Here is a 277,313-nt window from a genome sequence, read left to right as displayed (position 1 = left end):
TAACGCTCAGATGTTATGGCCAAAATCCAGTGGGAGCTGCAGGTGCTCAGCACTGCTGAAAACAGGGCACTCATTTGGGTGCCTAAATGTGTGTGTAGGTGTCTAACTTTAGGCACCCATCAGAACCCGGAGTTCCTGGATCCCAGACCCGTGCTCTGCCCACTAGACTACACCATGCACCTCCCATCACGTCCCTGAGGTGTAAGCATGGGGTACAAGGAACCAATGCCGAGCCATTGGCTCCTGTGAAATCTATGTCCCCAGTTTTCCTTATGGCTCCACAGCAGATTACCAATAAGTACCACAAATCCTCTCTCGTCATAAGAACGGCCAGACTGGGTCAGAGCAAAGGTCCATCCAGCCCAGTGTCCTGTCTGCCGACAGTGGCCAATGCCAGGTGCCCCAGAGGGAATGAACAGAGCAGGGAATCACCAAGTGATCCATCCCCTGTCGCCCATTCCCAGCTTCTGGCAAACAGAGGCTCGGGACACCATCCCTGCCCATCCTGGCTAATAGCCACTGATGGACCTGGCCTCCATGAACTTGTCTAATTCTTTTTTGAATCCAGTTATAGTCTTGGCCTCCCCAACATTCTCTCTCCTCACAACTTCGGCTTAAACCTTTGCATGTAAAAGGCACTTCTCTGTGTCACGGTAGGGCCTTCTTTAAGGTACTGGCACAGAGGCCGGCCCAGTTCAGCTGTGCTAGTCCCTGGGTCCCCAGGTCCCGCACATAAGGCAGTAAGAAACAAGCAGCATGCAGCGGCCCCATGAACTCACATGGGCAATCTGTTCCTTCAGCAGGCAGATGATTCTCCGATGGCCTTTCACCACCTGGATGTGGAGGTAGATCACAGCCCTGCAATGGAAGGACATGAATTGCAGGACTCAGGGTCTGATGCATGCCATATGCACTGGCTAGATCACCTGCCATTCTCTCCAACCCGGGGGGGTGGGGGGGGGAGAGGGGGAACTAGGCTGGACCCAGCAGCCAGACAGAGTCCTCCTTTCTCACACACCCAACCTCCCCTCCCAATGAGTTTCTCTGTGCTCAGCCACTTGTTTCACTGCCTCAGGTGCACAGGGAGTGAGGAGTGGGACACACACTCCCCGAGCAGCCCTCCAGCTCCACCCAGTGGCGATGCAGTGCACATGGTGTGATGTCAGACTGTGCTTCACTACTTCAGTGGGGTGACATGTCTGGCCCCCCTGAGACTCAGATCAGGACCCCTTAATGCAGAAAAGGAAGCTCCACCGCTTAGTTCAGGGAAGCCGTTCCATTAGCTGCCGGAGCAGCAGCACCTACACCTTCTGCCAGCCTGCCACCTGTGGTAAGGAGAAATAACAGCTAGGTTCAAAGGGCCGTGCCAAACGAGTGCAGGACTAGTGCTGCTCTCTGGGCCGAGGCAGGAATGCTCCTGAGTGAAACTGTCCTGGCTGACCAAGCAGCTCGAAATACAAGGACTGAACCCCTGGGGAAGTGACGGAGCGACTAGTCTCAGCTACGGGGAGTCCAGCCTGGTGCATTTGCCTGTAGTTTTCAGGCTTGGATTCTGAATTCAGTCATACTCACAGCAGGACTCCAGACACAAAGAACAGGAAGAAGGTGTTTTCCACCAGGTGTTGGTGGATCCAGGTGAACCAGGTGATGTTTGGGCTGGATTTCTCCAGCTCTTGAATCCAAGTCTTCCCTGACTCATAGATGGTCTCCTGCATCCGGAACGGGCCACACGCTTTGGATGGTTTCACTCTGGGCAGACAAAGAGCAGGTGAAAGTCAAATGGCTACTTCCAGCTGCAATTCACTTGCTACTGGAACCACCGCCTGACCTGGGCTTTGTGCCTTCAGGGTGGATTCTAGATGCTACCTCAAGAAACAACACAGGCCTGATTTCCATGCCACCTAGAATGGGCAGCCATGCACCGGGAAAGACTTCCTCAAGCAGAGATTTGATCCCAGGCACCCCCGCCTCCCTGCCCCGCCCCCAGCAGTGCACAGGGCTGAGTCGGAGGCAGGTGAATCCTCTCTGCAGGAATATCCCCTGGCTGCCTTTACTGGTACAGTGCTGAAGCTCCGAGACAGGCCCAGCCCCGGCCCCGAAGAGCAGACGGGACACAAAGGCTGACTGGGACCAAAGCACGGGGAGGCTGGGGGCGGGAGGGAAGAGCAGTCAGATCCCAGGGCTGTTGGCTCCATTCTCTCTGTAGGCTTGGGCGGTTCTCGTTACACAAACCATCTACTCACGCCCAGATGGTGTAGGAGAGGAAGATGGCGGCGCCCAGGAAGGAGGGGAAGCACAGGAGGGTGATGAAGACTGTGCTCATGTGAGATGCGCGCCACGGCTTGCTGGGAGACTGGCAGTTCTTCATCAGGCTGGTCTGGAGATACAGAGTTAAACCAGCTACTAACTTCTGAGCGGAGTGTAACACCCCCCATCAGCCGGCACACAGGACAGATGCTCTCTGGGCTCGGGGAGTCCCAGGCCACCGCTGCTAGTAGAAATGGAGAGGGCGAGAACTGGTGCAGGTGAGGAACGCCTGCCTGACCCTCTCCCTTCCCAGGGAGCTCTCCCCCCTTTCTGGACAGAGCTGAATATAGAACAGGGCGGGGACCCTTCCCCCAGTCCAGCCTCTAGATCTCCCGGCTCTGGACAGCGAGTGCTGCTGCAGCACTTGCTGAGGCAGGACAGCAGCTGGGAGCCAAAGGCCAGTGGGTGCAGACACCGTTACCTTCTTGATGTAGAACAGGAGCACCAGCTTGAGGATCTGGACAGCTGGGAGGAGGGGGCAAAAGAGAACCCCCAGCCTGAAAGGAAGGAGGACAGACACAGGGAAGTTGTGAGAGCCCGGCTCTCCCCCACCCCCCGGGAGCCAGTGGCCCCAGCCAGGGGGCAGCATGGTCACTGCCTTGTTCTCCTCCAGCTGCGGGGCCTCCCACGTGGGCAATGGGCAGCTGCAGGGGGACCTCCGGGAGCTCAGGGGGGCAGGAGATGCGCTCTCGTCCAATGGCAGCGGAAGCCCACAAAGCCACAGTCTGATCCGGCCTGCCCGCCGACGGGGCCCCCCCACCACACCCAGATTGTGCAGCCCAGGGGCCCGATCTGGCCTGCCCGCCGACGGGGCCCCCCCACCACACCCAGATTGTGCAGCCCAGGGGCCCGATCTGGCCTGCCCGCCGACGTGGCCCCACCGCCACACCCACATGGCACGGCCCAGGGGGCCCGATCCGGCCTGCCCGCTGACAGGGCCTCCCCGCCACACCCAGACTGCGTGGCCCACGGTCCCGATCCAGTCTGCCCGCCGCCCCAGGCCAGACGGCGCAGCCCGGAGCCCGATTCAGCCTGCCTGACTACGCCCCCCGCCCCCCCCCCCCAGACTGCGTGGCCCAGGGGCCTGATTCTGCCTGCCTGCCGATGCCCCGCCCCCTGCCCCGCCCCCAGACTGCACAGCCCAGGGGCCCGGTCCAGCCTGCCCACTGGCGCACCCCCCCTGCCGCCCCCAGACAGCGCGGCCTTTCCTGTTTCCTTCTCCACCCAGTGAGTTTCTAGCCCTTGTGTCTACAGAGAAAATCGGCTACACGTGAGAGGAGTGCGACCGGTGCGTGTGCCTGCGTGGCTCAGACGGGGGAACTCCACTATGAGTCTGGCTGGAGTGTCGGCTCGGACACCCAGCGCCCACAAGGGCTGGTGGAGCAGCTGGAGCAGGAAGGGGGCGGGCGTGCAGCCAGAGGCTGGGAACGGGGAATCGCTGCAGGAAGGAGATGCAGGAGGAACAGAGGCTACTTGGAGAGAAAGGAGGATGGGAGAGAAGAGAAACAAAGGGCAGAAACTGGGATGGCCTGAGTGGGGCTGGATGCGACAAGCACTGACTGAATCACAAATAAAGCCTTGTTCTGCCATTGACACGAGTCCTGCTGCGGGTTGCGAGGGAATCGTAATCCTGAACTTACACCTGGCCCCCAGAGCGTGGCCATTCATGCACTCGCTCTCTTTCCATGCCCGCTCCTATCCTGCCCGCAGCCCTGCAGCGTGAGCGCCCTGCAGTCGGGCACCTTCCCGCGGGGGGCGTTCTCGCGCTCGGGGGGGCTGCGTGTGCAGGGGGGTTAAAAGGTGCACGCTGCTCTGTGTCTGAGCCCCTGCCTGTCGCAGCCAGAAGCACCCGTGTCATTTGGCAGCAGCCAATCGGCTTGTACACTGATCTGCCTCTCCTGACTCTGGGAAGAGGCTCTAGCTCCATGGGGTTATGGGGGTTGGGGGAGATGCCTCACCAGGTCAGGGTCTGCCCATAGATCAGCCCCAGCACGTTCCGGGCAATGTCAAACTCAGGCCTCTGCTTCCTCATCAGCTTCTTCTCCAAGATGAGCCTGGAAGACAGAGAGAGACTCTCAAGGGGCTGAGGCCGCAGGACGCTCAGCCCCTGAACTTTCACTTTAGCAGAGATCCACCTTGCAAGCAAGATGTGCCAATGTCCTAGCAAGCCAGAGCTGCCTCTGCCCGGCGGAGCCGGGGAGGCCCCAGCACCAGAGATGGGCACCGCACGACCCTTACCTCCAGAGCAGCTCCCCAAGGAAAGTGTCCAGGAGTGTGAACACGAAATCCATCACCACAAAGCGGTACAGCTCCTGCCCCACCGACGTCTCCCAGCACTGGGAAAACACAGGCACAGATGGCATCAGGGAAGGGGGTAGAGATGGCTCCCTCCTCCCGCCAGCTCTCCCGTGGCCTCCAAGCAAGGTCTGCGAACACCTGCCCTGGGATCTGCTCGACCTGTAGCTCCCTCAACAGTGGGGCACTCCTGCTTGGTGCCGTGCCTGCTAAGGCAGCCGGTGGGCTGGCAACAGTCTCACTCGCTAGCCAAACCTAGCCAGTGAGCATTCAGCCCACGGCACTCTGCCTCTGGGCAAGGGGAACTCGGGACTTGTGCCATCCCCTCCCACGGCAAGGGCTGCAACGGTCACAGAATCGCAGGACGGGCAGGGACCTCGAGAAGTCTTCAGTCCACTCCCCGGCACTCGTGGCAGGACTAAGTATTATCTAGCCCAGGGGTCTCCAACCATTTTACGCCCAAGATCACTTTTTAAATTTAAGGGCAACCCAGGATCTACCCCGCCCCTTCCCCAAAGCCCCGCCCTGCTCACTCCATCTCCCCCCTCTTTCTGTTGCTCACCCTCCCCCACACTCACTCACTTTCACCGGGCAAGGGCAGGGGCTTGGGGGGTGGGTGCAGGCTCTGGGCTAGGGCCGAGGGGTTTGCAGTGTGGGAGGGGGCTCCAGGCTGAATCTGGGGCAGGGGGCTGGGGTGCAGGAGGGGGTGAGGGATGCAAGCTCTGGGAGGGTGTTTGGGTGCAGAAGCGGGATCCGGGCTGGAGTAGAGTGTTGGGGTGCAGGAGAGGGTGCTGGCTCTGGGAGGGAGCTCTGGGCTGGGGCAGTGGATCGGGGTGCAGGAGGGGGTATGGGGTGCTGGCTCTAGGAGGGGGCTCAGGGCTGGAGGGTGGGGTGGCGGCCTCCCACCGGGCAGCACTTACCTCGGTTGGCAGCGAGTGAGGCTAAGGCAGGCTCCCTGCCTGCCTTGGCCCCACGCTGCTCCTGGAAGGGGCCAACATGCCCCTGCGGCCCCTGGTGGGAGCGGGGGGCGGGGGGCAGATGGCTCTGCACGCTGCCCCTCTCTGCAGGCACCGACCCCAAAGCTCTCATTGGCCACAGTTCCCCGTTCCCGGCCAATGGGAGCTGCTGGGTGTATGTGTGCTTGCAAGCAGGAGCAGTGCACGGAGACCCCTGCCCCCCTCCCTCCTGGGGCCATGCTGGCCGCTTCCGGGAGCGGCATGGGGCCAGGGCATGCAGGGAGCCTTCCTTAGCGGTAGCCCTGCTACACCGCTGGAGATTATGATCGACTGGGAGAGTCCCCAGGATCGACCAGTTGATCACGTTTGACCGGTTGGTAACCACTGACCTAGACCATCCCTGAGAGGTGTTTGTCTAACCTGCTCTTAAAAATCTCCAGTGATGGAGATTCCACAGCCTCCCTAGGCAATTTATTCCAGTGCTTAACCACAGTGACAGGAAGTTTTTCCTAATGTCCAACCTAAACCTCAGTTGCTACAATTTAAGCCCCTTGCTTCCTGTCCTATCCTCAGAGGTTAAAGAGGACAATTTTTCTCCCTCATTCTTTTACATACTTGAAAAGAGTTATGTCCCCCTCAGTCTTCTCTTCTCCAGACTAAACAAACCCAGGTTTTTCAATTTCCCTTCATAGCTCATGTTTTCTAGACCTTTAAATCATTTTTGTTGTTCTTCTCTGCACTTTCTCCAACTTGTCCACATCTTTCCTGAAATGTGGCACCCAGAACTGGACACAAAATATTCCAGTTGAGGCCTAATCAGCACGGAGCAGAGCAGAAGAATTACTTCTCATGTCTTGCTCACAGCACTCCTGCTAATACATCCCAGAAGGATGTTTGCTTTTTTTGCACAGTGTTACATTGTTGACTCATATTGATCTTGGGATCTGTTCTGATAATCCGAACCCAGCACAGCAGGGGTGGGAGATTGTCCCAACATCCTGGGCCAATGGGAGAGCTGAAATGAGCGCTCCTCTCTCTGAAGTGTGCAGTCCGGCCATTCAGGAGCTCCGAGTAGCTCTTGTTCCCTCAGCATTCACAAAACCCATTTAACCCTCATTTCTGCACAGCCCATGAGCGTGGGCTGGGTGCTGAGGCCCAGAGCTGCAAGGGCCCAGCTCTCAACAAGCAGAGGTTGCAACCAATTCAGACTGACATTGTCCTCCGTGGAGTATACCATCTTCCGACTCAGCCAGTGATAACACAGCAGGCCCAGGACGATCATCTTCAGAATCAAATTCCTCAAGACGAAAGAGAAAGGGAGAGAGGGACATCAGAGAGCGAGCGATCCCATGCCAGCGAGAGGAGCAGGGAGGGAGAGACAGAGAGCTCCAGTGGGCAAAAGCATGTGAGCTCGCCTGCTCCATTCAGCTGCTCCGAGATCCCAGTGCAGAGTGCCTGGCGGTGGAAGGCACCAGCTGCATTCATCTCCATTGTCCCTCTGGGGCAGCCCAGGCCTGCCCCGGAACCCCCGGGTGCTGAGGAGAAGGAGGAAGACAGAAGGCCTATGGCTCACTGAGAGGGGTGCTCGAGTCCAGGTCCTTCAGGGAGTCCCGGGCTCCCAGTGCTGGATTTCTAGCTGTAGCACAGCAACCCAGAGGGAGGGGAGTACGCCCCACCCCCACCGCCCTACCTGCAGATGGCCACGTACACCTCCAGCGCTGGAGACTCCTGCTTCTCCCAGGCTGCCAGCAGGTTATACAGGTACGGCATCACCAGGTTCATCAGAGACACCACCACAGGCAGAGCCAGCAGGAGGGCTTCCTGCTGGGCCTCGCTGCTCCCCTCGTCTCGACTGTCCTGGTGCACCTGGAAAGCAGGAACCAAGGGGATTACTGGCCTGTGGACCACACACAGGCTCCTGAATCACCTGACACTGGACTCTGACTGCACCAGAACATCCCTAGCCTCTCGGGAACAGTGCTACTGCCCACGTCTCTAGAGCCTAGCCCAGCGAATCAGCCCCCTCCCTGCTAGCCTGGGATGCCCCTCCAGGCAGAGATGGCCAGCACTCACCGTGAGCATGTGTTCGGCGAAGTAATACACTGTGACGACACAGCCTAGGACGGTGCCCACGGACACTGCCCAGGCCAGACTGAGAACCACCATCCTGCCCAGCTTCCTGCCCAGGCTCATTGGGCGGGACTTAGACTGCTGCTCTCCTAGCAGCTCCTGCAAAACACCAACGTTATAGACTGTCCTGACTGGTACCGATGTTGCCAGGCAGCCTCCAGTGGTTCTGGCGCTGACAGGCGGGCACAGCGTTCGCTGGGAATGGGCTGCAGGTCTGGAGCGGCGAACGCCTCCCCGGGAAGGAGGGAGTGGTGGAATGGATCCGGGAAGCAGCCAAACGGTTCTGCAGAGGGGAAGGACCCAGGGCCTTTGGATGCACCGAGGGAGCTGTTGTCCCAAGGGGCGGAAGAGGGGATATTCCAACACTAGGGCAGGGGTCGATCCTTGGGGAATGGGTAACACACCCGTCTGTCAGCTGTGGGGATTCAGGCTCAAATCCTGCCTTAGGTCACAAGTTGAAAGTGACTTTTGTGGCTTCGATTTAATCCCCAGCTTGCCCTGGTCATTCCCGGCTCAGGAGCAGCCCAGGAGTAAACAGCAGGGCCGAGGGTGCAGCGCAGTAGTGAGAGGCACCGGCAGAGCTAGGGGAGGGGGGCAGGGGCGGCTGTGAGTCTGGGCTGCAGGGCACCAGCAGCGCTGTGAGGGTAAACTCTGCCCAGTTTGGTCCCTAGCAGAAGAACTGAATCTATAATATGATCAGTGATATTGTTATAACTGGGGTAGTGCTCATAGGTCCCAGTGCGCCAGGTCCCACTGAGCCCCGGGGTCCCTGGGGCTAAGTGCTACTTGTACACTAGGAAAGAGTTCCTAACTCCAAGGGCTTCCCAGCTCCCTAGACAAGCCAGAACAGGCAGTGTTGCCCCATGGTTTTAACAGATTGGGACTGAGGCACAGAGATTAAGGGACTTGCCCAAGGTCCCACCGGGAGAATGTGGCAGAGCCAGGAGCTGAACCCACATCTGCCAAGTCTCAGGCCATTGTCTGAACCCTGTGGCCAACCCAGGCCCTGTCTCAACGAGCCTGGAGCCGGGTGGAACTCCTCTGCGCAGCACTCGCCTTCAGCTGTGTCCGGATGTTTTCGTTCTGCAGCCTGACAGAGCGTCTCTGGATCACCTTGTAGTCCCAGGCACAGAACACTTTGATGGCAAAGTCCCCCGACGTGCTGCCCACGCGGTAACTCTCGCCGAAGGATCGGGACATGCTGGAAGGAGGAGCAGCCAGGGAACGGAGATTGCAGAGAGAAGGGAAGGAACGGGGGCATTTCTGAGCCCTCAGCGGGTGCCGTGGGGAGCGTGGCACTGGGGCAAGTCAAGGGGCAGAGGTCATCCAATAGCCCAGACAGGGTGGGCCCTGTGCCCAGAGGTCAGGCGGGGGGGGGGGGGGGGGGGGTGTGCAGATGAGGGCAGCAGGGAGAATAATGCAAGGCACAGCCAGCGAGCAGGGAGGCTCCTTACCTGTACACCAGCAGGATGCACGTAATGAAGAAGGAGACCCCAATGGTGAACACGTAGGCCAGAGGCATGTTGTATGGGAGATGGCCTCTGCCAGGCTGGCAGCTGCTGCTGACAGGAGTGCAGGGGTCGTTCAGGGTGAAGTTACTGTAGTAGCCATAGTACATCAGAGTCTGAGTGAAGGAGCCCTGCAGGGAGAGGACAGGAATGGGCCGTCTGCCCCCTGCAGCGGCAGGGCTGGGGGACTCTGCAGGAGCTCCCAAGGGAGGTGTGGATCCCTGTTGCTGGACGGCTTTAGGAACAGGCTGGACAAACCCAAGTGGGTCTCGGGTTTCTTGGTCTTGCCTCTCGAGGTCCCTTCCAGCCTGACGTTTCTATGATCTCTGGGCTCCAGGAACCGTGACGTGCTGTTCAGCACCGGCAGTGCCACTCCCTCTCCCGCCCCGCCGGTCTCTGGGATCCAGACCCCATTCAGGCTAAAGAAATCCTGTGCAGCAGGCCCCATGCCCTATTGCAGGGACGGGGGCGCCTTTCTCTGAAGCGCCCAGCACAGGCCATTCATAGACTCACAGACTTTAAGGTCAGAAGGGACCATTATGATCATCTAGTCTGACCTCCTGCACAATGCAGGCCACAGAATCCACCCACCCACTCCTGTAACAAACCTGTGTCTGAGCCATTGAAGTCCTCAAATCATGGATTTCAAGGTGCAGAGAATCCTCCAGCAAGTGACCCGTGCCCCACACTGCAGAGGAAGGTGAAAAACCCCCAGGGCCTCTGCCAACCTGCCCTGGAGGAAAATTCCTTCCCGACCTCAAATATGGCGATTAGCTAAACCCTGAGCATGTGGGCAAGACTCACCAGCCAGCACCCAGGAAAGAATTCTCTGTAGTAACTCAGATCCCAACCCATCTAACATCCCATCACAAGCCCCTCCATAAACGTGTCAAGCTTAGGCACCTCGCTCTGGGCTGGAAGCACGGCTCCTGCTGAGGAGGGGGTGCAGATCCTGTCTGTGCCTGAACACTGGGTGGCGGCAGGGCATGTGGCTGCTGCCCCGGGGCTGGGGGATGCAGACAGAGGGAGGTGGGTCTCTGAGGTCTCGCCCTCCAGCGCAGTACTCACCGCCCCAGTGAGGAGCTCGAGCCCCGTGAAGAGCCGGCTGTTCTTGGCGGCCGGGGGGTACGCAGCCTGCGTAGCTACCACGAAGATCAAGAGGGTCAGGAACAAGAAGACGTTGAACGCGAGAAGCGTCTTGAGGAAGAGGAAGTAGGACAAGACACTGGAGCCGAAGCGGCCACTGATCTGCTTCAGGGAATGATGCCAGGGCTGGAGGGAGTGGAGGAGGGAGAGGAACCCATCCCAGAGACTCTGGAACCCCTGGAGGAGAACAGAACCCAGATCAGAAAAGGGGGCCAGGGCCAACCCGTCTGAGCCAGCCCTGCAGCCCCTCCAACCTCCCCTCTCAGCTGGGGGAATTACTGCAGTGCACATGCTGCCACCATCTCGCAGGGCTCAACTCCTAGGCTCTAGCCTGCTGTGCTCTCCCTCTGCTGCTCCCAGCCCCTCCGCCTTCCTTCCACTCGGCTGCTCCAGCCAGGGCTTTGCTGAGAGGCCCAGAGGCGCTGACGGGACACACAGAGATGTACCCGTGGAGCTGAGCGCAATGGCAGCTGTGACTGGAATGGTTTGTGTCCTTTAAGCATCACGTCTCAGGACCGGGAGCAGGTGTCCCATGAGCATCTGGGGCTGTTTGGGCTGCACTGCTGGAGTCACCGGGGGAAGGGCTGTCACCAGCTAAGGGCCTCTGTGCACCTACCAGAACGGGGGCCCACCATTCACCACCAGCGCCAGGGCTCAGCCCGGGCAGGTCCTTGCCCAATGCCAGTGACAGCTCCAGGCAGTGAGGACTCAGCATCACAAGGAGAGAACCCCCAGTGGCACTAACAGAACCTCCCCGGCCAGTGAGCTCTGGGCTAGACCCTCCCCTCCCAGCAGCAATCCCGAGCCTTCAGCTTCCCAGGACACGCAGCGGGCCAGGCAAGGGACCTGTTCCCATGGACGCTGGAGAGTGCCCAGGGCCCCCCATCCCTGCGGGGCTCCACCCAGCTCTGAAGTTATCTGAGCTGCTTCATAAACAACGGGGGAAATCAGCCAGCGAGAGACAGGTCTGCAGCAGGGCCGGGGCAAGCTGCAGGGCTCAGCCAGGGGCCACAGCCTGGGCGTGGGCAGTGCGGGGGCGAGAGGCGATCAGGGCTCCTGTCCTGCAGCACGGGACCTTTGACTCCGCGAGAGGTACCAGGTTTCTCCAGACAAAAATCTCATCCGCTCCTCCTGGCCCAGTGGCCGGTGCGGGCATCTGCAGTGGGGGGGCAGGACTTACTGTGAGGAAGGCGTCTTTGAGTTGGCCACAGCAGGACAAAGGCCTCCTGGTCCTGTCGGGTTTCCTCAGGGTGCTTCTGTGTCCACCCAACTCCTGCCTGCAACACACAGTCCCGTCACACCAGGGCTCCAACGCCACGCGGGAGGGGACAGCTCTGCTCTCGGGAGCCCCCACACCACCCGTAGGACACTGGCCTGCCTAGTCACCCCCAGGCTGAGCCTCCACCCCACCCAGGTCCCTCCGCCCAGAGAGACTCCATTTAGGTGCAGGGCAGAGCTGGCACCTGCTGCTTCCCCTGGGGGGACGGACCTGAGGCTGCGTTTCTCTGCCAGGCTCACGGGCATCGCCTGCAGCATGTGGCTCCTCTGGCTGCTCGAGAGGCTCTGCAGCTCCTTCACCAGCAGGCTCTGTGTGTCTGTGGAGGAGAAGCGCAGCAAGGATCACGCAGGGCAAAGCGGGACACCCTTGGCGGAAGATGGGGAGCCTCCATGGACCAGCCCGTTCTCAGCCAAGGCTGGTGGGGAGCAGGGAATGAGATGGGGCAGGAATTCCGCTCCAGGCCATCGCCCCAGCTCAGCGTCGCTGCCATCCCGAGTGGGGGGGCACTGGACACATTGCCCCTCCCCCATCCCAAGGGGCGGGCACTGGACACGTTGCCCCCACAGTCGGGGGGCACTGGGATGCCTGGCCCTGCAGCCTGCGCAGTGCATGGCACTCCCAGCGGGTGCCAGCTCCAGCAATGGCGACTCACCTTTCTGCTCTGCGTGCCCAGAGTCCAGCTCCAGGTCGTACTGCCGCAGGCTGGGCCGTGCAGAGCGGGACACCTGGCGCAGCGGCGGCCGGCTGCTCCGGCGGCGAAGCTTGACTGTGCGGTTGTAGAACTGTGAGATGATGGCTCCTCGGCTGCACCCTGGAACACACAGCCAGCACGCTGGGTGCGAGTGAACGCGCGCTCTCCGGTGCAGGGAGCTAGCGGGGCCGGGCGATCAGCAGCTAGTCGAGCTCAGGGCAGCCTCTGGAACCGGCAGCTCCCCAGTGACAGGTCTCCTCGCGGGCTGCCCAAGGCAGAGGCATCGGGTCCCCCTCCCTACAGCTTTGCTTCCATCTGCCTCATGAGATGCGGATCCCAGCTGGGGGGTTGGGGTTGAGTGGGGTTGGTGGGGATGCGGTGGGGCTGGGGTGGGGGGCACGGTTTGGGGCAGGAGGGTGCAGGTGTTGGTGGAGGTTGGGGGGCTGCAGCCTGGGGCAGACAGGCAGGTGACGGTGGGACGGTATTGGGGTGAGGGCTGGGTAGTATTGGTGGGGCTGGGTGGGGGGGAAGTGTTTGGGCCATGAGGGGAGAGGGGTTGGTGGAGGTTGGGTGGATGAAGCCTGGGGCGGGCAGGCAGGTGACGGTGGGATGGTATTGGGGTGAGGGCTGGGTAGTATTGGTGGGGCTGGGGTGGGGCAGAGTTTGGGGCAGGAGGGTGCAGGTGTTGGTGGAGGTTGGGGGGCTGCAGCCTGGGGCGGACAGGCAGGTGACGGTGGGACGGTATTGGGGTGAGGGCTGGGTAGTATTGGTGGGGCTGGGGTGGGGGGCCGGGTTGGGGGCTGGAGGGTGCAGGTGTTGGTGGAGGTTGGGGGCTGCAGCCTGGGGTGGACAGGCAGGTGGCGGTGGGACGGTATTGGGGTGAGGGCTGGGTAGTATTGGTGGGGCTGGGGTGGGGGGCACGGTTTGGGGCAGGAGGGTGCAGGTGTTGGTGGAGGTTGGGGGGCTGCAGCCTGGGGCGGACAGGCAGGTGGCGGTGGGACGATATTGGGGTGAGGGCTGGGTAGTATCGGTGGGGCAAGGTCGGGGGCACGGTTTGGGGCAGGTGGTTGGGAGGACTGGTAGTGAGGCACAGCTTGGGGCGAGCAGGTGGGAGCAGGTTGGGCCCTTGCAGAGCCACTGATCTGCCCCGGGGCTGCTCCAGCTGGGTCGGGAGGTACGACCAGCCGGTGCCTGGGCCATGCAGCAAGGAGCAGGCCCAGGACTCTTGGCTGTAGTCCCCTCAGCCCACTCTCTGTACAGGGATCAGGCCAGGCTGGGGGCGGGCAGCAGGATCGGAGCCGGGGCTGGGGCCGCGGGGCTGGCTTCCCGGGGCTCCCGCTCACCGATGGTGCGGCTGGGCATGTTGGCAAGGATCAGCAGTGTGGCTTGAGAGAAATCCGGGTGCTCTCTCCTCGGCTCTGGCTCCTCCCAGGCCTCGGTGTGGCCAGCTGCCAGGTTCTCTGGGAGAAGGCAAGAAAATGCACTGAGCTCTGCCTGTCGGGATCAGAGAGGGAATTCCCTGCGGGCTCCCGGGGACAAGCTCTCAGCTCTGTGCCTGGGCTCCCCGTACCCCTCGCTCAGGCTGCACCTGTTCAGAGCAGAGGCCTGGCCCCGAGATGAGCTGCTGGCCCCTGTGGGGCACCTGCAGTGGCATTGGCCAGAGGCACCCCAGGAACAGAGTGCTCCCTGCTGGCCACCACAGGGTCTGTCTGTTCCAGCACCTGGCCCAAGGCTCTGAGCCCCCCTCGTCAGCATCCTTGCCTGAGCTCCCTGGGCCCCTCCCGACAGCTTGGCGACAGGGCTGCCAACTTTCTAATCACACAAAAACGAACACTCTAGCCCCGCCCCTTCCCTAAGGCCCCGCCCCCTGCCGCGGCCCTGCCCCCCACTCACTACATTCCCCGTCCCTCAGTGGCTCAGTCTCCCCAGCTCTCACTCACTTTCACTGGGCTGGGGCAGGGGGTTGGGGTGTAGGAGAGGGTGAGGGCTCTGACTAGGGGTGTGGGCTCAGGGGTGGGGCAGGGGATGAGGGGTTTGGGGTACAGGAGGGGGCTCAGGGCTGGGGCAGGGGTTACCTCTGGTGGCTCCCGATCAGCGGCACAGGGTGGGGGTGGGGCAAAGGCAGGCTTCCTGCATGTCCCAACTCTGCGCTGCGCCCTGGAAGCGGCCAGCAGGTCCGGCTCCTAGACAGGGGAGGGGCCAGGAGGCTCCGCACACTGCTCTTGCCCGCAGGCACCGCCCCCACAGCTCCCATTGGCCATGGTTCCCGGCCAATGGAAGTGCAGAGCCAGTGCTCAGGGCAGAGGCTGTGCAGGGAGCCCCGTGCCCCCGCCCCACCTAGGAGCCAGACCTGCTTCCAGGGTGCAGCACAGAGCGGAGGCAGGTAGGCAGCACCGCAGAACCAGACTTATAATGGCCCGGTCAGCTGACTGGAGCTGCCAGGGTCCCTTTTCGACTGGGTGTTCCAGTCAAAAACCAGACACCTGGTCACCCTACTTGGCGAGCGCTTGGAAGATGGAACATTGTACAAGTAAATGTCAGGAAGAGTCTCAACAAACCAGGCTTCGTATCTGAGCTATAACCTGTCCCCCTCTGTGACACACACAGCTTCTTGGGCTGCCAAGCACCCCCAGATACACCCGTGCAGCATGCAGCAGGTCACTGCTTTACCTCTGCCCCCGAGGGGCAGCTCCTGCAGCTCCAGCTCCTCCAGCTCCAGCTCCGGCTCCTCCATGCTCTGCTCCTGGAGGAGCTGCTGGAAGGAATCGTGCACAGTGCCCTCATCGCACAGGCTCAGATCCGGGCTGTGGGAAACACGGACGCCAAGATACCCACCATGACTGTAACCTGGGCCCCGGCTCAGGACGGGAAGTGGCCAGGTCACAGGTTTGTAATATGCCCGATTCTAGCAGCATCCTCTTGTCAACTCGGCGGGGGTGGCGCTGGGACACAGCAGCCCCTGGCTGCATCCCAGAAGTACCCACGGGCCCTGGCCTTGGGATGTGACTGGGTTCCAAGGCTGCGGAACTGCTACTGTGCAGGGTCATGGAGCCCATGGGGCCACCGCCCCAGAGCGACTCCCGAGGGGGGTCACACTCACTGCCACCCCAGGACAATTCTATCTGCACAGGGACGTGCTGCAGCAATCTTCCCGTTTCCCCTCGGTATCCCCAGGGAGGCAAGTTCTGAGCTGCACAGCCCCTGTCCCCACATGGGGCTGGCAGACAAGTGCCCCCACAATGGAGGCTGTTGCTGCAGCAGCCTCGCTCCACCAGGACACTCTCCTGGCTGGGCCGGTGGGAGCGTCTCAGGGTGGATGGCTCGGGCTGAGGGGCTCCCTCCCATCGCAGACTGGGAGAAGCCCGAGTGCTGCCGTGTGCAGGACACGCTGCAATGGCTCTGTCTGGACAGGTTCCCCAGTGGAGTCCAGGGACCACGCCCCTGGCAGGCAGCAGAGACTACTGCTGTGGCCGAGTTACATCAATGGACCCTGGACACCTCGGTGATGGGCACGTTGGAGGTGCAGGTCTGGACAGACGGAGTGCTCCCCTCCCAGGCAGCAGGGGGGCAAATGGCCATGCAACTGACCTGGCACCGTCCCCGCTCTCTGGAACACAAAGGGTGAAGGAGACTGGCTGGGTCATCTCAGGTTCTCCGCCCTCCAGCGGCTCAGGGCCCAGATCCAGACAGCACCGGGGCCTGGAGTTCTCCAAAGAACACGCTCTCTCAGCAGCGCCCTCTTCTCTTCATCTCCCACTTGTCATTTCTAAAACAGGCCCCACCCCAGAGCGTGAGACATGATGGGACGCCTGGGCAGAGTACAGCCAATGGCTCTGGCGGGGCGATTCCCCATCCCATTCAGCCCAGGAAGCAGGGGCTGGCTGCACTCGGGTCCCGCTGCTGGAGAAGGGTGTGCTAGGCTCTGCCACCTCCCAGGCGAATCCCACGGAAACACGTGGGCTGTGCTGAGCCAGGCGGCACGGCACAGAACACAGCGAAGAGGAAGGAAGAGAGAAGGGGACAAAAGCTGCGATTCCGTCACGCACCAACCCTGCTGTGCAGATAGTGCAGACGCAGCAGCAGGCTCGGGCTGCAGGCCCAGCGCCAGCAGATCCTGCCCTAGGGGCTACTCCCAGGGCAGGGGGAGACTAGGTGTTTTCATGTGGTTCATCACTGTGGTACCTGGGCACCCACAAAGTTAGGTCAAGCAGTGACTGGAGCTGCCGTGCTCTGTGACTCGCTTGCTGGGTGAGCCAAGCCGCAGGCTCAGAGCTCCAGGCTAATGGGTTCCAGCCGGACGCCCAGGGATTGCTGGGTTCAACAGGATGAGGCCAGTCCAGCTCCGGAGAGATCAGTGGGCTCGAGGCTCCCTCTGCCCACAAGATGCTTCTCTCGGAGAGTCCTACTCACTTGGGAAGCCCCACGGCCCCAGTGGCACTGCCTGTAAGGCAGTCAGCAGGGCCCTGGGACAGGGCCATCAGCAGCGCCTGGGTGCAAGTGGAACTGCTGAGGCAGGGTCTGACCCCGGGGAGCTGCAGGGGAGCTCCAAGTGCTGGGCACAGGATACAGCTGCGCCTGGGCCAAGGGCGGCTTTGCTCTGGGCTTGGATTATTAATGCAGCCAGGTGCACAGTGGGGTGGCCCCAGGCTCACAGCTCAGCAAGGCAGTGGCTGCTCAGACTCCCTGACCCTGTCCATCAATGTTGCTATATCCCAGTACAGGGGTCAGCACCCTTTCAGAGGCGGTGTGCCTACCCCGTCCCCAGGGGCGGCTCTAGCAATTTCGCCACCCCAAGCACGGCAGCACGCTGCGGGGGGCGCTCTGCCGGTCGCCGGTCCCGCGGCTCCAGTGGACCTCCTGCAGACGTGCCTGCGGAGGGGCCGCTGGTCCTGCCGGCTCCGGTGGAGCATCCGCAGGCACACCTGCAGGAGGTCCACCCGAGCCGCGGGACCAGCGGACCCTCTGCAGGCGTGCCTGCAGGAGGTCCACCCGAGCCGCCTGCCGCCCTGCTGGTGACCGGCAGAGCGCCCCCCACGGCGTGCCGCCCCAAGCGCGCGCTTGGCGCTCTGGGGTCTGGAGCCGGCCCTCCCTGTCCCAGGGTTACACCGCGGGCGTCCCCCATGGGGAGGATGAAAGTCACGAGGGGCTCCAGAGTCACTAGCCACAGGAATTAACCCCAGCCCCGTGTCCACCAGCAAAGGCTGCTCAGTGGCCAGGCCCTGAGCTCAGGGACAGCGCAGCCGCTCACATAGGGCAGCGTTTTTCACAGCTCGGCACTGGGTCGCTCTGGTCAGCACCCTGACTGAGACGTTAAAAGACCCATCGGCGGTGCTGCGTGCCCGGCTAGGGCAGGCTAGTGCCTACCTGCTCCGACACCGCGCTTCCCCCCGGAAGCGGCCAGCAGTGGGCCTGGCTTCTAGGCAGGGGGGCCACGGGGCTCTGCACGCTGCCCCCGCCCCGAGCACCAGCTCAGCAGCTGAGGGGGTGGTGCCTTCGGGCGAGAGCCATGCAGAGCTGCTTGCGTGCCTCTCCCTAGAAGCCAGGCCTGCTGCTGGCCACTTCCAGGGCGCAGCGCGGTCTGCAGTGCCAGGACAGGCGGGAAGCACCCCAAACGCGTGCCCCAATCCCCTGCCCCAGCCCTGAGCCCCTCCAAACCCAGAACCCCTTCCTTCACCCCAAACCTCTCTCACCCAGCCCCACCCGAGAGCCTGCACCCCCAGCCCAGAGCCCTGACCCCCTCCTGCAGCCCAACTCCCTGCCCCAGCCCAGAGCCTCCTTCCACACCCTGAACCCCTCATTCCCAGCACCACCCCGCAGCCTCAGCCCCCAACCTTCTTCCCCAGCCCTGAGTCCCTCCCACACCCAAACCCCTCATCCCCAGCCCCACTCCGCAGCCCACACCCCAACCCCCTGCCCCTCCCACACCCCCAAACCCCTTGCCCCAGCCCTGGGCCCCTCCCTCACACCAACCCCTCCTAGCCTGCGCACACCCCCACCCCCTGCCCCAATCCTCCTTACACACACTGAACCCCTTATTCCTAGCCCCACCCCACAGCCCCACCCCCCAACCCCCTGCCCCTCCCCCTCACACACCCCAACCCCTCATTCCCAGCCCCACCCGCAGCCCACACCCCAACCCCTGCCCCACCCCTGGGCCCCCCCCACCCCCCAACCCCTCCTCCCCCGCCCACACCCCCACACCCTGCCCCAAGCCTCCTTCCACACCCTGAACCCCTTATTCCTATCCCCACCCCAGAGCCCCACACCCCAACCCCCTGCCCCTCCCCCCTCACACACCCCAACCCCTCATTCCCAGCCCCACCCTGCAGCTCACACCCTGCCCTGAGCCCCCTTCCACACCCTGAACCCCTCATCCCCAGCCCCACCCCACAGCCCCACACCCCAACCCCTCCCCTCACACACCCCAACCCCTCATTCCCAGCCCCACCCGCAGCCCACACCCCAACCCCTGCCCCAGCCCTGGGCCTCCACACCCCAACCCCTCATCCCCAGCCCACACCCCACACCCTGCCCCCACCCCACAGCCCCACACCCCAACCCCTGCCCCTCCCCTCACACACCCAACCCCTCATTCCCAGCCCCACCCTGCAGCTCACACCTGCCCTGAGCCCCTTCCACACCCTGAACCCCTCATCCCCAGCCCCACCCCACAGCCCCACACCCCAACCCCTCCCCTCACACACCCCAACCCCTCATTCCCAGCCCCACCCTGCAGCCCACACCCTGCCCTGAGCCCCCTTCCACACCCTGAACCCCTCATCCCCAGCCCCACCCCACAGCCCACACCCCAATCCCTGCCCCAGCCCTGGGCCCTCCCACACCCCAACCCCTCATTCCCCAGCCCACACCCCCGCAGCCCAACCCCCTGCCCCGAGCCCCTCCCACACCCCAACCCCTCATTCCCAGCCCCACCCCGCAGCCCACACCCTGCCCCAAGCCCCCTTCCACACCCTGAACCCCTCATCCCCAACCCCACCCCACAGCCTACACCCCAACTCCCTGCCCCAGCCCTGAGCCCTCCCACACCCAAACCCCTCATCCCCAGCCCCACCCCGCAGCCCACACCCCAACCCCTGCCCCTCCCACACCCAAACCCCTCATCCCCAGCCCCACCCCAGCCCACACCCTGCCCCAAGATCCCTTCCACACCCTGAACCCCTCATCCCCAGCCCCACACCCCTACACCCCAACCCCTGCCCCAGCCCTGGGCCCTCCCACACCCCAACCCCTGCCCCAGCCCAGGGCCCCTCCCACACCCCAACTCCCTGCCCCAGCCCTGAGCCCCTCCCACACCCCAACCCCTCATCCCCAGCCCCACCCCGCAGCCCACACCCTGCCCCAAGATCCCTTCCACACCCTGAACCCCTCATCCCCAGCCCCACCCCACAGCCTACACCCCAACTCCCTGCCCCAGCCCTGGGCCCTCCCACACCCCAACCCCTCATCCCCAGCCCCACCCCGCAGCCCACACCCCAACCCCTGCCCCTCCCACAGCCCACACCCCAACCCCGTGCCCCAGCCCTGGGCCCTCCCACACCCCAACCCCTCATCCCCAGCCCACACCCCGCAGCCCAACCCCTGCCCCAAGCTCCTCCCACACCCCAACCCCTCATTCCCAGCCCCACCCGCAGCCCACACCCTGCCCCGAGCTCCCTTCCACACCTGAACCCCTCATCCCCAGCCCCACCCCACACCCCTACACCCCAACCGCCTGCCCCAGCCCTGGGCCCCTCCCACCCCCCAACCCCCTGCCCCAGCCCTTGGCCCCTCCCACACCCCAACCCCTCATCCCCAGCCCCACCCCGCAGCCCACACCCCAACCCCCTGCCCCTCCCACACCCCACAGCCCACACCCCACCACCCCGTGCCCCAGCCCTGGGCCCCTCCCACACCCCAACCCCTCATCCGCAGCCCACACCCCCGCAGCCCAACCCCTGCCCCGAGCTCCTCCCACACCCCAACCCCTCATTCCCAGCCCCACCCCACAGCCCACACCCCAACTCTCTGCCCCAGCCCTGAGCCCTCCCACACCCCAACCCCTCATCCCCAGCCCCACCCCACAGCCCACACCCCAACTCCCTGCCCCAGCCCTGAGCCCCTCCCACACCCCAACCCCTCATCCCCAGCTCCGTTGGGTCACGGGCATAAACAATTTTCTTCAACTGGGTTCCTAGAAAAAAAGTTTGAAAACACCACTGACCTAGAGCACTTGCTTCCTTTTTCACACAATGGCCCTGACTTTTCACTGCAGCTTACAGCCAAGGAAGCGGAAACGCACCGACTTGTGAAGAGAAACTGCACAGAAAACAGTCATGAGGAGAGATCTCTCCCACATCCTCTGCACTACGGCAACCTCAACCTCCTTTCCTAGGCGCTGCTGTGATGTGTCCAGAGACAGGGCCGGCTTTGTGAACGGCAGGGCCCGATTCGAATACCCGGCGGTGAGCCGGCACTTCAGCGGCGGGGGGTCCACTCCAGGTCTTCCGTGGCACCGAAGGACCCCCCCGCCGCCAAAATGCCGCCGAAGACCTGGAGCAGGGGACTCGGGGGAATCAGCTTAAAGCCGGCCCTGTCCAGAGAGACACTAACCCCCTTGCTCCCTCTGCCCCGGCAGGGACCCCCTCCTCGAGTCCTACCCAGGCATCCTTGCAGGTTTCCGGCTAGGGGCTCTGGCTGTTCCCAGCCGACCACTCGCTCTGTGCAAAGCCCCGGGCACCATATGTCATGCAGTGCGCGCAGCTCCCAGGCAGCGATCCACCCTCCGGCCGGCCAGCCGAGAGACCGGCTGGTCTACGCTGGGCACTGGCCAGGAGCCCTGCAGCATCTAGGGTCAGTGCTCAGACACCACAGTGACAAGCCTGCCATAGGCGGGAAAAGCCGGGCCTTACCCTGTGTGTCGAGGCTACTCCCCCAACCAGAGCTGGCAGGAGAAAGGAGCCCTCCCAGTTCTGATTCCAGAACAAAGAGCCTGTGTCCCTGCCTGGGCAGCACGTAAATGCAAACCCTTTGTCCTCTCCCCACACACTGCCCCACGCAGCCCAAGGCCAGGGAAGGGGCATCCCCTCTCACCCAGCCCAGCTCCCAGAAGGCCACATACCAAGATGCATTTTGCACCCTGAGTGAGCTGGAAAGTCTGTGCATGGCACTGGCAGAATGAGCCGTGGCCTGGGCAAGCTCCTGCACTAATCAGACCCCTGGCTGGCTGTGAACACCTCTGATCACCTATGCACCTCTCTGCTGAGAACCAGGGCTGCCCCAGACACCTGGGGCCCCCGTGTCTGCAGGGCCCCAGAGTAGCACAATGGAGAAGGGTCAGAAGTGGGATTGTTCTCCCGGCGGATGGGAGGGAGCCCCAGGTCATGCTGGGCGGGCCCTCCTTGCCCAGGGCTGTGTGACTCTCGGTATCGGTGGGGTGTGGAGCTGGGCATGGCTTTGGCAGCTCTCCCCAGCACCGGATAATAGAAACTCAAAGAACTGGGTTAGCTTAAGCTTGGTTAAGGAAATCTCAGTGTTGTGAAGAAAGGCCCTGACTGGCAGGTGGAAAGGCCTTGAAAACCAGCAGGAATGGAGGGGGGTTCCACGAATCACTAAGGTGATAAGGGGAAGTTTCTGAAAACAAAGCCTCTGACCAATAGGGGTGACTGCAGACAGGGCTGGCTTTAGGCCTATTCCACCAATTCCCCCGAATCGGGCCCCGCACCTAAGAGGGCCCCGCGCCCAGTGAGAATCCGTTCCCTGGCTAGAGGCGCCTTTTTAATTTTTACTCACCTGGCAGCGCTCCAGGTCTTCGGCAGCACTTCAATGGTGGGTACTTCGCTCACTCCAGGTCTTTGGTGGCACTTCGGCAGCGGGTCCTTCAGTGCCACCGAAGACCTGGAGTGAGTGAAGGACCCGCCGCCAAAGACTCAGAGCACCGCTCGGTGAATACAAACCCGTGTTGTTGTTTTTTTTTGTTTGTTTTTTTTAAGTCATCCCTGCCGGGCCCCGTCGAAACTGTTCGAATTGGGCCCCACACTTCCTAAAGCCAGCCCTGACTGCAGATGGTTAAAAATATGACAAAAAGAATCAGTCTTAAAATGACCCAACACGGCCCTTCCCCAGTGTTAACGCCTGAGTGAGCCCAGGTGCAATGGAAAAACACCGCAAATGGGCACCAAGGAGGGGAGGCAAGGCCTCAGGGAGAAAGAGAGTGTAAATCTTGTCTGGACTTAGCCTGGAACTTGGGGTGACCTGTCTCCAGTGGGTTCTGGCTGACTCAGTAATTGGCAGTGACATCAGCGGTGGGTGACCTGGCCACGCTGGAGCCGACCAGCCTGAGTCTGAGTGCCCCGGGCTTAGCCCCTTTGTGGGTGTCTTGATCAAATGCTCAGGAATGTTTTGTTCTGTAGGGGATGTAGGAAATTGCTTACTGAGTTTGGCTTTTCAGGCATGTTCAGAGCAATTGTATAAATACCAAGAGGTCCTTGGATTTAATAAAGGAATTTATAGTTCAGTTTGTGTTTCGTGGTTTCCCATATTGATAATTCCAGCACCCAGCCAATGGTGGATTAGCTACTGGGCCAATGGGACCTATGCCCAGGGGCCCTGGCCAATTGGGTGGCCCCCCCAAAATGGCCCCCCCGTAACCCACTCCACCCAGCGTTCCTGCCGGGGAGTGGGGTCAAGGCACGTGTGCTTGTCCCACTCCCCGGAAGGAGTGCCGGGTGGGCAGAGCAGGGTAAGCCCCCGCATCCTGACCCCACTGCCCTGCAGGAGTGCTAGGCATGGGGGCGGGACAAGCCCCCATGCCCCAACCCTATTTCCCCAGCAGGAGCACAGGAGGAGCAAGGGGACTGCAGGCGGAAGGGGTTGGGGAGGGGACCTCACTTTCTGTGTCCCAGACCCCCACAAAGCCCTAATCCGCCCCTGCACCCAGCACACTTAGAACAGTCATCCCCACGACGTGCCAGGCCACCTCCCCTGCCCTACGCAGAGATGATTCAACCAGCACACAAGAATTGTGCAAGAAGCAGCTCAGCACAGTTCTGCGTTGCACAAGGAGATTCTCCCTGGATACTTTTGCAGGCCGGAGCCCGGGGCTGGGCAGCACAGGCCTTGGGAAATGCCACATGCTCCACCCTCCGCAGGACCCACTGGATTGGCCTTAGAGCTGCCCTCAGGGGAGCAGAGCTGGTCCTCTGCATGCTCCTGCCTCCTCAGCCCCCTCTCTCCCCCACCCAACACTGGGCACTGAGAGTCTTCAGGCACTAAGGAGTCAACTGGAGCGGAGTCAGCCCCTTTCTTCCAGTCCTGGAGGAGCAGGAGTCTCACTTCACTCAGCCCTTCACATTCAAACTACTCCCTGCAGCAAGTCCAAGCAGGCAGTGGCTTGGCTCCATTTCCCCTATCAGAGACAGACACTCCCTCTTAGGAAAGCGCTGGGCCCCCAGGTAACCACTGGCCCTGGTGCCTGCCTGGAACAGGCGTGGTGGGGCACCAGGGAGCTGGACACCCAGGCAGACCGGTCCCGCGGGGGCTTGCTCAGAGAGCAGAAGACACGATGGTCCCAGTAGACACAGGCTGCACCCACCTGCGCTCCCTGCTCCATGAGCCACCACTGCCAGTGCAGGAGGCTGGGCACAAAACTCACCGTGGCTCTCCCTGCTCTGTGCACTCTGCGCAGAGGGCTCAGACCTGCTCCGGGGGTGATTTCTGGAGCACCTGGCTCCCGTGGGTGGCTCCCGTGGGGCCCTCCCTGCCTTTGGCCCCACAGCCAGACCAGACCCCTCCCCGAAGAGCAGTGCCTGCAGGGACAGAGGCACACTGCACCAAAGCCCTGCCTGCAGGGTCAGGGAAACTCAGGAACCTCCTGGCTTTGTCTCTCTGCTCTGGTCTGGTGGTCCCAGGCAGCGCTGGCTGGAGACTCCGGACCCTGGAGCTCTCCCTGCAAGTGTCTCCTTCCCACCAGCTGGTCTTACTGACCAGAGTGCCTGGGTGTGTCCCGTTGGCTCCCTTCCCTGCCCATATCTCCCTTCTCACAAGGTTGGTGCTCGCCTGCTGCCTGTGGGGCAGGCATACTCTGGGCTGGGGGCAGCTGAGCCTGCCAGGGTCTGTGTGCACTGATACGGGCGGGAGGAGGGCAGCCCCAACTCCACTCTCAGGGCTCTGCCCAGCTCTCTTTGCTGTTCCAAAGTCCATGCACACCTTCCGCCCCACCCCATAGCTTCTTCCTAAGCCACCCCAGGGCTGAGTGAGCCCTGTCTGCCGGGCTGCTCGTGGCACCCAGCCCCGCGCGCTCGGGGTGGAGCTGGGGCACGCTGGCAGTGGGTGCTACCGCCCCGGGCTGGAGGCATTTCAAGGAGCCTGGCCTCAGACCAGCTGTTTCTGCAGAGCCCATGTCAGCTGCAAATCCCCCTTCTCAGCTTCACTCACCTGCCCGCTGCAGCGTCCCTTGGGGGCAGCCCTGGGTGGGGAGCCCGCTGCTCTGCAAGGGGCGAAGCTCAGTGAGAACCATCAGGCTGGACAGGAGCCAGCCCACATTCCTCCCCTTACCTGGAACGCAGAGGATGCTGGGAGTCGTAGTCTTCTGCCTGTGGTGTCCACCTGGAGGACATAATATGATTTTAGTCTTAGCTCCGCATGCAGCAAAGGACTCGGCAGTTCCCTGGTGTGTTCCAGGCCTGCCTCGCCCAGCCTCAGCGGGGGCCAGAGCCCAGCGGTCCCAGGGATTTCTCAGATTCGGGCAGGCAAGCTGCAGTGTAGCCATCAAAATGGGAGTCAGGATGAAGGCTCAAAATGGAGGCTGGCCATGAGCCCTGGCTGTCCGGGGGCAGGACTCTCCCCTTGGGGCCTCTGGTGCCCCTTGTGTGGTTCCCCTGGAGGGACACTCACTGAAAGTCGGCTCAGCTGGGAGAGCCCCATCCCAGGATCCCTCTCCCCAAAGACACAGCATGGCCCTGGGAGCGAGCACTGCTTCCCCCGGCAGGCCCCCACTCTCTGGAGCATTCCCACCCCGTGCTGAATCCATGATCAGCTGCGCATGGCCACTGCAGGCGGGGAGATGTGTGGCCAGCACGTCTCTCCTTTGCCTTCCCTCCATTCTGCCAGGGCAGTGCCTGTCCATGGTGTGCCACAGGTATGGGCGAGCTCAGCACCTCTTCCCCCCAGCAGCCACGGGCAAGGGTGAGCTCAGAGCCTGTTCTCCCATGCGCCTGCCTGAGCTGAGCCCAGCCCCAGTGCACTGTGCACGCTTCCTGCTCAGAGCACAGCATTTCCCAGGCATCATGAGAACCCGTTTCCTGCTCGTCACTCACGGTAGCACACTGGGAGCATTCCCAGAAGGTCTCATCTGTTGGGGACTCTGGAGCCAGCTGTTTTCCAGGACCACATGCACGAGTTGGTGGGGACAGGCTGCGTCCTGCATGTCACACGCAGGAGCTCAGGGATAGAGTCCTCCTGCCCCCTCCAGCTGATGCCACTCGTCCCTCCCCCTCAGCAGACTGCACAAGCCCCTACGGCTCTGCCCTCAGCACCACAAGGCCTTGGCTGCAGTTTGCTTTAATGCATCACCCTGGTATCTTGCCTTGCAGGCAGCAAAGGAAGCCGTGGGGGCCACAATTCCTGTCACATGGCCCTGAGGCGCTATCAGTAACTCATCAGCCCAGCTGAGGGCTGTTATCACAGCACAAGTAAGTGCAGGACCGGGGCCAGGAGCCAGGGCTGGGGCTTGTGGTTCGGGCACCTCCCTTGTCCCTGGAGGAACCCCAGAGCTGGCTGAGAGGGATCAGTGCCAGGACGTGGGCAGAGCGAGCAGTGAGTCACTTTCTCTTTCGGAAGGAGAGCAGCGGGCGACCGTCCTAGCGGCCGCAGTGACGTGTCTGGACGGGCTGGGACTTGAGCTCGCGGCTCCTCCTCAGCCACGGCCGAAAACAACTGAGGAGAGGAGCCCAAGGGGCAGGTGCAGCAACAGCCCGGCTAATTCTGGCTGATTCGGGGGTGGGCGGGGCCCTTGGGGAGGCCCAAGCTGGGGCCCTGATGGGGCCAGGACAGACCGGGCTCTATACAGGAGAAGCGCCTTCTGAGGTCAGGGCCTGACTGCAACAGCATCACATGGGCTGGGCAGCGGGGTTTAGCCTCCTGCTGGTCAAATGGGGCTAACGCTGCACATCTCATCGTCCTGTCCAACCCTGGGCAAGGGGAGCCCTAGGATATGAGAGCCCCTCACCTCCGACCACAGCCTCAGCCTGGGACACAGCGGGCACGGGGCCGTGGTAGTGACAGAGCAGGGATGGCTGTGGATAGAAATGCCTCGTGGGCAGATCTCCCATCAGCACCTGTGAAACCCCAGTAGGTTTTGCTACAGGAACTGAATTCCATCTCCTTCCAGCAGGCAGCTGAGAGCATCCCAGGAGGGAGACCTGCCCTGCTGAGGTCCTGGAGGTGAGGCCAGCACAAGTCCCAGCAGTGGTTCTGGGAGGGAGTACAGAACCTGGCAGGGACCTTCTAGCTCTGGAAGTCTCTGGATGAGGTTGAGGGTAGGGTGGCCTTCTCCAGTGCCCAGCCCACGCCTTTGGGGCTGTGCAGGTGGCAGTTCTAGCATGTACCCCACGGGGCCCCACCCCCATCTCCCTTGCGATCAGAGAGTGCTTGGGGCCGTGTGTGTCTCAGACTGTGGGGTGAGCAGGGGAGCTAATCCTGCAGTGTAACCCCAAGACCGCACCCAGCTCTTGGAGGGCTCACAAACCCAAGACAGACCCCATCTCTGCTGAGCCTTCCCATCTGCCCTGCTGCTCCTGAGTCCCAGCCAGCTCCAGCTCCAGGAAGGGAACCAAAGTACATCCGAGCCTGTGGCCATTAGCATCCTAGAGGTCAGGGGCTGGGAGTCAGGGCAGTAGGGAGCAAGTCTCCTCTGGGATGGCTGCAGAAATCCCTTCCTGGACAAGGCAGAAATCTGGATTTGTCAAGTTGCTGCCCCAGGCCCCAGACCTTATCTCCTGCATGGTGTGTGACACCACAGTGGCTGCTGAGTAGATCAATTGCAAGGACACCTGGCCTGTGGAAGGGGGCTGCGAGCACAGAGGTGAAATTCTGCCTTGGTCGTCCGCGGAGCCCTGGGCAGCTGCCAGGTGTGCCCAGGGGGCAGGTCCAGCTTTAGGACGAGCGCGGTGCCCAATTCGAAAGAGCTGCCGCCGAAATGCCGCTGAAGACAGCGGCAGCGATTGAGCTGCCGCCGAAGATAGTGGCGGCAATTCGGCGGCAACTCAATTGGTTGCCGCTGTTTCTGGCGGCACGTCGGTGGAGGGTGTGGGGCCCCTCTTCTAGATGCTGCGGGGCCCGATTCCCAGGAATCGTTGGAATCGCCCTAAGGCCAGCCCTGCCAGGGAGGTGGTGCTGGGCCCAGTGCGGCTGGGAGGGCTGTATTCTGTTCTATGGCGCCGGGAGCTCTTTGGTGAGAGGCTAGGGGGGTGGGGGGATTGGGAGCCCCATAGGAACAAGCTGTGCTGTTCTTTAGGGAGGCGAAGCAGGTGGGTTTGGCACAGTCTCCCTGCACTCCCTAGGCCCCTCTGCACTGGCTGCTCTTCCTCTTGCATCCCCAGCATCCAGGCAGATTTGGCACCGGGATCCAGCCCTATTTCACCTCCCTGCTACTGACTGTGGGCACCAAGCTGCTGCCAGTCGCTGTCTTCAGGGAAATGGCAGCATCGCCTGGGGGCTGGGATGCAGGTGGGTTGATGCCACAGGATCTCACTGCCTCTCTGCTTCCCCCAGAGCTGCTGTCTGGACTGGGAGGTGCTGCCAGGTCTGGCTTGAGGTGTAACGCTGGGTCTCAGCTCCTTGCTTCAGCTCTGTGCGGTATCCTCAGCTCAGGGGTCCCAGTGGGGTCAGGGACAGCCCTGAGAGAGTCTCCTCTCAGGATGCTGGGATGTGGGGGTCCCTCACCTCATTGCTTCTAGAGTCCCCTGCCACTGACATCCAAATTCCCCAGTGCCAGCGGCCACACTGCATCCCGGGAGAAGATGGCTCCCAGCTAAAAATGAGAGTAGAGTCATTCGCACGGCACGGAGCACAGGCCCCAGGCTGCCCAGGTGCCTTGACCTAAGCCGCAGCCGGCCTGCCGCAGCCAAGCTGGCTTCTCAGGGCTGCTTGCTGAGGGGAGACGGCTGCGTCTCTGTGCAGGCCCAGATGGAGGGAAGGAGTGTAAGTCCCACAGCTGCCTCTGTGCCGACTCTGTGCCCAGTGAACTGCATCCCGACTGCAGGGGTGAAGTGCCCTGCAGGCTGACTGCGGAGCACGCTCTAGCTGGCTGGCTCGCTGGGTGAGAAGGGATGAGTTCCTCGTGCCCCGGAACGTCCTGGATAGTGTGGCTCCTTAGGGATCTACTACAGCCCTCTCCTTCCTCTGCTCAACACAATCTTCATCTTCATCACCTTCTACGTCAAAAAGGTGAGCAACAGCCGGGGGACAGAGACCAGTGCCTGGGAAAGGGGGCGTGGGGGTAGTCAGGGAGTGCAGGGCTCAGGCTGTGACCCTCTCTCCCCCCAGTACACTCTGTACAGAGATTGCAGACTCTGCCCGAGACTCTCTCATGCATCCAGTTCCACTGACTCTTCCAGCGGATGCTGCTGTTGGGCCTGATCATGGTGTTGGCTTCCTTGGGCTACGTCATCACAAGGTGAGCGAGGGCAGCCCCAGGCAGCTCCTGGGCAAGGCACTGCTCGGGGGACATCAGTGGGGAGCAGGCAGTGCCCACCCCTTGCCCATCACCACCCCTGCAGCTCTATTCTCAGACACCACTGACGGTCCCTTCCTCCAGGGCCTGCAGCTACTTTGCCAACTACGCAGCTGCCTGGCAGGTGGTGGCAGAGGCTGTGTCAACCCTCCTGCCCCCCTCAGCCCAGCTCGGTCTACAATACGCCATGTCCGATGCCTTCTGCTTCCCACTTCTCATCATGCTCAGGTACAGGCCCAGTTTGGGGCCATGAGGACCCGGGCTACAGGATCGGGTTGAGGTCAGGGCCTGGGTTGGAGGTGACATGGACCAAGTTGAGTCTAGAGGGTCAAGGGCAGGAATAGCATCCGCAGCAGGGTCTTGCCGTAGGATCAGGTTGCAGTCAAGGTCGATGAGCCACACCAGTTTGGAGCTCAGGAGCCCGCTGAAGTAGGGTTCATGGAACAGAAGCAGGGCGTCGGGAGCGGAGCCGGGAGCAAGGCCACGTGTCGGGAGTGTGCAGCAGGGTATGTTAGCAGCAGCAAGTGGCAATCTAGTTGCACAGCCAGGTGTTTCCTCTAGGCCTCAAATCGCAGGCCTGGGCCAGTCAAGGCACACGCTAGGCTCCGTCAGCCATGGCCTCTGTGGGCAAGACATCCAGTGGTGCTCAGCCCCATGACAGTGACAGCCCATGCTCGCTGGCGTGGATGCAGCAGTCGCTCAGAGATCAGCAGATCAGGCTCTAGCCCTGCCTGGGCTGGTGGGTGGGGACCCCTCTGGGGACATGTAGGCTCCTGTTGTCCCTCAGCTCTGGAAGCTGCTGTGCTTTCAGTCGTCCAGAAAGGACATCCCTGCCCCAACCCGCCCTCTGAACCCCTCGGTCCCAGTGCAGAGCACCCTCCTACACCCCAAACTCCTCATCCCCAGACCCACCCCAGAGCCTGCACCCCTAGATGGAGCATTCATGGCCCGCTATACAATTTCTATTCCCAGATGTGCCCCTCATGCCAAAAAGTTTGCCCACCCCTGACCTAGCCCCCAGGAATTTAACTCATTATTTTTTGAACCCAGTTACACTTTTGGCCTTCACAGCACCCTCTGGCAAGTTTCTCCAGGTTGACTGCCTTGTATGGAGTACTTCATAAAACCTGCTGCCTATTAATTGGGTGACACCTGGTTCTTGTGTTATGTGAAGGGATAAATAACAGGTCCTTACTCGCTTTCTCCTCACCACTCATGATTGTACAGACTCTATCGTATCCCCCTTGGTCGTCTTTTCAAGACTGGGACTGTACAGTTTAGTTACTCTTGCCTCACATGGAAGCTGTTCCACACCCCTCATCACACCTCTTCCAATTCCAGTGTATCTGTTTTGAGATGGGGTGATCAGAACTCTATGCAGTATTCAAGAGGTGAGTGTACCAGGGATTTATATAGTGGGATTATGATGTTTTCAGATATATTAGTTGTCCCTTTTCTAATGAGTCCCAACATTCTGTTACCCTTTTTTTTACTGCTGCTGCACATTGAGTGGATGTTTGCTAGAGAATACCCACGATGACGCCAAGATCTTTCTTGAGCGGTAACAGCTAATATTGACCCCATCGTTTTGTATGCATAGTTGGAATTATGTTTTCCAATGCTCATTACTTTACATTTATCAACATTGAATTTCGTCTGCCAAGTTGTTACCCAGTCACCCACTTATGTGAGATCTCTTGGTAACTCTTCACAGTCTGTTTGGACTTAACTAGCTTGTGTAATTTTGTATCATCGCCAAACTTTGCCACCTCACTGTTTACCCATTTTCTAGATTATTTATGAATAAATTAACAACACTGGTCCCAATGCGGATCCTTGGGAGATTCCGCTATTCACCTCTCTCCTCTGTGAAAACTGCCCATTTATTCCTACCCTTTGTTTCCTAGCTTTTACCCAGTTACTGCGCCCTGAGAGGCCCTTCCCTCTTATCCCATGGCAGCTCACTTTGCTTAAGCGCCTTCACTGAGGGACCTTGTCAAAGGCTCCCGAAGTCCAAGGACCCCATATCCACTGGATCATCCTTGTTCCCCTTTGCTGACAGATTGGGGAGGCCGATTTCTCTTTACAAGAGCCGTGTTGACTCTTCCCCTGGTCACCCGTGTGCCGGGTGAGGCTGTGTGCGGAGGGTTCCGGGGAAGGCACAGGGCTGGGCTGGCCACGGGAACATCAACCCCCTCCCTCCTGCTCTGGACAAAGAAAAACAGTGACGCTCCTGACGGAGTATCCTGCCCCCACCGCGGCTCCTGCTCCGGCCTGGGGCTGAAACCCCCCCGGGCCCAGAGCCCAACCCCTGTTTCCAGCCCGCCCCCGGCCCGTCTGCGCTGCCTGCACCGGCAGCACGAAGCGCCGCGGGCTCCCTGGCGGGCGGGCGGGAGTGTTTGAGCGGCCCGGGGCCAGGCCGCAGGGCACGGGCGGACCCCGGGGACCCGCCCCGCCCCGCCCCGCCCCGCTCCGCCGAGGAGCCGGGCCGGGCCGGGCCGGGCCCCTCCCTCGGGGCGGGGCCGGGGGACGCGGAGGCTCAAGCCGGGCGGGGCCAGGCCGGGCGGGCAGCATGGAGAGCGGCGGCGCCTACGGAGCGGCCAAGGCCGGAGGCACCTTCGACCTGTTGCGCTTCCTGCAGCGGCCGCAGGTCCTGGTGCGGCTGCTGAGCGCGGTGAGCGGGGCCGGGGTCGGCGCAGGGGAGGGGCGGGCCGGGCCGGTCCCGCCCCGCCCGTGTCCCCCGGGCCCTGGCGGGGCGAGGCCGGGCGCGGGCCTGGCAGCCACAAACCCCGCTGGCGTCGGAGCTTCCTGGTGCTGCGCGTCCGGCCGCGCCGGGGCCGGCTCCGCCGGGCCAGGCCCCTCGGGGCCTCCCGGAGCGCGGCCCAGGCTGCGGAGGAGGCGCGCGGTGCCCGGCTGGCCCGGCCCGGCTGGCGCGGAGGGACCCGCGGCGGCTCGGCAGGCGCCGGTCATGAGGCAGCAGCTGACCGGGCTGGCGGCCGGCGGGACGCACGTGAGCGGCGAGGCGGGTTTGCTGGGTGCTCTGCCCCTCCCCAGCCCTGGGCCCGGGTCCCCCGAGACTCCCGGGGAGCGCCCCCGTGGTGAGGCGGGTCCTGCGCACTCCTGGGCTTGGCCCCGATTTGTGCTGGCTGCAGTGGGGCGCAGGGCCCAGGTATCTCCCAGCCCAAGCCCCGGCTCCCGTCGCTCCCATGTAAACCGTGAGGCGAGGCCTGGAACCGCCCCGGCCCCATTCCAGCGCTCTGCTCTTAACATAAGAACATAAGAACGGCCGTACCGGGTCAGACCAAAGGTCCATCTAGCCCAGTATCTGTCTACCGACAGTGGCCAATGCCAGGTGCCCCTGAGGGAGTGAACCTAACAGGCAATGATCAAGTGATCTCTCTCCTGCCATCCATCTCCATCCTCTGACGAACAGAGGCTAGGGACACCATTCTTACCCATCCTGGCTAATAGCCATTTATGGACTTAGCCACCATGAATGTATCCAGTCCCCTTTTAAACATTGTTATAGTCCTAGCCTTCACAACCTCCTCAGGTAAGGAGTTCCACAAGTTGACTGTGCGCTGCGTGAAGAAGAACTTCCTTTGATTTGTTTTAAACCTGCTGCCTATTAATTTCATTTGGTGACCCCTAGTTCTTGTATTATGGGAATAAGTAAATAACTTTTCCTTATCCACTTTCTCAACATCACTCATGATTTTATAGACCTCTATCATGTCCCCCCTTAGTCTTCTCTTTTCCAAACTGAAGAGTCCTAGCCTCTTTAATCTTTCCTCATATGGGACCTTCTCTAAACCCCTAATCATTTTAGTTGCTCTTTTCTGAACCTTTTCTAGTGCTAGAATATCTTTTTTGAGGTGAGGAGACCACATCTGTACACAGTATTCGAGATGTGGGCGTACCATGGATTTATATAAGGGCAATAATATATTCTCAGTCTTATTCTCTATTCCCTTTTTAATGATTCCTAACATCCTGTTTGCTTTTTGACCGCCTCTGCACACTGCGTGGACATCTTCAGAGAACTATCCACGATAACTCCAAGATCTTTTCCTGACTCGTTGTAGCTAAATTAGCCCCCATCATGTTGTATGTATAGTTGGGGTTATTTTTTCCAATGTGCATTACTTTACATTTATCCACATTAAATTTCATTTGCCATTTTGTTGCCCAATCACTTAGTTTTGTGAGATCTTTTGAAGTTCTTCACAATCTGCTTTGGTCTTAACTATCTTGAGTAGTTTAGTATCATCTGCAAACTTTGCCACCTCACTGTTTACCCCTTTCTCCAGATCATTTATGAATAAATTGAATAGGATTGGTCCTAGGACTGACCCTTGGGAACACCACTAGTGACCCCTCTCCATTCTGAGAATTTACCATTAATTCCTACCCTTTGTTCCCTGTCCTTTAACCAGTTCTCAATCCATGAAAGGACCTTTCCTTTTATCCCATGACAGCTTAATTTACGTAAGAGCCTTTGGTGAGGACCTTGTCAAAGGCTTTCTGGAAATCTAAGTACACTATGTCCACCGGATCCCCTTGTCCACATGTTTGTTGACCCTTCAAAGAGCTCTAATAGATTAGTAAGACACGATTTCCCTTTACAGAAACCATGTTGACTATTGCTCAAGAGTTTGTTTTTCTATGTGTCTGACAATTTTATTCTTTACTATTGTTTCAACTAATTTCCCGGTACCGACGTTAGACTTACCGGTCTGTAATTGCCGGATCACCCCTAGAGCCCTTTTTAAATATTGGCGTTACATTAGCTAACTTCCAGTCATTGGGTACGAAGCCGATTTAAAGGACAGGTTACAAACCTTAGTTAATAGTTCATAACTTCACATTTGAGTTCTTTCAGAACTCTTGGGTGAATGCCATCTGGTCCCGGTGACTTGTTAATGTTGAGTTTATCAATTAATTCCAAAACCTCCTCTACTGATACTTCAATCTGTGACAGTTCCTCAGATTTGTCACCTACAAAAGCCAGCTCAGGTTTGGGAATCTCCCTAACATCCTCAGCCGTGAAGACTGAAGCAAAGAATCCATTTAGTTTCTCCGCAATGACTTTATCATCTTTAAGCGCTCCTTTTGTATTTTCATCGTCAAGGGGCCCCACTGGTTGTTTAGCAGGCTTCCTGCTTCTGATGTACTTAAAAACATTTTGTTATTACCTTTGGAGTTTTTGGCTAGCCGTTCTTCAAACTCCTCTTTGGCTTTTCTTATTACACTCTTGCACTTAAGTTGGCAGCGTTTGTGCTCCTTTCAATTTGCCTCACTAGGATTTGACTTCCACATTTTAAAGGAAGTCTCTTTATCTTTCACTGCTTCTTTTACATGGTGGTTAAGCCACGGTGGCTCTTTTTTAGTTCTTTTACAGTTTTTCTTAATTTGGGGTATACATTGAAGTTGGGCCTCTATTATGGTGTCTTTAAAAAGGGCCCACGCAACTTGCAGGGATTTCACTTTAGTCACTATACCTTTTAACTTTTGTCTAACTAACCCCCTCATTTTTGTATAGTTCCCCCTTTTGAAATTAAAGGCCACAGTGTTGGGCAGTTGAGGTGTTCTTCCCACCACAGGGATGTTGAATGCTATTGTATTATGGTCACTATTTCCAAGCGGTCCTGCTATAGTTACCTCTTGGACCAGCTCCTGTGCTCCACTCAGGATTAAATCTAGAGTTGCCTCTCCCCTTGTGGGTTCCCGTACCAGCTGCTCCATGAAGCAGTCATTTAAAGTATCGAGAAATTTTATCTCTGCATTTCGTCCTGAAGTGAAATGTTCCCAGTCAATATGGGGATAATTGAAATCCCCCACTATTATTGGGTTCTTAATTTTGATAGCCTCTCTAATTTCCCTTAGCATTTCATCATCACTATTACTGTCCTGGTCAGGTGGTCGATAATAGATCCCTACTGTTATATTTTTACTAGAGCATGAAATTTCTATCCATAGAGACTCTATGGAACCTGTGGATTCGCTTAAGATTTTTACTTCATTTGAATCTACACTTTCTTTAACATATAGTGCCACTCCTCCCCCTGCACGGCCTGTTCTGTCCTTCCGATATATCTTGTCTGCTGCCTGCGCATCCCCTCCCCCAAGAGGAGGGTGGGTGGATAGGGGCCCCATCTGCATTGAATGAATGAACTCCCTCCTGCTTTGGATGGGTGCAGCTGGTGGGTCAGGGTCCCCCTCCCCCCTGTGGTTCCTGAACACTGCTCAAGCTGATGCCAGTGCTGCCTCCCCAGGTGTTCTCCCTCATCGTTTTCTCCTGCATCATCGGTGAGGGGTACTCCAACTCCCATGACACCGCTCAGCTCCACTGCGTCTTCCACCGGAATGAGGATGCCTGCCGTTACGGCATCGGCATCGGTGTCCTCGGCTTCCTGGCCTGTCTTGCCTTCTTCACGATCGATATCTACTTCCCCCAGATCAGCAATGCCACTGACCGTAAATACTTGGTCATGGCAGACTTGGGCTTTTCAGGTAACAGCGGCCAAGGGGGTGGGTCTGGCTCTGGTTGGCTAATTCTAAGGCCCCCCCAAGAAGGGACCATTACAATCCCCTAGTCTGACCTCGGGTATAACACAGGCCAGAGAACTGCCCCAGACTAATGCCTAGAGCAAAGCAGAGCAGTTGGAAACACATCCAGCATTGGTGCCTTCTCTAATGATCAGACAATGGCTGCCCTTGTCCAGCTCCTTGGAAGTGGCCTATGCTGTGCCTGACCAGAAGGGGATGCTCTGATCTCCTGGCACTGTGCCCACCATGCACTGCTGAATGTGGGCACTGCTCCTGGCTGGGAGAAAGTGCCTCGCAGACATGCACCCAGCTGTGGGATCCTCTTCTGCCAGCTTGCCAAAGCATAGGGGTTATGGGGCTCTACACCAAGCCCCCCAGGGGCATCACGCAGCAGTGCTGGGAGACAGTGGAGTCAGTCAGTGACCCTGGCACTAAGAGAGTGGAGGCCCTTAGCCAACGTGTCTGCTGAACAGGCTTCGTTTGGCCCAGCCCTCCCTGCCAGCAGTTGGGTGACATGAAGTCATCAGTGTGGGGCCGGGGATGGGATGACACCCCAGCAAGGCAGCGGGACCCACTGATTGCTCTCTCTCCTCCCACAGCACTCTGGACTTTCCTGTGGTTCATTGGCTTTTGCTTCTTGACCAACCAGTGGGCTATGACGCTGCCGAGCGAGGTGCATGTAGGGGCTGACTCAGCCCGAGCTGCCATTGCCTTCAGTTTCTTCTCCATCTTCTCCTGGGTGAGTGGGGTGTTCCCAGCCAGCAGATCTCTTCAGGGCTTACCTCTCTTGGGGGGGGGGGGGCTTTGAGAGAATTGGGGGCCTGAGCCTGGAATGGGCAGCATCACTGTGGCCTCCTGCTGCCACTGCATCCCAGTGTCTGGACCTGCCCAGGAGCAAGAGATGCTGTTGGCCTCATGAGGGGACTGGCTTTGCTGACTGCTGCTCTCTCTTTCTAGGGGTTCCTGATCACCTTTGCTCTCCAGAGGTACAGAATGGGACTGGAGGACTTTACTAACAGCTACACTGACCCCACCCCTGACCCTTCGACCCCCTACTCAATTTACCCCAACGTCACTCACGACAACTACCAGCAGCCGCCCTTCGCCCAGACTGGAGAGACCTCGGAGGGCTACCAGCCCCCGCCGGCCTACTGAGCCCTGTGCCAGTGGCCAGCAGGGATAACTGCACAAGTGCAATTCTTCTGTGGGGTAGGGGCTGTATCTTGACTGGGGGTGGGGGTAGGGGATTGGTGGCTGCTTAGTGTGTGAGGGGCACCAGGGTTTTGGAGTTAGCATGCCAAGGGAGAGGGAGGCAGCTCCCTGGTTCCTGGCAGAGCCCAGGGACTAAATGCAGGGAGGAGGCTGCATGCCCCCAGAGCTGCTTGCTGACTCGGCCTTCCTGAAAATCAAGTACTTGCTGACTCGGGGGGGGGGGGGGTCACCCTGGCCCCTCCCCAGCTGTGATAATGGAGTGTGGGCAGTTAGATTCTTTCCTTCACAACAGCAAGGAATGACTATTTCCTCTCTTGTGGCTGAGACAGCATGGTGAGTTTTAAACACCCCCAAACCCTGCTCATGGCTATATCAGTGTAACTTCAGCTCTACCCCTGGTGCCTTTACTAACCCTGCTGGCTCAGATTCCCTGAAGTGCCACCTCACTTTTGTATCAGGTATCTTAATCCCCAGCTGCCACTTTGCTCAGTAGGGCAGTGGGGTTCAGTTCCTGGGCCAGCAGTTGCTTGTGACTGCACCTGCAGTTCTGCTTCCGTGCTGGGTAATGGGGCATGGAAGGGGTTCCTGTGCTGCCTTCCATTTCTGCTGCTGGGTGAGCTTGGTGCCAAAGTGCAGGACTAAACTTTTTGTAAACTAACTTGTATATGAAGCTTGAGAGTTCCCCTGCTAAGTTAGGGGCTGTGCCTTACCCCTCCCCCAGCAAGCTAAAGGGGATTCTGTTGAGTAGGGGAGGGTCTGATCTTTGGGTACCATCTGCAATGAGATGGCCCAGATCAGGAGGTTGGTCAGCTCTTTAACTGCTGCTGAAACAGCTTCCTAGAATGACTTTGCTGTGGGGCCTGAGCAAGCAGAGCAGCCCTGTTCTATTTACCCAGTACAACACCTTTCTGCTCACCCCAGGCTGCTCTGGCAGAAGCTACTCTGGTCAGAGCACAGCCTGGTGGTGTCTGCTCAAAACCATCTGGCAGCTAGCTCTGCAGGGGAGGGCCAGGCTTCAGCCTGCTCCTGCCACTGAATCAGCAGTGCAGGGAGTGGGGGGATGGAGCTGTTCTTCCTTGTGTACACACCAGCAAAGCAAGACCGGGTGTGTAAATAGTCTCAGGTTGTTGCTTCCCAAGTGCACCTGTTCTGGGAAGCGGTTTCTGATAGCCACACTGGGTAGGTGCGGTGCAGCCTCAGCTGCTAGCCCACAACTGAATGTTTTAAATGCCCATTTATCACTGTGGGAAGATGGAATAAAGTCTTTCACTGATGGCTGCTGACTTTCTGGGGCCAGGGAGTGCTAAGTGTGTGGGGGGCACACAAGCAAGGGGGGCTTTCCTGCTGCTGGGGAGAGGCCTCGCCTCACCTTTTGCCCATCCAGGATGTTTCAGCCTAAGAAGGGGGTGGGTTTCCTCCCCCCAGGGAGGGATAGGAAATGCAGCTTCCCCCCCCCATGCTCTGCCTAGAGCAAGTCACTGTCCTGAAGAGCCAAGAAATGCATAATCATTGCACAGACCTATTTTTAGCACAGCTCCAGTGTGCCCCCCCTGCACCCACAGGGGTTAGGGAATTTGAGAGTGGTTACACAAGCAGGCAGTTCCCATAAAGAAGCCACCTGACAGTGCTTCTAGCACACACCCCCTGTCAGCAGAGCATGAGTACAGCTGCCCCCAGAAGCCTGAGAAGAGGCCTCAGCCAGAGCAGTGTGACTGTGGCATTAATACACATTACATGGAGTTTCATTAAATTATTTAATTTAAAACTCACCCCTGCACTTACAGACCCACTGAACCATTAGGCAGCTGCCCACACCAAGGGATGAGCCCCCCCTCCAAGGCTAATGGTGCAGCCTTATGCACATTAAACTCCCCCCCCCCTTTTTTTTAGTAAGCAGCTCTAGAACCAAGCAGGAATTCTTCAGTCACAGCTTGTAGAGTCTCCCCCCAAAGCAGCAATGGAGGTATTTAAAATTAGCAGCAGCCATACTACACCTGGCAGGTGAGCTTCATAAAGATGGTCAAACTTGCTGCTTCCAGGCCCTGTTTGGGTTAGGATAAATGCAGCTGCTGTAAGGGGTGAGGGAAATGGGCTGAAGAGAACTTCCTGGTGCCAGGCCAGTGGTTAACAGAGGGCCTTGTGTCACAAAGCAGCAAGCCTGGGCTGCAGGAAAGGAGGTTAGAGCAGCTAGCGCATTCTCCAGAGAATGGAAGGGAAGGGCTGGCCTGGCCTAGCAATTATCAAAATGCTACATCTGCCTTAGGGAAAGGGCTTTGGCCCACACGCTGTTATGGCAGCAAGGAAGCAGCAGGGAATGATCCCAAGCTTTAGAGAGAAAGGGGAAGAGAAGATTTGCTAAGGATACAGGAGGAAATTTAAGTCAAAGTGGAGATCATCTGCCTGTTACCTTCGAGAGACCCTCATTTAAACATCTGGTTCTAGGGACAGCACAGAGACATCCCTCTGGGAGATTAAAAATAATGCTCAGCAGAGGCAGCTTTCAGATTTACTACACAATAAGGGGTGGGGCACTCACCAGCAATGCTACTCAAAGCCCCTGCCTGCACTAATCTTTACTCCCTCTAGTAGAGGGACAGAGCACATCCTTTCCATCAGGACACAGGGCTTTTAGACCCCGCTCTACAAACTCTTCTTAGGCAAGTAAGCAGCTGTGCACAGTGGTATTAGCAGAATTAGGCTCCACTGAAGCAGATGCTGCCCTTTAACATCAGCCCCAGCTCCACCTCACCTCAGGAGAGCATTGTTTTCAGTTAGTCTGTGTTAAGAGCTTGGACACCATGGCTGGAGGGGTGACTATTCTCCACTCTCATTAGGGGGGGATGCAGGGAGGAGCAGGGCCTCGCTCCTTGAGTTAGTACAGCTGAAACTAAAAACAGAACCCCCACCTAACCCTAAAAATAAACACATCATCAAGGCCACCTCCACTGCTGGTAACAGTAAAAACCCTTGGAATGGAACAGCCCTGATTGAGAGCAACTTTTAGTCACTTAGCAAGTATAATTGGACAGCCACTGAAGTGCAACAGGGGAGGGAGAACTAATTACAGCTGCCTGCCAGAGAGGGGATGGAGGCAGCCGCACATAAGCATTGTTAGAGGGGAAACTGAAGTTTGGGAGGGAAAATAATGGCTGGGGTGTCGTGATAGCAGGAGAAGACACTAATAGGGATGGGAGGACTGAGGCTGTTTACCTTAGAATGGAGTAAGAGGCAATATAATGAAGGGGCTAAAGCAATGAGGTCCTCCTGCCCCAGTGTCACCTAGGGACTGGGCATCCCCAGGCAGCAAGTCAGACCCATGAGCTAGTTAGGAACAGGCAAGGTCCTTAAGAACACAAGCAAAACCCAGCAACAGCATCAGGGAAGGAGGTCAAAAGTGCTCAAGAGGTAACCAGGAGTTGGAGGAATTCATTACTCAGAAGCCTGGACAGATGGGTGTATTGGGAAGTCCCACACTCAGGGACAAGGGTATGTTGCAGTGTGACTGCCTCCGTAAGTGCCTCCCATTTCTTGCCCACATCCCAGGGCAGAGGACTTTCCCCTTGGTTGCTTGCCTGACTCCTGTTTGTCACTGTTCTCCTCTTTTGTCCCTTCTATGTGGAGGCTTGCCTGGTTCTTTGTAGCTCAGCACACAACAAGCAGCAGTTAGGTTGGGCAGGTAGCATTGGGAGGCCATGAGACAGCTCCAGGCTGAACAGAGGGGAAAGCCAGCTTTAAAGAAGCCCCAAAGTTGTAGTCTCTAGCCTCCCCTGCTCAGTTTGCTGGGCTCCACTGCATCTGTCGCGAAGCCAGGACCTTTCGGGAGGCTATGGCATCCACCTGTTTGGCCCCCACAGGCAGGTTCTCTTTGTTTTCTGGCCCAGCCTGCTGAGGTCGCTTCCTGAAGTAGCAGACACGGCAGACTGAGTGATACTTGTCTGACCCTCCAATGACTTCAACCTGGCAAGAGAGAGTAGGTTAGAAGAGAATGCTCCTTCCTCCTGTATGAGCTCACCATGGGCAGGGCAGGTCACCTCACAGGTGCCTTCGAGGCCCTGTCAGAGTGGTCTTTGTTCCCTAGAATCTTACCTCCCTCTCAGTGCCCAGCCTCTTAGTGTATGAAGCCTCCCGGTAACACTCCATGCATACAGCATTCAGCTTCACTACGCTCTCTGCCAAGGGGACCAGGTTCAGGATGCTGCCAAATGCCTGCAGCAAAGAGACAGGCTATTTGGTACAGAGATAAGAACTCAGAAGGATCCAGTTACCCATTGCTGAAAGAGAAATTACCTTCCTTTGGAAGGTCCCATCGAGGGCAGCAACGATTACCGTCTTCCCTGCATTGGCCATCGCCTCGCAGAACTCCACAATGTCTGGGAACTAGACAGGGTATAAAGAGGACAGCGTCAGTGAGGAGAGTGCAGAGGAAGGAGCATGGGCAGCTTCAAATGCTGCAGATAGCCTTGAATTCAGAAATGTCCCCACAACAGCAGGACAGGGCAGGGCAGGGCATTGGCTAGGAAGCTACAGCAACATTACCTGAGCAAAGGAGGCAAGGAGAGTCTTCACAGTTCAGACTAAACATGGTAGGTTTAGCTGCCCACAGGACCCGTACCAAGGCTACAAGGAGGGATGATGGCACTAGACCACACAAATGTGGCTGGACAAGAACTCTGCACAAGACCATTTTACCGATTAACACAGAGGGTCTAAGATTCTTCTCTGCACTTCCCATCTTACATGACATGGGGCCCCTTCTAGGCAAATTGCTGGTTATTGGACAGGAGACAGCAGCAAACAAGCATTGAGAACTTACAAACTGGCCTTCGTCAATACCAATCACAGCTGAACCAAGCGCCTCCTGCTGCACATCTTTGAGATAACACGCTGAAAGAGCCTCCATGGTATTCCTGCAAGGAAGGGTCAGCACACAGTGATTGGTCAACCATACAGGAGAGCGCTATTAAAAACAAGGGCTCAAGCACAGGTAACAGCTGTTTTGAGACAGGTCATCATTCCGGGGCTAAAAGCTGTGCCACTTACACACGGTGCAGTTGCCAACCAGCTAGCTGTACGAAAAGACGTCCTATACTACAGCTAAACAGCAGCAAGCTGAAAGCAGCATTCTATGGAGGGGCACAGGGCTGCAGAGTCATGCCTAAACACCCCATTGAAGGCAGGGCCAATGGCCTGTACAGAACAAAGGAGACAACTTCAAGCTTGTAAGCCAAGTTCTCTATAGTTTCCCTTATTAGAAGGGAACAGTCAAGCTGCAGCAGTCAGATGATTATCCTCCCTGCTAATGGGGGGATATCCATGGCAGCAGCTCACCTGTCATGCGTGGAGACCCCATTGGTGCAGTAACGAGTGTCCTTGGCATACTTTATCACCAGGCATTTGTACTGTGCAATCTGGAATCTGCGGACCCGGCGCATGAGTTCTGTGCTACAAAAGAGTGTCACAATGAACCACATCACGCACAGGGGCTAGTACATGGGGGGAATGGACATTACCCCAAGGATCTTCCCACAGTCCATTAGTGGCAGCACAGGAGACAGCGAGGTCTAGCACACCGAACACATACTGGGAGCCAAGGAGACAACAGTGGCCTCACCATGAGGCTGTCAGCCTATCTGGGGGGGTAACACAACAGCAGTGTCTCTCCCCCAGTAAGGGGGCTGGGCTCCTACTCACCAACACCCCACAAACCAGTAGCAGCAGCTCGAGCCCGTCACTCCCTTGTGCCCGGAGGGGAGCCCCTGGCTGAGCCCCAGCAGAGGCTGGGTAGGCAGCAGCTCAGTGCCAGAGGTTTAAAGGCCCGTCTGGCCGGGCTGCAGGGTGCCCCGGGGCCCGCCCCATGGCCGGACAGGCGGGGTGGCTCGGTAGCTGCGCCCCGAGAGCCAGAGAGCGGGGCAGGGGCAGCAGCCAGGGCCCAAGCGCTGTAGGCCCAGCAGCAGACCCCCCCCCCACCTGACGGGGACCGCTCCGGCCGCAGGCGGGTCCCTGGTGCGAGGGGACCCCCAGCCCCCCAAACCCCGGCGAGAGCCCCCCCAAACCCCGGTACCTTTTCCCGGAGAACATGGGCCCGAAAATCACCTGCGGAGACAGGAAACACGGGGTGAGACCCGGGCAGGGGCACCCGCAGCGCGCCCCCGCCCCGGCGCCCGAGCACCCACCTGGATCTGGCCGCGCGCCTTGGCGGGCGAGCCGGGCTGCACCCCGGGCACGTTCAGGCAGCTCATCCCGCCGGTCCTGAGTGAATGAAGCCGCGCGCGCGATCCGCTCGCTTAAACCCCACCGGCACAGACCAATCAGGAGAGGCCACGCCCCTCCCGCTCACTTCGGCGACCAATCAGGACCACGGCGGGAAATTTCACCCAAGCACCAAGAGGCGGCCTGTCCCGGTGCATGATGGGAAAGGGATTGGTTCCCCCCAATACCCCCCCTCTCGGAGTAGTTCTCAGCGTCCCCCGACTGTGGGTGGTGCCCCGCTTCCCCCAGGATCCCGGCCTCGGACCCCCCCCGGTCCCCCCAGGATCCCGGCCTCGGCCCCCGCTTCCCCAGGATCCCGGCCTCGGCCCCCGGTCCCCAGGATCCCGGCCTCGGACCCCGGTCCCCCAGGATCCCGGCCTCGGACCCCCGCTTCCCCAGGATCCCGGCCTCGCCCCAGTCCCCCAGGATCCCGGCCTCAGACCCCGGTCCCCCAGGATCCCGCCCCCGCTTCCCCCAGGATCCCGGCCTCGCCCCCCGCTTCCCCAGGATCCCGGCCTCGGACCCCGGTCCCCCTAGGATCCCGGCCTCAGACCCCGGTCCCCCAGGATCCCGGCCTCGGACCCCAGTCCCCTCAGGATCCCGGCCTCAGACCCCCGCTTCCCCAGGATCCCGGCCTCGGACCCCGCTTCCCCAGGATCCCGGCCTCGCCCCCGGTCCCCAGGATCCCGGCCTCGGACCCCCGGTCCCCCAGGATCCCGCCCCCGCTTCCCCAGGATCCCGGCCTCGCCCCCCGCTTCCCCAGGATCCCGGCCTCGGACCCCGGTCCCCCAGGATCCCGGCCTCAGACCCCGGTCCCCAGGATCCCGGCCCCGCTTCCCCAGGATCCCGGCCTCGGACCCCCGGTCCCCAGGATCCCGGCCTCAGACCCCGGTCCCCCAGGATCCCGGCCCCCGCTTCGCCCAGGATCCCGGCCTCAGCCCCCGCTTCCCCAGGATCCCGGCCTCGGACCCCTCCGGTCCCCAGGATCCCGGCCCCCCTTCGCCCAGGATCCCGACCTCGGCCCCCGCTTCCCCAGGATCCCGGCCTCAGACCCCGGTCCCCAGGATCCCGGCCTCGGACCCCAGTCCCCCAGGATCCCGGCCCCCGCTTCGCCCAGGATCCCGGCCTCGGACCCCCGCTTCCCCAGGATCCCGGCCTCGACTCCCCCCGTCCCCCAGGATCCCGGCCTCGGCCCACCCCGGCCCCCAGGATCCCGGCCTTGGACCCCCGCTTCCCCCAGGATCCCGGCCTCGGACCCCCCCGCTTCCCCCAGGATCCCGGCCTCGACTCGCTTCCCGCTTCCCCCAGGATCCCGGCCTCGGACCCCCCCAGGATCCCAGCCTCGGATCCTCCGGCCCCCAGGACCCCGGCCTCGGACCCCCCCGCTTCCCCCAGGATCCCGGCCTCGACTCGCCTCCCGCTTCCCCCAGGATCCCGGCCTCGGCCCCCTCGGCGCCCCCAGGATCCCGGCCTCGGACCCCCCCGTTCCTCCCAGGATCCCGGCCTCGGACCCCCCCGCTTCCCCCAGGATCCCGGCCTCGACTCGCTTCCCGCTTCCCCCAGGATCCCGGCCTCGGACCCCCCCAGGATCCCAGCCTCGGACATATACACCCCGGGTTCCCCCCGGATCCCAGGTCCGACAGGCTATTCCCAGCGGAGCCTCGCAAGCCTGTAACCGGGGGTGGACGGGAAGGAGCCGGGAAGAGTCCGTGTGTGTGACCCGCACCGAGTCACCGCAAGGCGCAGGAGGGGAGGGGTGCAGGGATTGGCGGGTTGATACAAATCCAGTAGAAGGAACAAGGTCTTTGTTATCTGGCCGCTCTGGGGGCAGGGGGTCCCGCCAGCTGTCTACACTGGGGAGCTGCCCAAAGGGGTCACGGCCGGGCCAGTCCCCCGTGCCCGAGAGCATGGGGACCGGGGAGGAAGGGGGCAGGGCCGCCACCGCCTGCAGAACTCGTGTTTCGGTGAGTCCCGCAGCACCTTCCTGAGTTTGGTACCAGCTTGGGGGCTCCCACAATCCCTCCGCCCTCCGGAGCAGCCAATGGGGACCAGGCCAGCCCCGGCACGCATTGGTTTGCGCTGGTCACATGCAGAGAGACAGCACCCGGTGCGGGTCGCAGGCTGAGCCTGGGCATGGGGAGGTGGCAAGACATGACACAGGAGGTGAGGGGAGGGGGCACTGAGTGGGGGTGGGGGAGGCTGCAGACTAGAGTATCCGCCAGGAGGAGGGGTAATTCGGAGTGACTTTCTTTGGGACTCTCAGGACATGGGGATCAAAAGTCCAGGGAACAGTTCCGTTATTATCTTGGGGACTGACACCACTGGTGGTGTGTGACCCTCTCCTCCCAGCTTTGCCAGTGCCCCTCAGTCCCAGCCTGCAACTCCCTGGTCCCTGTTATTCCAGCCCTGGGCTCCTCCCCTCTTCCCATGTCTCTCAATCCGGACCCACTGTCCCCTGCTATTCCAGCCTGAGGTTGTTAATGCTGGGAGCCAGGTACACATTCTGTTTGCCTTTTCTCTGGGTGGATCCTGCTCTGTCCCTCTCTCCAGTCCCACAAACACCAGCTTTGTAGGACCAGGAACTCATCTGCAGGCAAGAAGATAAAAATCTAGCTGTGCTGGCCCCATTCTGTGTGTCTAGATTTGTGCTGTGTTCCCTGCAGGAGCTAGAGAAGCAGTATGCCCCCAGCCGGTGGTCTCACCGCATGGAGAAGGAGGCTGTGATAGAGGCCCATGTCAGGGAGGTGACTGAAGGTAAAGGGCCAGCAGGTTTTGCCAGGGGGTAAGCTTCCCACAGAGCAGAGGGTGGAGAAATGGAGCAGATGTGACACATGCTGTGCCAAGACAGCATCTCAGCTGCAGAGTAGCATATAGCACTGCTTAGAGCTGGGGGGTGCTGGCAGGTTACTAGGGGAGCTTCCGGACCCAGACTTGTCCCTGTGCTCTGTCTGCTCTGTTCTATTTGTTTGCTGATGCTTGTGCTTGGATTCTGTGAGACACAAGTCCAAAGAGAGCCCCAACCCCAAAGAGCTGGCAGAGAAGAGAAAGACCCCCATGGCGGGACCCACTAGTCACCCAAACAGGGTGATTTGGGGCCTTTGTTTTTGTGACAAACTGGGAATGTTCTTAATGTTTTCTCTGTATACTGTGGGGGGGGCTCAGTTCCTGGCCGACCCTCTGTCGCCTGGCAACTAATGGCCAGGCCCTTCCCCCTGCAAGGGGATGCTAAAGGGTGGGGGGGGAAACAAAGAGGTCAAGTGACCTCCTGGCCCGGGAAAGGAACTGAACAGAGGAGGAGGGGCTGGAGCTGGCTGGGGACGAGGAGTGAAGTGCAGATGTGAGGGTCTGGCTCACTGCCCCCCAGAATGGATCCGGCCGAAGGGTCCCATTCGCTGTACCTACAAGCTCTGTTTTAGACCGTGTTCCGGTCATCGAATAAACCTCTGTGTTACTGGCTGGCTGAGAGTCACGTCTGACTGCAAAGTGGGGTGCAGGACCCTCTGGCTCCCCCAGGACCCCTGCCTGCGCGGACTCGCTGTGGGAAGCGCACGGAGGGGCAGAGGATGCTGAATGCTCCAAGGAGAGACCCAGGAGGTGAAGCCGTGGGAGCTTCTTGCCCTGGAGACAGTCTGCTCCGAGGGAGAGGAGGCTCCCCAAAGTCCTGACTGGCTTTGTGGGGAGCAGCTCCAGAGCATCGCCCGGGGACTCCGGGACAGTTTGTAAATTACCAACTCCCTTGTGGGCCCCACAGAAGCAGGTGGGGATTTAAGAGGTTTGGACGGCAGGGCGGTGGCTTAGCAAAGGGGGATGCAGTTCCGGAGAGCTGAGAGACAGAGAGTCTGGGAGCCAGGGAGGGGTGAGGGGGCTGCTTGCCTGCTGCACCATGGAGCAGCCAGTGTATGTGGTTTGTCCTCCGTTTCTCTCACAGGCACCAGGAGGGCCCAGGCCACCATGCAGACCCTGCTGCATGTCCCTTATGGGGGCAGTGATGGGGAGAAACTGGACATTTACTTACCCACAGATCCCTCTGGAGGTGAATGGGGAGAGGCGGGGGCGGGGGATGAAAGCAAGAGGAGCTGGGAGAACAGGGAGGGGGGAAGTGGAGGGAACATGCCTTGCCTGCCAGCTTACCCCTTGTTGTTCCGTGCAGCCTTCCCACTCGTCCTGTACATCCACGGTGGATACTGGCAGTTTTTAAGGTGAGGCAAGTCCTTTTCAGGGAGTTAGTTGTGGGCGGGGGAACCTGTGTGAGGGGCTCAGCCCCAGCCCCAGCGCTTCCCCCTCAGAAGTAAAAAGAGTTGAAGCTAGGCCTGTCCTGGGTGCTGCAGGGCCAATGGGCAGATAATCGCTGCCCTTGGGGTGTCTCTGTGGCTGGCCCTGTCTCGGGAGCTGCTCCGCTATAGCCCAAGCTGTTGAGCATGTGACTCACCAGTGTTTCTCTTCCCCAGTAAGGAGGTGTCGGGCTTTATAGCGCCCCCTCTGGTGACACAGGGCATTGCAGTGGCAGTGGTTGGCTATGATGTGGCTCCGAAAGGTAAGGGGTTCCAGAAGTGGGACCAGCATCTCCTCTCCTCGGCCCTGTGGCCCCTCTCACTTTGTGCTCTCTGCCTAGGCCACTTGGATGTGATGGTGGCGCAGGTCCGGCGCAGCGTGGCCTTCATTGTGCAGCAGTATTCAAAGACCAGGTAGGGCAGCAAATAGCTCCTGGGCACTCATTCTGTGTCCCTGCCAACCTGGCAGGAGGAGGCCACGTCAAGGCAGATCATGCTGAAGGCATTTCACGCAGCATTAGGGAACTGTGGTAGTGAGTACGTGTGGATGGACCCTGAGGAGTAGGAGTCTGGAGACATGCACTACTGTACCCTCCTCTCGGTGGGGTGGGGGACTGGAGCAGATGAGAACTGATCCGGCTCTTCTGACCCCACTGCTAGGAACGCTGCCACGTTCATACTCTGACTCTGTCAGGCTGTGCAGACTCCTCCGTTCCAAAGGGGAGCCCCACAGCTGGGTGCGCAGACACCGGTCCCCCTACCTCCCCGCTCACAGCTCCTTCTGTCTACCCTCGCCCTGTCTAGCGGTGTTTACCTGTGCGGACACTCAGCAGGGGCTCACCTGGCAGCCATGGTGCTCTCAACTGACTGGGAGGAGTACGGAGTGACACCAGACATAAAAGGTAGCGCCTGGTTTCCCCAGGGACCCTCACCACCCCTCCCCTGTGCTCCATGCCCCATAAAGCAGGGTTTGCTCATTTGATTGGCTCACTGAGTCATGATGCGTTACACCCCTTTCCACTCCAGCCACGTGGCTCTGTTCTGCTGAGATGTGAGGAGAGCAGAGTGTTTCTGTGTTCCAAAGCAGCATATAATGCAATGGACTCTGCCTGACAGCCTCCTTTGCCCACGTCTGTAGTGTGGTAGCAACGAGCAGCCAGGGCCCCATAGTACCAGGCACTGTACGAACATGTAATCGATCATCTCTGCCCCAAGACTCTTTCTGTTGATTTGTGAGACTGGAGACCCCATGGGGATACAACAAACAGACAGTGGGAGCACAAGGGAACCACATTGTGTCTCTTTCTCCAAGCTCCCAGGTGCCATCTCTCCCTCCAGGCCTGAGCATGCAGTGTCCTCCAGAGCATGCTTACTGGCGTGGCCCTGCCAGGGCCTTCAGGGGTAGGTGTCTCACCCTGCCTTGAGCAGTGACCTGGGAAAATTGCGGTGAGGTACAGGCCGGAGAGGAAATTTCCCCTACGCTGGGGAATGGGGCAGGCTGCTGTGAGCCGTAGGGTCCCACAAGCCAGGCGAGGCCCTCACACAGATTAGGGTGTTTTTATTTTCCAGGAGCTTTTCTGGTGAGTGGAGTCTATGACCTCGAACCCATCACGCACACCTCCGTGAACAACCTGCTCCATGTGAGCCGGTGAGCGCCCTGGGGTCCAGAGCCAGCACGCCCTCCAGTGAGACAGCCATGGAACTCATGATCAGAAACACACAGGCAGCTTGCCCCTGCCTGCATGGCCCCTTGCCCCTGTACCCCCTGCCCATGGGCATGCACCAGATCATGCATTCCCCTGCTCCAGCCCACACGCACACACTCTGCCAATACAGCCTGCACCCGCCCCCTTCTAACACCTGGGCAGTACGACACAAACCTGGGTACGTGCGCACCCCTTGTATGCACAGGCTGTGCACACCCTGCTCCTGCCTACACATCCTGGGTGTGCATACTCAGCCCCTCCCCGGGCACACACAGGCAGGACAGGTATGTGGTGTGCAGTGTGAACATGAGGACTGGCTTCCCCTGTGCCCAGAGGAAAGTTCCTCCCCCCCATAGTGGGGTGACAGGGCTCCTCCCCTGCAGGTCTGACTGCTCTGCAGTGACACTGTCTCTACCCAGGGAGGTCGCCCGGAGGAACAGCCCCGTCCTGTGCGTGACAGCAGCGACGCCTGCCAGGAAGGCCTGTGAGGTGCTGATCGCTGTGGCCCAACACGACTCGCCAGAGTTCCACAGACAATCCCAAGAGTATTTCCAGGTGCTGCTCCCAGCAGCCCCATCGTCTTTACTGTTTCATGGCCGCGTGTGTGTGAGGGGAAGTCAGCGGCAGGACCCCAGCCCAACTCACTAGACTCTTTCCACCCCTGCTTGCAGGTGTCCCAGGATATTAGAGACACAGGGAGTGAGAGAATCTCTTTTATGGGACCAGCTTCTGTTGGTGCAGTAGACCAGACCTGAAGAAGAGCTCTGTGCAGCTCAGATGCTTGTCTCTCCCCAGCAGGAGGTGGTCCCATAAACGATTTTACCTCCCCCACCTTGTTTCTCTTCACACCCTTGCTACATGGCACCCAGCTGGAAACCTCTCTGGGGTCTCCTGTCCGTAAGCAGCTGGGGCTTTGTGCCCTGGCTGGTCACTTTCTGCACCCCTAGATTTTCCCTAAAGGTCTGGGCGATGGGGTGGAGACGTGCCGGCTGGCTAGGGCAGGATGGATTTAGCAAGCTGCCGTGGACACAAGTAGTTGGACTGGCTCTGCCTGAGCTGGAGTCCTTGAGGTAACCCCTAACTGGCGGCAGGTTCAAGCCAGGGGGTCCCAGATACAGGGAGAAGGCCTCTAGCCAGGGCTGGAGGTATCCTAGGCAGAGCTACCCAGGGGCAGCCAGAGCAGGAGGGGATTTGCTCAGCTCAGAGAGCTAGTCTGTGCCCCAGGGGCATTTGCTTTCCACCCCTTCCTTCAGTGGGCAGTGACTGCCTGAAATAGGTGCACTTTGCAGGCTGCCCCACTTCAGGCCTGGCTTTCCTTCCAGTTTATAAGCTAAGCAGGTTCTGGTGGGGCCAGAGCTTGGATGGGAGACTACAAGAGCTGGACCAGACAGCAAAGAACAAGGAACCAGATCCCGAAGGGTGGTGGGATACTCTGTGCTGTCATTTGCCTCTTGGGAGAATGGCCCAGAATGACTCTCACGCAGCAGGGGGACCCATTGCTTAGTGCTGCCTGGCCCCACTCAGCCTCCCATCCAAGTGATAACTTAGTGGGGCTCACGGGGGATGGAGGCATAACAGGAGACTCCCACCGCAGTGAGGGATCCAGCACAGGGGAGATCTTCCCGGGGGAATGTGGGGCTAGTTTCTGTGATGGGCCTGTTTGCTCAGGGAGAGGATGCCCCACTCCCTGCTAGGTGGCACTTGCTCCAGGTGGGAGCTCTTGGGGCGGGGCTGCTGCTTCCATCTCCCTCGCTCCTGCGTGGAGGAGCAGCCACCTCCTCTCTGAAGTGCCTGGTCTTGTTCTTGACCTCGGCGCTGCTGTCTCTTCCCTCCAGGCCTTGCGCTCAGCTGGCTGGAGCGTCTCTTTGCTGGACATTGCTGACACGGATCACTTTGACGTCATTGAGAAGTTATCCCAGGGGGGCTATATCCTGACTCAGGTAAGGGGGTGGGTGGGCTCCCTGTGGGCACTAGGGCACCACAGCTCTTGTGGGCTTGGCTCAGGGTTGGAGAGCACCAGCCAAGATCAGCTTGGCCAGGGGGAGGCTGCCTCCTAGAGTTAGTGCCGCCTGGCGATTCCGATACTGGTCTGTGGCTCAGCTGTGTCGGGGCCTGGTGCTGGGGCAGAGCTCTGCTCATTAGCGAAGCTGGCCAGGGTGTGGTCACCACTCGGCAAAGAGCAAGGGATGGATCAGTGTGGGGGGAAGCTGAGCGACTCATTCCTCTGTCCTGCTCACAGACCCCGCGCTGCAGCGAGCAAGGCCCAGCCGCCTGTTGTTTACGGGAGTCTTGTTCCTTAACATTTCAGGTGATTTTGAACATGATTTCAAGAGCTTGATTTGAAAGTGATGGGAGCAAAATGGAGGCTGCAAACCACAGTGCCACTGACAGTCAGTCACTGCCTGGTCCCCACGTGACCCTTCCTGTTCCTGGGGCAAGACTAGCATCTCCCTTGTGCAGCCCCGTCAGATGTGCCCCAGCTGCTTGGGACAGACATTTGCCTTTTCGGCCCCTCCCTGTCTATCTAGTTCCAGTTCTGTGCAATCCCTGATGCTGGCTGGAACAGGGAAGGGCCAGCTCTAGCGGGGCCTATTAGAATATTCTCAGTGGTGCCAGAGGTTTTTGTGCCAGGGTTGCTGGGCACATCACCCTTGTCACACAGGCTGACACCTGGCTGCAGCGTACTGGCCAGACAGTCCAGTGGGGCTCTCCCTGGCTGTCTGGCTCCACTGTGGGTTTGCCCCCTCACAGTTTCCCTGGAACTGGTTCTTGTGAATATTAAATAAAATCCGAACATAAATAACAGCTGCTGCTTTCCTATAAACCTCTCTCCTGGGGAAATGGCCTTGTCATAAATCCACCAGTGCAGGCAAGACACTATTACAGTATAAATCAACTGCTCCATCTCCTCCAAAACCACAGAGCTCTATCAGCTGAGCTAAAAGATTTCCCATCCTGGCAAAGTAGCTATGGGAGGGGTGTGGTTGGCATGTGCCATGCTCCGGTGATCCGGCCAGAGGGGATTATTTCACCTGGTATAGGCAACCATGGGGCTGCTCTAACATGCTCCAGGGCCCAAACCAGCTCCTGTTGCTTCCTGGTGGAAAGGTGAATAATGTTACCTTTGCCCCCTCTCTTCTCAGGTGAGCCGAGTGAAGCCTCGATGGGTGTAGGACCCTAGTTCACAGTATATTAGAGCCTGCTCTGGTCAGCGTGGGGGTACTGGTGCCCCGCGGCCCCGGATCGGGCTCTTTTGTTTGGTTTACGCCCCGCCAGCGTGAGGCTCCAGCTGGGTGCAGTGCTTCTGCTGGCCGGGGAGCCTCGTGCCACCACTTTCCTGACAATCACTGGCAGTTTCACCATGAGGACTGTTTGAGTCCCTGATGAGAGGGGGCCGTGGCAGTAGCAGGGAGTTTGTTGGCTAGGACCCTGCCCCCTCCACGCTGCTGTCCCCACAGGGCCTTGTACTACCGCCCATGCCAGCACTGGCTACATCCAGCGCTCCCCCTGAAATTAGGAGTGCCCAGGCCAGAATGTGTCAGCCCATCTCCTCCTTGGGTTACTGCCCCCTGTGCACCAACACACCCTCAACACCGACCCCTTGACTGCCCACCCCTGTGGGTCCAACACCCCACAGAGCCTGCCCCAGCAGCCCATGGCTAGTTTCTCTATAATGTATTCTATCCCCTGGAACAGCCCCAAAGGGGAGGAGCAAATGTGGCCTTGCCAAAGACCAGAGACAACATCCCCCAGGCTGCTGTGCACAGCCCCTCCCGGCCACCCCAGGAACTGCCCTGTCCCTCCTGCTGCCATGAGAGCACTGCCTGCTGCTTTGTCTGTCCCCTTAGCTCCTCCCCTCCTGTTCTTGTCATGGGGCAGGAGACACTGGGCCCACCCCCGTGTGAGATCCTACCCGCTTGTGGGGACCCCCAGCCTCTTACACCACTCACCATCACCTCTACCCTGGAACAGGTGATAATAGGGATCCCCAACCCCATGGAGCTGTCCCCAGAGAAGACTGGGGCAGCATCTCTGGGTGCCCCCAAGGCAGATGAGATAGGGCTGCAGGGGATCGTATCCAGGAGGCTCCTGTACTGTCATCAACTCTTAAGATGTTTGATGTTTTTCCTAAGCCCCAGCTCCTGGAGTCCTGGGATTGGGTGAGGATCTCCATTAGAAAGAAATGTAAGTGTCCATTCTGGGGGAGGGATCTGAGGGGATGGGGAAAAGTTTTAAAACGTGACCCATGAGTATCCTGAGAGCCAGGAGATGGAGAAAATGAGCCAAGCTTGTGATCTGGAGGGTGAGGGGTTGACTCCTGATTTCTGAACGCTTGGAGTTGCCAACCCTGCCTCTGGCACCCCTCTCCTGGGAACCCCTCTGTGCACCCCCCCATCCCCAGGAGTCTGGGGGCCCTGGCTGGAGGGATTAGGGAAGAGTTCCGGACTCTGCTCCAGAGGGGCCCAGCTGGGTTTGTTTCTGCCCCAGCCAGCATGGGCCAGACCTAGATAATTGGTCCCGCCTGGAGTGCAGGCACTAGATGACCTGGGCTCTGAGGTCCATTCCAGTGCTACCCTCCTCTGCAGGGAGCCCGGGTTCCCCCAGGGTCACAGCCCCTTTTGTCCCTGCAGTGGGGCTGCCCGTCTGACTGGCCGTAACCCGAAGCAGCAGAGCGCTGGCAGCCGATCCAGCCCCAGGCCCTGGCAGGGGAAGCGGCTGGCCAGGCTCTGCTCCACCCCGCGAGCTGCATAGCTCCGGCCCGCGGGGAGAGGGGCGCCAAGGCCACTTTCTGCGGCTCCCCCGCGCCCCCAGGCCCGCCCGCCTCTCCCCTGCTCGCGCCCAGCTTCCGGCCCGGGGAGAGCAGCCGGCGGCGCCGCGCCCAGGCCCGATGCGCAGCGATGGGCACACGCTGGAGGGGAGCCCGCAGTCCGGGCGCTCTATGCCGTACGGCGGGGGGCGCCTGGCTGGAACCCGGGGGCTCCCGTGTCCACAGCCCGTGCGCCTTGCGCGGGGTCCCGTGAACCGGGGGCCGCAGCCCGGGGAGCCGAGGCGAGGGGGCCTTTCCCGCGGGGGTCCCAGCCTCCGAGCGGCATCGGCTTCGGGGGTGCGAAGTGCTTGGCTCAGGCTGCCCAGGCTCAGCGCCCCCCGCTGTGCACGGCCTGGCCCGGCCCTGCCCCCGTGCGAGCCCCCGCCGGGGCAGCCGCGGTGCCGGGCTCCCGGACGCCGGAAGGGGGCGCACGGACCCCTGCTCCCCAAAGCACCCGGGCTGTGCGCCCGGGTGAGGGGCGGCGCAGGCGGCGCAGGCGGAGGTCGGGCGGGGATGGGGATGGGGCGAGGCGCGGTGCCCGCGGGCGCCCTGTGCCTGGGCGCTGCGCTCAGCGGCATCCTCAGCTTCGGGCTCCTGGCCGTGGCCATCGGGTCGGACTATTGGTACCTGGTGCGGGTGGAACCGGCTCGGGACCCGGCGTCGCTCAGCTCCCACTCCGGGCTCTGGCGGGTCTGCGAAGGTAACGGGCGCCGGGACCGCGCCGTCGGGTCGGGCACCCCCGTCCTGCCAGCCCGGGTTCCCCCCCTTTCATCGCCGCTACATCAGCCGCCTCCGGGCGTTGAGGCAGCCGAGGGCCGGCGCTGCCGTGCACTTCCCTGGGAGCAGTGACCCTGAACCCCTCCGGCCCCGGGAGCGCGGGGTGTGTGCAGCGAACCTGCCTCGGGCCCTTCGGTGCCGGCTGGGCGGGGGGCCTCGGCTTCTTCCCGCCCCCCCGGGGGATGTGAGCAGCTGCTGAGCAGACCCGCGGGGAGCTCCCTGCTGCGCTCCCGCCATCCCTGTCCGGGAAGCCCCCTGCCCAGGGCCGCAGAACGCGGCTCGCCCCCCGGTTTCCAGGCGCGCCTGGGGTCCGGGGCCCTGCGGGGAGAGGTGAGGAGCCAACCGGCCCGGGGCGCCGGGTTCCGGGGGCAGCACGGAGGGGGAGGGCGGCTGAGAGCGAGCTGGGGGTGCGGCAGCTTTCCTAGCCCCAGCGCCTGTGCGGAGAGGGGCAGCGCTCAGCCGGGCTCCCCGTGCCCTGAGCCCGGCCCAGGAGGCAGCAGCACCTGGTTTAATTGCTGATAATGATCTGGGTTAGTCACTGCCAGCCTGGGACTGGAGCCTGGATTCTCTGCCCCCACCACCGCCCTGGGGACCCTGGGCCCGTCACTCTGTCCTGCACCCGGAGCACCACAGCACTGTCCTGCTGCCCTGTGGCGCTGGGGGGCAGCTCAGCACTTGGCTAGAGGTGAGGGGCTGAGCACTGTCCTGGGAGACTGTTCTCTTTTGGGCCCCAGGAAGGGAAGTGACCAGCAGCTGGGGCCTCTCCAGTTGTAGTGTCCCTGTCTCGGGGGCTCCTGGGGGCCTGGAGCCTGGCAGGGGATGGGAGGGGCTGTGCCCAGGGGAAGATGTCTCTCCCACTGCTTGCCAGGACTGGGGGGGTGGGCTGGCAGGAGCAGCCCCCACTGGTGAGGGTGGCTGGTTAGAACAGCCCAGCTGAGCCAGCACTTTGCTGCACTCTGGATCAGGGCTGCTGGTTCGCAGATCTTGCATTGCAATTACTTGGTGTCTCATTGCTGTCCCCGGAGCAGGCGCTGACACAGGGGCTGCTGCTAACTGGATCCTTTCACTGTTCCCCAGGGCTCCTGTCAGTTTGCAGGGCGCTGTGTCCCCAGCCAGGCAGGTCAGAGGGCCCCTTCATGCTGCCTTTCATTCCACTGGGCCACAGGCCAGACCTCCCTGCAGAGCTGAGGGCCTGTGGGAATTGGCCCTGTGCCTGGGAGCTGCTTCTTGCGGGGGGCCTGAGAGGTTCATTAACCCTGTCCCATGTGGTGCTGCGTTTTCCACTCCCAGTCATTGCTGCTTTGCGGGGTCCTGGCGGCTGGAGTTTCTGCTTCTCAACGTGCCACTTCAGCGTGCATGGGAGGCTGGAGCCTGACCCTAAATTCTCCACAGACACACTTGCAGGTGCTGGGTTTGCACTGAGCTCTCCTGCAGGAGCCATCCGAGACACTCCCATGCCTTGCCTGGGAGCTGTGCCTGCCAGCCCAGGGGAGTGTGACACCCAGGGATTGGCTGCATGGGGTCCCCATCTTCCTGTTAGCGCCTCCTGTGGCCGAGCACAGAGCCCTGGCTCAGCCTCAGACAGGGCCTGTGGCTTGGGGACCAGAACTCCAGAACCCAGGCCTGCAGCTGCTCTCAGGGGCCAGGCATGGGGCAGGCAGGAAGGGAGGGGATTCAGTACCTGCCGTGGGAGTGAGCCCTGCTTTGGGGCAGGAGGAGGAGGTGAAGGCATTACTGGCATGTACAGCACTGCCCTGGGGAGTTCCCAGCCTGCTGGGCAGAGGTGTCCATGGGGAACCCAGAGAGAATGCCAGGAGAGGGGGTTTCCTGCTGTCACAGGGGCAGGAAGGCTCCATAAAGGCTTCTGAGGGGTGGGTGCATGGGGCTCTCTGCATTTCATCCAGAGAGAAGGGCCGCTGGCCAACACAGAACTAACAGCTGCAGGTCCCCGCCCCCAATCCCAGCCAGATGCAGGAGGCCCCAGCTCCCACCTCTGTACCCCAGCCCTGAGCTCCCTGCTGAGAGCTCTCACTGAGCTGAGCAATGCCACCCACATGGGGAGCTTTCTACTCACTAGTGAAATTGTCCCCTTAGCCCCAACGCCCATCCCTGGCTTGTCCCCCAGCAGATCCCCGTGGATGTTGGGGTTCCTGCCCGGGGGCTGTAAATCCTCCATAGAGGCCCCTGCCCCCCACTTCCCAGAGTCATAGATTTGAGGCAAATAAAACTGTTAGGATGGTCTCATCTGGCCGCCTGTATAACACAGGCAGGAGGACCCCCCCTTACGTCCTGGCTGGGGGCTGGTTTATTTTCTCCTCTCCTTTCCAGGCAGGAACGTCTGCGTCCCACTGATCGACCCATTTGGGAGCGAAACCCAAGAGGTGCCTAAGTCACTGCAGCATCTTATCTGTGAGTCGCCTTGTAGCCCAGGAGGGACGTTGTCCCTGGCTTGCTCACAGAGGGGAGGGGTGCCCAATGTGCTGCGCTGCTGGGGGGGGCCTCTGCTCAGGACACCCACACTCAGGTGTCTCTGTGCTGGGTCCCTGCATTGGCTGGGGGGAGGGGAGAGGGACTGGGCTGTGCCGGGGGCCAGTGCCCAGAGCCAGGTCTGGAACAGTTGAGGCTCATCCTTCCTGGTGGGCACAGAGCAGGGCCGGGACCTGTGTTGCTGCTGCTCCCGTCTCAGCAGCCTGCAGCCAGGGCATGTGCTGCCGCCGGAGGCCATCTCACTGTGTCCTTGGCAGGCATGCACCGGGCCTTGGTGGTCATGCTGCCGCTCAGCCTCATCCTCCTCGTCTTCGGCTGGATCTGTGGCGTCGTCAGCTCCTTGGCACAAAGCTGTCAGCTGCTGCTCTTCACAGGCTGCTACTTCCTGCTGGGAGGTGAGTGGCTGCGGCCGGCGGGTGTGGGCAATGGGGGGAATGTGCAGGCCACGCTCTCTCTCGGGGGCTCGGTCCCTGCAGAGAGCAGCCAGGGGCCCAGGGGCTGAGGTAGCCACAGCTATTGGGGACGGGCTGTTGAGCTGCTGAGGCTGCCCTGGGTTTTCAGCCATCTCCCATTGTTGCACTCGCTGCTCAGGGGGTTCCACCACTGGGGTGCTGCCCAGCTCCAAGCCCTGCTGCTCCGTGCTGGCAGAGGTCCTGGTTTCACTGGCACAGCTGAAGCCGATTTGATAGTGCCCTGCCAGCTGGTGCGCCTCTGGCCCTGGGTTCTTTCCTTGCTGCTGCTAGCGATGTGGGGCTGGGGAGAGAATTGCAGTGCTGGGGGTGGGGGGCTCCCTGCCCAAGACAGGTCACCATGGAGCCACACTGCCCCTGCCACTGCCCCAAGGAAATGGCCGCAAAGTGACCCTGAGCTCACTGGGAGCTCTGTTCCCAGCCCCTGGGTAACAGGCAGGACCCCTGCAGTCCTGGGTGGAGGAGGGCTCTGTGAGAGGTGGTGGCATGTTGCTCTTTACCCCGTTGTGGATCAGCAGCGCCCCCTTTGCGCTAGGTGCTGTACAAATAGAACCAGAGTCCTGAGCACTGACTGGCTCCTGCTGGTGGGAAGTGCCCGGTGGGAGTTCAGGTTTTCAGCTTGAGCAGGAGAGAGGCATGTGGCCCCTTGGAGCGGGAGGGGCTGGTTTGTGGGTCTAGCAGGATTGGCTCTGTCTGAATGTTTATGGGCTGTGACCCCTCCTGGCCGCACTCATGCCTATCAGGGCTAAACTACACCAGTGGGGTTGGCGTGGGATCAGGGCCAGCTGCCCGGTTCTCTGCCAGTGGTTGGGGCTGAGTTCTCAGCTGCCCAGTCCTGCCCCCGCCTCCCCCAGGGAGCAGCTGCCCAGCCTCTACATTAAGCACATTTTTTCTTACTGTGATTTGAATTGTCCCTCGGCCCCATCCTCGAATCTGAGTCATGGCAGGCGAGGGTGGGGGGCACCTGCTGGCTGAGGGGAAGGTGGGGGTTTGGGGCTGGGACCCCCCTTTCCTTGCTGAGGGGAAGGAACAGCCTCCTTGGGGGGACATGCAGAGACAGACCAGTGTGGGCCTGTGGTGCTGTGTGCCCCGGCACTGGGGGGACAGAGACCAAGGGAGCCGGATGCAGGCCGAGAGCCTGGCACTGCCTGTCTCAGCCCCTTGGGGCAGGGCTGGCCTCTTCCCTCACCAGTAGTGGCTCTCTTTGTCCCTGGCCTGGGATGTCTGTGCCTCCCTGCCTAGCCCTGGGCTCTCCTCCACCCCCCGTGCCAGTGCCCAGAGCCTTCTCGCTCCAGGCTGGCTGCGGGGTGACAGTTCTGGCTGGGTCTGCTCCTCAGTGGCTGCGTTTCAGTGTTGCCGGCTGGCTGCAGGGGAGGCAGGATTTTATTCTGCACTGGTCCGGGCCCCTCTGTGGCCAAAGGCGAGTAAATAACCGAGAGGCTTTTTGCTGTGAGGGCAGCAATGTGCCAGGTCTACAACCCAGGGCCGCGCAGTGAGCGGCATCAAGTGAGAGCACTGGGGTCACGGCTGAGCACTAGATTGCACGCTTGGTACCAGAGGCAGGGTGCTGAGCCCCCCTCTGTGGCTGCTCCCTGCCCTGTGACCTGTGTGGGGGCAGCTCTCCCTGGGCCTGGCTGCTCTGTGCTCTCTAGGGACCGGACCCCATCAGGATGCCAGTGCCTCTGCTGGGAAATCTCCTCCCCAGTCCCTTCTGTCTTCTCCGTTGGTGGTGCTGTGTCTGGAGCAGCCAGGACTGCTGTGTGCTGGCGAGGTGTGGGGGGGAGCTGTCCCTCTGGGCCATGCCAGAGCTGGGGGTGACTCTTTACTGTAGGTGCAGAGTCTTACTGGAACCCGTGGAGGCCGGACACCTCCCACTTCTGTTTGCTGAGCTCCGTCGCTCATTATGAATATGAAGCACACAGCAATTCCTGCCTGACCCTGAAACCCAGCTGGGGCCGGGGGTGACTGGGGATGGCCAGAGAATCACTTCCATTTGTCACTGGCTCAGCTGTGACTGATTTGCTGCCAGGCAGCAGCTGCCAAGTGGCCAGAGAGGAGCAACTTAGGTGCCACTTTGAGCATTATTCGAGATTCGCTCCATGGCCCAATTCTGGGCCATGGGGAGCGTCGGCTGCATTCCCTCACAGTGCCCTTTGAATCCCACCTCAGCTCTTCCCCGGCCCCGGGCTCTTCTCTGGAGCTTGTGTTCAGAGGGCCAGGCCTTGTGGGTGTCCCAGGCACCCCCACCCCTCGGGTGTGACTGCACGGTGGGCAAGCCAGTCACATGGCACTGGGGGCAGAGGCCAAGCAGCCAGGAGTTCTGCAGCGTGGTCTGTTGGCCCGTCACCCCCAGCGCTGGCTCCACACATCGACGCACGGCGATGAATCCTCTCGTTCACCAGGACGTGTCTGCCCCCAATGCTGGGGCAGCTGAACCACAGTCTGTTATGGGAGGCTGCTCCCCCCTGCAGCAGGGCAGGGCTCCCCCCAGTGCAGACAGGAACAGAGGCTCTGTCATGCAGTCACCTCAGCCAAGCCCCCAGGTTCGCTTAGCCTGGCTGGCAGCAGCTGCTCTGCGAAGCCACATGCAAGGCGCTGCGGCATTGCTGGTGCCATGCCGCCCATGGGGTCCCCAGAACGTATCCCAGGGCTCACTGTGCTGCAGAAAGCTGAGCTGCTCTGGGGTTCCTCCCAGTGCATTGGGGGAGACCTGTCAGTGCTTCTGGGCACACGGGGACCCATGCAAAGGGGCTGGAGTGGGGTAGCTGCAGCCTCTCGGCAGGCTGCAGTCCCAGGGGGCTGCAGGGCATGCTGTGGGCGGCTAAGCCAGCATTTCTCAAATGCAGCCACGAGTCTCCTGGGCAGAGATGGGGGAAAAGTAGCAGCCCCCACTGTTGCTCCTGGATACGTCGCCTTGGTGTTTGCTGGCACTGCTAGCAGGGATCAGTACCCTGCACCACACAGACTCCCTGGGAGCTCTGGGCAGACGTGGGGCTGGTGTGCATGGTGCTGAAGGAACCTGGAACTCTGCAGCACCTGGTGAGTTCCCAACCCACCTTCCTGGGGCTCGGGCAAATGCTCAGAGCAGCTACCAGCGAGAGTTGGGGGCTGCACTGTGAGGCCACCAAGACTGTTCCCCCGGGGCCAAGCACCTGGGCACAGCTACACCCGTTGTGCGGCTGCCATGGCCCCAGACTGGCCCAACAGCTGCAATGGTGCCCCAGGCCAGCACCGAGCCCTGCCGTCTCTGCCTCTCGCAGCCCTGCTGACTTTGACCGGGATCAGCGTCTACATCAGCTACTCGGAGGCGGCCTTCGCTGAGACCGTCCGCATGTACAACCAACAGCACTTTGACCACGTCCACGTCAGCTTTGGCTGGTCCATGGCACTGGCCTGGCTCTCCTTCAGCTCGGAGGTGCTGGCTGGCTCCCTCCTCCTCCTCGCTGCCCGGCTCCACCACCTGCAGCAAGCCACACGCTCTGTGGCCATCTGAGCCACAGGGAGATGGGCAGAGACACCCCAGCGCTCCACCACCTGCAGCCTCTTTGGGACTGACCTTTCTGCCACCCCGTGCCCCACGCACCCAGCTGCAGGCCCCCTGCATTGCAGCCCCTGCTGCTGGGAGGGAAGCGGGTAGGGGGCAGAGGCTAAAGCCCCACAGCATCAGGTCCAGACTGACGCTCCACCCCCTGGTGCTGCTGGCTGCAGCTTGGATTCCCTGAGTTCCTGGGGCTGGGCCTGGCGGCCAGCTCCCCTCAATCCAATGGTGGAGGCCAGCCTGTTCGAGAGGGCCTGCCCCTCCCCACACCGAGCCAGCCGGCTGCAGGGAGGAGGATGGGGACAAGGGGGAGCAAAGGGCAGATGCTGCTGCACCATGCTCAGACCTGGAGAGGAGCAGAGCAGCCATAGCATCAGAGCGGTGCTAAGCCTGGGGTGAAGGAAGCAGCGCCAAGGGGCAGACAGCCCCAGCCTGCGGCTTTGCTGCTTGCAGCCTGCCACAGCCCCCTGCTGCTACTGCTTCAGCTGCCCTCCCATCGCCAGAGCATCTGGCCTCCTGTCTGTCCTGCCTCTGCCCAGCGTCTGTCCCAATAAAAGGCTCCTCTGATTCCATAGCCAGCCTCTGTCTGTTGTTGGCGCCTCCCACCCCTCCCAGGCTACCACAACCCCTGGGGGCTGAAAGAGCTGGAGGCCCGGCCGCCGCCTGGCACAGCCTTGCAACCATCCCTCTGCACCAGGGGCTGCTGCAGGCCTGCCTTCTCTGCCCTCCCTGAGTGTCCCCACGTGCTGGCTCTCCCTGCCTGGGAAGGAGCCGGGCTGAGCATCACCCAGACCCCTCCTCTGCAGTGCAGGCTGGGAGCCAGGCCAGGAGCAGGGGTGTCTCCTGTTGAGGAACTGAATGTCTGCAGCCACGCTGCACTGCTGCTCCTGAAGCCCTGGGGCTCCGGTGGCCCCTGCCTCAGGTTGGGTGCTTGTCACCAAGAGCTCCCAGACCAGGGGCTGGACCGCTCTGGGGCTGGATCTCCCCACAGAACAGCTGGGGCCCTGTGCCAATATACCCTGAGCCAGGCCAGGAGCTTGTTCTTTATTTAGCCGTAGGGAAGCAGAGCAGCCTCTGCAAGGCTCCAGGCAGCCCAGCAGCAGGAACAGGAGCTTTCAACCAGGAACTGCAGAGACTCCACCATGGGCTGCCCCAGCCCGGCCCCCTTCAGCCTCCCCTGCATGCCCCCAAGGTGGGCTACTCCAAAGCAAGTGCCAGGGGCTCCGTACCCGCCTGGGGAATGCCCTGCCAGCCACCCCCTCGCCTAGCACAGCATGGGCAGGGTCAATCCCTCGGGCAGGCCACTTAGGGCTTTGTGGGTCATAACTAACCGCCCGGAGCCCACGAGCAGCCCGCGCCGATCTGGGGGTATGGGGTCACATAGGCCGAGGAGGCAAAACGGGATTCAGTGCCTGAAGGAAGCTGCCAGCTCCAGCAACTCACAGGTGCAAAGCTGCTGGGCCAGCAATGGCACAGAGCTCAGCAGACTGCACCAGCACTTCCAGCCCTGCATCCTCACAACAGGCTCCAGGGTGTAGAGCCTCCCACAGTCCCTTGAACCCTAGAGCAGTTGGGTCACACAGCCCTGTGTGCATGGACCATAGCGCACATCCCTGTGGGCAGGAGTCCCGCTGCTCCCGGCCTTGCCCCCAGGCCCGCTGCACCCTGGTGGGATAACTCCAGAGGCACTGTGGGGAGAGGGGCCAAGGCCCTGATTCAGCTGGCAGCAGCACTGCATCCACAGGGGTGTTTGGAGCCGTGAGCAGTGTCTGGCCGGGCCGGTGGAGTGTAGACAGGCGAGCAGCAGGCTCGGGGCAGTGCAGCCCGGCATGGCTCAGTCATTGGGCCACGCCCATGTAACTCCCACTGCCATGGCCCCGGCTGGCTCCATCCTGGAGAGGGGGTGGGAACCCCTGTGCTTCCCCAGGCAGGGCTGGGCCTGCCTCTGCTGCACTGTGGCTGGAGCCGGCCAGGTTCCCGTGTGGGTTATGTCTGCATGGCCTGGGCCAGCCAGCGGCATCCTGCTACGCTGGCAGGCAGAAGGCTGGGCAGGGTGGGCCCCCGGCTGGCGCTGGTATGTTCGCTCCTGGTTTGGCAGCCCCGGGCTCCAAAGGGAAGCCAGCAGCAGAGGCAGGAGCGCTCTCCTGTCTGCCCTGGGCGCACCCCTCCTGCCTGCCCTAGGGTGCAGCACCTCGCTCCCGCCAGCACTGCTCGGCCACAAATTTCAGCTTGTTGGCTGCCAGCTGGGTGTCCTGTGCGGAGACGTCACAGTGCCAGACGGCCCGCAGGGAGCGCGCGGTCCACGGGAACAGCCGCACGCTGACAGCCTGCCCCGTCTCAGCCACCTCCTCCTCGCTCACCGCCTGCATGCGCTCGCACAGCTTCTCAGGGGACAGCCAGGGCACAGCCACCCTCACCAGCACCATGTTGGTCTCCACAGCCGAGGGGTTGACGGAGCAGATGGGTGAGCCAAGCTCCCAGACGCCTAGGGGTGAAGGACACATGCTGTTAGGCTGTGTCTGTACCAGCGCCAGGCTCGCCCCCAGCAGCGCAGAGGGAATCTGCAGCCCCCGGGGTAAAACAGCGAGGGGCCCATCCCCCCTCCCCCGCAGCTCCCCTGGCCCCATCTCCTGTGAGGAAAGGCACCAGGTTCCCCTTTTGACCCTCCTGGGAGCCCCTAGTTGAATCACCCTCCCCACCCCCAGGGCAGGCAAACGCCACAGCCTCTCTGTGCCCAGTCTGAGCTCTCGCGACCGAGGGGCACAGAGGAGAATGGGGCCAGGACGCCAGGGTTATCCCTGACTGAACTGCGCCAACCTCAGCTCCCCTGAGCCAGGGACAATGTGTCCTGGGGTCCTGCTGGCAGGGTCCAGCCCATTGCCTCCTGGCCCTGCTGCACTGACACCCCCTCCCACACCTCGGCCTCGCTTCTGGAGCAGGGCACCTGCAGGCACCTTGGGCAAAGCGGTGGGCGTTGCTGTGGTCTCTCTGCAGCGTCTCCTCCATGCGCTCCAGCCCTACGCGGGCAGCTGCCGCCAGCACTCCAGCCTGGCGCATCCCTCCACCAAGCAGCTTCCGTATGCGCCAGGCCTCTGCCACGAACTCTCTGCACCCAGCAACCAGTGCCCCAGCCGGGGCACCCAGCCCCTGCACTGCCAAGAGAGGGAGTCAGAGACGGCCCCCAAGGGGCCTCCCACCCCCACTCCTGGGTATCTGCTGCCTGCCCAGAGTGGGCTCTTCCAGGAGCTGCCTCGTGCCCCTCCCAGCTGGCCCCAGGGGAACCTGGCCCCTGGTGCTGTCCCCTTCCCTGCACCCCATCTCCGGACACACCTTGGAGAAGCAGAGGGAGATGGAGTCGCAGTGCTGGGTGATCTGAGCCGGGGCGACGCCTTGGGCCACAGCCGCATTCATCAGCCGCGCCCCGTCCATGTGGATGCGCAGCTTGTAGCGGTCAGCAAGCAGGCGCACCTGGAGTGGAGGAACATGGTGAGGCTGGGGCCAGTGGAAGCAGCTGGCTGGGGAGACCCCAGAGAGCCGCCAGAGGCTGGATTCAGGGGCCCACGGCAAGGCTGCGGGTCTGTGGAACCTGCTGCCTCGCCCCACCCTCATCACCCAGCCCAGCCCCTCGGTCTCAGATGGGGCCCTGCCTGTGGGGCCGAGCACGCCTGCGATATGGGGCGCAGAGGGCAGTTGGCCCAGCTGCTCAGGGTTAGCAGATGGGCCAGGAGTTGGCTCTTGAACCGCTAGGCCAGGAGCCCAGACGGCACTTTGGGGCTGAGGCCTGGGGCGGTGGTGCCACCCCCCAGGAACCCTCTCACATCAGCTCCAGGAGGCAGGCAGCTGAGAACAGCACACTCGTGTCACTGGCCTGCGAGACGCACCTCCCTGAGGTAGGCAAGGGGGAGCACCCGGCCCCCTGCAGAGCTGTGGGTGTTCTCCAGGCAGACGAGCACTGAGCGAGGGTGGTACCGGCTGCCATAGCCCGCACGGACTGTCGACTCCAGCTCGTCGAGGTCCAAGGTGCCATCTGGCAGATCCTGTAGCACCTGGGAATGGACCCCAGCTACCTGTGCCCAGGACAGCATGGTGAGCGTGGGCAGGCCCGAGGGCACCCAAAGCCATGCGCTGCCCCAGCGAGCCACGTTCACCGGCGTGGGAAAGAAACATTTGACCATTGCTCACTTCCAAACAGAACACCAAGGTGTCCCTGCCCCACCCGTCACACCCCCCCCATCTGTCCCAGCCCAGGGTGTTCCCGGGACTCCTGGGCGCAGCAGCTGGACCCTGCTGCTACCAGCAATGTGGCCCGGGCCCTCCTGCCCAGCTCTATCGCGCGCGTCGCCCCAGGGAGAAACTGAGCCCCGGGTTTGCACAGAACCAGCCCCACGACAGCTCATTTAATAACAAGCCAAGAAAAGCCTGAGCCTCCCTCAGTAAAGGCCTGAAGCACCAGAGGCCGAGGGAGTGGGGCACCCCGGGGCGGGGGAACACAGTTCCTCGGGCAAAGCCTGGCAGGGAATTCTTTCCCCCACGGTTGCTGCTGCGAGTGGCCACAGGGGGCAGCAGCCGGCCAGGATTCACAAGCCTGCTATGACCGGCCCGAGAACTTGGGCCAGTGCTGCCCCCCTGTGGCCCCGTCCCACACTCCCTCCACTAGAGAGACCTGCCCCCCTCCATGTTAGAGCGATGGGGCAGGGGCAAGGCCTCTGGCTCCACACCAGGCCATCCGTGCACATGCAGCCCCCAGGGCAGCAGCCACATGGGGATTCGTTTCTTGATCCGGGCCCTGCTCGGACAGACATGCTGTGTGTGCACGGCCCTGCCCAGGTGGTGAGCGTGGAGACACCCCCGCCCCTCCGGGGCCACGCAGAGACAGGAGACGCTCCTCATACATCCCTTGGCCCTCCCCTGCATGCCAGGACAGGATCAGAACTGGATCCAAAGCTGCCCTGGGGCGCCAGGGTAGTGCCCCGGGGTTTCCTTAGCCGGGGGAGGGTGCCCAAGCCAGGCCGGAGTGCACCACATACCTGCGCAACCCCTCCCTGTTCGAAGACGTGCAGATGGGCCTCCCTCCCGACGAGCAGCTGAGCCCCCCGGCGCTGGCAGTGGCACATCACTGGGACAAGAGAGGGCGGCAGTGAGGCGGGACCGGAGGGAGGGGGTGGGGGCCTTGGCAGGCAGACTGGGGGGAACACGTCAGGAGCAGTTCTGGGTGGCAGAGCTGTGTGGGGCACAAAGCAGCAGGGCTCTGGCCCCATAGAAAGAGCAGATTGGGGGCCAAGCAGGGGCTGCTTTGGCATTCCCCTTCACCAAGATGGGCCACATGCCTCCCTGTCTTCTGGGGAGCAGCTGCCACACCAGGGACTGGCTACCCCCTCCCTCGGCCACGGGGGCACTGGAAACAGTCCAGGCTGCCCTGAACAACTGGTGCATGCCTTGCCCCTCACAGCGCCCCCTGCTGGGACAGGCTGGGAGCTTCCCCTCCCCCCCCAAATCAGTGCTCCTGCCAGCTCCCCTCAGCACCCCCTGCTGGGACAGAAATAGCTGGGTGCTCCCCCCCTAATCAGTGCTCCTGCCCTGCTCCCCTCACCACTCCATATCTGGTAGCTTCCCCCCACCCCACCCATCAGTGCTCCTGCCCTGCTCCCCTCAGCACCCCATATCTGGGAGCTCCCCCCCACCCCACCCATCAGTGCTCCTGCCCTGCTCCCCTCAGCACCCCCAGATGGGGTAGGCTGGGGCTGGAGGATCTGGGAGCTCCCCCCCACCTCACACATCAGTGCTCCTGCCAGCTCCCCACAGCGCCCCCTGCTGGGACAGAAATAGCTGGGCGCTCCCCCCCTAATCAGTGCTCCTGCCCTGCTCCCCTCAGCACCCCATATCTGGGAGCTCCCCCCCACCCCACCCATCAGTGCTCCTGCCCAGCTCCCCACAGCACCCCATATCTGGGAGCTCCCCCCCCACCCATCAGTGCTCCTGCCCAGCTCCCCACAGCACCCCATATCTGGGCAGTGCTCCTGCCCTGCTCCCAGGAGTATCTGGGAGCTTCCCCCCACCCCACCCATCAGTGCTCCTGCCCAGCTCCCCACAGCACCCCCTGCTGGGCAGGCTGGGGCGGGAGTAGCTGGGGGCTCCCCGCACAGTCGGTGCTCCCTGTTCCCCACAGCACCCCCTGCTGGGAGAGGCTGGGGCTTCAGCTCTAATTCGACAGACACACACACACTTCCCAGCCCAGTGGCAGTCAATAGCAGGTGGCTCGTAGCCAGCCAGCGCTGTGCTGGTCTGCCCACCTCGCGGCACTCACCAGCAATGAGGTTTGCCATGGTCGACGTTGGCACAAACAAAGCCTCCTCCATTCCTAGGAGCTGGGCGGCCACGCGCTGGAGCTCTGCATGGAAAGTCACAGGTGTGCAGGGGAAGGGGGGGGGTTCATTAGCACTTGGGGTGGCATGGGAACAAGAGCAAGAGGGGCAGCAGTGTGCCCCTCACTGCAGCAAGTGGGGCAGCTCACAGAGTCCGTGTGCCTTTCAGGGGTGGGCACGGAGCAGGGGGTTCCTGCTACACTGGAGCCCTCCAGCTTGGCCAAGCCCAGGGCATTGACCCCTGCTGCCCATGCAAGTGATTTGCTCGGGGTTCAGTGGGTCCCTGCCCCAGCCCTGGCAGGAGAAGGGAGGGGCTGGGCACTTGTTCTGGTCACAACCAGACTTCAAAGTGACCCGGAAGCCCCTGCAGAGGCAGCATCCGCCAGCTGATGTGTGGGGGAGAGGGAGCCCGAGTTCACAGCCCCATGGGGATCTGTTCCTGGAAGCTGATGCTCAGCCCCCTTGCCCTCCCCCAGCCCCTCCTCTCCGTGCGGTTCCGCTCTGGGCTCCCCACAGCTGCTGCCACTTTCTTGCCCTGCTTGTGACCCGCTCAATGGCTACCTGCAGAGGGGAGGGCTTGCCCCACCCCGGGGCTGGGCATGTCTGTGGGAGAGGGGGTCTGCTCCACTCTCTGGCTCTGAGTGGGGGGGTGTCCCAGCCACAGGGCAGAGGGGCCCATCAGAGCCCGGCCAAGGGGCACAGTCACCACAATGCTGAACCCCGGGCCTCACCATTGACCGTTGGGTCCTCCCCATAGTCGTCATCCCCCACCTCGGCCTGGGCCATAGCCTGTCTCATCGCCACGCTGGGCCTGGTCACCGTGTCGCTGCGCAGATCCACCACGTGGGGCTGGGCCCCCCAGCTGCTTGGGGCTGGGGCGGGAGAGCACAACCAGCTTGGACAAGAACGGACAGGCACAGGCTAGGCAATGTCTGTGATGGCCTGGCTGGGCCAGCAACTCCCCGCACCCCTCTCCCCGGTCTCTCGCCCCACACCCCTCTGACCCCCTGCACGCCTCTCCCCGGTCTCTTGCCCCCTGCACCCCTCTCCTCGGTCTCTCGCCCCCTGCACCCCTCGGTCTCTCGCCCCACACCCCTCTGACCCCCTGCATGCCTCTCCCCGGTCTCTCCCCCCAGCACCCCTCTGCCCCCCCGCACCCCTCTCCCCGGTCTCTCGCCCTTCCTGCACCCCTCGGTCTCTCGCCCCACACCCCTCTGCCCCCCCGCACCCCTCTCCCCGATCTCTCGCCCCCTGCACCCCTCTCCTCGGTCTCTCGCCCCACACCCCTCTGACCCTCTGCATGCCTCTCCCCGGTCTCTCGCCCCCTGCACCCCTCGGCCCCCCTGCACCCCTCTCCCGGTCTCTCCCCCGCACCCCTCTGCCCCCTGCACCCCTCTCCCCAGTCTCTCCCCTTCCTGCCCCTCGGTCTCTCGCCCCACACCCCTCTCCCCCCTGCACCCCTCTCCCGGTCTCTCCCCGCACCCCTCTGCCCCCTGCACGCCTCTCCCGGTCTCTCGCCCCTGCACCCCTCGGTCTCTCGCCCACACCCCTCTGACCCCTGCATGCCTCTCCCGGTCTCTCCCCTTCCTGCACCCCTGGGTCTCTCGCCCCACACCCCTCTGACCCCTGCACGCCTCTCCCGGTCTCTCCCCGCACCCTCTCCCGGTCTCTCCCCCTTCCTGCACCCCTCGGACTCTCGCCCCACACCCCTCTGACCCCCTGCATGCCTCTCCCGGTCTCTCTGCCCCGCACCCCTCTCCCGGTCTCTCCCCTTCCTGCACCCCTCGGTCTCTCGCCCCACCCCTCTGACCCCTGCACCCCTCTCCCGGTCTCTCACCCCACCCCTCTCCCGGTCTCTCCCCGCACCCCTCTCCCCGATCTCTCGCCCCTGCACCCCTCGGTCTCTCGCCCCACCCCTCTGACCCCTGCACGCCTCTCCTCGGTCTCTTCCCCTGCACCCCTCTGCCCCCGCACCCCTCTCCCGGTCTCTCCCCTCCCTGCACCCCTCTGCCCCCTCCCCGGCCCCTCTTCTCCTCCCATCCCCCCACCCCTCTTCCCCGGTCTCTCTCCCACACCCCGCACGGGCCCCTCCTCCCACCCCTGCTCCCCCTCCCCGCACCCCTCCCGCCCCACGCACCCACCGGCCGGGCCGGGGCCTACCCCGGTGCAGGGAGGCCCGGTCGCCTCGGGGCTGGCACGGGGCGGGGCCCCGGTGCGCAGTGGGGCGCCGGGGGGGTTGCATGGCCAGTGCCCCGCCCCGCCCGGCGGTCCGACCCACGCGGGGCAGCCGCAGCCACAGCATCGCCCTCCCCGCACCCAGCTGGACTACAGGGCCCAGCATGCCTTGCGGCACCAAGCTCACAGGGGGCGTGGCCGTGGGCGGGGTCTTCTGGTCGCGGGCGGGGCTCCCAGCAGCTCTGTTCTGCGGGGCTGCCCGGGGGGCTGGCTCGGCCCCGCCCAGGTGTCCCGGATGTAGCTCGGGGTGGCACCGTGGCTCGAGGCACGGACATGGTTATGTGCAAATTATATGTAAATATGCAAATTGGCTCATGAAATAACGGGCCTGGACCGTCTGGGGCAGCGGCAGGGCCCTTGGCAGCTCTGCCCGTCCCACCCGGGTCGCTGCGCCAGGCCTGTGCCCGCTGGCTGGTAAGGGCCAGGTTTCAAAGGCGCCTGGGGATGCAGATGGGCCGGGTGAGATTTTGACTCGGCTCTGACTGCAGGCCCCGAATGCTGCCGCCCGAGTCTGCCTTGGAGAAGGCCGGGGCCATACGGTTCCCTGCACGCTGCCGATGATGTCCCGGGGCGGTGGTGCAGACACAGAGGGAGAGCGGTCTCTGCCCCAAAGAGCTCGCACTTGGAGGCTGTGTGTCGCTGAGCCGATGCCAGGAGGACGATTCCCCTGACGTGTTGGGCTGCCTTTGTTTCTTTGGCTGCAGGTTTCTTGGAGCAGTGGGGATGCCTGGCTAATCAAGGGCAGGGATATGAGCTGTGCTAACTCTGATCCCTTGGCAAGCCAATGCCCTCCTAGGGCAAAGCATGGGCGAGGGCGGGGGATGCAGGAATCTGCAGCCCAGTTCCAAGTGCAGCATGGGCTGCTCATTTTCTTGGCATTCTTTGTCCACGTGAGGGTTGCCGGTGGCAAGGGTGGGAGGAGGTGGATGAACCCTGCAAGGGGTGGGGCTTATGTGTGGGTTACTGTCCCCAAGGGACATGTTCTGATGTTACTTACTACTTGATGCCATTTGCTGACACCCAAAGACAATTGCTCTGCAGGCGTCTCTGGCCAGGTGTGACAGTTCCTGTGCAGGGGCAGAGGCAGGGTCTGACTCGTGTGCCTGGTACCATCACCCTGATCCATGGCCAGCAGGGAGGGGGACTCCTCTGGCCCCCTTGGCTGCAGACCATCAGTATGGCCCCCGTTCAGCATGTGTGTTTGGTGCTGGGAGCCCTGGCTCAGGGCTGGGAGGGGCGGGAGTGCTGCCCTATGCACGTGGCTAAAGAAATCGGGTAAGGGCCCTCCTTCCCAGGTGCCCTCCCTGTTATCCTGTCCTGACCCCAGTGAACCCACCCCTGTCTCTGGGAAGCTCCCTCTGCCCCTGCCGGCTGAAGTCCCGCTTGTGCTCTGGCTGCCTCCTGTTCCTGGCCCCACTATGGCGATGGCAGGGAATGTCCAAGCGAACACTCAGACTGAACATGGCTGGTTTGTGCTGCTCTCCTCCCTGGCACTCTCACAGCCACCTTGGTGCTCTGAATCTGCAGCTCCCTCAGGCTCCATTGCCCCAGCCCCCAGTGCCTTTCTGGGGGTGACTCCTCCACCGGGTGTTTGCCGGCTCTTGAAGAGATCCCCAGGTCAGAGCGGGCAGGTTCCTCACATACCGTGGGTCGGCACTGGTCTCCAGGGAGATGGGCAGTTTGAATCCAACCTTTGTGCCTTTTCCGTGCACACACAGAAGCATATTTATTTAATTGTAATTATTCCTGTCATGCTGCTACAGCCGCTAACAGGAAACCAAAGCAGTGACCTTTGCTGCTGGGAATCCTAGCCCAGCCTGGCAGTTACAGCCCTCTGCGCTGGAGTCTAGTCCTCGGTACGACTGGCGCACAGGCGGGTAAACACGTTTTATGGAGCTCGCTATAAAATCTCCTCTCGCTTTGTTCCGAGGCTCTATAGGACTCTTGGCCCCCTGACAAAACCAACATGCTGCACACGCACAAGTCACTATGTGTCCTGCACCACCAGGAGACTTTTCCGCCCTGTTCCCATCCACTCCCAGCTCTGCCAGGTGAATGGCTCTGTGGGGCCTGTCTGCTGACGGGTGGCCTAGGCACACGCTCCCAAGCTTGCTTTACAGCTCCACCCTGGGAGAGAGGCCGTTTCTCAGGGCAGGTTCCGAGGCCCCAGTGAAATCCCCCATCTGACTCCTCTTGCTTGGGCTATGGCAGGGAGGGAGTGGCTGTGCCATCCCCAGTGTGCCCAGGGCAGCAGAGGGGGAGTGTAGGTTTGCCAGTAGTGAGTGAAGACTTTGGCTGGGGCAGGCTGTGTTGGTGAGGAACGCTGGGACTTCAGCTGTGCAGTGCATGGGGCCTCCCTCCTTGGCCCCCTGGGGTGAAGGGGGAGGCAGTGCCCAGTTGGGAGCTGGACACCGACAGCTTGTGTGGTGGGCAAGCGAAGCTGGGCACCGCCAAGGAGCTCTGTGATTGTGTCCTGGAGCAGTGGACGGCTGTAAGAACCTGCATAGAGCAGAATGGGCGTGGGGGAGGGGCCCTGGGGAGCTCTGTGAACTGGCTGAGTGCATCAGCGCAGCTGAGAGCCAAGCGCTCCCCACAGGTGTCTCCTGCGTCACAGGCCTGGGGTCTGTAACAGCCCGCCAGGAGGGGGCAGGTTCAGCACCAAAACCTGCCTGGCATGTGGAGAGATGTCCCTGATATGGCTCTGAGCACCAGGATGCGTGTCTGCCCCAGGAGCCCAGAGCCTGGCGCCTGCCGGGCCCTCTTGGGGTCAGTGGTTACAGGGAGGAGGGCAGGACGAAAGCTATCACTGCACACAGGGCCGTTCCCCAGGTCAGGGCAGCCCTTGGAGCCAGGCCTGCACCAGCACTGTCCTCAGAGACTCACTCCCAGCCCTGGTACTGGTCAGTCTCCAGCCAGGGAGCAAGCCCAAGAGAGGGTCCACCTCCCTCTCTGTGCTATCTGGGCCATTCCTGTGAGCAGTATGTGGGGGTGGGGAGCATGGTGCATGGCCCCTAGTGCACCCCCGCTTCCTCCTGTCAATGGGCTCTCTGCACAAGCACCGCCCCCCACACATAGGTGCTGGAACTAGGGGTGCTACTGCACCCCCTGACTTGAAGTGGTTTCCATCATATAGAGGGTTTACAGTTTGGTTCAATGGCTCTCAGCTCCCCCACTATACAAATTGTTCCAGCCCCCCAGTGTACAGCTGTATTCACACACCAGCACAGTCTCCTCTGCACAGCCGTACCCCCCCTACACAGCCATACACCCCATCTTGCACAAGTGCACACTGCTGCTGCTCTCCAAACCCATAGCAGACCCACCTGCACACTGCACAAACATCTGGACCTTGGTGTAGATACACACACACCTGTCTGTGTCACTCACACACATCCTTCCCCTTTACTCTTCAGCCAGCTGCAGTGTGTGCCATGCAGCCCCATAACGTGAGTGACTGAGCCATAAACAGCCCTTCACAGCGACGTTTTTCACACGCAGAGGCCATATGTTAACAATTTCTCTTTATTTACTGCCTCTATTTCCTCTTTGTTCCAGTAACTTGTCCTCCAACTTCGAGCTGCCTGTGATTAGGCAGAAAGGCCTCTAATCTCTGCGATCTGATTTACCGTCACTGAGAGCAGCCGCTTCCCGTTACTGGTCTTAGACTTGGGAACATGGTCAGCTCTGCCTGCTGGCTCCCCTCTCCTCTCCAAAGCTTCCTTCGTTACACACTCTGCCTTCCCAGCAGCTTCCTCTTCCAGTAAGCGCTGGGCTGTGGGTCAGTTATGCAGCAGGTGAGGAGCTAGGGCCAGGAAATGCAGAGTGTAGTGACGGGAAAGTGGGGTGACTAGGCCTGGGGGTAGGGCGAGGAGCAGTCCAGAGCAAGGAGGCAGGACGGTGCACGCCTCACCTGCTTTCCAACGGTGGCGGCTTGCTCCTGGGGAACAGCCTGTTGGACTTTGGACGTGACTCACTTGCCTTGCCATGGTGCAGTTCACCCGGTTCCAGTTAAGCATGGGCCTGGCTGGATCAAGGGGCCATTTTCAGCCTGAGTCACGGCAAAGCCAGCGGCAAGCAGCCCCCACTGCCCTGCAGAAGGCCCTGGGGTAGGGCCCTCCTCGTCAGACGCAGGAGCCATGGCCTAGAGTGGGCGGGGTGGCTCAATGCCCTGCTGTTCTCCATTGTCACAGCACCTCTAAGGGCTGCTGGGGCACAAAACAGGGCAGCACTCAAGGCCGAATCAGCTCCAGCAGCCCTAGGGAGGGAAGGCATCGCCCCCTCCCTTGCTTGCTGCAGCACATCAGCGCATCAGCGCCAGGGATGAATTCAGGCAACCATGGCTACAAGAAGCAGGAGCCTGCCGCCTCAGCCCTCTTGCTGTGCCGTGAACCTGCCCCAGGCACTGCAGACCCTAGTGCTGGCACGGGCAGGACACCACTGAGGGAACACGCAGGGCAGGAGTGCCAGCTGAGGCCAGCGGGGAGCTGGGGGGCCGGGGGAGCTGGCGTTGTGCTGCCACTCAGCGCTGCTGCGAATGCTCCACACTCCCTGCCCGGATCAGCTGTGGTCTTGGCAGACGTGCAGGAAACGACTTTACAGGGGAGGGGGCTCAGGGAGGAGGGCTCAGCCTTGGAGTCTCTGCCCGCAGCAGCCACCTCAGCCATGAGGTAACAGCTGAGGGTGCCAAAGCTCTAAGATCATGCTGGCCGCCAGTGCCCTCTGCTCCCAGGTGCTGGCTTTGCTGGGCGATTTGAGCGGCCAGGTCTGCTCCGCCAGCTGCACTGATCACCTTCCTCGTGGTCAGCACCCACCGCGCTCCCTCCTCCCCTCCCTCTGTGCTGGCTCTGGCTGGCCCCAGCCGCATTGCTTTGGACAGACTCAGGAGATCTTTGCTGTCCCTCTTGAAGAGCTCACCCCCGAGACTGTGCTGCAGCCACCTCTGAGGGGCAATTTACCCTGCGATGCCTTCTCAGGGGCAGCTGCAGGGAAAGTCCCTCCCAGCGGGGGCTGCAGGGGGGCTTGCTAAGGGCTGTTTCTTGGCCTCCGCCCGCTTTGCCTCCTGGGGAATGTTGGAAGCGAGGTCCTTCTGCGTGGCTGGCCTCCCAGGGGCTAAAATCAGCTGCTTGGCTTTTCCCAAACAGCAGGATCCTTATCCTGGCTGGGCAGACTTGTGGGTCCCTCCCTTCTCACTGGAGCAGACAGCCTCACCAGGTGATTCCCAAAGCCCACAGAGATGCTCCTCCTGTCTCAGCTGCAGCCTCGTGCCTCTTCCACGGGGGCAAAGACCCTTCCCGGGAGGGGCTGGACCTGTGGGTGTGAATATGGCACATCATGGACGAGGGGCCCTTCTCCACTCCACACATGTCCCTGGGGTTCCTCCCGGGGGAGGGCGCGGGAGGCTTCCCTGGCACACACTGCCTCGTGGCCTAGTCGGTACCAAGAGAACCTCTGTGTGGGCACAGGAAAGGGCCAAACAGCCCACTGGCTCCACGGATTTGCTGCAAGGGTCCTACGAGGGCTGCTTATTGTTGTTGTTTTAGCTCTTCCCGCATGCTCCACGGCCGTCTCTCTCCTGTGCCGCTCTGACACCTGTGCCAGTTGCCAGGGAACAGGCTTGTCGAGCTCTGGGGGCTGGACCAGTTGCCTCTGAGAGCTGTTTGCACAAGCCTGGGGGTAAGTGGAGAGTCAGATCAGTCATGGGTGATGCAGGTGCCTGGGCATCAGGTGATTCCCACTCAGCAGAGATGGCAGCGCGGTGCCTGGAAGGACTGGAAGTTCAGCCCCTTTGCACACTTGGCTCCTGGCTAGTGTCCGCGCCTTGCAGTGACGTGGGGCAGCTATCGGAGCCCTTGGCTGGAGGGACTCCTGCCTCTCGTGGAACCTGGCTGACTGCAGGAGTGGAACCTGGTGCACAGGAAGGATGGCCAATTGCTCACTGTGTCCCAGGCATCAGTGTGTTGGGCCCCACCGACCCCCTCCAGCATGAGATCCCCCCACTTTGCTGCTGGGCTGGCTCCTGGCCTGAACACAGAGTCCTGGGGATGGGTCCTCGCTGCCTGGCTGAGAAGCTGGCAGTTCCCCCTTCCCCCGGCAAAGTGCCACACTCCCCGTTCAAGACGTCCTGACGGAGTCTAGCAGGCCAGTGCTGGCTTTCCCAGCAGAGACAGGAAGAGGAGATTGTGTCATTGTCTCCCCACTTACAAAGATTTCTATGCAGGGCCGCCCAGAGGGGGGGGCAAGTGGGGCAATTTGCCCCAGACCTCGGGCCCCGCAGGAGCCCCCAGGAGAGTTTTTTGAGGGCCCTGGAGCGGGGTCCTTCACTCGCTCTGGGGGCCCCGGAAAACTTTCGCAGGGCCTGGGCCCCCGGAGTGTCTTCCGCTCTGGGTCTTTGGCGGCAATTTGGCAGCAGGGGGGTCCTTCCGCTCCAGGACCCGCCGCTGAAGTGCCCTGAAGACCCGCGGCGGGGGGGTCCTTCCGCTCCGGGACCCGCCGCTGAAGTTCCCCAAAGACCCACGGCAGGGGGTCCTTCCGCTCCGGGACCCACCACCGAAGTGCCCTGAAGACCCGTGGCGGGGGGGTCCTTCCGCTCCGGGACCCACCACCGAAGTGCCCTGAAGACCCGCGGCGGGGGGGTCCTTCCGCTCCGGGACCCGCCGCTGAAGTTCCCCGAAGACCCACGTCGGGGGCTCCTTCCGCTCCGGGACCCACCACCGAAGTGCCCTGAAGACCCGCGGCGGGGGGTCCTTCTGCTCCGGGACCCGCCGCTGAAGTGCCCTGAAGACACACGGTGGGGGGTCCTTCAGCCCCGGGACCCGCCGCCGAAGTGCCCTGAAGACACACGGTGGGGGGTCCTTCCGCCCCGGGACCTGCCGCCGAAGTGCCCCGAAGACCCGCGGCGGGGGGTCCTTCCGCCCCGGGACCCGCCGCTGAAGTGCCCTGAAGCCCCGCGGCGGGGGGTCCTTCCGCTCCGGGACCCACTGCTGAAGTGCTCTGAAGACACATGGCGGGGGGTCCTTCCGCCCCGGGACCCGCTGCTGAAGTGCTCTGAAGACACACGGCGGGGGGTCCTTCCGCCCCGGGACCCGCCGCCGAAGTGCCGGATCTTCGGCGGCAAGGGACCCCCGGCACCGAAGACCCCAGGCCCCCTGAATCCTCTGGGCGGCCCTGTCTCTGTGGAGGGGAAGCCCCATGGCAGACAGAGCAGGTTTGTGAGCAGTGGGAGGGCTGGCTGGGGCAGACACAGGTTGTAGGGAAGCAGCACCACAACAAATTCCCAAGTCCATGCAGGGTGAGCCTCAGGGAGGACTCCTGGAATGTTTTCTGCTCCCTGCATGGCAAGCAGACAGGGCTCTCTCTCTAGCCTAATCCGGCACTGTGACGAAGTGGGAATGTTCTTAATGTTTTATTTGAATACTGGGTGGGTGCCTGTGACACAGCAGGGAGTGGGGAGTATTGACCGGGGAAGGTTGCAGGGGAGTTTTCCTGGGACTGGCTGCATTGGGGATGGGAGACTTTCCTTGAGAGAAGATACCTGAGCACGTAACATGAGAACCCAGGAGTGGGGTTGGAGCCAGTTGACACCTTTGCCAGGGAAACTGGACAAAGGCTGGAGGAGGAGCTGGGGGGAGGCTGAGTGAGACGGCTGGAGGGAGTTTCAGTTTGGAGCTGGCTGAGAAAATGTGGGGGCTCTGGTCTTCCTGCCTCCCCAAGATGGACCTGACTTAGGGGTCCTGTTTCCTATACCTACAAGCTCTGTTTTAGACCATGCTCCTGTTGTCTAATAAACCTTCTGTTTTACTGGCTGGCTGAGAGTCACGTCTGACTGCGGAGTTGGGGTGCAGGACTCGCTGTGGGAAGCACACGGAGGGGCAGGGGATGCTGAATGCTCCAAGGTCAGACCCAGGAAGGTCAAAGCTGTGTAAGCTTCTTGTCTGAAGACAGTCTGCTCACAGAGGGGAGGCTTCCCCAGAGTCCTGCCTGGCTTCATATGGAGCAGTTCCAGAGCATTGCCCGGTGGCTCCGTGACAGGCACCTCAGAGGCAGCCAGCATAAAATTCACTGAGCAGGAGCAAGGCGACCAGCGCTGCTGGCAGGCTGAGGTCAGGTGGCAGAGGAGCCCTGCTGGCACTGCGGTACCCTAGCCTGTGCTGCTGTAGCAGCGCAGCCTCCAGAAATGACCCAGCTGGAGGGACAGGCTGGTGCTGTGTCCAGCAGGCACGAGGCTGCCAGGGATAGGGCATGGCAGGGAATTCAGGGAGAGATCCTCTTCTGGGACCCCTTCCCGGCGTGAGACTGCTCAGCCCCAGGAAGGCAGGCTAAGGCAGCCAGCCAGCAATGCGCTAGAGCAGAGGCTGAGCCAGCCGGGGCTGTGGGCTGGGAGCTGTTTGTGAGCCTCACGCAGGAGGGCTGGCACCTCTGCCTGTGGAAGGGAGGCTGCCCCCTGCCCTGCCTAGGTGAGGCATTAGCAATGCCCACCCGCAGGGCCCCAGAGCCGCACTGCTGGCTGTACACAGCTGGAGGGGGAGGGGCAGGGCTTGCGCAGCAGATGGTGGCCTTCAGCGGACCCATACACGCTGGCCATCCTTCTCAGGAACGGCCCCAACAACAACCCCAGTGGGGGAGAATCCCAGCCCCCAAGGCTCCTGCATTCACCAGACCCAGTGAGAGCAGCCCCAGCCCCTGGCCTGAAAGAATGGACCAACCTCATTGCAGAGACCGCTCTGGAGAAATGGCTGCAGCCTCTTGGCCCCAGCCCAGGCGCTCTGGCATGCCCACCTGGCACTTCTGTTAAGAGGATGCTTGGAGTCCCGGTTCCCAGCCGTCTCCCTGGTCTGCAAGCCAGCTGCTTCAGCTCACAAAAAGCAGTTAAAACCCTGGTGGTCTCTGGGCCAGGAACCAGCCAGGATATGGCAAAGGGCCACTGATAACAGCTGCCAGTGACTGCAGAAATCCACAGGATTAAGTGGTCTGAGGCTGGAAAGAGCCAGCCAGACCTGCAACAGAGCGACGTGATGGAGAGTCCTTGAAGCTGGAAGTGAGATAGTTCCATGGCGAATGGCTGTGCAACCCGCCCCCCCCCCCAATGCACTCCGTGAATGCACGGCTGGAAGGGCAAAGGACTGGACAGGCTGGACGGCCTGCAGCATGCAGACCCTTGTAAGAAGTGACTTGGCCTGGGCACCCCCCTCATCAGCTCCCAGGACTGGGGCAGGGAGAAGGGCTATCGCCTCCAAGTTATCCACATAGGGAGCAGCAGGTGGCTCACCCCTCCACCCCCCGTTCCTGTCTGGGAAATCTTGAAGCATCAGCAGTGCGATGGCAAAGCCCACGTCCTGGACTAGCCTCAGGTGCCTGGTGGAAATCAAAGCACAATGGCCATTTAATCCACATGGCTAATATCCGCGGTTGCATCTGCAATGATGATAAAAAATGTAGCTTCTTTGCTGCTATTAAGTATGTGCCTCTTGGCTTCTGATGCTAAGCAACTTATAAGTTCACCAGTAATGTCTTGCTCAAATATTTGATTTTGGTGTCACTGATACATCCAGAGGTAGTAAATTATATTTTTGTCAAGGTCCAAATTTCTTGGTCCAGGTCTAGTCAAGGTCCAGACTCCAGAGAAAATAATAACAATAACCTCCGCCCCCCCCAGTAATGATAATAATAGTAAATAAAAAGATTTCAGAGTGCATTTAAAAGCTCTGGCGGGCTGGGTCGGCCTATTGACTACCCCTGCTTGATTGGGCAAAAGTTGGATTATGTCCAGCAAACAGCTTAAAGATGCTCAAGTAAATGCCCCAGTTGTTGCTCTCCAGCACTTTATGGGGTAGCCATGGAAGGGGAGACCTAAACTAGCTACAGGTTTGACAGGGTAAAGCAATGTTTGTAGTAGTATGAGACAGCTCATGGTGTCCGACACTATCAGGCGGTCCAGAGACATTTATACGGAACACATCACAGGACACCATCAATACCACATTGAGTAATTGAGACCGCTGACCAGGGAAATAACCCACTTCCTTCCCTGACGAACCAAGGGACGCACCCCACCCATGTACTCATTCGCTCCACCGTTACTGACTTGGACTCTTAATACATTCCATGGGTGGCGTACCTGAGCCCACTTATCCACTAACACTCTAAAAACTCTTGCACCCCAATCTGGGTCTATGCTGGTTCTGTGATATGTATGTATCTCTTCATCCTTGTAACCGCTACCTATGATCCCTCATAACTCAAGCCTGACCCCAGATGTACAGGACCTTCCCTCTTAACTTGTGTCTATTTAATTGTAAACATTAACTTTAATAAAATTTCTTGCCATTTCCTAATCTTGTCAGGTGTTTGTTTATCGAAACATGCACTGATACGGTGACCCTTCATGAACGGCAGAGCTGCCTCATGTGAATGCTCCTCCCATGAACAGACATTGACTTGTGCATATTCTTCCAGTCATTGAAACCTGGTACCCAGGTTGATTTTTCAAGTTTCTGTATCCCCGAACAACCAACAAATGTTACAGGATGCATAATCTGAGGATCTAGCCACTTGACATGCAAATCGTCATGCAGTGCATTTTTCAGTCTGTAAAGTGCAGATGCAAAATGGCAGTTTGTAGGAAGAAAAGGAAACTGTCCTTTCAACACATCGCTCTCAGTGGGCTGGCAAGGGCCAGCTGTACAATCATACACAATTGCTCAGGTGATAAAGCTGAATCTTATCAGATGAGAACTTCAGACCCATTTCAGCAGGAAGACTGCTTTGACCTGCTTCATTGTTGACCTGCTCATCTACAGTGCATTTGGTTTTGCTCCTTTCAAATTAATCTACAGAGTCTTTGGGTTTTTTTTTGTTTTTTTTTCAGATCATCTATAGATCTTTGGCTTTGTTGATCTGTAGCTCATCTGACAGGGTCTTCAGTTGAGCTGCTTTCAAGCAAAGTTTCTCTGGAAATATTAGCTACTCCTTCAGTGGTACTGCACAACTTGTTTTCCTGAATTAAACCTTGACACAAGAACAGATTCAGCCCAGAATTGACATGCAATTATTGTGTTTCTACTTCAGTCTGCGGGGGTTGATCAGGAAGTTTACAAATGATCGTTTCTGCTGCTTAGGATCTTTGGAGTCAGTTTTAAATAACAACGTCTCTTTTCCTTTTTGTTTTCTAAAACCAGATCTGTATTGGTATTTATGGTTTTCATTGTCAGATGTCTTCTAATATGAGAATAACTAAGTTGGAAGTAAAGACCTAAATAAAGTGCATTTATGAATTGTGCTGCCTAATTCATCCTTCAGCTGTGGGGGTAATCCTAAAAAGTGTTGATTTTCTGTGAAGAATCTCACAGAGATAGGCAGAGCTACAGTGGGGCTGTCCGGAGAGAGCGCTGTGGGGCCGGGAGGAGCCGGGGCTGTCCGGAGAGAGCGCTGTGGGGCCGGGAGGGGCCGGGGCTGGCCGGAGAGAGCCCTGTGGGGCCGGGAGGGGCCGGGGCTGGCCGGAGAGAGCGCTGTGGGGCCGGGAGGGGCCGGGGCTGGCCGGAGAGAGCGCTGTGGGGCCGGGAGGGGCCGGGAGGGGCCGGGGCTGGCCGGAGAGAGCGCTGTGGGGCCGGGAGGGGCCGGGGCTGGCCGGAGCGAGCGCTGTGGGGCCGGGAGGGGCCAGAGCAGGCGGACAAATCTGCTCAGTGGCCAACAGCAAGAGGAGGTTATGGAAACAAACTACATTTCCCAACAGCAGCCCCTGTGCACTGGAGCATGCCCAGTGGCTGCAATCTGTACAGGGTGGGGTAGAAAACTCATCAGAACGGCCCACGGGGTCAGACCAAAGGTCCATCCAGCCCAGTGTCCTGCCTGCCGACAGTGGCCAATGCCAGGTGCCCCAGAGGGAATGAACAGAACAGGGAATCACCAAGTGATCCATCCCCTGTCGCCCTTTCCCAGATTGTGGCAAACAGAGTTTTGGGACACCATCCCTGCCCATCCTGGCTAATAGCCACTGATGGACCTGTCCTCCATGCACTTCTCTAGTACTGTTTTGAACCCTGTTATAGTCTTGGCCTTCACAACATCCACAGGTTGACTGTGCATTGTGTGAAGAAATACTTCCTTCAGTTTGTTTTCATTTGGTGACCCCTAGTTCTTGTGTTATGAGAAGGAGTAAATAACACTTCCTTATTTACTTTCTCCACACCAGTCATGATTGTATAGACCTCTGTCATATCCCCCTTAGTCATCTCTTTTCCAAGCTGAAAAGTTCCAGTCTTCTTAATCTCTCCTCATATGGAAGCTGTTCCATACCCCTAATAATTTCTGTTGTCCTTTTCTGAACCTTGTCCAATTCCAATATATCTTTTTTGAGATGGGGCGACCACATCCGCAGGCAGTATTCAAGATGTGGGCGTACCATGGATTTATATAGAGGCAACATAATATTTTCTGTCTTATTATCTGTCCCTTTCTTAATGCTTCCCAACATTCTGTTCACTTTTTTGATGGCCACTCCCAGTGCACATTGAGTGGATGTTTTCAGAGAACTATCCACAATGACTCCAAGATCTGTTTCCTGAGGGGTAACTGTGAATATAGACCCCATCATTGTATATGTAGAGTTGGGATGATGTTTTCCAATATGCATTACTTTGCATTTATCAACATTGAATTTAATCTGCCAGTTTGTTGCCCAGTCACCCAGTTTTGTGAGATCCCTCTGTAGCTCTTCACAGTCTGCCTGGGTCTTAACTATCTTGAGTAGTTTTGTATCATCTGCAAATGTTGCCACCTCACTGTTTGCCCCTTTTTCCAGATCATTTATGAATATGATGAATAGGACTGGTCCCAGTACAGACCCCTGAGGGACACCACTATTTACCTCTCTCTGTTCTGAAAACTGACCATTTATTCCTTCCCTTTGTTTCCTATTTTTTACCAGTTACCCATCCATGAGACGATCTTCTCTGTTATCCCATGAAAACTCCTACAACAACCAGCCACTTCTAGGCATGCTCAAATGTGATGGGCTTTTGCAAAGGCATTGCAGGACTGGTGAGTGTGGGTTCCCTGGGAGCCCTGTAAAGATGGGGGCTGTTGGCCAGGGGCAGGGTTACATGCAACTCATGTGATTGCATTAGCTGTGGGGCAGTGAGGGGGCCCCATGCCTGACTTAGTTACATATGAGGGTGGGGCCCCAGAATAGCAGGGGGAGGCGCAGATGGCACTGGCAGAGGAATACCTGCTCGGCGGCCATGCTCAGGGATGCTCGGCCACGCAACACATGCCTGGGGCAGGCTGCGCCATTGTTTGCGACAGGCTGGAAGCTAGTTTAGAAAGAGCCATGTGCTGGTCCCTGCTGCCTGCCCAGGGAGGGACACTCCAAAATGGTGGCTCTGCCATGGATTCTGATGAGTGGAAGCACCAGTTTGAGGGGAGGCCACCTCCCCCGCCCCCCCATTGCCCAGGCTAATTCGAATGGGGCAACAGGCACCAGCACGCTGCTCTTCCTGGCGGCTCTGGGGCTAGCTGTGGGGACAGCAGTGGGGCTTGGCAGCTTTGCCGCCCATGACAGCCGGCTGGCTCTGACTGCAGCAGTGGGACTGGCGCAGGGCCTGGGCCAGAGGGAGCCGATGGCAGGGCATGGAGCTGGGCGGAGGTGCAAAGGCAGGGATGAGGGTGGGGGAAGTGAGTTTATTTGATTGTGGGATGTGGGATGGCATGTGGGGGGCTCCAGGGCTCAGCTATCTGTTCCTCTGCCACTGGCAGATGGGAGAGGGTGAGGGGGGGCCCGGAGCAGTGGGGCACGGGCAGCATTTGCTGACTGTTACATCGGCCACTGGGGTGTTGCCCGGGCTAGGTGTGAGGGCTGCTGCTGCAATAAGACCCGCTTTGGGGTGTGGGAGGGGTTAGGTCTGCCTGGAGATCCCTGTTAAGGGGGGCTGGGGGGTGCCCCGTGTCCCGTCCTGCTGCCTGTGCACCTGGCTCCCTCGGGCCCCTGGGGAGGAGGCAATGTCTCCCTCCCTGCTGCGGGGGCCAGAGCTTTGGGAGGGAAGGACACCACCAGCTAACCTGTCACTGCTGCTGGCGTTGCCATGGTGACCCCCCCACCTTCGGCAACAACTTTTCCAGTAAAACCACTGCAGAAATCCAGGCTTCCCGACAGGCCCGTCCCCCAGCTGTCTAGTGCGTGGGGGTGGGGACCCAGCTTGTGTGCTTAACCCCTTGGCGCCAGGCAGAGCCTGCAAGCGAGCCGGGGAGAGCAGCAGCCGGTCTGGCGCTGGGAAGCAGGGTTGTTGTTGGTACCTTGCCTTGTGGGAACCTTGCTCATCTTGAGAGATGCAACAGGTCTGTCTCTCTGGCCCTCCCCAAGCCAGCTGCTTGTCCCAGCCCTGGGCGGGGGAGCTGGGGAGGGAGCAGTGTAAATCCGGAGCAGTCCCAGTCGTCACCCAGAGCTGCAGGGAAGAGGCTAGTGGGACAGGGCTTGCTGACGTCCTTGTGGTGAGTCCGCTCCCAGCTGCTCAGAGCCCCTGGGAAAGCTCAGGGCTCGGACCTAGAGCGAGCAGCTGGTGGGACGGGCGGGCCTAGGCCCAGCCAGAACTGAAGGGCAGGTCCCTCAGCCACGGGGAGGAACCACAGAACCCAGGCCAACATGAACTCTTGGGGCAACAGATGAAAAACCAGAAATGGGAGTGAGGGTCAGAGGTTGAAATTAGGGACCTGGGGGGGACACGGAGCAGAGACGCCCGGGCAGCGCCCACCGCTCCTCCGAGTGCCGGAGTCAGCAGGCACTGCCCAGAGGCACTTCACCGGAGCTGTGACTTACCCAGGCCCCACAGGCCCCAAGCCCCCTCCAGTGTCCCCCTCCTGGTGTGAGGGATGGCCGTCTTTGCTCACGCCAGGAGGCGGCTGGCGAGAGGTCTCATGACTTTGTGGGACATGTACATGGGGAGGTGCTTGGTGTGGTGCAGCCACAATCTGAGAGAGGTTCTGGAGAAGCTGGAAGAGGGGCTGCAGCCTGCCACACTCTGAGTGCCAGGGTCTCCCTCTCGCCGCAGGAGGGACAGGCCTCAGGAGATTTCGTGAACCGTGCCACATACGCGCCCATGCTCACGGCTCCATGGAGGAGCCGCCAGCTAATATTCCCACTGGGCCGTGGAACCGGAGTGCAGTACAGGCTGTCTCCCCGGGGCTCCTTACCCTCTGCTGGTAGCAGCACCTCCTCCTGCCTGGTGTAGGGCAGGGGGCGAGGAAAGGGAGTGGTGCACAGGCAGACTGGTAAAGGATGTTGTTCAGCCAACTCAGGTGGCATGTTAGGGGTGGCCAGGGAGGGTCACGGGACAGGGGCCCAGTGACAAGATTCGGGGGGGGAGGAGTGGAGAGGGAATGCCCTCCCACACAACCTGCTTGAGATGTGCAAGAGAAGTGGGGTCATGGCTGCCCTCACCTCCTGGAGTACTCAACGGGGGAGACACAGGGTGGACAGTGCATGCACTGGCTGGGCGCCAGGGAGTCCATCTGTCCCTCTGGCTATAGGGGGGGGTCTCCAGTTCTGGAGTACCCACCAGAACCATCCTCTGGCCCCATCTCAAGAACAGGGAGCACCCGGCGGGCCCTGCCAGCCTTTTCTAGGAGGAAGGAACAGGGTATGTGGCCTCAGGGAGCAGCGGAGGGAAGTGTGGACGCTCCCTTTGTCAGCCAAGGGGCTAACGCTGAGCTGCCAGGGCTAATCCTGGGAGAAGCTAGCGGGACGAAGAGCTTACGCCCACGGCTGGCACGGCAGATGCTGTTTGTTTCATACTCTGTGTCTGGGCTTTGAGTTTGACTAGTGGCCTCCGTGGAACCAGTCGCTCTGACTGAAGAGCCCAGCGTCTGTATTATGCTGATGGAGCAGACTTTGTGAGTCCGATTGTTTGGAAGCACTGATGTTAACAAATGAGCCTGGAGTAAGGACATTATTGAGTTAATGAGCAAAGACAGAGTTCACGAGGAACCTCATGATGGGGAAACTGAGGCTGTAGGGCCTCCAGGGCCACCTCTAGCCAGGAGCGGGAGCTCCAGGAGGATCCGCCTTTCTCTGGGGGTTGGGGTTTGCTGGGGTGGCAGTGAGGCGGGGGAGTATGTGGAACTGACTTTTATGATACAGCATGGCCAGAGGGCAGCAGGAGAGGATTAGAAGGGAGCCTTATTCCCTGTAAGGGGAAGAAAGTTTGCTATAGATTAATTAGAGCACCTGAAGCCAATTAGAGCACCTGAAGCCAGTCACATGATAAAAGCCCCCTTGCTTCAATCAGACACTGTGGGAGTTGGAGCAGAGAACAGTTTGGAGGAAAGCAGAGGACAGTTTGGAGAAGTGCTGTGGTGAGCTAAGAAGTCCAAGACCCTAGGAAAAGGGGCACCTGGCTTGTGCAGAGGGAGGGCAGGAAGCCCCCCACAAGCTGAAGGGCAGGAGAGGGAAGTAGCCCAGGGGAAGGAAGTGTCAGTTCAAGTGGTTTGCCACTATCCTCAGGGCCCCTGGGCTGGGACCTGGAGTAGAGGGTGGGCCCAGGTCCCTCCCTCTCTACTCCCCTCCTCTAAGACACTAGTGGGGCAGTTAACATTCCACTGCAGGGGCAAGAAATGGTGCCCTGAACCCCCCCAAAGAAGAGACAGCGTGAGACCCATCAAAATAGTGCTGGCAATTTGCCACACTTTCCATTCCAAGCCCCTGGGGGAAGCTGCCTGATGCTGCGAGAGGGGAAGGGCTGCGGGGGTGGCATCACCCTGCAGAGTCAAGGATGTTCCCCTGGGGTTAAACCCCACCTGGGCAGGTGCTCAGTGTTCTGTTGCTCTGGGTGGCAGCTCACCTGTGCAGCCGGGTGATGATGTGGGTGCCCCTGCCGCTCACGGGGAAGGCTGCAGGGGCTGGGCCAGGTGGTGGTGGCCCTGCAGCCTGTGGCCGGCTGGAGGAGAGTCTCAGCAGCCTGCGGGAAGTGCTGTAATTGTTTTCTCTGTGGCCTAGGATGAATAATTGAGAGGTCTTTGAGGAGAATTAATTTGCTGTTCATTGGCAGTAAATGCTTTTCTGAAGATGATAAAATAAATCCTGAGCCACACGAGGGGGTGGACGGATGTCGCTGAATGTGAGCATAGGCCCCTCTCCAGTTCTCTGTGTGCTGCGGAGAGATGGGGAACTAGCGCTCTGAGCTTGACCCTGCCTGAGCACTCCCTGCAGCACCCAGTCTGGGCCAGGGGACACGGCTGCTGGCCATGCACTGCTTTGCCCTGGCCCTCTGCTGGAGAGATGTTTCTCGTGGGGTCTCTGTGCCAGCACCTGGGGGCTGGTTAATTATCTGTGTAACCTTGAGTCTGTGCTGGGTGCCCAGCTGGCATGGCAACAGGAGTGTAAAATCCACAGAATAAATAAGCACAGGGCTTGCTTCCCTGCCACCTCTGGGGTGGAACACATCTGCCCGTTAATAACTGGACCATGCACCAATGGCTGAGGATGGGAAGTGAAGGCTCCTGTATCCAGTGGAGCCTGCCAGGAGTTTAGTGGGCAGAAAGGGTACTGGAGCAAACACCGACTCTTGTTAAAGTGCCTGGAATCCATAGTGACCAGGCAGTCAGGCTGGGGGGATGTCCCCCAGGAACTGGTACCCTGTGTGGCATGGCAGCCCCTAGTGCCACATCGTGGGCAGCAAGTTAGTTCTGGCTGTGAGGTAAGCATGCCACCTGCTGAATCCCAGCCTCCCCTTCCGGCGTGCTCTGTACTGACCTGGCCCAGCCCTGCTTGGCTGCTGAGATCGCAGCCTCAGGCATCTGTCTGCCAGTCAGTCCTCCCTGTTAACCGTCCCAGTATCCATTTAGCTGCCTTTCTCCTGCTGTCAGGTCAGAGTCCTGGTCCTGTGGGCCCAGCAGATGGCCAGGTCAGTGACTCCGGCAGGGGGCCCGTTCTACATGGGTTGCTGGAAAGTGATTGTGCTGATGATTGCCATCCAGTGTGGGGCGAGGGGAACTCTGAGATTGCACTCATCTAGCACTGCCTGCTGGCGTCTGCACGGCGAGGGGGACAGAGTCCCCAGCCCCTGCCCCGAGGGCCAGTGGGGTGCAGCTGGCTGGGAGAGTTCAGTGAGTGCAGAGCGGCTGTGCTCTGAGTTCCCTGGGGCAGCAGGGTCTGACCGGCTGCCTTGGGCACCAGGGGCCTGGCAGAACAAAGAGGCCCAGGGCAGTGAAGCTGAAGCTGTCCTGGCGATGCGAGGGTGGCTGTGCTGGCAGGGACTCCTCTACGGCATCTCCACTCCCTCCCCAGCCCCATTCATTAGAGGTGTGTGGCAAGTCACATGACTTCCCAGCATCATGTCCATCAGGGACAGGCTGGTTACCCTCCTGCGTGCTTGGAAGAGGAGAGAATCTTCCTGGGATGAGCTTGTTACCAGAGCCAGACGTGTACACAGCAGCCCTGGCGGCAGGGGGGTCGCGCTAGGGGCCTGGTGCCTGGCTGGCCCAGCTGCGCAGAGAGCAGCGTGTCCTGAGGGCAGCAGCAGCCCTGCACGAGGGAGCACATGGCCAATGAGGGGGGTGTGTGCTGGGCTATTTGAGCCATGGCTCTCAAGAGGCAGGCCGGGAGCAGGATTTCAGGCACTGGCTGGTGCAGGCCTCCTCTCCACAAGGGGCTCGTTTTCTGCTGGAAACAGGCACAGCAGCAGTGTCCTGGGCCATGCTCACACAGCTGCTGCTTCTCCCCTCGTCGTTCCCAGGGAAGCGCCTCATCCCCTGTGCTAGCGCTGGGGGAAAAGCCTCAGGCCTCCAAAGACCCTGGAGGGGCTCAGGAACAGCAATTAGCCAACGCAACTCGGCCTATGCCTCGCCCCCTGTTTCCAGCGCTGGGTTTCTTGGCAGACAGGCCTTTGGTTACGCGTTCTGCTTTTAGACACATGAATTTCCTAGTGGAAACCAAATTGATTCCACCGCCCCACACCTGGCTCTTTACTGACCCGGGGATGGGGACTCTGGGTGTCTCCAGACCAGCTCAGAGCCTCCATGCTAGCAGAATCACCCCAGGTCACTTCCCAGCCGTGGTTCAATGGGCAGCCCTGGGTGTCTCTCCTGATCACAGGGAATTCTCTCGTGCTCTTGTTCCGCTCCTTGCCCTGGGGTATATGGGATCCTGCCGGGCTGGGGGCCCGAGGCCATGCTGCTTGGTGCACCTGCCCTGGGGAAAGCAGCATGAGTGGGCAGTGGCTCTTTGTCTGAGTGGAATCTCTGTGTGGGCAGGAAACACAAGCCTTCCATTGAGGCGGGCAGAAAAGCACAGGAGCCTCTGCAGCTGGTACATGGAGGGGTCCCCCATTTTGTGCCTCCCCAGGATGAAAGCCACTTTCAGGTCATTGCAGGGAAAGGGCTCTGAGCTAGTCCTGTGGGGGAGTCACCTTTCCGGAGCTGCTGGGCACTCAGTGTGGGTGAGCATAGCATCCCTGCAGTGGGCTGGGGCTGGCGGGGAGCTGCTCTGTGCTTGCACCGAGTTCTCCAGCCTGTCTTAGTTAGTGCCTGGAGAGGGGAGCTTGAAACATTCACCCTGGTTTGGATTTGTCATATAAAAATGCCTGAAGGTTTGTGTCACGGAGTCCCCGGGCGATGCTCTGGAACTGCTCCCCACAAAGCCAGTCAGGACTCTGGGGAGCCTCCTCTCCCTTGGAGCAGACTGTCTTCAGGGCAAGAAGCTCACATGGCTCCTGGGTCTCTCCTTGGAGCATTCAGCATCCTCTGCCCCTCCGTGCGCTTCCCCCAGCGAGTCCGCCCAGGTGGGGTCCTGGGGAAGCCAGAGGGTCCTGCACCACCACTTTGCAGTCAGACGTGACTCTCAGCCAGCCAGTAACACAGAGGTTTATTCGATGACAGGAACAGGGTCTAAAACAGAGCTTGTAGATGCAGAGAACCGGACCCCTCAGCCGGGTCCATTCTGGGGCCCAGCGAGGCAGACAACCCCGTCTGCCCTCACTTCCCGTTCCCAGCCAGCTCCAAACTGAAACCCCCTCCAGCCCCTCCTTTCTGGCCTTTGTCTCTTTCCTGGGCCAGGAGGTCACCTGACCTCTTTGTTCTCCCACACCTTTAGCATCCCCTTGCAGGGGGAAGGGCCTGGCCATTAGTTGCCAGGGAGACAGAGTGTCGGTCAGAAACTGAGGCCCCCACACAGTATTCAGAGGAAACATTAAGAACAGCCCCACTGCGTCACAGTTGGGGACTGTTGTCCCTGGGGAATTCTGGGCTGTCTGGCCTGGCCTGGCCTTCTGGAGTTTGCTGCGTGTTTTCTCGGCTGACTTGGAGAGGGCGTCTGGGAGCTCTCGGTTCATAGCGGGAGGGGCAGGATGCTGCACCGCTCCCTCCCAAAGCCTTGGAACCAAGCAGCTGCTAACAAAACCCAAAGCTTCGATCCCAGTAAATCGGGCATCACTTCCAGAGTGCCACCAGCCTCCCGTCCCAGCCAACCACAGTCTGCCAGGGCACCTGGCGGTCAGTCCCTGAGAGGAAAAGCAAGCAGAACAATAGCGACCAGCCTCCTGGGCCTGGTGTCTGCAGTGTACCCTTCCCTCAGGTGGCTGCTCCCCACCCCTGAGGAGCAGCCCCTGCTCTGTGGGTTGGTGAAGTCTGAGTCCATCCTGCCCCGCAGTCCATCTCTCTGCACCTCATTCCCTGTGCCTGGTGGTGGGCAGCGGGCCCATGGGCTGGCAGGGTACTGGGGGCCAGGAAGGCCTGGCCAGGGGCTCGCTCTCCTCCTCAGGACACGAGGGAAAGGGCAATGTGTCTCCATAAAGGCTTAAACAAGGATTTCCTTGTTGCTGTGCAGGCTGTTTGCCTTGCTCCCTGGCCAGCTGTTAATGAGGTTTGGCAGGAGGCGCTGGCAGCCCCAGCCATTGGATTTCTATAAATCAGCTGGTGTTAATGGAGAGGGAGTGCAGCCTGCCCAGCCTCCTCTCCGCTGGATGCCCCAGCCAGCAGCACTTCAGGGAAGGGCCTGCGCTGAGAGAGTGGCAAGGGGGAGCACTTCCCCCTACACCTGCCCTGCAGTGGGGGGAGTCCCGCAGAGCCCCGGCAGGGCAGGCACTGAGCTGTGGGGGCCGGGGGGCGTGTGTGTGTGTGTGTGCGAGGAGCACAGATGGGGCCGCCAGGGCATGGAATCGCTCAGGGGTGGCTGGGGAGTTAATGATCCACCACAGGGTCAGTGGGAGAATCTGGCCCCTGATACACCTGCCCCAGGATGGCTTTGTAAAGCCGGAGCCTGCTGCTGTACGCTGGGAGCCTGGCAGGTAGAAGGCAGCTGCCCGCCACTCAGTTCCCCGGGGAAGGTGTAAAGCAGTCCCGGTGAGGCCAAGCCTAGCAGTTAGCATCCTGGAAAGGGGACGGGGGTGGGGGGAGGACTATGACTTCCCAGCAGGCAGGTCTGCAGAGACCCTGTCAGCTGTTTGTTTCCAGTAATGACGGAAAGTGCAAAGCAAAATAAAGCAGCCTCCCCAAACCCCACTGAGCCATGTCACATCCTGACTCCCAGCCCCCTTCCTTTCACAGCCTCCCTCCTTCCTTCCCATCGCTGTGACACCCCCCCCCCCCACCTCCAGGACTGGCTAGGAGCGGCTCTCCCAGTGCAGCAGACTGCCTGGCGTGGTGGTGGGCTCAGGCTGAGCTCCCTGCTGCCGGGGATGGTGCTGAATGTACCCGGCTGCTGGGGACCGTGGTGCGTTTGGGGCAAGCTGAGGAGTGCTGGTCACTTGTCCATAACTGGAGGGGCTGCAATGGAGGAGGGAGATGTGGGCAGCATTAGGCCCCATGTCCCTGCTAGGAACCTGCCTCCCAAAACAAGAGGGGCACTGCTAGTCTGGCCGCAGGCTGCCCCAGCAGAGTCTCCTGATCCCCAGGGCAGCAGAGCCATCCTGCTGCACATGCAAATCACCTGGCCCTCCAGGAAGTCTGTGGCTCAGCGTGGCCAGGTGGCCACTCCAGGAAGTGCCCTGGCCTTGCAGGCCTGCGCATGCTGCTCTGTCCCTGGCCACCATGCCGGCACTCAGCCAGCCAGGAGAGTCCCAGGCCCTGGGCCAGAGCCCTTCCTGGGCCATCTCCCTCCCGCCAGCCCTGCCTGGAGCCTGAGGTGCTGGAGAGAGGAGCTGGGGGTGGGGGTGGGGGGGGGAGATAGCATACACCAGGGGTAGGCAACCTATGGCACAGCACGCGAGCTGATTTTTTTCAGTGGCACTCACACTGCCCGAGTCCTGGCCACCGGTCCGGGGGGCTCTTCATTTTAATTTAATTTTAAATGAAGCTTTTAAACATTTTAAGAACCTTATTTACTTTACATACAACAATCGTTTAGTTCTATATTATAGACTTATAGAATGAGACCTTCTACAAACGTTAAAATGTGAGACTAGCACGCGGAACTTTAAATTAGAGTGAATCAATGAAGGCTCGGCACAGCACTTCTGAAAGGTTGCTGACCCCTGGCTTACACTCACTGTTCAGCCCATTGCCCTGCCCATCCCCCCTTCCACCAGGGCAGACCCCCCAACCCCTCACTATCCCTGTCCCAGCATAGCCGGAGCGAGGGATGGGGAGCGGGCTCTAGCAGGGCTGCCCAGGCAGCGGCCAAGCCTGCATCCCACCACCAGGCCCTGCTGCTTCCCCGGAGCCAGGCCCTGTCTCCCCAGCCTGTCTGGGCTAGTCTCAGAGAGGCTCCAGGACTCCACTTTGCTCCTTCCCCCTGGCCAGAGGAGCCAGGCCAGTCCCTGACCCTTTCCTCAGGGAGCCTTCTGGGCTGCCCTACGCTGGATCCTCCTCAGAGCCCAGGCCTCCCCTGTGGGACGGGGCCCAGGCGAGAACCACACTGGCATCATCTGGCTGGTGTCTCCAGCTGTATTCTCAAGCTCCCTGGCCCTCGGTCTGACCTGAGCTGCCCCTGGGGCTTGCTGGAAGAGATTTGCATTGAGAGGGAGCCTTCTCGGAAGCCTTTGAACTCAGTCAGAGCTTTGCTCTGTTTTTGTGTGTGAACTGTTTGTCCAGGAAAGGAGGAGCCAGGAAGTGGGGACCTGTTATCTTTGGTTTCCTAGGGTGATGTGCTGATAGGCTAGCAGAGCCCCAGTGCACAGCTGAGTGGTGCACGGGCGGGCGGCTGGGTGCTGGGGGAAGGATCCAGGCTGGGTGTGTTTGTTCTCTTCACCTGAGTGTGGTTTGGTTGGTTCGGGGAACCAGAGCAGCCAAGTCTCATCCCACCCCCACCCGTCTCTCGCCACACAGTGCAGCTGCTCACTGACACAGTCGCTAGTGGCAGGTGCTCACTTTCCCTTGCAGAAATGTCCTTACCAAGCAATGAGCTTCCGCTGCAGCCTGGCTGCAGACAGCTGGTTTCACACGTAGGCAGTAAGGCAGGGCCAGGTGGCCAGTCTTTGCACCCCAGTCCACTCGTGGACAGCGTGAGGAGATACCCCGTGTGACCCCAAGGAGATCCAAGCTCTTGCTGTGTCCATGCAGGGGATCCAGGTTGGGCAGATGAGACATTCTGCAGTCTGGCTTCGAGTCCCCTTGGCCCTGCAGAGGAGCAGCTTCAGCTCTCTGGATGGCTGCACTTTACCTCCCACTCAGACCTGACTGTCCCGTTAGAACTCAGCACTTACTGCTCGTGTCTGCTACGGGCAGGGAAGGAAATGGTTAAAATGAATCTCTCTGACCCCCAGCTCCCTACAGCAAGCGAGAGCAGGAGATGGGTGAACGTTGCAGCTCAGAGCTGCTGCTGCCCATGGGTAATGGTGCAACATGGGCATGCCTGTGCATGGGAGCCCACCCTCAAGAGCCCTCTGCCCAGTGGCTGGGCACAGGTCTGCTCCCCCGGGGAGACCAACTCTGCTAACAGCTGGGTTAGGTGGGCTCCTAGCAGATCCCATGGTCGTGAACTGGTATTGATGGTAAAGCAAATTTGGCCCCTTGCCGTGTGGAATTTGCCTGCGGACTCTGGAATCTGGGTGGGTCTGGAAGCTTTGTGCTCAGTGAAGAGCCCGGAGCATTTTCATGAGGCATGAGTGCTAGCCCTGGCATCTCAGCCAAGTGCCACTCGGGGAGCCACGTTCTGCCACTTCACTCAGATACAGGATGTCGTTTGCTGCCTGGCCGGTCCCAGATCAGTAATGCTGCACCTTGCGCATGGCTTTTCGTCCTGGATTAACTCAGCTCTGGCCACATCTCCCACCCCTCTCTGTGACACCGGCAACACGACAGCTGTGCGGAGCATGTGTGAAGGAGCCTGCTGTATATTTAATGCTGGTTTTGTGGTGATATAAAGCCTGGGTCTCCTGCCAGTGCAGTGGGGTGGCCCCTCCCGCTCTGCTTGTATGTGCTTTTCTCTGGCTAAGGCCTTGTATGAACATATGCCCCCCCGTCGCCTAGTGTGGACACAGTTCTACCAGGCTAACAGTGCTTCAGTGCAGTGTATTCTTAAGGCAATAGATGGTACTGCTACAAGCTAACTTTGCCGCAGTACGGCTGCATCCATAGTAGGGCTTGTGCTGGTAACACCGCCCTAACCCCCTGGTTATTCCGGCACAGAGGCTGCTTGCTGGGCAGGCCGGGGGGTTAGCTTCACCTCGCGACACTCCTGCTAAGTGTGTCTGACCACTAGGTGGAGACAAGCGTTTTGTATCCCCTCCGGGAGCTGCACCGGCTGGCAGCTGCTGCCTGCTACTGTGGCCTGGGTGGGGGTGCCTGGTGCTCTGCTGCTGAGAGGGGCACACGGCTGCCACCCTCCTAAACGTTCTGCCGTCTTCTGGGGTGTGAGATGTCCAGGATGCAGGCTACTCGGCCCAGGAGTCCCCTACAGTCAGGGTTCCCTCCTCACCCTGGTTCCCTGAGTCCCCTGGCGCTTCCAGGAGTGGGTGGCAGCTCCTTGCACAATATCCCACGTTACAGGGAATGATTCCTTCCGGTGCCTCTCACTAAAGGGGCAGAGCCAGGGCTGCCTGCCCAGCAGGGAGCAAGGGGCTGGGCAGTGGAGGTGAGCGGGTCCTGTGTCTCGTCCCCCTCGGTTCAGGCTAGGGCTGCCTGTGGCAGGTGGCCGGGTGAGAGAACCCCTGGACTACCAGGCCGCAGTGGGGTGGAGCTGCAGGGGTAGTGGGCTAGGGCAAGGGACTAGGAGTTAGGACTCTCGGGTTCTTTTCTCAGTTCTTAAACCCTCCTTGTGCTTCACTCTGTATGAAGTGGGGCTAGCACTGCCTTGTCTCTGGGTGCGGTAAGTGATGGCCAACAGCCCCAATGCCTGGCAGGGTGTGTGTCTCCATCTGTCTTGTGGCCACTTGCCCAGGGATAGACAGGAGTGATCAGTGATGCCGGGGTGGGGGAAATCCTAGTGAAATGTTAAAGCCACGGTAGAAAACCTGGCACATGGACCAATTCCCTTCCCACGACTGTCTGAGCTGTGTCTGAGGGAGAGACCCACTGAGGATGAGCACCCCCGTTACACATTCAGCACAGCGAGTGCCCTCCCAGAGCTGCCCCTGTAGCACCTTCACCCATCTTCCCGGCGTGCCCCAGCCCGGATCCCCGAGCTCCCGGCGCGCCCCAGCCCAATGACGGGAATCTGGGCCTGCTGCAGAGCCAGTCTCTGGCCAATGTAACGAGTATGAGGGCCTGTAGCAGGCTGCCTGATCGGCACAACCAGGATTGACCGACTGCAAGGGGCAGCAGATCGGCTCTTGAGCCCAGCAGCAGCAGCAGCAGCTCAGTGGCTGCTCAGAGTTTGCCTGCAGCTGTGCTAGCTCCTGGGCCCTTGCATCACTCCACGTAACCTGGGTCTGACCCTCGGCTCTGGCTCTTGGCCTCTGGCTCTGGCCGCTCGGCCTGACTGCCCACAGCCTGGTCACTGCCAGTCGGGGCTTGTGCCCCTGCACATCCACAACCAGGGAGAGCTCAGGGGGTTGCATTGCTTTTCACAGAATGTCTCCGCCCTCCCCCAGAACTGAAGGGCTCTCAGCCGCAGCACAGGGTGCCAGGCCCGGGGCTGGGGGTTGTGCTAACCGGTGGGGGTGCGAGAGCAGCCTCCTGGCCAATGGGATCACTAAAGCGCTGGGGAACCAGTGGAACTTCCAGCCCCCGGCAAAGACTGAAAGGCAGTGCAGTGTTTCCAGGAAGGGTAGAGAAGAGTCAGGAGAAATGCCTCAAATTCACCAGAAACATGATCAATAGTGTGTGCCACAGTCAGCTCCGGAGTGCAGCCGGCCCCGTCAAACCGGGGTTCTTACTAGTGCAGCCCGCGCAGGTTTCCACGCCCCCTCCCCTGCTCGCTGTACCCTCGCTTTAGGGGAAAGGGGCCAGCTGAGCTGACTGTATTTAGCCACTGAGGAGCCCTGCGCCTCCCACACATCTGCTTCCTGTCAGGTGGGTCCTTGGGCTGTGCTGGGGTGTCAGAGCAGGAGTGCGGCACAGTCAGAGGCTGATGTTCTCTTTCGTTTCTTCCTTGGACACAGCCGCCCTTCCCCTTTCTGTGTGTTGGAGGGGGCGGGGGGATTGCGTCTCTTGTCCCTTCTTGGAACTGGGGCCATGGAAGGTGGGACGCCGGGGGCGGTGATGTCATTGTGCTCGGGGCTGGCTCGCCGGCCCTTGTTTCCAGGGAGCAGCACGTGCCTGGGACATGTCGCGAGGGGGCTGCTCACCTTCTCCTGGGAGCAAGTGTGTCCCTTGCCATCAGGCCCTCCCCCAGCGCAGCAGCTGCTCAATGCTGCATGGTGGGTAGGAGCCCCTGCTTCTTTCCACGGCCCCAGATGCTGCAGACAGGCCCACTGAGCTCCGGGGGGCTGCCTGGTGGGCCTGGGCAAGAGACGGACCCCACAGTGTGCAGGGGGAGAAACATGCCTTCCGTTAGACAGCTGCCAGACCCTCAAACTTCCTGGGCTTGGGGTGGGGGTGAGTGATCCCTCACACAGCAGGTGGGGCAGGGTTTCTATGCCCAGCCGGGGGCTTTGAGTCCATGCACCCCAGTCCCCAGAAAGTATCCCAAGGACTGAGCTCCCCTTGGGGAGACCCCTCAGGCATCAGTCTGACAGCCATAGGTCCCTTCTGCCATGTTGCCCCCTCCCTGTTTGGGGTGAACAGTGGCTCTTGCCACTGACTGGGGGCTGACGCTTCCCTCCCTTCGGTGCCCCCGAAGAAGCTCTGGGGGGGAGGGGAGCGAGAGGAAGATGGAGACAGCGCCTCCACCTGCTGCCATTGAGGTGCTGCAGGCTGTCCATTGGCGAGCACACAGGGGCCTCCATGGCAGACTGCTGGTGCAGGAGCTCCCTTCTGGGGAGCCGTGCCAGGACTTTCCCTGTCTCTCTGGGCTGCCTTGTGAGCAGTGACCGGTTCTGACTGTGTGCTGTGCTGTTGAGTTTCCTCTGGAAGCTTGTTTCCTTGTGAGCCTGCCCCAGTGCTGGCTAGCAACCACGGGCCTCGGGGCTGGGATTGCCTCCCCACTCCACCAATCCCGAGTCTCCTCGGTGGAGGTGTCCTGGCGCTCGGGCTTCCCTCCCGTTTCCTGCCTTGTGCTGCAGTGCTCCAGTGCCACTGGCTGTCGGACCCGTCTCCCTGCACCCCTCCAGCCACACAGCCTCTCGCCCGTGCCCACTGTATTCCATTGTCCCTCCCCTCCATCCCTTTCTCCCCAAGTGCCACCCTCTAAACACCAACCCCCTGTAGCTAATACAGACTGGGGCAGCCTGTGCGTCCATCCCCTCTCTGGGACCCTGGCCTCCATTCCAGGGCAGGCACCACATCGCCCTGTGTTGGCAAAGCACCATGGGATGTGGGTTATCTAGAGAATAATCCCCTGCACAGGTCGCCACGGAGCCTAGGAAGGCAGGGGCAGGGCTTATTGACACCTAGTGATGGGGAAGGGAAGTCACAGCCAAGGCCAGTGCACTGGGTCTGCATGGTGAGGCTGCTATCGGCCCAGCAGCCCTCCTGGCCTTCCTGCTGCTGGGACTGAGGAATGCGGAGCAACTCGGCTCTGCAAGGAAAGCAGCAGAGACTGACCCCTCCCTGAGTCCTGAGACTACACTGGGGGATCACCCAGGGACCCCTGGGGCTGGCTGCTGCATACACAAAACAAGGGTCCCTGCCCCAAGGAACTAGCGCTCCACATGGGAGACGAGAGGCGCCAAGGCAGAATTCTCACGGAGTGGGGAGGAGACAAGGCCCTACACCCCCGGCTTCCTGCGATTCCCCATGACTCTCAGCCAGCCAGTAACAGAGGTTTATTAGATGACAGGAACAGGGTCTAAAACAGAGCTTGTAGGTACAGCGAACGGGACCCCACCTCCCGTTCCCAGCCACCTCCCAACTGACTCACCCTCCGCCCCCTCCTTTCTGGGCTTTGCTCCTTTCCCGGGCCAGGAGGTCACCTGATTCCTTTGTTCTCCCACACCTTTAGCACCCCCTTGCTGGGGGAAGGGCCCCGGCCATTAGTTGCCAGGAGACAGAATGCCGGCCATTTATGGGCACCGGCCCTTTGCTCTGCAACACTCTCACCCCCTAGAGACTTAAGAAATGCACAGGGGAAACTGAGGCACCCGCACAGGATTCAGAGGAAACATTAAGAACAGTCCCACTTCGTCACAAGAATGTCCCAGTATGCCGAGCTTGCTTCTGAGCAGTGCATGCTGGGACCTGTCTGGGCCACACTGCCACGTGGCTCCTGCGCCGCCCCGGCTGCCCCAGGGGCATGTGGCAGGACGGGGCTCTGGCTGGCTTAGAGGAAAAGCCGCTGCTCTTTCAAGGCGACACTTCTCAGTTCCTGCTTTGAATGTGTTTCCCCCTTTTCAGGAAACCCCTCTGCTCTCCCTCTGACAGCAGGTTTCTGCTGTGGACGGAAACGAGAGGAGGCTGAGCTGAGCTGTACCTGCCAGAGCTCTGAGTCCTGGGCTCTCCCTCACGTCAGCATCCCTCGCTTGGAGTGTGGGCGGCTGCAGTGCGGGTCAGTGCTGGTTACAAGGAAACCGCCTTGTGCAGCTTCGTCCCAAAGAAATGGCAGTTCTCCCCTCTGCTCTGCATGGACTTTGCCCGCCTCCTCCTGCTTTTCCCCAAAGTCGCTGGGCTCCAGCTTCCCCTCCTGGTTCCTAGTCCTGCCTCTGACAGCCCAAGTTTTGGACTCTGGTTTTCTCTTAGCTCCAGAATTGTGCCTTGGGAAGGACAAAGAGGCGAGTGCAGAACCCCAGTGCATGGAGGTGCCTTTGCCATTTGTCTTCATGGGAATTGTCCCTCTGTCCAGAGCCAGATGCCTCCTTTCCCACATCAGCCTGCTGCTCTTCTCCCTTCTGTGCTGAATGCTGCAGTCAGGAATCCTGGTGCCTGGAGCGGAGTTTGGAGAGGGCCCAGCTTAGGTGTGAGAGGATGTGCATGGTCCCTTAGAGCTGATGGCACAGCAGATACATCTCCTGAGCACAGCACTGCACATGCAGTTACTGGGACTGTCCCTCTCCCTTCCCAACCTACTGGCTTCATCTGGGGAGCGCTGGGCCGCCACCCGCAGGCCAGAGCCACTTTGCTGGGCCGAGCTGGCTAAGAGCTCTGCTCCGGGAGCTGATCCTGAATGCCAGCCCTCAGCAGCCAGGCGCCAGCTGGTGGCCCCAGAGGGATTTCAGTGGCAGGGGCTGCCGGAGCCTGACTCTGCAGGGGCGGGGGGGGGGGGGGTGAAGGGGGAGCTTAGCAAGGGGAAAGGGGGGGCGCCTCTGATCCAGTTGGGAGCCTGCAGGCAGCAGCGTCAGTGGGTTGAAATGCTGGGGATGGATCTCCCCTGAGCACATGGGTGGGCTTGCAGGGCTCAGCAGAGGGCTGGCTCCCCTCCCCTACTCTGGGCTGACATCCCCTGGGGCAATTCACCGGTGGCACCAGGCCCCATAGCCCCTCTTAGCTGCACCCAAAGGGGCGCTGGCTGTTAGGTGAAGTCGCAGCCCCTGGCCTGGGATCCTGCTGTGGGCGCCCTGCGCCCTTTGTGGTGATGTTACCAGTTGTGCCGCGGGTGGAGGTGCCAAGCAGTAGAGAGTGACTGTGCCTGGTGGGGGGGGGGGGGGTGGAGCAGGGAGTGGTGGCTCCAGTATCTCCCACCCCCACCTATAGCTTAGGCTGAAGAGCAGATGAGATTGGACGGTGCAGCCCCTGCCTCTCCTGCAGCGCTGAGCGTATGGAGCATTCTTGGAAGCCACTGGCTGCCCCAGTAAAGCCCCATGGGGTGTGTGCTAGGAGGGGTCTCCTCTTTTCTCTGTGGGATGTGCTGGGAGGGTTCCCCATGTCTCTTTGGGGGAGGTGTCAAGGGGCTTCTCCCCATTTCTCTGGGGGGAACCAAGTGTGAGAAGTCCCGGTGCCTCTGGCTTGGGAAGCTCAGTGCTCTTTGGGGTGAATCTCGTGGGGGTCGCTCCCCTCCAGGGCCTGCAGCAGCCGCTGCCTGCGATGGAGCCAGAGGGCTTTGGGGGCATTTCCTGTGGGTTTGTTGCTCTGCCTGAGAACAGGAACCTCTCCTGGCAGGTTGTGTAAGGCTGAAGGGCAGATGCACCCAGTGCTCGCACGTGCCCAGGGTGAGGGCAGCGAGGAGCCTGACTTCCCTCTGGTCATGTCGACATTCCGCCGCTCTGACAGAAAAGCCCCTGGGCAGAATTCCTGCAAGGCGGTGACTCAGCCCCCCGCCGAGCTGGAAGCGATGACTTTACCGGCTCCACTAACAGCTTCAGCCACGCACACCCAAGCCATAGGCAGGAGCCAGGGCCCTGGGCTCAGCCAGCCTGTGGTACTCCTGGGGGCGGCTGTGGGGAGAGTGAGTGGGAACGTGGTCCTGGTCTCTCCCCAGGCTGTGGGGCTGGGTCTCTATGGGCTGCCTAGCAGCAGGCGCTCCTGCCCTGTCCAGCCATGTCCTGGTGCATCCCAGGGGGCTGCTGCAGCATGAAGATCTGCAGCTGGGTTGGGAGCGAGAGCAGCTCTGAGAGCACAGACGTGGCAGAGGGAGGCTGCCAGGGTCAGGGGAGGGCGGGTGGTGCCTGGGGAGTGGGATTAGCCCCCTCCCTCTCCTTCTCCCAAAAGGGATCTGGTGGTGGCCAGGGCACTGGGCCGTGGAAGCCCAGTTGACTGCCGTGGCCAGGTGCTCGTGTGCAGGGCTGTGGGCCACTCACCCAAACATTTGCACATGCTGTGGAGCCCTTTCCAGTAACTGAGCAAGGGAAGCCAGGCTGCCGAGTTCCCGACAGCGGTGGCAGCTCTGGTTTTAATAACAGCCAATCACTGGGGCCTGAGTCCAGCCAGAGCAAACTCGGGCTGCTGTCCGCTTAGCGCTTCTCTGACGTCGCTGTTTCGTTTGAATGAAAGGTAAACGAGACGCAGGGGGCACAACTCCTGCCCTGGCTCTGTCTCCCTGCACCCCATCCCTACGCCCTGTTCCTGCCGTGCTCCCTGTCCCCCTGCACCCCATCCCTACACCCTGTCCCTGCTGCGCTCCCTGTCCCCCCGCACCCCGTCCCTGCTGCGCTCCCTGTCCTTGTGTGCCCCATCTCCCTGCGCCCTGTCCCCTAAACCTGCCGCGCTCCCTGTCCCCCTGCACCCCATCCCTACGCGCCCTGTCCCTGCCGTGCGCCCTGTCCCCCTGCACCCCATCCCTACGCCCTGTCCTTGTGTGCCCCATCTCCCTGTGCCCTGTCCCCTAACCCTGCCGCGCTCCCTGTCCCCCCGCACCCCATCCCCACGTGCCCCATCCCTGCTGCGCTCCCTGTCCCCCCGCACCCCGTCCCTGCTGCGCTCCCTGTCCTTGTGTGCCCCATCTCCCTGCGCCCTGTCCCCTAACCCTGCCGCGCTCCCTGTCCCCCTGCACCCCATCCCTATGCCCTGTCCCTGCCACGCTCCCTGTCCCCCCGCACCCCTGTCCCCCGCGCCCCGTCCTGCTGCGCTCCCTGTCCTTGTGTGCCCCATCTCCCTGCGCCCTGTCCCCTAACCCTGCCGCGCTCCCTGTCCCCCCGCACCCCATCCCTACACGCACCCCCCCAGTGCCCCGTCCTTTCTGATGGGGGCGCTGGCTGGGACGCTTCCCTCCCCCTCTGATTCCCCTGGCTCCCCGGCTTGCCCCCGAGCTGTGTTCATGGGAGGCCAGGAGAGAGGCGGCTGCCTGGGGAGCTGCACACAGAGCCGGCATGTGACTGTGCCTGATTAGAGGTGCCGTTCTAGGGGCAGGTTTCAGTGAAGAGCCAAGGGCAGCTTGGCCGAGGACCCAGGGCCTGGTGCCCCCTGGGTGGCAGAGCCCTGTGCCTGTGCGATGCAGGAGTGACCTTGGCTCTGGGGTCGTGGCGTCTGGCTAGCGAGAGGGCAGCCAGTGCCAGGGAGAGCAAGGGGTGAGGAAGCACTGAACCCTCTGGCTCTCGGCTGCCCCTGGCCTTGGGGCCCAGTCCTGCCCCTGCATGCTGAGAGCTCTGCTCCTGGCATCACTCCCTCAGCTGGCGCCGATCTCAGCTCCTCCTCCCCCCGCGGCCCTGACCGGGATTCAGCCCCCTCCCCAGGGCTTTGCACAAACCTTTCTGCTCTTTTCTGCTTGTTTTGAGAACAGATTAGTCACGATTCCCAGCCGGGCCCTTCCAGCAAACACAGCCCCAACACTATGGAAACAGAAGTGCAGCAAAGTGACTCAGCAGTGCTAGCACTCCTGCTCCCCTGGGCAAGCTCCAACCCAGCCTCTGGGGGCCTCGGGTGGGGGGCGGCAGCTGGGCAGGCCAGGCCAGGCAGGAGACACCCAGGGGGAAGCAGGGAGCCTCACACCAGGGCTGAGGCTTTCACAGAAGCAGAAAGTCCAAGTGGAAGGTTCTCTGTACCTACAAGCTCTGTGTTAGACCCTGTTCCTGTCATCGAATAAACCTCTGTGTTACTGGCTGGCTGAGAGTCACGTCTGACTGCAAAGTGGGGGTGCAGGACCCTCTGGCTTCCCCAGGACCCCGCCTGGGCGGACTCGCTGTGGGAAGCGCACGGAGGGGCATATGCTGAATGCTCCAAGGAGAGACCCAGGAGGTGAAGCCGTGTGAGCTTCTTGCCCTGGAGACAGTCTGCTCCAAGGGAGAGGAGGCTCCCCAAAGTCCTGACTGGCTTTGTGGGGAGCAGTTCCAGAGCATTGCCCGGGGACTCCATGACAGTGACTTTCAGCCAGCCAGTAAAACAAAGGTTTATTCGATGACAGGAACAGGGTCTAAAACAGAGCTTGTAGGTGCAGAGAAGTGGACCCCTCAGGCGGGTCCATTCTGGGGCCCAGCGAGGCAGACAACCCCGTCTGCCCTCACTTCCCGTTCCCAGCCAGCTCCAAACTGACACCCCCTCCAGCCCCTCCTCCTCTGCTGAGCTCCTTTCCCAGGTCAGGAGATCACCTGACCTCTTTGTTCTCCCCCACCTTTAGCATCCCCTTGCAGGGGGGAAGGGCCTGGCCATTAGTTGCCAGGGAGACCGTGTCAGTGATTTATGCACACTGGCCAGTTATCCCACCACCTAGAGACTTAAGAAACGCATAGGGGAAACTGAGGCACCCATACAGTATTCAGAGGAAACATTAAGAACAGTCCCACTTCGTCACACCATGGCTCTGCCTCTGGCACCTCCTTCCACCCAAGCTGCTCACCTGGCCCTTACTCTCTCCCCGTGAGGGGGGCTGTACCCTGTCTCCCAGGGACAAGCACGTCCCAGGCCGGGTATAAGATGCTGCGGCTTGGCCGGCTGCACACGGGGCAGGCTGTGCTGCCAAGCGCCTGAGCCAGGTGGTGCCTCGGTCTCTGGACACCAATCGGTGCCTGCTGCCAAGGATGGATAATTGAATTGCTGGAGTTACTGTAAAGAGCCGCTCGGCTCATTCCCAATCATCAAACTGATAACGAGGGCTGGGCTCCCGATTCCTTCAAGGGAAACGCTCCCCCAGCTGTAACCTCTGCCTGTCGGAAGGGGCATGTCCCTCGTGTGAGCAGGGTTCAGCGTTTGTCCTGGGGTTTGGCACGGTGCCCCCCTGGTGCGGAAGGGAGAGGGTCCCCACTCCCCATGGCTGGGTGGCAGTGAGGACACAGGGTTGGTGCACTGGAGGCCGTGTGTGCGTGCAGGTTATGACAGCAGGGAGTGTCTGTGTGTCTAGAGTGATGGGAACTGGGATGAGGCCAATCTGCAGCGTGTTGTGTAAGTGCTTCCCCACCCCAGCTCCACACCCCCTGCTGCCTAGCGCCAAGGTACCTGCAGGATGGGTCGCAGGCTGCTTGGCTCTTGCTCATCCTGCAAGTGACTCTCTCAGCTCTAGCTGGACGCAGGCCAATGCACAGCGTGCAGCCCCGAGGGCCATGGGCGATGGGAGGGGAACGTGTGGGAGCAAAAGGTGCGTGACTCCTTCGAACGGGACCTGCTGCACGAAGGGAAGGGCACGTTCCAGAGCCAGGCCAGGGCTCCTCTCTCCTGCTCTCAGTGCCCTTCCTCCGGTCATTGCTTGGGCCGGGCTCTGGACTCCCGCAGCAGGGGGTCAGTGACACCTCCAGGGGGTCAGGGCAGTGAGACGCCAGGGCCCAGACCCAGCCAGTCCAATCAATGGTGTTACTAATGCCCCAGTCATGGCACGATCCAGGGGCCAGGTGGAGCCCAGTGGGGAGGGGGCTCTGGGGCCAGGCGGGGAGGGGGCTCTGGGGCCAGGTGGAGCCCAGTGAGGAGGGGGCTCTGGGGCCAGGCAGTTCCCTGGGGGGTGGGGGCTGTGGGGCCAGGCGGGGAGGGGGCTCTGGGGCCAGGTGGAGCCCAGTGAGGAGGGGGCTCTGGGGCCAGGCAGTTCCCAGTGGGGAGGGGGCTCTGGGGCCAGGCAGGGAGGGGGCTCTGGGGCCAGGCGGAGCCCAGTGGGGAGGGGGCTCTGGGGCCAGGCGGAGCCCAGTGAGGAGGGGGCTCTGGGGCCAGGCGGATCCCAGTGGGGAGGGGGCTCTGGGGCCAGGCGGAGCCCAGTGGGGAGGGGGCTCTGGGGCCAGGCGGGGAGGGGGCTCTGGGGCCAGAACTTGTTTGGGTCCTTTCCACATCCACTTCCTCAGGAGCACTTGGAGGCCCTGTGTTGTGCTGCTCCTCTGGTCAGGGAAGGCTGCCTGTGGCTTCCCAGGGCCCCTTCCTCCTGTGCACCCCCAGCCTGGGATGGAGTCAGGCGGGGGGCTTGCCCCGTGGGGTTTGTGGCATGGGGTGCTCTGGGCGCTGCCGTACCCAGCGCTGTCACCCTGCATCGTCTGTCCAGCTGCGCCCAGGCTGGGCTGCTGCGCCTGCAGGTGTTGTGCAGGGCCCAGGGTCTGTTTTAGCCCTTTTCCCTGTGTTTATAAAAGCTCCCAGACTGCAGCAGGGCTGGCACTCAGGCTGGCTGGGCGGGGAGTGCAGGGGTGGCTTGTGTTCTGATGTGCCTTGTTTATTCCACATAACCAGCTGCCCTTGTGAGACAGCCTGGGAAGTGAGAGCAGGTGGAAAGCACCTGGGGATATTCCGGCAAGAGTTCCACCCAGGGCCACCTGTGCAGGGGCGGAGCCATGTCTGCTGGCCAAGGGGGCTCAGTTTCAGGGAGGAGTGGGCACTGCTTCCCCTCCCCTGCTGTTTCTTAGACATAAGGCAGTTGGCTGAGATCCTGTGAGTCTGGCTGCAGCCTGTGACCTGGTCATGACAGAGGGCCCTGCCCTGCCCTGGTGGAGGAACCTTCAGCGCCAGGTCTCCTTTGCTGTGCATCTCATGTTGTCATTTCCAGCAGTGGCAAGTGAGTGTCCCATGCAGTAACCAGGCCTGATCTGAGTGGTGGCATCGCATGATCCCTTTGTGCTGATGGAGACAGCAACAGCAGGTGCAGGGCAATGGATAGCCAGGCCCTTAATGTTAGCCAGTGACACACCAGCCGCACCTCACTCAGCCAGGTGAGATACACTTGCGAGGGCGCTGGGGCATTTTGTTTCATAGATTCCAAGGCCAGAAGGGACCCAGTCTGCCCTGCTGTATAGCACGGGCCAGAGAACATCCCTAAAACAATTCCTAGTGCGGAACTTGTAGAAAACATCCCATCCTGATTTATAAACGGTCAGTGATGGAGAATCACTGGGCCTCCAGTAAATTGTCCCAGTGGTTATGCTCACTGATAAAAACGTACACCGTATTTCCAGTCTGAATGTGTCTGGCTTCTGCCACCAGCCACTGGCTCATGTTAGACCTTCCTCTGCTTGGCTAAAGAGCCCGTTATGAAATATTTGCCCCCATGTAGGTACTCACAGACTGGGATCAAGTCACCCCGAACCTTCCCTTTGTGAAGCGAAATAGACTGATTTCACCAGGTTTTCTTCAATCAGGCTCGTGGCCCTTCTTTGAGCCCTCTCCAAGGTACAACACCCTTGGGCACCGGAAATGGTTTCAGTGCCCCCGAGGCTCCATCATTGTGTGGGCCAGCCTGAAGTGCAGGCTGTGAGGAAGTGGGGCTGTCCTTAATGTTTCCTCTGAATCCTGTGCGGGTGCCTCAGTTTCCCCTATGCATTTCTTAAGTCTCTAGGGGGTGAGAGTGTTGCAGAGCAAAGGGCCGGTGCCCATAAATGGCCGGCACTCTGTCTCCTGGCAACTAATGGCCGGGGCCCTTCCCCCAGCAAGGGGGTGCTAAAGGTGTGGGAGAACAAAGGAATCAGGTGACCTCCTGGCCCAGGAAAGGAACAAAGCCCAGAGGAGGAGGGGCTGGAGGGGGTTTCAGTTTGGAGCTGGCTGGGAACGGGAAGTGAGGGCAGACGGGGTTGTCTGGCTCACTGTCTCCCCAGGATGGACCCGGCTGAGGGGTCCCGTTCTCTGTACCTACACGCTCTGTTTTAGACCCTGTTCCTGTCATCTGATAAACCTCTGTTTTACTGGCTGGCTGAGAGTCATGTCTGACTGCGAAGTGGGGGTGCAGGGCCCTCTGGCTTCTCCAGAACCCCGCCTGGGCGGACTCACTGTGGGAAGTGCACGGAGGGGCAGAGGATGCTGAATGCTCTAGGAAGGTGGAAGCTGTGTGAACTTCTTGCCCTGGAGACGGTCTGCTCACAGAGAGGAGACTTCACCAGAGTCCTGACTGGCTTTGTAGGGAGCAGTTCCAGAGCATCGCCCGGGGACTCCATGACAACTTCTCTCCTGCCTTCGAGACTGAACTGAGCGGGGTCACTTTAGCTGGTGACCTGGGGAAGTTCGAACCCACCAATGTTCCCATGGATGCCCCATCATCTCTCCCCATCCTTGGTGGGAGTTACACCAGGACAGTCCAGTCTCACGCCCTCCCATGGGTCGGGTGTGCTTGACGGCACTTGCAGGCTGCATGTGGGAAGGCTTATGCAACCCGTACCCTTTTGCCACCCCAAAACCCCTGGGGTTCAAACTGGGATTGGGTCTTTTCCCAGCGCTCCAGTTTGGAGGGCTGCAATTCGGGCTCTCTTGGTTAAGAGCCCCCATCTGGACCTTGGCCACCCTCTGATCAGGTGTCTTTGTCACCCGCAGCTCAGCATCAGCCCCTTGCATTTGATGCCGCCACGTCGGAGGAGAGTGGTCAGTATACACAGTAAAGCGCTGCCCAAATAGATCCAGCTGCAGCTTTCTAAGGGCCGGCACCATGGCCGGCCATTTCTTCTCTGAGGCCGCAGAGTTCTGCTCCTGGAGCAGCAGTTTCTTGCTCAGGTACCCGATGGGGTGTCTCCCCCCCTCAGCATCGGCAGCATCAGCACCGTGCCCAGCCCTGCATCTGAGGCATCAGTGAACACTGCAAAGGGCTTGGCAAAGTCTGAGTTTACCAGATTTACCGGGCCCAGAATTAGAGCCTCCTTCAGTGCACAGAGACCCTCTGGCACTGCTCGGTCCAGAGCACCTCGTCTGGCTTCCCCCTCTCACATAGCTCAGGGATGAGGGCAGCTAGGGGGCTAACGTGGGGTGCAAACCTCCGGTAGCATCTCGCCATCCTGATAAAAGCCTGGGCTTGTGTCTTGGTCTGGGGAATGGGCCAATCTCTGATCATCTCCACCTTGCACTTTTCGGCTTTTACCATCAGTCCTGCCTCCTTGAGACAGCCCAGCCCCCTCTTCCCCCGGGACACCTGTTCCTCCCAGGTCTGGCTAAAGACACATGTCATTGATGTACGCCAGGGCCACGTTCTCCATCCCCCTCAGCTTGTCTAGACTCTCCCCAGGCCTAGGCATGGGGTCGGCATCGGACACCGCGATGGCTTTAAGTTTCCGATGGTCCCCACAGAACCAGATCATCCTGTCTCCCTTGGGGACCAGCCCCGCGGGTGAGGCCCATGGGCTGTTGAACGGCTGGATCCCATCTAACGCCAGCAGGTCCTTGACCTCTCCCCAGGTTCTGGGCTGCTTTCCCAGGGACTCTGAACGGGGAACACCTGAGGGGGAGATTGGCTCCCACCTCAGGGAAGAGATCCCCCAGGGGGTCTGCCCCCTTCTCCTCCCAATCCTCCCCTTCCAGGTCCAGGGGTCCCCTCACTCTCCTCCCATCCAGCAGCTCGAGAGGGAAGAACCCTGTGGATTCCTGGGGCACCCCCAGCTGCCTCCCGATCCCCCCCAGTTCCACTTCCCCTTGGGGAGCCCATTCCCGGTACAGGTTGGGGACCAGACTCTTGGGGATGCCTGGCTACCCCTCCAGCTGCTCCCAGATCCTCTTGTAGCCCCATCTGGGTCAGGAATCTGCTCCTTAGAGCAGTCCTCGTCCTCCAGCTGCACGATTAACTGTGCCTTGGAGAACTTCCCCATGCGTAACCCTCTCTCTGTGCACAGGATCACAATGTCCTTCTTAAGGAGATGGTGATAGGACAGCACTTCACTGTTCCCAAGTTGCTTTGGACTCAGGCCTGTGTGCTCTTAGCTCCCCACGGTTTCCGGGGGAACCCCTAGTGTGCCAGCCCTTCTTAAGGTCACCACCTCTTTGACAGGGTCGAGCTACAGACTCCTCCGCTCCTGGGACCACTCGCTGCAATCCCCAAGGAGACCCTGTTACTGCAAAAGTCCTTCTCACTGGTCACACACTCCCAGGGGTTAACGGCCTCCTGAAACCGTCCCTCACTGACTCTTCAGCACGCCTGGTCCTCGTCAATCCCCCTTCGTTTTACTGCTCCCCGGTCACTTACTGCAAGAAGCGCCATTCACAGGGTGCAGTACATCCCACCTCTGCCACCAGTTGTCACGGAGTCCCTGGGCGATGCTCTGGAACTGCTCCCTACAAAGCCAGTCAGGACTCTGGTGAATTCTCCTCTCTGTGAGCAGACTGTCTCCAGGGCAAGAAGCTCACACGGCTTCCACCTTCCTGGGTCTGACCTTGGAGCATTCAGCATCCTCTGCCCCTCCGTGCGCTTCCCACAGTGAGTCCGCCCAGGCGGGGTCCTGGGGAAGCCACAGGGTCCTGCACCCCCACTTTGCAGTCAGACGTGACTCTCAGCCAGCCACTAAAACAGAGGTTTATTAGATGACAGGAACAGGGTCTAAACCAGAGCTTGTAGGTACAGAGAACAGGACCCCTCAGCCGGGTCCATCCTCGGGGGGCAGCGAGCCAGACACCATCTGCCCTCACTCCTCGTCCCCAGCCAGCTCCAGACTGAAAACCCCTACAGCCCCTCCTCCTCTGGGCTTTGTTCCTTTCCCGGGCCAGGAGGTCACCTGATTTCTTTGTTCTCCCACACCTTTAGCACCCCCTTGCTGGGGGAAGGGCCCCGGCCATTAGTTGCCAGGAGACAGAGTGCCGGCCATTTATGGGCACTGGCCTTTTGCTCTGCAACACTCTCACCCCCTAGAGATTTAAGAAATGCATAGGGGAAACTGAGGCACCCACACAGTATTCAGAGGAAACATCAAGAACAGCCCCACTTCGTCACACAGGCCCAGCACCACTGCATCAACAAACCTAGTGCCTTGGTCTAAGGGCTGGGCCGGCCTGTTTGTGGGACCGGGGGGGAAGCTCCTGCCCCGCTGGACCTTGGAGCGCTCTCCTCCATGCCCCCTGGTAGCAGGGCCTCAGCTGCAAAGGCCCTGGGTGCCCAATAGGAGGGGGCAGAGGATACTTGGCACTGAGCTGGACATGACAGGGTGAGGCAGTTTGCAGCTTCCTGCCAGCATCCCCAGAGAGACAGCAGTAGCGTACAGCCCAACCCTTTTCACACTGGGGGCCTGCCCGGCTGACGCTGAGAGAGGAGATGGGTGGCGAGGGGCGGAGGGGCCGGGATGACATGGATGGGGCAGGGATGGTGCAGAGCGGATGGAGGGGATAGGATGGTGTGAGGGGATGAGGCAGGGATGTTGTGGGGTGGAGAAGATACAGAGGACAGGATGGGGAGGGGAGGACAGGGGACGGAGCAGGGATGGCCCAAAGGGGATGGGATGGTGTGGAGGGGACAGGGCAGGGACTGAGGGGACAGGGCAAGGATGATGTGGAGGGAACACGGTGGGGACAGGGCAGGGACCGAGAGGGCAGGGATGATGTGGAGGGGACACAGAGGGGACGGGGCAGGGACTGAGGGGACAGGGCAGGGATGGTGTGGAGGGGACACGGAGGGGACACGGAGGGGACGGGGCAGGGACTGAGGGGACGGGACAGGGATGGTGTGGAGGGGACACAGAGGGGACGGAGCAGGGACTGAGGGGACGGGGCCGGGATGATGTGGAGGGGACACAGAGGGGACGGGGCAGGGACTGAGGGGACGGACAGGGATGATGTGGAGGGGACACAGAGGGGACGGGGCAGGGACTGAGGGGACGGGACAGGGATGATGTGGAGGGGACACAGAGGGGACGGGGCAGGGACTGAGGGGACGGGGCAGGGATGGTGTGGAGGGGACACGGAGGGGAGGGGGCAGGGACTGAGGGGGGGCAGGGATGAGGCAGGGATGATGTGGAGGGGACACAGAGGGGACGGGGCAGGGACTGGGGGGACGGGGCAGGGATGATGTGGTGCGGACACAGAGGCAGGGACTGAGGGGACGGGGCAGGGATGATGTGGAGAGGACACAGAGGGGAGGGGGCAGGGATGATGTGGAGGGGACACGGGACGGGGCAGGGACTGAGGGGACGGGGCAGGGATGGTGTGGAGGGGACACAGAGGGGACGGAGCAGGGACTGAGGGGACGGGACAGGGATGATGTGGAGGGGACACAGAGGGGACGGAGCAGGGACTGAGGGGACGGGGCAGGGATGGTGTGGAGGGGACACAGAGGGGACGGGGCAGGGACTGCGGGGACGGGACAGGGATGATGTGGAGGGGACACAGAGGGGATGGAGCAGGGATGATGTGGAGGGGACACGGGACAGAGTAGGGACTGAGGGGACGGGGCAGGGATGGTGTGGAGGGGACACAGAGGGGACGGGGCAGGGACCGAGGGGACGGGATCGCTCAGGGGATAGGAGCTGAATTCCTGAAGGGTCTCTCCAGTGGAGCGAGGCTGTCCATTGAATACAGTGGCAGAGTTTGCCTTTGCACCGTGGTGTTGGCCTGGCTGATCATCTGACCAGCTTGTGCCAGGCTAGTGCTAGCTGGCATCCCCTTGGGTCAGCTGTGCCAGAGACGGGAGGAATGCCCATGGGGGTCTGTTTGAAGAGCTCCCCATCCCTAAGCTGTTCTGTGAGCCGAACCAGTTGCTGCTCTTGTTTCTTATTCTTCTCCGTTGGCCGTGTCCCCGGACGGGGGGGAGGGGGGGGGGTGTCTGCAATGACAGCCTGCGGCTCCTGTTGCCATGACAACACAGCTTTGTTTGAACAGATCATCTGAAATGTCAAGACTTTCTTTGGGTTCCAGCTGCTACTGCTGGGAGGAAAACTTCCTCCATTTCCATAGATACCGAATGGGACTGCTTTTCTCCTCCTAAACATCTGTCTCAGTAAAGGGCTGAAAGCTGGGCAGGGGGAGAAGCCTGGGGCTGGGCATGCCGCTTGCGACAGGGCCCAGTACCCTACCGTGTCAGTGCAGCAGAGCCAGGCACAGGCGGCACCCCCGGGCGCTGCTCCAGTGGCTGGAGATTGGCACCATGAGGCCTGTAGTGAGGGTAGCTGGCCCCCTTGTGCACAGATCAGGTGCAGCCCTCGGGTTCTGGGTGAGCCGCTCAAGCAGCCCCTTGACAGGCCAGGTCTGGAGCCCTGGCTGGAGAAGGCTCCTGCCTGCTGCCGCTAGGGATGTTGCTGCCATGTTTCCGGGGGCTGCTGTCACTGTGCTGGGGGCAGGGAAACATGGCCGGTGCCTCAGGAGTCCAGCCCAGTGACAGGGCCAGCCCACAACATTTTGGCACCTGAGGCGGGGAGCTCAACAACGCCTCCAAGACCCCTTGCTTGGGCCAAAACTTTGAAAGGTCTCAATTCTGCCTTCTTCCTGTTCTACTTCTCTCATGGTACTGCTCTGCTACCTACCCCAAGAAAGGAGAACTAACAACTTAAAATGGCTTGTTCCAAAATTTGAAGTAACACTTAACTTTCAAATGCCTGAACAGCAAATGTAACTTTTCTTGTCTGCATAGTAAACACTGGCATTTTTATCTGTCTGAATAATCAAAGTGCTGCTTTCCGTGCCTTCTTGGTTGCAAAGATTTGAACTGGTTCCTGAAGGTCCACCGTCTGGGCCAGCTCATGCTCTATTGAGATGGTTGCAAGGCCGACCAGCCTCTCTTGTGTTATTGTGGCGCATAGATGTGTTTTTATTAACTTCAGCTTGGAGAAGCTGCCTTCTCCATTGGCAACTGTTCCAGGAAGTGTTAGAAGTATGCACAGAGCAACAAAAGCATTTGGAAAGAGGGTGGTCATCTTATTCGTGCACATATATTCCAGGACAGCCTTTGGAGTTGATCCTGCTGAAAGGGCTTTCAGTTAATCACCTAAATCACTCGCATCAATATCACGCATGTCATCATGTGTCAACACTGTCTCTAGTGCCTGCATTGCTGGTGTAGGTCTTCTTCAGGTACAGTGAGGAGTTTTGGAATATGTATGACAACATCCCAAATATACTGCTGTGTTCCTTGAGCCGCATGAAACATTCTTCAGTTGACTATTGCACAATCTAGCACCTGGTTAAAGAATTCAACTTTGAATTGTTGTTTGGGGTCTCTTATGGGATTATTCCGTGCCTCGTAACCAAAAATGTCGTCTTCTTCGGTGACTCTTGTACTCTTGAATGGGTGGGAAAATAGCTTCAGTGTGAAGTTCCTCTGCCAACTTCTGTGCACTCTTCAGAACGTTTTGAAATCCCTCATCTGACCGGTAAGACTGTAGGTCTCACTTTGCTTTGTCCAGTTGTTCCATTGCTCCAGATATATCAAGGTCAACACCTTGGAGTTTCTTGCTTACCACATTTATTTCAAACAGTATGTCATGCCACAACACTAAGCCAGACAGAAATTTGAAATTATGTATGTTTCTGATGTTCCTTTTCCCTCTGCCACTGTTCTCCCATGAACAGTTCCTGTCATCGCATTATCCTCCATAATGGCAACTGTGGCATCATCTATCTTCCCAATTTGGTGTTTGATAGGCTTTATCGCCTCCACTTGACTTTCCCATCGTGTGGCACTCAGTGGTTTCAGTGTCAGAGAGGATGGTCTCAGATGTTGCTTCAAAATTTGCCATCGATGAGTTGATGCAGAGAAAAATACATAGGTGCTTTGAATTACATTAAAAAAGTCAGCAGCCTCACTAGACACTGATGCTGCATCACTGACCACCAAGTTCAATGAATGAGAACTGCATGGGACAAAAAAATCTTGAGGGTTTAACTCTCGGATCCATGTCTGCACTCCTTTGTTCTTTCCTCTCATGTTGGCACCATTATCGTAGCCCTGACCTCTCATGTCAGCTAACACAATTCCCGTATCTTCCAGCTTTTTAAGAAGCACATTTGTCACACCAGCTCCTGTAGTATCATCAATGTCAATAAATTCTAGAAAATGCTCTCTGACAGTCACCATTGCAGGGACATTTTCACTAGGTTCTGTTATTACAACATGCACCATTAATGTAATTTGTTCCGTATGGATAATGTCAGATGTACAGTCCAGAATAACAGAGTAATATCTTGCTGAGTTCAGATCTGCCACAGTCTTCTGTTTGACTTTTGTTGCCAGTAACTGTTTGTTCTTATTTTGAATTGTTTTTCCAAGGTAGTGGTGTGTGTACATTTTTTGGGTGGTAACTCTTCTTAGATGCTCCTGGAGTACAGCATCAAACTCAGCCATCAACTCCACGGTTTTAAGGAAGTTTCCATTGTTTGGCACATACAGCTGATTTGAAGTGTCACGCAGTGCTAGATTTTGGCTAGCAAGCATTCTCACAATGGCAATGAGCCTTTTCAGAACATTTTGTCAGTAAAGAGACTCTGATGCAATCGTCTCTTGATGCTGATCATCTATGGTGGCCTTTAACCCTTAGTCTCATCTCAAGCTCTTTCCACCTATGGAATGCTCTCTGGTGATTTGCTGCCTTCTCATGGCATGCCAGATTTCTAGCCAGATTTTTCCAGTCCTTTGTTCCTGTAGAACCCAGTGTGGCTGGAACATGAGACTGGAAGAGTTTGCAACAAAACCAGTATGCAGCATTCTTGGGTTTTGAGTACATAAGCCATGGCCTCTCCACCTTGTCACCATTGGGGATTTCATGCCAGTAATGTGTTGGATAGAAACTTCTATTTTCATTGTCTTTGGAGAACATGAAGTTTTTCACTTGCTGTGGCCCATGCAGTACAAGGAAGTCCCTCAGGCTACTGCTCAAGTGGGTCCACAGTCCTGGATCACTAGACTTAAGGAACTAAACTCAGCAGCAGTTGTTTCTTGCGCCTCCACCACACTCTTCTCTGCTCTACACTTTTCTTCAGGAATGTGCCTGGTTACATCCATTTGAGATGGAGATATGGATTCTGCAGTAGCTGCCAGGTCACCTGCACTCTGACTAACTGGAAGATCAGGCATCTCCCCATCACTCCCAGCCTCACTGGGGCCAGAAGGCTCCCCGTGAACATTTGTGTCTATGTATTTCAGGAGAGCTCCTTCCTGCTTAGATAGAAAAGCTTCCTTCGCCTGCTTGTTTTTTCTGAATGCTGCCCCAGAGGGGCATTTTCTTCTTTCACTCATGACTGCTGTTCTGTGCCAGCTATAGTGGCTCTCAACACTCAATTGAAGGGGACAAATAAGCAGGCTGGTAGCAGGGCCTGAGTGAGGGAAGATATCAGCATCTTAAGGGCCTAGCTGACTCCTACTGCTTCAGTTGACTGCCTGTTCTCCTCAAGTGGGTTCAGGGAAGCAGCAGGAAACAGGAAGCTCCCTGAGAAGCTGGTGTGAATCAGTCCAGGCTCCAGGGGTGCTCGAGAGGTACATAAGAGGCTCCTCCTCCCCCTCTCCATGAAGCTCCTGCTGCTTTCTGTTAGTCCCTCTTACCTTTTCTCCTGCCTGCCTGTTATGTCTCTTGTGCCCTCCTTCCTCCAGCACAGCCCTCCACCATCTCTGTGCATCTAGAGCAGAGAGAATACATACGCACCAGCAGCAGACACCATTTTCTACACTCTGGGTCCTAGTGGCACCCCCGCCCCGCACAGTCTGGCACTCAAGGCGGCTGCCTCGGTTCGCCTCAGGGTAAGGCCAGCCCTGCCCAGGGAGCAGTGGAACGTAGCAGGCTGTGGGACACCCACCCAGCACCACCATTTGGGACTGGTGGGCAGTGGAGGAAACTCCCCCACCTGTCAAGGAGCCCCTTGGAAGCCCCTGGGCCTCTCCAGGTCTCCCAGAAGTAAGGCCTGTGCCTGGCAGCTGGATGCTCAGCAGGAAATGCTAAGCCATGGCCATAGGTGGCTCCTGCCCAGCGCAATGCATAGCCATAGCAGGGGTGTGTGTGGCAAAGTGCTAGGGACGCTGCAGCAGGAAGTGGGTGTCTGGGCAGGGGGCTGGCCTCACCGGTGCCTGGTGCCAGGTGTGGCTTCTGCTGACACATGCACCTGGATGTGAGTCTGGCACTCCCTGCTGTGCACCAAGGCCTAGGTCCCTGTGTCTCTGCCTGCCCTGAAGAGCTGTAGTGAGAGGGCCTGGCTGGTAGGTTAGAATCAGCTGCCCAGTCAGGCATGGGGCCCCCTCTGCTGCCCTCTGTGTGGAGCAGATGCGAGGGCCTGTGGGGCTCGGGACACCTGCAAAGGGCTGATGCTCTCGGCACTTGCTAGGGAACAGTGTGTCCTGCCCCCCGGGTGCTCCCCCATGCCTCCCTCTCTCCTGCCGGGGGAGTACACCGGGGGTGCTCAGGTTCGACTCAGACCGCTCTGCTATCCTGCTCGTGGAGCTGAGCTGTTCCTTAAGGAAGCAGTTATCTTCCTATCCTGCCCCACACTCCAGACTCAGCTGGAGGCAGCACCTTGCCCCATGAGTCAGTTCTGACTGGAGTCACTCTGCGCTGGAGGGGCTGACTCTGCTGGCATGTACCCTGAGGCCTGGGACCCCAACGCTTTCCCCAGAAGCAGGGCACTTGCTCTCTCTCCTGTCTGCGGCTGCGGGAAGCTGGCTGGCTGAGAGCCAAGCTGGCCCGAGAAGGGGGATTGTTGGCGTGAGGCTGGGCATTGCTGTAACTTTGATAACACAGGGGGGTGGTGATTTTGTTCACCGAATGGGATAGGAGGAAAGTCCTAGTCCCTGACCCAAGCCCTCCAGCTGGAGCAGGGAGGATCTGCTCTCTTCCTCAGTGCGGCTTGGAACGGCTCCCTGTGGGTCCTGTTGAGTCAGGGAGCATCTGAATTTTCCAGTGGCATCTGCTTTCATGTTTCCACTGGATTCCACACGTCCCTCAGGGCAGCTGGCATGGCTGCCCTGACACACAGCAGCCAGAGGCCCGAGAGAGAGGCCCCTGCAGCTGGGGCTCAGGGGATGGTTCAGTTTTTCTGGGCTGGCCTGGTTGCTCTGATCTAACCCTGTGTTGCTGGGAGACAGAGCTGATGGGGGCTGGGAGGGGGCCTGAGTTTGGCTCTGAACTCAGGAAGCCTCCCCTGTGAGGTGGAGAAGGTCTCACTGAATGCCCCTGCAACACCCCCCGCCCCACCAGGAGCTCGGCAGTGTAATGTGGCACCTGCATGAGCCGGGTCCTGTGACACCCCTGACCTGGGGCCAATTGCCCTGGGGCTTGCGGCAGTGCCGCTGGTGACACAGAGCCCTGGCCCTTCCAGAGGATTGTAGAGGGGGTCCTGTTTGCTATTTTAAACTGACTGATGTCGCTTCCTGTTCCTCCCCCGGAGTTAGGGCATAAGACAGGACAGGGAAATTCCAGCTAACAAGATTCACCTGGTCATGGAGCAGGGCCCAGGGGGCTGCAACAGGGATGGGCATAAGCCGCCAGGTCCTCCAGCAATCCTGCCCAGGGCTGCTTGTCAGATGGGAAGCCCTGTGATGTCAGCATGAGATTGGCATGACTCTACGCAAGCACCCTGGGTGGGGTTAGATGGGGCCTGGACCGCCCCCAGCTGTCACATTGCCTAGCTTAGTTCCCTTTATATCCTCCTGCCTGCATGATGCAAACGAGGAGGAGTTCTCTCCAGCAGGGACATGCCTCAAGTGCTCAGACGTTGAGAGGCAGGCCACACAATCATTAGATTGTTTTAAAAATCAGGAAAGGTGGGGGCTGTTTTCCTTGTGCTATAGTGTGCGAGCTGTCGGGGAGCGCTCACATCAGAGGTGTTGGGGGCTTGGGGCACTCATGTCGGGGTCCTCATGTCGGGGGCACTGGCATACTGGCATCAGGGCGGGCATGTCCGGGGAGCTTGCATTGCGGGTCTCAGGGTACACTGGCGTCGAGGCACTCGTATAGCGGGTGGGCGTGTCAGGGCATCACGGGGCGCTTGCCTCGGGGCACTTGCATCCTCTTGTCAAGTTTTTCTTTGCAAGCGCGAGTAGCGGAAACAGGCTCTTGTCAAGAGTTGTGAGTCTCCTGCAGCTTATGGGTTCCGGCACTGGGGCTTTGAGACATCACAAAAACCCATGAGCTGTGTGACGTCATGAGTTGGCCATGGGGTGTTGTCAGGAGCTGGCGTGCAACACCCGTGAGCAGGTCACTGGCTGCACTAGGCGGGTTTAAACAGGGGCTGTCCACATGCTCCCCAGAGCAACGTGCCCAAGCTAGCCCCAGTTCTGGCAGGGCCTTCTGAGAAGCCCCTGTGGAGGGAGGTTTCTGCAGTGGTGTCTCCGATAGCTGGGCAATTTGTGCCTGTGTCTGAGGGACTGAAGCCTCAGTTAGTGGGACCCAGACGTCCGAGGGGGAGGCAGGGTCTTGGTCCCTTCCCAAGTCCTCTTCTACCTCGGAGGAGTCCCTCCACAGGGCTCGCCCAGGCTGAGACAGAGGCCATGGGGGGACATAGAGGGGTGAGGAGCTAGAGCACCCCACAAGGCCCAGGTGGGCAGTGAGCATGAGGGCCTTCCCGCGCCCCTGCCAGCCAGCCCAGCCAGCAGGCACTCAGGCAGGGCAGGAGACACCCTCCCCCCATCCCTGTGGATTCTCCTGTCCCTGGCAGTGCAGACACGGGCAGTGGGGGAACCTCCCTGTGGAGCTGGCTGCCCCCTTGGGATGCCCTAGAGCTGCTGGCACGGGGGGAGGGGCAGAGGCCACCCCACTGCTTTCCCAGATGTTAGTCGCTAGGTTGTATTGGCTCCTGGGCTCAGGATTAATGGTTAATGCCCGACAGACTGGGCGGGCAGGGACTGAGACAACCACAGCTGGGCTCCAAGCAAGCCCAGGGGTGCCAATTGTGGTTGGATGTATTCCTGGAGGTTTTATCACATGATTTAACACATCTTTAATTAAAGATTGAGCTTTAATTCCTGGAAACTCCGTGACAAGCCTGGAGGGTTGGCAAACCTAAGCAATCCTGTCTGGCTCTGTAAACCGACCAGGCCTCCCACAAGCGTGCAACTGCCCCGTCCCTCGGCTTCCACCTGAATATGAGAGAGGGAGAGGGAGAGGGAGAGAGAGAGAGAGAGAGAGAGAGAGAGAGTGTGTGTGTGTGTGTGTGTGTGTGTGTAATTCCTGCCCAGTGATCTAGGCTCTGGGGGATTTTTCAGGGCTGCTTCTAAAATCTCTGGCCTTTAGCTGCCCTCCTGACTGTTGCAGCCGTCAGACCCAGAGACCATGACGGAGCGGTGAGGTGGGCTGCAGATCCCATCAGCTCTGCGGCTGGGCAGAGATCGCTCCCCTGTGCGTGCGGAAACACAGGCTTTGTGTGCGCAGTTTCAGGTGCCAGGTTTGAATAATGCAGCCCCGGCTTGCACGAGAGCCAGCCAGACTGACAGCATGGAGACAGATGGACGGGGAGATCCAGCCACACCATTGTTCTGGTGGTAGATGGTGTCGGCTCACGGCCAGTAGCTTGTATGGAGCAGTCCCAGCGACTTTGGAGCCCCAGTCTCATCACCACTGCCTGGGTTTGTGCCCCAGCACCATGAGCCCCCATCCCTGCTGCACACAGGCTGTGCCCACCTGGGGATGCTGTGCCCAGCGCTTGGCACCATTGCACCCCAGCTCAGCCGTGCCAATGACGGGCTTCAAGCAGCCACTGGCACGTTACCCACCTGGGCTGTGGGGTCTCTTCTGGACTGGGATGGCCAATGCACTAGCTATTTACAATGGCTGCTCGGCAAAGTGAGCTCCACAGGGAGCCCGCAGGATGGGCCCTGCTGCGGTGCTGTCAGTCACGCTGAGCTGCGTGCTCCTCTCCGCTGGGACCAGTAGGCGAAGATCCAGACTCTGCCTGGCTCAGCGGTTAGAGTATCTGGAAAGCCCAGGGAGACACTGGAGGGGCAAGCAGTGACATCATGTGTCTCAGACTGGAAGGGAAGGTCTGGGCAGAGGAGGCTCCACTCAGCTAGGAACTGCACTGATGGAACAACTGAGGAATTTGCAGCTGGCTGGTTCCTTTTAGGAGTTTACGTAGCGCTCGCTGGAGACAGAGCAACTGCAATGAGTTACTATGGAAACATAAACAGGACTTTTTATTAGCAGCTTCTCTGTCCCAAAATATACATCAGCCCTGGCGCGGAGCGTCCCCTCCCCCTGCCTGTGCTCACACTTCTGCTAAAAGTGCTCAGTTCCCTGAAAGGCTGGGCAGGAGGCGGGCTGGGGACGGGGGAGGGGGGAAATCAGGTTCCAGCAACATGTGTCCAACATGCTGCAATAAAGAGCATTCCCAGCTCCTGACCTCGAGAGTGGCCCTCTGCCAGAGACGCCAGGCAAGGGAGCCATGGCTCAGCCTCATGTTCCTGCTCTGATGGTGTTTATTCCAGCAGCACCCAGAAGCCGTGACCGAGAGCAGGGTCCCTTGTGCTGGGCACTGCCCACAGCGGGAGACGGTCCCTACAAAGAGCTTGCAGTCGAAATAGACAAGCCAGGCGGCAGAGACAGGGGCACAGCTGGGGCTGCAGCGGCACCGCCATAGGGTGGTGGTGGGTTCCTCCATCGCTGTGGCACATCCGCCTCCTCGAGAGGGAATCGCTAGGGTTAGCTAAGGCTCCTTCCATCGGGCTAGCCACAGCTACCTGCCGACGCTGCCCAGGGAGTGACGTTTTTCACAGGCCTGAGCGACAGAACTGGGTCAACCGATGTTTAGGTGCGGGCCAGGCCTGGGTGACTGGCCCACAGGGCACGTGTGGCAAAGCAGGGACTTGGACCCAGCCCCGCGCCAGAGCCACAGGAACATCGTCATGGGGCTGTGAGGTTTCTTCCTGAGCTAGCAGGAAGGGCTGCTCGTTCCTGTCCTGTCCCGGAGTTACACCCTGCCCGAGCCCCTTCCTGAGAACAGCAGCCCTTGGGGGCGACTCAGGGAGCTTCCTAACGTGCTCGTCCCTCTTTGGGGATGAACTCGCCTGGCTCTGAGCTTCCTGCGTGCCGTTTTTTGCAGTTTGCGCTTGGGGACACTCAGCTCTGGGCTCCAGGCCCACCTGGCAGTTACCAGCCCTTCCCCTTCCCCAAAGCCAGGCAGAGTCTGAAATCCATCCTAGAGCACTGCCAGAGGCACCTGCCCCCTGCCCGGAGCTGGCTGGGACCTCAGCCTGGAGGCAGCAGATGTTGGAACGTTCAGGATCTGCTCGTGCTACACCCCCAGCCTGGCTCTCAGCTCTGCCATCCCCAGCCCTGCCCAGCAGCCCCTCTGGTGTCAGGAGCATGTTTGTGAGTGGGAGCCGAGCACATGTTTCCTGAGCTGGCACAGGAGAGGGAGCAGATCTCTCAGGCCAGTGTTCCCAGATCTCCCTGGGATCCTGGCCCTGGCCAAGAGCAATCCCCATGTGAGGAGCAGGTGGTAACTGCCCCTGCCTGTGCCCTACTGGGAAGTGCTGTGGGGGATGCAGGCGTGTTCTGGAGCTGGCAAGGACAGACGGGATGGCAGATGGGGATGTGAGCCATGGAGCTGGGCATGCAGTCACCAGTCACTCACAACAGGAGCCCCCCTGCGGTGCCTGGGCCTACTCCTCTCACCTTGCACAGCCGTGTCCTGCTGACCTCAGGGGTGGTCTCTGTGGGGTACCTCGTGGGCCTGGAGCACGCAGGAGTGGAGATAAGGTGATAACCCAGCCCCTGCACACGAACAGGCATTTGCCCGGGGTGTTTCCAGTGCTGGGGCATTAAATGCGACATTCTTCCCACCTCTGTGACAGCCTCGGGAGCTGCTCGGCACGACCCTGCGCCTAGGAACTGTTGCACAGTTCTGGGGCAAGTTCCTTTGTTTTGGATCCTTCACCCTTGTTCTGGAGGCCAGCCTCCCTGCTGTGTCCTGCAGCCAGCCTCCCAGGCCTGTGCCAAGCAGGAGCAGGGGACTGCCTGGCTGGATCTTCCCTGCAGGCCTGCGCTCCACTTACAGCAGCATCAGCAGCTGAACCCAGCCCAGGGTGGCCAAACAACGTAGGTCTGGATCTTCAACCAGAATTTCCCTTCTTAACTGAGCCCCATTCCCCAGGCTGAGCCCCAGGGGCCCTGCCAAACAGCTTCTGCCCCTCCGCTGCTCACAGACAGGGCTCCCCAAGCCAGGCAGGTTTAGCTTTCCAGCAATCCCGCCTAGGTGGCTGCACGGCACCTTGGTGTGAGCCGCAGCCCTGCGCCCCCATGACTAAAGGCTGCTGGTTGGTTGTACCAGCTGTGCTGGGTTGAAAGCTGCAGTCCATTCCTGCTGGTGGGGCCCATTTCCTGCAGCCTTCGACCTGGGCTTCCAGCTCCTGGCTGACAGCTCCTTTTCTCTCGTTTGGTGACAGTACCAGGACTCAGACCAGTGCTGGATTCAGCATGCCAGCTGCAGAGCGGCTCACAGCCCTGGGCTCGGTCAGGCCCAGCTCCGCTGCCAGCCCCTACAAGCGGTGGCTCATGTTGTGACCCGCAGACAGTGTCCCCAACAGGTCAGGGTCAGGGGGAGCGAGGAGCCAGCTCAGAGGAGCGAAGGGGAGTCTCCTTTGAACTCTCCTGGGGGCAGAAGAGGGGTCGCTGCACATCACCAGCTGGGGCAGCCAGCCGCCTGCCTCCCATCCCAGCATCACTTCTTTCTCACAGGCAGGCAGAGAGAACACAAAGGTTCTGACACCAGGCCTCAGAGCTGGGGACGTTTGGGTTTTTTTCCCAGACGTCCCTGCAAAGGAGCTGCACTCCCTAGTTTGGGAGCTGCACATTGGCTATTTCTGAGCTCTCCCTCCCAACAGCCTTCCCAAGCCACGTGTTTAGAGATCCATTCCTGCTTTCAGAGCTGGAGCCTGGCAGGCATGGGTCAGTCTCTCTTGACTGCCAGTCCTAGACGTGCTGGCTGCTATGATCCAGTTGTGCTGGTCAGCACAGTGTGGAGAAGACAATGACATTGGGAGGCAGGCGGAGGTTACAGTTACCGTGTGTTTCACGAGTTCCCACTCAGAGGCCAGTTTCCCATAGTGCAGAACAGATGGCTGGGGGTTCCCAGGACTGGTCAGTCCAGGGGGCCTGGCACTCCTCTTTTCTTCTAGCTGATGAATCACATTACAGGAAGCGAACAATCCCTCTCCCACTTTCCTGATGTCACATTTTCCTGTGAGCAGTTGTGGAGTTGCCAGGGGACACTGTGTGACTTAGGGAGCTGTATGCATGCTGGTCTCCCTGTGAAGATGAACACTTTACACTGGGAGGTTGGAAGGATTGTGTGTCAATGTTTGTTCCTAACAAGAACATTCCCTGTCCTTACTGTAGAGCTCTGGGGGGAATCTCAGGGCAGAACACAGCCCCACTTCCCGAGCGCCCTGGAAATCAACACACTCCCTCTGCAGACTGGGTGGGTCCAAGACAGGGAGCATGAGTCTCCCAGCTCCTCAGATCCTGGCTGTTCTGACTATGGCTCTGTCTAGACTAGGCTGAGTGCCTCGTACTCAGCAGAGTCTGGTCCCCCGCAAGCCGAGTTAGTGTCCTGGCCAGCCAGATGGGCGGTGCTGAATGTCTCTGCTGACCTCCAGCATGTTGTGTTCCAGAGCAAATGGGGCATCGTGCAGTGACATGCCACAGCGAGGAGAGCCCAGGGGTACGTCCCAATTCTGCAGCCCCTGCAGCAAGGAGCACTGGAGTTAATGGGATCACTCCATGTGCACAAGGGGTGCAGAATCGGCCCCCGCTCCCAGACAAACATTGCCTAGCTGTGAATGGGCCCTAGGTCAGGCAGGGGTGCCCCAGGAACACGCCTCAACTGCTCTCTACATCTTTGGGGCTAGTCTTCCCAGCGGGGGGTGTCTGCTCTGGCAGGGCCTTTGCCATGTGCATCTGCCAGCACCTGTCCCTCAGGGCTCAGTGAGTGGAGCAGCCAATTGCTCACTGGCTGTGGTTCTCTGCTGGTTTGCTAGAGCGCAGCCCAGAGGCTACAGGGAAGCCCAGGAGCGACAGAGCTAGGAGCCTGTGAACCAGGAAGAGGACTGAGGCGGGACACATACAGCACCTAGGTTAATCTAGCGCTCCCTTGGATGGTGAGGGGAGCTGGTGCTGTACTCACCAGTGGTCGCGCACTGAGCCACATGGGAACAGTACTGCGGAGTCAGTGGGTATCATTTACTGAGATCTTCTAAAGGCCTTTGATTGTGCCCCTCACCTCAGGTCATTAAAGCGAGCTAATGGCCTCAGGGCCAGGGCTAAAGCACTGAGTTAATTGAGGGGAAGCAAAGAGCTGGACAAATGGCCGGTTCTTCTGGTGGAAGGAGACATTTTGCTGGTTACTGTTGAAGAGCTGCTGCTTTCCACCCCAGAGGTGGCTACATTTAGTGGCCAGAGAATTCTTATACTGTATGGCCAAGATTTTCACACCTGACCAGGGATTCTGGGTGCGGGCTTCAGCGAGCTGATTTTTCAGAAAGAGCTGAGCGCTCACTTTCTCAACCCCCCCGGCCCACCTCATCACCAGTCACTGAACATCTTGGGCCACGTTGGTTCTGTCTCTCCCCTGGGCGCTGGGAGATGTAGGTGTCGGTGAGCCCCGTAGGCGAGATGCGCTGGAGAAGCCCAAAGGGTATTAATTTAAGGGCTTTGCCCCCCTGCCCCACACTTCGGGCCCTGTGCCGAGTGCAGCAAGGTCTGGATGAAACTCATTGCTGGGACAACTCCCCTGAAGCCCATGTGCCCACCAGGGACAAATGTGGCCCAGTGTCACCCGGAGGAGAGTTAGGCTGAGCCCCCAAGCACAGCTGAGCAGCTGCCAATCAGTGCTCTGCCCACTCACACAGGTGGGAGTGGCTGACACACCTTGGCCCAGCTGTCAGTGAGGTGAGGGTGGGGGAGTCCCGCCTTTACCTTCATTTCCCCCCAGGAGAAACTTGCCTCAGGACCTTGGGGCTCTGACATCCAGAGAGGCTGCGGATATGGTGCGGCTTGGGTCACCCTCAAGTGCCATTAAGCAGTGCATGAGTTTGTTGCGATTTTCTGGAATCCTGTAGTGGGAGCCGCACTCCCTGCCCGTTATGCTCTGAGCTTTCCAGAGCTCCCAGCCCTCGGCCAGGTGCGAGGAGGCTAGTTCCTTCCCCTCGGGGCGGCTGGGTACCTGGGTGTGCTTTCGGTGAACTGCATGGGAAAGAGCTGGCCATGCATCAGGGTATCACAGGAACAACTTCTGCCCAGGACACGGGGAGCAGGGCTCTGCAGCCCCCGGCCAGGGAGAAGTTATTGGCTGCTGAGATAAGAGATGTTCTTCTTCTGGGATAGTGTTGCACAAGCAGGTGACCCTGGAGCACTGAGCCGTCTGCAGTGCCCAGCATTGGCTACTGTGGCAGCCTCGGTGCCAGACTTGGCAGACGGGTGGGGTTTTCCAGCCTGACAATCCCTAGGTTTCTAATTGTGTCGCTTGGTGCCTTTGTTCCTCTCTGTGTGATGAGGCTCACGTCAACATGGTGCAGAGCGGGAGGTTCGGCTGTGAGGGTATTGGCGGAGGGCGGGGGGCTAGGCACGGTCCCCAGACTCTCTGCAGCCTGAGAGCCTAGTGCTAGTTTAACTGTGGCTCTGCCAGGGCCTGGCTGGGTGTCACGTGACTCACTTCACCTCCTTCCCCCTCAGCATGGGGTGGGAGGTGAACTGGTTAGTGCTAGTGAAGCACCAGGTAAGTGCAGAGTGCTAATCCCAGCTCCCGTCCTCCATGGCAGAGGTTCAGATGCTCTCCTGCCCCCTCCCTATGCGGTTCCCCTGCGTGGCGTTTGCCGGGCCAGGCTGAGAGCCAGCTGGGCTAGTGGTCAGGCAGCAGTTCCACCATTCTGGCCAGTTTATTCTAGAGGGGCCCTGGCCGAGATACATGCAGCTGGCCTCAATCCAGCCCGAGAGTCTCTTCCACTCTCCTTAGGATTCTGCCATATTGGAGATGGGCAGATGAGGTAAGTTGACCCAGCCCCCCCGCAGGGCCCTAGGGGGGTGATACAGCACCTGGACCACTCACTGCTCTACCCATGTGCTTCCCAGTGGGCAGTGGCTTCTCCGGGGGGAGCGTGGTCACAGACTCAGGAGGCTCTGTTCAGCCCATCAATGGGCTAATGTCCCGTGCCTCAGAGCGGGGGTGGGGGGCAGTCTGGTTCGTGGCCGCGCCAGCTCCACACCGTATAACAGGGTGTGGATTTCCCCTCCCTGAGGGACGCAGCTACACTTACCCAACTCCCGCTGCAGACAGTGCTAGGTTAATGGGAGGGCACAGTTATGTCTCTCGGGGAGCTGGAGGGCCTGCCCTCGGCGTAGGAGCTATAGCCGCATCAACCTCACTTCCTGGTGCTGATCCCCCAAATCCCCCTGCCCTGGCCTACCAGGGCCCTTTTAAATGATCCCACTGCCTGCAGCCGCGGGGGGTAGGGGGTGGGGGCGGCGGTCGCGATCGTACAATTTGTACGGTGGTGGGCTGAGAGCCACTGAACTGAGCTGTGAACCCTGTGTAGCATGGAACCACTTCAACAGGGGGTGCGGCAGCTCCCCTGGCTCCAGCACCTATGGGGGTGCGGCCTCCCTAGCCCAGCGCTGCTCTGTGCCTAGCCCTGGTTTAGTGCGGGGTCTTCGAGCTCATCACAATGACCTGCTCCACCTATTCCCTACGTGTGGTGCAGCAGGTCTTCCGGGTCCAGGAAATCACTCAGCCCTTCTCCCAGGCGCAGAAGTGGGGCAGCGGGGAACTGACCGTCCATGACGCACAGAAATAGCTCCTTACGTAATGCAGGGCCAAGTCCATTTGGCGTTTCTGGGGGAGGCGAGAGGCTTGTGAAATTTCTGTCAGGGATTTGCCCACTGGTCGTCCACGTCACTGCTGCTGTGGGGCTGGGGCGGTTCCAAGAAGCGGGTAGCATTCACAAGGCTTCCCGGACTCTCCGAGTCAGCAGCTTATTGCAGCACTGCACCGTGCCCTGAGGCAAAAGGGAAGAGGCCCCTGAGCAGAGGGAGAGGAAGCATCAGGGGTTCTTCTGGGAGGCCAAGAAATCCCAGGTGGTTGCAGCAGGAAGATGAGGGGCTGGGGGCCAAGGCGGCTCAGGGACCATGTAGACAGGACCGGGTATTCAAACAAACCTTGGCCTTCCTCTAGCACTGTGAGGCTGCGGGGCACTCTCACTTCTCAGGGGCTCCACTGGGGACATGCCTGGGAGCCCCTTCACTGGTCATTGGGGAGTTGGCACTACCCCCAGCTGCTAACCTGGTGCTCTCTGCCCAGGGGGAGTTGAGTGGCCTCCAGGTGCAGCTGTTATGGGTAATGGCAGGCCCCCAAGGAGGTCTGCCGGGCTGGCTGAGGGCATGGCAGCGGTGACCCTGACTGCAGGCCGCTGCTGGTCACTTGCAGCTTATTCTCTGGGAGCTGAAGCTCAATGTGGGCAAACTGATTGCTCCCCGCCTGAGGGAGCCCGCTGGCCTGTGGGGAGCCCTGCTGAGACCCCAGGAGCTGAGACCCCCTTCCTGGTCACACTTCTTCCTGGGCAGCACAATTCCCCTATTCCATGGCCACTGAGGCATTGGGAGTCTCCCCAGAGTTAGCCGAGTGCTGCCGGCTCTGTCCCAGTCTGGCCTCCCACCATCTCTCCTCAGGGGGAGCCTTTGGAACAGCCCTTCACATGCGGCTCATTGGCCCCTCTCCCCACAGGCTACCCGTAAGCGCCCCTGCTCTGGCCTCCTCCGCTCCCCCAGGCAGCAGGGAAGGGGAGGGAGGAGCGCTGCCTAATTTCCTGGCACTGGGCTGAGAATAAACAGTGATATTCCAGCCCTGTTGCCTGGGAGACCCAGCTCCGGGGAGGGGCGTGGGTGTGGTGTTTGGGATCAGATGGTGCTGACGTCGGGGATGTGCCTCAGCAAGGCCTGGCAGGGTGCCACCCACTCTGCACTGCCTGGGCATTCTTCGCATAACTCCCTCGGTTCCTGGCCAGGCTGGGAAGTCGCTCTTCCTGGCAGGGCTGGAACAATGGGCTGGAGAGAATGGTACCAAAATAGAGAGGCAGGGAGCCAGCCTTGCGTGTGGCTGGGGGTGCGGCTGGGACCCAGGCACCTTTCATGGTCCCTGCATTTTGGCTTGGTTCCAAAAAAATAAACAGTTTCTCCCAAAGTGCTGCTGAGTGGGCGGTGGGGGGTCACTTGCCCCAGTGCCAACTGTGTGAATTCCCTGGCAGTGCTGCCCTGCCCATGCCACTACACCTCTCTGGCCGTAGCCCTCTGGCAGGGGAACCCTGCAAACCTGCATCCCTCCCGCAGCTCTGACTTGTGTGTAACTGACCTAGTGGCATATTAAACAGAATTGATTTAATGCTGCACTGGATGGAAAGTGTGAAGGATGGTGGTGGGGCTGAGGGCCTGGCTGGTCCCACAGTGGGGAGGGGTAGGAGCCCCTCATGTTTTTCTGTCAGGAGGCAGAGCTGTAGGAAGCAGCCTTGTGCACACAGCATGGGGACTGAAGCACATGGTTTGCCAAAAGCTGGGAATGGGCGACAGGGGATGGATCACTTGGTGATTCCCTGCTCTGTTCATTCCCTCTGGGGCACCTGGCATTGGCCACTGTCGGCAGACAGGACACTGGGTGAGAGGGACCTTTGGTCTGACCCAGTGCGGCTGTTCTTATGCCCTTGAACAATTCCCATCCAGACAGGCAAACCTGGGCAGCCCCACGACTGTCCCCCCTGAGCACAGCTTGCTCAGCACAGGCTGCTGCTGTGCTCTTGGGCGGGAGGGGAAATAATCAGAGGGTTAATTCCTCTGCATGTGATCCACCTTCTGGCCTCTCTTCTCTTGAACTGGCAGGTTTATTCCTGGGCCTGGAGCTCATGCCCATGAAGTGATGCCTCAGAATAGGTCTCAGGGGGCAGTTAATGCTTGTCTGGAAAGTGACTTCCCTAGGAGATGGTTTAATTACCTCTAATGTCAGCAATGGAAGTCGCTTGCCCCTTTAGCCCCTGCAAGTTTCAGGTAGCTGCGTCCACAGCAGCCTGTTTGCAAGCCAGCATCTAAGCTGCTTCGTGGTTGTGAGGAATGTTCTTAATGAGTTCTTTGAATACTGAGTGGGGAGTATCAGAGTATCAGCTGTGTTAGTCTGTATCCACAAAAAGAACGGGAGTCCTTGTGGCACCTTAGAGACTAACACATTTATTTGAGCATAAGCTTTCGTGGGCTGTGGGGAGTATTGACCTGAGAAGGTGGCAGGGGAGTTTTGCTGGGACTGTCTGCATTGGGGGGATGGGAGACTTTCCTTGAGGGAGGATACCTGAGCATGTAACATGAGACCCTGGGGGGGGGGGAGGCCAGGTAACACCTCTGCCCGGGAAACTGGAAAAAAGGCAGGGGGAGGAACCGGGGGGAGGCTGAGTGAGAAAGCTGGAGGGAGTTTCAGTTTGGAGCTGGCTAGGAAATGGAGGGGATCCCCGATGGGGCTCTGGTCTCCCTGCCCCCCCCCCCCAAGATGGACCTAACTGAGGGGGTCCTGTTGTCTGTACCTGCAAGACCTGTCTTGGACTGTGTTCCTGTCATCTAAATAAACCTTCTGTTTTACTGGCTGGCTGAGAGTCCTGGTGAATCACAGGAAGCTGGGGGTGCAGGGCCTTGTCTCCCCCACACTCCGTGACAGAGATACTTTACAATACCTCACAGTACTACTGCAGGCTGGCCTGTCCAATGCCACCGCTCTCAAGAATTGCTCCCAGCTGACATAAGCTATGAATAATTGTTACATCTTGGCATTAAAAATGGGCTGAAACTGGATACTTGTGACCCCACTATCATTAAAGCGATAGCCGTGGCTGCATGTGGAAGGCTGTGTCTGCTGTGTGTGTTTCACTGAGGTCTGGCAGGCAGAGGTGGGGGTGTGAGACAAAACCAGAGGTGGGGTTTTCATTAAAAAATAGTGCTCTTTATTATAAATTACAGAAATGCTCCCTTTCTGAATATAAATATAAATATGTGCAAAGTTTCTTCTGAGTTTGGTTTACGTTGAGTTTTCAAGCATGTTCAGCTCAGCCTTCAAGGCTGGAGGTGAAGGCAGAATCTTTATAAAAGACAGTGATTCAGGCAGGGCTGTAAATGGTGCTCTCTCTAAAAACCAGAAAAACCCAACTGCCCTTCCCAACCTCAACACGGACAGCGGTTACAAAGTGACAGATTCCAGGGTGTTCCGTTGTTGCTACATTCCTGTAGGGATCAGTGCCACGGTTGCCACCATGGAGCAGTGCAGCTGGGGACCAGGCAAACCCACAGCCCCAGGTCCAGCCAGAGACTGTAGAGAATCCTGACTTCTGGAACCCTCTGTGAAGCTGAGAGTCCAGGGGCTGAGGCAGGCTCTGGGAGAAGCCCGGATGGGACAGCACTTCGGAATAACGATCTAACAACAACTCATCCCGTTGGTGCTCGTCATGCTCACGTGAAACTCCTTGGTGCCGATGTGCCATCAGGACGGGTTCCTTTCCCGACCGGGATTCACTACTCATAGCCTGGACCATCATTGTAAGTGTTGCCTGTAATGTGCAGTAACCCAATCCATGGGACGAGGATGGAGTTTAAGGCTTAGTCCCCTGGATAATGGTAGTGAGGGAAAAAGGCAGCATCCTCCAAGTCTGGGGCTTGGTGTGAAAGGAGCTTCCACCCACAAGGAGGCGGTGAGAGGTTAAAAAAAAAATCACTTTCCCCTTAAAACTGAGGAAGAGTTATCAGGCACTAGCTGGATTCCAGTGCTTTCCTTCTACGGTCTGACCGGCTTTGTTACCAGACCAGCTCCAGTTTGGTCATACCATTGTGGCCAGAAAATGGGGGAGAGGATCCGAGCCACAGCTGAGCGACAGCAGTTTGCAAGGTACACATCATGCACGTGGTGTTTGCAAACTTTTCCAGCATGGCTCCTTCCCAGCAGCTGCCCTCATATCTGGTGGGGCCGCCCCAGAAACAGACACAGTTCTCACTGGGCTGCAGAAGGGGAGGCAGGCTGTGTACAGGAGCTTCAGTATGTTAATCCTTAGTCAAGTAACGTCAGCTTCTTGCCATTACCGAGAGGGGCTGCAAACTGTCCCTGGGTTAGACCCCAACACGCATACACAACTGCAGACATCTCTGGGCTGGGCAGGGCCCATTGGTCACCCCCAAGTTCACTGTCATCCCCCCCCCACTCCCTTTCCAAAGGGGGAGGGGGTCTGTTTTTGTCCCACAAGTTCAGGCTCCACTAGATCATTGTGCCCCCTACCCTGCTTTTGTGCTTGTGCCATGTGCTGCTCCCTCCTCTGCACTCCTTAGAGGGGGGCATCATACTGGTCCAGGAACTCCTTGATGGGGCCTGGCAGTTGAGTCATCTTCTCGTAAGAGTCCAAGTGCCCATTGACCGTCTTGCGGCAGAGGTGCTGCAGGCTGGAGACGTTGGAGGAGAGCGGGCGGCTGAGCACCAGCGGGATTTTCTCACCCCCAGAGTAGATGTAGTAGGCACGCTTCGGGTGGGGGGTCCCCCCGGGCTGCTCGGGGAGGGGACACGGGGAAGGAGGCATGTAGTGATGCACCAGCTTGAGGACGCAGTCGAAGCGGGGCACGGGCTGGCTGCTGCGGGGGTCGCTCTGCAGAGAGAAGCTGCCGCCCTCACATTGGATGCGCAGGTTCTTGGTGCCTGACTCAGTCTTGACACTGAGGGTGAAGAAGTGCCGCTGGTCGGAGCTGTCTCTGATGAGGAAGGTGCCAGCCGGCTCTGTGCTCAGCAGCAGGTTGGCCTCGCCGCCTGTTACTGCGCTCCAGTAGAAGCCACTCTCCTGCAGCTTGCGCACCGCGTTCACCACCAGCTGGTACTCGCTCTTGGAGCTGAAGGTCTTGAGGCGCAGGCTGGTGTCCAGCGGGCGGCTCATCCCAGCAGCGGGGAACTTGCTGTGCGTGACCATGGCGCAGGGAGCCAGCTTTACGAGCTCTGCTGTGCTGCTGCCTTGTGCAGCGGCTGCTAAACCATCACCTGGACGGAGGCAAGGACAGAGTCAGAAAAATAGCACTGCCAGTACTAGCTCCCCCTGCCCCCCAGTACCGGCTGCCTGTGCCCCTGCCCCCAGTACCAACTCCTCCCTACCCCTTCCCCCAGTACCAACTCCCCCAGCCCCCTCTGCCAGTACTAGCTCCCCTGCCCCCAGGGTGCTCCCCAGTACCGGCTGCCCCTGCCCCAGTACCAACTCCCCCAGCCCCTCTGCCAGTACTAGCTCCCCTGCCCCCCAGTACCGGCTGCCTGTGCCCCTGCCCCCAGTACCAACTCCCCCCAGCCCCTCTGCCAGTACTAGCTCCCCCTGCCCCCCAGTACTGGCTGCCCCGGCCCCCCGTACCAAAACCACCCAGCCCCTCTACCACTACAAGCTCCCCCAGCCCCCCAGGGTGCTCCCCCCAGGACCAGCCGCCCCTGCCCGCGGGTGCCCCCCGGGGCGGTCTCTAGGCTGCCCCCCGGGCCGTACCCAGCTGTCATGCCCGCGGCGGGCCGGGCTCCCAGCGGTGCCCGGCGGGCCGAGTCGGGGGCAGTTACCTGGGGCAGGACGGGCGGGCAGGCGGCGGCGCGGATCTCGCCTCCGGGCAGGGCAGGGGCTGCGGCGGGGACTCGGCGATGCGCGCCCGGCTCGGCGCCTTCCAAAGCTGCTGGGGCCGCTCGGGGCCGCCTCTTATAGCGCCGCGGCCCGGCCCGGCCCGGCCCCGCCCCGCGCTTCCTGGAACTCGGCTTCTTCTTGTAACGCCGCGGCCCCGCCCGCCGGGCGCCCCGGGCAGCGCGCCAGGCAGCGCCGGCCCATTCCGGGCAGCGCGGGGCTCCCCGCGGCTCCTGCGCGCGCTTTCCTTCTAAGAAGCGGTGAGTCTCCGGCCGGGCTCCCCCGCCCGGGGAGCCGGCTCCGGGCCTGCCGCGCCGAGCACCTGGGCCGGGCTTTCCGGAGCGCCCGGCGGCTCCCGGGCGCTGAGCTCTCTCGAAAACCTGCTCACGAGCCCCCAGGCTGGAGCTTCCTTCCGTGGGGCAGAGACCTCAGGAGCTGCGGCTGCCTCTGGGGAGCATCTCTGTCCACAGGCAGTTTGCTGGTGGGGTGGAGAGCGGCTCTCCCAGCTGCAGGGCACTGCCCAGGACAGGTTACAGCATCCTCGGCAGTGCCCTTCCTGCCCTGGCCTCAGGGGGCAGCTGCTGCCCGGGACAGACGGCAGGAGAGCTGTCAAGGGCCCAGGGGCTCAGAGGCAAAGAGGAGACGGAGGAGGGAGGGCAGGCAGAACAGTGGTGAGTGGCCAGTGGGAGCTCTTTGCAGTGTAAATGGGAGAGCCTGGGCTACAGACACAGAGAGGCTGGGTTCTGGTCCCAGCTCTGCCTCCCTTGCACTGTGTGGCTTGTGACTTAATGTCCCTGTGTTCCTTCCTCCAGCTACAACCCGGGCTAACACTTCCCAGGGGCTGGAGGCTAATTCAGCAATGTTTGCTTTGAGTACCTTGTGTGGAAAGCGGCACTGGAGGTGGGCAAAGGTAGCTGGTGTGGCTGGAGCTCCAGAGTTTTGAGGTGAGCTCCCAAAAGAGGAATTTGTCCACTAGCCTCTAGCGCAGCAAACCAATTGCAGTTTATACCCCCCCCCCCAAATTACAGCATATGGGGGGATGTAGTGGAAGAGCCAAAGTACAAACAAAAATTGCCTTGGAGAACCCTCCTGCCTCTTTCCCTGATAGACGGCTGCCACTCAAAGGACATTGACCTCTGGCCTCGGCTGAGGATCCCCAGTATTCCCCACTAGGATGCAGAATGTGCTGCAGAAGCAGGCATGAGATCAAAAATTCCAGGGAGTTCATCTGGGAGGAATTGCCATCCCCTCAGCCTTGCTGGTGGGAGGGGAAGAGAGTTACTAATCTGTTATGGAAAGGTTTGTGGATCAAATGTCTTGATGGCTCTGAAGTTTAGTTGGAGTACAACATTCCAGGCCACTGTTAACCTCATTTGCACTTCCCAGAAGAGCTGCAGGAAAGGAAAAAACCCTGATTTAACATTTGGGAACAATAAAGGTGAATCTTTCCCCAACATGATTAAACGCCCCCGGGGCTCTGAGAAAGGGGTCAGGTTACTGGATTATTCAACAACTGGATGTGCAGCAGCACTTAAAGTGCCTCAGTCAGTGGGGAGGGGAGAGGAATGACAGAGCAAAGGTTAGCTTGATAGTCCTATCAAAATTAAAGGCTTGATTCTGGGCTCAGCTGTTGTATAGAGCTGGCCCCCGGGGATCCTCCTCAGTGCAGTTGTGGCATAGGCAGTGGTGTGCTAGCCCTCAGCATAGGGGTGGCAGAGGGCAGGAGGGGACATGTCTGGAGCAGTTTACATGTAGGAAGCCAAGCCACTATTTTAGCAGCCCAGGATCCCCCCATTCCCTGGGATATGCCTCTTCCTAGGCCTACCACAGAATCTGGTCCAATGGGTTCTCCAGCCCCAGTTAGAAGGGACCAGACCACAGGCAGGGGCCAACGACTCCTTCAGAATTCAAATACACTTTGCTGGCAGGTCAAGCTGGCCAGATGCTGTCGGAGGGGGAAGGGCCAGGAGGTCTCTGGGAGGCAGGTCCCCCAATGTTCCCCATTTGCTTGAGGATTTACAGTGTAGTTGCTGTGTCAGTCTCAGGGTATTAGAGAGACAAGGTGGGTGAGGTCACATCTTTCATTGGACCACCAGTTCCTGCTGGGAGAGAAAGCTGGTCTCCCTCACCAACAGAAGCTGCGCCAGTAAAAGACCTGACTTCCCCCACCTTGTCTCTTGGAGGATTTTCAGGCAGGCAGATGAGGATAGCTGCTTCTCAGCTGGGTCTAAAACTTTAATTTTGGCAGTTGTCAACTTTGACCATACAAACAAAACACACATTGTCAGTGGATTCTGTTTTAAATAGTTTCATTTGCCCTGGAGCTGCTGCCAGTCAGGAATAAACACAAAAGGAGTAGTTCTGGGAAGTGAGGCTGTGGTGAACCAGCTGGTCTGAAATGCAAACGAGTCCTGGAACTCTGCCTAAAGCAGGAATGGTGAAATCCAAGGGAAGGAGGAGCGAGAAGGCTCTGGGTGGCAGAGAGCCCCTGCCGGCACCGGGCTCCACTCTACAGTGGGGAGGATGAGGGGTGGGGCTGCTGGGGAAAAGAAGCCCAGTCCCATTGGCTGAATGCTAGGTCTGACTCTGCAGCTGGGTGGAACTGAGGACCAATGTACCGTCAATAGCCCCTTTTGCTCTCCTGAAACCAGCCTTAGGGCTGGGGTTCCCCCATCGTTGGGAGAGGTAGGGGAGACCTTCTGAGATAGGAGCATGCCTTCTGTGTGCATGGCGGATGGCCAGCTCCCTGCCACACGCTGAGCACACCCCAGCCCTGGATGCCACCTCAGGGATTCCTCTTTGGAATTCATGGACCGGTCTCACCCTCTCCAGCCTGATGCCTGAGGAGGCTGCAAGTGGCCCCTCCCATGTTTTAGGCCCAAATTTACCCTATCCCTCAGACAGGCAGCTTCGCTTCTATCAATGTAAATCACAGATTCAAGAAACCTAGGAAGTGTCATTTAGGCTAAAGAAATGAACCTGCCTCAACAATCCCCTTCCTTTGGGTGAGGTGACCTGGGGCTCAGGGCTGAGGCTTCCTGGGGGAGGCTGAAGATTCAAAGCACAATTTTTAAAGTCCTACATAAATACATGGGTCAGGGAAAGTCTCTAAGCCCAGCTGCCTCCTGCCTGCCACAGACAATGAGCCCTTCCCCCTTTGTTCCAATACAACTGTTCGTGTTTTGACTAGTTTCTTCAAGACCTTGATCAAAGGCATGGGCAGAGGCCCATAGCTCCTTGCAGACTGACCTCTGTCTGCATGTGACACATGCACGGAGTGTCTGACAATCAGGGCTACACCTCCCCCAGATTGCAGGCTAGCAGCACTCCCCACCCTGATGTCTGGACAGGCATCAGCATTGTTGGGTGTGGCCTGGGACTGGAAACAGGGAATGCTGCTTATCAGGCCTGAGGGGCACTGGCAGGCCTGTGAGTGCATGAGGGAGAATTAGGGTTGGAATAGCAGGGGGTGGAGGTGTGCGTTGAGGTCCAGGACAGGGATTTGGGGCAGGGGATGCAGGTCAGACCTTAGGCTTTTCAGGATAGTCCCGATAACACTCATGTGCTGTAAATCCTGCTCTGCCCTGACAGCTTCTGGAGCCCTGAACGCTGGGAATTCCCTCTGAAGTAACCTGATTAGATACTTGTGTTTCCCTGCACTATCTGCCAAAGGATGACTTGTGTAGAAGGCTCCAGAGCAGCCCCTGGCTGCCTGCCATGCCACAAACTGCTGAGATTCCCTTGATATCAAGAGAGCTTCATTTATCTGCCTGCAGTTTACAAGCGCAGAGACAGGAAAACAAACAAGAAGCCCCATCTAAAGGGATTCTGTTCCAGAAACCTGGCTGCAGGGAGGACATGTTCATTTATCGAAAATGAGCTTCCTACGGCTCCTTGGAGCTGCTGCCTGTGTGGCTGAGTGCTGAGTAAGAGGCTGTTGGGCAATAGCATCTCAGATGACAAGATTCTGGACAATTTAAAATATAAGTAGGAAAATAAAACCCACAAGAGCTGATTGTGCTCTTTCCCCAGTGAACTTGCTCTCCTTTCCCTCCCCCCAGGCAGACGGGGGTCTGACATTTGCCTTCCACAAGGTCCTGTCTCACAGACTTTCATCTGTCCTCTGCATCATCAGCCAGAAATTGAACCAAGCCTCCCCGTGGCTGCCTCTTCTGGGGACTAAACGGTGGACTTGGCTCTGGACAAGCAATAGAGAAACTGACCTAACAGACACAGAGAAACAATCCAAGAGGAGAACAATTCAGCAGCCAACCTGACACTCCACTGTGCTGGTGTGCAGGGGTGGCTCTAGGTATTTTGGCACCCCAAGCATGGCAGGCTGGCTGCCTTCGGTGGCTTGCCTGCGGGAGGTCCCCGGTCCCGCAGGTTCGGCGGCACGCCTGCGGGAGGTCCCCGGTCCCGCGGGTTCGGTGGCACGCCTGTGGGAGGTCCCCGGTCCCACGGGTTCGGTGGCTTGCCTGCGGGAGGTCCCCGGTCCCGCGGGTTTGGTGGCACGCCTGCGGGAGGTCCCCGGTCCCGCGGGTTCGGTGGCACGCCTGCGGGAGGTCCCCGGTCCCGCGGGTTCGGTGGCTTGCCTGCGGGAGGTCCCCGGTCCCGCGGGTTCGGTGGCACGCCTGTGGGAGGTCCCCGGTCCCGCGGGTTCGGTGGCTTGCCTGCGGGAGGTCCCCGGTCCCGCAGGTTCGGCGGCACGCCTGCGGGAGGTCCCCGGTCCCGCGGTTCGTGGCACGCCTGCGGAGGTCCCCGGTCCCGCAGGTTCGGCGGCACGCCTGCGGGAGGTCCCCGGTCCCGCGGGTTCGGCGGCACGCCTGCGGGAGGTCCCCGGTCCCGCGGGTTCGGCGGCACGCCTGCCGGAGGTCCCCGGTCCCGCGGGTTCGGTGGCACGCCTGCGGGAGGTCCCCGAAGCTGCAGGACCAGCGGACCCTCCGCAGGCATGCCGCCGAAGGCACCCTGCCTGCCGCCCTCGCGGCGACTGGCAGAGCGCCCCGCCGTGGCTTGCCGCTCCAGGCACACACTTGGCATGCTGGTGCCTGGAGCTGCCCCTGCTGGTGTGGAGATTCTGCAAGCAGGGCCCTCTGAGAGAGAGAACACTGTGACACACAACCTCTGCCCAAAGGACAGTTCTCATCCCATCTGCAGAACATTGAGTTCCATTTTGGGATTTTCTTAAGTCCTTTTGTTTCCATGTTGAGATGTTTTCTATTCCAGTGGTGACCTGGCAAAGCCCTTTTGGGAAAAACAAAGCTTTGATGGGATGGAGAATTTCAGGTTTCAGAGCGCATGGAGGAAGTGCATTTTATCTTGCCCATCACAGAAGACAACATTTATCAGCTTTAGAGGAGCTGTTGCAAAATTAATTCTACTAAAGGTTTTTAGTCCATGGTCATCACTGTGGTATCTGAGCACCTTAGTGTTCTGATCACTTCAGGGGAACTCTGTGAAATATTAAAGAGCATCATCCACATGTAGCCATCTTAGACTTGGGTCCCAAACTGCATCCTCAAATATGGACTGATATGGGACTGGGGGCAGAGAAATCTGAGTATGTCTCCCCCATAGACCTTGACAGGAGACCACACTTTTATGTGAGAAAGTGGCAGATTATGGCCCCCCAGAAGGACCCCAGTCCAAATTTGGGCAGCAGTAATGTGCAGGACATGTGCACACACAGTAAATCTAGCTATGAGGATGGGACTCCAGCAGCTGACTGTTGATTCTAGTGTCCAGCTGCCAGATATGGCAGAGACAATGATAGGGTATGAGGAAAGGCAAAACTATGCTTTGATTTAAAAAAAAATAATTAAAAGTTGGTTTTGGTCAAATACTCATGGGCATAAGCCAGATGGGGCCTAAATCTGAAAGCCAACAGCTGCTGGGCAGGGTGTCTTTCCGGCTGTTATTTGTGTTGGTTTTGCCTTGGGGGTGAATCACAGACACTTTGGCAGCAGCAGCCCTAACTCAGGATTTCCTGCTTTTTCTGAATCAGACGGTATCCACGCACACTGTAAAGAGCCCAGCGGTTCCTTACAAAAGTGTCTTACTGTGGAGAGATTGTCATTCTCTGGTTTCAGTACAGGGAATGTTCTCAGACATGCTGCCCCAAGCAATATTGCATTCTGCTTGTTTATTTGGAAGATGTGAGAGGATTGAAAGGGAAGATGTAGAGGCTGGCATGGCCCCAAAGTGGCCAGGCATTCTGGCTCTGGCACTCAGAAGACAGACAAAGATCTCAGGATCCCTGCTGAGCCCCTTGGAGATCAATAGTGACAATGCAGCACAGATGAGTAGGGTTTCAAGACATTTTTGTTTGACTTGTAATGCTCAGTATTCATGTTCACACCTCCGTCTGCTAGGTGAACCCTTTCATACTTCTGGAACCAATTCAGCATTTGTGATGTAGGTAAAACTGCCCCAAATTTCAATGGGAGTTTTGTCTGTGTAATAACTGCAAGGTCAGGTTACTTCTATACTTGGTGTGTATACATCTGCCTCCCTTCAGCACAGACACTGTTGTCCTGCTGTAAACCCACTACCCAGGCAAACAAACCAACTTTCCTGTACCTAGATAGCAGTGAATGATGCATTATTATTAAAAGTGCCTTCAATGTGCTTAGCGCTGTGTAGCAAGACAGTCCATATCCTAGTGACCTTACAATCTAGAACGGGGGTCGGCAACCTTTCAGAAGTGCTGTGCCGAGTCTTCGTTTATTCAATCTAATTTAAGGTTTCGCGTGCCAGTAATACATTTTAACGCTTTTAGAAGGTCTTTTTCTATAAGTCTCAGAGTAGCAGCCGTGTTAATTTGTATCCACAAAAAGAACAGGAGTACTTGTGGCACCTTAGAGACTAACCAATTTATCTGAGCATAAGCTTTTGTGGGCTACAGCATCCAATGAAGTGGGCTGTAGCCCACGAAAGCTTATGCTGAAATAAATTTGTTAGTCTCTAAGGTGCCACAAGTACTCCTGTTTTTTCCTATGTCTATAATATATAACTAAACTATTGTTGTAAAGTAAACAAGGTTTTAAAAATGTTTAAGAAGCTTCATTTAAAATTAAATTAAAATGCAGAGCCCCCCCCCGGACCGGTGGCCAGGCCCCGGGCAGTGTGAGTGCCACTGAAAATCAGCTCGTGTGCTGCCGTCGGCAGCGTGCACTGGGCCTCCCCAGGGGAACGCTCTTTTGTTGCCAAACAGGGAGTGACGCTATTCTGGTCCCAGGCGGGTCGGAGCGCAGTGACGGCCCAGGGTCATGCTCCGCAGCAGTGAGTTCCATAGGTGAGGCCACTGCCTGTGCCACACCCACGAGCCCCCCCGGCCACGCGTCATCGGTTCGTAGCGGTCGGGTGGGACCCTGGACGCCGCAGTCACGGCCAGCACGGAGCCTCTGGCCGCGCTGGGAGAGGCGCTCGTGGTGCCCGGCAGCGCTGAGCACCGGGCCTATGGAAGGGGCGGCCCAGCCCGCCGCGCCCTGACACCCCCGGGGCCGCTGGGGCAGGCGGCCCGTGGGTCCCAGGCTTGGGGACGGAACCCAGGTGTCCGGGCCGGGCCCGGCTATGCGCGCGGGGCCGTGTCCGTGCCTCGCGCCCCAAATAAAGTTTTCGCTTTTGAAGGCGGTGGCTTGTTCGTCCTGTGGCGGCCGGAAGCGGAAGTAGCGAGGTTTCCATGGCGGCGGCCGGAAGCGGAAGTAGCATAGTCTCCATGGCGGCGGCGGCGGCGGCCGGTGGTCCGGTGTTGTGGCGGCGGCTCTTGGGCCTGCTTCCTCACGGGAGGCTGGGCCTGGCCGCGCTGCTCGGGCGCCTCTCGGACCGGCTGTCCCTCGGCCGGGACCGGCGCTCCCGGCGGTAAGAGCCGCGGGGCCCAGCCGGGGGCGGGGGGCGCCCGACGCTGGGCGCGGGGATGTGTGGCCGGCTCCTGGGGCCGGGCGGGGCGGACGCAGCAGGCGGCCCCTGGAAGCGTTGGGTAGGCGATGGCGGGGGCGGGGGCGGGACATGCCACCTGCGGCCAGGGCATGTCTGAGGCGCCCAGAGGCCACGGGGATGGCACATTTAAGTAGGGCTACGCTTTGATCACGGAGAGCCCCATATGAACGAACTCTGTGGAAGCGCATTTGATTTGGCCCCCCAACAAATGTCACTCGGCTTTGCCTTGCCCACCCTTCCGGCTCCATTTACGGAGGGGAGACCAGCCATGTGCCTGGTTGTAACACCCAGAGCCAGGCGCTGCTTGGGGGCAGTGGTCTTGCTCTCCAACACTGCCCTTTCTGTGACTTGATTTCTTTTTCCTCCCAACTCTGCTGTGAAATTTACTAAACATTTCTATTTCAAAATCATAGCCTTAGTGTCTGCATTTCTTTCTATTCAGGTCCTTATACTGAGTGTATTTGATGCCTTAGCTGATCCTCTGGAGTGCAGAGTAGTCCAGAAACCTGAGACCATTCTTTGTTGGGACACTGCTGATGCTCGCTGTCCCTAGTAATAAACAGAAATCTGTAGCGCCAGATTATGCAAACTAATGGGTGATGGGAAAAGAATGACTTCTCTTTTAAACTCTGAAAGGATCTGATTGTTTTGGGCTACAGATCAGGGTTTATTTTATCTGGCATGTGTGTTCCTGCTCCTGATCTCTCTATCTGGAGCTTCTTGCGGTGTCTTTTGACTAAAAACTCAGTATCATCTCAAATTCCAAATTTACGCATAGCTAACAAAAATCCCTCTAGAGTAGGGTAGAATAATTTAGTGATCTTTTTGGACTCCCAGGTTTGGCCTAATCCATGGCATCTCCAACTCTTTCATTCTGTGGATTCCTTGGTAACACTTGTCTTCCATTCGCAACAGCCCATTCCACCAGTTATTAAATTAATTCCTTTGGCAGACCACCAGGAAGCCCACTTTGAGAACTACTGGCCTAATCTTGTGGAAGGTGACTTTCTCTGGAGAGATCAAGAAAAGGAAATTGAATTTAGGAAAGCCTGTGCCTGATTTCGGTTGGAATCTTGTTTGGATTCTTGAGCAAATATTTAGTTTGAAAAGAAGTTACAATACTGTACAGCTTCCAGCCAATCCAAAGACAAATCTGCAAGATTCTGCATTGTCACAGTCTCTTAAGATCTTACTGTTTTCAGAGCAGCCTCCTGTTATTGAATGACAACCCCCCCCTTCCCCCCCCCCCAAAAAAGACAATGCAAAGTCTCAGGATATAAATTATTACTGAGGGGAATTGTAACTGCAGCATTCACAGAGCACAGGCCAACTGCCTCACTGTAGATGGCACAGTTTTGAAACGAAGCCCTTTAGCAATTACCTTTTTTCTGGCACCATGTATGTCTTATTACCCTGCTTTCTGAGATATTTCATCTGGGATAATTCCATGCTCAGTCTCCAAATCTGATTCATATTAAGAAAAGTTAGCATTCCTTATATCCTCAAATTATATCCGTATCTTGAAGAGAGGCTTCCAGTTTTCTTTAATTTTTTCATTTGCCCTGAAGTTGGGCACAGCATTTTGTGTCTGTTTCTTTAACATTTTTGCATCTAAATTGAGTATAAAGAAGCGATTGCTGAATTAGAGCCATGTTATGGTTCATCCTCTACCCTTTTGCTCTCTTGTGTTGGAGCATAAGATGGCCACTTACTGCCCTTTTATTCTGGGCAGATTGCATACTGACATTCCAAGCTCTGCAGCCATGAATTCTTGTAGAATACCATATATTGTGGTGGTCTCAAGTTCAGATGAACTTTGACTTTAGCAGAAATCTCCTGCTAATAATGCTCTGCAGTTAGCATATCAGGGGCAGGAAAAGCGCCTCACTAAAAATGTTGGTACTTGTACAATAGGAGTGTAGTTATTATATGTTTAAACAGTAACCCTCAGCAGCCATCCACTTACACGAGATGTGTGGGGCATCCATTTCCTTCATTCATCCACTAAATGGAGGCATCAGATAGAATGAACCTTGCTGAAGACTCTTGCTTTTTTAACATGTGGTGTCCTATTTTGTAGTAACTTGCGAGTTGGCTACTTTTCCACCAGCGTATTTCTGTTAGATACCTACACCATCCAGTTGGAGACTGAGTGCCAACACTAGCAATAACTGCTACTAAATACATTGGGACTCTTTTTAGAAGATACGAATGATGACGCCTTTGTGCAATGTACACACATTTTAAAGTATCAGAGGGGTAGCCGTGTTAGTCTGGATCTGTAAAAAGCAACAATGAGTCCTGTGGCACCTTAAAGACTAACAGATGTATTGGAGCATAAGCTTTCGTGGGTGAATACCCACTTCATCAGATGCATGACGAAGAAGAATTTTAAAGTCTTTAAATTGTCTTTGATAGTTGTGAGTCTTGCATTATTTGGGAAAGACCATTTGCTGCTCGTATTACAGGAAGTTTGTTGCAGTCTCATAACTACTTGACCTTGTCTCCACAGATGTTCTGACTATTCTGTTCTCACCAATTCACTTGGGTACAGTAAAACTTACTTAAAGATTTATTATCAGGAGATGGTGAACAACGAGTTCCTCTCATTGTTCGCCATCTCTTGATACTTAAAACTTACTTAAAGATTTCTTAAGTGACAACCAAGCCACAATTTCTGTTGCCAATGTCCAACAATTGCTGAAAAATCAATTTCCAAAATTGCTGAAGAATCAATTGCTGAAAAAGTGGTTGGATGCATTAAATCTGGTTTGCAAAGCAACTCCAGTATTAGCTGTCCATGTTGTCTCCTGGGCAAAAGGGTGAACATCTTTCTTGTATTTAGTCTACTTAATTCCTGGTATTTTTAATATAGTAAGTTATGTTTGGGGAGAGGTATCTTCTTAGCCTGTGAATCACTGAAACTTTCATTTCACTTAACAAAATTCTCACAAGTATCTCATGGTGGTGTTTTGTTTTTCTAACAGTACAGTAACTCCTCACTTAACGTTGTAGTTATGTTCCTGAAAAATGCAACTTTAAGTGAAACAATGTTAAACGAATCCAATTGTCCCATAAGATTTAATGTAAATGCGGGGGGTTAGGTTCCAAGGAAATTTTTTGGGGGCAGACACAAGACATTATATTGTATAATGTACAGTACTGTACTGTGGTTGGGAAGTGCCCCTGGCTTACCCCACACAGGCACAGCCTGCTGCAGGCAAGGATGCTAGGAAGCACCTTTGCAGCAGCTAGGGTGATCAGATATCCCGATTTTATCGGGACTGTCCTGATATTTATTTGTTTGTCCCGTGTCCCCCGGCCCTGCCCCGACTCTGCCCCTCCCCCCATTGAATCCCTCTCCAAATCCCCCCCCCAACTTCCCCAAGCACACCGCATTCCTTCCCCTCACCCCTCCCTCCCAGGCTTGCGCTAATCAGCTGTATGGCAGCACAAGCACTGGAGGGAGGGGGGAGAAGCAGGACACGGCAGCTAGCTCAGGGGAGGTGGAGCAGAGCGAAGGTGAGCTGGTGTGGGGGGCGAGGCGTGGAGCTGCCAGTGGGTGCACAGCCCCCACCAGTTTTTCCTATGCTCTGGTGGCTCTTGTTTTTGTCTTTTCCTCCGCCACTGGCTCTTGGTGTGTTTTTGTTGTCGTTGTTGTTGCTCTGCCGGCAACCCCCCCCCCCCCCCAGCTGTTTGGTGGCGCTTAGGACTTTCTGGGAGGGAGTGGGAGGAGCGGAGACACAGCACTTCCCTGCACCTGCCCCTCCCTCCCAGAAAGTTCTAAGCGCAAAGTGCTGGGAGGGAGGGAGAGGAGCAGGGAAGCCCCACATCTCCACTGCTTTCCCTCCCTCCCAGAAAGTCCTAAGTGCTGCCAAACAGCTGTTTAGCAGTGGGTGAAGCGCTGGGAGGGAGGGGGAGGAGGCGTCCGAGAAGCAGAATTTGTGCAATGCTCCTTTGTAAAGTCACTGCTTTTCCACAGAATCTTACAAGCAGGCAGCCAAATGATGTTATAAGGGAGCATTGCACAACTTTAAATGAGCATGTTCCCTAATTGAGCAGGGATGTAAGATTGAAACAATGTTAAGTGGGACAATGTTAAATGAGGAGTTACTGTACAACTTTTACAGCGTGAGCCAGTGCACACATGACTCTTTTCATTTTTCAACCTGTGTGCTGCTTTACCCTTCCTGGTCTCCTGGCATCTTCTTTGACTGATACTTTTCTAGTGGGTGGGAGGTGAGCAGCAGCCTGACCTGTGAATGCTGAAGTGACCTTATAGACTCCAGTGAGAGTGTGGCTTGCTTCTCTCCTTGGTGGACTTAAAACAGAGAAAGCAAGAGTCTGGGAAGAAAAGAACAGGCCATATGTTTAGCATCACACTGTTGCTTGGTCTTGGCAGTTCAAAGAAGTTGCTGTCAGGCTTCTCTGCTTGTTAGCTGCATCAGTGTTTTAACCACAAAATCAATTTTCAGACTCAGCCATTGACCCTTAAAGCTCTGAAAAATAAAATAACAGTATATACCCAAGTGCTGAATTTCAAGGCAAGAGCAATTTGCAGATCCCACTGTGTGGTGACTTCTGTGTGGGTGAAAGGACTGAGCTGGATTCTGCAGTTTCAGTTCATTTCCTGTACTGTAGCTGAGGTTTTACAGTGAATCGTAGCTTCTGAGTTCCCTCTAGTATGTACAAGTCTGCATGACAAAACCACAATTCTTAAAAATAGAATGTCCAGAAAAACTCCCATCTATAAATAGGGAATGGATTTTATGCAGAAAAGATTCAGTTTTACCTCTACTAGTTCTGGTTTCTTTTTCAGATTAGTTCGGCATTGTTTGTTGACTGACTTGAAAGCTTTTTCTGTCTGTTCTTGGACACTATTGGTTTGTTGGAAATGTGGGTTCTAGTGGTTTCTCCTTAACTTAGGGTTCCGATGGCTATATGCGCAGAACATTTTTGGGATGATTCGCAGGTAGTTGCCTGAGCTATTTTCAATGGTCTGTGGGTAGAGGTATCTGCTTCCATACACTGCTGCTAGTTACAGTTGACTAGTGCCAAATTTGTATTCACTTTGAAGGGTTTTGTAACCCCACTTATAAAATCCTGTAGTCTCCACCTCAGATAAATTATAAACACTAAATCTGCCTTACAGAGATCAAGTGATGCACTTACACATTTTATTTTTAATCTTAGAGGCATCAAAGAAGATTACAAAGGGCAACCAATGCCTATCAACACACACAGAGAACCTGGCATAAAGTAAAATCTTTCCCACAGTGACAAAGAACTTCCAGAAGGGTATTTATGAAGCCATACCTAGTTCTGGGCTTTTTATGGAGGAGTGTAGTTTAATTTCGGTCTTCAGACTTTCTGCAGTGAAACAACTTCCTTGAAATCTCAAAAATGCTATTGAAAAATTTCCTTTTGAAACTTGATTCTAGGCCGTTGTCATGTCATTTGGGAAATGCAGTTTGCATCAGGCTTGGCCAGCAGTCTAGTGAGGAAAATATTCATCCTTGATTGTGTGATTTGCTAGTTGCTGTCATGTTGCATGTAAAATTTGCTGCCCCCACTTCATATGGAATAATTGTAGGGGTCAATAAACCTTTCTGATACAAGAGTAGCTTGTAGTGCTGTCTTCATTGTGGCTCTCCATGCCCTATACTTGTGTGTGAAGCATTTCTGCATATCAATGTGAACTTAGGCAGTGTGAGCTTCCTGATTCCTCCTATTTCCCAGCTGGCTTCAGTGATAAGTCTGTTGCCATCACAGTGGGTCTCTGCTCAGCCTGTATCTGTGTAGGTCATGCTGCAGGACATAGTAAACAAAGACCTGTGTGCTTGCATGACGCTGCTCAGCTCCTGTAGGATGCAGATGAATATCTTAAAAAAACAACCCTTAAAAATGCATTTCACATAGTAGCTGCTTTTGGAAATGGCTAGGGAAATGCTTTAAAATGTCTTTCCTTTGGGGTAGGTTTCCATTCCTCTTCAAGATCAAATTACTGCAGTTCATGGTTGCTAAATTAAAGTTCAGTCCGCATGATCTGCTAGGAATTCTTGTACAAGCTGACTCCATTGCGATGAATAGGCAGTCACAAACTGTTGGATTTTTTGGGAAATGCCGTTGCAAACTGTCTGGCTTTTATGCAAGGGCTTTTGCAACCTCGTGAAGATTCAGTGTTTTATCATGCAGTAAATAAGTGAAATCATCTTATCTTCCTGGAACCTGTGGTCATTTTGGCTTTGGATGGTGGTAAAACTAAAGAGTTCCTCATAAAATGCTGGTAATACTCAAGAGGATTTTCTTTGTATGAGATGATGGAGTGTGTCAGGGCAGATCAAAATTACAGGATTGCATGTTGGCCCTGAGGGACTAACCACTCCTCAAAGATATGTGGAGTTTGAACTGTTCTTTGAAACTTTTTTTTTTGTAAAAATGTTTCCTGCAACTCATTTTCCAGTTACACTTTACAGCTTCAGTGAGTGAAACCTTGACTTCCTCCTTCCAATCCCTTATGCTCTGTGTGACTCTGCAGTTTCTTCCCATTCAGTTTTCAGCTCCTTTCTTTTATCTGCGGCATATTTCAGCACTTGGCAGCTTTCTCTGGGTTTTTCAGTGAGGGGAGTTCCTGAATTGTGGTGTTTCTGACTTGCAGCATTATGCATTCAGTGGCTTTGCTAAGACTGGTGTTGGATGCTTTGCGTGTTGTATGTTTTGTTCTGGATCAGTCCTGAAGTACTTGTTTTATTAAAAATGTGGATTCAAAAATGTGTCTTAAAGGCCACACACCGTTGTGAAAGCAGTTATAAAGCTCTTGGATTGGATTATAAGAAGTGTGGGGGGGGGGGAGAACGACGACACAAATCAGAGCGGCTATAACAGAACGGAAAACAGTTTTGGCCACAATGAAGCTGATGTTTGTGTAGTAAAGGCAGTGATGAGTGATTTGTCCCAGAGTTGGCAGAGAGCATGGTAAGATTATAAAGAGAGCCTTTGGAAAGCTGAGTTAGAATGGGTGATCCTAGGAGTTACTCTAGTGCAGGGGTCGGCAACCTTTCAGAAGTGCTGTGCCGAGCCTTCATTTATTCATTCTAATTTAAGGTTTCGCGTGCCAGTCATACATTTTACATTTGTAGAAGGTCTCTTTCTCTAAGTCTATAATATAGAACTAAACTATTGTTGTATGCAAAGTAAATAAGGTTTTTTAAAATGTTTAAGAAGCTTCATTTAAAATTAAATTAAAATGCAGAGCCCCCAGGACCGGTGGCCAGGACCCAGGCGGTGTGAGAGCCACTGAAAATCAGCTCGCATGCCACCTTCGGCACGTTTGCCATAGGTTGCCTACCCCTGCTCTAGTGTGTGTCTGCTCTCAGTGCCATTCATTGTCTTTCTTCCTCTCTTTGCATGTCTGCTCTGCTGCCCCTCAGGGAGCTTCTCCCTTTGTGGAATCTAAGGGAGTCACTGACATTCAGGTCTGCCTTCCTCTATCTTTTGCTCAGTTTCCTGCTTCCACATGTAGCTCTGGTGATCCTGCTGTGACAGACAGAGGTGAAAGGCAGTCTTAACATCAGTGAGATGTGTAATGCTGCAGGCCCACTTGCGTAGACTTACAGACTTTAAGGCCAGAATTGACCATCATGATCATCTAGGCTGACATCCTGCACATTGTGGGCCACAAAACCTCACTCACCCCTCCTGAAATAGACCCCTAACCTCTGGCTGAGTTACTGAAGTCCTCAAATCATGATTTAAAGACTTCAAGTTACTGAGAATCCACCATTTACATTAGTTTAAACTGGCGACTGACCCATGCCCCATGCTACAATGGAAGGTGAAAAACCCTGAGAGTCTCTGCCAATCTGGGGAAATTCCTTCCCAACTCCAAATATGGCGCTCAATTAGACCCTGAACATGTGGGCAAGACCACCCAGCCAGACACCTGAGAAGGAATTCTCTGTAGTAACTCGGAGTCCTCCCCATCTAGTGTCCCGTCACCAGCCTTTGGAGATATTTGCTGCTAGCAGTTGCAGATTGGCTACATGCTATTGTAGGCAGTCTTATCATACCATCCCCTCCATACATTTATCAAGCTTGAAACCAGTTAGGTTTTTTGCCCCCACTGCTCCCCTGGGGAGGCTGTTCCAGAGCTCACTCCTCTGATGGTTAGAAACCTTCGTATAATTTCAAGCCTGAACTTGTTGATGGCCAGTTTCTGTCCATTTGTTCTTGTGTCCACACTGGCGTTTAAATTAAGTAACTCCTCTCCCTCCCTGGCATTTATCCTTGTGATGTATTTAGAGAGAGCGATCAGATCTCCCCTCAGCCTTTGTTTGGTTAGGCTAAACAAATCAAGCTCTTTGAGTCTCCTCTCCTAAGGTAGGTTTTCCGTTCCTCGGATCACTCTAGTAGCTCTTCTCTGGACCTGCTGCAGTTTGAATTAATCAGTATTCCAGATGAGGTCTCACCAGTGCCTTGTATAGCGGCACTAACACTTCCCAGTCTCTACTGGAAATGCCTCGCCTGATGCATCCTTTGCTCATGTACCTGGATGGTGTTTGTAGGAAACTGCAGTTCCATCATGCAGAATTCCTCAATCTGTCTTTTCTTTGCCAGATCATCATGGCTGCTGCTGGCCCCATTGCTCACCCCCGCGGTTCCTCAGGTCACAGCCCCATCGTTCTGCGTTTGTCCTGAGGGAGCGCACAGGTTCCAGTGGATCAGGAACCTGGTTCCAGAGTTTGGGGTTTCCAGCTCTCACATCCGGGTGCTCTCCTCCCCGACTGAATTCTATGAGCTCATGAAGGTGAGTTGTGTGCTTCCAGCATGTATGTGGGGAGGTGGGGGCAGCTGTTAAGGTGGTTGGTATGCAGGTTCCATAATGTATCTCTCCTTAGACATGCAGCAGGGCTGGTATGAGAATTTCCTTGTTCAGTTTGATTGTTTGGATCTTGTCACAGTTAAAATTAGCAACCCTACATTTCAGAAATGCTCAAATGTAGGGATGCGGAGTTCTTAAAATGACAGTGTTAGGATTGCCTTATGACTTGTAAGTTACTGGGGAACAGGATTGGCCAGACCGGGGTACCAATGAATGAGTCATTGGGACCTCCAGGAGCTTCCGCAGACAGGCCTTCCTTTGTAAAGTCAGTGTTGGAGGAGAGATGCTACTGGCAAATGCCACACTTACCCTCTGTGTGGGACAGGTGGGGAAGGTGAAAGCACTCAGAGGCATAGGCACTGACTCCGCGGGTGGAGCACCCACAGGAAAAAATGGTGGGTGCTTAGCACCCTCCGGCAGCCCCCCATCAATGCCTCTCCCTCCCCCCAGCACCTTCTGCCCACCTGCGGCCCCATGGATCAGCACCCACCCCCCGTGCTTGCCGCAAATGAGCTGTTTTGTGGCATCAGGAGGCGCTGGGGGGGAGGAGCAAGGGCACAGCGCACTCGGGGGAGGGGCAAAACTGGGTGGGAAGATGTGGAGTGGGACGAGGCAGGGGTGGGGCGGGGCAGGGCACTGGGGGAAGGGGTGGATGGGGGCGGGGCCTGGGGGAGCACTGCCCAGCAGATTAGAAACTCTAATGCCCAGAGGCATGGCAGCTCAGTTTCTGGGCAGGATGGAAACTTGAGCCCTTGAAAGGGAGAAGACAGGAATACCAAACTCCACTGGCTGGTCCTGGCCAAGGAGTGCAGCATCATTGAATCCTGGGGAAGGCATGAATCTTGCCCTCTTGGACAGAAACAAAGCATTAGGATAGGAATCAAGGGAGTTAAAATGACCCCAGAAGGAAAAACTCTCGCTCTGTTGAAGGTTCAGGTGGTGCAGAGTATGGCTCTGCCCTGAGTGCTTAGTGGTAGTAGCTACAGGGAGCAAGTTACCCACTTTTCCAGAGGCCGCATTGATTTCCTGCTTATTTCTGGATGGGAATGTGGATGTAAAGGTGCTGAAATTGCTCTATAAAGCCTCTACGTGATTTGCATCCTGGCCGCCCAAGACCTGCCTTTCTCCTTGCATTTCCCCACTGCACTGCGCGAGGACTTTCCTGAAGAGTCCCTAGATCAGGAGTTCTCAAACGTCATTGCACCGCGACTCCTTTCTGACAACAAGAATGACTACACAACCCCAGAAATGGGGACAGAACCCGGAGGCAGTCCGAGCCCTGCTGCCCCGGGGGAGGAGGGACCAAAGCTAAAGTCCAAGTGCTTCAGTCTTGGGCAGGGGGCCTGTAGCCTGAGTCCTGTCACCCAGGGCTGAAGCCAAAGAAGCCCATGGACTTCAGTCCCAGGGAGTGGAGCTCGGGCTTGCCAAACGCCAGCCCTGGTGACCCCAGTAAAATGGGGTTGCAATCCACCTTGGGGTCACAGTTTGAGAACTGCTGTCCTATATGGATGTCTGTGGGCGGGAGGTGTATAATCTCCTTGCTAGAATGTTCCTGTTCATCTGACAGAGCCTGTGATGACCTTCTCAGACTTTCACCTGAGTGAGGTAGTTTGGGGTTGGGGTTTGCAGATGGGAAAGAGCCTATTTTTCACACATTCTTGTTTTGACACTTAGCAATTGGTGCCTTTATGAATCAGAGAATAAAAATAACTACTTGGGTAACACTGAAGGAGGGAAAGTCAAACCCTCTTTTTGCGGATACAGACTAACACGGCTGCTACTCTGAAACCCTCTAAACTGGTTGAAGTTAAATGTGTCCCATCGGGGACCTCTGCTGCTTGTCTGTGGCTTAATTCTGTAGCTGACAGGACTATGAAAGGGAGTCGGTGTTCTCTGCAGAACCAAGAGTGTTTATGAAATCACAGCTCAGCCTGTGAACGTGCACTTGTTTTCCTCTTCCACTGTCCTCAGGAACAGATAAAGGCAGCCAAGCAGCGAGTGGTGGTGGCTTCTCTGTACCTCGGAACAGGACTCCTAGAACAGGAGCTGGTAAGTGTGGATGGAGGCTTGAAAAAATACCTACTTGGGTAGGTGCCCTGTGCATTCACCTTTGCACTAGCTGGAGTGGGGTGTCCATCTGAGCACCTGGACTCAGACTTTCCCTATGCTTCCATGCTCTCGCTTGGGAGCCTTTCAGCATGGCTCCAGACTGCACATGGGGCTTGGCATGCCAGAAGGGCACGTGAAGGACAGGCTCAGGGAACGTGTGGTGTAAACCTGTTACTGATCTAAGGAACTGTCCCATGCCAGGAATCTGGATGGGTAAGGGGGTTAAAAGTTATTGGCACAGTTTCCACAGATTTTCTCCTACTATGCGGTTGCTGGTACCCACACATTAGCACTTGCCTTCAAAAGGGTGGAAGTAGTTTTAGTGATGCTAATGTGGTAGTCTGTATTGTGTGCCCCCTGTGTACTGCATGCAGGTGCAGTGAGTGTGATCTGTATGCATACAACTTCTTGTCAGCCTGTCGTAGCAAGGGGGAGGTCACTGTTTTGCCTCATGTTGCTTTACCTTCTCTGCTCTCTGCCTTTCCCTACTGGAAACAAGGCTTTTCTCTACAAAGAGCTTTGAGCAGAAATCTTGAGCCCTGAAATTATTCTGTAGCTTGAAATACAAATTCCACTATGAGGACAAATCCAGCAGGTGGGCAGATTGTCTTGGATGTTGATTTGTTTGGCTTCCTCTGTGGATCTGTAACTGATTTAAGACTTTAATCTGCTCATAATAGGAGCAGGACAGGTTCTGCAACTCATGGGAACTGCTCCCTCCCCTTTTGGATGGCAGTGGAAGTCTCTGGTCTAGGAGTGGGGTTGGATGACTCTCTGCTGTGCATAACTGGAGTTCAGAGCCTTGAATCGTGGCTTTGTGTGCAGACAAAATCTATACCCTTGTTGTTTTTGATGCCCGAGATGTTGTTAGTGCTTTATATATTAAAAAAGAGGCAGGGTCACTGCCCCAAAGAGGTTAGGTCTAAATCAGAAAGATTGATCACTGGAAAGTTTCACTTTCTCTGGGTAATGTGCAGTGTGACTCTTCCCCTCAGGTGGATTGCATAGAAGAAACACTGGAGAGGTCACTGCAGGCAAGTGGGCCCTCTGACTTCAGAGTTTCCATTCTTCTAGATTTCACAAGGGGATCTCGAGGTAGGTATTATGGGGTGGCCCTCTTCCTGCCTACTTCAAAGGCTCGTTTACAGCAAGCAAACTGGATTGGTCAGATGAGCTTGGAGGTCCTCGCTCTAAAGAACAGCTTATCAGACCCAAAGGTTTAAAATCTGCTCTCTCCTAAAACCAGCTCTGTTTTGCTGTGAACCACAGGTCATCAAAATACAGTAGCTTTGTATTCTCAGGTAACTTTCCAACATGGTAGTATTACTTCAGAAAATAAATGACAGGAACACTAAAATAGCTGAGCCAAATCCTGCCCTCAGTTACACCCAAGCAACCCCCCCAACTCCAGTTCCTGTGTCAGTGGCATTTGCTCCACCCTCCCCACCCCGCCCTCTTTTCTGCTCCTTCACTTTGTAAAGGAGGGTTGGAGTTGGCAGAAGTGGTGGTGTTTAAATCCTCACTCCAGTTCAGTTAGTGTTACATGTAGCCAGGTGAAGAAGCATGAATGTGACCATCCTGCTAGGTAGTTTATAAAGCCCACCCACCAGTGGCCTTGGAATGCTGGTTACATCATGATAACATTAATATAAAATGCAAATAAATCCTCTCTTAAAACAAGAAGCCCTCTCAAAATGTCAAGCAAATAAATCAACAGATCCTAGGGAAGGCAGCTTCCAGCTTGGGTGGGGGTGTGTGTCTATTTTGCCCTCTTGTTGGGGTCCTGACCAGCAGATCTGGTGGTGTAGAAAACTGGCTCCATGTATAACTATTCCCATCTCTCTCTCAGGCAGGAAGAACTCTCGGACCATGCTACTTCCCCTGCTGAGAAGGTTTCCAGAGCAAGTTCGTGTATCCCTCTTCCATACTCCAAATCTGCGTGGGCTTCTCAAACGCTTAATCCCTGAGCGTTTCAATGAAACCATTGGGCTGCAGCACATCAAGGTTTACCTCTTTGATGATAATGTGATCCTGAGTGGGTGAGTCCTGCCTCTTTCCATCCTTATAAGTATTCTGTGCTGCATTTGGGTGAGGGGGAATTCCTGTTGTCCTGACTAGAGTTACAGAGAGAGGTCCAGTTAGGGATGTGGTAAAGAAGCAGCACTGTTAGAGCTGAAAATGCATATTGCTGGTCTTGAGACACATGCTGATAGCATTGTTTTCATTTGGAACCTGCTTGTACCTTAGTGAGCGCTATGGTGTTGCAACTGTCCCAGGATTCGGAGGGAAACCTCTTTGCATCTTGCTTTTGTGGCTCTCTTCCACATTAGCTGCACCGAGTTAGGGAGCTGCATTGTAAGCTGTTTGGGCTGGTCATCCTGTTCTGTGTTTGTACCGTGCCTAGCGCAGTGGTGTCCAGGTCCATGAATAGGGCTCCTAGGTGCTAGGATAATACAAAAAATAAATATCACTCTTGTTGGGGAATGTTCTTTAAAAACTGAAATTGGGGCATTTTGTGTTGTAATTCTTCAGCTGTATCTAGGCCTGTGCAATGAGATACGTGATGAGGATCATGTGGTTGTGCTCTTTATCCTGGCCATTCTTACCTTCCTCTCCTCCCCCAGTGCAAACTTGAGTGACTCGTACTTCACCAATCGGCAGGACCGCTATGTGTTCCTGCAGGACTCTCCTGAGATCGCAGATTTCTTCACTGAACTAGTGGATGCAATTGGAGATGTGTCGCTGCAGTTACAGCCAGATGATACAGTCCAGATGATGGAGGGGATGGTGCATCCTTACCAAGGTATGATAAAGTCATCTGACCTGTAATATGAGGGAGATCTGGTCCAGGTGAAGGAGGGAATAACAATGGGAAGAGATGGGTGGGGTGAGTCTGACTCCAAATACTTTATGGATCACTGGGGGTTTGATGTTGGTCAGCTGGGTGTGGGGAATCCCCTTCATCCCACCTGCTGAAAAACCAAGATTACTAGGAATTGCCAGACTGGATCTGCCCGGAGGTCTGTCTAGCCCAGTATCTTGTCTCTGACGGCAGCCAGTACTAGCTGCTTCAAAGGAAGATGCAAGGAACCGCAGAAGTCAGTTATAGAATAACCAGCCCGTAGGGTGCATTTCTTCCTAACCCCACTAGTTAGTAATTGATTTAGGCCCTGAAGCAAGAGGGATCGTATCCTTTCCAAGATTCTTAGCTATATTAATATAGTTCCCTATAAATATCCTGAGTGTATGTATGACTCCAGTCTGTTTTCAGTGAAGAGTATTTTGCACTCAAATGTGTTCTTGGCTTTCAGATAAGTGCCCAGTTGGAAGGAGGCAGGGACCCTATGGTGGAGGAATGGGCAGACAGGAGGGGAGACTATTTCAGATGACATGTGGTACTCTGGTAACGGTGTGTGTGGGTAAAGCTTATGCTGTGGACAGGAATACGTATTGCACAGTGCATTGTCCAGAGCATTGGACCCCTGCGACTTATGTTTAGTACTGCTTCCATAAGACAGTCTCAAGTACAAGGCATACGGGACTGTTGCTATGTTCCATGGGGAAGCCTAGTTCAAGAAATGCCGACTAGCAAAGCTGCTTCCTGGCAGCAGGGTGTCTTAAATGTCAGTAACGTTCCGATGTGGTGCTTCCAAAGCTAAATATAATAGAAGGTGGATCCAGTGAGCAATGACAACCCTCCAGCAGGCTGATTTTGTGTGGGATAATCCTGGAGGCAAACATGCCTGATAAAGAACCTTTCTTTTTGGCGGGTAGCATGCAAATATTTGTTTGCTGTGTCTAATCAGATAAATAGTCTTTTACAGTAAGACTCCTTAGTGTGTTCATCCTTCACAGGCCTAACACCCCACTGACTAGTTGCCTAGACACAGCTCTTTTACACATGGAAACCTTGCTTCCAATGGGTATAGATTACTTTACTGTTTGGAGCAAGTATACACCCTCTGGGCCCTGTCAGCCTTCATCAGCTTGCTTTACAGGTTGGTCCCTGCTAGGAGTCTGGGACTAATTTTTAAGCCCAAGAGAGAAGCCTGAGCATTCTTCAGTGGGTAGTTAGTGTTAAAGAGCTATATTAAATGTAGTAAATTTATTTAAGCATGAGCTTTCGTGAGCTACAGCTCACTTCTTCGGATGCATAGAATGGAACACACAGACGGGATATTTATACATACAGAGAACATGAAAAGGTGGAAGTATGCATACCAACAGGCAGAGTCTAATCAATTGAGATGAGCTATCGTTAGCAGGAGGAAAAAACTTTTTGAAGTGACAATTAAGATGGCCCATATCCCCTGTCTGTGTGTTCCATTCTATGCATCCGAAGAAGTGAGCTGTAGCTCACGAAAGCTCATGCTTAAATAAATTTGTTAGTCTTTAAGGTGCCACAAGTACTCCTGCTTTTTTTTGCAGATACAGACTAACACGGCTGCTACTCTGAAACCTGTCATTAAATGTAGTGTGTAGCTCTCAGAATGGTGGTAGCAAAGGGTGCTTTCAGCTCCTCCTGCCCACTGTGACGTAGAAGATGGACCAAACCTACCAAAGGAGGATCAAAAAGAAAGGTCTCTTTTGAACGAAGGATGCACATCTCCTTACTTTGTAGCTCCCTGTTATCTTCCAGAATGGCTTGATAGGTCAACTTAGGTACGCCTACTACACTACGACTATTCGAAATTGCATAAACGGTTTTTTTAAAAAACAGATTTTATAAATCGTGTGCGTGGCCCACACACAAACACATTAAATCGTGGTGTGCGTCCCGGTCCGCTAGAGAGCTATTTCAGCATTGCTGTGTTGCACGTAGCTACGCTATCCCCCCATCCCATAGTTCCTCCCTCTCCCCTTCCTTGAATTTCTGAGGTTGATTTTGGTTTGGTGGTTCTTGGTGGTTCTGTCATCAGTCACCTTCCGCTTCCGCAAAGCAAGCAGCGGCAGACAATTTTTTTTTTCCTTTTTTTGCTGGGATGCCATAGCATGGCATCAATGGTGGCTGTGTAGCCTTTTGTGACTGTCACGTGATGTGACTAGAGATGCCGCTCAGAGGGCGATTCAGCAGCAGCACAGCAGCAGCAGCATTTTTTTTTGCATGATAGCAGATGGGTTATCCATATCAGCCATACATACCATACCATATACCATAAATAAAATTGTCCTTTGCATTGTTGTCCTTTTTCCTGTTCCATTGCTGTTTGTGTTGTTGCTGCCTGGCCTCTTAGCCAGGCATTAAAACTAAAATTGGAATGAATGACTCCCTGAGTCAATCCTCCTTTGGTATCTAAATAGAATCAGTCCTGTCCTAGAATATGGGGGTCCTAGAATATGGGCAAGTGTACTAGAGAACCACTGTATCAGGAGAACCAGGAGAGCAAGCTGCTGTGTGAAGATCCTGCAGAAATTATGAGCTATTATCTTCACACAGGTGCTCCCCTGCAACAACCCCTGTTGATTCCGTTGTCCCTTCCCTCAGCTGGGCTTCCGTAGCATTGCCCCCCACTGTGTGATGAGTAATAAAAGATAAAAAATAATGTGGAATAAGACAACTTGTTAGTGATGAAAATGTGGAAGGGCAGCCTGTGGAAAATGAGTGTAGGACAGTAAGGAGTGTGGAGGAGGTGGAGAGGAGGACAGCAGGAGTTCTGCTGAGAGAGGGCAGCATTCTTCTTTCTTTACATGGGGGGGGGGGGGCTGGATTTTGACAGCCCCTGATGGATATGGAGATGATGGCTTATCCCCATGTTTGAACCATCTACACCAAAAACCCCCACCATCCTCCCTGAGATGCCATCAGATGATGGTCATTATGGTTAGTCCTTTCCTTTTGCCCTTTGCCAATGCTGGTGGATGATGATGTTGTGAACCACTCTTATTGCACCATGCACCATCACAGGCGGGATGGAGCATGGCGCTGCAGAGTGCTGCATCATGCAGCAGCATGCAAGCATTCAGTGGATAGCAGCATTGAGTAAGAAAAGATATAAGAGTCAAGAGAGAGAGTTTGGAGGTGGGGGGGGGGGGGTGAGCTGGGGTGGTAGCCGGGGCCTGACCTGACACCGCACTGTGTGTGTTGCCACCCTAGATGTTGATTGAGCAAGCCAGGCAATGCAACTTTTCGGAGAATGCAGGCAGACTCCAGCTGATCCATTCCATCCCATGAGTCCAGTCCCCATTTGATCCTTGGGCAGTGAGTGCTCCGCAGCATTGCGCTTGCCCCTGCTATGGCGCTCTGCTGATTTTTTTTTAAAATCTGTTTTTTTTCTTTTTTTTTTGATTTTTTGCTTTTTAAATAGTTTTGATTTTCATGATCATGCAGACATCCGCATGGTCCACAGATTTGCGATGCATTTTTTTATTTTTTTTTTTTTCTCTTTGGCATCTTTCTTTCTTTATAACAATTGGCAACAGCTGCTGCTTCCCAAACCTGCGGGCTTTCTCACGCTGGGCTTTTCATCCTTCTTCTGGCCACTGCATCAGAGCTCCAGATTGCTGTCCAGAGCGGGCGGGAGCTCACACACTAATCAGTGGGCCCACACACCACATAATCAATATTAATTACTAACCAAATACCAGCGTCCACTAATTATGGCTATAAGGTACGTTAAGATGAGCCATTAAAATCGATAAAAATGAGTTTAAAGTAAATAGTGTGTAAGTGGTGAAAAAGTTAGTGTGGCCTCCGTTAATCCCACGCTTGTTTGTAGACCAGCCTGGTGTACTCCCTTAGTGCTTATTGGTGCTGTTCCTAAACTGGGCAGCAGGGGTCACTGAAAGTGACCTAAGGGTCACCTTCCCCTTGAGAGAGGAACAGGCCATGTCTGCGGCTGTTTAATGTTTCTTCCCCAGCCCATGGAGATCTGGGAACTGCCCTTCTGCATAGGGGCATGTTATTCTGTGGCACTGCAGTGTGGAGACTATCAGACATGGGGAACTGAGTGAAATCAAAGGGAGACTCTTTGAGCTGAGACACGTTGAAATACTGTAGTCAGGCCTTCATCCATATGACATGATGTGGGTGGGCCTCTGTGTGTGTGAGCGTATGTAATGGGTGACAGTGCTGTCCAGTGTACATGCAGAGGGTGCTCTTGCATTTCCCCATAGGACAGGTAAAATTGCTGAGTCAAATCACAGGCTTTAGGTAATGGGATTCAGCAGGAGAGGAAAGTGGAACAAATGTGTCTCCTTCACAAACCCACAGTTCAAATTGCGATGAGATTCACAGATCCACCATAGGCTTGTTAAGGCTGCACGTGTGTGTTTTCCCAGTTCCCAGCAGAAGAGACTGGAGATCCCTTTGTTATAAAGTACAGTAAAAAGTTGCTGTGATCCTTTGACTGGATCAAATATCAGTCCCTAAGGAAAGCCCCGTCTGATTCAGAAGGGATTGTTCTGTTCTGCAGTGAAGTTGTGGGTGGTGTATCAGGTCTGCATCTGGCACAAACAGGATCCTGCACTGCACTCTTGGTAGACAGCACTTTACAGGCACTCAGATACCACAGTGAGGGGTGCAGTGTAAGAACCTGAGCAGAATAGGGTGGCATCAATTGAGTACTGTTCTGTGGGGCAGATGGGGCTAGTGTCTGCACTCTGCAGGTGATAGAGAACCTTTTGTAGAAAAGTAAATGAGTGGCTCTTAGTTCCCTCTGGCATTTGCCTAAAATCCCCATCTGGAAATTCTGCTGGCACTTGGTTCCTGAGGGATTTTTTCCCCCCCAGAAGGTCCCCCACTAAACCACCTGTGCAAATAGATAGACTGCGAATATAGGCTGCCTTTGGCACCTTCCAGTCCTCTTCAGAGGGCGGTTGTGGTGCAGAGCTTTCCCGGACAGCCATTCTGCCCCAGCCCTGCTTGGACCCTTTTCACTTCCCACTGAGCGTGAAGTGCTGCCCATGTTCAAGTCTTCCCTCTATGAAGTGATTATTCTCCCTCCGTCATGTGCTGCCCTCGCTGTGCTACCGTCCACATTTCGATCTTGGAGAGGCAGCAGATTATGCAGTCTCCATGGCCGTGGTTTCTTTGGGTGGCTTCCACTGTGGTCCTGACTGTGTGTAGTTTCCCTACTAGGCAATAGCTACCACATAACTCCGTGTCACTGATGCTTGGACCTCAGTGCTTCAGGAGCCAAACTAGAAAACAACATTACCCAAAAGAGCCACAGGAGTGTGAATTCATTGCTTCATTTACCATCGTGCTGGGTAGTCACATTTAAACAGCATGCAGGGAACTAGTTCATTTTTATATTATATCTATTATTCTCACAGCAAAATGACTGACCAAGCATCATCATTTTATCAACTACAATTGGTTAGCAACATAGTAAAAGCATCCTGATTGGTTAATAACTTAGATTGGTTAATAATGAAATCACGCAGTGATTTAATATCATGTGCTGCAAAGAGCCACGGGAGACACATTAAAGAGCCACTGGCGGCTTGCGAGCCTCAGCCTGAGTGTCATAGCTCTATATCTTCTGCTAGTCATTCCTTGTTTTCACTCAGGAGACAAGATGGCATATTGTGAAGTGGCAAATAGGAGAGTAATGGAAGTGATCAACGCTGCCAGGACGCGACAAGAACTCCACATGCAGACTTTTCATGGAAGGCGATCAGAAGGAGATCCGTTATTGCCCCAGCAAGACTCTAGTGCAGGAGGGGACCAAAAACCAGAACTGGACACCTGGATTTATCCACTAATTCAAATGAAACCCTTTGGGATTCAAATAGATGAGAGAGTCACAGAGACGTTGCTGACAGAGGCAGAGCGAGGTGCCAGAATATACCTCACCACTGGCTACTTCAACCTCACGCAAGCCTACATGGATCTTGTTCTGGGCACCAGAGCAGAGTATCAGATTCTACTGGCCTCACCGGAGGTGAATGGGTTCTTTGGTGCCAAAGGGGTGGCAGGTGCCATTCCTGCTGCTTATGTTTACATTGAGCATCAGTTTTACAGCGAGGTGTGCTGCCTTGGCCAGCAAGACAGGGTCCAACTGCTGGAGTACTCCAGGAATGGATGGACTTTCCACGCTAAAGGTGAGACAGCCTGTCCTTAGGAGGCCTTCTGTAGAGAGATTGAAGGTTAGCATAGATACAGAGCATCAGGCCAGTGGGAGGCTGGGTGGGTGCTTCATCCAGTTCTAAGCTATATGTCCCTGTCACAACATACTAGGTCCAAAACATGCATACATCTGGATGGTTCAAGGGACTGAGGATGGAAATTGGTCTCTCGTCTCCAGGATTCTGGTTCAGGTCCAGTCCAGTCCCAAGTCAATAGTGAAAAGAAGCAATTATTATTTAACAGTTCTTAATTATTGGAACTTTCAGTAAAAGTCAAGGATGGACTGAGCTCCCCGCTCCATTGAGCTGGCCTCTTCATAGAAGTGTAGGGTAGAGGAATCATGGGGTAGGGAATTCGTGCATTGTATTAAATTACAAAATTACTTTACCTCTCACAGACATGTGCGTGGGGGGAAGAGAGTGGTTCAGACTACACTTAGTGGGGGAGAAGAGGCATCTGGTTCTACTCATGACAGTGGTAGCAGTTCTGATTCATAGTTTCTCAGTTTCCTGTTGCACTGATCTAACCCATTTACAGAACGGGAAGTGATGCAATTAATCCTGTTGTAAGGATGTGAAAGGGATTGGAGTGCAGGAAATTGGCAGGATCTTCAGTGTTAACAGGAGCCATGGTGAGCCAGCAGTGACTCCAATGTTCTGGGGTATCTAGGCCCCCATGGGGATGGGTCCCTGACCATCTTTACAAACCTAATGGAGGGCTGGATGTACATAGAAGCATCTCCCTCTGCTGTACAAGAGAGTTCAGCACACACAGAACAGCATGGCAGAATATGTAGAGATGAGTAGGCAAATACATATGTGATCTCTAGTCCCTGAGAGATTGCTACCACAGTGCTCCTGTGAGGAGTCATGTGCCAACCTGTGTGGCCACAGAACCTTTCTGAGCAGTAGTTGGTAGCTGCAGGCATGTCCAATTCCCACAAGTCCAATGCTGCTCAGACTGGGGCATAAATTCCTCACTTTCTTCAGCTCCTCTGTAGTCTCCTGCCAGAGCAGTGAGACCCATACTCTCCTGCTAATAATTGGAGATATACCAATCTCCTAGAGCTGGAAGGGACCTTGAAAGGTCATTGAGTCCAGCCCCCTGCCTTCACTAGCAGGACCAATTTTTGCCCCAGACCCTTAAGTGGCCCCCTCAAGGATTGAACTCACAACCCTGGGTTTAGCAGGCCAATGTGCAAACCACTGAGCTATCCCTCCCCCCACTAACTCTCCAAGCAGTTGTACATACGTAGTTGTAAATTGTTTGCAATTCATGAGTGGTTTTCATAGTTGAGTGTCGGTAGGAAGTCTGTTTAATTGTTGTGTGCTTTCGTACATAGGACTGCTGTGTGTGGAGTTGAGCTCACCTCTTTGCAAACAGCTTTTCTGTCTCTCTAGGTTACTATGCAGCTCTATCCCATAGCATCTGACCTCTTCACAAATATTCATGACTTATCTTTGCAGCATCCCTGTGATGTAGGAAAGTATTTATACCCATCTTGCACATGGGGAATATAGGCCCGAGAGATTAAGCCACGGTCACACAGGAAATCTTTGATATCCCTGCTATTCAAGTCCTTGGTTTCACTCAGCTCTGCTGATGGCCTTCAATCCCAATCCACAGCACCCGCTGCTATTCCAGTCCTCCTCAAGTAGAGCTGGCAGTTTTGCCAGGTCATGTGGTGGGGCACCCTCCCCTCGAGACAACTACAGGGTCATTGCATGCGAGATCTAGTCCGGTGTTAATGTTTGTTTCAAGAGTCAGCTTTGCACTGTGCTGAGAGGCCTGCTCATTGTCTGCAGCATAAATCCAATTAGAACAGTGGAACGATGCAGTTAGTCCCTTGAGCCAGTAACAGCACATCCCAAAGGCCAGGGCCTGCAGCTTTTGGAGGATGTCTGCCTGTCTGAAGACACTGGCTGTTAATGATTGTGGGAATGCCACTATCTACCCTGGTTTCTGCAGGGCTGCTCGGAAGAGGGTTCAGAGGTGATGGGAGAGGAAGCTGCTGACTAAAGCCTTCCCTTGACTAAGAAATGTGTGTGTTTTCCATATGTGCTACCAGTGGTGAGAGCATTAGTGGAGACAGCTGCAGACCTTTTTAGCAGCATGTCCTCTAACCTGTGTATGCAATACCTATGCCACAGCTTACACTGCTTGTAGTACCTGTACAGGGGAATGCTTACAGATGGACCTAGAGTAGATGCTCCCATTCAGAAGAACCTGAGCCTGCTTGACTGGGAAGCGGTAGGTGTTTTGATTTCCAGGAATTACATGCTCAAGTGTCTCTAGAATACTCATGCTGCTGGACTGTGTAAGTCTGCAAGTGGGATTCCCCAGGGCAGGCATAGAGTGGTGAGCTAGGAAGGAATGCATTGCTTTTCCAAGGAACCTGAAATGTTCCTGGGGAGCAGTTCTTTACGATATGGGATTTGCCTTCTTAGAAAGAAGCCAAAGCCTTTCCATGCACCTGGGCTTAGAGGTCGATTTGTTATGTTATATGTGCAGGAGCAAAGGAGTCTTCTGAGCTTCAGCAGGATCAGTGCTGGAGAAGATGTAAACCTGAAGAAATATGGCATGTCAGCCATTTAGATCTTGTTTTCCCTTCTGAGTGCTAGAGGGGCCGTCTGCAGTCCCCATTTCTGGTATGGTTCGCCCTTTGGCTGACGTGTGATTCACCTGACTTGTTCTACTGTGACCCCAGGCAGCAGAATGATGCTCAGGGCTGAAAGAGGAGAAGCAGGAGGGGACCCCAGAGGCAGAGTTGAAATAATCAAGCTTAGAGTTTGGGTCTTGGAACAGGGTGTGGGATCAACCCCAATTCTCCCAGCTTCTCAGCAGCAACTGGGCATCTTACTTCCTTTGTCAGCCTTCAGAGGAAGGCACCCTTTAATCTCTTACAGGACCTGGCTCTTCTATGCTACTGTGTTTTGGCTGGGCAAACCCTGGTTAAACACTTGGTGTCCACACAGACAATGTTGCACAAGCTTTCCCACTGCTACTGTGATTGAACTTGCCCTGAGTAAGGCTCAGTGCTCTTATATCTTGCACAGTTGCAGCGCCAGTGTGCATGGGAAATGTCAGTTTTGTACCTAAGGAGATTTCCATGGCCCGTGCCTGAGTGCAAACACGCAGTGGTGGCAGTTCCTGACCTGGTGAGATGAGGAGCTGTTGTGTCTCCTGCTCCAGTGTCAGGTGATCAGGTGCCAGGTGTGTGTCCTTTGGGATCCAGATGAAGGTGCTTTATTGCCACCGAATGAGGATTGGGAAACTGCCTTCCCCTCCTGGAAAAGTGAGTCACTGTGTGAGCAAACTCCTCCTGGCACAGTCACAAAGCCAAGGCCACAACAAGGGCTGAAGGGTTCCCTCCCTTGGCTACATGAGAGAGGGAGGTGACTATATTCTCCCCTTAATCACTACCCCAGCTTGGCAAGTGGGTTCCTGCCATCAATTTCTTGCCTCAACCCCAGCTCTAGATCCCATATCTGCTGTTACCAGACTGGCCCTATCTGGGAATCTGCTCTAGTCAATCAAAAATGATTGTGGGAAGTGCTGGATCTCTGCACAGCTCATGTGTTTCTTTGTGGATTTCAGGGGCTCCCTGTGTGGACAGTGTCCAGAAATTCCTACCAGGCCCAGTGGGTGTGGTAGGCTTGGGGAGCAGCCTCCAATCAGGCTGTGGGATGGGCAGCTGCCATTCTTGAACTGGAAGGTGTAACTGAAAGTGGCACGGGGGAGGTGGCTGGCTTTGTGGTGCTGTGGGGGTGGGGCGTGTGTTACAGGAACAGGCGGTGAATCGGCAGCCTCTTACTCAAGGCATTCTTGGAAGTGCTCTTGGTCTGAATTAGGAAACCTGCTTCTATTCAGGGACTAGGTGGTTTTTAAGCTAAAGCTTCTCTGCTGTGTTCTTTGTGTGACTTGTGGGCTGGGAAAATGCATCTGTTAGGGATGTGCCCTGCTTAGCAGAGAGCAAGCAACTCTCTTACATCAGCTTCTGTCCAGCGAGTGGCCTGTCAGGCACCCTTCAGCCATAGCTTAATAGCACCTCTGGGCGCTCTTCTACCCTCCATCTTATAAACGCTGTGACGTGCCTGAGAACCAGGCCTGGGCTTGTGAACTACCTTCCTGGTTGCATGACACCAGACCCTAATTCCATTTATATCTGGCAGGGTGTGGGTTTCCCTGAGGCTTTAGGGTATGTTTCTCTTGTGACTAGAGTTGGAAGAATGAAGAGGAGCTCTCCAGTATCTTTGTTTGGGGACTGGGAGTCCCAGGAAATTGGATTGTGCTGTGCTATAAATAGGAGCAGTTTGAATTTACCCTCTGGTGATGTTCAAGGGAATGAGTTGGTGTGATGATTTGTACCTGCCCTGCTGGTAACAATCTTGTAGGAATTCACTGGCCAGAGCCAGCCAGTGCTATTGTTCAGTGTCCTCATGATGCCATCTCTTGCAGACTGCCCTCAGGACTGGGTAATGTAACTTACCAGCTCTCAGTCCAAGAGGTTTTTAGAGGTAACCTGCGGGGGGTGGAATTGGGCTTGTGCCCCCGCTATGGTATGTTTTTTTTTCTTGCCTGGTGGAGAAGGTCTGAAAGCCATTATAAGCTGCAGAGAAAAGGCAAGGCTGTCTGCACATATGCACCGATTCCATTCAAAGTTTGTAGAGAACTCAAATGAAAGTTACAGAACTTCCCAACCACAACAACCAGGGAAAAGTCTGAGAGGTAAAAGTGCTGGTGCTAAAGATGAGGGTGTTCTCTGCCAGGGTGTCTGCTGGTTACTTAACGAAACACAAAGACTGAGAGAAATTGGAGGGATGTTGTTCAAACCCTTTCATAACAGCTGACAGCAGTGACCTGGTTACCACAGTGCACGATGTCACCTTTAGATAGCAATGCACTGAGCCAGTTTCCCTTGCACTCACAAGCTATCTGCAGTTGAGAGATACGATAAGGGATTTGCTCACTCCCACCTGTAGTAAGGCGAAACAGAAGTGTCAAAATAACATGGGGTGAGGTCCAGAATGGCACTTAGTCCTGTTGCTGCCAGTGGAGTGGGCCTTTAGCTCCACGCAGGGAGGAACAGCCCATCAGTGCAGGCTTGGGGGCGGATGGCACGGCACAGAATATCACAGCATTAGTGCAATGCTGCATAGTCCTCTGTTTCAAGAGGGCAAATCTGCCAGGGGATGAGAGGGGCAGCATTAAGGATGATTGTTTTATAGATGGACAGATTTTGGGTTGCATGTTGCTGTTCAGATGTGATCTCTCTCCAGGGGAGCACTGAAATAGCCATGTTTCCAGAATATCTGTCTGTGTTGTGAGGGGAAATGGAAACTGAGTCAGGGTTGCTGTACAGATCTCCACGGCCCAGGGGATCAAGAGTTCTCTTTCCAGTCACTGACGAGAACACTGCAGGCACATTTCTCCAAGGTATTTCCCGGGTGGCCTTTCTCTACTGGGTACTAGCCATTTAGGGTTATGTTGGAGTCGTCACTGTTAGAGCTGCTGTGTGCACTTTATTAGGCTTTAAAAATGATGGTGGTTGCCCTTGGGAGTGTCACTGATGAGATCCACCTCAGGGTGCCAAGGCCACTTTGTCCCCCAGAGCACAGGAAGTAACAAGTGTAGAGAGCCAGAGGCAGGTGTAGCAGAGGGCTGTGCCGGGCTCCGCAAGGCTAAGCTGTCCATAAGGAAGCGTCTCTGTTTCCTGACAGCTTGCTTTGTGTCATGACTACTTGCAATTCCTGTAAATCCAATAAAGTGTTTAAAAGAAATGAAAAACATTGAATAAAAGCAACTGTTGGAGGTTACCATGGTCACTTCCTTTGTCTGCCATATTTCCTTTCCCCTTCTTTTCCTGCAGGCCTCTGGCTGTACTTGGCAGGAAGCAGTCTGCCCTGCCTGACTCTGATTGGCTCTCCTAATTTTGGGTACAGGTCGGTTCATCGGGACCTGGAAGCTCAGGTTGCAATAGTGACAGAAAATCGTGACCTGCAGCAGCAGCTCCATCAGGTTGGTGGCAAATGTGAGGAGGTTTCATAGGGTGGGGAAGTGTCGGTGAGATGATTGCTTTAAAAACCTTCAACTACTATAACTTCAAACCTTCCCTAGCATAGGAGAACTTGAGGAACTGTCAGTTAAGTGACTATTGGTGAGCTGTTGGCTACAAGTGCCCACTTTTAGGAACTAGAGGCCATAACGAGAATGGACAGCTGAATTTGGCCCTGGAGACTAACCAAACACAGATGAGACATTGAGTAAAGCTACTTAGTCTCATACACGCTGCACATTCATGCCTTGCCTCCACGGTTTGGGCATCTGAGCTTGCGGAAATTGAATTCAGGTTCACTGAGTTGCTGACCTCTCACCTGTAAAGTGCTTTGGATCTTAATTGCTTTTATCAATCTACTTGCAACCAAAAGTGTCTCTAACCCCATGTAAATAGTTATATAAACCCCACCCTGGCTGCCTTCAGATGACTTTCTTTTTCACAGGATTTGGGGGCTGGAGAAGGGAAGGGGATCTGCACTCAGCATCTCCTTTACAGTAAGAGAATTTCTGTCCTCCTCTCAGGAAGAAGTGTGGTCCTGTTTTTAATTCTGACCATAGGCTCTTTTTCAGTGGTTTAAAGACCAGTATTCTGGTTTCGTGTATAGTCAGCTGTAAAGGGGTGGGCAGCTTCGGTTGTTTGGTATCTTCTTGTCTCCTCTCTTAGATAGTTTTCTCCAATCTAGTCCTGGAATTGGCATCACCCTGAATTCCTGTGATACCAAAGTGTTCAGCAGTGAAGCAAATTGGATCAGTGTGTGTGTTTCATGTGAAGTTTTGCAAAACACGTATTGGATAAAACTCAGGCCAGGCATAGGAAGGCTCAGCCTCCATAAAAATCAATGGGAATTGCATCTCTTACCCCAAAGCTGAATTTGGCCCACTGAGTCAGCCTCATATCTAATCCAGCAGGGTTCTCTGTGTCTTACTGGAAGAATCACATGAATGTTTCACTTTATTTGGCCTGTATTTGTTTTTATCTGTAATGAGAAAAATCCGTGAAAATATTTTTGTAACGAAGGGGTTGTGTAAAGCTGAGAAGGATGACTGCAATGACCCAACAAAGCATTTTAGCGAAGTGCATATGGCTGAATCTCCCCAGTATACTAGAAGTGATCTGGAATTTGACCACTTTTTTCATTGCTGTTTGATCTTTGTGTGGAGACTGTTCTGTGCCGAGACGAAATCTAAACAGAACCTCTAAGGAATCAGTCTCTCACTTCCTCTTTCCATCATACGCTGGTTGGTATGGTTGGAATAAGTGTTAGAGACGTGCTGTTTTGTGAACTATATGCAAAGCTCTCAATGAAGACTTCATTTCCAATCTATGAACAATTGAGGGGTTTGGAACTTCCGGTATTGCGAACCCTAGCATTAAAAAAACATGAGAATCTAAACTGTATTTAAAATATCTTTGCCTTTTCTTTTTGAGCCTTTAAGGTTCATGTGTTAATGCCTTTCTTCACAACCAAGAGGAAAGAAACTTATTTTTTAAAATGAAAGCTGAGATTTTTGCCAATTCCAAGGTGCAGCTTTAAGAGAAACAAATATTGTGAGCTGGTAGTACTGTTCTTCATTTGTGAAACTCCTGTCCAGTGTGTAATTGGACAGTTCAGTGTGAATCATTTCTCTGTCTTCTGCCTTGATTTGATGTGGGGAGGCCCAGTTGGCATTATGGGAGATAAATCACGTGTCTCACATACGGTAACTAAGATCTTGTAGTCCTGTCTGTAAGTACGGCTAACAGAAAAAGCACTGCCTCTGGGGCTGCATAGTATTACATTACAGATTTGGATGGGGTGTCTGAGTCCCTTCTCTTCCCTACAAGAGGCTGTGCCAGTCTTGACCTGCCTTTTTTACTCTCAGTGCAGCATGGGATCTCTCCCTGTTCTGACACCCCTGCAGTGGGGAGAAAGCAGCAGGCTTCGTTTTGTTATTTGGAACTTTTGTCACTTTTAGTTTGTTTCCTTTGCTGCTGATTTGTCAAATAACACATTAGACAAATAGTCTCCTGTTAGCACAGGGGCTGGTGATACAAATGCCTGACTAATGTACGCTCCTCAAACTACTGACCTTCGGGTACCAGTAGGGTGGGGGCTGCTGTGGACTACCCAGGCCTTTCATTACTGCAATCCTACACATTGTATCGTTTGAGATGTTTCCAGTGCAGATTCCTCTAGTCGGAAGGAAATTGGTGATACATTTTAATAACCACTCTCCACCTGTATTGTAATTGACAGCATGGACTAGAACCCACATTAGGCGCTTTGAAGCATTGTTGCCAAACATATGCAGCAGTCACTCATCTCCGGCCATGTTTTTCAAACCAAAACAAGGACGGGGTTAGCCCGAGTAGGAGTCAAACTTCCACTTCAAAAAGGAATGCTGGAGACGATGCTGAGCAGTCCCAGATGGCTTTCTGGCTGCTGCAGTGAGTGAACCAAAGTAAATAATATTTTGAGTCTCAGTACAAATAACTGAACTGAAACTAGACTATTCGCATTAAGTGATTGACACCCTGTCTCTAACGGAGGGTTTATAGTGGGATTTGCAACACTCTTCATTTCTAAAAGCCGGCTCATTACTGCCGGAATCTTTTACATTCAGCCCTTTGTGTTTATTTCCCATAATTTGTGGTTCCTTTCCTGGTGTGTCAAAATTCAGAGTGCTTACGGGCTGCCTCACAGGGAAAGATTTCTGTAATCTGTGGAGTAGAAATTCAGGTATTTTGCTACATCTGACAAAGGTACTGCTTCTTGTTTGCATGTAGAGTAAAACCAGAAGCCTTGCTAGTTTTGCAGAAAGAGCCACTTCTGTCTTTGATCAAACCACTGCTTTTCATGTGCTGTGTGAAATGTCTATTGTAACAGAGATGGTTCACTTCCTCTTCTAGTTGTATTGTTTATACTTTAAAGGCACTTAAGCATTTCTGGTAATTTAATTGAAATCATGACTGCATATTCATTTGAAAACTCAACACTAGAGCTGTGTCTAGGATGAGTTCTGCAAACCACTCTCTTGAGATTAAAGTCAGGTTTCCTTTTCAGGCAATTACAGCTAGGGGTTTGACTTATGTTATTCTTATAACTGTAGTTTAGTTACGTCATTGGGATAGCTGTAGGGCCTGATCCTGCAAAGCCACCCACCTTGGGCCCTCTGAGTTCCAATGTTCAGGTTCTGAGTATGTTTCTCCAGAATACAATGTGAATGTGGCTCTTCAGAATGCAGCTGTCAAGCCTCAGAATGTTGCTGCAGCAGTCATACCTCAGGGGCAGTTGCTATGTGACATTCTCCATGCTCACAGCTCAGTGGCTGGCTACTTGTCTACAATTCACATCACATGGAGGGGCAGGCTGGGTTCTTAGCCCCTGATGTGTGTTCAGCCCTGTGAGAGAAGTGATATGCCTCTCTGGCCAGGCAAAAGTTATGACTGTAGGTGCACCAAATCTGGCTAGGGTGGTGGATGATGTGAGGGCACGATGGTGAAACTGGCTTTTGGGATTTTGTCTTGTAGGAGCAGGAGCAGCTTTATCTCAAATCAGGCGTCGTGTCGTCGTCTACATTTGAACAGCCAACCCGTTATGTAAAGCTGTGGGTGAAGCTGGTAACGCCTCTGATTAAGAACTTCTTTTGAAAGGAGCAAGGATCCTCCTCTGGGTGAGTCTGAAGTTGTTTAGCTCCAGGAAGAACTAAAGCTGAGTTGATTGCACTTATTAATGCAGCGGGAAGAATCAGCCCAATGCTTCCCTTGCACGGGGAAGGTTTTCAGTGCAGTGGGAAGCTCTTTCCTGAGGGCCTATATTCGATTTCCATTTGAGTGGGTTATATCTCCAATGCATGTTGTAGTCTAGCAGTAACTAAGGATCCTTTTCGGAAGGGGGAGGCAGGAGTCCAAGTTATCCCCATGCATTGATAAGACTTTCTCTTCTGAAATGTCTCTCTTGCAATGGGGACTCAGCCTAGGGTCAGGCCTAGATCTTACCCTGGCCAGCCAATGGGAGACAGTGTGGGAAAATCTCAGCTGCTCTAGGCTTTCCTCCCTGAGTTGGGATTAAAGAGGGGAAAAAGTCAGCATTACCTCTGGCTTTTGCTTTCTAAGGATGAGGTTTCCTCTAAAATGCCTTTATCACATGAATGTTTGCGGACACAAGGCCATCTGCTGTCTTTCCTCCTGTGGCAGTGGACTCACCCCAGTTAATCCCCTAGACTTGGTGAAGATGCTGACTCAGACTTTAACTTTTGCCAATTTTCATTCCCAAGAGCCTTAGTGCTGGAGCATGTGTGTGTGTTTTCTGGTCCTTTACCTTCACTCAACCCTCTGGTTCTGGGAGCCCAGCTTGCTTGCTCTGGGTAAGTGCCAGCCACCTGCCACATCAGGGTAACTGGTTCTAAACTTCCTCTGTATCCAGGGATTGAAGAACCCGCACTACTGAGGCCTCATAAATGGCCAGGTCAGCCCTGGACCACCAGCAGCCTGGCAGTTGCCTATTGCCATAAGCATTCCTTCACAGCTCTCCCCTCTTGGCTAAAGTCAGTGTTGACACTTGAAATAGAAGATGCTGAAGCACTGGGTTTTATCATTTCGTCTTCAGGCAGTTGAGTGCTGCTAGCAGATGTTAAATAATAAACTACTCCATACAAAAAGGAGAGAGGGGTTGGGTTCTTCTGGGTGGTCAGCCCCTAACTAGCAGTGGCAGCAGTGGCATGAAGGCGAACCAGAATCCTTTATGCTCCAAACAGCTGCACCATGGGAGCTTGCTCCTGCTTCTGCCACAATGGTTCCCCTCGCGGGTGAGAGGGGAGTTAGCTTTCATGGTCCCTGCACACAGTACCAGCTGTGAGGGGCCTCCTATCCACTGGTGACAGGCCTGCGAACACAAACCGCTTGCCACTCCTAGTGCTTTGGAGAGCACCATTTCTCACCTTTTTTCTGTGTTGTTTCTCATGAGTCTTGTAACGACTCTGGCTGTATTTCAAAGGCTGGCTGTAGTGTGTGGCCTTCTGAGAGCACAGGGACAGATAGACATCACATCCTAGAAACAGAAGGACATGTGCTTTCTGACTGACTTCCCACCCAGCTAGAAAAATGGGTAGTAAACAGGAAGCATGGCCAGAGTGTATTCTTTATGCAGCCCTGTGGGGCAGGTGCTGGAAGGCTTAGTAGCAGATGCTTAAAGGTTGATCGGGGTGACCTGTGTGCACATTTCCAGTGTTGAAGTGCAGGCTAGCACGGAGGCTGTGACGGTACCTGGGCTCTCTTCCTGGCTCTGTTTCTCCTTCCCTCTTTTGTCTGGTCTGTTTACTTTGGAAGCTCTTTGGGGAAGGGACTGGAACTCCAGCACATGGCCCAGTGGGGCCCTGCCTACATATGAGCACTGAACAGGCACTAAGCGCGGAGGAATCCAGATGGCCACATACAAACTTGGGGTGTCTTCACTACTAAACGTTAAAGCACTTTAACGTGGCTGTGTAGTCACGGCACCAGTGCTGTGAGCACTGTAAAACCCCCACCCCCACGAGGGGAGTAGCTCCCAGCGTTGGTGCACTGTCTACACTGCCACTTTACAGCACTGAGAGGGGTGTCTTTTCACCCCCCAAGGAAGAAAGTTTCAGTGCTGTAATGTGGTGGTGTAGACAAGGCCTTTACTTTGGCTTCCTTCTCCTCTTCAGTGCTGGAACGAAGTGCTTTACTGTAACCTGCCTTGTGGAGTTCCCCATGGCTGGCACCTCTCTGATGTGTATTGTGCCGCCAATTGTTTTATCCACCTGAGCACTAACACCATCCTTTCATGAGCACTAACACCATCATTTCATGTTTCTTTTATTGTCACTATTAAAATACTTTGGGGCAGACCAAAAGCTGGGTGGAGTTTGACTAATGGGATTAGTGTTGAGCAGGGTGGTACTTTAGCATGTGGAACAAGTGCTTTGCTTAGGCAGTAAAAGTTTAAACCTGTAAGAGCAAAGCAACAGCAGCAAGAATCCACTTAGCTGGCTTCTCTTTTGTCTTCAGATTGAAGGTCCAGACGTAGGTGGGGCCTCGCATGCGAGTCTTGTAGACCGGGCACTCGTAGACGTTCTTGGTGTCCATACGGTCCACAGGGATGGCTCTGATGAAGATGACTGGCATCGAGGGCGTTAACTCCTTCAGCCGAGCGTCTGTGATGACACCACTAGGAATGTCCCACCGAGCACCTGCAGTGTTATGGCTTAGTCAGTATACCAGCTGCCATGGGGCGTTTTCAGTCAGAAGGTTCTATTTGCTGTATCTGCTGGGGGGAGAGTTCTCCTAGAAGCATGGTTAAGGGTCAGCTGGAGGACCAAAGGGCTGTACTGAAGTAGCCTGGGCTTAGTCACCCCTAACACTATTACTAGAGTCAATTCTGTCCTTTCTCTTCCTCCCCCAGCGCCCATGTCAGGGGGCACTGAACAGCTTGGGGAAGAATGGAAAATATGGAAACTCTCCCATAGCATCTGCTGGGCATGGACCTAAGCTTGACAGTACAGTGATCCTGCCAGGGCCTCATCCCTCTGTGTTTATTAGCTGTAAGGGACCTCAAACTAAAGTTGAGAGAACATTCCCTTCTCACTTAAACTTCCTGCGTCCAGTCATAGCTTCCTTATTTATATAGGAGACCCAAATACCATCAACTGTCTCTGCTCTGAGGTTCACGTGTAGTTGTCTTAATTTCCAAAATAAATCAATACTAATGGGCACTGTTTGTCTGTTAGATGAGGCTGCCCTCTGCTGGCATGTTTCTGACAATGACGCACAATAAAGGCAGCTGCTACCCAAACTGAACCTGGCTGCTCTATTAATGGATTCTGTTATTGCAAAATAAATGAGAGCTGGCTCTAGTTCACACTACGCTCCTGCAGTGCTGACAAGCATGACATCAGTTAGTCCTTGACTACTGCTTGGGGAAGACTAATTGCTACTTCTGACAGTAATGAGTGCATAAGCATTAACTAGGTAACTAGCTATCTGTAGGCTACCTTAAAGTTTAGCAGGGACACACTGGGTATTAAGCTGCAGGAAAGATCAGCACTTAGATCGCACAGTCTCAGGTAAAGTGGAAGCTCTGAGTAGAGCTCACAGGTTGGGTGGAATCATTGTTGCAGCAAAAAAAGTACAGGGTCAGAGCAGGGCTTGGAGATTAGAAAGATGCACAGTGTAAACCTTGCTAGAAACTGCTGCCTCAAACCAAGCCAATTCAGGAGCAAGGGGGAAGGGCCTGAATCACTTATTGTAGGGCAGGACAGTAAAGGCTGAGATGGTAGGATGGTTGTGGAGAAAATTAGTAGAGGGTGCAGGAGCTTAACATTCAATGTTCAAAAATGTTTCTGAGGAGCAAAAACTGTACAAAGTCAGATTGCATAGCATTTACCTTCAAGAAGGGGGGAGGAATAGCTCAGTGGTTTGAGCATTGGCCTGCTAAACCCAGGGTTGTGAGTTCAATCCTTGAGGGGGTGGATTTAGTTGGGGATTTTCCTGCTTTGAGCAGGGGGTGGGACTAATGACCTCCCAAGGTCCCTTCCAACCCTGATATTCTATGATTCTAAGTGTGTGCTGGGCTAATTGTTCAGGTGTGGCTCTGCCAAAAAGAGGTGGTCCTGTACCTTCCATGAACAGCCCATGCACATAGGAGCCTTCTCGGGGTGGAGCCGTCATATCCTCCCGGTTTTTCTTGGTCACTTCCACTGAAAGACACATCTTGTCAAGTGGCCATTCATTCTTTCTGGCCATAGACTGCATGATAGCTGTGAGAAAAGACTGGGGATTAAAGAAGCCTGCCAGCCACACTGTTGTGGGTAGTGCAAAGTCAGTCGTCCAGGCCTCTAGTTCCTGAAAAATAAAGCAGCAGCAGCTTAAAGCCAAGTACACAGGCTGTGGTGCAGCTGTTGAATTGGTGGAGTGATACATTGGACTTGTTACTGCATTTTGGGAGACCTGTCTTTACAGCCCCTCTTTGATTGAGACCCCCATCTTCATCGGAGTGCGATTTCAGGGGGGACACGGTGTGAAAGTAATGGCACGTGGCAGACAGAGAAACACCTGGAGTAAGTTTCCAAAGAACAACCCTGTCTCAGCAGAGCCCCTCCTGGGTCTGCGATGCTGCAGGTGGCCAGGGGAGTCACCAGGGGGAGGGCACCAAGCTGAGACTCTTTGGAAAAACTAAGGCTTTGTCTTCAGTGGGGCTTTGCAGCCATTGCTGCTGATGCACCACTGCAAACCTCAAGTGCAGGTGAAGAAGGTTGTGCTTTGCACCAGAAACGCAGCTGTCATGAGCTACCTTTTGGGGTTTGTACTGATGCAGCTCCATTAAGCGGCTGGACATTAAATGCTGGAATCAGGGCAAGTTTATAATGAAGATTACAGATTTAGAATGAGGGTACTTGCCCTTTACTGTTTGGTTCTCCTTCGGCACCTCCCACCCTGGTTTGTAATGCCAACTGTGTACTTAAGAGAAAAGAGCCACACTCCACCTTCCCTGCTTCTTCGAAAGCCCTGAATTCCAGGCATGAATTGAGGCAAGAGGGACTTGCCATCTCTTTAGACCCTCAGTTTCAACACTGAAAGATGAACATGTAGCCCTGGCTCCTAAGTTCACTTAGCCCTTCTCACTTCAGCACTGTGCTTTCAAGCCATGGTGAGCTCAGCAGCCCAGGTTCTTGCAAAGCAAGCTAGATTTTCTGGGCTTTTGAGACGTGTTTGAGCTCAGATGCTCTTTTTAGTACATAATTTAGATCCTTGCAAGCAATGCAAAGCACCTTCACATGCCTAGCCCTGGCCAGACAGCAGAGATCTTTGGCCCACAAAGGACCATGAAGAGAGGCTGGAGGTGTAGCAGACTCACCCGGACCCGAAGCAGGAGGTCAGCATACCAGGCTCCCAAGCCAAATAAGGAGGGGTAGGCCCGGTTTGTCCAGAAGTCGGGCACATTATCATAGAAGAGAGCATTAGACAATTCCTCCATGTCTGTTGTGATTGTCAGCTCCCCCTTTGAAAGAAAAAGAACCGTGGTGTAGTTAAGCAAAGCTCTAGCCAAGCTGGCACACTGCCTATCAGTCACAAGGGCCTCAGCGCCTGTTTCTGGAGTTGTGAACATTATAGCTTGGTTTACTGACAGGGAGCAGGGCCTATTTTTGAAAAATAGGGCATTTCCCATCATTCCCGGGTCTGTCTTTAGTCTCCTCCAACAGAGAGGGCCCCATCCCTTACACCGGGGGCTCTACAGCGAGTCCAAGGGAGTTCCAATTCCTGTTAGAGATTTTTCCCCCGATAAGAATTGGCGGGGACACAGAGCAGCTTTTTTCAAAACAAGCCAGCATTTTAGGCAACTGGGACATAGCCTTTGAATCCTTAGGTCAGCACTGAAAAGCCACATGTAAGACAAGCTAACTCAGCAGAAGCAACTGCCCCATCATCCCATGGCCTCTGCAATCCAGCTCAGTCTCCCTCAATGTAGGTGTTGGTACCTTTGTGCACATGCACCCGTTCACTTAGCTTTTAGGCTGCAGCAAACCTGCAGGCTTCGCAATGAAGGAAAGAGTAGTGTTGGCTGCCTTACAATGACTCTCTAGTTAGAATGTACGTTGTAGTGGGTGGCAGAAGAAGAGAAACTCGTAGTAATCCAGCAGCTCACATTACCAAACCGGAACTGAACATTTAGTTCCACTGACTTTGTTTGTAAAGGCTGGTATATTGAAAAAACCCAAACACGCACACAACCCAGCAACATTACCTAAGTTACTACCATGGTGTAAAACAGTATTGATGTCACACACCTTCAGCCCCAAATTTAACTCTTTCAAAGAGCGTCTCATTTCATTTGTCAAGATGTTCATTCTTTCACATTCCTGAAAGGCCACCACGACATAGGGGGTCTTCTCTGCTGCTTTAGCCATGATTTCCATCATATTAAATGGCTCGGGTAGCTTTTCAATGATTTCATCTAGGACTTGCTTGACCTGTAATACGTAACACCAGCAAACATCTTTAGCAAGGGAACAAATTCCATGTACAGAGCTTGGACAGGTCATGGAAAATGTCATTCTTCCATTGATTTAACATTTTCAGTCTCCTGAAAGAATTTATCACTAACCTTTACTAGCCTAGAATTAAATTGGCCAATGAACTTGGTCTGTAGAGTCCCCCAGAGCCTTAGACTCAAGAGAGAGCAAACTGGGCAAGACTGGACTTGCCCCTGAACAGGCTGGCGCTCAAAACCATCAGGGGTTGACGTGGCTCCTGTTCCATTAAGTCATGAAGCTGGTGCTGCTCCCGTGACTCTGAGGATGTGGCATGGTACAGCAAGAACCCAGCACAATAGGCCTTTCAGCTCACCCAGGGGAATGGCTGCAATACCCACTGCCTGATTAGGATACAGCCCACTCTGTGACCATATGCTTTGCGTGGGTGTACGTGCCACATACCTGTTCCTTGGCAGCCAAAGGGATAAGAGCAGAGGTCAACAAAGAAGTGGAATGCAGCCTTAAAGACAGAGGGTTCTGGGGAAGATTAGTTTTAGCAGCTGCCTGCGTTTCATTTTTATGGTTACAAATTTCACCTGCTTATAATCAGCCCATAAGTACTCTCTGCCACCTACCTCAAAGTACAGTAACTGAGCACACTCTCCACATCACTAGTAGTAATTATTTTACAGGTGCAGTGCTAGAATCATAGAATTGGTAGGACTGGAATGGACCTGGAGAGGTCTTCCAGTCCCATCTCTTGCACTCCAGGCAGGACTAAGTATTACCTAGACTATCTGGTGTTTGTCTAACCTGCTCTTAAAAATCTCTAGTGATGGAGTCCACAACCTCGCTAGGCAATTTGTTCCAGTGCTTAACCACCCTGACAGGAAATTTTTCCTAATGTCCAACCTAAACCTCCCCTGCTACAATTTAAGCCCATTGCTTCTTGTCCTATCCTGAGAGGTTAAGAACAACAATTTTTCTCCCTCCTCCTTGTAACAACCTTTTATGTACTTGAAAGCTGTTATCATGTCCCCCCCTCCCCGTTGTCTCTTCTCCAGACTAAACAAACCCAGTTTTTTCAGTCTTCCCTCAGAGGTCATGTTTTCTAAACCTGTAATCATTTTTGTTGCTCTTCCCTGGACTTTCTCCAATTTGTCCATATCTTTCCTGAAATGTGGTGCCCAGAACTGGACACAAAATATTCCAGTTGAGGCCTAATCAGCATGGAGTAGAGCGGGAGAATTACTTCTCGTGTCTTGCTTACAACTCTCCCGCTAGTACATCCCAGAAAGATGTTCGCTTTTTTTTGCAACAGTGTTACATTGTTGACTCGTATTTGGTTTGTGATCCACTATGACCCCCAGATCCCGTTCCGCAGTGCTCCTTCCTAGGCAGTCATTTTCCATTTTGTATGTGTGCAACTGATTGGTCCTTCCTAAGTGGAGCACTTTGCATTTGTCCTTCTTGAATTTCATCCTATTTACTTCAGACCATTTCTCCCTGCAGGACCCCACTTGATATGCCCTTCCCGCTAGTACAACTCCGGATCCAAAGCACAGGGTGGATAATGTGCTTTGGGAACTCTTTGGTTCCCCCAGCGGTGAGGGCAAGCAGCTCCCAGGTGCTTTAGGGCTCTTGCAAAGCTGAGTGCAGGACCTGACAGGAAGTGGCTGCCACCCAGTGCAGCTGGAGGAGGAGGAGGAGATGATGTAGCTTTGAAAAAAGGAAGCCAGAGAGATTAACCATTTCATCTCTCCTGCCCTACTGAATAATGCAGGAGGCTGCAACTCTCTGACACCCTAAGCAGGAGTGCCCCTGTTCAGTTACTGTGCTAGTCCATGGTAGCAGTGGGAAGGAGAGCTTGGTCAGGAGCCCTGAGGCACAAATGTGCTGAAGAGACTGTTGGAGGTTCTTTCACTGGCGGGAGATGAAGCTATTACAGGACGGAGCCTCCTCTTAGTTGGTGTGTTTGTTTCTTCACGAACAAACTAGGGGCCGTAGCAGATTAATTCCTGGTTAGTACTGAAGGACAGAAACTTTTCCTACCTTTTCCTCTCGGGACACACCCGTCCCTCCTCCAGCATCAGACTCCTTAGGCTGCATTTCCAGAACTGTACGGAAAAGCTTTTCAGACGTGACAGTGAGGAAGCCAATTTCAGCATTGGGGTGGAGCCCGTAAAGGTACGGGCTCTCTGGGGGGAGGTTCTCATCAATGTATTCATGATAACCCTAAAAGACAGGGAAGATAGCAAACACTGAGTGACTAGACCCCTACTCCTGGACAAGGCATTTAAGACCTTTGGGCTCATCTAACCCCACTCCGTCATGGAATAGGCGTCTTTGGTGTTCCCGCCTGGAGAATATCTAAACCATCTCTCACTCTCCCACTGAGGGTGCCGTGGACCTACTGCCCTCCCTCACTAAGAAGTTTTTACTCATGTCCTTCCTCAGCTTTGTCCTGGTTTATTACTGAACTGCTTTTTCTTGTCCTGCCACTCTCCCCCTGGGAATCTCTTCAGTTTCCATGGACTCTCCCCAGTGTCTCCTTATGTCATCTTTACGGGGCTCTTTCCAGGTTTTGCAAGGCGGTGCTCTTATCACACATACATCCCCAAGAAAGCCACAGCCTTTTGACAGCTGCAGTGAACTGTGGAGCTCTCACCCCATAGAAGAGGAGAGCCTTTCTCACCTTGTAATCCGAGTTGGGTGGAACTAAAAACCCTGGAGCCAAGGTCATTTCTCCCTCCAGCATCTCCACCCGGATGTATTCGCTCAGGTAAGTTCTACACAACCTGCGATCCCAGTCATCTGTGATGTGTCCCCCATACATAATTTCACCAAAGAGATAGCGGAGATCGTCCCATGGAACCTAGACGAGATGCCGACTCAGTGCAAAGTGATTTCTATAGAATGGTCTAAAAAGTCCCAGACAGCAGCAGGAAGCTTCACATGTCAAGTTAGCTTTGCTGTGCCCTCACCATGAGAGGAGTGAGCCCTTGGCGTCAGTCACACATGAGCAGTTCAGCATCAGCATCGGGGGGGGCGGGGAGGGGAAGAGCAGCATGGAGCCTGTCACTTTCTTGACCATGTTCACTGGGGATTTCACCTCTTTCCCAGCACAAAGACCGCCCCCCAGGGCGGCGGATGAGCCTTGCCTCTAGATCATGTCTCTTTTCATCCCAACTGAATTTAATTAAGCTTTTGCCACTTCCATAAGGCCAGGAGCAAGGAGCGTGCTTAGGGTTACCATCCGTCCATATTTCCCTGGACATGTCCAGCCTTTTTGTCTTTAAATAGCCACCCGGGAGGAATTGGTAATAAGGTTAAAAGGTCCAGGACTGTTCCCCCTCTCTTCCCTTCCCCTCCCCTTTCCCCCATGCAGAGTGCGGTGCGGCATGGCTGATTGGGCAGCTGGGCCTGATTGAGTCACTCCCATTGGCCTCCAGCAGCCAGAGTCCCCCCCCCAGCACTCTGCGGGGGCGGGGCTGTGCGCGCCCGCGTTTTGCCTCCACATGGAGCCAGCGGCTCGAGCGGTGTGGTGGTAAGGGGAGTCTCAGGGGCAGTCACGAAGCAGGAGGGGTTGGATGGGTCGGGAGTTCTGGGGGTCCTGTCTGGGGGCGGGTGTGTGGAGAGGGATCGGAGCAGTCAGGGGACGGGGCAGGTTGGATGGGTTGGGAGTTCTGGGGGAGGGGGCAGGGAGTGGTTGGATGGGGCATGGGAGTTCTGGGGGTCCTGTCAGGGGGCAGGGGTGTGGATAAGGGTTCGGACAGGTAGGGGGTGTGGTCTTGGGGGTCAGTTAGGGGAAGGGGTTCCAGGAGGGGGCAGTCAGGGGACCAGGAGTGGGGGGTGGGGTGTTGGAGGTTCTGAGGGGGGCAGGAAGTGGGAGGGAGTGGATGGGGCAGGCTCTCCCCCTGTTCCTCTTTTTTGGTTGTTGAAATATGGTAACCCTAAGCATGCTCCTCCCCTGGCTTGGGATCTGTGGTTTCATTGCTGGGGGAGGTTTTGCCTTCCAGCTGGATGTGCTCACATTTCAAAGGAAAACACTGAAAGAGGGGAGGGATAGCTCAGTGGTTTGAGCATTGGCCTGCTACAACCCAGGGTGGTGACTTCAGTCCTTGAGGGGCCACTTAGGGATTGGGGGCAAAAATCTGTGTGGGGATGGGTCCTGCTTTGAGCAGGGGGTGGGACTAGATACCTCCTGAGGTCCCTTCCCACCCTGAGAGTCTGTGATTCTAAGAAGGCTGGGCAATGTGAGCAGACCCTGCTGCCGCCGAACTGATTTGCTAAATGTCCATCTTCCACTCATCTCGGGCCCCTCACTGGATTCACACACAGCCTCCGCCATCCCAGCTCACCACCCCTGCAGGACTAGGACCACATTAGATCTGTTTTCAGACAGAGGCTGCCCCGCACTACTCACTGAGGGTGAGTTGCAGTTCACCTTTAAAGGTTCCCCTGGTTTTGCTATGCCCCAGCCCAGGGACATACAGCTCACACATCAGCCAGCTGCTGTTCTAGTGGGGCAGCAGCAGAGGGATCCTCCCCCCAAACCTGTGGAGCCCCCGACAGAGCCTTCTTCAGTCCAAAGGCCGCTGGAGCCCTGTGCTTCCACATGCTCCTCCTCACCCAGGAATCACAGAGTATCAGGGTGGGAAGGGACCTCAGGAGGTATCTAGTCCCACCCCCTGCTCAGGTAGGACCAACCCAACTAAATCATCCCAGCCAGGGCTTTGTCAAGCCTGACCTTAAAAACCTCTGAGGAAGGAGGCTGGGAGAGGGTCACCAAGGGGAGGTCTAAGCAGTACCCTGCATTTCCCCTGTAGTGCTGCTTTTTGTAACCTGGGGACAATCACGCTGACTTGCTGATGTTAAACAAGCACGTTCTAACCTTGACGTTAGCCTCCAGGTAATTATACAGCACATTGATGGATATAGTCAGATCTCCATTGTTGAAAGGATAAGACCGATTCCAGCCCTGTGCACCAAACTTACGCCTTTCAGCTACCACTGCGTGAAAGTAGCAGAGCGCAAACAAGATGCACTTGAATTCAATTTCTTTGGTGCACATTTCTAAAGTATCCTAAAGCAGAAGAAAGAGGAAAAGAACATGCTTGCATGCAGAAGCGGAAATGTCCCAATGGGTGTCTGAATATAAAAAACAACTTCTCACAACTAGCCAGCAAAGACAGAGCTGAACCTTCTTTACCACAAAGTGCACGTAGGTATCTCAGCTTACGCACGCTCTCAATAGCTCACGTGTAGTCTCAGCAACATTCACTGCTGCTTGCCCAGAATTTACTCATAGTACATTGAAATGTGTGAGAGGGAAACTCCTGGCCTTGTCCACACACCTTAGGCCTGGTCTACACGAGGCGAGGGCGGGAGGAGGAGTCGATGTAAGATACGCAACTTCAGCTACGAGAATAGTGTAGCTGAAGTCGACGTATCTTAGTTTGACTTACCTCCCGTCCTCATGGCACGGGATTGACGGCCGCGGCTCCCCTGTCGACTCCGCTTCCGCCTCTCGCCCTGGTGGAGTTCCAGTGTCGACGGGGAGCACATTCGGGGATCAATTTATCACGTCTAGACGAGACACAATAAATCGATCGATCACTACCTGCCGATCCGGCGGGTAGTGTGGATGTACCCTTAATGTGACGTGTTTATAATCTGATGAGAAATGACCTCTTAATTCTAACTGTCTGCTCATTTTAAACTTTAGCACTCTATCAGTGAGTTAAAAATAACCCAAAATATCGATGACAGTAATTACTACTACAGCTACTGGTCACATGGCTCTGTAAAAGGTTAGTTGTGGTGCTTCAGAAGCAGGCAGTAGAGGTGTATTTTGATCAGGCTTCTTCCTAGAACTGTATTATCTGTATTGTCTCTGATACTTATGCACACCAGGATGACCTACAATTCTTAATTTCAGAAGCTCATCTTTTGCACCAGGCCCAACAATGCTTGGATGTAGGAAAAAAGCATATGCTGAGCTCTGTTAATAAATTGGAGACCTCATCTGTGGTGAAGGGCCCTTCCCTGCACTTAGTACCTGTGTCTTTGAGGGCCAAGGGCAGTAGGGCCCTTAAAAAGCTTCACCTGGTGGAAAGATTCTGCCAGTTCTGGAACTGGTTATGGAACATTCTAAGGGTACACACCATCGCATGCTGCAATTTTCCATTATTTACCGGCAGAGAAGAAATGACTTGCAATGACAGAGTATAGTATATTAGCCTACAAATAGAAACTTGCAGCCGGTCAAAACACACAGCGGCAGTAGAGTGCTTCTATAATCAGACAGGTTTGGCATGACCTCACCTCTTAACATTCCCATCGCTAGCAGCTTTACATTTAATTATTTTTTAATATTGCTGAACAGGACTGTAAGGATTACAAATTTACTCTGTCCCTAGTAAAATCTTATGTTATGGGAACACTGACAGGAACGCCCGGAGATCTTTAGTGGCCATAACAAGGGTACTTTTTCCACTACAACGCAGAAAGCGCACAAAAACCTTTGAAAAAGCCCTGTAATTAATGGCAATGTGGCGATGCCTTTATGAAGGGCTTCAGTATGAACTAGTGCACTGAAAAGAACAGAGCTAAGAGGAGTCAGACTAGATGACTTAGGGGTAAACTATGAATCTAGACACTAAGAAATCCATTTCCTAGGCAGGCTGCACGCTCTCTCCTGGGGAGAAAAGCCCGAAAAGAGAGAGGCCTTACAACTTCTGATAAAGAGCGGTGACTGCAGAAAAAAGTATAAAACAACAACAAAACAAACCCAACCAGCTTAAAAAAAAAATCCTGTCATCTGAATACCTGAGTAAAGAGATCCAGTGCTTTGTGCAAGTTAGCATGCATGCCAGTCGGTGGCTCATTGGTAATTTTAATGGCATTTTCCAGGAGTCCTTGAGGAATAATATGCGCGTCTGGAGTGGGAGCAGGTTCCGCACTCATAAACACCCTGTAATCCTCATGGCTGCCAATGCTGTATCTCTCAACCTTCTTATCCAGCGTGCTCAGCCACTTTGAAACCAGGTGGATATTCTGCAACACACACAATTTGACTTTACTTCTTGCTCCCAAAGTTGAATCCCGTACAGCCGAAGTCCCTCACAGTGCTGGGTGGGAAGTGCTGTGCTGGAGGAGGTGATGCTATTCACACCTCCTGGGCCTAGCAGGCCTGAGTTGTTCACTGTTGTTTCATTGGGATGTGATACACTGACAAGGCCCCATGTTTCCTCTGGTGACTTGTTTAGATTTGATGCAGGTCAGTGGAAGCTGCCCACCAAATACTGTAGTCACTCTCCTAGGATTTGTACCCATCATCATCTTTTAACATTTGGATTAATAGACTGGAAGGCCAGAAGAGACCATGAGCAGCATCCAGTCTGTACTCCCACATAACACAGGCCACAACTTCTGGTTGACGTAGAGCAGTGGCTCTCAACCTTTCCAGACTGTCCCCATTTCAGGAGTCTGATTTGTCTTGCGTAGCCCAAGTCTCACCTTACTTAAAAACGACTTGCTTACAAAAATACAAGCGTCACCGCGCACTATTACTGAAAAATTGCTTATTTTCTCCTTTTTACCATATCATTCTAAAATAAATCAGCTGGAATAGAAATATTGTACTTACATTTCAGTGTACAGTACACAGAACAGTATACACAAGTCATTGTATGAAATTTTAGTTTGTACTGACTTTGCTAGTGCTAGATGAGGAGATGTACTCCTGGAAGATCTCTGCGTAGCCCCATGGGTACGTATACCCCAGTTGAGAACCACTGATGTAGAGCACCTCTTTAGAAAGAAATCAAGCCTTGGTTTAAAGCTTCCTAAGTAATGGTGTATTCGCCAGTGTTCTTCACTGAAACATTAGAAGTCCTTTACTAAATGATATACGGCACATGCTTCATCCAGCACTGTGCTGCTATATAAGCTGGATGTCTAGCCATTCTCCTGGGCCCTGAATGCACTGCCTACCGCCACAGTAGTCTTAGCTTCTGCTGGCCTGTGGGAGTTATAGAGCAGATGCAGCAAATCATGCTGGGTGGCTGGTGATGAGATAGAAAGGTGATGTACTCCAGAATCTAACCAATTAGGAAGTTGGGTAACATGATAGCTAACAGCATTCAATTCAGACAAGCACGAGGTAATGCATTTAGGAAAGACCAGTTCACCTTGAGAGGAGAGGCAGGACTTTTCAATAACATGTGCATTATGTAGAACTTTTTGCACTGACATTGAGAATTTCTGAATGTATAATGGGCTGCTCTAAATACTATTAGATTACTATAGAAACAACAAAGGTATAGCAGAGACCCAACAATGCACTGGTGCTTCTCATACCTGAAGAATGACCCAGTGTCCTTCAATAGCAGCCACATCCAGAGCATTTTCTGCCACAACTTCCTGTCCTTGCCCTAGAGACACATTATGGATTTTTCCATTGTCAATGGTAAAACCCAGCTTTCTTCCTGGGGGGGAAATCCACAGGAATACATTAAATAAATAAATAAAAATCTGAAAATCGCATACAATGTCTACTCGTTATTGATAACGTTTTCCATGACTACCATGCTACAGACCCTACTGTTAGTGAAGGGAAATATTGATTTACCCAGTGCCTCTACGTCTTTCAGTGGGTCAACCCCTGGAGAGAGGATAAAGAATATTGCAGTGGATGGGCTGCTCTCTTCATATGATTTAGAAAATTCAACACTTCTGCCTTCTACAAACTTACTTCCCATCTTCTCTTCCACAAAGTTTCTGTAAAAAAGAAATTGATGCACAGTTAGTCCCAGACTTTTTACAAATAACTTGCAGGACTAGGCCATGTGTTTCTACAGTTGGCCTCGAATGCAGCTCAGAGCATAGGTTTTAAGTAGTGTATGAAAACTGAAAATGTTCCTACAATGGCTCAGTAGGTGTTAAGGGCAGGGAGTGGAGCTGCAAACCAAAATAATGCACAAAAATTTAATCCGAGCAAGGAAATCCCAGAGAAGAGCTGATAACAGAAAAACTGGATTACACAGCATGCCTGGAGCACTTCTAAGGAAAGTCTCTGGGCCAGATCTACACCATTGTCACCTTGACTCTTTAGCTTGTGTAACCTGCACACCTCCTGGGAGTGGTGTTCTGTCCCATCTAGTGGCACCAAGACCACTTAGTGAGAGCGAGATGAAGGAGTCGGCTCTATTTAACTCATGCTGTAGAGGCTGCTGTACTAAGCTCCAGCGACCCCAGGTTTGATGCCACCCCCCCAACAACCGGGCTCTGTCAGTGTTACACTTGCACAGGCAAGAGAGTTCCCATCCCCACCATAAAAAGCGGCAGCTCCACACCTCCAATGACTTTATACAGCCTGTCAGTCTGCCCCTCAGCATCGCCACCTGCCAGGGCAGCCTGGGACTAACAGGCAGCTTCACCCCCCGAGCGTGTTCTGCGGAGCAAGTCTGCTCTAGATACACAGCGGGGCGGGAGTGGGAAGCCCGAGCAATTGCCGTGGGCATAGAGGAGGTCTCTGCAGTTAGAGCTGGCTGCAGAAAGGATGAAGCTGAGGTGTTGGGGGACATGGCACATGTTCAGGACCACCACTGGCGCTGGTGTGGCCTGGGTGCCAGAAGCTGGATGTCTCTGGGCAGGTGTCCCACAGGACGTGCTGGCTTTTCACAAGGGCACTAACAACCATAACCCCCTTTTTAAAACACCCTTTTGGAATCCTATTACCATGCGACAGGCCACATGCCGTCAGCTCTGTGCCTCATCCCCATGCCGCAGGTAGGTGCAGTTACTGCACAGCTGCACGCTCCAACATGTCCCATTTCTACTGCACCACCGTGAAATGCCTCCCCAGAATCACTGTGCATAGGCATGCCAAGCCCCTTCTGGGCACTGACGGCACGGGGCCCTGCAGGATCACGCGACAATACCTGACTGCGTAGGTCATTCTGTCTGGCCTCATGCACCTCATCATACACAGCTTCTGCAGAGCTGATTTATTCTTCCATTCCTTCGGGAACACTTCCTTCTCTGGCGCCTCCGACTCAACAAATTTTTTCCATCGCTTTGCTGAACCTTCAATGTCACTGTCTAAATTCTTGAACTCATCCATATCTGAGAGGACCTTCAAATACATGAGAAAAGGACCAGCTGCTTATGTGTTCTAGTGTCTCCTCCTGCTCTGTGACCCAGTGGGATTGACTTGCTGGAGACATTGTGGCTTTTCACAGGTGTGGCTGACAGCAGACTCAAGTGCTGAGTGTTTCGTACAAACTGTTGCCAGTTACATGCTCTAGTCCAACACCTGGTAGCCTTTTATTTTTATTTCAAGTTAATTTAAGTGATGTAGTGTAAAATCACTGGCTACAGCTTTCTGTGGCATCAGGCCTAGGCTGTGAGCTTTCAGTATAAAAATACTCAAATATTCTGTTGAACACTGACATAATCAAGATATTTGCTGCCATCTGAGAAAATGAGGGTAAGATGTGGTTAGCATTGGATTCCTGTTGTGGGGGTTTGGGGGTTCTTGTGGAGCAGGTGGAGATTTTGTGATGCACTCAAAATATGCTAACAATTTAGGCTGTGCAATTATGCAAGAAATGAGAGGCACATGAAGGGTCTGCTGTGATAATGGTGATCCATGTTCACCTTCCCTCCAGCCAGAAACCATCTTTGGAGACAGGCTAATAGTGGCATGTACAGGAGAAACTTAAGAGGTAGACATGTCTGAAGCACAGAAGAGAAGAGAGGTGTCTAAGCTACAGACATGGCACAGTTGGTGGTGCTGGCCCAGCCAAGGAGGCAGTATAGCCACAAGAAAGGGAAGGATTATATTTGTGTTGAAAGTATCATTTTTAAATTCTCAACATCAGGATCGGTATTTTTTAAACACTGTCGTTCTCCCTCTAGATCTTATTCCATTTGCTGACTCTGCCTTGCCTTATTCTCTAGGAGCGAAACTGTGGCTCTCTCCAGCACATGCCCACTGAAGCCAATGGGAGGTCCCAGTCTGGAGCACAGGCATACAGTGCAGTGGAGAGCTGCCACATGGCTATGTGTATCTACTGGGCAACAGGCGTAACTCAGGTGCCAGTCAAACAAACATGAACAATGTTGATTTTAACGCTGATACTTTCACAAACAAAAGGGACGTCCCCGGGCGATGCTCTGGAACTGCTCCCCACAAAGCCAGTCAGGACTTTGGGGAGCCTCCTCTCCCTTGGAGCAGACTGTCTTCAGGGCAAGAAGCTCACACGGCTTCACCTTCCTGGGTCTCTCCTTGGAGCATTCAGCATATGCCCCTCCATGCGCTTCCCACAGCGAGTCCGCCCAGGTGGGGTCCTGGGGAAGCCAGAGGGTCCTGCACCCCCACTTCGCTTTGCAGTCAGACATGACTCTCAGCCAGCCAGTAAAACAGGATTATTAAATGACAGGAACACGGTCTAAAACAGAGCTTGTAGGTACAGCGAATGGGACCCGTCAGCCGGGTCCATTCTGGGGCCCAGTGAGGCAGACACCCTATGTCTGCCCTCACTTCCAGTCCCCAGCCAGCTCCAGACTGAAACCCCCTCCAGCCCCTCCTTTCTGGCCTTTGTCTCTTTCCCAGGCCAGGAGGTCACCTGATCTCTTTGTTCTCCCACACCTTTAGCACCCCTTGCAGGGGGGAAGGGCCCGGGCCATTAGTTGCCAGGGAGACAGTGTGTTGGCCAGAAACTGAGGCACCCACACAGTATTCAGAGGAAACATTAAGAACAGCCCCACTTCCTCACAGCCGCTGCCCGGCAACACCTCAAAGCCTGGCTTCTTAGCTTTAAAACGATACCAACTCGAAGATGCCTTCCCAAGTGATGCTGGGTTACACAGTGCTGCATAAGTGACTGCTTCTCATGCCACCTTCTGCTATGGTGGCTACTTTGGTGATTAGCTGATTATTTGATTAGGGGTTTTCTAATCAACATTATTTTTAGATAAATATTCCAATAACGTGCTTGTTCCACAGTAGCATTTTTAAGAGCTACAACCCCGCAAGGGTGTTAGTTTAACCAATAATCTCCAGCATTATTAAATTTATCCTGTCTCCTGTGTCAATCTGCATATTAGTGCCCTCACAATAATGTGGCCTGGTTTACTGACTTCCACGGTGCAGTGTCTTAGGCTATTCTGTGTAGTGTTTACAACAGAAGAATTTGTACAAAATGTTACATTCTTCAGACACACCTTAATTCCTCCCCATCCTTGAGATTGTAAGAAATCCACAGGGGACGTCAGTCCAGCCTTGAATGGAAAGCGCAAAAGAAAGTCCAGTTCAACCGGGTTCACTTCTTTCTTCATTAATAAGACCTGACGAGAAAGCAGAGATTACAATGCTATGTGAGACCTCTTGCCCAAGGTTACATTTCTGAGCCGCATGAGTTGTTAGCAGAACTGCTGTGTGTCACAAGCTCTGTGTTCACACGTGCTGGGAAACTGGACATTGCAGAAGTGGTGCAGATGCATGGGCTCCCGGAGGAAATGGGGTGGACCCCTCAGGCTCTGGCAGTGGAATGCTCTGGGGGCAGTGCCACGTTTACTGCATTTCTACAGAGCCTCACACAATGGGGCAGGGACCTGGCTGGCCTCTCGGCGCGATACCACTGTAAATGTTAAATGCATAACAGCAGCAGCACTGGAGAAGGCTGTTGGCCTGCCAAGACAAGCCCACTGGGACCAACGATGGGGCCATGATGAAGGGAGGAACCCTTGTGGCTTTGTCTGCACTAGCATTCCATTTGGATTATTACTGCCGGGCTGGATCGGTCACCTTCCGGCTTCTCCCCCCCTTCTACCCAGTGCAGCCATAAGGGTCACCCCTTTCCTGCTGCTCTGACCATGACAGCCCCTTCCCGCCTGCCCCCGTCTCCTCCTCTTCGCTTCACCCTCACGCACACTTGCAGCAGCCCGCCAAGCACCTCTCCCCACCTCCAACTCGCTTCTCCCAGGAACAATGACATTTAATCATAGACTATCGCAATTGCTACCTTGTGTTCTCCCAGAGCATCTCAACGCCGCCCCGCCCCACGTGTGCAGGCCCAATCCTGCCAGCAGGGCTCAGCACTCACTTACCCAACTAGCTCTCTGGAAAGCAATGGGATACTCCACTGTTGAGCATTGGGGTGAAACCCTGGCCCCATTGACATCAGTAGGCATCTTGCCATTCTCTTCAGTGGGACCAGAGCGCCACACAAGGGATTGATGCAGGAATCACGGAGTGAGATTCTGTGCTACGCAAGTGGCTCGAGCATAACGGTCCAGTCTGCTCTCACCAGGTGTTGGCAGAACTGGGCCCCGGGGTTCAATGCAGCTGAGCACAATCTCAGGCATCCTAGTGGATACAGGTGTTGGGGCCTGAACCAAAGTCCCTGAAGTCTGGGGGAATCTTCCATTGACATCAGTGGATTTTGGCTCAAACTTTAGGATGTAAATTCTTTGAGTGAGAGCTGACTGACTGAGCCATGATTGTAAAGCAGGGTGTATTTACACACCATCCAGAAGATAATTATTAAAGCTACGATTTTGGCATGAGCTCAGCGTGCTCATGGCAATCGGAATGCTAATAAAGTCTGTGACCCTTGCAATGATGGCTCCTGTGGGCCTGGCTTCTGCTCTGGGCCTCGTGGTCAGAGTGCCACTGGAGTTTGGTATCTCCACCCTTCCATAGCTGGAGATGGAGGGGCAAATGGGCCAGACTTGATTGGAGTGGTGACCTGACACATGGGGTCGCAACGTCCAGCCCTGCGGGACAGGAACTGCCAGGGCAGGTGGGCTCACACTCCAAAACCCCTCCCCACAGGCTATGACACTTCCTTGACTATGAGTTTTTTCCCTGCAGCTCTGACATAAAAGTTTGCATGACAAAATCATAATAATAATAATTAAGGCTAATATGGGGGACACATGCTTTGCCCCAGAAATAAGAGACCACCATGTATTATTACATATCTGAAAAGTTGTATTAGCTACTAATTTTAACTGGAGTCCAGTGTGTTTCTCCGTATTACCTGAAAGGCAACTTGGGCCATGAAAATGAGTTTGTCTCTCTCAAAGAGTCCCCGTGCAGTGTATACGAAGACCGAGTAGGTGATCTCATCTGTTAGGTTTATCACCCGTTGCTTCACGTCTTCAGCTGGAAGAGTTCGCTGGATGGCCTTCTCAAAGACTACATTGAATGCCTAGCCAGAAACGGTTAGAAATGGATGACTCGATTGTTGTTTTCAATAAAATACTCAGAAATGTAGCAACAATGATCCTTGTGAATGCTTTGAAAATCTATTCAGTTACATATAACTGTCTGCCCCATATTTGTTAGTTACCTTTAATGAGAACTGGTAGATGGGGTCAATTTTGTTGAGGTCATTCAGTATAAAGTACAACAAGGATGCCCTTTCTGCAGCTGGCCTGTAGTTTTCTCTAGCTTCATTAATTTTAATTTCTGTAATTTTAGCTTCTCGCACCTTAAAAACAAACATGTTACTACAGCAGCTTTGCATGTCCTGGAAAACAACATGTCTCCCAGTCCTCTCCCCTGCTTTGACAGAGTTGGACACCAAATTCATTTTCTAAAAGAAACTCTACTAGTTCCACAGTGTAACCCGTGGGGCAGCTTGCTTACTTTTTCCTCAATTTCTATGGCTGTTTGCTTTGTTGTCTCTAGATTCTCCACCAATGCGGTGTCTCCCAGGAAGTTTCCTGATGCAGCAGAGAGGCGGGCAAGCAAAGAGTCCTCCAGCTCTTTCAATAAAATCTTAAATTCATTTTGACTTTTTGTGAGATTTGCCTACAGCATCAATGCACAAAAGAGGAAAATTAGTTAGCAAGGGATTTACAACTAAAACTTTCATAGCATCAGTTTGGAGTGATTTAAACTAGGTACCCTTGACAGGCACAATAGAATAATGCACCAATTAGCAGGTGCTAGTGTTGGTTTTATGTTCTTTTGCATATCAGTTTAGTTCCTAATGTTATGGGCTGTATAAGTCACTGAAGAAATGACTGAATGTATTCTATGTTTACAATGTTCCTGTAGTCATGTTGGTCCTAGGCTAGGAAAAGATATTACCTCACCTACCATTTCTCTTGGCGTGTTCGCTACGTTTTTGTTTAAAATAGATTAGCTGGGCCTGCTAACCACACCATGACATGAGAATACCACTGCAACGCTATCATAACTGGGTGCAATGCAGGGGAGAGGCAGGCCCTTCAGATTGAAATCACAACGTTCTGACACATCCTAGAGAACCAGACAGGGCAATGACTCTCCTGTCCCGTTATGGCGGGGTTGCAACTCCAGAATGATATAGTTAGTTTAATGCATTGAAATAAAAATGATTGTACCCCACCATCTAGTGTGGCTTGCTGAGGTTGAATGGACCTGATGCTGCTTCCTTTTTTCCAAAGGGGGCAGAGTTAGTAGATATAATTTGTAGTAGATCATGTGTTGTCTATTGATCACTGTTACATGTGTTGTACATGTGACCTACACCAATATTTATAATTTAAGGAGAAAATCTATCAGACCATTATCACTTTTATTGGCACTGGAGATTTCCTGGAGAAAGTACCCAGCATAGATGACAGTGAGTCCTAATTAGGGCTCAGTCAGTTTTCTGTAAACAGTGTAGGTCTGGCTGGACTAACAGGTGTGTTTTGCTATTTGTAAGTAAAGCTACAGCAGGCTCTACCATGCTACCTTCTCTCCAGTAATAGCATCGATACCTTCAGTTGCTCTAGATCTGGCCTCTCTTTTGCAACCACTGCTGCCAACAGCTGATCCTCCAGTCCATCTCTGGTTACCAGGAAGTTAATTAAAGTGCACTGAGCCTGCATCTCTGGCTTGTAATGGGGGTTAAAGTATTTGGTGTGCAGAATCAGACGGAAGTCTGGATGGTACTCCACTTCTTTATCGCCTATCTTAATGTATCTGTTTAATTAAACAAAAAAGTGACTTTTGGTAAGTGCTAAACCATTTGGCATTAAACAAACCAACACAGACACTATCCCTCCTACCAATGCCCTAACTGCTCATTATGAGAGATTCGTTACTCTGAGCCCCACTTTACTGGGGCATATACAAATACACAGCTCTGCAGCAGAGCATGGACTGGGATTGTCTCGGCAGCTGGAGGCAGTTAGGTGCCCAGCTCCCGTTGGACTGCAGCGAGCTTTGAGCATTTAACTCCCTGAGACGCCTTTGCAAATGCCAGCCTGGCAGTCTCCATTCCGACACAGCACAGCAAAGAGAGGGCCAGGGTACAATAAACCCATCAGCAGTGACTCAGTCAGGCTGACAGGTCAGTGGGGACATTCCTGCAGATGTCAATGGGTTTTGGACCAGGGGCTAAGGCAGCCCCTTAGTCGATCATTATTAACATCCTCACCCCTGTCACACAGCAGGAGGGAGTTTTCAGAGCGCTTTGAATGGAGAGCTGGAAAGGCCTGGAGAAGGGACTTGAGATGGGCACAGAAGCAGGAGTGGGAGAAGGGACCAAGGGGTGAGGGCACTCGGCATAGTTCCCAAGGAAAGCCCCGCTGCGGGGTGTGTACCTGCATCTGCCACTTAGTGTAAAACAATAAAAATCTTCCTGTTTATTTCACATTATTGTGCAGCCCAAGCACCTGTGAAGACTTCTGCTCTAAAATCGTTAACCAAACGTGACTCAGTGGCCCAGAAAATTAGCCTTTGTGGTAAAACACAGTAAGAGGGACAGTGAAAATGCCCCCAAGGAAAGGGTTGTTAAAAAGGGAGGGAGAGTCACATCTCTGCCCAGAAAGGTCTGGTCCCAAATCTGCCCGCACATTTCAGTGGGTTGAAAATGAACTGCTCAGAGCAGAGGATTTGCAACGAGGCTGCCAAGCCATCTGTCTTGGATGGTTTAGATACAGCAAATGCTACATCTTGACAGGGGATCACACTCAATGACCCTTGCGGTCCTTTCCAACCCTTTGATTCTGTGATAGAAGCTCCGATTCCTTTGTCAAGAGGAGTAAGGATACACGTACTTTCCCTTTTTGATGGTGTTCCTGCCTAGCAAAGGGTCCAGCACAGGCTCCACTGACTCGCCGATGTTCTCGATGATCAGGGGGTGTCCCTCTGATATAGCTTGCTCAATGATATCCAGATAGCTGCAGCACATTGGAGAAGAGCCTTAGCCATGCAAACATTGCCCCCAGAAAGCTCTATGCGAAGGGGGAGGAGCACCAGCACCCTCCAGACCCTCACACACCATGGTGGCTTGCCAAGGTAATCCTGGTTCTCTGCAGAGCTTTACAGAGCTACGTGTGCTGAAGAAGCCCAAGACCTTGTTCAAATAGAGAATCCAAAGGGGCCCATCACCTATCTGCAGACTCAGGATCCAATGAATAATTCAGACTACATTGACCAGGGAGCCCACCACTGTCAGATGCACAGGGGCTGACAAAGGACTGAGCATCTCAGATCTGAGCAGCTCCTTATCTCTGGCCCATGTGACCCAAGGCGGCTGTCTGCCAGCCAGCCAGGCTCACAGCCGGCAGTCTGAGTGCACTGGAGACCTGGGTTTCCTTACACTTCTTTCTCTTGCTATCCGGAGTGTCCCAAGTGCTCTGAGGACCTGACCTCTTGACACACAGGCTAATGGGCCAAACACCCCCCTCCCTCCTGCAGGATGGGAGAAGATCTATGGCGAGACTCATCCTGGAGCAGAGAGAAGACTGGGTTCCACATCTGCTCAGGAAGTGAGGGTGGGGTGGCAAGGGTACCCTTGGTTCTGGAATGGTGGAACAGCAGAGCGTACACCCCCACGTGCTCTACGTGAGGCTCTGCAGAGGACATGGCATGAAGGACAGTAATTGATACATAAAACAAGCACTGAAGAGTCTCCAGAATAAACCCAGTCGGGTGTCTCCTTGCACAAATAACGTCACAGGAGAGGGTTCTGCTGGACCTGACGCTGCCTGCTTGGTCTCGTTGTTAAGGCATGTCTTTCCGGCAGTGGAACTCTGCAGAGTATTGTGAGGGCAAATTATCAGACAGCTGTGTAAAGAACCAACGTGCCCAAACAAACCTTCTCTGTCCCAGTCTGATTGATTTCAGCTCTTCCCCATATTTGTTTTTAATCCATTTGACCCCTTGTAATTGGGCATCCACAATGAGAGGCCAGCGCTCCGTGTTGCACAGAATCGTGGCGTTTTCTGTAGACATGCGGTCACTGGGCAGCCCTTGGTTATTCCAGGTAGCGATATCCGCATCATCAGTCAGAAGGCTCAAAGGATCCAACCCTGGTGTAACAGGAATTGGCACCTGCAACACAAAAGGTATCTCTGAAGCACCTGCTGATCTAGGGTTGTGGGTGAGGCTCTCTCTAGCTCATCTCAAACTACTGAGCAGTCCATTTGAAAACGCACTGAAATGCATTCCCACCTACCCAAGTCCATCAGAGGGTGCCATGGGCCAGGCTAAATCACAACCCCTTTCGGGATCTTCACAAATACAGTGTAAAGGGGTGAACAAACCGTATACCAGCCCTACGCTGAGCCTACATTGCTTTTCCTAGTGGCATGAAACAAATGCCATTGGCTTGATGCCTGTGCTATACTGATTTACCTTCAATTCATTTAAGTATGGTATCCAGTACTTGTCCATCAGCTCAGTCCTATATTTCTTAGTAAAATAGCCAACATATGAAACAAAGGCTGAAATTAGCAGGACATCTCCACACAAGGTCTTCTCCTGCTCTCTGAAGTTCTCCACAGACTCAGCCCAGCGAACATTTTCCGATGCCAATCCTCCAACAAGCCTGCAGTGACATTTCAAAGGAGATAAGTATATTATTATTACTGAATTTTGCTAGTCACGTGGCACCCCGTGGGCCTGCACAGACTCAGGTAGATAGCTGGTCCTGCCCTGGCCTGGAGAATTTACAATGTCTCCTAGAAGTAACCGCAGAGGCTGGAAATATCAATAAGCTCTGCATATTTGTCCATTTAAAAATCTTCCTTGTGAGCGCTCCAAAAAAAGTTTTGGGGCTGCAGCTCCAAGATGCTGCTGTCTCCGGAGGGCTCAGTGGCTTATGCAGCTTCCCAGTGACTGATATTCTTAGACAGATAAATACAAATATTCACTACTAGTTGTGCACTGTCACTGTTTGAACAAGTCTGAGTAACGAAGGCATAAGCAGGGGAGATTGCTTCCAAGGCTCGCGGGATGGATAGTAACTGCACAGCTCTTGATGGGAAGAACATTATTGACTGAAAATGTTGAATATTATACTGACAAACTTCAATTCGATTAAACCAATTACTAAAGATACATATTCCCATTAAGTGACCATTCCTAAATGAGGCAACTGAAATTATGTCCATATCAGGGATTTTTCAGTGCGTTCATCTTTGTCTTTCATACCATTCGAGAGAGCTTCTTCCCCCAGGAGGTGATGTTAGAGAATCTCAGGTCTGATCATTAAACAGCTGACACTGAAGACTGGTGGTTGACCAGGCCTGGCCAGTGCCAGGGAAGTGCGTTATGAGCTGGGTGTTGGCAGTGGCACTGTACCTGTTTGCTAGGGTGATGACTCTGTTAGTAGCATCCGCCTCTTGTTGGCATTTGATTTTTTCAGCTGTGGCCTTTTCAAATTCTGCTGTTAGAGTTGCCAAGTTGGCATTTAGGTCCTTTAAAAACAAGATGTTTGCAATTATCTATTCAGTATGGAACCTGTGAGTGCCCCACGATACAGAGGAGGGAGAAAGCTCGGCGGGCACTCGTGACTCCATGATATCTGTTACAAAGCAAGTCTCCCCTACCTGCACTTCACAGACTTCTAGGAATCTGTCTCACTTACCTTTGGCTTCATTCTCTGATCCACAGTTTAACCCTTTATTACCAATGATGGACGGCAACCCATTTAAACAGAGATATTGACTCAGGTAGCAGGTTTGTAGGAGGATTATTTTGCCAGTGAGAGTAACATGCACTTACTGCAATCTTGTTTTTAATGTGACTGAGTTTATCTTGTGCCTCTGCCAATTCTGCATTAGCCTCCTCTAGCGCCTGCCTCTTGGGTGCGACATCGCAGTACACTTCATAGAAGCGAACAATATTTAAACACCAGGAGCACAGACCTGCTGCAGCTGTTGACTTGGAGAGTATGAACTCAGGGTCAAAGGTTGGATCTGACTGATAGGGCCTGAAGAGAGAAATACAAATCACAGCATTAGAGGAGATGGTGGTGGCTAATCTGGGTTATGACACGGATTCTCCTTTGGGGCCTTGGACAGGTTACTTGCAGCCACAGTTTCAAAAGTAGTCACTGATTTAGGGTTCCCAGCTTAACCCACCAAGGGCCTGGTTTTCATTAGTGCCGAAACCTTTCACTCTGGTCCCAGAACTGCCTCATGACTGAGCGATTCCAGTGATGGAGCATGGCTCTGTGGAGACAACTGCACGGCCGGGGGTGTAGCCGTGCACAGACTGCACTGAAAAACACTCAGGGACCCCCAGCTTTCATTCAGTCCCTGCCTCGGTGGACTCCAGCCCTCATTTCACTCACTTAAATGCTTTCAGACAGGGTTCAGGAATGTGCTCTTTATCATACTTCTTTAAGGTATCCAGGAAAGAATCTACTTTCCCCATCATGATTTTAGCTGCCTTCCAGCTTTTGTCCTTTGGTATCTTGCCCCCTGGAGCTGTCAGTATCATCACAGCTGCTGTGACATTAACCACTGCTTCGGGAGGTGAACCAAAAGATTTCAGCTCTGTCAGGTTGTTCTAAGGAGAACAGAAAAGACTGATCAGTTTTGCACAGGGTGGAGGGTTCTGAAAAGTGAAGTAACACATCTAGCTTTGCAACAAAGCTTGGAATCCAGTTAGTCTGGTTCCCACCAGCAGGGGCACGCACAGGAATTTAAATTTGACCCCTTTTGGAGAGGGGGTGCCCAGAAACTCCCTGGCCCCGGGAGAAGCTTGCTGCCTCTCCCTCCTCTCCTGGCCCCAGGAGGAGCTTACTGCCCCCGGCCCCCTGCTCTGAGGCTGCGGCTCTCTCCCCTCCCCACTGCAGCCCCGGGGACAGGGAGAATACTGTGTCCCTCGCTGATTATTGTGGGGGGGGGGGTTCGTGCCTCTGCTTGCCCCCCTTGCACACGCCCCTGCCTAGCAGCCAGAAGATAAAAACTAACCAGGGAAATAATTTCCTCCCTACTCAGGAAAATATTTACCTTATTGAGAGTGTCTAGAGCTTCTTGTGCCGCTAATAAAGCAGGTTCCGCTTTAGCCAAGTCAGTCTCACAGGCTCTTTGTTTTTCTGTTACGTTCTGATGGAAGCAATGCAAACAGTGAGTGCAGGGCTGCAAGAGGGGGCTGTTTCCTTTGCACAGGTGCCCGTTTCACATCACAGCTGAGGCTCACTTGCCCCGGCTGGGATGGGCTCAGGCTCGATGGGCTGGAATGGTCCCCGGGGAGTAACCGGGACAGGACCGGGGGGTGGGAGGGACTTGAGCTGCCACGGCCCTGCAGTCCCTGCCCTGCTTCAGTCTGCGGGTCTGTCAAGCCATCCCTAGCACAAGCACAAACGCCTGGCAGGGACGGGGATGGCTCTGTTCAAGCTAGTCAGACGCAGGGCACTTGGCGAGGGGAAGGGCCAAGTTATCGACAGAACAAGGGCTTCGCACTCGGGGGCAGAGAGAGCAAGCTGAGCTGAATGGCAGCTTATTCAAAGATGCCAGTTTGTCCCTTTCTCCCCCAGGCATCGCCCCTGTGTGTGGAACAACCTCACCCACCAACTGTAAAGCCACTGCCCCTCCCCAATCACAGCTCATGGCTAAATGCTGCCACAGAACCCTGCTAGCTGGTGATGGCCAGGCAGGGGCCATCTGGGGATGCCTGCTAACCAGTTGCTTATCACCAGTAAAAATAACCCCAGCACATGCGCTCTGTGTCTACATGGGCACAGGGTGAACCCAGAACAACAGAGCTCCTGTTCCTGTGACCCTGGCCCCACTTCACTGTCATCCTCTTCTTAGCTAGGGAGACCTTTGGGACAGGGACTGGCTTTTCCTGTCTGTCTGTACAAAAGGGGCTTGTTCTCACCTGGGTGGGCCCTAGGAGCCTTCCCAAAGTACAGTAATAACCAACACTTCTCGGCAGCCGCCCAGGGAAGAATGGGAGCGGCAAGAGCTGCAAGTGCTGGGTGTGTAGAGGAACCTCGCAGCCCTGCCATTGCCGGGCTCCATGCGTGCAGCTCACTGGGCTGGGGACCAAGCCGAGGCTTCAGGGTCCTGGCCACTAAATATCAGTTTGGAAGGAAAGTTGTTCTGTCTCTCCAGCTTTATTTCCCCTGTTGCAATATAGCAGCTGGCAGCAGGGATGAGCTGAAGCTCCTTCAGAACATACACTTGGGCAGCCCCATCAGAGGAGCTTTCTCTGTTAGTCAGTAGCTGATGTCCCTAGTCACAGACCCTCTTGCGGTGGTGCCATGGCGAGAGAAGCTATAGCTAAATGCACTGTTGTCCTGGGAGATGTGAACATACCGTGTTAATGACCTGAACCTTCAGCTCCTCCTCATCAGCAATCATCTTCTCCTTGCTCACTTTCTCAGTTTCAACACCTACTACCTGGATCAGTTTATCTGCATCCTCATTCTTATGCTTCAGCTCCAGCTCTTGGACAGCAAGTTTGGCTTTTAGGTCATCAACCTATACAGAGTACAGTAGGAATAGGAACAGTCTGCTCCCAGACACAGGAAAACAGCTAGGTAATTTGCACAGGAAGGCAATGCCTGGTATCTAGGGTTGTTTTTGAACTGTTTAGAGAAAAGATGGTTTCAAGTCGTAAAGGAGACAGAAAGAGGCAAGGGGAGCACCAGGACCACTGCTCAGTTATACCAAACAGATCATTCACCATTCCACATCCTTCCCGCCCTGCTGCGTCTGTTGTCCCGTCTGGGGCAGGGACAGTCATTGTGACGAGTGTGCAGCCCCTGGCAGAATGGGGCTCTCAAGGCCACCCCAATAAAGATGTCATTGTTCACCCAGTGTTTCCAATATAGAGAACAAAAGCAGTGGGACTTGCCGTAGCACACGGAATGGCGATGGATCCCAGACATGGGCTCCCTGCCCATTTGCTGTAACTGACCCCGGTCTCTGCCAAGATGAAGAGAGCTAGAACATTTCATATCTCACTAGCAGCCCCAAGCACTGACCACCAAAACCTCAGGGTCAGACTGGATGGGTGAAGGTGTCCCCGGACACACGTACCTGGGAAGCAGTACTCTGAAGTTTCATTAAGCCATTCTCCAGCCTGTCAATTTTTGCAATGAGCTCTCTTCTCTTTTTAGAGAGCAGATTCTGGTAAAGTTTGATCTGTTCCAGAAAGGTTTTCGGTGTTGTATAGTTATAGCGCCTCTCAGTGGCTAGGTAGACTTTGGACATCTCATTTACCGTTTTGTGGACATAGGACATAAATTGACTGATGGAGATCTTGACTTCTGGCTGCAATAGGACCCATACATGCCATCAGTTACCTCATTACTAAATACAGGCTCATTATAGACATTCAATGCAAACCCCTGCCTTCATGTAACGTGAAAGTTACTTATTTAAATATCAACACCCAGGGTAGGCAAAATAACACCAACTTGCCCACGGTATTGCTGTACATTAAATAGCAGAATAATCATAGAAAATATGAGGGTAGTTATCACAATTATTATTATTCAGGGCCTTAACTTTTGCATTCCTCAAATTCTGTATGTTCTGCAGATAACCGTTGGTGCATTAGCAGAGGGCCCAGCTTTTTCAACTATTGGATTTCCCTGGGTATTGTGTGTGTGTGTGTGTGTGACAGGAAACAAAGGGAAAAAGAGAGAAGAAGGTTTATCCACCATCTGTGCTTGGCAAGAAGGCTGCAGCTGTTCCTTTCCTTCATACTATGAACTCTGTGTACAAATTCACAGCCCGAGGTTTCTACAGAATCTGAACATCTTTGAATTCAGCTAAAATGAAGCTGAAAAGCAGCAGTGGAGCTTTCCAAGGGTTCTCATGTTTGTAGTTGGGTCAAATACCCCTGGGCGTGAGGAGGGCAAAGCAGCCAGTGCACTGAGATTGGCTGATGGCTCAATCCTTGCCCATCAGACTGGTTCATGACACCGGCTGCTAGGGACCACAGCACTTCAGGCCAAGCAGGCAACTGCTCACCTCAATTCCCTCCGTTTCCTCCAAGAATCTGCCACTGACGGACACCAGAGCATCTTCAGGCCATTCATGGAACCAGTCGATGGCCGTGCAGTTGACCACAGCAGGGAATTTCCTTGCACGTACCCGCAGCGTAGAACCCACAGGAGAGAAGCACAGGATGACCTGGGACCATAGCACATGTGACAAGCTGGCATCAAAACAGCAAGATGAACATGGGGGCCAGACGTCCTGCTGCACCCAGCACCTGTTCAGCACAGCTTGGGGGTCTCCTTGCCCGACCTTGCAGCCAGCTCTGCACTGGCCTGGTGTCATGCAGCTGAAAGGCTGCTCTAACCAATGCCAGCTGCCTGTATCCTCCATGGAGTCGGGGTCACTGCAGTGCAGTGGTGCTCTAGACAGGGTCCCTTCACACTCTCTGCTAGGGCTGCTGTCTCCACACCAGCTGTGGACTCCTTAAAGCCGGCACACACCTCAGCTGGAGACACCCGGCCAGGGTACAGCCCTTCTGTGCTGCTGGCATGGGAGAGAACCTGGTGCACATTTGCAACTTGCATTTATCACATCACATGGGCTAAGCATAACCCAGTGCAGAGTCGCTTCCCTGTGTGCAAGGATGCATGGGCCAGCTCGCTGCCACACTGCTCTGGAGGCACCACGGGGATGGAATCTGGTTCTATCTACATTACAGTTTGATACTGCTGCCCATCAGCATAGTAGCTGAGCTCTCTCTCTCATCTGGTGTGTGGGAGTCCTGGTAAAGTCAGTGTGATCAGCCCCAATACCACTCCTGCAGCCCCCAGCACAGGGGCATGTTGGGTGGGGAGGGGAGGAGGTGTGGCTGGAGCATACTGATCTCCAGCTATCCTCCACTGACTCATGGCTCCCCAGGCTAGGCAGAAAATCAGGGAGACTCAGCCCCTCTTTGCTGCACTGAGCAAGAACGGTGCCCAGCAGGTGACCTGGTCCCACATGTATAACAGCCACTCACAATAGAGAGATGCAGATTTGGACATGACAATCAAAATATGCTCCTGGGAATGGAACATGACAGCATCAGGGCAGGAACATCTAAATGGCAGGTTAATAGGTGTGGAAGCATTAACTCCGACTTCACTCTTTACCACTGTGAAGAGTAGTAAACTCCAGCACCCAACCAACAAGTTATCCCCTGTAGTGGGGTGGTTACTCGCTCCTGCCAGCCCTGCAGAGGGCTGGGGCTGTGGAAGGAAAGAGCTGGGTTGATTGGGGGAAGCAGCTGCAGCTGGGCCATGCTCCAATCAGAGCCCAGCTGGCCCTATAAAGAGGCTGGGAGCCAGGCGCTCAGCATTCTCCCTCTGCCTGGAGAGGAGCAGGGCTGGGGAAAGGCAGAGGAGCTGGGGAGCTCCAGCCTGGAAAGCCCCAGGTTGCGGCCTAGCATAAGGCCGAGAGATACTGGAGGTTGCAGGGGGCAGCCCAGGGGTAGGCAAAGGCAGCAGCTCCAAACCCCTTTGCTGATGGTGAGTGGCTGATACTGCAGTCTGCCCCAGGGAACGGAGACCCAGATGAAGACTGGCCAGTAGCCAATACTGAGGCAAAGTGGGGATAGCGGGGTGGGGGTTCCCCTGGGAGGGGGAGCACCCTGGAGAAAAGGGGCACCGGGGTCCTGGGAGGGACACGGGGGCCAGTAGCTAGAAGGCGGATCACTGGCCTGCAGAGGGCGCTCCGGGCTGGAATGAGCTAATTCCCAGGATAACCAGCAGGAGGCGCCGCAGGGGTGTCTGCTCATCTACATCCCCAAACAGCCTCCCAATCTACATGCCCAAAACCACGCCCCCAAGGTCTGTGGATTTGGGGCCATATCTTCAGAAGAGTTCAGCACTCACCTGCGGGACCAGAGCTTTAAAACACCAGCTCCCACTTAGGTGCTTGATGCTGCTGGATACTGAACTCTTTGAAAGTCCATCTCTAGATGGCCAGCTACCCACTGGGAGAGAGCGCAGTTTGTTTACACACACACAGTTCTGAGATGTGTAAATATTTAGAAGGCAAAAATTGCACACTCACGAGCATGGAGGTATACATCTAGGGGCTGGGCTGAGGTTACTTTGAAAATGGGTTTCACTAAAAGTTATCACAATATAATACAACCAGGCAGATAGCAATGCCTGGGCACTGGTCCCAAAAAGATCTGGGCTTAAGACAAAGTCAGAACTGCTGGGAGCCCAGGCACATTCTAAACAGACTCACTCCTACCTTTAACTGCCGCCTGACTTTGTCTATAAAGAATTTCCAGCAGTTTTCCCTTGTATCTTGCATTCCAAGAGATTTCACTTGTGGCCTCATGGCACCAATAATATTTTCCACTTCGTCATCCTGAAAGAGTCCTGGGATCTCTCCAGAGGCTAAGAGATCATTGATCAAGACCAGGAATTGCTCCTCAGCAACCTGTGAATCTGTCATTAGGAATACGGTGGGTGTATTCTTCACAGCTGCTTTGATATACTGAGAGGCCAGATCCAGCTAGTGCAAAAGACAGAAACTTGTCTTATTAATCATGTTATAATTATTAGTTCTTCTACAGTAAGCACCTCAGTCTAGGGTAGGGTGGGAACATCTCTTCCTAGCATAAGAAGATGACAGGACTGACTGACCCAGGAGGGATTAAGGCGTCTCTTGTTCAGGGGCAGTGGTGAGATTCAGCAGCTACAAGCCTAGAGCTGGCACAAGCGCCCTTCTTGTGATCAGGACAGTCAATCTCAATAAGTCCAGAACTGCTCTGTCCAAAGACTGTGTGGGGGCAGGCAGAGTAATTCTGGCTTTTCTTACACAGGAGGAAGGTGGATGGACATCTCTTCTGCATAGCTGCTTTGAGAACTCATGGTAAAGCCTGTTAAGCTCCTACACTGTCACAGGTGTCCAGAGAACACAGAGCCGTGAGAAACCATGGTCACTAGATGCCACACTTACTCTGCACAAACACATCTGAACAACTTCTTAGAGTAGAGAGCTCTTGCACATGGGTTAAACATGCCTGTTTCTTGTACTGCTATTGCCAAAAGTAACCTGGAAGCGTGAAATGGGTCTGACCCTACAAACTGCTCTGTGCATATGCACAGGGTCTGGGGGCCTAGTCTGCAGTGGGGGCCTACACAGGAACGAGCCACAAAAGGGTGTATGTTGGAGATCATGTACCTAAGGGATGCCCCAGTGTGAGACAGGTGGAAAGCCAAGTGCCTTCAGCCCCCAGAAAAGTGCACCAGTAGCCCAAGCTGGAGTGCTGGCCTGGCTCATTGCTCTGGCAGTATGGCTCTTCCACTGCCATTGCCACTCTTCTGTTCAGTGTGAGCGTCTGGTGCAGGCTGAAGCAATTACACACTAGCAGAAGCAGATCCAGTGGGGGGAGAAGCAAGAACAGTAGGGAGAAGGGTATGGTGACATTTCCCCTATGGTTGCTAATACATCCCTTGCTTGTTAATCTATTTTCTACCTGCTTCTTTCTTTTATTAGTAAAGGTACAACCTCCCCTCTCTGTTTGGGCCCAATTCTTCCTTTCCTGACCCCCAAAGCCTACTTGCCCTCCCAGCAAAGCTGGTAACTTAGCAATCGCTCTTGCAGCCACTAGAGTAGGAATACTGACTGTTTGCCTGCAGAGACCTGAGCAGCCCACTGTGCTGTTCTGAGGTGGATGCTTTCTGGCACATGCCTCCACTTAACTGGCATCTACAGAAAGCAACCAGTTCAAGCCGTTCATCTGAAACTGCGTGAGTGAAATCCAGAAATCAGCTGAGTGGAATGAGGCCAGCATTGTGACCCCACCTCTTGCCCCAGTGCGCCACAATATTCCCTGTCTTATCTGCCCAGTGATCAGCTTCTCCGGCAGCCCCTCTGTCCCTTTTTCCATGTGACCCCCTCCCCTGGGCACAGTCCGACCCCTGCGAACTCATTGCACGGCCCTTGCCCCGTGTGTGTTTAAATCCCTCTTAAAGAGCCACCTCTGTGGTGCTGCTTACAGGGACCTGAGTGGATGTGTCTAGAAATTGCCTATTGCTGTTCCCCTTCCCCAGTCTCTTCTCTTCTGTGTGTGGGGCTCTCCAGTGTAAGCGCCTCAGCCCAGGGACTCCTTCCGGAGGCTGGCGAGTGCCTTGCCCAGCATCAATAAGAGAACAGAGCATGAAGCCTTTACAAGCCTATTTGTGGCCATAAGATCAGTGGGAGGCGCTTGCTTAGCAGGCTTTTAGCACCATTTCTCAGGTCTTCTTTTTGTGAGCAGATTGGATTGCCCCAGCACAGGGTGAAGAAAAGCCAGTGCTAACCTTGAGGTCAGGAATTCCATATCCTTTCTTCAGTGTGATCTGAAATACATCCAGAGCACTGATATAGGCTGCTAGTCGGGAAAGGCTTTGCTTTCCGCTCCCTCCTACGCCCACCAGTAAGGCATTCCCTCGGGGAGACTCTAATATCCGATTAATTCTGCAAATGTGAGACACGGCATCTTCAAACAGCACCTGAACAGAGCAGACAGGAGAGGACTTTGCTAGTCTGCACCAGCATCAAAGCTTGCAATGAACTCCACTACAGCAAAATGAAAAGCATATGAAGCAGAGAGAGCACAGGTGTAAAAAAGTCCCATTTCACCCCAAAAGGCTAGGAGAAATCTCTTGCCCTAGCACTTCACACTGATACTCACCAAATTCATCACAGCATTGACCTCATTGTACGTCTCCAGGGCTTCCACTAGCAGCTTGTTCAGGTACCCGGAGTCTGACACAGGGAGGTACTTGGGCTCTCCAATGCCCTGGGCAAAGTGACAGTAAATGTTGGGCTTTGCAAACAGCAGATTCTCACCAAGTTCCTAGAGAGAAACAGATAACAAAGATATTCCACAGCGACTGGCTGCCCTCACTTTCCACTCGGGCGCCCCCAGACTGTCTGCATCTCCTACCCAAGTGCTGCAGTCCTTTCACAAGCACAAGGGCTGGGGGTGGGAAAATGTAAGACCTGACCCCTCCAGCCAGGGGATAGTTTTACTCCACAGCATAAAGTTTCAGTCCATCTAAGAAATACCCTGTTTCTAGGGTAGGGTCTCGACCTTGCAGCCGACGACACAGACACTGGGGTGCCCCTATGCACAGAGCCCCATTGAAGTCAATGAGGCTCTGTGTGGGCACGGGGGTGTCCTTGCACACACTCAACTGCAGGATCAGGCCCTCCACCCCAATGCTGAGTGACCACATATGCTCTCACAGCCCATTATTACTTCTGCCACTAACCCTCAACTCTCCCTTTCCTCCGGACTCTCAGTCCCACTTATTGTCCTGGATGTCCAGCCAGAAGTTCAAACAGGAACACGGTGAGACCCCAAGCTCTTCCCTCCCTCCCTTCTCCATCACTGCTGAGGATTCCTCTATCTTGATCGCTATCCAGCTGTCACCTCCAGCTCCTTGCTGGGCCGCAACCCGCCATCTGGGCTGAGGCCATGTCCTATCATCTCGTCTTTGTCTCCCACACCCTCCAGTCCTGAACTGGACATCAACCGTGGTCAAGAAAAACAATGGCCAGGTCATCTTAAGCAGCACCTACCAAACCTGCCGTTCTGGAACTGAAAAGGACGAACAATCCAGGCACAGGCCAGCACGAGCTGGAAGCCCATTTGCAAAGGTCGATTTTCATCATTCATGTGAGGAGAGCTAGGTTTGGAATATACACCTTGAAATAACCTCTGGGAGAGTACAGTTCTAACTGCCATGAGAACCCTTCCCAGCCAGCGGTTACTAACTGGTAGCCATGCTTGCCATGAACTCTAGAGCTAGCACCTTATGACATTTCTGAGACGCACTCTAATTCCCATCCTGAAAGTTAGATTATGGGTCAACTCCAGAGGCAATATGTATGAGGATAAATTACATACTGGTAGTGGGTCTAAACTGGGTCTAATTTACACTCCAAGCAGCTGGAAGGTGCAAGTTAAATGATTTAAACATCACCGCTGAACCCAGCTCTGTCACCATCACAGATTCAGCACCTCAAACATAAAAGCTCTTAGTATTTCAAAACATGGCTTACATCAAAGTATTTTTTACAGGTAGCTGCTAGAACTCTTCCAAAGCTTTCTTTATCTTTCTCGTCAATGAGCTTATCTCCATACACTCTCTCAGCTTCATGTAGCCAGAGCCGGACGAGGTCAACCGGCGTTTTAAGGCATTCAGCAGTGGAGAACAACAGTCCCTGCCAAACATACAAATCTGTCAGTCCTAGTTTCTTGATTGCTGCCCAGAATGGAAGAGCCAGCTCTGGAGAAAGCTAACAGCAAAAGACGGCAGGGGCATGATACATGTGAAAGTGGTAGAGAGACATAAGACAGACATAAATTAAAATGAAATAACTGAAGTAAAATACACTCTACCTGAAATATGTTAGAGAGGTCCCGGAGGTTGAAGACGTAGTGAAATTTGATGGCCGTAGGCAGAAATGATGATGTAATTTTCTGATGTAAGGCTGTTTATGGGAAAACACCCTGTATGTGAGAGCAGCCAGATACCCAAAGAGTACAAATTTTAAAGTATGGAATTATTTTTCTTCAAACATGGCTTGAGTTTTCTTCCTCTCAAGTTTATCAAATAAACCAAAATTGAAATTTTAGCTTCATCATTCTTCAGTGAAATTACTGTGCAATTTCAATGCAAAGATGAGAAATGGATTTTTTTCCCACGCTCAGGAGCGCCGCCAGCCTTTTTGCCGCCCTAGGCGGTGGAAGGTCCTGCCCCCGAAATGCTGCCCCCGACACAGGCGGCGGAAGGTCCGGCCGCTGCGGTCACCGCCCCCCAAATGTTAGCACCCTAGGCAATCACCTAGGGCACCTAATGGGTTGCACCGGCCCTGCCCATGCTCACTCAAAAGTCTAAGCAGCAGAATAAATTTTGCTGAAACTTTAAAACAGAATAATCTTTTCATTGAGACCACGCTTGGCCCATTTCACCCCCCAAAAAATTTATTCATCAGGTTGTGAGACACAAAATAGGAAGGTGGAGAGGAAGCTGAAACTTGACCTGAATTAAAGCCACTGCAAAAACACACAGAGCCTAACCACCACAAACATGGAACAACAGTGAAACAAGAGGTTTCTTGAAACCAGTATACGTTTTAAAGAACTTAGAATTATAATTAAACCAGATCCTTTTCATAAGAGTATTGTATCATTCATGGTACTGTCAGAGGAGCTTTAGACATGTGTGTAATACAAAGAAATACTAATGATTCACTCACAGGTTTCATGCACTGGGTAGTAAGTTTATTTAAAATGGGAGTGGAGTCTATAGTTTCACAGACCATTTACTTTACCAACTGTGTTTTACAGCTACTCATCCTGAGGCCAGTAAAAATAGTGTATCATGTACAGCAGCAGCATCAACAAGATGGCCAAGATTTCCCAAACGTGGGTCTCTACAGATAAGCACTAAATCCATATTTAAGCACCTAATAAAAGGCCTCATTTCCAAGGTGCTGAGAAACCAAAGATCCTACTGATGCACATGAAGCTGCAGGTGCTGCCAGTGGCATAGATAGGGATCTGTGTGTGTAACATTAGACATCCAGTGTAAAAAAATATATGCACGCAGCAAGAGAAACAGGACAATAGAGCCCCAGGTTAAAACCTGTACTTTGTAATGAGCCGGGGACATGGGGCTGGGTTTCTGGGCAAAGGATTCAGCTCCCCAGACCACGAAGCAGCAGCCTGCGGTGGTCCCATAAGTACTGTGCACAGAGGAATTCTGTTCCATTCTGGTCTATCCAGGTTCTTATCCCAGCCTCCTCGCCATAAGAAACATAAGAACATAAGAATGGCCGTACTGGGTCAGACCAATAGTCCATCTGGCCCAGTATCCTGTCTACCAACAGCGGCCAGTGCCAGGTGCCCCAGAGGAAGTGAACCTAACAGGCAATGATCAAGTGATCTCTCGCCTGCCATCCATCTCCACCCTCTGACAAACCAAGGCTAGGGACACCCTTCCTTACCCATCCTGGCTAATAGCCATTTATGGACTTAACCACCATGAATTTATCCAGTTCTCTTTTAAACACTGTTATAGTCCCAGCCTTCACAACCTCCTCAGGTAAGGAGTTCCACAAGCTGACTATGCGCTGCGTGAAGAACTTCCTTGTATTTGTTTTAAACCTGCTGCCTATTAATTTCTTTTGGTGACCCCTAGTTCTTGTATTATTGGAACAAGTAAATAATTTTTCCTTATCCACTTTTTCCACACCGCTCATGATTTTATAGATCTCTATCATATCCCCCCTTAGTCTCCTCTTTTCCAAGCTGAAGAGTCCCAGCCTCTTTAATCTCTCCTCATATGGGACCTGTTCCAAACCCCTAGTCACTTTAGTTGCCCTTCTCTGAACCTTTTCTAGTGCCATAGCATCTGAGCTCTTCCTAGGGGCACGTTAAGCAACACGACCAGCACTTGTCATGTGTAGTTAGTGGCCATCGGATACATTGAGTTGTAGATTCCTAGTCCCCCTCCAGACTCCCCCCCCATCCCAGCCATGGGAGCAAAGCAGCACTCCCCACTGCACAGGGCTCTGCAGTGCCCAGGACTGCCCCCCCCATCCCAGCCATGGGAGCAAAGCAGCACTCCCCACTACACAGGGCTCTGCAGTGCCCAGGACTGCCCCCCGATCCCAGCCATGGGAGCAAAGCAGCACTCCCCACTACACAGGGCTCTGCAGTGCCCAGGACTGCCCCCCCGCATCCCAGCCATGGGAGCAAAGCAGCACTCCCCACTACACAGGGCTCTGCAGTGCCCAGGACTGCCCCCCCCATCCCAGCCATGGGAGCAAAGCAGCACTCCCCACTGCACAGGGCTCTGCAGTGCCCAGGACTGCCCCCCCCATCCCAGCCATGGGAGCAAAGCAGCACTCCCCACTGCACAGGGCTCTGCAGTGCCCAGGACTGCCCCCCCCATCCCAGCCATGGGAGCAAAGCAGCACTCCCCACTGCACAGGGCTCTGCAGTGCCCAGGACTGCCCCCCCCATCCCCTCCATGGGAGCAAAGCAGCACTCCCCACTGCACCGGGCTCTGCAGTGCCCAGGACTGCCCCCGCCCATCCATGGGAGCAAAGCAGCACTCCCCACTGCACAGGGCTCTGCAGTGCCCAGGACTGCCCCCCCCATCCCATCCATGGGAGCAAAGCAGCACTCCCCACTGCACAGGGCTCTGCAGTGCCCAGGACTGCCCCCCCCATCCCAGCCATGGGAGCAAAGCAGCACTCCCCACTGCACAGGGCTCTGCAGTGCCCAGGACTGCCCCCCCATCCCAGCCATGGGAGCAAAGCAGCACTCCCCACTACACAGGGCTCTGCAGTGCCCAGGACTGCCCCCCCCATCCCAGCCATGGGAGCAAAGCAGCACTCCCCACTGCACAGGGCTCTGCAGTGCCCAGGACTGCCCCACCCCATCCCATCTGTCATGGGTCTACCCTCACTTGAAGCTGGGGGGTTTCAAAGTGAGGACCAGCATGTCTTCCCCCACCCCAAAATCCTTAGGGTAGGTCTCCTTCAGGCTGCCACCACTCGGTCGATTACGTGGGCCGAGACACCCCTATATTCCCCCTCCCACTCCCCTTTCCAGAGACGTTCCCTGGGGAAATACAGATCCACTCATCGGAGGGAAACCTCCCCCCCTCTCTCTCTCCTAGCCACTGGAAAGAGATACCTGATTCAACTGTTTGAATCAAACCCAGGAGGAACCCTCTCCCCCCTCCCTTCTCTGCCCGGAGATAAGCCTGTCTCACCACCGAGAGAGTGTCTTCGCCCCTCCCCCTATCCACAGTGGAAGGGATTTAATCAAGTCTTTATAGAAAGAATTTATTAAAAGAAAAACAAGAAAATACAGAATCTCTATGAGCCCAAGCTGGACACTCATAGGGTATAACCTTGCTAAGTTCTGGAGAGAATCCTCTCTCTTTCTCAGTACAACAACACAGCAGAATAAGAATAATCAATAACAAACACACAGAATTGCAAGCATAGGATTATTAGGTGAGGACACACGTATCTTTCTAATACTCACTATCTTGACTAGAAGAACTTAGTTCAGAAAGGTGGAAACTTGTAGACTTGATTAAAACATCTGGACTCTTGTAACTCCAGACGGCTAAAGACAAAGACCCCCCCAAACAGAGGGAAAAGTTCCCTCCTAGGAGTTTCAAATTCTCTTCCCTGATTGGTCCTCAGGTCAGGTGCCCACCAGGTATTATACTTTAACCCTTTACTAACTATTCATGACACGCCCCCCAAATCGTCACAGTGGGATCCACTGGCGGCGATTTCCTCCTAGAACTGTAAAACAACCAGAGTAATAAAACACATGCACTATTACATCGACTACTAAGCATGAAAACATTTTAAGAAAAGTTTTTAGCCACTTGATTCTGGGAAACTTTCACGAGAGAGTGCATCAGCAACTTTGTTGGAAGCTCCTGAAATGTGTTGAATGTCAAAGTCAAAGTCTTGGAGAGCTAAGCTCCAGCGGAGAAGTTTCTTGTTGTTTCCCTTGTTGGTGTGAAGCCACTTTAGCGCAGCATGGTCAGTTTGTAGCTGGAACTGCCGGCCCCAAACGTATGGGCGTAGCTTTTCCAGGGCATATACAATGGCGTAACATTCTTTTTCACTGATGGACCAGTGGCTTTCCCTCTCAGACAGTTTCTTGCTGAGAAATACGACAGGATGGAAGTTGTGATCCGGTCCTTCCTGCATGAGTACCGCTCCTACCCCACGTTCAGATGCATCGGTGGTAACTAGGAAGGGTTTGTCAAAGTCTGGGGCCCTTAAGACAGGGTCCGACATGAGTATCGCCTTAAGCTGGGTAAAGGCTTTCTGACACTCATCAGTCCACTTAACTGCATTTGGCTGGGTTTTCCTGGTCAGATCAGTTAGTGGGGCAGCGATTTGGCTGTAGTGTGGTACAAATCGCCTGTAATATCCGGCCAAACCTAAGAAGGATTGGACCTGCTTCTTTGACCTTGGGACAGGCCACTGTTGGATAGCCTCAACCTTGGCCTGTAGGGGGTTGATGGTTCCTTGACCCACCTGGTGTCCTAGGTAAGTCACTCTGTTTTGGCCTATTTGACACTTTTGGCCTTGACAGTAAGTCCTGCCTGCTTGATGCGCTCAAAACCATTTTCAAATGTTCTAGGTGTTCGGGCCATGAATCAGAAAAATGGCCACATCATCGAGGTATGCAACTGCACAGTCTCCCAATCCCGCTAGTAGACCATCCACCAGCCTTTGGAAGGTGGCAGGTGCATTCCGTAATCCGAATGGAAGCACATTAAACTCATACACCCCTGCATGGGTGATGAAGGCAGATTTTTCCCTGGCGGGTTCATCTAGTGGTACTTGCCAGTACCCCTTGGTTAAGTCAATGGTAGAGATGAACTGGGCACGTCCCAACTTTTCCAATAGCTCATCAGTGCGTGGCATTGGATAGTTGTCTGGACGAGTTACAGCATTTAGCTTACGGTAGTCCACGCAAAGCGTATTTCCCCATCTGGTTTGGGAACCAGAACCACTGGAGATGCCCATGCACTGGTAGAAGGGCGGATGATACCCATCTCCAACATGTTGTCAATCTCCTGTTTAATAGCAACTTTGGCATGAGGTGACACCCGGTAGGGTGGGGTCCTAATCGGGTGAGCATTACCTGTGTCAATGGAGTGGCAGGTTTGCTCAGTCCGTCCTGGGTTGGCTGAGAACAAGGGCGAAGAGATTGCACAGCTCCTTGATCTGTTGCCGCTGCAGACGTTGCAGGGTTGAGGAGAGGGTCACCTCTTCCACACCACCATTTCTTTTACCTTCGTAGTAGACACCTTCAGGCCACTCGGTGTCATCTCCTTCCTGAACTGTAAAGTGACAGACCTGTAATTCTCTGGGATAAAAGGGCTTTAGAGAGTTAACATGAAACACTTTAGGCTTTAAAGAGGAATCAGGGAATGTTATGAGGTAGTTAACAGCTCCCAGGCGCTCCTGGACCACGTATGGTCCTTCCCAGGATGCTTCCATCTTATGGGCCTGTTGCGCCTTCAAGACCATGACCTGGTCTCCTACCTTGAAGGAACGCCTCTGGTGTGTCTATCATACCAGACCTTTTGCTCCGCTTGAGCATCCTTTAAGCTCTCTCGAGCAAGGGCCCAAGAGTCTCGGAGGGTGTTTTGAAGGTTGTTTACAAAGTCCAGAATGTTAGTCCCTGGGGAAGGTGTAAACCCCTCCCATTGCTGCTTTACCAGCTGTAATGGCCCCTTAACCTCATGGCCATACACCAGCTCGAATGGTGAGAATCCTAAACTGGGATGTGGAACAGCCCTGTAGGCAAACAGCAACTGTTGTAACACTAGATCCCAATTATTGGAGTGTTCATTGACGAATTTTCGGATCATGGCCCCCAAAGTTCCATTGAACCTTTCCACTAGGCCATTAGTTTGGTGATGGTACGGGGTGGCAACCAAGTGATGCACCCCATGAGTTTCCCACAGGTCTTTCATGGTCCCTGATAGGAAATTTGTTCCCGAATCTGTAAGAATTTCAGAGGGCCAACCCACCCTGGTAAAAATGTCAGTTAAGGCCTGGCACACAGTGTTAGCCCTGGTGTTGCCTAGAGCTACTGCTTCCGGCCATCTGGTAGCAAAGTCCACAAAAGTCAGTATGTACTGCTTTCCTCTGGGGGTCTTTTTTGGGAAAGGACCCATAATATCCACAGCTACTCGCTGAAATGGGACCTCAATTATGGGAAGTGGCTGGAGAGGGGCCTTGACCTGGTCTTGAGGTTTCCCTACCTTTTGGCATACCTCACAAGACCGGACATACTTGGCAATGTCCTTGCCCATCCTCCCAGTCGAAGGACCTTCCCAACCTGTCTTTGCTTCGGTTCACCCCAGCATGGCCACTGGGATGATCATGGGCTGCTTAAGAGCTTTTCCCGGTACTTCGTCGGAACTAGCAACCGTTTTTGAGGATGCCAGCCCTCCTGGTGTCCACCATAAAGACTTTCCTTGTATAAAAGTCCTTGGTCCACCACAAACCGGGATCGGTTAGTGGAGCTGAGAGGCGGTGGGTTGCTGCGCGCCGCCCATGCTTTCTTGAGGCTGTCATCGGCTTCCTGCTCTGCTTGGAACTGTTCCCTTGAGGCGGGAGACACCAGTTCCTGTGGAAGCGATGTAGGTGATGAGGTTGTTTCCGTTGACTGTGAACCGCGCCCCGCTGGTGCACAAAGTGTCATTTCAGGCCCGCTGAGCCTCTTGGGTAGGGTTGTCTGCTGCTTCTGCCAGTTTTGGCCCGCTGTCGCCCCGGCGGTGGAGTTGTAAGCGCTGGCGTCGGTGCTGGCGCTGGTACTGCCGCTGGTTGCTCTTCCAGTTCCGGTTCTGGGACTGGATGTAGTATAGCTGCTGTAGGTGTTGTCATGGGATCCGGTTCCACCACCTCTGTCTGGGTCCCTGTTAACACAGACGGGGTCTTGGTGGATGGCTCAGGGACAGGGATGGCTGCAGCAGCTCGTCTGGCTTGGCTGCGTGTAACCACTCCCTCTGTTTCTGGCGGCTCAACGTGATGGGCTAAGTGGTTGCCCAGAATCATGGGGACAGAATAATTGTCATAGACAGCAAAAGTCCACGTCCCTGACCAGCCCTTGTACTGGACAGGTAACTGCGCGGAAGGTAATGTCACAGGTTTTGACATGAAGGGTCGAACAGTCACTGTGCTTTTCGGGTTGATGAATTTGGGGTCCACGAAGGTTCGTGGATAGCTGACATATGTGCTGCAGTGTCTCTCCATGCGATAACTTCCTTTCCGTCCACTCTCAAAGTTTCCTAAAGCATACGGGTATTTGAGATATATCTAATTCCGGGTTTCCTTGGTGTGCAGGTGCAAGGAGTTGGACCCGGTTCAGGTTCTTCGGGCATTTGGCTTTGATATGCCCCAGTTCATTGCATCCAAAACATCGCCCACTTGATGGGTCACTGGGTTGTGTTGGTTTACTGGAAACTGGTGAGGTAGAAGAAGAAGTAGGGTGTGACTGTGCTTGGGTTGTAGGTGTGGGCTTGATTGGCCCTCGATGGTAAGGTTTAGTCTCGGTGGCTACCTTGTGTGATTCGCTCCCTTTGGCCGTAGCTTTCGTGTTGTCTACCGATGCCATCCATCTGGCTCCAATCTCCCCTGCCTCAGTGAGAGATTTTGGTTTACCATCTTGTATGTAGCGACTAATGTTCTCCGGAACACCATCCAAGAACTGCTCCATCATCATCAGGAGGGTTAGCTCGTCCATGGTTTGAACATTGGCTCCTGCTAACCAGGAAGAAAAATGCTTTTCAATGTAGGAGGCGTGTTTTGGAAATGACTCCTCCGGTGTCCATTTCTGGTTTCTGAAACGCTGACGGGCGTGATCAGGGGTGATGCCCATTCTGAGTCTGGCCTTGGTTAGGAATAGTTGAAAGTCGTTCATTTGGCCCAGAGGCATTTCAGCTGCCACCAGGGATAATTGTCCGCTGAGCTGTGACCTCAGCTCCAGCATGTATTGATCTTTAGGAAGATGGTATCCAATACAGGCCCTCTCAAAGTTTTCTAAAAAGGCCTCAACATCATCCCCTGCCCTGTAGGCGGGAAATTTTCTCCGAGAAGGTTGATCAGTAGGTTGAAGAGGGATTGGATTGGGTGGAGTTTGCTGTTTAGCTTTTTCTAATTCCAAAGCCTGTGTCTGGATTCGTAGCTCTAACTCTTTGGTTGCCCGGTCAGCCTCTTTGGCTGCCATTGCCCGCCTGTGTTCTGCCTCTTTGGCTTTCTGGTTAGCTTCTAGTTTTTCCATCTCTCTCTGATGGGCAGCTTCCTCCTTCTCTTTTTGTGCCTGTAGGATTTTTAAATTTACTTGAGCAATTTCCAGTTCGGTCTTTGAGTCAGTCATGTCTGTGCCTTCAGGTGCTGGCCACACCCTCTGCAGTCAGTGAACTGTTTGTGTTGCTTGACAGTCCCTACCCCTGCCTATGATAACTTGAGTAAAGAAAGAGAAATCAATCCTTTGTATAGCAAATTGTGGTTTGTGTAATGTTACTGGTTTGTACTGAGAAAGAGGGAAAGAGTAAAAAAAAATTCTCTGTCCCACTCTGCTCTGAGTAGCTGTACTCAGCAGCCCAGCTGAAAGGCTGCTGCTAACAATACCCTGAGAAAAATCTGGTCTATTTCCTCAGAGATCTGTGTTCTCAACACAGGAGAAAAAAACCTGGCTGGAGGGTTTATCTCTCCCCAAACCAGTTTTTCATGTTGGATGGGAATGTACTTTTTTGAGCAATTAACCCCACCTCAGGAATCCTGAGTGATATCTCCTCTCACAATGGACGAAAACAGCACTCCACAGGGGCTTTGTAACAGAAAGCCCTGGAAGAAACTGAAAATCTTCTAACCCTGAACCTGCTTCAAAACCACCTTTTCCTCAAGCTGCCTGTCCAAGCAACAAGAAAGAAAAGAGCTCCCTTCAGCGTAGCCCAGCTGAAAAAACTCCTTCGAACAATGGGTTCGAACTCCGCTGCCACCATGTCATGGGTCTACCCTCACTTGAAGCTGGGGGGTTTCAAAGTGAGGACCAGCATGTCTTCCCCCACCCCAAAATCCTTAGGGTAGGTCTCCTTCAGGCTGCCACCACTCGGTCGATTACGTGGGCCGAGACCCCCCTATATGCCCCCTCCCACTCCCCGTTCCACAGACGTTCCCGGGGGAAATACAGATCCACTCAGCGGAGGGAAACCTCCCCTCTCTCTCCTAGCCACTGGAAAGAGATACATGATTCAACTTTAGGAATCAAACCCAGTAGTAACCCTCTCCGACCTCCCTTCTCTGCCCGGAGATAAGCCTGTCTCACCACCGAGAGAGTGTCTTCGCCCCTCCCCCTATCCACAGTGGAAGGGATTTAATCAAGTCTTTATAGAAAGAATTTATTAAAAGAAAAACAAGAAAATACAGAATCTCTATGAGCCCAAGCTGGACACTCATAGGGTATAACCTTGCTAAGTTCTGGAGAGAATCCTCTCTCTTTCTCAGTACAACAACACAGCAGAATAAGAATAATCAATAACAAACACACAGAATTGCAAGCATAGGATTATTAGGTGAGGACACACGTATCTTTCTAATACTCACTATCTTGACTAGAAGAACTTAGTTCAGAAAGGTGGAAACTTGTAGACTTGATTAAAACATCTGGACTCTTGTAACTCCAGACGGCTAAAGACAAAGACCCCCCCAAACAGAGGGAAAAGTTCCCTCCTAGGAGTTTCAAATTCTCTTCCCTGATTGGTCCTCAGGTCAGGTGCCCACCAGGTATTATACTTTAACCCTTTACTAACTATTCATGACACCATCCATGGGAGCAAAGCAGTACTCCCCACTGCACAGGGCTCTGCAGTGCCCAGGACTGCCCCCCCCCATCCCAGCCATGGGAGCAAAGCAGCACTCCCCACTGCACAGGGCTCTGCAGTGCCCAGGACTGCCCCCCCCATCCCAGCCATGGGAGCAAAGCAGCACTCCCCACTGCACAGGGCTCTGCAGTGCCCAGGACTGCCCCCCCCCCATCCCAGCCATGGGAGCAAAGCAGCACTCCCCACTGCACAGGGCTCTGCAGTGCCCAGGACTGCCCCCCCATCCCATCCATGGGAGCAAAGCAGCACTCCCCACTGCACAGGGCTTTGCAGTGCCCAGGACTGCCCCCCCATCCCAGCCATGGGAGCAAAGCAGCACTCCCCACTGCACAGGGCTCTGCAGTGCCCAGGACTGCCCCCCTGTCATGAATAGTTAGTAAAGGGTTAAAGTATAATACCTGGTGGGCACCTGACCTGAGGACCAATCAGGGAAGAGAATTTGAAACTCCTAGGAGGGAACTTTTCCCTCTGTTTGGGGGGGTCTTTGTCTTTAGCCGTCTGGAGTTACAAGAGTCCAGATGTTTTAATCAAGTCTACAAGTTTCCACCTTTCTGAACTAAGTTCTTCTAGTCAAGATAGTGAGTATTAGAAAGATACGTGTGTCCTCACCTAATAATCCTATGCTTGCAATTCTGTGTGTTTGTTATTGATTATTCTTATTCTGCTGTGTTGTTGTACTGAGAAAGAGAGAGGATTCTCTCCAGAACTTAGCAAGGTTATACCCTATGAGTGTCCAGCTTGGGCTCATAGAGATTCTGTATTTTCTTGTTTTTCTTTTAATAAATTCTTTCTATAAAGACTTGATTAAATCCCTTCCACTGTGGATAGGGGGAGGGGCGAAGACACTCTCTCGGTGGTGAGACAGGCTTATCTCCGGGCAGAGAAGGGAGGGGGGAGAGGGTTCCTCCTGGGTTTGATTCAAACAGTTGAATCAGGTATCTCTTTCCAGTGGCTAGGAGAGAGAGAGGGGGGGAGGTTTCCCTCCGATGAGTGGATCTGTATTTCCCCAGGGAACGTCTCTGGAAAGGGGAGTGGGAGGGGGAATATAGGGGTGTCTCGGCCCACGTAATCGACCGAGTGGTGGCAGCCTGAAGGAGACCTACCCTAAGGATTTTGGGGTGGGGGAAGACATGCTGGTCCTCACTTTGAAACCCCCCAGCTTCAAGTGAGGGTAGACCCATGACACCCCCCATCCCATCCATGGGAGCAAAGCAGCACTCCCCACTGCACAGGGCTCTGCAGTGCCCAGGACTGCCCCCCCATCCCAGCCATGGGAGCAAAGCAGCACTCCCCACTGCACTGACTCTGAGGAAGCGGCGCACGGTCCCCTCTCCAATGCCCAGTGCAGTTCTCTGCTGCCCCCGCCCGCCCCCAAGGCACTGGTGTCAAGGAGCACATGCAGTAGAGAGCTGCAGTACAGGTGGGGGGAACAATGCTGCTGCAGTCTGAACACACATTCTCTCTCTAAACATTTCATGTGGGATTTTCAAAAGTGCTCAGCATTGACCTAACTGTGCTTCCTTTAAATCACTGGAAAAACTTCCATTGGCTTTCGTGGGAACAGAGGTGGGGCGATACCTAGTGCTTTGAGTCGCTCACCCTTCCACCCGTACGGAGGCATAATCAATATCCTGTAGTTTCAAAGTGCTGCACAGGACTTTTCAGGTAGGTGGTTATTTGCCCTCTCTTTCCGACACAGTGTGCAGTTTACAAACACTGGTACAACAGGTACGATAGATACTGGTGAAAAAACGAAGATAGACATCTGCCCTATATAATGCTGCCTTTCTAAACATTAACGTGCTATTGCTGCTTACCCAGCACTCCTGCAATTAGTGGTGACAGGATCTTCTGAGTGGGGACCGGAATGTTACGGATTGCCATGTGCTGTGCAAGGATGGTGCTGTAAATGGTCACAAGTGCTTCTTGGCCAGGAAAACTCACAGCAAACACACAAAAGTGTCGCTAAAACAAAGCAATTGAAAACCAAACCTGTCAGGAGAGGGTGTGACTTCCATCAGCACCCCCATGTTTCCACCTTGCCTGGAAATGAACCCACCACAGCAAGTGAGATGGTGGCTGTCAGACACAGACACCACAAACTAGACACTCCAGCCTTCTACTAGTGTCAAAGGCCCCATACAAGGGGAGAGGAGGTAAAATCTACAAAGCGCCAAACTGCTGGCGAAGTGGGCGGCTACCTCTGAGACTGAAGCTAACAAAAGCCCAACCCAATCGTTTCTCCATTGCATACCTGAAGTCTGGAGTCAATCGTAAAGGATCCAGAGGTTGGATTCATGCAGGCTACATACTGACAGTTGTGAATGTCTTTTAATGTCAGCTTGTTTCTGTCATACCTAGACAGCAAGTGAAGGAGAAGGATGTGTACATGTCTTTATTCTCTGAAGACTAAAGGACCTGTCCCTCCTGTAGTATGAACCTGGCCCCAAACAACTTTCACACACACTGATCCCTCCCAGACGCCTTTACAGAGAAGATCCAGGGGAGATGATCATCTGCCCACAGTTTCCTCTCTTGGCAGAGCATAACATCTATTGCACAGGAAAAGACATTTTTTGCTGTCCAGAAAATAGTTACAACTCAGGGCAGGTCTACGCTTAAAACACTGCAGCGGCAGAGCTGCACTGCTGCAGCACTTTAGTGAAGTCACTAATATGCCAATGGAAGAGTGTCTTCCGTCAGCATAGTTAATCCACTTTGCGAGAGGCGGGAGCTGTGTCGATGGGAGAAGCTGTCCCATCAACGTAGTGCTGTCTACACCAGGGCTTAGGTCGATACAATGGCATCCCTCCAGGGTTGGATTTTTCACATCCCTGAGCAATGGAGTTATACCGATATACATTTATAGTGTAGATCTGGCCTAAGAGTAAAAGCAGGAAAGGCCAGTGAGATGGACCCGCTGCTCCAATGCCACTGGGCAGCACTTCTAGCGGGGCTCACTATTGGCAATTCTAGACTATCCTGGTCTCTAGAGATCTCATGATCCAGAACTGCTATGTTATGGATCATTCTCTTTGTGTACTTCAATTGTGCTGACCTAAGACTCAGAAGCCCCAGTTCTAATTCCTTGCTCTGCCACAGACTGCCTGTGTGACCTTAGCCAACTCTCTCAGTCTCTCTGTGCCCCCGTTCCCATCTGTACAATGGGGCTAATAGCACTGCCCTGCCATACCTTGTGGGTATAAATACACCAAAGTTTATCGGGCACGCAGATACTCTGGTGATGGGCCAGATACACCCCTTAGACAGACACACAGACCCCATCACCACAGTAGCATAATCTGAGCAAGAGTAATTCAACACATGGATGAAACAACTGAAGAGTTTAGCTCCACAATTACCAGTGCCCATGGTCTATGTGCTGCCTGATCAGTGTATGAGGAGCTACTGTGCCATATTTGTCCACTTCAGGCATATTCATATCATCTATGAAGTAAATAAGCTTCTTTGTGCCTGGAGGACCAAAGTTTCTCCCGGATTTCTTCTCCAAGGGCTTCTCGAGAATAGCTGCAGAACAACAGCAACACCAATCCAATCACTTGTGCAGTCATCGCTTCCCAGTAAGATGAGCCTGTTTTCAGGCTGTTTCTGGCTAAGCACCTTACCCTGCAGCATGGCCGAGGTCGTGTAGAAGTTAAAGGGAACAGCCTGCAAGAGGTAGTCCTCAGTGTTCAGAGACTGCAGTTTGTCCACCATCATGACCGACTTCCCCGTGCCTGCATTCCCCACTAACATCACAGGCCACTTCTTTGCCACTAGCAAATCCATAAAATAGCGAATTCGGATGGTTTCTGTCGTATGGACTACGGAAGCCTGTTGACAAGTCATCAATGAAATAAATTATTTTAATCAAGTTTCACCAAACTGGGTTTGATGATAGATTGTATCTTAAAGTGAGACATGGAAATGCTTGCGTGTGAACATCTCCGGAGCTCGATTATTCTAAAGGTTCTGCAGTTACAATCGGGGCTTGCCATTACAGAACTGGGCAGGCTTCAAATAAGGTTTCTGAAAAACCCAACCCTTGTCTTCACAGCTTTGCAGTCAGTCAATGCACTGATGGGCTTTCCCCCTTTACTTGGGTTTTCAACATGTACAAAGCCAGAGTACAGCTTGTGAAAACGTGCACAAGAACCAGGAGCATCTTCTAACACGGCACATCGTATCCAGGTGATAAACCAGCCTGTTAATTACAGCAACTATTTCCTTAGAATCTAAGACAGCCATTGGCATTGGAGCATTGAAGGCTTCATCTTGCAGTAAGTAGCCCAGGAGACGTCAGTAGAACACCTCACACAAGTATGGGCTGTCAGATCAGGCCCTAGATTACTGAGGCCTATGTAAACCCAGAACAAGCAGCAAATGCTCCCAGAAATAGGCCAACTTTGCTCCGGTCTCACAGCAAACCATTGCAGAGGAGCACTTTCCCAGAGCTGCTTCCTTCCCAGCAGAAGCAGATTTCCAAGACAAAACTGCTGACTGCAAGTCACCATGAATACTGTGCAATGCATGCTCATAAAACGTTACCTTACCCACAAATACTGACTCTCCAGGAAACCCAGAAGTCAGCACTTAATAGTTGCAATGCTTGTGCCAGTGATTTTCTTACCCATGCCAAATACAGCCTCAGTATTTCTGATAAAATGTGTAGTCTTTTGGACCTCGTTATGCTCCCATTGCATGGCAACCGGACAAGCATTATACTCAGCTCCTTGTTCCAGTGCTCATACAGTGCTGGGCAGGGTTGCTGTGCTTGGGATGTATTTGGGCTGTGCACTGTAGACTTTTCACTGACCCTAAGTGCAAGCTGCAGCGTGCAACTCAGAGACAGCAAAGGCTGGTTTGTGTGTACAGGCAGGGCGGCTCTAGAAAATAGGCTGCCCCAGGCAGCGCGGTGTGCTGCGCCGCCCTTCCTCGGTCCCGCGGTGGGTCCCCTCTTCCCGCGGCTCCGGTTGAGCTCCCGCGGCAGGTCCACCGGAGCCCCGGGACGAGCGGACCTGCCGCAGGCATGACTGCGGGAGCTCCACCGGACGGTTCGCGGGTCCGGCGGCTCCGCTTGAGCTGCCGCAGTCATGCCTGCGGGAGGTCCAGCCGAGCCGCGGGACGAGCGCCCCCTCCGCAGTCATGCCTGCGGCAGGTCCGGTCATCCCGGGGCTCCGGTGGACCTCCCGCAGGCATGACTGCGGCAGGTCCACCGGCCCAGCCTGCCGCCCCCTAGATTCGGCCGCCCTAGGCACCAGCTTGGTTTGCTGGTGCCTAGAGCCGCCCCTGTGTACAGGGTAAGGTTACTTAGCTGGTGCCTGGAGTCAGAATCGGGAAGCTCCACTCCAGCGATTTGCATTGTTAATTAACTCTTTCTTTAAGCCCAGTGCAGCATGCTTTGCCCCTATTTGCCCTCATGTCCTGAGGGTTAATAGTCTGCAGCCAATATGTACTCGGGAGATGCTCAAGTCTCCCTCCTGTCTGGGCATCCATAATTCCCATATGTTCCCTCCCGGTTTTCTGCCCCATGTCTGGAAACAGGTGTTTAAAGACAGGATTGAGAGCACAAAACACATCACAGTGAGGGACACCTGAGATGTGTATGAAATAAACAATAGCCATAGGACTTGCCCAGTGTAATCAGAGTATGGGCCTTTCTGTGGACCAGATTCTTTAGGGAAACCAGCCCGCTCCCACAATTCACCTAGCCAACACTGTCCATAGGGAAACAACATTTTCCAGGCACTGTACATTACCATCTTGCATCCTAAATATCAGACCGAATTACCTACATCACTGGCTTACCTTGCAGAGCCAGAGGTTTAGTGATGGAAATAAAATAATCCATGTGTAGCCATGCTGTTCTGGTACCTGCAAGATCTTGCACAGTTTATCAAGACGCCCTTTACTCCAGTGTGGAGGGGTGCAATACATTAGCAAGTAAAGTACAAAGAAAGAATCAAGGAAGATCATTTGGGGGAATTACCTGTAAGGGAACGTCTGGGTCCAGCTCAAATGTTGGCACTTTATCATTCCAAAGCATGAATTTCTTACTTTCTGGATCTATATAATAGTCAAAAATAGTCCCTTGAGATGGAAACTTGATGGTTTTAAATTCATTCACCCACCATTTACTGAACTCTACACGATAGTCCACCAGCTGAGGAGGAGAAAAACAAGCTCATTAAACAGTTTCTGTTGCCTTTGTGGAACATGTTCAGTTAGTCATGCTCGCCCAAGGCTCTGCAGCACAGGCTGTTTGGAGCCGAGATGGATTCTGCATGCTTAGGTGGCATTGAAATACCTTTGTGGAGTGCTTTAGAGTAAAGCACAGAAGTCTAGCATGCCTGCCCCTGCAGGAGCCAGACACAAACATCTTTACTCAGCCAAAGCCAGGGTAAAGTAATCTCCCCACAGCCAATTCCAAAGAGGAAGATGAAAAACACTGTCTCCCTCTCAGCTCCAGCTCCTGCCTCAGTCCCCTGCTCTCCGAGTGTGTCCTCGTGCTGCATAGTAAGAGAGGGAATTAAATCATTTTCTCCAGCTGGCAGAATCCTGCTCCCCGGCCAATTCTGGCTCTCAGGCTGGGCAACTATTTTACAAGATTAGTTTTCAGAGTATGACCACACTTAACTTCTCCCCCTCCTGCAGTATAGCATCTTGGGCCCTTCATAACAGGATCATGCAATATATAATGTACAGAACAAGTTCATTACAAGATTGTTATACAGAGGACAGGGATCAACTGTTTGCCATGTCCACCCAGTATAGAACAAGGACTCAACATAGTTGCAGCAAGGACGATTCAGGTTAGATATTAGGAAACACTTTCTAACTCTAAGGGTAGTTAAGGTCTGGAACAGGCTCCCAAGGGAGGCTGTGGAATCGCCCTCACTGAAGGTTTTTAAGAACAGGCTGGACAGGGATGGTCTAGATTGACTTGGTCCTGCCTCAGGGAGAGGGGCTGGACTAGATGACCTCCTGAGGTCCCTTCCAGCTGGACATTTCTGTAGTTCCCTCTGTGTATTTGCCAAAGAGCATGTCACAGTTCCCAAAGACTCCCTTGGATTTGGGCTTAGACATTAAAACATGCACATTTATATTTACTGACACTTTCTATGTTCACCCCTAGATCTCAAAGTGCTTTACAGACAAGTGTAAATATGATTATCCCCATTGCATTCACAGGGATTATTACTTGCCCAAGGTCATGCAGCAAGCAAAGGGGAGATTCTGGGATAGAATCCAGGTCTTCTGACACCTAGCTCTGTGCTCAGCCCTCTGGCCCAGAGCCAGCCTGCTATTGGTGTTTCTGTTGTGGGGAGGGTCCTCCGGCCCCTTTCAGCTCCAGCCCAGCCCAAGCTGCCACCTCTGCTACACACAGCAGTCTCTGTGCAGTCTTTGGATGAAGATGGTTACACAGGGGAAGCCTGAGAGAACAGATGTGAGCTGTGTGCTCAGAGGATCTCCCTCCCATGGGAATTCCCAGGAAGTACCCTTTTCAGGAGAGACCTAAGCACTTTCTATTACATTATTTTCTGATCAAATTCTCAATTTTTGCATTAACAAAATGTGGGGAAAACACCAAGAATGTTGCTACTTGAGCTCCTTCTAGAAAGTCTGTGAGTCTGATTTAGCAGCAGCTAAGCCACTGGCTGTGTTACCCTTTTGAGCAGCTATGGCCCTGAATCCACAAACACATAGACATACACTTAAGTTTAACCACTGACTTCAGTGAGAACATGCCTGGGCTTAAAATTACGTATGTGCATGTGATGGGTTCAGTCACAGAGACCCCTTGGGGCTGTCACATGATGTGCTGAAATTACCTCTGAGCCCGTTTTCCCTGATGGCTTGAGACTCCAGAACCCTGCCTTGTTGAGCCAGACACGCCAGTCTGCTGCAACACAGACCCAGGTCTGAACCACGCCCCCAAAGCTACGTGCTTTAACTGAAAACTACTCCGCTGGTATTTCTGTCTCCAGCACCCAGACACCCAGCTCCCAATGGGATCCAAACCCCAAATAAATCCATTTTACTCTGTATAAAGGTTATACAGGGTAAACTCATAAATTGTTCGTCCTCTGTAACACTGATAGAGAGCGATGCACAGCTGTTTGCCCCCCAGATATTAATCACTTACTCTGGGTTAATGAGTAAACAAAAGTGATTTTATTAAGTATAAAAAGTAGGATTTAAGTGGTTTCAAGTAATAACAGAACAAAGCAAGTTACCAAGCAAAATAAAACAAAACACGCAAGTCTAAGCCTAATACATTTAAGAAACTGAATACAGGTAAATCTCATCCTCGGAGATGTTCCAATAAGCTTCTTTCACAGAGGAGACTCCTTCCTAGTCTGGGCCCAATCCTTTCCCCTGGTGCAGTCTTTGTTAGTTCCAGCGCAGGTGGTCACTTGGGGATTTCTCATGACTGGCAGCCCCCTTTTTCTGTTTGACCCCCTTTTATATCTTTGGCACAAGGCGGGAATCCTCTGTCTCTCTCTGAGTCCCCACCCCTCCTTCTAAATGGAAAAGCACCAGGTTTAAGATGGATTCCAATATCATGTGACATGTTCACATGTCCTGTGAGATTTCATTACTCACTGGCTGGCACCCACATATACAGGAAGGCTTACAAGTAATCAGAGCCATTTACAACCAAGTGTCCTAGTTAATGGAAGCCATCAAGATTCCAAACCAACATTAATGGCCCACACTTTGCATAACTGATGATTGTTCAAAACGTCCACAGAAACACAGTCATTTATGTTATATAGTCCTTAAGATGTGCTGGCTTCTTCTTGTCAGGTAACAGGGACTTTCCACCTCTGCAGCACAGGGGTTGAGTCATTCACTTGCATGGAGAACATAGGGGACTTAGGGCTTGGCTACATTTGTGAGTTACAGCACAATAAAGGAGCCCTGGGTGTACTAGCTCACTCCCCGTCTACACTGGCAAGGCACGTAGAGCGCTCTGACTCTGCAGCTAGAGCGCTGCTAGTACTCCACCTCGGCAAGAGGAATAACGTTTGCTGTGCCTTGGCTACAACGCACGGGTGTCAGTGTGAATGAGGTGTCAGGTTCCTGCGCTCTGATCAGCCTCTGGAAATGTCCCATAACCCCTTAAGTCAAGTGGCCACTCTTGTCATTGTTTTGAACTCCTGTAGGAATGCGGAAATGCCCTTTCAAAGCTCTATTTCTGACAGCTGGCATGCAAGCCGCTACTGTGGAATGCTGTGTGTGAGAGAGAGAGAGATAGAGAGAGAAGGGTGGGGGGGAGCGGGAGGTCTGCTGCTGTCTGAACTTACAAGTCAGCATGCTGACATGCTCTCAGCCCCCCAAAAACCCACTCTCTTCCCCCCCACACACACAACACGCTCCCTGTCACACTCCACCCCGCCCCCATTTGAAAAGCATGTTGCAGCCACTTGCATGCTGGGATAGCTGCCCATAATGCACCACTCCCAATGCTGCTGCAAGTGCCGCAAATGTGGCCACGCCAATGCGCAAGCAGCTGTCAGTGTGGACAGACTGCCACGCTTTCCCTACTGCGCTCTCCGAAAGCGGGTTTAACTCACAGTGCTCTACATCTGCAAGTGTAGCCAGACCCTCAGTCTCTGTAAGGCCGTCAGCAGCAGCATCTTGCAGAACGGGAACATATTGAGTGCCACAAAGTGGTTTCATATGAGATGCATTTCATGTGATTTTATGGGATCCTCTCTCAGTAGCGATCATCACGCCTTTGACCATTGTAACCTCAAATGGCTCAGGATAAAAGGGTGTAGAGTTTGTTGTGAAGCTGGAAGTTTATGACAAGAACTACGTCTCTCACATTGAAACATATGGTCCTAGCCTGTCTGCGGTGGTTGGCATATTTTTACATGATGAGCTTCATTTCATTGTCATGCTGATGCAGAGATTCATCATCTGCCCTTATCTCAACTTGTGGCAATTTTGTTCTTAGCGGTTTGCCGAACAGGACAGTTGCTGTTGCTGTGCCAGGACAACAGTGGGGCATGGTTTGATAACTACGGAGGAAACGAATAACTCCTGTGCATGTCTAATCTGTCTGCTGCAGCAATTCACAGCGCTTTCTTGAGTGTTCACATAAACCTCTCCACGTCTCCATTGGCTTGTGGCCGTTTTGGAGTAAGTTTACGATATCTGAAATGGGTGAATTGCGAGCCTTGAAAAGGAGGACCATTGTCAGCTTTAATAAAGATGGGTATTCCACAGGCTGACAAAAATCTTGGCAGAAGTAGTACTGACCCTCTCAACTTGTGGGTAACGAGAACAGTCACCTATAACAACCAGCAAATGTTTTCTATTAGGGAAATCACAAAAATCCCCGCTAATTTTAATCCAAGGGGATGCGGGCAGGGGAGATCCAGGAGGAGTGTGATTTTGAAGAACTGTTGCTTGGCATAGTCTGCAGGATGTATGTTTCAGTAAGGCTATCAATCCCAAAGAACTTGACTTTTTCTCTGACCAGGGATTTTGTTTCTACCAGTCCACGGTGACCTTTGTGAGCCAAACTAAACATGTGCTCCCACCACAAACATGGAAGAGGAAGTCTTCTATCTCAGAGTAGGTGAGCACCACCTGTGATGGTAAACTCACCTGTAACGTGGGCAAACAATTATAGAACAGCTTGTGTTGCAGGAATCAAATGTCGGAGGCTACACAGAAGTTCTTTCCATTGACCACTTTAAACAGCTTTGATGACCATTTGGAGACTCATGTCAGATTCTCCGGAGGTTTTTAACAAGAGAACTTAGGGAATTGTGTGTGAGAGGACAACATTTACATGCACTGCTGCTTTCTCTGGAATGTTACAATTGCTAGCTGTGTGCCTGGAGAGCCAGTCAGCAGGGTTATCCTTTCCAGGAGGATAGATAACTATGTAGTCATCTACTGCTCAGTGGGAGCTGGTGGGCAAAAAGAGGGATTGTTGAACATAAGTTCAAGAGATTCACGATTATTCTGAATTGTGAAATGACATTTGTAAGTGTATAAATGAAAATGGGATTGTCCCCATTCTACAGCAAGAGCTTCTCTTTCCATCTGAGAGTATTGTTGTTTAGTGGACAAAAGAGCCTTCCTGGCATAAGCAGTAGTGTAAGTTTGATCACATTGGTCAAGCTGTGTGAGGACTGTTCCTAATCCAACAGGGCTGGCATCTAATAACAGTTCACTTCTCTTACCAGAATCAAAATATGACATGACTACATCACTGGTAAGGGATTTCTTTAGTTCCTCAAATATATGTTGATGTTCACCTGACTAAACCCATATTTAATCTTTCCTGGTAAGATCTTTCAGAAGTTGTGTAATGGTAGCTAAACTTGGAATGAATCTGCCACAGTAATTTGCAAGCCCTAGTAGGCTACAAACTTCACTGGAGTTTGTGGGCATGGTGGCATTCTGTATGTCCTTCACTTTCTTAGGATCTGCTGAAGACCCATCTTTGGAGAATGTGTATCCAAAAAATTCTAATGTGGGTTTATTGTACTCATATTTGTCTGGGTTTACTGTGAGATTCTGTTCCTGCAGTCATTCAAAACCAGCTGCTAGTCAAGTGTTGTGCTTTTCAGATTGGTGCCAAATACTAATGTGTCATCACTCACATTAAGAGCTCCAGGGATTCCAACTAGTACCTCACATATGGTGTTTTGAAATATTTCTGAGGCTGAAGAATGCCACAACTGTGTTGTTTATAGTGGAGTAGACCCACATGTGTCATGGAGGTTGTTATGCATCTTGACTCTAGGTGGAGCTCAAGTTGATGGTATCCTACTGTGAGGTCAAGCTGGGAGAAAAAACTTTGCTTCATTTAGATCTGCACTATTGTCATACACAGTGGGGGTGACGTGTCACTCACACTTGATAGCCGCATAAATGCATATCCACGCAAATATGGATTTTGTTTGGTTTGGTTTCTGGGCCATTACTATAGGGGAAACCCATGGTATGGGGCCTTCCACTCATTCAGTGATGTCAAGCTCTTCTAAGTGTGCTAGTTCTTTTTCCACCAGCTTTCTGACATGGAAAGGAATGTGTCTGTGTGGTACTGCTATGGACTGAACCATGTCATCAAAGTGCCATTTTAGTTACTCTCTCTTCAACTTTCCTATTCTTATGAACATATTCTCAAGACTGGACAAGTTGATTTAGCCTGTTAGGCTGTACCCTTTGGATGGCATAATTAATTAGTGTATCTGTGATATTAGGACACCAAGTACATTGCACTGGTAACAGACCAGTCCTTAAATACAAAATGAGCTGACACTACACAACACATTGTCAGTGGGGCTAGATTTCCATAGGTGTATACCGTACTTTTTCTGCCGTCAGTTGTATGAGCGGTTTCTGTGGCATGCCATCATACGTATGTTGATCCATCACATTCACTGATGTGCCAGTGTCAATTAAAACGTCAGTCTCATATCCTCGTATGATGATGTGGCATTGTGGCTCAACTCTGTGTTCAGAAGACTTGGTTCTCTCCGGGAATACTGTGAAAACGTAAGCACGGTCATTTTCTGAGGTGTCAGCTTGGAGTGCATTCATTCAATTTTTGTTGTAAATTTGTCTTGACTTGTGGGAGAATAGGAGAGCTACAGACTTAGTTTTGTTTTCCATGTGTATGACAGAGGACCCCTTTTGCTGAGCAATCACCTTGGTGTGGGTATGAGCCTCCACATTTGTAGCATTTTACACTTGTCATCTTTGTGACTGGGCCCTGCATTTTCTGGGGTTGGTTACCATCTTGAGCATGCCACACGCAATACCTGACTGAGTTCTTAGTGTGCAGTCCATGTGCTGTCTCTGGGCTTGGTGCCAGGTGTCATTGCTCTAGTTGTTGAGCATGTGTTTCTGACAACTTCTTTACTCAAGCAGTGTCCAGTAATCTAACAAGTCATTTGTGGGGGTGTCTTGGAGAGTTTGTCTTCTCAGCTTATCCGACAAACATCCTTGTATCATTTGGCCTCGTATCTTGTGACCCACCTTTGTGAACTCACATGAACTAGCAAGGTGACGTAGGTTGGCATGATACCCATACATGCTTTCCCCTTCTCACTGATGTGCTTGACAGAAGGCATATTGATCATAGTTAATGTTTTTATGTGGTTTAAAGAACCTCATAAGTGCTGGTTTTGCTTTCTTATTCCTTGCTGCCCCCAATGTCAGGCAATGTTTTAAAAATATGGTACATCTCACTTCCAGAAAAGTGTAGGATCATAGCTTTTTTTGTGGTAGAGTCAGCTTCCTTCATCATAACAAACAGCTTTTTTAACCTTTCAAGCCAAAGTTTTCATCTGTGTCTCAAATTGGAATGAGATTCATGGACAGGAAACTCAGGACAGTTCGGATTTTTTTTTCTTTAAGTGGAGACTGCAGTCTAGCAAAGCGTACTGTGTAGCTGTGAGAGATGAGGTAGATCCTGGTGTCACAGAGTCCCCAGGCGATGCTCTGGAACTGCTCCCTACAAAGCCAGTCAGGACTCTGGTGAAGTCTCCTCTCTATGAGCAGACTGTCTTCAGGGCAAGAAGCTCACACGGCTTCACCTTCCTGGGTCTGACCTTGGAGCATTCAGCATATGCCCCTCCGTGCCCACAGTGAGTCCACCCTGGCAGGGTCCTGGGGAAGCCAGAGGGTCCTGCACCCCCACTTCACAGTCAGATGTGATTCTTAACCAGCCAGTAAAACAGAGGTTTATTAGATGACAGGAACACGGTCTAACACAGAGCTTGTATGTACAGAGAACGGGACCCCTCAGCTGCGTCCCTTCTGGGGCCCAGCGAGCCAAACAACCCCGTCTGCCCTCACTTCCCATTCCCAGCCAGCTCCAAACTGAAACCCCCTCCAGCCCCTCCTTTCTGGCCTTTGTCTCTTTCCCGAGCCAGGAGGTCACCTGATCTCTTTGTTCACCTTTAGCCATCCCCTTGCAGGAGGGAAGGGCCCCGGCCATTTGTTGCCAGGAGACAGAGTGTCAGCCATTTATGCATGCTGGAGACTTAAGAAATGCATAGGGGAAACTGAGGCACCCACACAGTATTCAGAGGAAACATTAAGACCTGGCGAACATTAAGACTTCGTCACACCTGGATAGATTTCTTGTCACAGAACCTTGGTCAGCAGTGTTTTGTGAAGACTGTTCTGTGTGTTCTGTTTTTTTAAAACATCAGACAAACATGTTCAGGCTCTCTGATGCAGTCTGGCGGATACGGCACGTGGGGTCTGATGGAGCTAGGCACATTCGCTGCAGTGATGATTACAGCATGCAAGGAGAGGTCTCTGCCAGTACAATAGGGAGATTATTGTTCTTATGGGCAGCTCATCTCTTCTTTTCTTATGTTGTGGGGTTGTTTGTTTGTTTTCTGGTTCTTGTTGATCCTTGTGGCCAGTGCTGTATCCTCGCTGATTAGGAGCTTCTGGGATGAATCTCTCAGACACCGTTTAAAGTGAGAGTCCCCAGGCTACTGGGTCCATCCTGCAGCACACACGCACCCCACTCTTTGTAGCTAAGGGAACTCCCATCAGTCAGAACCAAAGCCTGGAAAGGACTCATGTGACCTAGCTGCTGTACTTGCTACGCTAAAAGACTGGCACAGATCTCAGAATGGATTCCCCATAAACACTATGGCAGCCAACGCTGCTCTTGTGTTCAGAATGTAGGAACTGCCAGACTGGATCAGAGCCATGGTCCATCTAGGCCAGTGTCCTGTCAGTCTTTAATAGTGGCTAGAACCAGATGCTTCAGCAGAAGATGAAAGAACCCCCATTTCACTGCAACTATGAACTAAATTCCCTTTTGCTCTTTTTGTTTTCTGTGACTCAAATCAAAAATCATTTAAAAGACAAACCGCTTTTTTTTAATCAGTCACAAAGCCCAGAAATCTTGTTTGATTTCCTCAACATTTTCTACGGTAGGCTTAGCCTAAGCATAAGATATTTCAGAACTAAATAAACTAAAAAAAGACAGGAGATTGAGTGGCATTAACTCTGGGGTCAACATTTCAGCCTGTTCAAGCAAAGAGATCTAAAAATAAATTTTTTTGTTACCATCCAAGTTGAACTGGCCTTATATTACAAGCTGTCACTAACCTGGTCTTGAAACATTGCTCCTCCAAATGCCCAGAAACACGCAAAAACAAAGTACAGTTCGTATAGCTCTTTTGAGGAGTCTGGAGGCGTGTTAGTTGGAGTCAGGAGACATTCCAGCAGATACAGTATGGTTTGTATGACAGTAATTTCAGGGACTGGGGTAATCTTCTTGAACCCAAACCTCAGTTTATCTAGACATGTAGGCAGGTATTTATCAAACAGAATCATTAAGTTGGCTTTTTCAGACTGTACATTTCGCTTCTCAATCCAGCTGCTCACCACACTACAAAATAATGGACATATTTCACATTTCAACATATGACAATAAGTAAATATAACAGTACTAAGCCTTTTCCTGCTGTGCTATGGAAAACCATCCTGCACTTTGAAATGCACGGCCTTCACACTTCAAAGCGGGGAATGTGAACCAGAACTCACGGGTTCCAGCCCAGATCTGCAGGGTTGATATAGAGAATTCCGGCCCTGGATACTGTTGCTGGCGTTGCTGTCCTCAGGTGGCTGATCTCAAAGAGAAGTCTCATGGTGGGATTTAGTGGGATTCGCTCATTGCTCGCTAAGGTGAGCACCTAAGAGGAAGGCAACCAGACAGAAAAAAACACTTCGTTCCACAGGAGCAGAAACACACACGAGCTGGTTAATTTAAAACACTCCTCAAGTGAAGTTCTCTGATTTTTAACTCCAGCAGCATCTCAGCACTGACCTTATTATCATCCATGACAGTATTCAGAGATTCAATCCACATGGGATCTATATCTCCATCGAGAATGATCCATTTGGGACCAAGGTGAGTGATGTTCGCCAGGTCTCGCATCGTTGTAGAAAACAGACCTGCCCAACACAAACAGTGTCTTTGCTTGGTTTTTCTTTCTAGTACTTGGTTTCTTCATTTAAGATAAATTGTTCAGGAGGAGGTGGTCAAGAAGCAGCCACAATATTTCCTCAATAAACCTGCCAGTCTTGCTAAAAAATTCCCCTTCTAATTCTAGGGAGAAGCCAAAGAAAAGATCTTCCCATTTCTACAGTCATTTTTAAAAGGTTTAGGTATTGTTATGAATGAACTGCTTGCTGAGGTTTTTTAAATGCCACCATTTTCATTGAGTATAATTTACAGTAAATGCACCTACTTAAACACTATTAGAGTGCATTGATTGGAAGACGGTCAATTTCTTACCATCTTTCCATTCTCTAGTAGCTGGATGAATAACTCCAAATAGCTCATCACAGGTTACAGCTTTAGGGTCAAGGTCCACAGCAACAGGCCTTTTTTTCAAGGTTTGGTAAGTCTTATTCAGGGATTTCAGTACCTGCAAGGAAAGCTGGACATGCTCATACAGGACTGCGGTTCTCTAAAGAAGGCATCTACATCCTTTTACATGGTCTCTCGGGATCAAGCAATGAAAGCCACAGGTAGTCTTCCCCCTTATCTGATAGGCTGCCTTTGACCCTATGTCACAAATGGAGGCTCTGGAACCACTGACGATGTCTGGGCTCCTCCGAATGGCTGAAAGCCAGTGAACAGCTGCTGAACAAGATGATGGACGTTTCCTTCAGAGCAGGCAATCTCCCACCCTAGAGCACACTGCTCTCTCTTCACTCTGAAATGAACTGGCTCTCCGAAGTGAAAGTGCCAGCTCCACTCTTTTCATGAAGAACTGAAATGCAGCCTTCTTGAATGATCAGCAATCTCCCCTTGCTGATACTCCTCCACTCTTAGCCTCCTCTGCTAACAGGCTGGGCACCTACTGTCCTCTCTACAGGCCTCATTCCAAACCCAGTGAAATCAGTGGAAAGACTCCGATTGACGTAGTGGGTTTGGATCCCCAGGTGCCAGGGGAGGAACATGAATTTCCTGCCCATGCGTAATGCACTGGCCACGTGGTTGTGGATCGTGGCTCCCACTACTTCTACCAGCAGCACAGACCTGGTGCCCCCAGGGAAGGAGGAGGCTGTGCAGAAGTGGCACTTCCTTTACCATTACACTTTGCTTTTGGAAATGTCATAATTAGGCTTGCCCAGAGTTCCAAGGTTTTGCCTGCTCCTGGTCAGCATTAGACATCTGAGGTGGGAGGAGTGAGGAAACTAGGAAGTGTATTTTAATCGGAGAAGGGCTCACTCACTCCTAGAGTTTGGAAAAAGCTGCTGCAAGAAATCTCTGTCCATTTAGTCTGCCCCCCTCTCCCCGCTGCTCCGTACCTGGGACTTTCCACTGCCTGCGTTGCCAATGACAAACACCGAGTGTCTCACTTGGAGCAGCTCCTCAAGCTGCACCACTTTCAGCACAAAACTCTCTTCTGCTTGCAGCTTGAGCTCAAGGATGGACTGCTTAATAATCTGTGAAGTTCAGAAAAGATATGAGAGCTTGTCCTGTGCCACTGCACAGAACACAGAGTCACTATACAGATTGCAGCTACTACGTCCTTGGGAAGAACCATCAAGAGACTCCAGCTGGTTGGAGCGGCTGCAGAAACAGCCAAAGCAGGGACCATGGGACACCCAGAGAAGTTTCAACAGGGCTTTCTCTGCCCTGTGCTGATTGGCAGTTTGCGTCAATTCTCCCACTTCCCGAATTGTGAGCTCAGCTGTGGAAAAAGCGAGTCAATGTTCATAGAGTGTCACAGTAACTGATAACACCACACACTGGTGGGAAAAGGGAGACAGAGAGACTGAGCTAATCCAAACCAAAAGGCCTCCTGCAATAACTCAAGGATTGTGTTAAGAGCATGCCTGGTGAACAAGAGAAGGGTGTGATTGGAAATCAGTGAACCAAAATTGGTGTGTTGGAGATTCAGCATAATGGAAGGACTCGTCGCTCCCTTTTGGGGGAGTCTTTGGGGGACAAGCTGGCCACCACAATATAGACTGAAAGAGGGGAAGGAATTACCTTCCCTGCCATGGCTGCCACCCCCAACCGTCTTCTGGGATCCAGCATGACACCATTTTGTCTGTTGTCCTAATTCTGAGAGATGTCCTGACTAGCCTGGGCCAAGAGAGGGACCCAGATACCCTCACCCCTCCCACTGGCTCTGGCTGAATCCTAAACACCATCTGGGATATGAGACTTTGTCCTGCCCCCACCCCAGCCACTGCTCCCCGCTTTCCCTTCCTCACTTTATTTCTTCCCTTCTCTATCCCTCTCCTTTTGCCTTCTGCTTAGCTGGCCAAGACTATATTTTGAAACACTTTTGTCAGCCTGTGACCAGAAAGAGGCAGCTAAAGGCAATGCCCTACCTAGCTCAATGTTGGTTCAAGTTTGCTAAGTGTGTCAGAGTGGCTGATAAGAGCATGTGCCATCCATGTGTTTTTCCAGCAGTGAGGCTGCAAGTGGGAATCAACACCAGAGACAGATGCTGCATTTTCTCCCTTATTGTTCATTACTGTCCCCTCTTGTGTGTGTTTGTCTCGTTTTATCTTCTAGGAAATGGGGTCAGACTTCAGCAACAACAGCAAGAACAGCAGCTCCAGCTCATTGCAGCTAACTTCCCCTCTTCCCGAAAAAGGACGGTTATTGCCATCTCAGAGGCTGTCAAACAAGGGGAGAGGGTTCTTTCTAAGACTCTCTATAGCTAGAGGGAGAGGGAATAAGGGGTGTTGTTAAAATGAAAGCCTGAGTTAATACTTGACATTTCAAACAACACCCACCCCTTCTTTTCTGTATCTAAAATAAAAGGCTATAAGTGTTCAGTGGTGCTGAGCAGGCCGTGGTCTGTGCACCAAACCCTGTTTAATGCTGGACAGTGAGAGCCTCAGGTGAACACTTTTGACTCTTTGGGCCCATTGATTCCATCTAAATTAATACAGGAGGCCCCACTCTTGGTTGGCTCTTAGGCACTACCCATTACTCCACTAGGGCCAGCCAGGAAGCCGTACTGCACAAGGGTCTGAGCTCCGGTTTTGAGACCGCCCCTGAGCTCCAGGACGGTAGGGTGAAGGAGCACCGCACAGGTCAGACACACCACACGTCGTTCTGAGATTAGCCCTTCTGTCTGGCCCGCAGCAAAGAACTTGAAAGAGTCACTTCAAGCTCTTCTTGGCCAGGATCACCATGACACAAAGCCTTTGAGGGTGGTGAGGTGCAAGTTAAAGGGGGGATATCACAGGGTGACACTGGCCCTTTGAGAGAGAGCAAGGCCTGTGACTCACCAGCTCACTGCAGTTGGGTTTAAAAGAAGGCACCTGGGCCATATAAATGTGGGAGAGCCTGGACACGGGCCAGTGAGAGCTGCCTGGGGGGGGGGGGCGGGAGAGAGAGGATCTGCAGCCCCTCCCTGGGAAGATGGAGGAACTGTCTAGGACCCAGCACAGGGGCTAGTTTGCTGACTATCCTGGTCTAGAGAGCAAGTGCCGTAAGGCTGAAAATGGCAGAGGGCTAGGAAGCTGGTGGAGGGGCTAGCCTGCTGGCCTTTCTGAGCCAGAAAGGGCTGACGGCTGAGAGCAGCAGAGGGAGATGCCTCGAGAGCTGAAGCTGGAGGCCCAGAGAGGGCTGAAGGCTGGGAGTGAGGCATGGGGAGAGACACTGGGGCTGGACTGGCGAGCTAGACATGGTGAGATACACCGGGCGGGACGTGGTGGGTTGCATATACTGTTTGGACTGTGCTGGGGAATTCTGGATTATGCTTGTGGGACTTTTGTTATGATTTATGTGCATGAGACGTGTGTAATAAATTAACCCTGTAAGGACTGTATATCATTGGAAAGCCTTTGAAGGCTATTTCTGGGGACTCTGAAGGGGAAACAGAGGCAGACAGGTTTGTTGTACCGCAACCTGCTGCAGGAGGACATGCCAGGCAGGTGTTGCCCTCTGAGGAAAAAATAGGAGACCCAAGAGCCACCTCCCACAAATAATCTGACTACCAAAGGTCAGCAAGGCCCGTGTCTGTGCATTCACCTTTTCAAAGTTCAGATCCCGTTTTCTAGGTACGTCCAGCGCTGGGAAAAGGTCTCCAATTAGTCCCATGAACACTGGCAAGTCATCCGTCACAATCTTGGGGATGTTGAAGTCTCGTAAAGCTCTCATTAGGACTTGATCCTCCGGACGGCCAGGGTCGCTTCTCTTCAAGGAACCTGCTACCACCAGCACAGACTTAATAGCTCTCAAGCCCCAGTCATAATGATCCTGGCAGACAGTGAGAAAAGCCTTACATTGCATTCGGGTGAAATAAAATGGTTTTAAATAAATTAAAAAAAGAACCAGAAAAACCACAACACCCTCCCAAAAAACCCAAACTCCAGAAAGTCTCCACAGCACCCAGAAGAAATGCCATTAAGTGTGTGTATTTGCAGGGGAAACTCCGTTCAACAAAGGAGTGAACGAAACCCTAGTAACCTTTGGCTGGGTAGTGTGTTTTCCTTCCCTGGAAGCAGATTTCCATTAGCTTTCAAGTCAATTGACATGAACAATGTGAGGATGGAATCCTCTATATAGGCTTTATTCTACTAGTAAGCACTGTGCTGCATCTTTTCATTTTCCTGCTGACCTTCGTCCATGCCACAGGCAGGCTGAGTCTGTCAGAAGTCACATCAGTGTCTGAGTGGAATTTTCCAGCAATGTAGCTTAAAATGGTTGGAAAAATACAGGCCAAGTTGCTACTAATAACTTGTGATTTTTTTAAAATATATCTATGTCCGATTTTAAAATAGATAAACTCTTCCTGCTCAAGGAACCAGGGACTAATATTAAATTACCTGCTTAGAAAGTAGCTCTTTGCATAGTGTATAGAGAGTAATAAACTTTCTAGCAAGAAGTCTGGCATCAAGAAAACCTTCTGCAACAAGCATGATTTCACAGATAAGCTCAAAATCTGGGACAACCATAGCACAGGGTCTAAAAGAAACAAGATGCACAAAGTTCCATGTCAAATTTGGAGAAAATTAGCCTTTGCACATGTACATTCTCTGCGTCCCCTTCTCTGACATACATATGCACAGAGCTGAGCTATAAGATGATGGAATTTTGTGCGTTTGGATTTTCAGTATAGAGCCTTCATTATGTTATATCCATTATGCGTTTGCGCACACACAGTCTCTCTCACTCTAATAAAAGTTAAAGAGCCCTTGGTACAGCACTGTGGTAAATCAGAGTGTATAATCAGCACACTGTCAATTAACAACCAGGTTCTGATGATAGTCATCCACACACAAATACCTGAATAAAGCCTTTAGATTTTCAGGCAATTCAGTCCGGCCTGCATAGCCGGGGTTCATTGTAATGAATAGTCCAACTGTTGGTATAAGAGCTATTATCTCTCCAAGGAAATTAAATGTTTTCTTTTTGGCACGAATTGCATCTTGCACACATTTTACCTACACAAGTAAGAGGAAGATTCAGTATCAACAATGTAGTGAATTACAGTTTGTATCTTAATTAACCAAGCAGCACTGCCCTGTGCACTCTAAAAACCCTTTAAGTACGAACAGGAGGGCTTATTGGGTGCATGCAGGCTGGATGCAGGGACCCTTACTCTGAGCTAGACTGTGATTTCCGGTACTCACATTCGCTAGGAATTACTCCCGAGTAGTCCCACTGACTTCAGTAGGTCTATTTGGGTGAGTAACTGCTCCTTATTCTGAGGGTGGGACTCAGAATCTGGCCCTCCCTGTGTGGTCCCATTGATTTCATGTAGCAAGGTGCTACTCAGCCTGAGTCAGGGGAGGGAACCGATCTCTCAGGGAGCACATTGACTTTCATGATAAACATTCATGATAAAGAGATCGCACTATAGTACTTGTATCAGGTGAATTGAAAAATACTATTTCTTTTGTTTTTTACAGTGCAAATATTTGTAATCAAAAATAAAGTGAGCACTGTACACTTTGTATTCAGTGTTGTAAATGAAATGAATATATTTGAAAATGTAGAAAACATCCAAAAATATTTAAATAAATGGTATTCTATTATTAACAGCGCTTAATTTTTTTAATCACGCGCTTAATATTTTTAATTGCTTGGCAGCCCTAATATATATATATATATATATCTGCATTAAGCACAAATATTAGAGCAATTACATAGCCTAAATTGTCCTATATCTTTATTATAATTCCATTCACTTATGCTAAGTATCCCATAACACCTTGCATTTGTTGAATGGCTTAAGTAGATAGAGAAATTGTCACAATCAGGACAGATGAGTATTTACCACAACATCACAGTAATTTACATAAAGAATAGCTGGATACTGGAGAAAACTTCCTACCTGCACAGCAATCACTGATAAAACTTCCACTGAAATGCGATTGAATTCATCAAAGCATCCCCAGGCTCCAGTCTGTGCTAACCCTTTGTAGATATTTCCACAGGACTAGAGAGCAAAGTGATTGGAGAAGGCTGATTGCACCATGGGAATTCATTACAAAAAGAACAGTTCTAAGGCATTAATCTGGCATTTATACTACACACTGTTTCTCTAGGATAGCCTCACACAACATAGGGTCATTCAAAAATAGAGAGGAAAAATCCCCCTCCTGTAGGGAAATTTTGCCTCCTTTGTGAAAACTCCTTTGCAGCTACCCAGGATTTTCCTCTAGTTTCAGCATGTGCTGTCCAGATAGCTGTAAATGCAGGAACTCAACAAATGCTCCAGTCCCAGCTTCCGGCCAAAACATGCCTGAGACACACAGACTGAGTGTTCTCCCACTGCAGTCAAAGCCAGAACTCCCATGGACTCACAGTGACTACAGGTGTGTGAATGACACTCCACAGCATGGAGAGGTACCTCTGACGCCTGGGCTTTTCCCTAGCAACTGGAGTGGGAAAGAAAGTGTTCTCACCCCAGCTGCCAGACTGTGTGAAATGACAGGACTACAGTGGGAAAGGGCTCTGCTGCTCATGGCACTGAGTTCCCAAGCCTGACTTTGGCTGCAAAGCCACAAACTATTGCAGTAGCTAGCACAGCTCATGCAGGGGATGCTCAGAGGCACGGTGGAGGGGCCAATTAGAAATAAATAGGAGAATGCAATCTCCTAGCAATTGCTGCCCTCAGCACACATTGTGCATTGCTTGGGAAGGTAAGATACTGAATTTGTCTTAAGGGGGAGGAAAAGTATTGGAATTCAGCTTGCTGTGCACTCCGTTTGCTGTACCCCTCCCTGAGAGATGGTCTCCGAGGGGCTCACGCCTGCCATGGTTCCAACACCATTAATAGCCTCAAGACGAACTCAGATGGAACAAGGCTCTTAGACCTGCTAATCTGTCCCCTGGCCAATCTGGGCTTTGTCTCTGCGATATATTGGCTAGCCGTCTGTGCTGTCTCATTTCAGGTACCCCCCGGGCTGACTGCCAAAGGTTTATACATTCACTGGCAGGAAGCCTTTCCGGATAGTTAGTCCAAGTTTTCCAGCTCCCATTCCCCAGCAGAGCAGAGTTCCTGCTGACCCTGTCACCACCACTTTGCCAATCAGTGTGTCCTGGGCAAGCGTGCTCCAGCCTCAAGCCTTTGGGGCAGGATCCTTAGCCACAGTGCAGGGGAGAAGGTTGGGGTGGAGGTTCTGAGTGGGTGCTTCAAAGCATCTTTGCTTTCCCGAAATCCTGGAGCTTTGGGGGGTTGGTTTGCCCTCCAGTGTAATTTAGCCTCAGGGCCGCAATGGCCCCCCAGGAGCCTTTTCACAGCCAGCAAGAGGCAGAATGCAGCCGCACTTTGAACACGCCCCCCCACCCCCTTCTAGGACTGCTCCCTGCCATGGCCTGGGGAGGGGGCTCTGGGATCCTATGCCCTGAACTCATTCATTACGTTTTACCTTGTAATCCATTTGCTCAGAGCAGTTGAAGACATAGACCATGATCCCTACAGCTCGGCCCAGGTCCTTAGTGGTCTCAGTTTTCCCTGTACCAGCAGGGCCTGCAGGTGCACCCCCCATTATCAGGTGAAGGGACTGGGTCAGAGTGATGTAGCAGCTGAAATGCAAGGCAGGTGCATCATGTCTAAATGGCCAGCAACAGTCCCCTGCAGTACCCGCCACTGCCCAGCAACCAGACTGCCGCTTCCCACCATTGCTGTCTAGTTTTAAGGCAAATCTCGACTGCATGGATGTTAGCTACGGGTGCAGGAGCTGAACCTGGCGTACCGGTCTGTAAGTGGAGTAATGACCAGTCGAGGGGTGTTACCCAGATATTCATAGGAATACTGAAGTTGAGCATCACATATATTAGCATAGCAATGCTTTTTTCCTTCATCCCACCGATGTCTGAGCTGGGACTGCCAGGTGAATGCTTGAGAATTCTCCACCTGCAGAGCCAATGGAAAATGTATTTACTTTTTCTGTGACTGCTTCCAGTGAAAATGCACCCTAGTGACTCATTCCCCCAGGCGTCCTCATATATATTAGAGTTATTTATTTATTGTGGTGCTCAGAATGTGAACAAGGCACCAGACCCTTAACACATTAAGGTTTAAAGAACATGTATACATCACCCAGTCTCCTGTGAACCCCTGTTCGGTTGTTACCTCACTGGATCACACATACTCTTACATTTGCAAGCAAGACTATTTTGTTCATGCTTTATTGCTCCACTCCATTTGGAGTATTTTTAAAATATTTGAAAATAATAAAAGTTATTACAGGAAAACATTTGTTCAAAAGCACCAATGAACAAAGCAATGAAAACGTAGCCCGTAACGTATACCTTAGCAAGGATCATTTTTGCCACGACATCTCTGGCATGTACATCTATGGTACAGATTGTCATGATCTTCATTCTGTCTCCTGAGGTTAAGCTCCCAATGAGTAGTGTAATTAGTGTGTTTAACTGATTAATCTAAGAAAGAAAAGAATGGATTGACACAGGAAAGTGACATAATATTTTGCCTAGTTTTCCTGCCAGATAAAAGCTGTTCTAAGGAGACTGCACAGAGTTTGCTGCAGCACAGGTGCAATCCTAAATATCTGGCTACACACCTGCTTTTTGTTGTAATCTTTAATCGCATTTTCATAACCTTCCTCCAGTCTTGAGAACGCAATGCCGACCTCTGTTGTCCACCAGATCTGAGTGCAGGTTAACGCAATCTACCATAAACCGCATAGAAAAAGGGTCACAGACTAGGCGGTGGCAGAATATTTCATGCTGAGCTGTAGCTCACGAAAGCTAATGCTGTTACCTGCGCCCCTCAGCCCCAGCTCTTGCCTGCAGCCTTTGGTCTAGTCCCATGCTCTGGGCATCAGCATGGCCAATGCTCAGACAAGCACTTCAGGGGAGGGTCCCTGTGCCATACCTCTGCCAAGAAACCTAGCAGGGGTCTTCTCCAGACCCCCACTGCCTCTCCTCAGAGGTCAAGATTCAGTTCCTGTTTCCAGGACAGCTCTGCCTGCTCCCCCTGCAGACAGAAGAGAACTCAACTGTCTCAAATAAAACAAAGTTTACTAGAAAACTCAAACTCAAAGATAAAATGGTCCAAAGCTAGACCTAAGGCCAGCCCAGGCACACTCAAACCTTTCTTAGGAATCAGAAAATCCTGAGCTCTCTTGGCTTCTCCGTGAGCCTGCTGGCCTTCCCTTAGCTCATCACACCAGGAACGTCTTTCCATTGTTCACAGTGGTGCCCCCCCGCCCCCCTTGTTGTAGGGCGCGGAGCCCCAGACACGTCCCACATGGTTTTAAGCGCCTTGTCCTCTAACCTGTGCAGAACGGTTCTCCCCAGCTCCTGGGGGATTGGCTGCATTTCCTTGCTTCTGTGTTAAACACTAGGGCTGAAATTCTGGCCCAGCAAGGCCACTGGGAATTTCAACAGAGCCAAGATTTCACCCTAAATCATTTGCTAGTCTCAGTCTAAGCCAAGATTTCAAAAGGGACCACAACACTTTAATTGTTCAACATTACGCAATAATTCCAGTTTTCTTATAACTTGAATTGATCTCAGACATGGTCCCTGGACAGAAACCAGCCCACCTCCCTCTCACAACCACTGTTACACTCAATATCGAGCTAAGAAGAGCGATACTCCAGATTTCAGGGTTAAACACAGTATCTATGGCAGATACAGTGACATTACTGTTGCGCTTGACTATTTATTTGATTTGTGTTGCACATGTTGAATACATCAAATAAACCCCATGTTCTAATCACATGACTAGTTCCGTACCTGCGCTGGGTAATCAAATAACCATTGCTCTCGTGGCTTTTCTTCATATGTCACAACAGCCTCAGGAATTTCATGGCGTAATGTGGAGCACATTCTCTCGAGCACTCGATTTAACCAAACCTCAACCTAGATACAAAGCCCCCCCCCATTCTAATAAGTGTCCTTGCTAGTATATTTCAGCATTACTTGCCTATTTTGTTTGTCTGTTTTTAAATTGACAGCAGCTGACATAGACTTGTCAGTCTTACTGTGGGCTATGGTATCTAACTGCAGTTGTTCTCTTAACAGGATGTACCTTACAAAGATCCTGGCATCCATCAGTCACATGACTTTCTGTACAGGAAATCAGGGCTGCTTTTAAACCCTTGGGGGCCAAATTCTGGTTGGCACCTAGAATAATGGACCCCAAACAAGTGCTGGGATATATGGACAAAGTTCCATCCAAGACCTGTCCCTGCACAAATAGGAATAGGCTGCCTGTGGCACTGTGCTCACAGGCCACTGCTGGGTAAGGGACAAATATGTGGCCCACACCCCCGGCCTACATTCCTCTGAAGCGCTTCCCTGCAGAGAGGCCTCTCAGTCTGTTATGCTTTGGAGGAAACAAAACAGGGGCAGACAACTTAGGCTCTTCTCCCCTGTCTCTTGCTGCAGGTTTCTGGAGTGCACGTGACGTAGGTGTCAATTAGCTCCCCCACTGCCGCTGTGTTTTTAGAATTCCCTCCCTACGCTGCCATCTCAAAGACAATGGAACTCATCTGTATGTGAAAACTCGACCTGCCTCTGTGTGTGTGTGTGTGGGGGGGGCTTTTAAGGGGGCTTTTCCCTTGACTTTGAGATCTTCCACATGAAAGAGTCTATGTGGATTGCCTCAAATGGGATGTTTTCAAGTCTAACTGATGAAGCCTGGTCTCACTAGGATGAGCAAAAGACAGAGGAAATAGACTCCCAGTTGATTCACTGGTTAAGGTCCCAGCTGATAGGAGCAAGGAGAATTTAGGCTTAGACACATAAACCACTTTATTCTTGTATTAGTGCAATTCAACCTGCATGTTTAAAATATAATTTTAAATAACTCCACTAACCTGCCCGGAACAGTCACATTCCTTATCAAAATCCACATACTCATCCTCCTTACTGTACATTCCCAAGCCAATCTTCAAAGGCTTGTTGTCTGGATCCATTTTGAACTTCAGCTTAGCCATGCTATCAAACAGTTTAGACAAGTGGCGGCAAACCTTAGAGTAAAGCAGCACAAGGCTAAATCAGGAATTGCTGTCAGTGCACAGAAATATTTTACAGTTTTGATTAACTTTTCATACTGTTCTTTATACTCTTGCATCTCTGACACACTGTTATAATCAGGCTTGGCAGAATTTGATTTTTTAAATAAATTTTGATGGATAATATTGATATTTATTTTAAAGCATTTTTTTCTATTTTTGTCAATTTAAATTTTCACAGCTGCAGGAAATTATTGGGGGCTTCAGACAATAATTATTTAAAGGCAGTAGACACAGATTCAACAAGTTAAAGCTTTAAACCATTAAGACACAAACTGTCAACATCATGTGTCAAAATATACACAGTCAATATCCTTAAATCAATCTCTAGTAAGTTCTCAAGCAGAATTTTTCTTATTTTGCATCTCTGTAAATTTCAATTTTATTGATGGAAATATTTTTAGTTGGTTGTGTGCGTGCAGTGTAATTGATGTGTACCAACATTTACCAATAAAAAATCTACTCCTTCCAAGACTAGTTATAAATTTGGGTCAGTGTTTTTAACCCTTTCAGATTAAAGACATTATAATTACATTCTAAAGATTTCAGGTAAGAAACAAAGGACTATCCATTAAATTTAAATCCTACCTCAACAGGGTCATTTCCATTTGATAAAATATCCAGCAGGTCTGCAGACGAAACAAAGTAGAACCTGGGAAAAGCCAACCTTTTTGTCTCTAGATATTCAGCCAAAGCCTTTTCACAAAGTGCCAAGCTAACACAAAGAAAGGAAAAAGGTGCAATATTTTTATTCTTTGCAAAGCAAAGGTTGTGATGTGATCATGCTACGTTGACTGCAGTGGAAACAAAAGCCTTCACTGAGTCTTAGAACAGGCAGTGGCAATTTCCCCATCTGACTTCACCAATATGCCTCAAACCTCCTCTACAGAGCCTAGGGCTCAGAAGGCAGCAATAGAGTCAGCACTTTGAAAATATAGCTAGTGTAATTCAGCCTTAATAACCATTTCATAATTAGCCTCTTTCTGAGATCCCAACAATTTGGCCATTTGTGATGGTTGCTTTTTGAATTGGGCACATGTACTGGGCTGAGTCTAGTCTCTGATTTCACAGACTATTGAATGGCCATTAGACTAAAACTTAAAGAGTCACTACTTATCTGGGCTAAATTTGGCCTAGTGATCTAGGGGAGTGAGGCTATTAGTCCCCATTACCAATCCAGAAAAGCATTTACTCCCAGCAGCTAGAATTTATCTGGATGTTTTTAAAATTGGCCAAATGTTTCCCCCCAAATATGGCATCATCCTAACCTTTTCTGTAAGGCCTCTAACTTCTCATAAAGGCCTGGTTTATTTGTTGCTTCAATTACATTAGGGGTTTTTACTGCTTCAGCCATTAATTCCTGCAAGAAAAGATGATCTGTGACGCATTAAATTTAAATTCATCCTTCAGGCTAGAATTGTTGTGGGGGAGGGGGGTGACAGACTTGCTCACTTTAAAATCTCTATCGATAGAATCAAAACGTTTAGAATCTTCTGGCAACTGATTCCGGATGTCTTCAGAACCAATGAAGATGCTCTCCAGATGGCTCCAAGTTCTCTGCACTTCAAACCAGATACTAATAACAGAGTCAGCAGTAGATAATTTCTGTTGCCAGCCTGACACCTCCTGAAGAAAGTGAGCTAGATACTTGGAAGTCATCAGGTTCTGAAGTTGCACTTGGTTATCCTCCAAGGTCTCTACGAGTAATTCATCAGATTTGAGCAGCATGGTACCAGTTCTAGCATGGGGTTCATGTTCAAACTGCATGGTTGACCACGTACTATCCAGGGCTTTCAATACCTTTGAATACAAAGATATCCAGAAATACTCTGAACACTAAAGCTTTCAAAATGTACAGAAAATAAACAACATTTCAGGAAAGAAAAATCCTAGAACTTAAAATGTGTGTCTTGGCACAGAAGCACTTCGTGGAAGGGTGAGAATCTATGCGTTAACCTTCAGCCTTTTCATAAGAGTGAAAAACTGAAAGTTATAGCTTCTGACTGTGCTACATCAGAGTGAAAGGCTATTTTTAGGAACGATGTGGTCGAAATTGAACTGAAGGACAGACGGTACCTTCTCCATTCCTGACTCTTTCACAGCCTTGTCTACAATACTGCGAACTTCATCCTCAAAATTGTGTAGATTCAGCTGCAGCAAGTCAGCCAGGGTTGTCTTGTCTGACATTATAAAGTTCACCTGGTGCAGAATGGACATAGTCAGCAATACTCTTCACGGGTGACACAGCTAATATTTTCTCCCACACTAGCTGTCTCACACGATACTTAAAGGCTGTCTTTTTCGCTAAGATTTCAAACAAATACTTATGGACAGTCACCTGGTAAATATTATTTCTGCAGTTCATTAGCTTGTTAAGATTAACTTCTCTCTCTCTCTCACACACACACACACACGCAGGGTTGGCTCCAGGCATCAGCACAGCAAGCAGGTGCTTGGGGTGGCCAATGGAAGGGGGCAGCACGTCCCGGTCTTCGGCGGCAATTTGGTGGCAGGTCCCTCAGTTCCTCTCGGAGGGAAGGATCCGCCGCCGAATTGCTGCCGAAGAATGAAAATGAAGCGGCGTGGTAGAGCTGGTTGGTTTTTTTTTGTTTTGTTCACCACTTGGGGTGGCGAAGAAGCTGGAGCTGGCCCTGCACACATCCACACAGACATCCCCGATTTGGATAATTTGAAGTCTATGATTTTCATATGCAAGAAAGCAGATCATAAATATGATTATTCAGAACACAATTTACCAGCACATGTGCTGCTTGAGAATTTTCCCTTCAATGTCTACTCAGAGGGACACAGTGGAATTTTTCAGCTTGCAGCCCATTCGTGCTTAACGAATTAACTCTAAAAAGTCTTACCTATTGGTGGGGAGCACTCAGATTATGTCTACATTGCAGCTGGAGCCAGCCTCCCAGCCTGGCTAGACATACTCATGCTAACAGGTGTGACGTTGCACTCCATATGTTTTATGGAAATATGCTAATGAGAGTGAATATGATGTAATTGGTATATGCTTTATGCAAAAGGACTCTTGTAAGGGATCATTACAAAGTTTATAATCTACTGAGTGTGTTCATCCTATTTGTATGAATGTATCATTCTTGTATCTAAAACTAGAAATATGAAGTATTACTCTGAGGTCCTGTTGTAATTATGCAAAGTGTGGGCCATTGATGGTGGCTTAGGATCTTGATGATTCCTATTGACTAGGAAAATTGGGTGTGAATGGGTTTATTTACCTGCAAGCCTTCCTGTGTACCAGAATGAAGTCTTACAGTGACATGTGATCATGTCACATGATACTGGAATCCATCTTAAACCTGGTGCTTTTCCATTTAGAAGGAGGGGTGGGGACTCAGAGAGACAAAGGATTCCCGCCTTGTGCCAAAGCTATAAAAGGGGGTGGAGCAGGACAAAGAGGCGGCCAGTCATGAGAAATCCCCTAGTTTCCACCTGACCTGGAACTAACAAAGACTGTACCAGGGGAAAGGATTGGGACCAGACTAGGAAGGAGCCTAGTCTGTGAAAGAAGCTTATTAGAACATCTCTGAGGGGGAGATTTACCTGGATTCAGTTTCTTAATGTATTAGTCTTAGACTTGCATGTTTTGTTTTATCTTGCTTGGTTCTGTCTGTTATTACTTGAAACCACTTAAATCTTACTTTTTATACTTAATAAAATCACTTTTGTTTAATAATAAACCCAGAATAAGTGATTAATACCTGTGGGGGCGAACAGCTGTGCATCGCTCTCTCTCAGTGTTACAGAGGACGAACAATTTATGAGTTTACCCTGTATAAGCTTTATACAGAGTAAAACAGATTTATTTGGGGTTTGGATCCCATTGGGAGCTGAGTGTCTGGGTGCTGGAGACAGAAATACCAGCTGAGTAGTTTTCAGTTAAAGCCCGGAGCTTTGGGGGCGTGGTTCAGACTTGGGTCTGTGTTGCAGCAGACTGGCATCTCTGGCTCAACAAGGCAGGGTTCTGGAGTCTCAAGCCATCAGGGAAAATGGGCTCAGAGGTAATTTCAGCACATCATGTGACAGCCCCAAGGAGTCTCTGTGACCGAACCCATCACAGCAGGCTCAAGCTAGTGCCCTGAAAATAGCAGTGTGGAGTTTGTGGCTTGGGCTGTAGCTCAAGCCCACCCAGCTGGAGGACGCAGTACTCCAACTGAGGCCTCAAATTCCCAAGGAAGAGTACAAAAGAATAGCACAAGCTTGTAGGGACATCATCAGAAAGGGTAAGGCACAAAATGAGTTACACTTAGCAAGGGCCATAAAAGGCAATAAGAAGAGGTTCTATAAATACATTAGGTGCTTGCAAAAGTTGAAGGAAAGTGTAAGTCCACTACCTTTTTAGTTGAGAAGGAGAGCTAATATTGAATGACGACAGAAGACTGAGGTGTTTAATGCTTATTTTGCTTCTGTTTTCACTAAACATGTTATAATGGTGATGAGATATGTATCTCAATTAATATTAATAAGGGAGAAGGAACACAAGCCAAACTATGGACAGAACAGCTAAAGAATATTTAGATAAGTTAGATGTATTCAAATTGGCAGGACCTGATGAAATTCACCTTAGTGTACTTCAGGAACTAAATTTTGAAACTGTTAGTGATTATTCTTGAGGACTCCTGGAGGATGGGCGAGGTCCCAGAGGACTGGAGAAGGGCAAACAAAGCACCTATCTTTACAAAGGGGATCAAAGAGGACCAGGGGAACTATAGACCAGCCAGTCTAACTTAAATACCTAGAAAGAAATTATGAAACAATCAGTGTGTAAGCACGTAGTGGATAATAGGGCTATAAGTAACAGCCAACATGGATTTGTCAAGAACAAATCATGCCAAACCAACCAATTTTCTTTCTTTCACAGGGTTATTGGCCTAATGGATAGGGGGGAAGATGTAGATGTGATATATCTTGATTTTTAGTAAGGCTTTTGACACAGTCAAAATTCTCTACAGTGATTCACAGTTCAGGAGATACAATCATCACGCTTCCTTTAATTTTTGTTTATTCTATATTTTGATGAGTGTCCAGATTTGATAAGTTTGGATACTTGATAGCAGTGGCCATCTAGCAATAGTAAATCACGTGACAGATCATTTCAGTATGAAAGGAATGATACTAAAGGTCTGAAGTGATTTAGATGCTTTCAAAAATGTTACCTAGGAGCCTAAGGTGCATTGTCATGACTAAAGCTACTTTCGAAAGTGGGACTTAGGCACCTATGTCATTTAGGTTCTTTTGAAACTGATCCCCCTTCCCAGGATTGGGGAATGATGGCATTTACTTGTCAATACATTTTTGAAACCTGCTCAGATTACCTTGGTCGCTTGCATGAGCTCATGCCAATGACGTTCTCTAATAGCAGGATTCTGAAGGTCACTCACAGCTCGGAGGGAGGTTATCATGTTTTTCACTGTGTTATCCAATCCTGTGAATGCATCCCAGGGTCTCATTTCTTTATCCAAACTTCTCACATCTTTAGCAAACTTTTTAGAATCAATATCCATTTGCTCCACATTAATCTCTTTCCATTTGGTGGTCTTCCAGTCATCGATGCTTGCATTAACCTGAATTGGGAAACAGTTCCACATGCCATACTGTTAACAAACATGCAGATCAATATTTCCTATCACTTATTCATCCTAAGTGTATTATTGTTCCATTTTCACAATTCTTACTCCTGTTTCCAAAAGACTTTAATGTTGCTCTCACTCCAACACAGCACTGCAGAGCACACATTTGTGTTCCCCTATGTTTCTCCTTGTTGCAAGGGCTGAGCTGGTACAGTCTGTTGTAGTAGGCCATCTGCCAGTCATGTCACCTCTCCAGTGGACTGCTGAGAACCTGGTTAACAGGGCTTCTTCATTTTCATTGTCCAACAATACAATTGTCTGGGAACTACAGGAGCATCCTGCTTTGGTCTGTAGTTTGGTTTTAAGTATGTAACCCATGCCTGCTAAGTGTGGAACTCTTCTCCCTCAGCCCCGCCCCCACCCCCATGATGGCTAGGCCAGCTAGAGATTGAGGAGGCTGCTACAAAGCTGGCTAAGTGACATCTGTCCTTCAGCTCACATATGAAGCTCAAGAGGTCCCAGGTTTAATCCCCGCTGCCAACAGGGTTACATATATTTTGAATTTGCTGCTTGTACTATCTTGCTGGAGACTCCTGCCAGGTTGGTGCCACTCCGGATTACAGCAGTGTTCCCGCAATAAAACCTCTGCTGGCTGAGAATAATTTGTGCTCAAACAAGAGCCTCCAGCAAACTTTCCCTTTTTGGTCATTCTGCCCGGCCATGAAACTGCCAACATCTAGCCCCACATGGGGCCTTGGAAAGAGGATGTTGCCACCTATAGCCATTGTGATTTTTAACCACACTAGCAGACAGAGCATTTGCTTTTCACACACAGTCATTTAAAAAATAGCAACTTCAGGATTCTGAGTCCCAGCCCGAGCCTGTTAACACATCTCTTGCTTTCTGTTTGCAGGTCACAAGTCCATGTGGTTCAGTTTTAAAAGCCAGCAAAGAGTTTCTTTCCCTTAGTCTGAGCTTCCTGCAAACACATTCTCTTGTCTGAACAGTGAGCAATCTCCCCTGAGCAGCTGAGATGATCAGGCAGGTGCCATTATTATTAATATTTCTTGTTTCTCTGAGGGTAGTGCATAGCATCCCTGACTGGGGTCACAGCCCCAGCATGCTAGGCACTGCAAACACAAACATAAAGACAGTCTCTGCCCTGCGGTGATGAAGGATAAGGGGAACAGGGAACTGATCCTGACTAGCCTGGCAAGTAGCAATGTCTCAGCACTCCATTCTTCAGATCCCCTTCCCCTCGAGCTACATTCCAAAGTCAAACACTTACCAAGACAATCATATCCCAGAGCTCTTTGAGTAAACGTACTTCTTTATGGCATGCTTTGAGCTGTTTATAATCTGGGACTGACACCTCAAACAACCCAGCTGATTTGGACAGGGCTTCCATTTCACTCTCCATGGCAGTGATACTCTTTTGTTGCTAGAACCAGGAAAAGAAAAGGACTGAGCCGGCAGCTAGGTGCTGGTGTGGCCTCACCATGCGTTAAGAGAAATGGAAGTAACAGCTCCACTTTTATAGAATAACTCACTGGCCACAACATACATAAAGGGCCAAGTGCTCTCTCTGTGCATGGCCCAAGCCTGTAGGGTGGGGAGTCTAAGAGAGAGGAATCCTCATCCTCCAGGCAGCTGAGCAGCAGCTGCACACGTAGTCCAGACTCTCAGAAATGTAGGGCTGGAAGGGACCTTGAAAAGTCATCAAGTCCAGCCCCTGATGCAGTAGCCACTATTGAGGAAACATCTCCCTTATGCAGGAATGCACGACGGGTGGATCTCCACAGCCAAGCCCCTCCCCCTTCCCTAGGCCTCGGTCACAAACCCTAATCAGAGCAGAGGAGCAGCGCAGACTCCTGGAACCGTGCTGGCCATCTGTGCAAGAGCATTGTGGCAGTTCTGCGGCAGCCACAGCCCATGCGAGACAGGTGGAGAGAGGATCTGCCCCAAACACCCTCCCCTCTCAGCCAATTACCGTGTTTAAGGACCGATACGGATCTGGGCCAGTAAAAGAAAAGGGAGCATCTTCTCGAAATTTCTCCCTGAACTCGTGTTGTTTAATCTGCAAGGAAGCAGAGACAGAGCGCGTCACACGCAGGCGGGGATAGGCGCATTCAGCACTGTTAGAGGCCCAGGGGTGGAGGAGGGCTAGCTGGCTGAGCCAAGGCCCACTTCGGACTGAGCCAATTCGGCTTGTTTGGAGCTGGGTTGCAGCTGCTGTCCTGGGCAATGAAGTGCATCCACTGCAGACTCACAATGCTTGAATGACCAGGCAGCTGGTGTGACCAAGAGCACTGGTTTCCCGTATAGGCTGGTTTCCAAGCGTGTGAGTTTTCTTTTGGCTACAGGCATCCGAGCCAGGCTGTCATCTCCAAGACAGACGAGTCCAACATGCTCTTCATGGGGCAATACTTAAAAACCTCTGGGAAACCACTTAGTGCAGGACGTGGCTGCTTGCTTGTTGGGCAGACAAAGAGCCAGAAACACTCCTGCTCTGGGATCTGCCCCGGCACCTGTTAGCTCCCTGCTGGGGTGGAAGGTATTAGCCTATAAAGCCCTGCATGGCTGGGGACCGTATTGCCTTCAAAGCCCCTCTCCTTCCCTATGCACTGCACAGTTGTGATCAGAGTGGGGATACTGCACTACAGCCCTCTTGCGTTCAGCTGGTCAGGACTAGTAGCATGGGGCTTTCCAGGAGAGGCCTTGACTGGGAAACACTTCCCCAGCCATTCTGACAGGGCCTGGATTCACTCCTGGCACATGGGGAGAGGGGTTACTCCATTGGCTGATTTGGGGTGACCAGGACTAGTCTGGTGGTTCAGATATGGGCAGTTTATTGCCTGATTGCTTAGTGGTTATTTCCATTACTGACTTGTGTTGAGGTTGTAGCTTTTAAGTTTTGTGAAGTGCATAGAGTCTCAGGGACAGGTACCTGAATTGAAAATGTATACACAGCGTTAATGTAGGTAATAAGGTAATAATAATTGGAGATAGACCAATCTCCTAGAACTGGAAGGGACCTTGAAAGGTCATCGAGTCCAGCCCCCTGCCTTCACTAGCAGGACCAATTTTTGCCCCAGATCCCTAAGTGGCCTCCTGTGGGTCACACAAATCCTAGCCTAGATGAGAAGCTGAGGCCAATCCACTCAGCCCATTACAGAGAAACTTCCAGCATCCCACAGTAACAGTACCTCAAACTGCTGACACTTCCTCCGAAGGATTGCGACCTCAGTGGCCTGCAGAGGAGCCACATTCTGTTTCACCTGGAAAGATAACTTCTTGGTGTTGTTCCACTGCTCCGGCAGATCCTACAGCAAGCAAAAGTAGAATCAACACCAAAACCCATTTCACCCAAGAGAAGTAACAGATGCTTATGCTTTGTCTGGCAAAGATGAACCCAAATACATCCTGAAGTTCCTTACGAAGGAGAATATGTGGGCAGCGAACATGCAGGGCAACATTTGCAGATAACTCAAAATTATTTTGGTTAGTCGAGCCTAAAGAACACAAACCTGGGAGGAACGTCAAAGGGACTGGGCAAAGCTAGGTGAATGGGCAGCACAAAGGCAAAGCAAACTCACTGTTGACAAATACGTGGAACGGAATTCCAAACTCTGCATACAGAGTGGCGGCGTGACACTGGCAGACCAGGTGCCAGCTCATGCCAAGGTTCCCAGGTCTCAGTGGAACACTGACAAATACAGAGATGGAATCAGTCTGGCTCACCTGTGTTTTAGCATTGTTAAAATAGAGATTAGGATTATGAGTGTGTGTTTAGTGTTTAGACTTTAATGCATGCAGCAGTTCACAAGCACTCGATAATCTCAGTCTACGTCTACAGTACCGCGGTAGGTCGACCTAAGTTATGCAACTCCAGCTACGTGAATAATGTAGCTGGAGTCGACATAGCTTAGGTCAACCTTCTGCAGTGTCTACACCGCGCTGGATCAACAGGAGACACTCTTCTGTTGACTTATCTTACTTCTCTTGTTCCCAGTGGTGTACTGGGGTCAACTAGAGAGTACTCGGTCATCGATTTAGTGGGTCCTCACTAGACCCACTAAATTGACTCCCGGTGCATCAATCGCCAGAGTGTCGATCCTGCGGTAGTCTATGTAGACGTAGACATAGCCTCATTTATAACATTAGTCTCCCATATTGAAAGGGAATATTGGAGCATTGGTGTTGTAAGACTCTATAACTATGTAAATCACCACACAGGAGAGAGACATTAACTAGTGTGACATGCCGATTAGGAACCAAAGGTGTTGCATCCTGCTCAACAGCAGCCAAACTATTGTGGAACATTAAAGAGGACAAAAGATGTTGTGCTCTGCTCCCCCACCTCCCATGAAGATGAGCCATGCAAGTGGATTCCTCCCATCAGCTGAGTTTGCAGCTCAGAACACATGGGAGGAGGGGAATAAAAACCCCTAACCAGAAGAAACTGTCTCTCTCTGCTGCTTGGACTCTGCGAGACAAAGTTTCTAGGCATACACAAGGGATCCCCAGTGCTTAGAGCTTTCTTATTATAGACCCTTGGAAGATCCAGCAAGGCCATTCCCATGGTCCTTAAAGGTAACAAGTAAAGAGTGAGAGAAAATGTTTCCTGCTCTCTTTTATAACAGATACTTATTTTTGCAGCACAGTAACAGATGGCATTAGTAATGCGGTGATTGATTTTAGTCATTTTCTGTAAAGAGTTAGAACCTCTTTGCACCTGAGTGTGCAATAAAAATGATTAAAGGTGAGTTTGGATCTCAGCCTACTACAAAGAAGCAAATTCATCAGATTTCATTATTAAGAATACCCCAAAGCTACGCACCACAAAAACTGAGCTAACAGCATTAAATAACCTACATGCAGCTGCATATGAATTTCTTCCGGCATCTCTTCTCCGTAAGTCTTTAGCAGTTCGATTGTTTGCTTTAAGGGCTCAAACATGTGGTCTGTAGCTGTTTGTCTATCTTTGACTCTCATCAAGTGTCCCATCACCTCCACCAGCCCATTATAATCTCCTTCTTTCAAAGGTTTAGTCAAGCCCGCGTTTGCGTCTTTCATGAAAGCTGCTAGTTCCTGGAGACTAAAAGAAAAGAAGCCAGTGGGAGCCTCTCTGGACAGCCAGTTAAAAGAAACAAGAAAAATCCAAAGCCTGGTTGCTTCTGACAGTCACTGTGGCTCCCTGATGACAGCCCAAATGGATCCACAGCCCTGGCTCATGGTGCTCTGCCCAGGTGAGCAGCATCCAGCAGGGCTACACCCTTTCCAAGGCCAGGGGACCCAGGAGTGGGGATGCCCGGGGCAATTCTCCAAGGAGAACAAAAACTGGAGTCTCAGATCCTCAGTGTGTGTAAATAGATGCCATTTCACTGGCCTTCAGGTCTGAGCACGGCCCGCTAGCACCTTGTTACACATGACCTGCTCTGGTCTACACTGTGTGCAAAGCAATATCATTTGATATCATGTTACTTTGAATTTCTTGGCAACTAAGTTTAAAACACACCCCATTTTCCTAGTCCAGAACTGACCTTAGTCTTGGTCTCCATGTCTGACAGTCATTAGCACAGCTACAAAATCCTTGCCTCCAACATTAACCTTAACTCCTAGTTCCCATCCCGTATGTGTCAGGCAAGATTTACTTTGGACTGGAGAACCACTCTTTTGTTTTACCTGGTAGTGACGTGGTCAATGAGATGCTGCTTAAACATGAGGCTCCAGCGCTTGATAATATTTAAAAGCGCTTGCTTGAATGGACGGCAGTCGCTCTGCAGCCAGCCATTGAACACCTTGGTGTTCTCAAACTTGGACACTTCCTCGTAGAGCTTCTCATAGGAGTCAATCTGAAATGCATGTAGAAATGACACGCATGGAGCAATCTCAGAACTGCCAGAAGGGCTCTTGTCTGGGGGCTTCACTAAATCATTTTTTGTAATTCAAGATTTTTAACAGTAAAACTTTGAGTGCAACTATTTCTAAACTATTGAAGCCCCAGATTTCCCTGTGTTCGGGAGCACCTAGACACACAGTAATGCTGCATTAACAGCTCTCACGGAGGCTGGAGCAAAGTGCTGTCAGGGCAGCTGCTACTAAAGCCAGACCCCTCCGTACAGGTGCCTTCCTGGCTGCTCTCCCACCCCAACTCCCAGGCAGCACAGGGCTGCTGAGCTAGCGAGTCCCTCAGCGCTGTGCTTTGAAACGTGCTTGAGGGACAGGTTTAAATGTAAAAACCCAACATTTTATCCATCCTGGGCCAGATCTTCCAGCTGGTGTAAATCGGCACTGCTCCATCAGAGTCAATGGGCCAGAGCCCCAGCTGGTCTAAGTCAGCGTCATGCCATTAACGCCAGGGAAGTTTGCCTGTTACTTTAATGGAACTACATGGATTTGCACCCGTTGCTCGCTCGCGCTCTCCCTCTCTTTCAGGGGCCTGATTCTCCACAGTCTTGCACCTTGCCTCACCATTTACACCTATGCAAAGTGGACACAAATGCTCTATTCTGACTTGGTGACCTTGTTACACCTACTGTGGACAGGCATAAATGAGACTGGGGCAGGCAGTGGGGGGTGGGAGGGGGAAATCAGGCCCTAGATGTCTATCACTTTGGTATCTCAGTGCATTAGTGTTGGTGGATGCATGGCTGTTCTCCATACAATGGCAAGATGGAAAAGAAACGTGTGCCCTGGGCCCCTGTGAAATGGGTATAGAGCAGAGGTCCCCAAACTATTCAGGGGGGTGTGGTGGGGCCCAGGCCAGCCCCCACTGGGGATAGGGAGGGAGCGCCACCCAAGCCCCACTCTGCTCCCAGCTCTGCTCTGGCCCTTAGCTGTGCCCCCAGCTCCCAGCCCCATGCCAGACCCCTCCCCTGACCATGGCTCCACACCTGGTCCCACGCCCTGCTCCCGGCCCCAGACCCATCCCCAGCCTCAGCCCCATTACTCCTGTCTGCATCCCCCCTTCCCCCTACAGGAGCTGCAGCCCCATTCCCGGCTCCATGGGGGGGGCCCTGAAAAGTTTGGGAACCACTGGTATAGAGAGATTCCCTGAATGGTGTGGGGGGGGTCCCTCTGATCCCCTGAAGAAGGATGGAAAGAGCTTGGGTGCCATGGGAAGGATGCTCTATGAGGGGGATGGCTGTTCCTGCACCAGCATCGCTGCTATTCTCCTCATAGTACCAGGCTAGTATCCTAGACCTGCCATGCACTGAGCCACAGCCCCTTTGCTTTGGGAGCTCGATCACCTGTTGCTGGAACTGCTCTAGGGTGGGTGGGATGTGTGGCAAGTAGTCCTCTGCATGAGACTCCAGCTCCTCTGGGGTGAACACGTGACCAAACGTGAGGAAGCGCTGCATAAACTCGTGGTGATCATCCATCCACAAATAGGAATATTTCTCAAAGGAGTCTTCATATTCCTCAGCTTGTTTCATGGCACTGACAACTAGAGAAACCACCTCCTCTCTTATTTCAATTAGATCTGACATATCTTCTAGGTCACTCTGAAAGACACACACTTCTCATCAGGGTCAGGAAGTAAACAAATGCAACATGCGACATTAAATGTCACATTAGGGTCACACAATACATGTAGAAGTGAAGGTTTCTCAGGAACATTATCTCGCCTGCATTGCACATACACACTGTTAATATTCAGTTACAGTGTACATATCACCAAAAATGATACACATGTGCAGTACGGGAAATCTAGTGTTACTATGACAACCTTCACTTAAGTGTTTCTTGACATGTTAGTGTTTTAATCCATAAGCATTTTAGGTTTTTGCATTTAATGGCCATCATTTTGGTTTATTCAGAGAGAGAGAGAGAGAGAGAGAGACTGTTTCTCTCTACCAAGGTCAGCATGGAGTCAACATCTACATGCCACCCACCACCCCGCTGCTCCTCCTGTTCAACTGACAGTTCTGGATCCCAGCGTGACGGGTTGGGCCACAGACTCTCCCTCAGAACTGTCACTAGATGTGCTGGGATATAACTGAGAACCCCCTGCCAGAGAAGGCTTCTCTCCACTCCCATCCAGCTGAGTTAGACACACCAGTCGGCTCCAGCACAGACCAAGAGGCTGGGCCACCCCACCCCCCGCAGTTCACAGAAACCAAGATTCACTTAGCCCAGGGGCTTCTCGGTTAACAGGGACTTTCCCAGCACCCAGTATTCACTCTTTCTGGGAGCCTAAACCCCAAATAAATCTGTTTTACTCTGTATAAAGCTTATACAGGGTAAACTCATAAATTGTCCACCTTCTATAACACTGATCGGGAGATATGCACAGCTGTTTGCTCTCCCAGGTATTAATCACTTACTCTGGGTTGATTAATAAACAAAAGTGATTTTATTAAGTATAAAAAGTAGAATTTAAGTGGTTCCAAGTAATAACAGACAGAACAAAGTAAGTTACCAAGCAAAATAAAACAAAACACGCAAGAAACTGAATCCAGGTAAATCTCCCCCTCAGAGATGTTCCAATAAGCTTCTGTCACAGACTAGACTCCTTTCTAGTCTGGGCCCGATCCTTACCCCCGGTACAATCCTTGTTAGTTCCAGCTCAGGTGGTAACTAGGGGATTTCTCATGACTGGCCGCCTCTTTGTCCTGCTCCACCCCCTTTTATAGCTTTGGCACAAGGCGGGAATCCTTTGTCTCTCTGGGTCCCCACCCCTCCTTCTAAATGGAAAAGCACCAGGTTTAAGATGGATTCCAGTATCATGTGACATGATCACATGTCACTGTAAGACCTCATTCTTCATTACCCACAGGTCCAAAGGAAGGCTTGCAGGTAAATAAACCATCTACAACCAATTGCCCTAGTCAATGGGAGCCATCAAGATTCTAAACTACCATTAATGGGCCACATTTTGCATTGTCACAATAGGATCTCAGAGCTTGCTTCGTATTTCTAGTTTTAGATACAAGAGTGGTACATTTATACAAATAGGATGAACACACTCAGTAGATTATAAGATTTGTAATGATCCCTTACAAGAGACCTTGTGCATGAAGCATATTCCAGTTACATCATATTCACTCTCATTAGCATATGGAGTGCAACGTCACACCCAGGTTGCACTTGGAATTGCACATGGCTTCACAGTCAGAAGTGCATCTTTTTCATCTGCGCTGTGTGTGATACTTGTGACGGTCTCTCTGATAGTCACATCATCGCAATTATCCAAACCTTTACCACTAACACACTATGTTCTATATGGGGCTAGCCTTGAAAACCACTCTGAAGCTACAAACAGTGCAAACTGCAGGGGCCTATTTACTTAGCAGAGCTGGCCATAAGGAGCATGCTACACCCTTGCTCCAAATACTGCCCTGTTCACTTTGGGCTGCAATTACAGATATGGATATTGAGACTGAAAGCCCCCTATATTTTTGCGTTTTGAAACCCTAGAAACAAGCTTTCTCCCTATGCACCATTACAAAGATTCATTTTCTTGCAATCTAAAAGCTTATGTGCATGTTCCCCGAGAGGCAGTGACAAGTGCGTTGAAAAAATCTCCAAACAAGCCAGTCAATCATTCAGCTCTCAGGAAATGCTGGTGCATGGCAAGGAGCTCCGTGCGTGGCAGACAAACATGGCTAAGGGAAAGAGTCCAGGCCACAGAAGGACTAACCTTGTAGCTGAGTTTCCCCTTAGCCAGCCGGGGTATAAGTTTAGCTGTGTTATAGATATCATTCATTAGATTTTCCACCACTTCCAGAAAACCATTATCTGCTCCCACTTCCAGCGATGGACGGTATCTTAATTCATCATTATGTAGTTCCATGTGCACTTCAAACAAAGGAGCTGCATTGGCCTGGGATACATTAGTGCAAAGCGCATTACTGTCTGCCTTCCGAACACCTGCCCTCAGCCCCATCTTGAACGTGCTATTTAGCCCACTACATTAACTGCCTCATTGCTAACCCTCTGTCTGACCCCCTTTACCTGGCTTCTGCCCCAGCACTCCACCAGCTCTGCCAGTCGCCTCTTCTCCACGCTCATGCATGGCCTCTCTGCTCCCCCTTTAGCACCTCTCTCTTCCCCAGAGGTCTGGGACTCTGTGCTCCCCAACATTGTTACTGCTCCTTATCATCTTTACAAGGGGGCTACTGCAGTTGAACTTGAGGCAGAAATGAATGGCACAGAGTATTTTAATGATCAGGGCCAGTTTTCTTGTCTATTCCATTCTATACAGGTTCTTGGACTAGGCTCGTTACCACCATATCTGAGCAATTCAGTGGCAGCCTGAATGTGTGGGGGAAGAGGAGAGACGTGTTGGAGAGAACCCTGACGTTATAGCCTAGGACAGGGAGGGGAACATGCTGAGAGCCCAATGGGGAAAGAGGGCAGGGTAGAAAGTGCTTAGGAGGAAACACAGGAGCTCAGTTTAGCCATGTTAAGCAGCGGGGTTACACAGTGATGCACCTGGGACCAGACAGAAGGGGCAACACGGGAGGAGAGGCTGATTCATGATTGCAGAGCAGAGGAGAAACTCAGAATAGAAGAGATAGCGCTGGGCTGCAGATTGAACTGGGGACTCCTCCACTGTCTCAGCTGGGGGCACTTCTCCTCCCTCTCTCTCTGAAGGCGTCTCTTCTCGGGCTCTGTCCTTGACCTTCTGCTCTTTGTCAGTGGGTGCACTTGTGTGGTCACAAGTAATGATTCACCACCCTCATCCTGTCTTCTCTCTTCAGTCTCATCTCCCTCTGCCAGAGCAACACCATTTGCTCCTGGACACCCCCCCCCCACACACACACACTCCACACCAGGGCTAATCTGAACTCCCCACCTCTGCTCCCAAGCTCTCCTCTCTTGTTCCCTTCTTTATTATATCAGAGGGGTAGCCGTGTTAGTCTGGTTCCGTAGAAGCAGCACAGAATCCTGTGGCACCTTATAGACTAACAGACGTTTTGCAGCATGAGCTTTCGTGGGTGAATACCCACTTCTTCGGATGCAAGTAGTAGAAATTTCCAGGGGCAGGTATATATAAGCAAGCAAGAAGCAAGCTAGAGATAACGAGGTTAGATCAATCAGGGAGGATGAGGCCCTGTTCCAGCAGCTGAGGTGTGAAAACCAAGGGAGGAGAAACTGGTTCTGTAATTGGCAAGCCATTCACAGTCTTTGTTTAATCCTGAGCTGATGGTGTCAAATTTGCAGATGAACTGGAGCTCAGCAGTTTCTCTTTGAAGTCTGGTCCTAAAGTTTTTTTGCTGCAGGATGGCCACCTTAAGATCTGCTATTGTGTGGCCAGGAAGGTTGAAGTGTTCTCTTACAGGTTTTTGTATATTGCCATTCCTAATGTCTGATTTGTGTCCATTTATCCTTTTCCGTAGAGACTGTCCAGTTTGTCCGATGTACATAGCAGAGGGGCATTGCTGGCATATGATGGCATATATTACATTGGTGGACGTGCAGGTGAATGAACCGGTGATGGTGTGGCTGATCTGGTTAGGTCCTGTGATGGTGTCGCTGGTGTAGATATGTGGGCAGAGTTGGCATCGAGGTTTGTTGCATGGGTTGGTTCCTGAGCTAGAGTTACTATGGTGCGGTGTCCAGTTACTGGTGAGAATATGCTTCAGGTTGGCAGGTTGTCTGTGGGCGAGGACTGGCCTGCCACTCAAGGCCTGTGAAAGTGTGGGATCATTGTCCAGGATGGGTTGTAGATCCCTGATGATGCGTTGGAGGGGTTTTAGCTGGGGACTGTATGTGATGGCCAGTGGAGTCCTGTTGGTTTCTTTCTTGGGTTTGTCTTGCAGTAGGAGACTTCTGGGTACACGTCTGGCTCTGCTGATCTGTTTCCTTATTTCCTCGTGTGGGTACTGTAGTCTTGAGAATGCTTGGTGGAGATTTTCTAGGTGTTGGTCTCTGTCTGCGGGGTTAGAGCAGATACGGTTGTACCTCAGTGCTTGGCTGTAGACAATGGATCTTGTGGTGTGTCCGGGATGGAAGCTGGAGGCATGAAGGTAGGCATAGCGGTCGGTAGGTTTTCGGTATAGGGTGGTGTTAATGTGACCATCACTTATTTGGTGGCCATCCTGCAGCAAAAAAACTTTAGGACCAGACTTCAAAGAGAAACTGCTGAGCTCCAGTTCATCTGCAAATTTGACACCATCAGCTCAGGATTAAACAAAGACTGTGAATGGCTTGCCAATTACAGAACCAGTTTCTCCTCCCTTGGTTTTCACACCTCAGCTGCTGGAACAGGGCCTCATCCTCCCTGATTGATCTAACCTCGTTATCTCTAGCTTGCTTCTTGCTTGCATATATATACCTGCCCCTGGAAATTTCCACTACTTGCATCTGACGAAGTGGGTATTCACCCACAAAAGCTCATGCTGCAAAACGTCTGTTAGTCTATAAGGTGCCACAGGATTCTTTGCTGCTTCTTTATTATAGTTAGCAATTTCAAAGACCCACAATCCTCTGCTCAGTGCAGAGTAACTTCAAGAGATGTTCTAAGAAATCCGAAAAACTGTGGTTTCCTTAAATAGTTAATAAATAATAGTGGCACATGCATTATATATGTGCAAACACTGACATTTCATAAAAGGGAAGAGGAAGCTGGATAACATACATCAGCTGCCATGTTGGTGAGCAGAAACTGTAAAGATTTGCGAATAAACCGGAAGAATCCATCCAAAACCATGTCATCCACATATTCCATATAATCTTGCCATGTTTTGGATGTCTTATCAGCCTTAAATAAGTCTGCATTCTCCTGCAAAAAGAAACAAGCTATATTAACTTTCTGTTTGATAAATGGTCAGGCAAATGTCCTACCTTCTTTCAATGAAAAACGGGAATTAACATTTGATTAAGTCAAAAGTCTAGTTTTCTGGTATCAAATGTCTATGTTGTTGCTTCCCTGCCCATTCTTTACAATTCCATTTGAATGCAAGGGAAAGAAACAATTTGTATGTAATGTCCTCTGAAAAGAAACTACCCCCAGGGCATGCCAAAAAGCCAGACATGTCCCCCCAGACAGCAGTCGAATAGACTTTTTTTAAATCTCAGTTGTACAGTAGGAACATGAGAAAAAAACCCAATAAATGAATCCAGCCAAAGGTCTTTAACAAAGCACTACAGGCTCATGCAGGAAGTCCTTACTGAACTATAACACCCATTGACTTCTGTGGGAGTTTTGCCAGAGTAAAGATTTCAAGGTTGTGTCCCAGATAGTTTGAGTCCACCATTTACACCCATACATGGAAAACATTAGTACTGTATGTGGAAGTGGTTTGAAGTTTAAAAGTGCTACAGCACATAAGTGCTAGATATAAGTAACTATTGTTAAAACAGTTCCGACTCAATTGAGTTTATCTTTCCTAGTTTCTTACCATAAGCATAGTCTGAATCTTTTGTCCAGCATCTTTAATTGCTGCATAGCGTTTGTTTATGGTATTAGCTTTTCCATCCAAGTCTAAGAGAGACGTTTCCTTATTGTCTTTCCTTTCAAATAGAGGACTGGCTGACCATTCCTGTATGGAAAAAAAAGACCTAAAAGATGCACTTTTACTACCCTTGGGAAATACTATGCCTGCAGAGGAGAGAGATTTAATATATACCAAGAATGTTATTTTCAAAAGTGCCTGGAAAAATCTTTCACCCACCTGCATAAGCTGGCTGATATTCTCCACATTTAATTTAGTTTTCTGGATTCTTGCCTCTAAATCATGCAAGACATTTCTCATCTCCTGAATATATTCCATAACACCTGAGAGAAAAATGCATTTCTAGCTAGTAGACAGATAAGGTCTCCAGACATCAAAGTAACTGCTTGCCTGATGGCTCTGATCATCAGATTGTTGAGGAGAGATACAAAAGAAATTTACCTATAATTTGTATTCTCAGATGGTAAATCTGACAGTGGATTCATGCTCTGCTTTATGCATGTGATGACCTCTTGAGGTCCCTTCCAACCCTAATCTATGATTCTATGTGGCAGGGGAGGCTTCCCTAACTGAAGGCTTTGGCTGCCACACAACAGAACATCAGCACCCCGCAGCCTCTGCTCAGTGGGTCTAACACCCCTCTGTCTCCCATCATTAGTCCTTTCTTAGAACTAATCCCAGTACATTCTTGATCCCTGCAGGAGGTAGAAAGCCTTTTCATGAGTGGGATCTGGCAGGGCTTCCATATAGTCCAGTTGCCCGTGAGGAATAAGCTAGGACTCAGAGTAGTTTAGGGTCAGTAATGAGGAAGGAGGCAGGAGTTGCTAGCCTACGTAGCAATGGCAGGTGTGCAAAGACTGTAGTCACCCACACAGGGTACAGACCTTGGAAGTGGGGACCTCTAAAAGGACTCACTTTGGAGGAATTAGGGTAAATGCTTCAAAAATGACATCTGCAAATCAACACAGAGAGGCACGGCTGATCCAGCAAATGAGCAGCTGTGTCAGCCTTCATTCCCTGGGCTGGGAGCAGTGTGTGCTCGGCCTGGGGGCAGACAGAACCACTCTGCATCACTGTCAGTGACTGGCTCCTGAAGACCCCCCATTCCAGCAACATCGAAGCCCTTCTAGGACCCGAGAACATGTCAGCCCAACCCGGGTCCTTTGGGCCAAGGACATAAATGAGAACACACGGCTCTAATGTTATAAAGCAGGAGATTCTCCCCAGAATGCACACAGAAACATTTTGTCAACTGGAAATGATGAAGTGACTGACTTTGTACCTTCATTGCTCCAAAACAAGGTGGTTTCGGCTTTCTGCAGCTTGACATCATTCTCTTCTAACTCCTGCTTGACCAGTGGAAGCTCTACTGACAGTATGGTTGTCTTGATCTGGAAAACAAAAGCATCACTGGCTTAGGATCCAAAGTAGTTCTGTGGGACCAAGGGTGAGCGGCTGCCGTAAGTGCGGAAAAGCAACCTTTTCTGAGCACACTCATGTTTGAACCATCTTAGCTGGTTTCAGAGAGAGAAACGGAGGCCTCACATTCCACACAGATAGGCCGGAAGGGTGGAACAGCATAGGTGACATGGGAGAGGTCCCAGCAAGTAACATGCTCTCAAATATTACGGTGATGTGCAGCAACCTACAACTCTAAGATAGCACTACAGGAGAGAGCTGCCTAAGCCATGAAGTAGGGCTAGTTACACATGACAGTTCGACCGGTTTATTCAAACCACCTGGAAGTTTTATAACCCATTTTATAATAGCCGGAGCACTACTTTAAAGTGTTACCCGGTTTTGTTCAACTCTTCTAAACAAGGCAAAGAGACAGACACACGCTGATCCTGTTTCACCATTTTGTTATCTTTCCACATTGCCTCCCCTTTTGCAAACTTGCCTTATTGTACCAACCGACAATGAGGTCCAGATTGCCAACAAACTTCCGGAAAGTTTCATTTTGAGAAAAGAGATTGCCAGCACTATCTGGAATATCTTTTTGCTTCTGAAAATTCAAATACTTGACTTCACGTAGAACAGCAACTAGCTACAAAATACAATAATTAGAAATAATTACCTATTCATAAAAGGAAAAGCTTCAGCATCATCCCATACTGAAAATCTCTCAAGGAAATCAGATACGAGTCCAAATGGTTTATCACTGCTGTTCACTGAGATGCCAGTCCAAACCAGTACACAAATGCAGCAAGATTTGTCTCAGCAGTAGTAGTCAAAATAAAACAGACACTAACAGAACAGGGCTCATACAGTATCAGCTACAAACATTTCATTTCTGCTCAGACTGATTTCAACAAGACAGCTTTGTGTACAAGCATGTTGCCACCCACCTCCTTGTTGAAGTTCACGCTAATGAGAGTAGCGTCTGGATCTCTCCGTATCAGCGGCTGTTCGAGGTTAAATTGGCAGTCTGCATCTACTCTACTTATCCACTCTTCATAGGTCTTCTCTCGGTAATTCTGCAGCAAACGCATCATCTCCTTATACTTCTCGGACACCAGTTTAGCTTCAGCACTGACCATAACACTGTAACCAAAGTAAAAGTTGCAACTGACGAAACAGATACACTGATAGAGCATGGGATTTAATCACAATGCCAAACAGAACCTTGGTGGTCTAAGTGGATATGTGCTTTGTCCTCTGTAAATGATCACTGCTGCTCCGTTGTACATACACTGGATAACAGCATATCCTAAAGTGCAAAACACAAACAAAACGTACTTACGGGTGATCAATGGCTTGCAATTCCTTCATCGGAGTCTCTAGTCTTTCTTGGAGCTCCAGAGCCCACTTCAGCTGCCCAGCAACAGGAGGCATATTTTTGCTGATAGGTGGCACGCCTCCTGATTTTGTGGCCGCTATCTGGGCATCATACATTATCTTTGCATTGTCCAATTCAACATTAAACATTTCCAAAAGGGTGGAGTAGTGAGGGGACACTTCTGCCTTTATCAGAGGTCGGTCCAATAGCGATCCAAACATGTGTATTTGCTAAAGAACAAAGAAATTGGTAAACTGTTTATACATCAATGTATCTGCTGACATAGTCTATTGAGAGTGCTGCTGATTCTTCCAAGAGGCATTAGATAAATTATGCTAATTCACTCTAGATGTATATAATGCCTTTCATCTACTTTATAAATACTAGATCACCTAAAGATTCACCTCTTCCACAGGGCCCTTCCACAAACCACTTCAGTTAAATGGCTTTCTCTCTCCATCTGGTCCAAGTGCAGCAGACTGGATAGATAATAGAGCAGGAAATCAGAATTTCCATGCCATAGGAAATTCCCAAATTTTGGAAAAAAAACCTTCTAAATTGGAACAAGAAGCTGAAATTTAGAAATTTTTCCACATAAAAACTTCAAAACGTTCTTATTCACAACCATCAAAACATTGGATGGTTTCATTTCATTTAGACTTTTCTATGATATTAAAATGTTGACTATAAACTACAATATTAATTATATATATATTACATTTAACATTTTAATATCATAGAAAAGTCTAAATGAAATTGCTTGAAATGAAAATGTCAAAAAACACTTCAGCATTATTGAAATGAAATGAAAAAGTTGAAACAATTCATTCATATAGGCTTTTTCCTGTTGAAAATGTCATTGAAATTGACAAGTTCCTGCAAAAAAAATAAATTATTTTGACAAAACTGCATTTTCTGATGGAAAATGGCTCCACTGAAAATGTTTTGACCAGCTCTAATATTTACATTCTAAGTTAACATCTTCCTCTGTGACCCTGCCCCCCACCACTAGTTTCCTCTCTCTGACCTGCATTCACCCCTGCAGAATTTGGCTCCTCTAAGGAAAATCAGCCCCCTTTGAAGTATCTCAAGTTGGGCTCCCAAGATCTCTAAAGTAGCTTTTGAAAGTCTTGACCTTCAATCGTTACTTTAATGTATATATACTCACTGACATGAGTATTCATAGATTTGGTATCAGACGCCAAAGCAAATTCACCCTAATTACGGCATGTGCTAACACTCTTGCTAGAAAAGAGGCACACCAACCATACATGCACATTTATACCTTGACAGCAGATTCAATACTATTACAGTCATTAAATCCCTGAGAAAAAATGGTTGCCAATCTTCTATCCAAATCCTGAATTTTGGTCTGGAACTCTGCAAAATCTTCATCAAATTCCTGTCAATAAAAAGAACAAAGGGTTTAAATAATAGGGTTAAGTCATGCTTAGGTATTTTATATAGAGAACCATTCAATTTAAATGAACTGATTTTATGGATGAGTTCTAAGACCAGATTTTTTTCCCTAAAGTAAGTACATTTGTTGCCATGGTGACTATTCTAATATGCTGGTCCTCTGCCTTGTTCAAAGCAAGTAATTTATTCATCTAACAAACGAACACATTTTTCACACTAACATTTACTCACCTCTTCTGCAGGATCTAAGGGATCATATCTGCAATCAGCAAAAACCTTAATGAGTTCAGAGACTTCCTCATAAATCTGAAATACCATGCTCCCAAGGATGTTTCCTCTCACTCCTCCCAACTCAATTTTCTCCAGCTTCAGAAATTCAATAGCTGTTACGTACAACTCCTAATGAACAGAAACAATCACCACAGTCGATAAATCTTCATATCGAAATGCTGTTACCTACACGCCAGGGTTCTAGTGAAAGAGAACAGGGACTGACACAGAATCAATGGGACTTGGTGATCAAGAAGAAAAATGCAGGTGCTAACTAACTAACTAACTAACTAATAATAATTCAAGTTCTATGTTGCACTTAGTGTCTTTCATCAGAGGATTTCAAAGTATTATCTCCTCACCTTTGCAGAAGGGAAAACAGAAAGCCCTGATTCAGCCAGGTACTTAAGCATACATCTAGCTTAATGGGACTAGTTATGTACTTAAATTTAGGAACAAGCTTAAGTGCTTTAGTGACTCAGGGCCTGAGTGATGAATGAGAGGTTTCGTATCTTGTACAGTAACTGGAGTTCTCCCTATCTGTATTCCACTGTGGGGGACGTATGTGCGCCACATGCCTGAGACCAGAAGACATTGGGCTGCACCTGCACCCTTCCTCTCCTCATGCTCCAAACCGAGGAGTGGCACAGACCAACCACATCTCTTGTTCCTTCTCTCCATGAATTGCAAGGATCCGAAGCAGAGGGAAGAAGGATGGGTAGTGGAATACAGATAGGGACCACGCATCTCGAAGAACTCTGGTTACTGCACAGATACATAACCTCTCTTTCTTCTTCAAGGACCAGTCCCTATGTGTATGACACAGTGGATGAATGACAAGCAGCACTCATTGAGGAGGAAGGCACGAGGGTGCTGATGACAAAAGGACCAAACCAAAGGATGCATCAGCTGCAGCTTTCATGAGCCTGTAATGCCTTGTGCCCTATTCTGCTGCAGCTCCTCCACCCACACAAATGCCTGCTTCTCTGGTGACCACTGTGCAAGAAGCACCTCAAGTTCACCCAGAAGACCTCTCCTCTTTCCCTGTCACATTCCTCCTGGAGACCCACTGCTGCCATAGTGACAACTGGTGTAAGGATTTGGCATTTGGGACCAGTTTATACATTGTAGGTGTATTTGGTTGTACCCTTTCTCCTGCCCGACGGCCAATTCATCTGTCTTTAGACTGGGAGCACCTCAGGGCAGGGCTTGTAGCTTCTGGGTGGTTTGGCAGGCTCCTGCCATTTTGTGGGCACTATCAGAAACACAGAGCACACAGAAACGCTTCCCAATCAGAACAAACACTAGTTGAACTACCAGACACAGAATATTTCATAGGCACCTCTATAGTCTTCAGTCTGTGCAAAAATGAATTCATTCTGGTAAACACAAGAGATGAAGGGAACTCCCATAGCCTGACCTCCTTGTCCTGAAACCAGAGAAAAAATTGTCAGCGTAATACGAGCCCAGCATCACTCTTGGGTAGGGTTAGCGAGATGAGGATGTGGAGCTTTCGGCTGAGTGCTTTCTCCATGCCCCTGTGCCCAGCAGAAACATACCTTAAAGAACGTGGGCATCAGCTCCGAGCAGCACCTATGGTAGGTTTGGTAAAGTCTCTCTATAATTGAAGGCCCTAGTTTGATCCCTCCCAAGATCTCTTCTATTTCTCCTTGCAAGCCTTTCATCACTTCCTCGGGGCTCAGGAAGGTTCGGGTCTAAACAAAGTAAAATGCAGTAACAGGACTTGAAGAGCAGTTCCAACTAGAAGGTCACATGCTTTGTTTCTTCTGTAGCAAGGAGTTCCCCCAGTCTGATCGCTTCTGCAAACCAGCAATCGCAACAGCTACAAGCAGCATTTGCAACACACCGCTGTCGAGCCCAATTCATCTCTGCGCTGGGGCCAGGGCTGGCACAGGGAGTGAGTGGCTCAACCTGTGCCTCCCCTACTCGAGGGCAGCCTCTAGCACAAACTTTGGCAGCCCTAACTCACCCCCTGAGCTGGCAGCATCAGGGAATTGCCAGGGAGGCTGTAGGATTGTCCTGGCCACAGCACCTCCTCTCCCCCTCTGCTGCCTCTGTTCTTCTCCTGGCCCATGCCAGAATGAACCACGGGCTTCTGCCATGGTGGCACAAAGTCCTCTGTACGGATGTGATTCATCAGGGGGCTACACAACTCCCTAGTCCCCTTTGCCCTATTGGGCAACAGTGCATTTGGCCCCTGGTCCTTTAAGAAAGAAGAGAAACTGCCTCTATAAATGGTCACCCAGCAACAGGCCACTGACTGTTTTCTCCTCCTTCCAGATGGCCCAGACCCTCACCTCACCTTTCCTGCAAGCGTTTTTACAGCAGGGGCAATTTCTAACATTCCTGAGTGCCTCAGCCTGAAGCACAGGTCGCTTCTGGGCTTGACTCTATCCCAAAATGGCTGAGGGAAGAGTGCCACTGTGGGTGCTGCTATGGAACAGAAGAGGGGGATTTAAATCAGAACAGCAGCAGCCCAGAGCAATTGTCCCTCCACCGCCCCAGGCATTCTGGAAAAGGTGGGTGCACCCTTCCCTAGGACAGTACCATTTCAATTAAGAGGTTGCAGATCTCCTGTAAGATGACAATGATCCTGGATGGCGTGTTATAGTGTTCCGAGTTAGCCCATATTAAACAGACAGTGTACATGACGCTGTCAATGTAGGGAGACAGCTGTGAAGAAAGGACATTACTTTGAGTCCATTTAAAAGCAACAACGGGCCCATCAGTAAAGCAAGTTAGTTTCACTTGGAACTTCCTGACCTTTCAATAATGAAATCTGAAAATCATAAAACTTCACAGCATTTCAGAATGTCGAACACGGCAATATTCTGACCACAAGACTAAACTGACATGCAGAAAACCCATGCACAGAAACATCTGGAAACTGTTTCATACATCCTTGCATGGAATTTGCAGGTTGGGTGGTTTAGAACTGGGTTCTAGTTCTCTGCAAACAACATACCTGAGGGTATTCTGTTTGTTCCATTTCCTCCAACAAAACCTTAAGAGGTTGCAAGTATAGATTAATATCATTGGCTTCCTTCACTCCTGCATCAAATGAAAACTGCAGGGTAGGTGAAGTCAGAAGATACAATTAAATATCATCTAAAATGAAACCATCCCTTTATGTGAATCATCTGGGGCTTATACCTGCACTGACTTCCTTGAAAACATTCTTCAGAGAAGGCCAGTAGCAACTCTTCGCCTTCTTCAAAATCTCTGCTATTTTATTCACTCTTGGTGCAAGCAGCTAGACATCAAGATGTATCAACACGTCAGCATTCCAAGAGCGCACAACAGCGTGTTTGAGAGAAACGTTATCAGCCCAGAAATGGCCAGGAGACACGGTACCTGCTCATGAATGCATTGCAGATTGACCAGCCTGGAGCTCCAGAATTCAAATTCCACCTTTGGCAATGGGTTCGATCCGTCCAGCAGGGGCTGGGCAGAATCTTTGCTCAGTACATCTCTTATCTGATGAGACCAGTCTATTATTATCGTCTCAATGGCATGTAATAAGGAGCTGTCCATTGCCGCAGGGAGTCTGAAAGGCAGCATCAGTCACCCGGTGAGACTGCATCAAAAACCAGCTCCAGGAGTTCATGCTGTGTAGGTAGGGGCTCCACTCTTTCCTAATCTTGCCCTCATTTACTTCCACTAGGTGCCAGAGCAACTGAAGCCTTATTTTCAGCTTTAATCCTAAACACATTCCCTAATGAAAACCCAGAGTGTCCCACACTCTTCCATAGAGCCTACGGGTTAGAGGTGGACACATCAGCAGAGCCCTGTTAGACCCGTTCCTTTGACTCCCGAATTCCCTTCCCAGTGGTACTTCACAGTCTGATGCATGTGAGACACAGCTGGTTCCAGGTGTGGAGCACAGCCCCTGCAACAGAGCAGGTCCCTTGTCCCTAGGGATTCAAGGTTATATTCTTTGCAGGAAAAATACAACTAAGAGTGAATTTCCTGGAGCACTCACCTGTCTAGGGAATCGGTGGAACTGCCCAGGTTCTCCAGGTGCTCTGGGAGAGGGAGCAGCGTCTTCCCTTTGATCTTTCCTCCCATCACAAACATTTCATTTTTCAGTCTGTGGGCTTGTTTCACAACATCATCAGACACCACTTTAGGCCACCCACTCATGTTCTCCTCATTCATGAATAAGGAATAAACCACCTAGAAGAAAACATTTCGTTAGTTCTCTGTGTGTATTTTATGGGGGACAGAGGCTGAAGACAAAACCGTGCTGAGAAATCATCCTTTTGTTTGCAGAGGTGACATCACTAACAAGTGATATAGCAAAGCCACAGCTGAGAAGAATGGTTTGTGCCCTGCTTGGTGCTGCACTTTCCAACTCTGGCAAATGTATCAAGAGCCTTGCAATGTGTGGCATTTTCCTTAAAGCCCTAGCTCCTGGAGTCAGGTGATTCCATAAGACTCTCAGTTTTCATTTAAAACAACATTTCTGGTCCTCACGGTTGCAGAGAAAAGCTTGAAAAGGCGACAGGAGTAAGACCTGATGGCTCAGAGAGAAAAGAAAATGCTCCTGGCATATTTTTTGTCTCATGAATTTGGGGGAGGGGCTAAGATGATTTTTCAACACTTGGGGTTGACAATACTGTAAATGTGAATATTTAGTAGTTTGAAAAAAATCCAGACAATTCCCAGTTATCTCAGTGAGGGGGGAAATGACACACTCCACAATATTTTAAAGAAATAGACTTTTTCAACATAAATAACACCAGAACTCCTAAGCTGAGATATGTCTCGCCCCTCATAGAGCCACTGACTGAGGGAAATTGGGGAAAAAAATAAAAACCATAAGTTGTTAAAAATGCGTTTCATGAATGTGCAATAAGGTTTGAGATTTTTTATTCCTCGTGCAGCCAGGGACTCCAGGTAACCCTCCCCCCAATGCACCACTCGGCTATTGCCTTGTGCAGCCAGGGACCCAGGCAGTTCACATTAAGGCAGGAAAAAAACCACAGTATCTTACAAGATGTAAACGGGGAGGAAACCCAGTCAAAAGAAGCGCTCGTCCAGGGCTTGGCCCTTGTGAAGGAGACGGCATTCAGCTCAGGGCACTGTGTCATGTGCAGGGCCTGGCTCTGGAGAGGGAGCAGCAGGAGGCAACAAGGAAGCTGCTGAGGGGGAGTTCAGTGTTGCTGGGGGATGTTTGGAAGCAACCTAGCAGGGAAATGGGGTTTCAGAGTACCCAGCGCTGGAGGCCCATGGGGAGAAGAGATGGCAAACAGACAAGGGAGTCGGGCAAGCACCTCAGCAACTTCAGAGCCACAGTCTCCTGAAGGTCCCTGGGATCTGGCTCATTCACTCAGCATGGCATGGAAATGATACATTCTAGGAGCCAGCCTTGGGCCAAGCGGGTTTGCTCTGCCCCCATGGCCTCAGCACTGGGTACTCTGAAACCAGCCCTTTGTCCACTCCCCAAGTGCAGAGGGGGGCAGGAGCATTTGCCTCCAGGACACGCACCTCCTCCACCACTGCCATTAGCTGATCCACCGGGGAGGGGCTGATATCACCCACCAGAAGCCCGGTCTGGAAGTTTTCCTTGGTGATGTTTTCCCTCTTCCTCTTCACAAAGTAAACGGCTTTGCTCTTGAGCACGGGGGGGAACTCCAGGCAGGGCACTAGCTGCCCGGCCGGGTTGAGGGTCAGCACCAGCGCCAGCACGTCCTGCTTCTCAAAGAACTCCATGAGCAGGGCGCTGATCTCCTCGCTGCCCAGGAACTTGGCCCATTTGTCCGGCTTGAACCGGAGGGCGAGCGTGGAGTAGTTCTCCAGGAACTCCACCCTCTTGTCCGACACGGTGGCCATCCTGCCCCTCGGTGCTCAGCAGGGTCCTACTTAAAGGGGTAATGCCGAGCAAACTGGGGTCAAGGCAGGTTTTCTCCTAGTCTCTCCCGCACTCAGGGCTAGCTGTGCTTCCTGCAGTGGGTGAGTGAAAGGACAAGGTAATTAGTGACTAATTAGCCCCACCTGCACAGGCGCCCATGCTCTCGCTCTCCTTGCTGCCAGTCATTAGCCACAAAGGCTGAGCCATGGGGCTGAAGTTTTAGACTGAAATGCTCAGGAGCCTCCCTGCGTTTGGCTGCCCCGTGGGCTGGTGTGCGGAAGTGCTGGTACCTACAACCCCAAAGGCAGGCGGAGGGAGCTGTGGGTGCTTGGCTCTGCTGGAGGCCAGGGCCTCAGTGCCTAACGCCCGGCACCCACACCAAGAGCCCCAAAGGGAGAGGCCGCCTTCGAGAGTGCGCGGTGCCCGGCGTGCTCGGTTCACAGCTTTTAAAGCCTCCTGTTCTGTTGTTTTCATGTCCCTCCTTTTGGGTCTTGCCCCCACAAAGATTGGGGTGACATTTATATTGACGGCTTGTGCAGCCTCTGCCCCCTCACAGCTCCAGCCTTTGGGAGGGGACAGGAGGCAGGAAAACTCCCTCACCCCCACCCCAGGGAGAGGTGCTGCCTGCCAGACAGAGGCAGCAACAGGTCCCTCACGTTCTCAGGGAAAGGAAGGGGACAATTCTTAACATAGCTTCCACATCCCATTTTCCCCTCAGACCCCATGTCCCTAGCCCCAGCCCCTTCTTGCAGCCCCATATCCCCCCCATGACCCACTCTCACAGTCCCACCTTGGCCCCTCCCTCAGCCGCCAGTCGCCTTCAGGCCCGGGACTGTCTGGCAGCCTGTATGGCCCCTGGGGCCAGGCCTATATCCTGCCCGCTAGCTTCACAACATCCAGGTCCATATTTCTCCCCCAAGCTCTGACCAGCCCCACAGCTCTCCCGGCTCCATAGCCGCTCTTCCATCCCGTGAGCTCCCAGCACAGGCCCAGAGTTAGGCGAAGACATAAACCCTCTTGCCAGAAGGCTGCAGCGTGACACTGGGGTGTGTCCCAGAACGATGCCACCGAGTGACAGAGAAAAACCGGCCGCCCCCAAGGCCAGGGCGCCTCACCCCCGTGCGCCCTAGGCTGGCTCTTTGCAGACTGACTGGGCTGGCGGGTGGGCCTGATCGCATGCAGCACCAGGAACTCCCCCCCTTAAACTGCAGCTTGCAACTCCCCCCCGAGCCCAGCCCAGCCCCACAGCCACCTGAGCTCTGCCCCCCCAAGTTCCTTCATCGAACCCCCAGCCACAGGAACCCCAGCGCCTCCCAAATCACCGAGCAGACGCTCGGAGCCGTCTCAGCACCACTCTCCCCTCAGACCGGAGGCCCCAGATGGCTGCTCCAACTGCCCCGGAACCCCCCAGGTCGGGGACATCTGCCACCAACCGCCCCTGCTGCCGGAACCTTCCGCCCGCCCCCGCCCTGACAGGTGAGCGCACTGCGGGGCCGGCTGGGGCCAGGGAGCCCAGCAGCCGCACGAGCTGTCCCCACACTCTGCCCCTCATCCAGCTTGGTGCACGGCCCTGCGCCCCCCCACCACGGGAGGGCCTGCTCCAGGCCAGGAGGGTGGGGCATCGCAGCCTGGTCCTGGCTAGACTAGGGGTCCCATCAGGCTTCGTGCTTTGCCATGGCCCAGCACAGCAGCCCCTTTCGCCCCTACTGGGTGCTGAGATCATCACCTCTCCTCCCAGGTCAAAGCTCAGTGCCTCTCGTGACAACAGGGAGCCCCCAAGTAAGTCTCCACCTCCAACAGACCCGGGTGAGACGAACCCCGGACCCTCGTCAGCCGTGGTGTGGGACATGCCCACTGCTAGAGCAGGCAAAGAAACGCCCAGGGCAGCCAGATTTTCCAAAGAGCTCTGCACCCGACACGTGCCCAACCTGCCAAGCTTTCTTGGGAGCCCTGGCCCACGTTCACACTTCACCTTGGTCCCTTTCCAGGTTTCCAGGAGATTTTGGGCCATGTCTGTTCCTCCAGGATGCTTCAGTGCAAGGCTTGCAGTGCATTAAAGACGTTCTCTGTTCTGCCAGAGTCCGTGCTCTGCACTGGGGCAATTCTGCAAGACAGCACTTGGGTCACGACTCTTCCGCAGGAGAGCTGGGAGGGGGCAGAGAGGACGGCAGGTAGGGAGGGCCCCCCACTTGCTCTGGCCAGGGGCCCCACAAAACCTTAATCCACCCCTGGCTTGACCACAGGGAACAGCAGCAGCCAGCATGGCTGGGTGGACTGGTCACCAATGAATCGCCACCACCTCTGCACGATGAGGACACCATCAATGAGATCACAATGCCGCAGGGGGGTCTCCCTGAGAGCAGGATTAAAGCCAGGCTGTGCTGGGCCCAGCTGCACCCCCCTGAGGGCTTGACCTGCCTGGCTGAGCTCATGTTCCAGCCCTGCTCATGCAGTGAGCTCACAGCATCTAAAGTGCAGCTGCGCATGGGGGCAGAGAGCCATGGGCACGGCCGTGAGGGAGCTCCCAGGGCTGGAGCCCTGGCTCTGAGCTCTTTAGCACACTGCGCTGGAGGGGGCAGCCTGAGCGCTGCTATCGGGGCGGCTGCTGCCATGCACGGGAGGAGTGCAGCTGGGACCGGGTGCACGGCCCTCCCCTGCATGCGGAAGCTGCCCCCAGAGCTTCACTTATGCTAGGGCCAAGCCCCGGCCCCTCAGGGCCCAGCAGCTTGGAGACCCGGCCCCTCAAGGCTTCCTGCATCAATGATGAATGTAAAAAAATGGCTTGAGCCCTGGGCCCCTGGCTGCCCCTCTGGGAAGCTACCTGACCCTGACCCACAAGCGCAGCCTGCTGGGCTCCTTAGGGCACACTGACCCCTAGTGGCCTGAGAGCACAGGGCCACTTCGCCTGCGGGACACGGAGCTGCAGGGAATGATGGACGGGGTGGCGTTTTCAAGGCATGTTGACCTGGTGCTGCAGTGTTTGAAATCCCCCACGGTGCCTGTGGATCCCCAGTGGGCCTCACCTCGCCCAGGCTGAACCTCCTGCAGGGGTCACTGGGCTGCCCCACCGCCTGCCAGGGCACGATGGCAGGGCTGCTTGGAGCAGGGGTCCTGAACCCTGCCTGACACCCCCATACATCTGCTGCCAGGAGCCCATGTCCCCAGCCCCAGGCCAGCGAGCCACACGCCCATTGCCTTAGCTTACGCTGCCTCGGGTACATCCCCAGTGAGCTAGTGACTGAACATCTCAGATGCAAAACCTGTTTCTCCAGCTCTGCTGGTGACTAGGCCCCTGATACAGACGCTAAGACCATCTCTGCGGCGTATCTCCATAACTCCTTTCATCGCAGCTGTACATACATCACAGTGTTACAGACCTGTGACTGCAGCTTTCACTGAAGACATCACGTGACAGTCTTTGGTGCCCCACAATGTACGTAGCGGATGCACATGTACGGACCATAACTCTTGACAATTGGCATTAAGGGGGTTTTAGGTCACTGCTTGAGATCAGCCTGTGCCACCAAAGCTTGGCCTGCAGAGCTGGTAAGCGGGACCGTGGGGACACTTCCCTCTAGGGCTGAAGCAAGGGGTGGTGCTTTGAATGACCTTGGGGGCTGTCGTCTCCGGGGCCTGCAGAGAAGGCAGAAAATGGACA

General features: G+C 53.7%; 9 protein-coding genes and 1 long non-coding RNA gene across 60 annotated transcripts in view; 5 read left to right on the top strand and 5 right to left on the bottom strand.

The window, feature by feature from the left end:
- Positions 1-25,900, bottom strand: part of TMC6 (transmembrane channel like 6) — a 27,563-nt gene extending 1,663 nt beyond the window's left edge. For 3 of the 15 annotated variants that reach the window (XM_039501378.1, XM_039501391.1, XM_039501392.1), the window contains exons 1-21: positions 25,467-25,566; positions 24,865-24,915; positions 20,534-20,628; positions 15,901-16,078; positions 14,983-15,116; positions 13,656-13,772; positions 12,274-12,432; positions 11,832-11,937; positions 11,523-11,619; positions 10,265-10,519; positions 9,143-9,327; positions 8,745-8,889; positions 7,632-7,787; positions 7,249-7,424; positions 6,772-6,856; positions 4,546-4,643; positions 4,266-4,361; positions 2,729-2,804; positions 2,244-2,377; positions 1,573-1,749; positions 780-858 (exon numbers count right to left, since the gene is read on the bottom strand). In XM_039501378.1, the coding sequence (XP_039357312.1) occupies positions 780-858; positions 1,573-1,749; positions 2,244-2,377; positions 2,729-2,804; positions 4,266-4,361; positions 4,546-4,643; positions 6,772-6,856; positions 7,249-7,424; positions 7,632-7,787; positions 8,745-8,889; positions 9,143-9,327; positions 10,265-10,519; positions 11,523-11,619; positions 11,832-11,937; positions 12,274-12,432; positions 13,656-13,772; positions 14,983-15,116; positions 15,901-15,956 (2,331 nt within the window). In that variant the 5' untranslated portion in view covers positions 15,957-16,078; positions 20,534-20,628; positions 24,865-24,915; positions 25,467-25,566. Of the gene's footprint in view, positions 1-779; positions 859-945; positions 1,326-1,572; positions 1,750-2,243; positions 2,378-2,728; positions 2,805-4,265; positions 4,362-4,545; positions 4,644-6,771; positions 6,857-7,248; positions 7,425-7,631; positions 7,788-8,744; positions 8,890-9,142; positions 9,328-10,264; positions 10,520-11,522; positions 11,620-11,831; positions 11,938-12,273; positions 12,433-13,655; positions 13,773-14,982; positions 15,117-15,900; positions 16,079-17,560; positions 17,682-20,533; positions 20,629-20,969; positions 21,174-23,962; positions 24,117-24,744; positions 24,916-25,466; positions 25,567-25,625 lie in introns of those variants that run through there. The other 12 variants (XM_039501381.1, XM_039501379.1, XM_039501380.1 and 9 more) reach the window with 12 other exon arrangements.
- A 1,704-nt stretch (positions 25,901-27,604) lies between these two features.
- On the top strand, positions 27,605-30,539 carry LOC120383356. The gene is made up of 4 exons (XR_005588426.1): positions 27,605-28,755; positions 28,855-28,984; positions 29,126-29,269; positions 30,269-30,539. It is a non-coding gene; the product is annotated as an uncharacterized LOC120383356 (long non-coding RNA).
- Positions 30,540-31,568: 1,029 nt separating this feature from the next.
- SYNGR2 (synaptogyrin 2) lies at positions 31,569-37,916 on the top strand. 2 transcript variants are annotated; one of them, XM_039501756.1, is made up of 4 exons: positions 31,569-31,715; positions 35,317-35,554; positions 36,190-36,329; positions 36,548-37,916. In XM_039501756.1, the coding sequence occupies exons 1-4, from the start codon at positions 31,614-31,616 to the stop codon at positions 36,743-36,745; spliced, it is 678 nt and encodes a 225-aa protein (XP_039357690.1). In that variant the 5' UTR covers positions 31,569-31,613; the 3' UTR covers positions 36,746-37,916. The 2 variants fall into 2 exon arrangements, with proteins under 2 accessions (XP_039357690.1, XP_039357691.1); XM_039501757.1 differs by lacking the exon at positions 31,569-31,715 and adding an exon at positions 31,922-32,051.
- Positions 37,917-38,296: 380 nt separating this feature from the next.
- Positions 38,297-43,097, bottom strand: TK1 (thymidine kinase 1). 2 transcript variants are annotated; one of them, XM_039501754.1, is made up of 7 exons: positions 42,976-43,097; positions 42,864-42,895; positions 42,131-42,244; positions 41,616-41,709; positions 41,090-41,179; positions 40,889-41,008; positions 38,297-40,759 (listed from the first exon to the last, which is right to left on the bottom strand). In XM_039501754.1, exons 1-7 carry the CDS (start codon positions 43,039-43,041, stop codon positions 40,574-40,576), a joined length of 702 nt encoding a protein of 233 aa, XP_039357688.1. In that variant the 5' UTR covers positions 43,042-43,097; the 3' UTR covers positions 38,297-40,573. The 2 variants fall into 2 exon arrangements, with proteins under 2 accessions (XP_039357688.1, XP_039357689.1); XM_039501755.1 differs by lacking the exon at positions 42,864-42,895 and having other exon boundaries at positions 42,976-43,042.
- Positions 43,098-44,876: 1,779 nt separating this feature from the next.
- On the top strand, positions 44,877-51,764 carry AFMID (arylformamidase). Of its 3 annotated transcripts, none has more exons than XM_039501901.1 (11): positions 44,877-45,015; positions 45,715-45,805; positions 46,980-47,084; positions 47,202-47,250; positions 47,500-47,585; positions 47,664-47,736; positions 48,127-48,224; positions 48,892-48,970; positions 49,448-49,583; positions 50,864-50,968; positions 51,337-51,764. In XM_039501901.1, the coding sequence occupies exons 1-11, from the start codon at positions 44,959-44,961 to the stop codon at positions 51,364-51,366; spliced, it is 909 nt and encodes a 302-aa protein (XP_039357835.1). In that variant the 5' UTR covers positions 44,877-44,958; the 3' UTR covers positions 51,367-51,764. The 3 variants fall into 3 exon arrangements, with proteins under 3 accessions (XP_039357835.1, XP_039357833.1, XP_039357834.1); XM_039501899.1 differs by lacking the exon at positions 44,877-45,015 and adding an exon at positions 45,152-45,214; XM_039501900.1 differs by lacking the exons at positions 44,877-45,015; positions 45,715-45,805 and adding an exon at positions 45,154-45,214.
- A 2,152-nt stretch (positions 51,765-53,916) lies between these two features.
- TMEM235 (transmembrane protein 235) lies at positions 53,917-61,098 on the top strand. Its single transcript, XM_039500761.1, has 4 exons — positions 53,917-54,535; positions 56,941-57,021; positions 57,357-57,494; positions 60,830-61,098. The coding sequence occupies exons 1-4, from the start codon at positions 53,917-53,919 to the stop codon at positions 61,060-61,062; spliced, it is 1,071 nt and encodes a 356-aa protein (XP_039356695.1). The 3' UTR covers positions 61,063-61,098.
- LOC120383840 (probable low-specificity L-threonine aldolase 2) lies at positions 59,998-69,848 on the bottom strand. 5 transcript variants are annotated; one of them, XM_039502119.1, is made up of 8 exons: positions 69,832-69,848; positions 68,201-68,341; positions 67,412-67,495; positions 66,135-66,223; positions 64,989-65,174; positions 64,438-64,575; positions 64,062-64,254; positions 59,998-63,592 (listed from the first exon to the last, which is right to left on the bottom strand). In XM_039502119.1, exons 2-8 carry the CDS (start codon positions 68,265-68,267, stop codon positions 63,285-63,287), a joined length of 1,065 nt encoding a protein of 354 aa, XP_039358053.1. In that variant the 5' UTR covers positions 68,268-68,341; positions 69,832-69,848; the 3' UTR covers positions 59,998-63,284. The 5 variants fall into 5 exon arrangements, with proteins under 5 accessions (XP_039358053.1, XP_039358054.1, XP_039358056.1 ...); XM_039502120.1 differs by lacking the exon at positions 69,832-69,848 and adding an exon at positions 69,630-69,799 and having other exon boundaries at positions 68,201-68,364; XM_039502122.1 differs by lacking the exon at positions 69,832-69,848 and adding an exon at positions 69,611-69,776.
- A 59,600-nt stretch (positions 69,849-129,448) lies between these two features.
- SOCS3 (suppressor of cytokine signaling 3) lies at positions 129,449-132,236 on the bottom strand. Its single transcript, XM_039501565.1, has 2 exons — positions 132,087-132,236; positions 129,449-131,534 (listed from the first exon to the last, which is right to left on the bottom strand). The coding sequence occupies exon 2, from the start codon at positions 131,464-131,466 to the stop codon at positions 130,837-130,839; it is 630 nt and encodes a 209-aa protein (XP_039357499.1). The 5' UTR covers positions 131,467-131,534; positions 132,087-132,236; the 3' UTR covers positions 129,449-130,836.
- A 7,153-nt stretch (positions 132,237-139,389) lies between these two features.
- PGS1 (phosphatidylglycerophosphate synthase 1) lies at positions 139,390-172,995 on the top strand. 8 transcript variants are annotated; one of them, XM_039501559.1, is made up of 12 exons: positions 139,790-140,001; positions 148,696-148,885; positions 150,932-151,009; positions 152,065-152,164; positions 152,919-153,108; positions 153,694-153,872; positions 159,581-160,114; positions 166,009-166,157; positions 166,640-166,691; positions 169,708-169,850; positions 170,454-170,543; positions 172,207-172,995. In XM_039501559.1, exons 1-10 carry the CDS (start codon positions 139,823-139,825, stop codon positions 169,758-169,760), a joined length of 1,704 nt encoding a protein of 567 aa, XP_039357493.1. In that variant the 5' UTR covers positions 139,790-139,822; the 3' UTR covers positions 169,761-169,850; positions 170,454-170,543; positions 172,207-172,995. The 8 variants fall into 8 exon arrangements, with proteins under 8 accessions (XP_039357495.1, XP_039357493.1, XP_039357492.1 ...); XM_039501558.1 differs by lacking the exon at positions 170,454-170,543 and having other exon boundaries at positions 139,791-140,001; XM_039501557.1 differs by lacking the exon at positions 166,640-166,691 and having other exon boundaries at positions 139,793-140,001.
- DNAH17 (dynein axonemal heavy chain 17) lies at positions 171,852-277,097 on the bottom strand. 22 transcript variants are annotated; one of them, XM_039501540.1, is made up of 82 exons: positions 275,628-275,896; positions 273,292-273,747; positions 271,784-271,977; positions 271,156-271,348; positions 270,955-271,054; positions 270,767-270,852; positions 270,349-270,474; positions 269,340-269,495; positions 269,123-269,209; positions 267,742-267,909; positions 267,377-267,493; positions 266,056-266,321; positions 265,661-265,856; positions 265,213-265,359; positions 264,595-264,703; positions 263,532-263,635; positions 263,259-263,399; positions 262,496-262,639; positions 259,553-259,735; positions 257,160-257,414; positions 255,592-255,761; positions 254,782-255,004; positions 253,113-253,229; positions 251,897-251,983; positions 251,195-251,347; positions 249,652-249,900; positions 246,380-246,502; positions 245,756-246,103; positions 245,572-245,663; positions 244,892-245,018; positions 244,106-244,258; positions 243,021-243,146; positions 241,841-241,948; positions 241,569-241,700; positions 241,010-241,170; positions 240,683-240,839; positions 239,143-239,247; positions 238,092-238,249; positions 237,632-237,770; positions 236,835-237,062; positions 234,143-234,280; positions 233,121-233,265; positions 232,650-232,777; positions 232,367-232,515; positions 231,929-232,211; positions 222,807-222,980; positions 220,444-220,651; positions 220,180-220,345; positions 219,072-219,174; positions 218,635-218,782; positions 206,767-206,858; positions 206,427-206,588; positions 205,051-205,215; positions 204,677-204,868; positions 202,617-202,883; positions 200,385-200,546; positions 199,446-199,679; positions 198,720-198,884; positions 197,409-197,504; positions 196,745-196,962; positions 196,174-196,381; positions 195,751-195,866; positions 194,803-194,995; positions 194,264-194,499; positions 193,221-193,343; positions 191,937-192,141; positions 190,834-190,998; positions 190,535-190,675; positions 190,223-190,393; positions 188,403-188,525; positions 186,116-186,309; positions 184,927-184,952; positions 184,804-184,836; positions 184,533-184,660; positions 183,000-183,227; positions 181,063-181,254; positions 178,864-179,043; positions 178,221-178,403; positions 175,983-176,165; positions 175,052-175,195; positions 173,814-174,039; positions 171,852-172,388 (listed from the first exon to the last, which is right to left on the bottom strand). In XM_039501540.1, exons 2-82 carry the CDS (start codon positions 273,634-273,636, stop codon positions 172,141-172,143), a joined length of 13,314 nt encoding a protein of 4,437 aa, XP_039357474.1. In that variant the 5' UTR covers positions 273,637-273,747; positions 275,628-275,896; the 3' UTR covers positions 171,852-172,140. The 22 variants fall into 22 exon arrangements, 21 of the variants coding, with proteins under 21 accessions (XP_039357474.1, XP_039357476.1, XP_039357470.1 ...); XM_039501542.1 differs by having other exon boundaries at positions 184,533-184,606; XM_039501536.1 differs by lacking the exon at positions 275,628-275,896 and adding an exon at positions 277,033-277,097 and having other exon boundaries at positions 184,804-184,952.
- Positions 277,098-277,313: the final 216 nt, after the last annotated feature.

Source organism: Mauremys reevesii, linkage group 15 (genome assembly GCF_016161935.1).
Source record: "Mauremys reevesii isolate NIE-2019 linkage group 15, ASM1616193v1, whole genome shotgun sequence".
Lineage (NCBI taxonomy): Eukaryota > Metazoa > Chordata > Testudines > Geoemydidae > Mauremys > Mauremys reevesii.
Note: the sequence above shows the minus strand (reverse complement) of the source record. Positions and strands in the feature narration are given on the sequence as shown.

What these genes read in the sequence shown, in the direction of transcription:
- SYNGR2 (XM_039501756.1), top strand. Translation starts at nt 31,614, where the DNA reads ATGGAGAGCGGCGGCGCCTACGGAGCGGCCAAGGCCGGAGGCACCTTC. An exon ending in TGGTGCGGCTGCTGAGCGCG is followed by an intron (nt 31,716 to 35,316) that starts GTGAGCGGGGCC and finishes CTGCCTCCCCAG; the next exon opens with GTGTTCTCCCTCATCGTTTT. An exon ending in TCTTCTCCATCTTCTCCTGG is followed by an intron (nt 36,330 to 36,547) that starts GTGAGTGGGGTG and finishes CTCTCTTTCTAG; the next exon opens with GGGTTCCTGATCACCTTTGC.
- TK1 (XM_039501754.1), bottom strand. Translation starts at nt 43,041, where the DNA reads ATGAGCTGCCTGAACGTGCCCGGGGTGCAGCCCGGCTCGCCCGCCAAG. An exon ending in GGGGTCTCCACGCATGACAG is followed by an intron (nt 41,710 to 42,130) that starts GTGAGCTGCTGC and finishes CCTTCCTTGCAG; the next exon opens with GAATACCATGGAGGCTCTTT. An exon ending in GGCTGGGCACTGAGAGGGAG is followed by an intron (nt 40,760 to 40,888) that starts GTAAGATTCTAG and finishes CTCTCTTGCCAG; the next exon opens with GTTGAAGTCATTGGAGGGTC.
- AFMID (XM_039501901.1), top strand. Translation starts at nt 44,959, where the DNA reads ATGGGGACCGGGGAGGAAGGGGGCAGGGCCGCCACCGCCTGCAGAACT. An exon ending in CCTGCAGAACTCGTGTTTCG is followed by an intron (nt 45,016 to 45,714) that starts GTGAGTCCCGCA and finishes TGTTCCCTGCAG; the next exon opens with GAGCTAGAGAAGCAGTATGC. An exon ending in CTATGATGTGGCTCCGAAAG is followed by an intron (nt 47,586 to 47,663) that starts GTAAGGGGTTCC and finishes CTCTCTGCCTAG; the next exon opens with GCCACTTGGATGTGATGGTG.
- TMEM235 (XM_039500761.1), top strand. Translation starts at nt 53,917, where the DNA reads ATGCGCAGCGATGGGCACACGCTGGAGGGGAGCCCGCAGTCCGGGCGC. An exon ending in GCTCTGGCGGGTCTGCGAAG is followed by an intron (nt 54,536 to 56,940) that starts GTAACGGGCGCC and finishes TCTCCTTTCCAG; the next exon opens with GCAGGAACGTCTGCGTCCCA. An exon ending in GTCACTGCAGCATCTTATCT is followed by an intron (nt 57,022 to 57,356) that starts GTGAGTCGCCTT and finishes TGTCCTTGGCAG; the next exon opens with GCATGCACCGGGCCTTGGTG.
- LOC120383840 (XM_039502121.1), bottom strand. Translation starts at nt 69,711, where the DNA reads ATGCAACCCCCCCGGCGCCCCACTGCGCACCGGGGCCCCGCCCCGTGC. An exon ending in AACAGGGAGGGGTTGCGCAG is followed by an intron (nt 65,175 to 66,134) that starts GTATGTGGTGCA and finishes TCCTGGGCACAG; the next exon opens with GTAGCTGGGGTCCATTCCCA. An exon ending in TCTCCCTCTGCTTCTCCAAG is followed by an intron (nt 64,255 to 64,437) that starts GTGTGTCCGGAG and finishes TTGGCAGTGCAG; the next exon opens with GGGCTGGGTGCCCCGGCTGG.
- SOCS3 (XM_039501565.1), bottom strand. Translation starts at nt 131,466, where the DNA reads ATGGTCACGCACAGCAAGTTCCCCGCTGCTGGGATGAGCCGCCCGCTG.
- PGS1 (XM_039501557.1), top strand. Translation starts at nt 139,823, where the DNA reads ATGGCGGCGGCCGGAAGCGGAAGTAGCATAGTCTCCATGGCGGCGGCG. An exon ending in CGGGACCGGCGCTCCCGGCG is followed by an intron (nt 140,002 to 148,695) that starts GTAAGAGCCGCG and finishes TTTCTTTGCCAG; the next exon opens with ATCATCATGGCTGCTGCTGG. An exon ending in ATGGACTTTCCACGCTAAAG is followed by an intron (nt 160,115 to 166,008) that starts GTGAGACAGCCT and finishes CTTTTCCTGCAG; the next exon opens with GCCTCTGGCTGTACTTGGCA.
- DNAH17 (XM_039501536.1), bottom strand. Translation starts at nt 273,636, where the DNA reads ATGGCCACCGTGTCGGACAAGAGGGTGGAGTTCCTGGAGAACTACTCC. An exon ending in GCGTGAACTTCAACAAGGAG is followed by an intron (nt 265,360 to 265,660) that starts GTGGGTGGCAAC and finishes TGTATTTTGTAG; the next exon opens with CTAGTTGCTGTTCTACGTGA. An exon ending in AAGTCAGGCGGCAGTTAAAG is followed by an intron (nt 200,547 to 202,616) that starts GTAGGAGTGAGT and finishes CTATGGTCCCAG; the next exon opens with GTCATCCTGTGCTTCTCTCC.